The following is a 288358-nucleotide window of genomic DNA, read 5'->3' on the forward strand; positions in this document are numbered from 1 at the left end:
CCTCCACTTGGATGTTGGGGTGACAGACATGTACCACCACACTAGTTTCAGCTGGGGACTGAACCCGGGCTTTATGCATACATGCTAAGCAGGCAGTCTACCAACTGAGCTACATCCCCAGCCCCCAAATTACTTTAAAAAGTTAAATTGTGGTGGGGAGGGAGGGTATTACCATGGGATATTTTTATAATCATGAAAGTTGTTAATAAAAAAAAATTGAAAAGAAAAAAAAAGAAACTTAAGAAATATATATATATATATATATATATATAGAGAGAGAGAGAGAGAGAGAGACAGAGAGAGAGAAAAACAAAATTAAATTGTTTAGACAGGCCATAGGCTGGCCTGGAAATCAAAATCCTCCCGCTTCACAAGGATCTACAGGTGTACCCCGTCATGCCTGGGGGTGCCTTTTGCTTGTGTCCGCAGTGGGCATTGAGGCAGAGGGAACTTGACCATCATGCCAAACAAAACTAGGCCTCTTGGGAAACTAGGATATTACCTCTTTACTCCGCATTCCTCAGGTCAGATGGGTAGCTGAACTTCTGGGAAGTGATTTTATTTTCACTTTTAGCTCTAGCTCACAGGAGCTAGCGCAGGATCTTAGGCCAAATCGATACCCTGCTGTCATTTTTAGCTTGTTCAGTGTGAGTCTGGTAGGCATGGAAATACAAACCTTTAATCTCAGCACTCAGGAGGCAGAGGTAGAATTGCTGTGAACTTGAGGTGAGCCTGAGCTAAAAATGCTACCTACGGGGGAAAAAACAACACAACAATGGGGTTTCCTTTAATCAATTATTATTGGCAAGTTCTCACCTTTTTTTTAAAAATTATTTATTTATTTATTTGAGAGCGACAGACACAGAGAGAAAGACAGATAGAGGGAGAGGGAGAGAATGGGCGCGCCAGGGCTTCCAGCCTCTGCAAACAAACTCCAGACGCGTGCGCCCCCTTGTGCATCTGGCTAACGTGGGACCTGGGGAACCGAGCCTCGAACCGGGGTCCTTAGGCTTCACAGGCAAGCGCTTAACCGCTAAGCCATCTCTCCAGCCCTCACCTTTTTTTTTTTTTAATTTAACACCCTCTGACATAGCCCAATTCTGCATATAATGCCCAATAGTGATGTGCTTTTTTTTTTTTTTTATGAGAGAGAGAGAGAGAGAGAGTGTGAGCGAGCTCACATGCCAGGGCCTCCAGCCACTGCAATTGAACTCCAGATGCTTGCGCCACTTAGTGGGCACGTGCGACCTTATGCTTACTTCACCTTTGTGCATCTGGCTTATGTGGGATCTAGAGCATTGAACATGGGTCCTTAGGCCTCTCAGACAAGCGCTTATTTTTTTTCAAGTGCTTTTCTTATAGTTTAAATTTTTAATTTTTTAAAAAATTTATTTGAGAGCAATAGACAGAGAGAGAAAGAGGCAGATAGAGAGAGAATGGGTGCACCAGGGCCTCCAACCACCACACACGAACTCCAGATGCATGCGCCCCCTTGTGCATCTGGCTTACGTGGGTCCTGGAGAATCGAGCCTTGAACCGGGGTCCTCAGGCTTCACAGGCAAGCTATTAACTGCTAAACCATCTCTCCAGCCTCTCAGACAAGTGCTTTAACCACTAAGCCATTTGTCCAGCCCTGATATACTTTCTTTTTTAAAGAATTTAAAAATTATTTTATTTTTCTGAGAGAAAGAGAGAGAGAGAGAGAGAGAGAGAGAGAGAGAGAGATAATGGGCACACCAGGGCCTCCAGCCATTTTGAACAAACTCCAGATGCCGGTGCCCCCTTGTATATCTGGCTTACATGGGTCCTGGGGATTTGATCCTGGGTCCTCTGGCTTTGGAGGCAAGCGCCTTAACTGCTAAGCCATCTCTTCAGCCCTTTTTAAATATATATATTTATTTATTTGAGAGAGAGAGAGAATGGGCACACCAGGGCCTCCAGCACTGCAAATGAACTCCAGATGCATGCACCCCTTGTGCATCTGGCTTACGTGGGTCCCGGAGAGTTGAACAGAGATCCTTTGGGTTTGCATGCAAAAGTCTTAACCACTAAGCAATCTCTCCAGCCCTGTACTCTTTTTTTTTTTTTTTTTTAATCAGTCCATTGGTCTGCCTTCTGTCCCGGGCCCAGCCTCACCTCCAGCCCTCCCCTGCACTTACCCTAACCCAATCCAAATCCCACCTGGGGCATCCCCTCTTTCTGAATTCACACACCTTGCACTGTCTAATCCTGTCAGATGAGTGTGGGGATTTCCAGTGGGGTGGACTGATGATTAGCACGTTTGCAGTGTTTACCTGTTGCCAGTCTGAGTGGTAATACCAAGCCCTCCTGGGCACTGGCTGTCTTAGAGATGCCCCAGGCTTCTTGCGTCTTCCCTCTCCATAAACAGGAGGCTGGAATCCACATAGGCTTGCCAGTAGCCCAGAGCCTGAAACCCTGCCAGCCCAGCTCATGCAGCAGAGCATGGTAGACTGGCTGCATGTCCTAGATGAGAGAGATTTGAAGGTGTTGTTCTCTCCTCCTGAGGAGGTCTGTGGAGTCCCCAGAGGGTTTGTGACTGAGCTGAAAGCTTACTGCTGAGGCCACCTCCAGGCCTGGTAAGAGGTGACTGGGGAGTTCTCACCAGGAGAGAGCAGAATGTTCTGACACCGCCCCCCCTTCTTGGCAGTGAAAAATGGGCCTTGACTGTGGGGCATGAGTCATTTTGTCTGAGTGTGGGTAATAATTACGCAGTACACGTCCATCATTGCAGATATTGAGATAAGGCCCGGGAAAATCTGATTACGCGGAAATGGAGTCAGGCCGGGTCCTGAGGGAGCCTGCAGGATTTCCCCATCATGCCATGCTGTGTCTCCCTCTGGGTGACTTCCTGAACCAGCCACTCCCGCCTCAGTCAGGCCTCACCGCCCACTGCCTTCTCTCTGGCCCTCCTCACTGCATTCCTGTTCTGCTCACCTGCCAGATGCGACTCTGGGACACCGTGTCCCCCTTCTTTTACCTTGAAGGAGATTTCTGATTTCTTTTTCTGGTTTTCTGGGGTAGGGTCTCACTCTAGCCCAAGCTGACCTGGAATTCACTATGTAGTCTCAGGGTGGCTTCGAACTCTCAGTGATCTTCCTACCTCTGCCTCCCGAGTGCTGGGATTAAAGGCGTGCACCACCAAACTAGACCCGGATTTCTGTTTTGTCTTGTCCAGCCTGGGCAAGGGCTCTACCACTAAGCTCCTGCCCACCACAAGAACCTGCTTGAGATGGATTCTCTCTGAAGCTAGCCTAGACCTGTTCCTCTTTTTAGTCTTCTCTTTAAAAAGTGAAATGAAATTCCTAACAGTCATGATCCATTTTTTTTTCTTTTTAAATTAATTAATTTATTTATTTGAGAGAGAGAGAGAGAATGAATGGGTGCTCCAGGACCTCCAGCCACTGCAAACAACTCCAGATGCATGTGCCACCTTGAGCATCTGGCTTATGTAGGTACTGAGGAATTCATCAAACCTGGGTCCTTAGGCTTAATGGGCAAGTGCCTTAACCCCTAAGCCATCTCTCCAGCCCCTCATTTTTATTTATTTATTTATTTATTTATTTTGAGGTAAAGTTTCGAGCCCAAACTGACCTGGAAATTCACTATGTAATCTCAGCGTGGCCTCAAAACTCACGGAGATCCTCCTACCTCTGCCTCCCAAGTGCTGGGATTAAAGGCCTGTGCCACTAAGCCTGGTGTGACCCATTTTGCACACTTATGATTCAGTTATCCCATGTGTCACAGGAAACTTTTTGTCCCTGGATAGACACACACACACATCTATTCACCCCAAATAGGGCTTAGACAGAGCAAAGGACCACTACGCCAAAGTTCAGCGTATTTTGAATGAGTTTATTGGGGTTACTTACAGAGCAGGGTGAGGGGCTCCTTACGGAAGCATGGGTGACTCGAGGCAGCTGCATTACCGAAAAGCTCACCGGGCCATAGGTGAGGTCTCTGGGAAGCTGCACCCCTGGAGCTCACTGCCCAACGTGGGGACGCCCTGGCTGTGGGGAGAGTCTGTTTGTTGCATCTATGGCCTCGGGAAGGGTGTCTTGTGACCTTGCAAGTTTCTTCTTTGTCTGATTTTTGCACCTATCTCCTGAGCCTCCCTCTGAGAGGGGATGTTTCCATCCAGAAGAAGTCACTACATGAGCCATGGTTGAGCTAGGTCAGTTCTGATCACGCTTTGATCATCAGTCATGCTCAGAGCTGGGTCTCGCTTGATGTTGCAGGGTGGAGAGGGCGGCTCTTCAGAGGCCTCCCGACACCCATCAGCACCCATCAGCCCCGGGCTTTGACCTAGTAGCTTTTTGACACAGGCAGTTCTCCCACCTTAGGCAACCTGGTGGTCCCCTGTTCCTGGGAGGTCAGTAGTCAATGTCAGCTCTAGTATGGCCATTCCATATATCTTTTTTGTTGTTGTTGTTTTTTTCAAGGTAGGGGTTCACTCTAGCTCAGGCTGACCTGGAATTCACTATGGAGTCTTAGGGTAGCCTTGAACTCATGGCGATCCTCCTCCTATCTGCCTCCCGAGTGCTGGGATTAAAGGCGTGCGCCACCACACCCGGCTTACTTTGTACATCTGGCTACTAGGGAATCAAACCTGGGCCGGCAGGCTTTGCTAACAAGCACCTTTAACCTATGAGCCATATCTCTAGCTCCAGGCTCACTTTTATTGATATTTCAAAATGCACACATAAATGAATTTACACAAAGTTTTAGTTTTGAGTTCAGAAATCAGTTGATACAGTGGTAGATACAAGCCTCATACACAAAGGGTTTTTCAGGGTCTTGAGTAAGTTGTAGGAGTGTTGTAGGCCACAAAGTGAGAGATCAGCTGCCTCAAGGTGATGCCAGAGGCAACGACGACCTGTCACCATGCTCGAAAGCTAATTAGGAGGCAACCTTTGGAGTGACCCAGGCCTGATCAGGGAGGAAGTGGAGGGGCAGTCAGCTTGCTTCGGGTGGTACAGGTGGCTGTAGAGTCCCCTGATGGTGGTGTTGAAGGGTCGGAAGCCCTGAGGGTTGTATGGACATACTGGAAGCAGTACAGGAGTTATCGTCTGACCTGCGGGTTCCACACCCCAGCCGGGTCATTAGTGCAAGGACACCAGGAACCGGCTTGCATGCTTGTCACCTAGGTGTGTATGTATAGGTACTTGATAAATGCCGGGCAGGTGGGTGGACCTGGGTGGCACCTTTCATACTTCCGCAATAATGCCAGCTGCCTGCCTCTTCAGGTGCCTGGCCTGGCAGCCCCTATTGAGAAAGACACTATGACCATTAAACATGGGATGAGAGCAAACAGCCTTAGGGAGGGGCAGCCAGATGCCAGTGGTACAATTTGCCATCAAAAAACCCAGTCACACTAAACGACACTAAGAACCAGGTGCAAACCTTCTTGTGTCCTCACCTGAAAGCCAGCTAGGCAAACACAGACACAATAAGCAAAACAACAGTCCAACTGGCTGCCCATCTCCTGGGAACCAACTTTCTTCTTTTTCTTCTTTCTTTTTCCATAATTATAGACCATAAACGATGGTAATTCTCTTCCCTGACTTTCTTTTTTATTTTCTTATATATAATAAATTATACACACACACACACACACACACAGACACACACATATTAGAGAGGGCGAGAGACAGAGAGACAGGGAGAGAATTGGTGTGAAAAGCAGAAAGAGAATTGGCACATTAGGGCCTCAGCCACTGAAATCAAACTCCAGACACTTGTGCCACCTAGTGGGCATGTGCAACCTTGCATTTGCCTCATCTTTGTGAGTCTGACTTACGTGGGATCTAAAGAGTCAAACATGGGTCCTTAGGCTTCATAGGCAAGCACCTTAACCACTAAGCAATCTCTCCAGCCCATATATATATATGTGTGTGTGTATGTGTATATATATATATATACATATATATATATATAATATATATATATATATTTAATTTTATTTTTTTGTTTGTTTTTTTGAGGTAGGGTCTTGCTCTAGTCCAAGCTGACCTGGAATTCACTATGTAGTCTCAGGCTGGCCTCGAACTCTCAGCAATCCTCCTACTTCTGCCTTCTAAGTGCTGGGATTAAAGGTGTGCATCACCACTCCTGGCATTATATATATTTTTTTAATGAGAGAGAGATCAAGTGAGAGGGAAAGAGAGAGAGAGATTGGCACATCATGGCTTCCAGCCACTGCAATAGAACTCCAGACATGTGTACCACCTAACACACATATATGACCTTGCACTTGCATTACCTTGTATACAAGGGATCTGGAGAGTTGAACATGGGTCCTTAGGCTTTGCAGGCAAGTGTCTTAACCGCTAAACCATCTCTCCATCCCTGGGAACTAACTTTCAACTCAAGGTACTGCTGTTTCCTTTCTTGAACTAGAAACATTTCTATGTCACTGATGAAAGGGTCACAAGAGCCCAGGATCAGCCACACTGGATCTTGAGAATCCAGCAAACATCAGTGTCACTGATCCTGCCTTTAGTTATAAGCTTAACATCATTGTTACTGATTTTATATGAATTTTGGGGAGATGGCTCAGTGGGAAAGGAGCTTGTTGTACAAACATGACGACCTGAGTTCAGATATGCAGCATCTACATAAAATGCTGGGTGGGCTGGAGAGATGGCTTAGCGGTTAAGCGCTTGCCTGTGAAGCCTAAGGACCCCGGTTCGAGGCTCGGTTCCCCAGGTCCCACGTTAGCCAGATGCACAAGGGGGCGCACGTGTCTGGAGTTCGTTTGCAGAGGCTGGAAGCCCTGGCGCGCCCATTCTCTCTCTCTCCCGCTATCTGTCTTTCTCTCTGTGTCTGTCGCTTTCAAATAAGTTAAAAAAAATTTTAAAAAAAATGCTGGGTGTGGTGGTGCACACCTTTAATCCCAGTGCTGGGGAGGTGGAGAGAGGTGGATTCCCAAGACTTGCAAACTAGCTTGTCTAGCCAAATGGGTGACCTCTAGGTTTAGAGAAAGAATCTCAAAAAACAAGGTGGATAGTGACTGAGGAAGACCCCCAGTGTTGACCTCTGGTCTCCACACATGTACACACACACACACACACACACACACACACACATCTGAACATGCATACATGCACATACTACATATACACACAAACAAAAATATTGCATTACGATGATATCTCTGGTTCTGGGAAGATGGCTCAGCAGTTAAAGGTGCTTGACCGCAAAGCCTGACAGCTCTCGGCTTGATCCCCCAAAGCCTGCCCCCCAGCAACACATCTCCTCCAGTAAGGTTCCACCTCCCAAACTGCCACCAGCTGGAGACCACACATTCAGAACACACGAGTTTACGAGGAACATCTGATTCAAAGCACCACTCCCGGAGAACTTCTAGTCCCAGCCCCAATGGGAGTGAGGGTAAAAAGTACATGAGCTGGGCTGCAGAGATGGCTTAGTGGTTAAGGCATTTGCCTGTGAAGCCAAAGGACCCAGATTCGAATCCCCAGGACCCATGTAAGGCAGACACAAGGTGGCACATGTGTCTGGAGTTTGTTTGCAGTGGCGGAAGGCCCTGATGAACCCATCCTCTCTCTCTCTCTTTCTCTGCCTCTCTCTCAAATAAATAAAAGTTTTTTAAAAAGTACATGATGAAGCCAGCTGGCTGCAGATCTCAGGGAAGGTGGCTCAGGAAGCTCAGGAAGTGGGTCACGGCCTTGCGTAGGCCTCCCAGCTGGGACTGAGGATGGTTGGCATGGGTGATGGCGAGGAGACATCTGAGATGGCTTGTGGTCTGGGCTACGCACTGAGGGGCTCATGTGCTGGCTCGGCCACCTTCTCCGGAGGGTGGTACTCTGGCCATTCCCACTCGGGTGATTTCTGCTCATCCCCCTCCGTCATTCCTCGAGGCTTTGGGTGGTGCCGTGCCTGCAGCCAAACACCGTCTCCTCAGCCTTGGGTGCCCATTCGGGAATTCTGCCTCCTGAGTGCTGGGATTGAAGGCATGCACCACCACACCCGGCTTCCTTGCATTTTTTGTGTGTGTATATGTTTTATGTGTGTGGATGTCTGTTCATACATGTATATGCATGTATATGTGGAGGCTACAGTTCTACACGTCTTTCTCAATTGCTCTTCATTCCATCATCTGTCTATCTATCTATCTATTATCTATGTATTATCATCATCATCATAGATCTAATTTAGTTTTTTTTTAAATTTTTTTTTTTTATTTATTTGAGAGTGATAGACAGGGAGAGAAAGACACAGCGGGAGAGAGAAAGAGAATGGGCGCGCCAGGGCTTCCAGCCACTGCAAACGAACTCCAGATGCATGCGCCCCCTTGTGCATCTGGCTAACGTGGGTCCTGGGGAATTGAGCCTTGAACCGGGGTCCTTAGGCTTCATAGGCAAGTGCTTAGCTGCTAAGCCATCTCTCCAGCCCAGTTTTTTTTTTTTTTTTTTTTTTTTTTGAGGCAGGGTCACACTCTAGCCCTAAACTGACCTGTAACTCATTCTGAGGTAAGACTGGCCTTGAAGCCAGGCATTGTGGTACACACCTTTAATCCCAGCACTCCAGAGGCAGAGGCAAGAGGATCCCTATGAGTTTGAGGCCAGCTGAGACTGCATAATGAATTCCAGGTCAGCCTGGGCTAGAGTGAGACCCTACCTTGAAAATCTAAAACAAACATACAAACAGACAAACGACTGGCCTTGAACATACAATAATCCTTCCATCTCTACTTCCCCAGGGCTGGGATTACAGGCATGCAGTACCAAGCCTGGGATTTTATGTGGGCTCTAGGGTTCCAAACTCAAGTTCTCATGTCTGCCCAACAAGCACTTTATACACTAGGCCCTCTCTCTGCTCACCTTGGAGTGGTTACTCTCAGGTCACACTGTCGAAGTCCATGTCACATGGAGAGGCCATGCGCAGAAGCTTCTATAGACAGCCCCAGGTGACATGAACTTTTAGGCTGCCATCTTGGATACCTGGCCCACTGGAGCCTTTGGATGGCTATGTGATGAAGCCTCATGAGTGTCCCCAAGCAAGAGCTACTAGTTGGGCCCAGATGTCCAATACAACCATGAAAAGTAATGCATGGTTTTTCACCACTCAGTTTTGTTTTTCGAGGTAAGGTCTCACTCTAGCTCAGGCTGACCTGGAGTCTCAGGATGGCTTCAAACTCTCAGCGATCCTCCTACCTCTGTCTCCCCAGGGCTGGGATTAAAGGCGTGCACCGCCATGCCTGGCTCAAAACCACTCTGTTTTTAAGTGAATTGTTTTTGGTGCAGTAGGTAACTAAACAGTCGTCCTCACCAGACAATTGGTCCCCCAAAGCATGGATGGTGTCCATGTCACTCTTGGTCCCAGTCCAGACCGAATGAAACCTATCAAAACTCACTGTTCACCCTGAGATAGAATAGATTTATTAGCAAGAGGTAATCAGGAAACATATATTTTTACAAAAATGGAAATTTTTTTTTTTCCAAACAAGCTGTAAGTTCAAATATTTTAGGACTTGAAATAGAATTCTCATACCACTAGGTATTGCTTACAGCAAAAGTTGTCTGTCTGTTGTAGTGGAGCATGCCTGCCACTTCTGAGTGAACTTGTGTTCTCTATCCTGTACAATGTAAAAAATACATGGTAATATTCACAGAATAAGCACTACGTTTACTATATTCCTGCTAGAAGGCGTTTAGACAGGACTACAGTATATGCAATAAAAACACTTGGTTATTGGTTTCCTAATTCTACATCGTGGGACTATCACAAGGTATACAGACTCAAGAGTATCTCAACGTAAGCTTGTCGTGACTGTCAGGCGGCTGGAAAGAGGAAAAATGACATTTGTGTGTGTGTGTGTGTGTGTGTGTGTGTGTGTGTGTGTTCCCGACTTCCAGTGCACGTGGACAGCGGTCGGCCAAGGTCACCACGACCTGGTGGTGCGGGTGACTGCATTTTCCTCGAGAGAAGCCCTGGAGGGCCGTGTCCACTCGTATTGGGGACTGCTTTTCATGCTACCTGGTGTTAATCCTAGAGTAAGGAGCAGCAAGGTGCAGGGGGTGGGATTCTCAGCCGAGAGGCCTCCCTTCCAGCCAGGTTACTTGGGAGGACTTTTCGAGACCTCCGGATTTTGGCTGGAGGAAAAAAAAAAAAAAAAAAAAAAAAAAAAAGCTGCTTTGGAAATTGGCGTCACCGTCAGCCGGGAAGAGGTGTCAAATGACTGGATCAGCGGGCGTGGCTTCCCCCTCCCCCTCCCCCCACCCAGCTATAACATCTACATGGAACATGCTGGAAGGTATGCCCGGGAGAACAAGGCAGCCCCGCGGGGGTTGGGGGGGGGGTTCTGGGCCAGGAGGAACGAAGCAGGGCTGGAGTCTGAGACTTGGGTCCCCGGGTCGTGCCTCCCCTCTCCTCTGGAGGGAGGGCTGGCCGGGAGGACCGCGGTTTGGAGGGACGGGCACCGGCCGCGGGGGGCGCAGAGTCGGAGGCGGGGCGCGGCAGCTCCTATTCCAGGTCTACGGGCATCATCTAAGAACGAGAACGGATTGGTATTCTTGGAGAAGCACAGACTCAAGGAGGAGATCCGGAGAAACCGAACGAATATGTACACTATCCTAGAGCGGGCGTCCACGGGGGGCGGCGGGGTCCGGCCTGGGGCCCTCAGGTGGGGAGCTTGGGTTCTATGCGGAGGGAGGACGCGTACAGGCCTTCTTCGTCCATTACAAAAGACTGGTCCAGTAAGTACTGGGTTACCTGAGAGAGGAAAAAAGGAGCAATAACAGTTTTTGGGACTTCCCACGACTGCGGGCAGCCCCAGGGGGAGGGGAGGGGTCTGGGAACCCAGACCCTGCTGTCTTGTTCCAGGCTGGCCTGGAAATCGACACAGTCCTGCCTCAGCCTACCTACCACCTGCTGGGATGACAGGCGTGAGTTGCCATGCCCAGGGGATTTATAAAAATATTCAGAGAACGGGCACGCCAGGGCCTCCAGCCACTGCAAACGAACTCCAGATGCATGCTCCCCCTTGTGCATCTGGCTTACGTGGGTCCTGGAGAATCGAGCCCAGGTCCTTTGTGCTTGCAGGCAAACGCCTTAACCGTTAAGCCTACCCTCCAGCCCTTGCTTCATTTTTTAAAATATTTTGTTTTTATTTATTTACTTGAGAGAGAAGGGGAGAGAGAGAGGGGGGGGGAGGGAGGGAGGGAGGGAGGGAGAAAGAAAGAAAGAAAGAAAGAAAGGGAGACAGAGAGGGACCCAGAGGCAGAGGCAGATAGAGACTGGGTGCACCAGGGCCTCCAGCCACTGCAAACAAACTCCAGACCCGTGCGCCAACTTGTGCATCTGGCTTACGTGGAAACTGGGGAATCAAACCTTGGTCCTTTGGCTTTGCAGGTAAGAACCTTAACCACTAAGCCATCTCTCTAGCCCTGATCTTGCCTCTTAAAAGAATATTTTTATTTTTATTTATTTATTTGGGAGAGGGAAAGAGGGAGAGAGAGACACAGGGAGAGAGAGAGAGAATGGGCACACCGCCACTGCCAATGAACTTCAAATGTCTGCGCCATCTTGTACATCTGGCTTACATGTGTTCCAGAGAATCAAACCGAGGTCCTTTGGCTTTGCAGGCAACCGCCTTAACCACTAAGCCATCTCTACAGCCATCTCTTGCCTTTTTAAAAACTCATCCCTCCAGGATGTAAGCCCACGAGGACCAATAATTTGTCTGTTTTATACAGTGCTGTGCCTCAAGGCCTAATGCTATGCTGGGCACATAGTACCCAGTAAATACTGTCTATTCGATGAGCAAAGAACAACACAAAGGAGGATCTTTAGTTATAGACTTTCTTCTCTAACATGGCTGTAAATTAAAAAGCAAAGCTTGGTAGAAAATAGGCAAGTTCCTTTTTGTCCTTTTAAAAATATTTTTACTAGAGAGAGAGAGAGGGAGGGAGGGAGGGAGTAGGAGGGAGGAATGAGAATAGAGAGAATAGAGACGCCAGGGCCTCTCGTTACTGTATGTGAACTCCAGACACATGCGCTACTTTGTGCATCTGGTCTTACATGGGTACTGGCAAATCAAACCTGTAACAGTTTTTCAAGCTTTTCCAGCAAGTGCCTTTAACCACTAGGCCACCTCTCCAACTTTCTTTTCTTTCCTTTCTGGTTTTTCTTTTCCTTTTCCCTCTTCTCCTCTCTCCCTATCTATCATCTACCTATCTGTCTGCCTTCCCTTCCTTTCCTTCCTTCCTCCCTCCCTTCTTCCCTCTCTCTTTCTTTGTTTCTTTCTTTTCTGTCTAATAGGCTGTCATTATTTTAGCTCAGGCTGGACCCAAGTCCTCATTCCTCCTGCCTCAGCCTCTTTCAAGTGCTGGGATTACAGACATGCAGCACCATGCCCACCTGGCTTAGACAAATTCTTAAAGGACAAATGTTTCACAAAGGGGTGTAGATGGGAAAACAATAAAATCTTGATTTTTCTAGGGTGGTTTGGAGTTGGGTTTCTAGAATGGTCCAAATGCTGAATAGGAAATAAAGATCATCCCACAAGAAGGAAGGTCCTGAGAGCCAAGGCTGGAGAAGCAACTCTGTTAATTCACCTGTGAAATGGAGTGCCCACTATAGGGTTTGAATAGTGAACCGAGGCCAACATGCCAGCTACTTCCCTTGCAGCCCCATTTTTTTTTTTTTTTTTTTTTTTTGATTTTCGAGGTAGGGTCTCTAGCTCAGGCTGACCTAGAATTCACTATGCAATCTCAGGGTGGCCTTGAACTCACGGTGATCCTCCTACCTCGGCTTCCTGAGTGCTGAGATTAAAGGCATGCGCCACCATGCCGGTCTTCCCCACTAGCTTTTTATTTTATTTATTTATTTTTCCTTTTTTTTTTTTTTTTGAGGTAGGGGCTCACTCTAGCTCAGACTGACCTGGATTTCACTTATGGAGTCTCAGGGTGGCCTTGAATTTATGGTGATCCTCCTACCACTGCCTCCTGATTGCTGGGATTAAAGGTGTGTGCCACCACACCCGATTTATTTTACTTATTCTTGAGAGAGAGAGCAGGAGGGAAGGAGAGAGAGAATGGGCACACCAGGGCCTTTCAGCCATGGTGAATGGACTCCAGATGCCCCCTTGTGTGCATGTGTGACATTGTGTGCATGCGTCACTGTGCGTCTGGCTACATGGGACCTGGAGATTAGAACATGTGGTTTTAGGCTTGGCAGGCAAGCACCTTAACTGCTAAGCCATGTCTCCAGTCCCCCGCTAGCTTTTCAGATACAAAGGAATCCAGGTTTCCCCTGTCCCATGAACCAAGGTCCAGACCCACGAGTTTCACCTGGTGCTGGAGGGTCTGATGCCTCCCTCTGCAGTCAGCAAAACGCTTGCTTGTAACTGTGAGAGTTCAGATTCCCAGCACCTATGTAAGTTCCACATGGGGGTGGTGAACCTGTGTAATCCTAGTGTACAGAAGGCAGAGACAAGGAATCACATCCCAGGGCAAGCTGGCTAGCTTACCCAGTGAGCTCTTGTCTCAAGCGGGAGAGCTGGCCTCAATAAAAAAGGAGGAGAGTGCCTGAAGACAGCCTGAACCTCAACCTCCAGCCTCCACACATACACACCTGCACCCACACACCCAAACATGTGTATCCACACAATCTTATATGTACATGTGTGTGTACATATATGCCACCTAAACACACACCCAGACACCAGGGATATTGTTTTGACTTGCGAGCATGGCATTTTTCAAAAAGAGATGTTTGAACCTGCTTCTGTTGATCTGTGGACTCTTGGATACATTTTGAGCTGGGCCCACAAAGATTCTGGAAGGGGACAAGGGTAGTTATGTAGGGAAAGGGCAGAACATTTTGCAGATAGCATGACTGTGAAGAAGTTAAAAGAAGAGATAGAAAATGCAGGCTGGAGAGATGGCTTAGTGGTTAAGGCACTTGCCTACAAAGCCTAAGGACCCAGGTTCGATTCCCCAGTACCCACGTAAGCCAGATGCACATGCATCTAGAGTTCATTTGCAGTGGCTAGAGGCCCTTGCATGCCCATTCTCTCTCTCAAATAAGTGAATAAGTAAGAATATTAAAAATAAAAGGAGATAGAAAATGATTCCAGCTTACCTTTGCTTGGTGCTCAATTTTGTAGGCAGTTTGCTGAAACTGGCGAATCTCTCGGATGATATGGGATATCTGTGGGAAGTTGAGGGTGCTTTAGAAGACAGTTTACTCTCTCAGCGTTGCCCCAACCTTCAGACCGAAAGGGTCATCTACAGTCTGAAGTCATGGCCTCTTAGAAGATCCCCTGGCTTTACACCAGCCACCTGCCTCCACGGTGACACATGTCTATGACACCAACACGACAGCCCTCCCACCAAACCTCAGGCTTCCAGCCAACGCGGCAGGCATATCGGAGCCTACTGTGCACGGGAAAGGCTTCTGTCCCTCATCAGGACAGCGTTTGCAACTTAGAAGCGGGACACACTTTTAACTAAACGTGGAAGCCCATTTGACAAGGCTTGCAATAAAGCAAGAGGAGAAATAGATACCGGCCACCCTGCTTCTGCCCACAGAGGTCTTCTTGGACTCATCACCCCCAGCTAATAATTCTTTGGGGCAAGTTTGACGCTTACTTGCTTAGGAGATTTTGTTGCATAAGTGCTTTATTTTTTTCAATAAAGATGATCACCCTCAAGATTTTATTTATATTGTTCCCTTACTTTAAAAAACTTGCACATGTGGGGCTGGAGAGATGGCTTAGCGGTTAAGCGCTTGCCTGTGAAGCCTAAGGACCCCGGTTCGAGGCTCGGTTCCCCAGGTCCCACGTTAGCCAGATGCACAAGGGGGCGCACGCGTCTGGAGTTCGTTTGCAGAGGCTGGAAGCCCTGGCGTGCCCATTCTCTCTCTCTCCCTCTATCTGTCTTTCTCTTTCTCTCTGTGTCTGTCGCTCTCAAATAAATAAATAAATTAAAAAAAAAAAAAAACTTGCACATGTGTGTGTGTGTGTGGGCGGAGTGGAGCACCATGGCCTCTTATTGCTGAAAATGAACACTCGACCCCTGTGCCTCTTTTAGTGTCTGGTTTAAGTGGGAGGCTTGGGAATTGAACCCAGGCCGGCAGGCTTTGTAAACAAATGCCTTTAACTGCTGAACCATCTTCCCAGCCCCAAGTGATTTTTTTTTTTTTTTTTTCGAGGCAGGGTCTCACTCTAACCCAGGCTGACCTGGAATTCACTATGGAGTCTCAGGGTGGCCTCGAACTCATGGGAAGGTAATCCTCCTACCTCTGCCTCCCAAGTGCTGGGATTAAAGGCGTGCGCCACCACTCTCGGCTGATTTTTTTTCTTTAAAGCAAGTGTTTCTGTAGGCGTTGAAGTCACGCCTGGGTTCCAGAGACGGGTCCTTTTCTTCATGTATGGAGTGACCTTGAGCTTGTCACTTGACCTTACCAAGTTTCCCTTGTAGGGTGGGTATTGAGTATGCCCGCCTCATAGATCACAGAATGGAAGAAGGGGTAGGCAGGGAATATGGGGCCAATGGTGTTAATGACAGCAGTGTTTCTTTTTGTTTGTTTTTTGAGGTAGGGTCTCACTCTAGTCCAGGCTGACCTGGAATTCACTACGTAGTCTCAGGGTGGCCTCGAACTCACGGCTATCCTCCCTCTGCCTCCCAAGTGCTGGGATTAAAGGTGCCACTACGCCCAGCTTGACAGCAATGTTTCTTAATAGAGTTCTCCCACTTGGGAGAGTTGCATGTTGCACTGGGGGCCTGGATGGCATGAAGCTCCTTCTGTAGTTCCTGTCTCTCCACCGCTCCCAGGAAAACGTACCATCCTCATCTTGGAGAAGTTGACCAGGCCGTCCTCCGTGTAATTGGGCGTCCCTTCCTCGATGAAGGCCAGGTCGGTGAGGTACATTCCCAGGTAAGGGACACAGGGCGGGTCACAACTTGGAAACAAATGGCATCCACAAAAGGTTTTCACTTAAGGAAAGGAACTTTTGCTAAGAACAGAACACCCCGCATGCAGATTTTGCTTGACTAGAGACAAAGGGATTTGTTGTTCCCAAGAATCATAGCGTATGAATAAGGAACACAGTCTGCAAGCTGGGCCCGAGTGCAGTGATGTGGGGCTGCCTGGACCCTCCTGCACAGGTGTGTGTGTGTGTGTGTGTGTGTGTGTGTGTGTGTGTGTGTGTTGGGGGGGGTTGTGTCTCATTTATGTCTCCTCCCTCTGTGAGCCAGAGGTCTTCTTCTAGCTCCATGATCTTTGTCCCCAGACTGCTCCTGGCCCCCTCCTGGCTCACTGGCCTTCATCCTTATCATGACCCTGGGTCACCTATGGGAGGGCTATGCAGCCCACCCTCAAGTGCCATCCAGCTTTGAGGGCCACAACAGGAAACTCCATGCCCCTGTGATCTCTCTTCTAGAAGCGTCTTCTGGGCAGGAGGATGGGTGACATGTCCATGGTGGGTGACTCTTGGGGCCTGTGGTTTCAGGACATGGGACCCAGACCTCCGATGTGTGGCTCTGGGCAGGGGCTCCCGCAGCCTCCTCTCAAATACAGGCGGGACTGCGGGCCACCGCGGAGGTGACCCTCACTTCCGGACTAGCTTCACTTGTCCCTCAGGGCCACTTGACGATCCTGCCATGCCAGGAGGCTGGGCAACGCCACAACAGAATCCTGACCCTGTCTCTCACCCACCTACTGTGTGACCTTGGGCTTGGCCTTCCTCTTCCTGCTCCCCAGTCACCCATGTACGGTAACACTGATGAAAACTAAGATGACTTTCAGTGTTAAGGGAGTTGATTTTGGGTGTGGTGCCCCCAGACCCACATCAAGTAAAATTGATTCTTGTGAGAAAGGGTTAGATCTTCACTTTCGCCCTCGAGCTCTGAGGACCCCACCTAGTAGTGTAGTTTGGGCACTGTCTATCCTCCCCGCTCTCCTCCCGCCACTTTATTTCTTTTATTTTAAATTTTTAAAATATTTATTTATTTGCAAGGAGGGCAGGGGGGAGGGAGAGAGAGAGAGTGGGCACACCAGGGCCTCTAGCTAGCCTCTCCCCAAGAACAGCAGATGATGTGACACTTTGTGCATCTGGCTTTATGTGGGTTCTGGGGAGCCAAACCCGGGACATTTGGCTCCACAGGCAAGTGCCTTAACCACTGACCCATTTCTCTAGCTCCTTATTTTCCTTTTTTTTTTTTGAGGTAGGGTCTCAGTCTAGCCCAGGCTGACCTGGAATTTATTATGTAGTCTCAGGGTGGCCTCGAACTTGCAGTGATCCTCCTACCTTTGCCTCCCAAGTGCTGGGATTAAAGGTGTGCGCCACCAAGCCCAACTTCTTATTTTCCTTTTTAAACAAATACTTAGTACTGGAATGTTGGCAAATATTAGTATCCAGCCAGAATTTATTGACTTTGCTTTGTTTTTACCACATTATTATTTATATTAATAGTGTATTTGTAAGCAGGCCTGCAGGGTTTCCTCACTTATCATCATGACATAGTATTTTCCTGTCTAGATTTATTTTGGAGAATAACACTGAATCAACTTCAAGGAGACTTTTAAGTAAATGAGAGTCCAGTTGGATGTGGGAGGGGAAAATTTTAAGGAAAGTGGATCGTGTTACGGAAATGGTAAATAGAAGGCTTTTGTTGTTGTTTTTTCCCCATGGTACTGGATTCTAGAGGCTTTCCTATGCTAAACAAGCCTTCACCACTGAGTTATACACCTCACCTCTCTTTACTTCTTATTCTGACACAAGGTCCAAGTTGCCCAGACTGGCCTTGAACATTTTGGTCCTCCTACCTCAGCCTTTCAAGTAGCGGGGACTTACAGGCCTGTCCCTTTAGACCCAGTGGACAGAAGGGCTTTCTAATTATGCCTTGACCCTTTCATGGGTACTGAAATCAACTTAGAGGGTGTAGACTAGATTAAAAACAAAACAAAACTAGAGGGCTACAGATGGCTTAGCGGTTAAGGCACTTGCCTATGAAGCCTAAGGACTTAACGTTTAACTCTGCAGGTCCCATGTAAGCCAGATGCAGTGACACAAGCGCGCAAGGTCACGCATGTGCACAAGGGGGCGCCACATGTCTGGAGTTTGATTGCAGTGGCTGGAGGCCCTGACTCGCCATTTCTTTCTCTCACATACTCTCTCTCTCACTGTCTCATAAAAGAAAAGGCATTCTATTGGGCTTGCCTCAAAAACAAAACAAAACAAAAAAAATGAGAACAGAATATAAACTATCTGAGTTCACTGCATAATAAAGGTAGAAGTTATTCAGTGAACTTCTGTTCCTATTGTGTATCTATGCATTTGTATTCAGGGCTGCAGTTTTAACTTAAGGATGTCTATATATAAAATTTATATTTGTTAAAAAAAATTTAAAACTTATTTTTATTTTAGACAGAGAGAGAGGGAGAGAGAGAGAGAGAATGGGCGTGCCAAACCTGGGTCCTCAGGCTTCATAAGCAAGTGCCTTAACCTTTAAGCCATATCTTCAGCCCTGAAATTTAATTTTGTTTGTTTGTTTTTTGGTTTTTCAAGGTTGGGTCTCGCTCTAGCCAAGGCTGACCTGGAATTCACTATGTAGTCTCAGTGTGGCCTCAAACTCACAGTGATCCTCCTACCTCTGCCTCCCCAGTGCTGGGATTAAAGGCATGTGCCACCACGCCTGGTTCTAAAATTTATTTTTTAAAAAATATTTTACTTATTTATTTGAGGGGGGAGGGAATGAATGGGCATGCCAGAGCCTCTAGCCACTGCAAAGGAACTCCAGATGCATGTGCCACCTTGTGCATCTGGCTTATGTGGGTACTAGGGAATTGAACCTGGGTCCTTAGGCTTTGCAGGCAAGTCCCTTAACCACTAAGCCACCTCTCCAGCCCTAACATTCATTATATATAATATATAACATATTATATATACACAATTTATGGTGTGTAGGATTGAATTGAAGGCCTTGCATAAATAAACATTCTATTACAGAGCTATACTTCTAGCATATGTTTGTGTGAGTATATGTATGTAAATATGTACATACACACACACTCATATATATATATATATATATATATATATATTTTTTTTTTTTTTTTTTTTCCTGTTTTTGTTGAGGTAGGGTGTCATTCTAGCCCAGGTTGACCTGGAACTCATTGTGTTATTCCAGGCTGTTTTCACACCCACAGAGATCCTTCTGCCCGAGCCTCCAGAGTGCTGGGATTAACGACATGTCCCACCCCGCCCAACTTAGCATATAGATATATTTGTTTTACTGTGGGTTGTGATCAACTGAAAGGCTTGTTCTGGATCCTTCTGCCCATGGATTGTCACCAGCTCAAGTTCTAATTGCCTTTCTGCCACACTGAGTCTGAGGCCTGGGTTTGCAGATCTGGTGGAGAAGGAGCCCACAGATCGGAGAAGCAGCTCTAGCTGGAAGGCTGTGGCAGCCACTGGCCGGCACATTTTCTTTCTTCACGAGAGTCGGCAGTCAGCTAGCCTTGAGGTGCTCACCCAACAGTGGGGAGAGGGGCAGCTGGGCTCTGCCGGCCAAGCACCAGTGAAAGATGAGGGGTAGATTTCCTTACGGTATTTATGGGAGAAGTGATTCATTTACAATCTAATCTCTCACAAGTGGCGGACTACCCCAGACCCAACTCTGTGCTTATTACCCTGTAGTGAGGGGCCAAGAAGGAGAACCCACTTAAGCTTTCCTCTCTCTCTCCATCTCTGGGGCTGCCCCAATGGGACAGAGGGCCGGTGGGGGGTCTGTACCAGGACTGCACCCCACTGAGGGCTGAATGGAAAAGGGGAGCATGCTGGGAGTTTCATGTAGGCAACATCACACACAGCCAGAGGCCACTTATAAACCCCCCCATGTGGGCACTGCGCCAGGGCTTATCGACAGCGTTGACATGTGGAGGTGGCTTTGTCTGTTGGCGGAACCTTTGCTTGCTTGGGATAGACACAGGGACACTTGGGGCTGGGCTGTGTGGATCCAGTCTTGGGGATTAGGATCCAAGGGCCTACTTGATACTCTGAAAAGAAACTGCTGTGAAGGAGCGGGATGGAGAGAGCCCCATCTTGCTTCGTTTTTGGAAACATGCTCTCACATAGCCCAGGCTAGCCTCTGACCTGACGTAGCTTGAGTACCTGACCCTCCTGTCTCCACGTCTTGAACGCTGGGATGACTGGCGTGTGCCATAATGCTGACCTCATCTTGATTTTTGCCTCCTGGACACCAACTGCTTTGCTGTGTCACCGTGAGGCTAGACTTTGCGTTGGGCATTTTAAGTATAAAAATCAAGATAGAGGGCTGGAGAGATGGCGTAGCGGTTAAGCGCTTGCCTGTGAAGCCTAAGGACCCCGGTTCGAGGCTCGGTTCCCCAGGTCCCACGTTAGCCAGATGCACAAGGGGGCGCACGCGTCTGGAGTTCGTTTGCAGAGGCTGGAAGCCCTGGCGCGCCCATTCTCTCTCTCTCCCTCTATCTGTCTTTCCCTCTGTGTCTGTCGCTCTCAAATAAATAAATAAATAATTAAAAAAAAAGTTTACAATGCACGACCCATTTTCATTAACAAGGAGGGTCTAATGGGAGGGGGTAGATCACAGATGAGCCTAAATAATGGTACCAAACTGCCTGTATTCACTGAAATGAAAACTAATAAATTAAATTAAAAAAAAAAGAAAAAAAGAAAAAAGAAAAAAAAAGTTTAAAAAAAAATCAAGATAGAAACAGGTGTCTGTGTTAGAGCCCTGAAACTCTTGGAACCCCCAAACTATTGTCCTCTGGCCTGCTCATATCCATGGTAGAAGCAGATTTGAGCCTCACTTCAATGCTGTAAGAGTGTGCCCCCCTCCTTCCGTCTTAGTTTAAGGAAATAGCCCTTAGCTCAAGCCTGTTCTTCTCTGTCCCTCTAAATCAGAGACTTTCTATTCCAATGAGAGACAAACAGGTGCAGATATGCAAATGTGTACTGGGCTGAGCTTAGTCAGGGCAGTCAAAAGTGGAGTCCACCTAGAGAGAACGAGTGACCAAATTCTACTGCTAAATTTTAGGTTCTTGGCTGGATTTTCGTTGCAGGGAGCTGGGAGAAGGTTCTCCTCAAGGACAGGGTAAGAGGCGCTGTGGACCTGGCCCGCGTGTGGGCGTCAGGACTGTGAAGATGAGATAAGGCCACTCTTGAGGTGTTCCAGCAGAGGCAGAGAGGCTAAGATGGGAAGGGTTGTGGGTGGGCCAGGGTTGATTTAAGTGCATGGCTGGGAGGCTACGATATTGGGTTTGGGGTGAAATCATGGCCAAAAGGCATTCTCAGCCTGGTGCTGGTACAAGACTGTTTTTTTTTGTTTGTTTGTTTGATTTTTGGTTTTTCAAGGTAGGGTCTCATTCTAGCTCAGGCTGACCTGGAATTCACTATGTAGACTCAGTGTGGTCTCGAACTCTCGCAATCCTCCTGCTTCTGCCTCCTGAGTGCTGGGATTAAAGGCATGTGCCACCATACCCGGGCCAAGATTGGAGATATTTTTTGTTTTGTTTTATTTTTTTCCAGGTAGGGTTTCACTCTAGCGCAGGCTGACCTGGAATTCACTATGTAGTCTCAGGGTGGCCTCGAACTCACAGGGATCCTCCTATCGCTGTGTTCTGAATGCTGGGCTTAAAGGGGTGCACCACCACACCTGGTCTGATTGGAGATTTTAATGACACTGTTGGCAGCTAGTTAGATACTAGCAGCTTGGGGACTCCTGCTTCGCTTCTGTGACCACTGTCCCCTGCCTGGTGATAAAGACCGCCCGCCCCCGCCATCACTGTGGATGGCGTCCCCTCCATCTGCCCAACCTTGCAGAAAGGTCTTAGCTCTCAGACCACCTGAGGGTCTGCGGCCCAGCACCACGGGCAGCAGAGGGGTCTGGGGAAGCACTTCCACAACGCACATAGGTGACCTGAAATGGGGGACAGTCAGGAGAGGGACTCAGACAGAATGGGGGCCACGGGGGCAGTGAGGTGACGCTGGCGGCTGTGGTGCGCGAGGAAGCCACGTGAAGGCAGTGGATGGAGCTGCGTCCCGGGCAGGTGGACAGTTGGTGGATGCACAGGGGGCCCAGCTCCCCACAAGCACAGTCCACAGGGGCTCCTGGGAGCCCGGGTGCAGGAGAGACACCAGACAGCACAGATGGGTGCAACATCTGTCTGAGGACACAAGCGAAGTGGAGATGGTCAAGGCGATGGCACACGGAGCTGGCGAAGGACATAGGGTAGGATGGACATAAAAAGAGGAGGCAGGTGAGGCTGTCTGTGGTGAGCGGCTGAACAGTCAATGGAGAGGGCTGGAGGCATGGGTAGCTCATCTCCAGGTTCCAGGGCTACTGACTTCCAGCACGGCTCTTTTTTTTTTTTTTTCCTTTTTAATTTATCATGATTATTATTATTTTTTGCAAGAGACAGAGAGAATGAGAGTTGGCGTGCAATTGAACTCCAGACACGTGCGCCCCTTGTGCACATGTGTGACCTTGAATGCTTGCATCACCTTGTGCATCTGGGTTACACAGGACCTGGAGAGTCAAACATGGGCCTTAGGCTTTGAAGGCAAGTGCCTTAATTGCTAAGCCATCTCTCCAGCCCTCCAGTAGGGCTCTTATTGGTAGTGGTCCTGAGATCCCCGTGGAAGGGAGGAAAGGGCTCCTGGACGTTACAGAGAGCCAGCACCTCAGTGGTCTCCCAGGGCTTCTCCAAGGGCCAGCGAGGAGAGGAACCTGATAGACATGGAGAGGATGGAACCTAGTGTGAAGCCAGGGAAAAGCAGCCCTTGGGTGCAATAAAAGGAGAGCATATTTCCTTTCTTTTTTTTAATTTTAATTTTTATTTATTTATTTATTTATTTTATTATTATTATTTTAATATTTTATTTATTTATTTGAGAGTGACAGAGACAGAGAGAAAGCTAGATAGAGGGAGAGAGAGAGAGAATGGGCGCGCCAGGGCTTCCAGCCTCTGCAAACGAACTCCAGACGTGTGCGCCCCCTTGTGCATCTGGCTAACGTGGGACCTGGGGAACCGAGCCTCGAACCGGGGTCCTTAGGCTTCACAGGCGAGCGCTTAACCGCTAAGCCATTTCTCCAGCCCTATTTATTTTATTATTATTTTATTATTATTTTTTTTGGTTTTTCGAGGCAGGGTCTCAGGGTGGCCTTGAACTCACGGCGATCCTCCTACCTCTGCCTCCCGAATGCTGGGATTAAAGGCGTGCGCCACCACGCCCGGCTATTTTTATTTTTTAGAGAGAGAAATAGAGAAAGAGAGAGATAGAGAGAGAATTGGTGTGCCAGGGCTTCAGCCACTGCAATGGAACTCCAGACGCTTGTGCTACCTAGTGGGCATGTGCGACCTTATGCTTGCCTCACCTTTGTGTGTCTGGCTTGTGTGGGATCTGAACATTAGGTTTTGCAGACCAGCACCTTAACTGCTTAGCCATCTCTCCAGCCATTTTTTTTTTTAAATTGACACATGGTCTCATGTAGCTCAGGATATCCTCAAATTCACTATGTAGCTGAGGATGACTTTGAACTTCTTTTTTGGAGGGGAGAGGGGCAGGTGTTTTTCAAGGTAGAGTCTCACTCTAGCCCAGGCCGTTCTGGAATGTACTCTATAGTCTCAGGCTGGCCTTAAGCACACAGTGATCTTCCTACTTCTGCCTCCTGAGGGCTAGGATTAAAGGCATGAACCATCATGCTCAGCTGAGTTTGAACTTCTAATCCTCCTGCCTCCACCTCCCTAGTGCTGGGATTACAGTCATGTGCCACCATGCCTGGTTGATGCCATCCTAGAAACCAAACAGAGCGCTTTGTGAGTGCTAAGAAAGTAGCCTACCAACTGAGCTACATTCCCAGGCCTATTTATTTTGTTTTACTTTATTTATTTATTTTGGTTTTTCGAGGTAGGGTCTCACTCTAGTCCAGGCTGACCTGGAACTCACTATGTAGTCACAGGGTGGCCTCGAATTCACGGGGATCCACCTACCTCTGCCTCCTGAGTGCTGGGATTAAAGGCGTGCGCCACCACGCCCGGCTTTTTTACTTTAATTTTTTTGAGACAGAATCTCATGTAGCCCAGGCTGGCCTTGGACTCCTGATGCTCCTGCCTCTAGCTTCCAAGTGCCTGGATTGCAAATCTGAGTGTGTGGCCACAGTGCACACAAACGAACCAGGTTATGGCTTCTCTGGGAGAAGTGCCTGAATTTCACAAGAGCCTGTCTAAGATAGACTGCACTGGCCTTGGAAGCTAGCCTGGATTGGATCCAGGCTCTAGAGCTCAAATGCCATGGTCACATGTTGTTGGCCAGCTCCCAGTTCCTCAGCTTTTGTGATTGGAGGAGCTGCTGTAGGGGGTGTGGGGGGGGGGGGAGGGACGTGTCTCAAAGTCTGGAGATATTTTTGGTTGTTATAAATGGAGAGGTGCCACTAGCATCCCAGGGGGGAGAAGCCAGAGGTTCTTCTAAGGACCTCACGGTGTGTAAGACAGCTCTCAAACACAGAGCCAGTCTGGCCACAGTGACCGTGGTGCTGGGCTTGCGAAACCTGCCTCCCAGGCAGTGTCAATGGGGTTCTGTGGGCAATGACTATGAAGTGCTCTGCAAACCGTGAGACAAGTGCATTAAATAAACAGAGCGACTTGACATACCCTGATGTTGGAATGATAACAATGGAAAAAAAAATGCATTTGAGAATCAAGAAATCTGACCCCAATCCTGTCACTTCCACACATATGTTACTTGTGGGGAGTTCAATGTTTTTCCCTGTGCACCAAACCCTGGGATGTCTTTGGTGGAGGGCAATGCTGAGGCACTACTGAAGTTCAGGAAGTCTCGGAGTCTTGTGGGCACACAGAAGGACAGACAGACAGTCAGACAGACAGAGACCTCCTGCTCTGACTGGTGTGGCATGCAGCTGCCCCTGCACTGGTGAGCTACAAGTTCAAACACAACAGCGAAGAAACGATGCACCACTTACTTTTTCAGAGCTTCTCTGAGATTCTTAAATCTGCCCTCTGATGACACAAGCCTTTGGAGCTTGTCAATCAAAGCTTTTGTCTGGAAGGAACCAGAAGCATTTACTGTGGTACAGCACACGGGGGGTGGGGGGGGGGGCTTTCTGTCCCACCACTAGCATGCTGCTTGCCCTCAGGGGTCCAGACCACCTGTGGACGCAACCTCACCCCCGACCTCCTCAGGAGACAGGGTGGGTCTTGTCATGGGCACCCCTCTTCCCACACATCTCCTGGGACACAGAGGTGTGCTGTGGCCTTTGGAATACCACAGGGTTCTGGGATCTTGAGAGCTGTGTGGTTTAGAAGGACTTGGTGGGGGACTCCCAGGAAGCCACAATCAGAACAAGGAATGCCCGAATTCTCGTGGTCACGGTCTTCTCTGTCTGTCTATGCAGTGGGGGTTGAACCTGGTGCCTTGGACATGCTAGGCAAGCACCCTACCCGCAGAGCTACATCTCCAGGCTTTGTGATCTCTGCATGAGCTCTACCTAGTGGGTGTGATGGCCACCTGCTCACAGTTTCACTTTGCTGCGCCAGGAACACCTTTTAAGTTTAAGAATCAAGAAAAAGGATGGCAGAAAAAACCCGGGAGGAAGAGAAGAAACCCCTTGGCAAAAGGTTTGCGAATTGACCAGTTAGACCTTTCAGGTTCACACACCAGCTGTGGGAGAGAATGACCAGCTGGGCAAAGACCAACTACACTGCCAGGGGAGTGTGTTACACTGGTCTGCCTCTGTACTCCTTTCCCTGTATGGCCCTAGGGACGTCACTTTATCTCTGAGGTCCTTAGCTCCCTTGTTTACAAAAGGGAGAAAGGATTTCTTTCTTTTTTTTTTAAAGATTTTTATTTTTATTTATTTATTTATTAGAGACATGCGGGGGGGGGGGGAGAGAACAGGTGTGCCAGGGCCTCTTAGCAAATGAACTCCAGACACATGTGCCACCATGTGCATCTGGCAGACGTGGGACCTGGAGCAACGAACCTGGGTCCTTAGGCTTCACAAGCATGTCCCTTAACTGCTAAGCCATCTCTCCTGCCCCTGAAAGGAATTCTCGAATTCCTTTCCAGCTGTGGTCAAGAGACTGTGCTGAAAGTGGCCATGTACCACATGACCAGAAGTTAATCAGCCCACAAAGGACATGGCCTCAGGAGCTCAGACACTGGGTCAGACTTCGTCTGAGGAATGTGTCCACCTGATACCACCCAGTGAGTTGTTGGTCAGGGAGGCCACTGAGGTCCCCAAAACAATGGATGCTATTGCCAAGGCGCTTGGTTGGCCATCAGAACAAGATGTTAAGACCTCATTGCCGAAGACAGCACAAGCTTTAGGTGCAGAACACTAAGACATCAAGCTGGAGCTGAGCTGGAAGCCTCCTCCTTGTTGATTAGCAGTCACAGTGCTAGAAAGTGCTAGGCAGCTTGCTGGGGAAGGAAAGTCATGGGTGCTCTTAACCAGCAGTGGGCGCTACAAGCTAGGACTGGAAAAACGTCCTGACTGGTGCAAGGATGGGATGTCTGTTATGGGAGAAACCAACTGCTCTGATTGTCTTTGAGGCCCTCTTCATGGGAGGAAATTCATACCTGGTAATAAAAACCTAGTCAAAAGTCTACGGCTGGCCCTAGTTTTACTACTGTGTTTAGCTAAATGGATATATTATGCCCACAAATTGCCCAGTAAATATTTATGTTTATGACCATAGATTAATGCTACTCAGTAAGACCAGCGTGGAAGAGGTGATGGAAAGAATGTAAGAGCCAAAGGATGGGGATGAGTGCTCCGGAACGCTGTCCTCTAGACACAAAGTGGCTGTTGCAATCATGACCTCACAGTGGCCGATGCTACCTACGCAAGACCTGCATAAATGAGGGCAAAAAATGATGATATCACAATGGAAGAGAGACTCTAGTTGGAAAGAAGAAGGGGTTCAATGGACGCTGGAGGGGATAGGGGAGGCGAGCAAAGGAGGGTGGTAGGAGGGGCTTATGATCAGGATGCATTATATATATACACACATACATATATATATACACACATATATATGTATATATATACACACACACACACACACATATATATATGAGGGTTATCAATAAAAAGTTTTTAAAAAAGAAATACACCCATCGAACATGACCAAGTTGAGGGGAGAAGAGCTCATTGTGTGCCCTCGAGGAGAAAAAGAGTGGTAGGCAATACTGTTTGGTGCATCACCTTTACAAACAAGGAGAGGGAGCACTGGCATCTGGTCTGGACTGACGGCTCAAAGTACAGATGCAGTCAGCAGAAGGCACACCTAGCTAAGGCTGGAAACTGGGAGGACTGGTCCAGATGTTCCTTATGGGCAATGTTAGTTCAGATATATGTTTTAAAAACATCTTTTTAAAAATTTTATCTTACGTATTTATTTGAGAGAGAGAGAGAGAGAGAGAGAAAATGGGCATACCGGGCCTTCAGCTGCTGCAAACAAACTCCAGCTGCATGTGCCCCTTTGTGCGTCTGGCTTATTTGGGTCATGGGGAATCGAACCTGGGTCCTTTGGCTTTGCAGGCAAACATCTTTACCACTAAGCCGTCTCCCTAGCCCCAGATATATGTTTTAGAAGAAGCTAGATCAGGAGGCCCCATTCATGGGCGCTATAGGTGAGGTGTTGCCCATGCTTGGGGGCCATGAAAACATACACATGCTATTCTGATGCATGGGGACCAAGGGTGGCCGAGTAGAAGGGCACGTTTTTGACTCCTTCCTGTGCGTGCTGTGTGCATAGGCCCTCCATGGGCTGCCAAGCTATGCAGGGAAGGAGTTTGAGAGGCCACGGAACTTCTAGCCTCTGCTTAGCAATTGTGATTCTCCTTGAAACATAACCTGTGCCTTCAGGCTGGACTAGAAACGCCTGTCCTCTCATGTTCCCTAGATGCCAGGCCCCAGGATCCTGCTACAGTATGGATACCAGAGGGCAGAAATAGGGGAGCAGAAAAACGACTGAGCAAAGAGCCTGCCACGTGTTTATATGGCCTCCAAAATGCCTTCATTTTCCATTCACCCAATGGAACCCATCTAGTGGCCAAGAACGCTGCTACCCAAAGAGGCCAAAAGATACTGTGATCTGAAGATGGGGTGAGGCCCTCTCCATGGGAGGGACGACATCACTTGCTGTTACATCCTCTGGACCGCTGGCTGCTTGAAAGAGGATGGGGACAGGGCTGAAGGCAGAAAGGAGCAAGAAGACGTTCCAAACTCCACTCAACCCACATCCACACCCGGACTGGTCGTGACATCCTACTTTGCTGAATTGGGTCAAGACACTTAAGAGACCGATTGAAAACAAGAGTATATTTCAGGCCCTCTAAAGAAGGTAGCCATTATGATAGGTCACAAGCAGAAAGGAATCTGGCTGGTACTGGTTAGGTCACAACCAGGGACTCCCAGAAGCCCTTGGAGCTAGACACTGTGTAGATGCATAAGCAGAAGACCTGCAGAAGTCTGTGGGGCCCAGTCTGCCATGGAGGGGAGGGCCTCTACATGCTGCCTGAGGCATCTTTTGAGTTTTGGACCAGGCCAGCTGGCCCTGGGTCCTGAATGACATTCTCAAATGTAGATTTTTTTTTTTTTTTTTTTAGAATGGCCGAGGTGTTTCCCCCAAACTTCACGAGGAGGTTGACGCTAGAGATTGAGGCTGAGCCGTGCAGGGTGGGGTTCCAGGATGTCTTAGGAGGGGCAGGAAAGTGGAGCCTGGTTGGGAGGGTTCCTGGAAAGGATGACATTCCAATATTACAGGATGGGAGGAGAAAGATATTGATTGGGAAATGACCTGCCAGTATTGGAGACCTGCTAATAACCCTGGCTGAACTCTGACAGGGCGTATCAACTCAGATGACTCGGAGCCTCTGCCTTGCTTGCATAACCCTTACATCCAATTTATGACAGCAGGTGTCTGTCGGATCTCCGAGACCCCGAGCTTCCAGGCTCCCAGCTTCTGTTATTTCCTGGAGATGTTAACAATGAAGGCATCTTCTGTGGACCTAACCCTGACCTGGGCATCTCTCTCAATGTGCCAAGAACTGACCCAGCTTCACTGGCATGCTGGGCGTGGCGCTGTGCACCTGGGCTCTGCTGCGATTGGCAGCATGCGTGCCTGAGAGGTAGGGAAGGGCAGCGGAGATGGGCCAGAGCTCTCCGCTTATCTAAGTGGGAAGGTTTAGGCAGCTGCTGCCTGCTCGGTGGCTGAGAGCATGACCTGCTATTGCCACAAAGGTCACCAGGAGCCGGTGATGAGGAACAGCGGAGGGACTGCTGTGTGCAAATCCAGCATGGTACAGACGGGATAGGTTCTTGGAGACGCTGGATCATGCATGGCCTTCCCAGAAAAGGACCCTATGGTCACCTTATAGGTACCTTTGGAGACTTCCTTGTCTCTGGTAGTGCTCATTGAGTCACTTGAAGACATGTAAGCTGGGGTTGGGGCACCTACCAAGCATGCTTAGGAAGTTGCCCAAGTACATCCCAGCGCCTTCCTTTAAAGAGAGCTATCCCCCCTCACGCCTAAGTGCTGGGAACTTTATTCCCTAAGCAAATTCACCTTTTGATTTTTAGAATCACGTTCAGGATGTACAAAGATCCAACTCAGATGTAAGATGACCAATTATCCAGTAGACTGTAGGAATTGGCTACCTGGTGGCCAGATGGCTGGTGAAATGAGTGTCCTGGGAGAGGCCAGCACGTCAACCACTCTGGAGATCTGGACAGGGAGCCTCCATGAAGCCATGCTTGTCCCAATGCAGGAAAGAGAGTGTTGGTAGCAACAATCTCTGTCTCACAGTTCCCACTTTGGGGTCTTAATTACCTCATGTGGGAATTAAAGTTCCACACTTTCCACTGCTCCATATCTGGTCCCAAGTGGCATACTCAGCCCAGTTATTTTACCCACCTGTGGACTCCCAGTGGCTAGCCCTCTGTCTGGTCTCCAGACCCCAACCCCAGCTAATCCCAGATGGCAGCAGTGCCAGCCTCCTTGCCCGCACCTGCTTTGAAACTTTGAGCCAGGTCTTTTTGAGCCGGAAGATTGCGCTCCGGTTCATGGACGAGGTGATCTCTAGCACGGCGTTGTAGTTATGTAAGCAGCGGCAGATGTCAGCCACGGCCACCCACTTCTCAATGGCGCTCACCCTCGCGTTGATGTCCTCATTGCGGATAATTTCTGAAGCAATCAAGTTACTGATCTTTAAGCCAGCGCAATAAGACAGGTAAAAAAGAAACAAGAGGAAAAGGATTATAAAAATGACATATCAAAATTATTTGCAGTTAGCATTGTTTGAAAATCCTAAGAGAATGAACTGGAAAACTATTAGAGCAGATACTCAATATATAAATAAGGAAAAGTTTCCCTATAAAATTAAGATCAATCAATTAAAAAATACAATGAGGCCAGGCGTGGTGGTGCACACTTTTAATCCCAGCACTCGACAGGCAGAAGTAGGAGGATTTCTGTGAGTTCAAGACCAGTCTGAAGCTATACAGTGGATTCCAGGTCAGCCTGGGCTATAGCGGGACCCTACCCTGAAAAAACAAAATAAAAAAAAATTACAGTGAGCTGGGCGTGGTGGCGCACACCTTTAATCCCAGCACTCGGGAGGTAGAGACTGGAGGATCACCATGAGTTCGAGGCCACCCTGAGACTACACAGTGAATTCCAGGTCAGCCTGAGCTAGAGTGAGACCCTACCTCAAAAACAAAACAAAACAAAACAAAACAGAATACAATTAAGGGTAGGGAGATGAATTAGTGGATGAAGGTGCTTGCTCCGTAAGCCTGCCAACCAGCGTTCATACCTCCAGACCCAGGTAAAGCCGGACACAGTGGGGTGCACGTGCCTGTAATCCAGTGTACCCACCGTGAGGGAAGGTGGAGTCAGGAGAATCCCAAAGCTCATGGGACAGCTAGTCTGGCCTCCAAAGCAGCAAACAGTAAGAGAGACCTTGTCTCAAACAAGGTGGAAGGAAAGGACCAACACTCTCATGTTGACCTCTGACCTCCATACATGCACTGTGGTATGTGTGTGCCCCCACACACATCACACATGTGTATACATGCACAAATACCAACAATTAAGGAAATACAGTGAAGCTGAATGTGGGGTACATGTCTGTAATCCCAGCACTTGGGAGGGGGAGGCAGGAGTATTCTATGTTTAAGGCCATTCTGGGCTATCTACAAGTTCCTGATTAAAAAAAGAAAAACCCAAACACGCTGGAGAGATGGCTTAGCAGTTAAGGCGCTAGCCTGTGAAGCCTGAGGACTCATGTTCAACTGTCCAGGTCCCACATAAGCCAGACGCACAGTGACACAAACGCACAAGATTGCACATGCACACCAGGGAGGCAAACACGTGGAGGTCCACCGTGGTGGCTGTAGACCCTGGCGCGCCAATTCGCTCTCTTTCTTTCTCTCTTTGTCACTCTCTCGCATAAAAAACGGCCACTCTGTTGGGTTTGCCTCAAAAATACAAATAAAACACAAAGACAAAGCAAACAAAGATATAAAGATTTCACCTTCAAAATAAGAATGGAGATATGTTAATTATCTTGGATGTAAATTAATGAAGTCATGTAGTATGTTGCAGGGGATAAAAACATCACCAACACATGGGAAAGGGCTTCGGTAATGGAGAAAGATCAAACTGGCAAATGAGCTATAAAGACATGAGTTTATGTAACCCAATTAAACAGCCAATAGAAATTTCTCTGGAAGGGGGAGGGAATATGATGGAGAATGGAGTCTCAAAGGGGAAAGTGGGGGAAGGAAGGGCATTACCATGGGATATTGTTTATAATCATGGAAGTTGTTAATAAAAAATTTGAAAAAAAATCACAATCATTGACACGAGGTCAGCTGACTGGCATTGGGACAACAGGAAAAATGCAGACTCTTTTGAAGGGGCCTGAGTGCTCAAGGAGTGTCCTGTTCTTCAAAGTCTACTTTATTCTCCCCCAGATCAACACATTGGCACCCTGCCCGGTATTGTGGAGTATATGAAATACAGGAAAGACAGAGGGTCATTGAATTTGCAACATGGTCTTGTGTTTTGGAAATGGCCATGGGCAGCGTGAAGCAGGTTTGCTGGATGCCTGCATGGAGACCTGATGGAGCCGTGAGGTTGAACCGTAGGTTGCTGTGGAGACCCAGTGGAGATGCCAGGACCACGAGTTGGCTGCTAAGGAGAGCTGCTGGCCCGGATGAAGTTTTCCAGGACTGTGAGTAGCCTAGCTGGAGGGGTGGAATTGGAACTCCGGAGATGTTGCTGGTTAGAATTATCAGATGTGGAGACTTGTCACTGGCTAGCGTTGTTCGACTTAGAGCTATAGAATATGATGTTTGCCCTGTTTAAATCTTGTATTGGTTGAATATTTCTTTGCTATGCCCAATGACATCTTTGCAATATGTTTTTTTCTGTGCCATTATGGGTTTTGGGGGGATCTTTTTTTGACATTATGGCTCAGTTATAAGACCTTGGATTATGGGGATGTTTTAACATCATTAGTATTGATCAAAAACTATGGGGACTTTTTAAGCTGGTCTGAATGCATTGTATTTTATATCATGTATGGATATCAGTTTATGGGGGACAGGAGCAGAATGTGGTGGTTTGATTCAGGTGTCCCCCATAAACTTATGTATTATGTATGCTAGGTTCCCAGCTGATGGAGATTTGGGAATTAACACCTCCTAGAGGAAGTGTATTGTTGGGGGTGGACTTATGCATATTATAGCCAGTGTCCCCTTGCCAGTGTTTGGCACACTCCTCTGTCCCTGTTGTCCACCTTATGCTGGCTAGGGGTGATGTCCACTCTCTGTTCATGCCATCATTTTCCCCTGCCATCATCGAGCTTTTTTGTTTGTTTGTTGTTTGCTTTTGCGAGGTAGGGTCTCACTCTAGCCCAGGCTGACTTGGAATTCACTATGTAGTCTCAGGCTGGTCTCAAACTCACAGTGATCCTCCCGCCTCTGCCTCCCAAGTGCTGGGATTAAAGGCGTGCACCACTATGTCTAGCACTGTATCTCCTAATTAAACTGAAGGAGTAGTTAAAATACCTTTCCGGGGCTGCGGGGATGGCTCAGTGAGTAAAGTGCTTGCTGTGCAAACAAGAGGACCTGAGTTCAACTCCCTACCACTCATGTAAAACTATGAGGCACGGCTGACTTCTGGCATCCACGTGCATGTACACACATGTGCAAGCACACTACACACACAGATGAAAGGAAATTAAAAGTTAAAAAAAACTCCACCAAGGGGCTGGAGAGATGGCTTAGCAGTTAAGGCACTTATCTCCAAAGCCAAAGGATCCAGGTTCGATTCCCCAGGACCCACGTAAGCCAGATGCACAAGGGGGCACATGCGTCTGGAATTGTTTGCAGTGGCCGGAAGCCCTGGCGCACCCATTCTCTAATTCTCTCTCTCTACTTGCCTATTTCTATCAAATAAATAAATAATAAATAAAATGTTAAAAAAAACTTCATCAAGACAACACTGAGCTTAAAATAACTTTAGATGAAAGTAATACTAATTCTTAAAAATAGTTCAAAGGCCAGTCAAATCTTCCATAGAAGAGAGAAAAAAAATGAGTATTTTCCAATTTATTCTACAAAGGCAGCATTATATTAATAAAAACACCAGAGACAGGCAATGCAAGAGAGAAAATTACACATCCATCTGCTTATAAGCTATGTCTCTGACACGCAGGGACCTTTGAATATGTATTTCTAAAGTGGAAGCTGGATTTGAACAGAGAGGGCAAGTGCCCCATGGGGCAGCCTCCAGAGGCCAACTGGGTAGTTTCAGAGAGGGCTGTCTCTTGTGTCATGTGGGTAGTCTCATTCAAACTCTTTCAGCCTCAGTTTCTTCTAGAATCAGTATCATGGGTTGAATGAGATGATGCCATAAAGCCCTTACTAAAGTGTCTGTCCCGTGGTAAGTGGGGCATTGTCGCATCCTATTCTTTGGTTTGTTTGTTTTTTGAGGTAGGGTCTCGCTCTGGCTCAGGCTGACCTGGAAATTACTTTGTATTCTCAGGGTGGCCTCGAACTCTTGGCAATCCTCCTACCTCTGCCTCCCAAGTGCTGGGACTAAACGCATGCGCCACCACTCCCTGTCACATCCTATTCCTATCGAGTGCTTACTCAGTCCTGGGCACACATGGGACAGGGGAAGGGACAGGGCAGTGCAAAGGGCAAGTCAGACTTCGGCCTGTTTCCTGAGGCCTTGTCTGGTTCTGTCGCTCTCTGTGTCCTAAGAGAGCATGTGGTCTCCAGTCTACTGCCGATTAGCAGAACGGACACCACATGCTATATAGGAACACCTGGCGCCGGGCCAGGAGGCCCCAGGGATGCCTTCCTCATGCTGCAATATTGGGCCTTTCTTGTTTCTTCCTGGTTGACAAGGACCCTCCTGGATGGCATGGTTATCAGGGGCCTGTCTCTGCTGGGGTTGGCCTGTGGGGCAGCTGCCAGGCAGTCAGGACAACTGGAATCATGTACTCCCAATCTCTGACGACAAAAGACTCTTTACTTTGGTTGGTTAAACTTAGAGGAATGAAGATGCCGAGCCCAGATGCTCCCAGGGCTGTCACGGGGCTGGGAGAGGATGGGCCCCCTGATGCCGGGGGCTGGAGGTTGAGAAATGTGGGGAAGTTGCTGGTAATTGAGCCCATACTAGGCAAATGTTTCACCATTGAACTATATACCAATCCTTTAAAAATATTGAATTAATTAATTATTTGACGGAGGGGGGGAGGAAAAGGGAGAGGGAGGAAGAAAGAGAGAGAGAGAGAGAGAGAGAGAGAGAGAGAGAGAGAGAGAGAGAGAGAGAGAGAGAGAGAGAGAATGGGTGCACCAGGGCCTCTGCCACTGCAAATGAACTCCAGATGCATTTGTCTTTGTGCATTTGGCTTTATGTGGGTAACAGGAAATTAAACCCAGGCCGCCAGGCTTTGCAAGCAGATGCCTTTAACTGCTGGGCCATCTCTCCAGCCCAACCCTTTGTTCTTCTGAAAGAGGATCTTGTTATGTAGCCCTGGGTGGCTTTGAACTTGTGACCCTCTTGTGTGTCACCATTCCTGGGATGGGGAGGGTAGTTTTCATTAGCCATTTTCCACTGTACATTCACTGAGAGCATGTGCTATCACATGCCATTCAGGAGAACTTTCCAGAGCCTTGGCTTCTCAGGATCGCAGTGTGAGAAAACAGCACGCTATCATCTCTTAGGCTCGGTGAGAGCTCTGAGTGAGGCTGTTGTATGTACACAGCGCAGTGTTACGCACAAGGGCAGGAGGGATGGGAGGTTAAATTAGACAGAACTGTCATTAAAGAACTTCACAAATGCTCCTTGCGGACATAAACCTGCCTCAGAAAACTCTGAGGCCTGGGTGGTCCCCAAGTCTCTGAGAAGGGTTTCTTGGAATATTTCGCATATATGTGTGTGTACACGTGATCCATCTATCTTCACTCAGGCCCATTCTGCTGCACACATGGCCCACTTTCCTGGCTTGTTATTTGGTCCCATCTAATTGTTTTTCCCTAGCAAAGTCAGTGGTGGAGGGGGCTCTTGGAGGAGGGGCCTGGAGGAGTCAGAGTCAGGGCATCCTGATCCTGGCCAGAGTCACTCTCAATCAAGCCTTTGCCTCAAACCCAGCCTTGTGCCCAGCAGCCCTGGGCCCTCCGCTCTCTTTAATATCACTGCGGAGGATCGTCTTACCCATTCTGCAAGGTAAAGTGGCTAGGACACTGCATCACCATTTCTGGGGTAGACAATATTTCAGGAAGTTCAGAGAGATGTCTAGGTAATGTATATTGGAGAGGTTTTCTGCCACTTTCCAGCCAAACATTACTTTAAAAAATATTTTAGGGCTGGAGAGATGGCTTAGCAGTTAAGCACTTGCCTGTGAAGCCTAAGGACCCGGGTTGATTCCCCAGGCCCACGTTAGCCAGATGCACAAGGGGGAGCATGCGTCTGGAGTTCGTTTGCAGTGACTGGAGGCCCTGGTGCGCCCATTCTCTCTATCTGCCTCTTTCTCTGCCTGTCACTTTCAAATTAAAAAAAAAAACCCAAAAAATATTAAAAAATATTTTAGAGGCTGGGCATGGTGGCGCATGCCCTTAATCCCAGCACTCAGGAGGCAAGGGTAGGAGGATCACGGTGAGTTCGAGGCCACCCTGAGACTACATAGTGCATTTCAGGTCAGCCTGAGCTACAGTGAGACCCTGCCTGGGGGGAAAAAAAAAACAACAACAAAGTAATATGAGCTGGGAAGATGGCTCAATTGTTAAAGGTGCTTGCTTACAAAGCCTGTTGGCCCTGGTTCAATTTCCCAGCATCCACAATGAGCCAGATGCACAGTAATGCATATATCTGTGTTCCCGATGTGCCTACAACGATTCAAGACACAGCCAGGAGCACCCACAGCTCATGCGTCAGCTAGTCTGGTGTTCATCTGCCGTGCGGCAGTTGTTATGCAGCAGCAAGTGACCCTGTCACAAAGAAGGCGGAGGACAGACCCTGTGAAGACACTGTGACGATGTACTCTGAGCCCACCTGTGCACTGTGGCACGTGCATGACACATGCGTGCACACACACACACACACACACCCATTTTTTAAAAAAATAAAAAGACTAGCAAGAGAGTTTTCCTTCCTTCTAATCTCTCCTTCCTTCTAATCTCTCCTTCCTTTTCCTCCCCTTTGCTGCTCGCTCGGAGGTTATTCATGGTGATGACAAGTCTGAGAAAGTGTGTCTGTCCCAGTCAGTTTTCACGTGGCCTTTCCAGGGTCAGCCTGGTGGACAGGTGAGGAAACCGAGACTGAGGTGAAGTAAGATGGCCTGGGCCTCGTGGGTGGGGCGCTTCCGAGGGTCTTCAGCCAGCCCTGTGGTGGTCCTGCCTGAGAAGAGCTGGCAGCAAGCACTGTCTGTCATGCTCACGTTACATCATGCATCATGCATCATACATCACACCACACATCGTCACATCATGCTGCTCACATTGCATCATACACCATCACATCATACATCACATCATATACATCATATGTCACATCATCACATCATACATATCATCACATCATTACATCATACATCACATCATATATCATACATCACATCATATACATCACATCATATACATCATCAGATCATTACATCATACATCACATCATATACATCATCACATCATTACATCATACATCACATCATATACATCATCACATCATTACATCATACATCATCACATTATTATATCACATCAACAACATTACATCATACTCACACTATGTCATCCATCACTCTGTCACACATGACGTCATGCATCACATCACACTCACGTCATTGAAGTGCTTGGTGGTTTTCATGATGTACGGGGTCCTTTCGTTCTTCTCCACCTTCATCCATCCCTGGCCGAAGAACTCCCTGCAGGGACGAAAGAGGAGCCCCCGGCACAGGTTAGGTTGGCCTTACTTATTTCGGGCTGGTTCATTTCTCTGCTTCTTCAGGTTGTCATTTCTTTCTTTCTTTTTTTTTTTAACTTTATTTATTTTATTTTTTAGAGAGGGAAGTGCGGGGGGGGGGGAGAGATTGGGAGAATGAGCACGCCAGGGCTTCTAGCCACTGCAAATGAACTCCAGATACATGTGCCACCTTGTGCATCTGGCTTACGTGGGTCCTGAGGAATCAAACTGAGGTCCTTTGGCTTTGCAGGCAAGTGCCTTAACCACTAAGCCACCTCCCCAGCCTCAGGCTGTCATTGCTGAGGAAGTAGCCTTCTGCAGAGGCCTGGGGAGGAAGGAAGCCTGAGCTTAAGCCTAGCTCTGTGCTGGATCAGCTGCCTGGCTTCAGGCAAGTCCTTTGTGTCTCAGACCCTTACTTTCCTCACCTGTAAAATGGGAACAACCACTCTTTCCTCAGCGCTGACATGAATTTGGCTCTCACGGCTAGCCTGAAACCCAATTCCAGAGAAATTATGACATACATCGTGGTAACTCAAACCTCATCACGACAGAGATCCAGAGGCTACAGAGAAAGCAACACTAAATCCAATCCCTATCTTGCCCTCCAAGGCTTAGGGAACACTGCAGAAGAGGGGGCAGAAAGATTGTAAGTACCTCAGGGTGGGTGGGAATAGCCAGAGACACCGTGTTCACCCCCCACCACAGAGACTGACTGAGGCCTCTTGGTTCCCACCAATAACCCCACTGAAGAAGACAGCTGAATTGAGGCAGGGGAGAGGGGGTCTAAGAGCATCACTTTTTTATACAAAAAAAATCAATAAATAAAATAAAGAAAAACATTTTTCCTCATGGGGCCACCATGAGACCAAAAGAGCGATGGTATGAGAAGGCATGCATAGCATTAACAGCAAAGGGGGTGATGGACACACTCAGTTCGGCTATGGATTTTGTTTTCACGTTTTAGTCACTTTCCAGCGGCTGCTCTGTGGAACAGAGGTGTTAGGAGGCTGCTGAAGGGGAAAGAGGTAAAAGGGCAACACCTGAGGGTGTGCCTGGTATGTGCAGGCCCCTGTGCTCAACTTCAGCACTGTATCAAAAAAGAAAAAAAGGAGCCAGGTGTGGTGGCGTGCCCCTTTAATCCCAGCTGTTGGGAGGCAGAGGTAGGAGGATTGTTGTGAGCTTGAGGCCACCCAGAGACTATCTAGTGAATTCCAGGTCAGCCTGAGCTAGACTAGACCCTACCTTGAAATCCCCCCCACAAAAGAATTGGGACTGGAGAGATGGCTTAGCAGTTCAGGCATTTGCCTGCAAAGCCAAAGGACTCTGGTTCAATTCCCCAGGACCCACATAAGCCAAATGCACAAGGGGGTACATGTGTCTGGAGTTTGTTTGCAGTGGCTGGAGGCCCTGGAGCGCCCATTCTCTCTCTCAAATAAATAAATAAATAAATATGTAAAGCTTAAAAAAGGTCAGATAAGAGCTGGCTGTGGTGGCACATACCTTTAATCCCAGCACTTGGGAGGCATAGGTAGGAGGATCACTGTGAGTCTGAGGCCACTCTGAGACTACATAGTGAATTCCAGGTCAGCCTGGGCCAGAGTGAGACCCTACCTCAAAAAACCAAAAACCAAAAACCAAAAAACAAAACAAAACAAAACAAAAAGGTCAGATAAGGGATAAGGCACTTCTTGCCTTCAAAGCCTAATGCCCTGGGTTCGATTCCCTAGTACTCATGTAAAGCCAGCTGCATAGAGTGGCTCATGTGTCTGGAGTGCATTTGCAGTGGCTAGAGGCGCTGGTGTGCCCATTTTCTCTTGTTCTCTCACTCCCTGAAAATGAATAGTTTTCTTTTTTTTTCCAAAAAAGGGTCAGATAAGAGGATAAAGGAGCCAGCAAACAGGACTGAGCGGCGTGTACTGGTACTGGTGATGCCATGTTGCCTGGGTTCCTGACTAGACAAAGCTATCAGGAAAGGTGAGTGGGCAGAGTCTGCGCAAGAGGCCAAGTGCCTGTGGGTGGGTCTCCTGCCCCTGCACGGTGTGTCAGGAACAACATGGCCTCCACACAGAGGATACGGCAGCCCTCCTGACCAGCCCCTGCATTTGGGCGAGGCTACGCTCATGCTCAGGGCTGCAACCACACCAGCTTCCCCTCTGGATGGCAAACCAAACGCCCCAGTTACGGGCTGCCTCAGACCTGCTGATGCAAATTTGGGGAAACTATTCTGAACTGTTGGAAATTCAGAAAAAAACAACAACCTTGGGCTGGAGAGGTGGCTTAGCAGTTAAGGTGCACGCCTGTGAAGCCTAAGGACCCAGGTTCGATTCTCCAGGTCCATAAGCCAGATGCACATGGTGGCACATGCATCTGGAGTTCATTTGCAGTGGCTGGAGGCCCTGGCATGCTCATTCTCTCTTTCTCTCTCTCTAATAAATAAATAAATAATAAAAAAACCCTTGAAAACTGAAAACCACTTTAGCTTAATAATGTGCCATAGGGAACACTGCCTATGTTTAATTCATTAAACATTAATGAATTAACAAACTAATAAATGTAATTCGTTCACTACGTGTTTAAAATGCTGCCTTGATTGTTAGATGAAGACAGAGGCTCACAAAAGTACTTACGTATAATTACAGGGAACACGGGGGTGGGGGGCGGGGGAGGGCGGGGCGGCTGCAGGCCAGAGCAGGCAGCTGCAGGCTTTGAGGCTTCATCAAAGTCCAGGGCCATTTCCAAAGTTTGTTCCAAGAAGTGGCATGCCCCCCCCCCCACATTCATGGCTGTACACACACACACAAACATGGACACTTTGTGCCCTTCTGGAACGGGACTAGTGAATTCGAGATACTTCAAGTGTGTGTGTGCTGGGGTGGTGCGCACACCTGCGCAGGCAGTAAGTCAGGAAGAACTTGGGAGTGGGAGGGGAACCCCGGTGTTTTCCTCCCAAGCCGTGGCGAGTCCCCATGGCCAGAGTCGGGGGACGTGCTGAGGAAGGGAGGAGGAAGACGGGGCGCGCCCCTGCAGCCACTTACTCATAAGGAATCTTCTTGAAGACGAGGTGGTCCAGGAGGGTCAGCTGCTCAGCGATCTCCAGGGCTGAATGGTTTTCGAAGGGCTCAGCCTTCACGCCCTCCGCCTGAGGGGACGAGGTCTGGGGTTAAGCTCATGAGGGGCACCTCTGGACTTTCTGGCCCCTTTGCTTGGTTCCAGGGGGTGGACGAGGTATGTTCAGGGAGCTGGACCCCACCCCCTGCCGCACTCTGCGTGTGTTATTCCAAAGGACTGTTCCTCAGGTAGTCACTCCCCGTCTAGGGAGCCACCACCACCCTTGTGGGAATGAGGCTAATGCCTGCCCAGGCTGCTCAGTGGGGAAACAGGCTGGCAAGGACTGGCACTCGGGTATCTGACCCAGCGGGGGTGAGCCATCCCCTTCACTTTATTTGGCCCTAAGCCAGTTCAGCACAATCTCCCTTGGAAACTCATGAGGAAATGTGGGTAGTGAGCAGAAGACAGCCCATCCGGCTCCGTCCTCAGCTACCGTGTCCCTAACTATGGACATCACCCGTGGACACTACCTATAAGGGTGTCGGCCATGTGGCCCCTTTGACCAACGATGTCCTCAGGAAAACGTTAGCCGGGGTACAGCAGTGCCCACAGGAGCGTTTGGATGAGGGTGGACGCTGGCAGGTTGATGTGCTTGGGTAGGAAAGCCTCACAAGAAGTCTGCTGGACTTGGGGTGGGTGGGGCCAGGGAAGAGATAGCTGTGCCAGCTCTGAGAGGAGCTTGTGTCCATACAGGGATGGTTTCCTATACCCACACAAGAGCAGAGAGCTGGTCCATGTAGCTACCCTGTCCAGAACCCCTATTTCCCCAGCACACAGTGAAGTCTGCATTGCCAGGCCCTTGCTAGATACTGGAGACATATGGGACAACAGCTTTTGTGTATGGCAGTGAACCAGCCACAGGTGTTTCCTGGCAGATCCGCCAGGGCACGGAACAGAAGCCCGGATGCAGGAGTGTGCATGTGGGGAGCACCATCAGACACTTTTGAGGAGGAGGGGTTCCTAGGAGGCAGAGGGGATGTGGAGGTGGGGGCGGCAGGGGCTTGAACGCGGGCTGGCGGGATAAGCACCCTGAGGTAGAATTTCTCCTGTGCGATCTTATAGACGGTTCCTCCCGAGTCATGGGAACATGAATCATTGAATGGGGCCGCTCAGCCACAGGCACTCCTGTGCTGGTCCTGACAGTTTGGCCATCCTGGACGCAGCCCAGATATCAGGCTGAGGCACAGGGCACTGGCCCAAGACACTGAGTGTCCTAGAGTCCCTACCCAGGCTCTAGGCCAGGAGGTGTGAAGGGGCAGATGACCTTCCTTTTTTTTTTTTTGGTGTGGCCCAGGAAAGAGGGTGACGCTAGAAGAGAGATCTGAGCTGACACCTTTAGTCACCTTTCATAAGGCTTGTGAGAAACACATGGCAAACAGCCTCCCACTTCTCTGCTGAGGCCACTGGTTTCCCCCAAACTGGATGTGGCCTCAGCAGAGCATGGGGATCCCGCCAGTGCTGGGAGTCAGGCTAAGGGGCCCTTTATTCTAGAAGAGGCTCAGGCTGTTCAGAACAGAGCCCTTGTTCTCTTGAGGGGCAAACATTGCAGCCAGGCCCCTGTTGGGAAACAGGAGAACAGAGCATTCCCTCCACCGGGGAAGACTTATCCAGCATCCTGACCCCAGAGGCGCACGTGTCTGACGGCTGGGAAGACAGCCCAGTTGGTAAAGTGCTTGCCTTATAAGCACGAGGCCATGAGAACCTAGGCTTATTCCTGGTACCCACATAAAAACGTCAGGCACGCTGATGCCTGTCGCAGCCTGGGGAGGCAGAGATGTGTGGCCTCCTGGGGCTTGCTAGCAAGCAAGTCTGGCCCAACTGGTGAACTCCAGGCCTATGAAAGACTGTGTCTGGAAGTTGGATGTTATTCCTGAGGACACCCGGAATTGTCCACTGGCCCACACATGCACACACACACACACACACACACACACACACACACACATGTGTGTGCAAACTTAAACCAGCCTGGGGCTGAGCCAACATGACACTGAATCCATCTCTGGAAGGTCAAAATGGGAGTTCTGGAAGGTCGGTCCATGATGCAGGGGCCAGGAGCTTTGGGATGGCTCCCGATGACATTGTATATATGTCTCACCAACTTGGAAACACATTATTGGATGACTGTCACTCCTACGTGTGAGATACCAGCCCTTGGTTCATGCTCCTTCATGGTGAACACCTCTCTCTCTCTCTCTCTCTCTCTCTGGCCCAGTCATTGCTGGGCAGAGAAGTGCATCTTGACTCCTCAAAGATAAGGCAGTGTGGTGTAGGAAGTGAGTTTTGTTCCAAGGTCAGCTGAATGTGAGCATGAACAGCTCTCACCACTATCACTTCCCATGGATAACGTCAGTGCGTTAGGCTCCCCGAGCCTCAGTTGCCTCGTCCTTAAGATGGGGCGATGATGCAAACTTGAAGCATCACTGATAAGAGTGCCTGGAGGCTTTCAGTGCCTAACATGGTCCATCACACACAGCACTCATCCTTGGGTCCTTCTCTTCCTGGAGAAGTGTGACTGGGGGTGGACGGAACCAGGGGAGCGATGAGAAAACAGTGGGTAAGGAAAAGAGAAGTGGTGTTACCAGTTAGCTTTTGCTTTTTAAAAAGGACAAGTTGAAGTTCTTGCCCCTGGCATCTGTCCAGGGTCTTTGCCAATGAAAGGAAGATACGATGAGGCTACCAGGGTGGACTTGGAGCCAGTATGACTGGTGTCCTTGGGGAAAGGGGGTGTGTGGACATAGGCAGACACATAGAGGGGAGATGGTGCACATAAACAGGGGAGGTGGCCCCAGGACTATAGAGGCAGGAGCTGGAGTGGCGCAGAAAGGAGCTGAGGGGGGCCCCGGGCTACCAGCGTCTGGGAAAGGCAGATCCTCCTGGAGACGGAGCACGGCCCTGCCCACACCTTCGTTTCAGATTTTTGGCCTCCAGGACTTTGAAAGAAGACATTTCTATGGCCCCAAGCTGCTCAGTTTGCGGGGCTTAGTCACAAAGCCATAGGAAATGAATGCAGGTAGTGACTACTGCGCTCGGTCAGGGAGCCATGGAGTTGGAGGGTAGGAAAGAGAGCCTTGGTGAACTGGTGGGCGGGCAGCCCTGCTCACCATCTGTGTGATCTCCTCCAGCGTGATCTGGTTGTCCCCTGGGTCCTCCTGGGTCAGAGTCCTAAGGAGAAGAAGGCAGATGAGCCCCAGCCAAGCCATCATCCATGGCCTCCTGATCCTTGCTCTTCCATTTGCCCAGAGATGCTGTCCCTTTCTTCTCCACCAACCTATAGTCCATCAGATCCTGATCCAGTTGGGTGAAGTCCCCTTGTGGGCTCCCTCAGACTGTGGGCTTTCTGTGTACCTAGCTCCAGAGAGACCTGGGCAGGGGTCTTCGAGGTCAAGCCCGGGCTTTCAGCGGGCGGGTGTAGAATGAAGGATGCGTGTTGGAAAGGAGCGCCTGGTCTGTAGGAACAGACTGAGCAGGAGGTTGGCTCTTCCACACGGGAAGACCCTCAGGCCTGGCTGGACTGGAGGGTCCGCAGCAGTGAGGGGAAGCAGAATGGAGACTCAAGAGCTCCAGGTAGGTAGGTCTGTGCTGAGGGGGAAGTGAGAAAGAACACAGCTGAGCTGAGCAGGGGGGTCCTGAGCCTTAGTGGAAACTGCCGGTGGACCCCCGGTGTTGGGCCAAAGGATAGTCCGTCTGCCGTGATGGGACGCAGAGCCATGGTCTGTGAATGCTGGGGTTAGGGGGGTGAAGGTTGGGGACAGTCTGAGGGTTAGGCCTGGGGGCATACATAGGGAAGCAGTCTGGGGTCTGCAGGGCCTCTGTCTGAGAATTAGCCCTAGTAGCAGACACCCAGGAAACAGAAGCTTCAAGAACTCTTTTCTGGGGGCAGTGACTTAAACCACGGTTGCTCCATTCCACCACAGCCTGCTCTTTCTCCTGAATTCAGAAGAGAAATAAGCCAGAAGAAAACCCTGAACCCCAAGCTCCAATCCATGTGATTAGGGGTGCAGCATGTGCTTATGGGCTTTCCAGAGGTTTCTAGGGCCTGGGGCTGCCTGTGTGCATACACAGCTCTGTGTGTGTGTGTGTGTGTGTGTGTGTGTGTAAGAGAGTGACAGAGGTCTGAGGAGACTCCAAGACCGAACAGGAGGCAAATGCACATGGGACCTTGGGATTGTAAAGTGGTTGGGTGGAGGAGGCCGGAAACTTGGGACAAAGTCAGGAAGTGCTTGGGCTGGACTTGGGCACAAAGTATGGGGCAGAGGTGATGACTGAGGAGTAGAGAAGGGGAGCTGGAGGCGAGGAGGGGTCTGGACCCTCCCACTGAGGCTGGCTGGGAAGACGGCTGAATGGGAGGGACGAGAGCATCAGGCAGGGTAGCGGGTAGGCCGGTGCCGGGACTGTCCCTGAACAGCCGGTGGAAGCCACGGGACCAGCTCGCCTGAGCCTCAGCCCACTCTCAAAGCCAGTGTCAGTCACCCATGTCACAGGGGAGAAAATGAAGTTCAGCAAAGGGTCTTGCCCAGGTCAACAGTGAGTCACTGGCTAAGGCAGCTCAGACATGACACTGCATGGGCTCTGACTTCTTCCAGGATAGGCGAGCTGAGGAGCAGGGACAATACAGGTTTGGGGACAAGAAGGTTTACAAAGTTCAATTCAGTGACGTCCTTTGAGCACCTATGAGCAGGGTCTTGCCAGTGTTGTCCAACAGAGCTCTCTATAGTGAAGGGATAATGGGATGGGCTAGCCTATGCTAATATAGGTGTGGATCTGGGAACTTAGGAACACAATTTTAATAGTATAGTTTTAGTTCATTAATATTCATTAACTCATTACTTAATTTCGTCCCAAGTGCTGAGAGTTTTGGTGTGTGCAAGCACTCTGGGGATCGAGCCCAGGGCTTCCTGAATGCGAGGCCAACACTTTACCAACTAAGCTACATCCCCAGTTCCCTCATCAGAGTTTAAAGAGCTGTGTGTAGCTAGCACGACCATATTGTGCAGGCGCAGGCTAGGCAGGTGCCCGCAACACTGAACATGCATGAAGAAGTGATACTTGGGGGAAAAAGTACTTTTTAATCCCAACCTCCATATATATGCCTGTACCCCGATCATAATCCCCTCTCACCACCCTCCTTCACCCCCCTCTCCTATCCCCCTTCTACTCATCCCCAGCCTTTTCCCATTAAGTCCCTCTTCTATTTTTTTAGGGGGGGATTTTCAAGGTAGGGTCTCACTCTAGCCCAGGCTGACCTGAAATTTACTATGTAGTCACAGGGTGGCCTTGAACTCACAGCGATTCTCCTACCTCTGCTTCCTGAGTGCTGGGATTAAAAACAGCCACCATCCCTGGCTTCTCTTCTATTTTGATGTTTCCCCCCTCATATTATACAAATCTGTACAATTAGGGACAGCCACTGTGAGGCATAACTGTGGCCACCAGAGGCGGCATGGTTTTTGTCTCAAGATCAAGGTCTGGTGGAGGGTGGGGAGAAGGCGGGGAGCAACACGTGCTATGAAATGAGATACATGGGTTCTCAGGCTTAGTTCTTCCCAGATGCACTTCCTAGCTGGCCTCAGGCTTGAGGAGGACCCTCCTCCCCATTTCCCTGACCTCAGGGTGGCTGTGGCCGGCGGTGGGGGGCCCCAGGAGGCTGGCCTGAGCAGGAGGCCCGCTCTCACCTTACCTGATGATGTTGGCCGCCGCCTTCCGCTCCTGCGTCAGGAGCTCTGGGTCGTGCATGACCTCCTCCAGGAAGCCGATCACTTTGCACTTGAGCTCATCGTTGGTCTCGAAATCCTGCAGGATGGAGAGGGGGCTCTAGCTACAGTTGCTGAACTTCCCCACAGAGCTCTGGGGCCCGGGCGAGAGGAGGGAGGGAGTGGCTGTATGTGCGGGAAGCAGCTCGGCCTGCCTTACTTACCTCCTCACTACTTCTTGGCAGGCAAGTGACATAAGACCCCGAGCCGCCTCTCAGCCACTGTCCCGCTGCACCACCAGGCCAGAGGAGCCCAAGCCTGCCCCAGCTGCAGACAGCTGGCTAAAGAGAGGCCCTTTGTCTCCTTAAATGTCCTTGCTTCCCTTTTGTGGGGGGGGGGATCTGAGCAGGTCCTTCTGGGGATACTGGGGGCTCCTCCCACCCCCTCCTCCAGTGCTGTTTCTCTCTTACTGCCACTCTGGGGTGGGGCAGCCTCTAGGGAGGACTCCTGCTCACCTGAGCGTGCTTGGAGACCCAGTGGCGGAGCACATTCAGCACACGATTGGTGGCAGCTCTGCGGATTACAAACTCCTTGTCCCCATTCCTCTGGTCAGGGGGAAACCCTAGTAGTGTGAGAGAGGCCACGTGAGGGCAAGGCTCAGAGCTTGCTCTGTCCCGGGTTCGACTCCTGGTCCTTCTTCATCCGAGGCTGCTTCTCTGTCTTCTTTTTTAAAATAATTTTTAAATTTTTATTAACATTTTCCATGATTATAAAATCTCTTTAAGGAAATATTTTATTTATTTATTTGCGAGGAGAGAGAGAGAGAGACAGACAGAGAATGAATGAATGAATATGGGAGCACCAGGGCCTCTAGCTGCTGCAAACAAACTCCAGGTACATACGCCACTTTGTGCATTTAGCTTTACATGGGTACTGGGGAATTGAACCAGTTTGCAGGTAAATGCCTTAACCGCTGAGTTGTCTCTCCAGCTATGAGGCTGCTTCTTACAGCTGACGTGTGTGTGTGTGTGTGTGTGTGTGTGTGTGTGTGTGTGTGTGTGTGTGTCAGAGACAGAGAGAGAGAGAGACAGAGAGAGGGGTGGGGGAGGAGGAAAGAAATAACAACCAGGTTGGAACCTATGGGATAGATACAGGCTTTGAGGTCTCAGGAGACACAGATCATAGACTCTCAGTGCCCCCAAGACAAAAAGAGAGAAGGAGAGAGAGAGAGAGAGAGGGAGGAGGGGGGTAAGGAAACACCTTACAGCCAGGGTAGGTCCTATTCGCCCAGCCCCTGCCTGCCAGAGTACTTCCTGGGCCAGGGCTGCTAGAAGATTCAGGTAGCTTACCCCAGCTTACACAGACCACCCAAGACCAGAGCTCTGGCAACAGCCCTGCCCCCAGTGGAGACTAGGTTCCTTCAGATGAGGAGTCGTGCTGTGAGTAGAACTGGCAAGGACAAAATGGGGCTGGGGGGGGGTGCGGGGAAGGGACTTCCAGGCTGGAGGGCTAGCCCTGGCCGGGTCTGCAGGAAGAACGGGGGGGGGGGGTTGTGTGGCAGGCATTCAAGGTAGATGGACGGAATAGTATTTCTGTGTGTCAGGGACATGGCCGGAGCTAAGGCCACCCTTCAAGGGGATGACAGGCAGCCCTGATAAATAAGACTGTATTCCATTGGTGACAGGAGCTGGGAGGGAGGGGGAGGGCTCAGGGGAGACTGTGCCCAGACACATGGTGGCCTTGACTTCAGGTCTGGGTGTGCCCAGTGGGAACAGAGGGAAGGAGCTCTGTCCCAGTGCTCATGAGAGGAAGAGTCAAGAGTGGGAAGTGGGGAGGTCTGGTAGTCAGTGAGCAAGGGTGATTCCCCTGAGCAGGGACCACCCACTTTAGGTACCTGACAAAGGGCAGATCCTGGGCCTGTGGCTGTCACCCCTGCCACAGGACCCTGGAGAGACTGACGGGGGTGGGGTGGGGGGAGAACGTGTGAGCAGAGGTGCCCCCACACCTGCGCTGGCCAAGGACATCCTGCGGTACTTCTCCTTGTTTGGGGTGCCCTCGTTGGCTCCCGCCGTTGCGATGGCAAAGGCGGAGGCGGCCGAGAGGGCGCTGCGGTTACTGTCCAGCTCGCGACAGGAGGTCATGACAACTCCGTTGTTGTAGGCAAAGAGCGGGAACTCTGCGGAGAGAAGGAAGGCGACCCTCAGCCCTTCAGGCTGGCAGATGCCCAGAGGATAGGCCAGCCTCAAGAGCAGCAGCTCTGCCCTCACGTGAGGGCTGTTTCCCTGAAAGGGTCATGCCAAGACTTCCCCAGGGAGGAACACCCGGCCACTCTCTTGCTGCCTCGGAAGACCCGCACCCGCCTCCCCGCTCCCCCACACACCTGTCCACACCTGCTTCTCAGCTCAACTGGGCCCAGGATGGGTTTATGGACCTAGTAGGATGGAGACAGAACTATATCTGGGGTCCCTTTACCTGGGCTGATATTCTCCCTACCCCTCACTGGCTAAATGACTTACGATCTAGGATTCTCTCAGCTACCTCCTCTAGAAAGCCGGAGCAATGCCCACTTCCAATGGAGGCTGCAAAGCTTAAAGGAGATTACAGAAGAAAGCTCGAACAGCTATGTGTATGCCATGGAGCACACTGCCAATAACAACTAGTGGTCATAGGAATCAACTCCAGAAACTTCTAGCATCATCTCAGAAGAGTTTGGAAAGTAGTGTACACTGTCAGGGCAAGGTAGCAGTTCGTGAGGGGTGAGGAGAAAATGACTTACTTATTTTAAAGACACACATGCACGTGTGCAAATAAAGAAATACCTTATTATTTTTTTTTAAAGATTCTAAAATAAGCCAGGCATAGTGGTGCACGCCTTTAATCCCAGCGCTCGGGAGGCAGAGGTAGGAGGGTTACTGTGAGTTCGAGACCACCCTGGAATACAAAGTGAACTCCAGGTCAGCCTGGACTAGAGTGAGACTCTACCTTGAAAAACAAAACAAAACAAAAAAGACTCTAAGAGAGTGTATTCTCCTTTCTCTGAGACAGCCCCTCTCTGCAACATCTTCTTTCTCTCTGTCTGAGACAGGGTCTCTGAGGTAGTTTCTCCGGGACAGTCTCAGATCAGTGTCTCTCACTTTCTCTCTCTGAGATGGTCTCTTTCTCTCCCTCTGTGATAATTTCTCTTTCAGGGTAACACCCCCCGCCCCCTCTTTGAGATAGGATCTCACAAGCTGCTCTGGCTGGCCTTGAAATACATCTGTGGCCCAGATTGGTCTGAAATTCCCACCTTCCTGCCCCAATCTTTCTAATGCTGGGATTACAAGGGTACACTACCACACACCAGCCTCAGAACCTGTTTCTGAAAACTGGCTCTCCTGAGAGGGGGTTCAAGGTGTCCACTTAGCTTTTCTTTCTTTTTTAAATTTTTATTTATTTATTTGAGAGTGACAGAAAGAGGGAGAGAGAGAAGGAGAATGGGTGCACCAGGGCCTCTAGCCATTGCAAACAAATTCCAGATGCACGTGCCACCTTGTGCATCTGGCTCACTTGGGTCCTGGGGAATAGAGCCTCGAACTGGGGTCCTATGGCTTCACAGGCAAGCGCTTAACCGCTAAACCATCTCTCCAGCCCCCGTAGCTTTTCTTTAGAGCTAGGTGACCCTGCTCCTTACTGGTATTTCCCCAGGGCTGGACAGCAGGGGAGTTGGGGATTTGGCCTGCCTCACTGGGAGCAGGAACTTGGGGAAGGCGGTGTGAGGCAGGAGGATGGTCTTGGGAAGTGAGGTTCCCTGAATTCTCAGGACACCCATGACAGGCAAGTGCTCTACCCCTGAGCCACGCCCTCAGCACTGAGTTAATTATTTGAAAGGTGACAGTACCCTGTCCTCTCTATAAACCTGATGAGAACGTGAGTGAGCCCACCGCACAGTTGGAAATACGGGGTCACAGGAAACACTTCTGATAGGAACTCTCCCTTAGCTATGGGCCACTGCTGAGAAATTCAGAACTGACTGAAGTTGGGGTAACTTTGTAAGGTGGATGATGATGGCCTCACAGCAGAGGACCCTGACAGCCATCACCCTCCCACCCTGGCGTTCATCATACAGCACAGCGGTCACAACCCTCGGGAGTCTGTCACAAAACATAAGGTTGACAATAACTTGCCAACCCTGATTTAACCGGAACCCTCTCCTCCTGTATCGCACACAGGTGCACTGTACCTGACCCTCTCCTGTAGTCTCACACAGGGGCACTGTACCTGACCCTCTCATGTAGTCTCACACAGGTGAACTGTACCTGACCCTCTCCTGTAGTCTCACACAGGTGAATTGTACCTGACCCTCTCCTGTATCGCACACAGGTGCACTGTACCTGACCCTCTCCTGTAGTCTCACACAGGTGAACTGTACCAGACCCTCTCCTGTAGTCTCACACAGGTGAATTGTACCTGACCCTCTCCTGTAGTCTCACACAGGTGCACTGTACCTGACCCTCTCCTGTAGTCTCACACAGGTGAACTGTACCTGACCCTCTCCTGTAGTCTCACACAGGTGCACTGTACTTGACCCTCTCCTGTAGTCTCACACAGGTGAATTGTACCTGACACTCTCCTGTAGTCTCACAAAGGTGAACTGTACCTGACCCTCTCCTGTAGTCTCACACAGGTGCACTGTACCTGACCCTCTCCTGTAGTCTCACACAGGTGAATTGTACCTGACCCTCTCCTGTAGTCTCACACAGGTGAACTGTACCTGACCCTCTCCTGTAGTCTCACACAGGTGCACTGTACCTGACCCTCTCCTGTAGTCTCACACAGGTGCACTGTACCTGACCCTCTCCTGTAGTCTCACACAGGTGAACTGTACCTGACCCTCTCCTGTAGTCTCACACAGGTGAACTGTACCTGACCCTCTCCTGTAGTCTCACACAGGTGAACTGTACCTGACCCTCTCCTGTAGTCTCACACAGGTGCACTGTACCTGACCCTCTCCTGTAGTCTCACACAGGTGCACTGTACCTGACCCTTTACTGTAGTCTCACACAGGTGAACTGTACCTGACCCTCTCCTGTAGTCTCACACAGGTGCACTGTACCTGACCCTCTCCTGTAGTCTCACACAGGTGCACTGTACCTGACCCTCTCCTGTAGTCTCACACAGGTGCACTGTACCTGACTCTCTCCTGTAGTCTCACACAGGTGCACTGTACCTGACCCTCTCCTGTAGTCTCAACACGTGCACTGTACCTGACCCTCTCCTGTATCGCACACAGGTGAACTGTACCTGACCCTCTCCTGTAGTCTCACACAGGTGCACTGTACCTAACCCTCTCTGTAGTCTCACACAGATGAACTGTACCTGACCCTCTCCTGTAGTCTCACACAGGGGAACTGTACCTGACCCTCTCCTGTAGTCTCACACAGGTGAACTGTACCTGACCCTCTCCAGTAGTCTCACACAGGTGAACTGTACCTGACCCTCTCCTGTAGTCTCACACAGGTGAACTGTACCTGACCCTCTCCTGTAGTCTCACACAGGTGCACAGTACCTGACCCTCTCCTGTAGTCTCACACAGGTGCACTGTACCTGACCCTCTCCTGTAGTCTCACACAGGTGCACTGTACCTGACCCTCTCCTGTAGTCTCACACAGGTGCACTGTACCTGACCCTCTCCTGTAGTCTCACACAGGTGCACTGTACCTGACCCCTCTCCTGTAGTCTCACACAGGTGCACAGTACCTGACCCTCTCCTGTAGTCTCACACAGGTGAACTGTACCTGACCCTCTCCTGTAGTCTCACACAGGTGCACTGTACCTGACCCTCTCCTGTAGTCTCACACAGGTGCACTGTACATGACCCTCTCCTGTAGTCTCACACAGGTGAACTGTACCTGACCCTCTCCTGTAATCTCACATAGGTGAACTGTACCTGACCCTCTCCTGTAGACTCACACAGGTGAACTGTACCTGACCCTCTCCTGTAGTCTCACACAGGTGAACTGTACCTGACCCTCTCCTGTAGTCTCACACAGGTGCACTGTACCTGACCCTCTCCTGTAGTCTCACACAGGTGCACTGTACCTGACCCTCTCCTGTAGACTCACACAGGTGAACTGTACCTGACCCTCTCCTGTAGTCTCACACAGGTGCACTGTACCTGACCCTCTCCTGTAGTCTCACACAGGTGAACTGTACCTGACCCTCTCCTGTAGTCTCACATAGGTGAACTGTACCTGACCCTCTCCTGTAGTCTCACACAGGTGCACTGTACCTGACCCTCTCCTGTAGTCTCACACAGGTGAACTGTACCTGACCCTCTCCTGTAGTCTCACACAGGTGCACTGTACCTGACCCTCTCCTGTAGTCTCACACAGGTGCACTGTACCTGACCCTCTCCTGTAGTCTCACACAGGTGAACTGTACCTGACCCTCTCCTGTAGTCTCACACAGGTGAACTGTACCTGACCCTCTCCTGTAGTCTCACACAGGTGCACTGTACCTGACCCTCTCCTGTAGTCTCACACAGGTGAACCGTACCTGACCCTCTCCTGTAGTCTCACACAGGTGCACTGTACCTGACCCTCTCCTGTAGTCTCACACAGGTGAACTGTACCTGACCCCTCTCCTGTAGTCTCACACAGATGAACTGTACCTGACCCTCTCCTGTAGTCTCACACAGGTGAACTGTACCTGACCCTCTCCTGTAGTCTCACACAGGTGCACTGTACCTGACCCCTCTCCTGTAGTCTCACACAGGTGCACTGTACCGGACCCTCTCCTGTAGTCTCACACAGGTGCACTGTACCTGACCCTCTCCTGTAGTCTCACACAGGTGCACTGTACCTGACCCTCTCCTGTAGTCTCACACAGGTGAACTGTACCTGACCCTCTCCTGTAGTCTCACACAGGTGCACTGTACCTGACCCTCTCCTGTAGTCTCACACAGGTGCACTGTACCTGACCCTCTCCTGTAGTCTCACACAGGTGCACTGTACCTGACTCTCTCCTGTAGTCTCACACAGGTGCACTGTACCTGACCCTCTCCTGTAGTCTCAACACGTGCACTGTACCTGACCCTCTCCTGTATCGCACACAGGTGAACTGTACCTGACCCTCTCCTGTAGTCTCACACAGGTGCACTGTACCTAACCCTCTCTGTAGTCTCACACAGATGAACTGTACCTGACCCTCTCCTGTAGTCTCACACAGGTGCACTGTACCTGACCCTCTCCTGTAGTCTCACACAGGTGAACTGTACCTGACCCTCTCCAGTAGTCTCACACAGGTGAACTGTACCTGACCCTCTCCTGTAGTCTCACACAGGTGAACTGTACCTGACCCTCTCCTGTAGTCTCACACAGGTGCACAGTACCTGACCCTCTCCTGTAGTCTCACACAGGTGCACTGTACCTGACCCTCTCCTGTAGTCTCACACAGGTGCACTGTACCTGACCCTCTCCTGTAGTCTCACACAGGTGCACTGTACCTGACCCTCTCCTGTAGTCTCACACAGGTGCACAGTACCTGACCCTCTCCTGTAGTCTCACACAGGTGCACTGTACCTGACCCTCTCCTGTAGTCTCACACAGGTGCACTGTACCTGACCCTCTCCTGTAGTCTCACACAGGTGCACTGTACCTGACCCCTCTCCTGTAGTCTCACACAGGTGCACAGTACCTGACCCTCTCCTGTAGTCTCACACAGGTGAACTGTACCTGACCCTCTCCTGTAGTCTCACACAGGTGCACTGTACCTGACCCTCTCCTGTAGTCTCACACAGGTGCACTGTACCTGACCCTCTCCTGTAGTCTCACACAGGTGAACTGTACCTGACCCTCTCCTGTAATCTCACATAGGTGAACTGTACCTGACCCTCTCCTGTAGACTCACACAGGTGAACTGTACCTGACCCTCTCCTGTAGTCTCACACAGGTGAACTGTACCTGACCCTCTCCTGTAGTCTCACACAGGTGCACTGTACCTGACCCTCTCCTGTAGTCTCACACAGGTGCACTGTACCTGACCCTCTCCTGTAGACTCACACAGGTGAACTGTACCTGACCCTCTCCTGTAGTCTCACACAGGTGCACTGTACCTGACCCTCTCCTGTAGTCTCACACAGGTGCACTGTACCTGACCCTCTCCTGTAGTCTCACACAGGTGAACCGTACCTGACCCTCTCCTGTAGTCTCACACAGGTGCACTGTACCTGACCCTCTCCTGTAGTCTCACACAGGTGAACTGTACCTGACCCTCTCCTGTAGTCTCACACAGGTGCACTGTACCTGACCCTCTCCTGTAGTCTCACACAGGTGCACTGTACCTGACTCTCTCCTGTAGTCTCACACAGGTGCACTGTACCTGACCCTCTCCTGTAGTCTCAACACGTGCACTGTACCTGACCCTCTCCTGTATCGCACACAGGTGAACTGTACCTGACCCTCTCCTGTAGTCTCACACAGGTGCACTGTACCTAACCCTCTCTGTAGTCTCACACAGATGAACTGTACCTGACCCTCTCCTGTAGTCTCACACAGGTGCACTGTACCTGACCCTCTCCTGTAGTCTCACACAGGTGAACTGTACCTGACCCTCTCCAGTAGTCTCACACAGGTGAACTGTACCTGACCCTCTCCTGTAGTCTCACACAGGTGAACTGTACCTGACCCTCTCCTGTAGTCTCACACAGGTGCACAGTACCTGACCCTCTCCTGTAGTCTCACACAGGTGCACTGTACCTGACCCTCTCCTGTAGTCTCACACAGGTGCACTGTACCTGACCCTCTCCTGTAGTCTCACACAGGTGCACTGTACCTGACCCTCTCCTGTAGTCTCACACAGGTGCACAGTACCTGACCCTCTCCTGTAGTCTCACACAGGTGCACTGTACCTGACCCTCTCCTGTAGTCTCACACAGGTGCACTGTACCTGACCCTCTCCTGTAGTCTCACACAGGTGCACTGTACCTGACCCCTCTCCTGTAGTCTCACACAGGTGCACTGTACCTGACCCTCTCCTGTAGTCTCACACAGGTGAACTGTACCTGACCCTCTCCTGTAGTCTCACACAGGTGCACTGTACCTGACCCTCTCCTGTAGTCTCACACAGGTGCACTGTACCTGACCCTCTCCTGTAGTCTCACACAGGTGAACTGTACCTGACCCTCTCCTGTAATCTCACATAGGTGAACTGTACCTGACCCTCTCCTGTAGACTCACACAGGTGAACTGTACCTGACCCTCTCCTGTAGTCTCACACAGGTGAACTGTACCTGACCCTCTCCTGTAGTCTCACACAGGTGCACTGTACCTGACCCTCTCCTGTAGTCTCACACAGGTGCACTGTACCTGACCCTCTCCTGTAGACTCACACAGGTGAACTGTACCTGACCCTCTCCTGTAGTCTCACACAGGTGCACTGTACCTGACCCTCTCCTGTAGTCTCACACAGGTGCACTGTACCTGACCCTCTCCTGTAGTCTCACACAGGTGAACCGTACCTGACCCTCTCCTGTAGTCTCACACAGGTGCACTGTACCTGACCCTCTCCTGTAGTCTCACACAGGTGAACTGTACCTGACCCTCTCCTGTAGTCTCACACAGGTGCACTGTACCTGACCCTCTCCTGTAGTCTCACACAGGTGCACTGTACCTGACTCTCTCCTGTAGTCTCACACAGGTGCACTGTACCTGACCCTCTCCTGTAGTCTCAACACGTGCACTGTACCTGACCCTCTCCTGTATCGCACACAGGTGAACTGTACCTGACCCTCTCCTGTAGTCTCACACAGGTGCACTGTACCTAACCCTCTCTGTAGTCTCACACAGATGAACTGTACCTGACCCTCTCCTGTAGTCTCACACAGGTGAACTGTACCTGACCCTCTCCTGTAGTCTCACACAGGTGAACTGTACCTGACCCTCTCCAGTAGTCTCACACAGGTGAACTGTACCTGACCCTCTCCTGTAGTCTCACACAGGTGAACTGTACCTGACCCTCTCCTGTAGTCTCACACAGGTGCACTGTACCTGACCCTCTCCTGTAGTCTCACACAGGTGCACTGTACCTGACCCTCTCCTGTAGTCTCACACAGGTGCACTGTACCTGACCCTCTCCTGTAGTCTCACACAGGTGCACTGTACCTGACCCTCTCCTGTAGTCTCACACAGGTGCACTGTACCTGACCCCTCTCCTGTAGTCTCACACAGGTGCACAGTACCTGACCCTCTCCTGTAGTCTCACACAGGTGAACTGTACCTGACCCTCTCCTGTAGTCTCACACAGGTGCACTGTACCTGACCCTCTCCTGTAGTCTCACACAGGTGCACTGTACCTGACCCTCTCCTGTAGTCTCACACAGGTGAACTGTACCTGACCCTCTCCTGTAATCTCACATAGGTGAACTGTACCTGACCCTCTCCTGTAGACTCACACAGGTGAACTGTACCTGACCCTCTCCTGTAGTCTCACACAGGTGAACTGTACCTGACCCTCTCCTGTAGTCTCACACAGGTGCACTGTACCTGACCCTCTCCTGTAGTCTCACACAGGTGCACTGTACCTGACCCTCTCCTGTAGACTCACACAGGTGAACTGTACCTGACCCTCTCCTGTAGTCTCACACAGGTGCACTGTACCTGACCCTCTCCTGTAGTCTCACACAGGTGAACTGTACCTGACCCTCTCCTGTAGTCTCACACAGGTGAACTGTACCTGACCCTCTCCTGTAGTCTCACACAGGTGCACTGTACCTGACCCTCTCCTGTAGTCTCACACAGGTGAACTGTACCTGACCCTCTCCTGTAGTCTCACACAGGTGCACTGTACCTGACCCTCTCCTGTAGTCTCACACAGGTGCACTGTACCTGACCCTCTCCTGTAGTCTCACACAGGTGAACTGTACCTGACCCTCTCCTGTAGTCTCACACAGGTGAACTGTACCTGACCCTCTCCTGTAGTCTCACACAGGTGCACTGTACCTGACCCTCTCCTGTAGTCTCACACAGGTGAACCGTACCTGACCCTCTCCTGTAGTCTCACACAGGTGCACTGTACCTGACCCTCTCCTGTAGTCTCACACAGGTGAACTGTACCTGACCCCTCTCCTGTAGTCTCACACAGATGAACTGTACCTGACCCTCTCCTGTAGTCTCACACAGGTGAACTGTACCTGACCCTCTCCTGTAGTCTCACACAGGTGCACTGTACCTGACCCCTCTCCTGTAGTCTCACACAGGTGCACTGTACCGGACCCTCTCCTGTAGTCTCACACAGGTGCACTCTACCTGACCCTCTCCTGTAGTCTCACACAGGTGCACTGTACCTGACCCTCTCCTGTAGACTCACACAGGTGAACTGTACCTGACCCTCTCCTGTAGTCTCACACAGGTGCACTGTACCTGACCCTCTCCTGTAGTCTCACACAGGTGCAATGTACCTGACCCTCTCCTGTAGTCTCACACAGGTGCACTGTACCTGACCCTCTCCTGTAGTCTCACACAGGTGCACTGTACCTGACCCTCTCCTGTAGTCTCACACAGGTGCACAGTACCTGACCCCTCTCCTGTAGTCTCACACAGATGCACTGTACCTGACCCTCTCCTGTAGTCTCACACAGGTGCACTGTACCTGACCCTCTCCTGTAGACTCACAAAGGTGAACTGTACCTGACCCTCTCCTGTAGTCTCACACAGGTGCACTGTACCTGACCCTCTCCTGTAGTCTCACACAGGTGCAATGTACCTGACCCTCTCCTGTAGTCTCACACAGGTGCACTGTACCTGACCCTCTCCTGTAGTCTCACACAGGTGCACAGTACCTGACCCCTCTCCTGTAGTCTCACACAGATGCACTGTACCTGACCCTCTCCTGTAGTCTCACACAGGTGCACTGTACCTGACCCTCTCCTGTAGACTCACAAAGGTGAACTGTACCTGACCCTCTCCTGTAGTCTCACACAGGTGCACTGTACCTGACCCTCTCCTGTAGTCTCACACAGGTGCAATGTACCTGACCCTCTCCTGTAGTCTCACACAGGTGCACTGTACCTGACCCTCTCCTGTAGTCTCACACAGGTGCACTGTACCTGACCCTCTCCTGTAGTCTCACACAGGTGCACTGTACCTGACCCTCTCCTGTAGTCTCACACAGGTGCACTGTACCTGACCCTCTCCTGTAATCTCACATAGGTGAACTGTACCTGACCCTCTCCTGTAGTCTCACACAGGTGCACTGTACCTGACCCTCTCCTGTAGTCTCACACAGGTGCACTGTACCTGACCCTCTCCTGTATCGCACAGAAGTGAACTGTACCTGACCCTCTCCTGTAGTCTCACACAGGTGCACTGTACCTGACCCTCTCCTGTAGTCTCACACAGGTGCACTGTACCTGACCCTCTCCTGTATCGCACAGAAGTGAACTGTACCTGACCCTCTCCTGTAGTCTCACACAGGTGCACTGTACCTGACCCTCTCCTGTAGTCTCACACAGGTGAACTGTTCCTGACCCCTCTCCTGTAGTCTCACACAGGTGCACTGTACCTGACCCTCTCCTGTAGTCTCACACTGGGGCACTGTACCTGACCCTCTCTTGTAGTCTCACACAGGTGAACTGTACCTGACCCTCTCCTGTAGTCTCACACAGTTGCACTGTACCTGACCCTCTCCTGTAGTCTCACACAGTTGAACTGTACCTGACCCTCCTCTGTAGTCTCACACAGGTGCACTGTACCTGACCCTCTCCTGTAGTCTCACACAGGTGCACTGTACCTGACCCTCTCCTGTAGTCTCACACAGATGCACAGTACCTGACCCTCTCCTGTAGTCTCACACAGGTGCACTGTACCTGACCCTCTTCTGTAGTCTCACACAGGTGCACTGTACCTGACTCTCTCCTGTAGTCTCACACAGGTGCACTGTACCTGACCCTCTCCTGTAGTCTCACACAGGTGAACTGTACCTGACTCTCTCCTGTAGTCTCACACAGGTGCACTGTACCTGACCCTCTCCTGTAGTCTCACACAGGTGAACTGTACCTGACCCTCTTCTGTAGTCTCACACAGGTGCACTGTACCTGACCCTCTCCTGTAGTCTCACACAGGTGAACTGTACGTGACCCTCTCCTGTAATCTCACATAGGTGAACTGTACCTGACCCTCTCCTGTAGTCTCACACAGGTGCACTGTACCTGACCCTCTCCTGTAGTCTCACACAGGTGCACTGTACCTGACTCTCTCCTGTAGTCTCACACAGGTGCACTGTACCTGACCCTCTCCTGTAGTCTCACACAGGTGCACTGTACCTGACCCTCTCCTGTATCGCACACAGGTGAACTGTACCTGACCCTCTCCTGTAGTCTCACACAGGTGAACTGTACCTGACCCTCTCCTGTAGTCTCACACAGGTGCACTGTACCTGACCCTCTCCTGTAGTCTCACACAGGTGCACTGTACCTGACCCTCTCCTGTATCGCACACAGGTGAACTGTACCTGACCCTCTCCTGTAGTCTCACACAGGTGCACTGTACCTGACCCTCTCCTGTAGTCTCACACAGGTGCACTGTACCTGACCCTCTCCTGTAGTCTCACACAGGTGCACTGTACCTGACCCTCTCCTGTATCGCCCACAGGTGAACTGTACCTGACCCTCTCCTGTAGTCTCACACAGGTGCACTGTACCTGACCCCTCTCCTGTAGTCTCACACAGGTGAAACTGTACCTGACCCCTCTCCTCCTGTAGTCTCACACAGGTGAAACTGTACCTGACCCCTCTCCTCCTGTAGTCTCATACAGGTGAAACTGTACCTGATGCCTTCTCCTGTTATCTCACACAGATGAACTGTACCTGACACCCTCATTATCCTCTGACTTCACACAGGTGTACTGTACCTGATGCCCTCATTCTCCTCTAGCTTCACACAGGTGAACTGCACCTGACCCCTCTCCGCCTGTTGTCTCACACAGGTGAATTGTACCTGAAGAGTTTTTGCTTTTGACTGACTTTGGCGTTGTTGGAGACTTGGTTGGTGACGTTTCAGCATCGCCGTCGTCACTCTGGTTTTGATCACCATCTGACTCTTCTCTCACAGAAACTTCAGAGCCTGGAGAAAAGAAAGCAACACTTGTACCTTTTCTCCATTAATCGTTGACTGCAAAGTCCACATCTATAATTTACCAAAGCAAAACTGAGTAAGTTATGATATCTTGATTCCTGGGTGAAGAAACAACTGAACTTGCCTCAGGCTACAGCAGAACTTTTCACATGCTAATGCATCTTGACTCTCTGAGATGGCTTTTGCTTTTCTAGGAGTTTTTAATCCTTAGGGGACATACTCGGATCTTGCTGGAATGCAGATGAGGTCTGAGGATGTAGACCAGTGGAAGAGCACTTCTCTAGCATGTTCAGAGCCCTAGGTTCAATCCCCATTAAGGGACAAGAAAAATAAATCAGAACGACATAGACTTGAATCAACCCCTATCTACTATAGACTAGGAAAGTATATCTCTCTTCTTTCCTCTCCTTTCTTCTTCTCTCTTTGTCTCTTCTTTCTTTTCCTATTTTTCTTTTTCATTTTTTTTTGGACAGGGTCTTACGTCGCTCATGCTGGACTCAAGCTTGATATGTAGTTAAGAACAGCCTTGAATTATTGATCCTTGTGCCTCTACCTCTCAAGTGCTAGGATTGCAGGTGCTGTGGGTTGGACCATATACCCTGCCTGAAATTCTGCATTTCTAAAAAGTTTCTGGTGATGTTCATGTGCCCCTGTTGATGGACCACACTTTGAGTAATGAAGCCTTTCTTTTTTCCTCCCTTCCTTCCCTTCTTCCTTCCTTCCTTCCTTCCTTCCTTCCTTCCTTCCTTCCTTCCTTCCTTCCTTCCTTCCTTCTTTCCTTTCTCTCCTTCCTTCCTTCCATCCTTCTTTCTTTCTTTTTGGTTTTTGGAGGTAGGGTTTCAGTGCAGCTCAGACTGACCTGGAATTCACTATGTAGTCTCAGGGTGGCCTCCAACTCTTCAAGTGCTGGGATTACAGGCGGGCACCACCACACCCTGCTAATGAAGCCTTTCTTATGCTCACTGTATCTCTCTATCTCTTTTATTTAATACCTTGCGTGACAATTTGTCCCAGTTTGCCCAGGGAAGTCCTGCTTTATATCCACTGACCCATGCAAAAGCACCTTTAGTGCAGTGAGTTCTTGGTTAAAAGTTTTTTTTTTTGAAATCTATTTATTTATTTGAGAGAGCGAGAGAGGGAAAGAGGGAGATGGAATGGGTGCTCCAGGGCCTCCAGACATTGCAAATGAATTCCAGACACATGCACCACCTTGTACATCTGGCTTACATGGGTCCCCCAAAATCAAAAAGAGGTCTTTGGCTTTGCAGACAAATACCTTAACCTCTAAGGCATCTCTCCAGCCCCCTTTGCTAAAAGTTTTTAATCACACTGAGCCTCATTTCCCCAGAACAAGCACCTGCACTCTTTGAAAACCAATGGAAGCCATGGGTCTTCTCTTTAGAAAAGCACACCCACCCAGCACACAGAACTGCATAAACGGGCTCAGGGTCCTGGATCACTAGTCAAGAAGCCTGGTACTTGACGACTGTGAAGGACTGTTTTGGGCATCATTTCACCATGTGACACTGGATGGGATGCTGTGTGCCTCTTCCCCGCCTGGACTGTCGCCGCTGCAAGGAGGCTTTTGCTGTTCTCTGGTGTGCTGTTTCTTTAATTATCGTCTTTTCAGTGTCATTGTCACACACACTATCCATATGTCACATGTGCCATAGGGAATGTCTCTTCTCTCCAGCTGTACCTCTGTGCATATACACAGACCAAGACTGTGCATATACGTATGTCCACACCCTACCCAGGACTGCATATACGCATGTCCACACACTGACCAAGATTCATGCCCTGACCAAGACTGTGCATATGCGCATGTCCATGCACTGACCAAGACAGAGCGTATACGCATTTCCACGCACTAACCAAGACTGTGCATATATGCATGTCCACATTCTAACCAAGACTGTGCTGGTGATTCTCAGGATAGAAACTGAGCTGATTTAACGAAATCAGAGAATGGTCAGGAGAAACTGTTACAGAGAGGCATGATCTAGCCCAGCAACATCTCTGGCCTCTGTTGCGATGTTTAGTGCTGGGGAATGTGCTGAGCTTCAAGAAGTTCCTAGAGCACATGATGCCTTCCTCATTCCTCAGCCTTTCACATTCCATTCTTTAAAAAATTTTTGTTGTTGTTGTTTTTTTTGAAAACACTCTAGCCCAGGCTGACCTGGAATTCTCTATGTAGTCTCAGGGTGGCCTCAAACTCATGGCAATCCTCCTACCTCTGCCTCTCGAGTGCCTGGATTAAAGGCGTGTGCCACCATGCCCGGCTCTAAAGAACATTTTATTTACTTGGGAGAGAGAGAAAGAGGGAGGGAGGGAGGTAGGGAGAGAGAGGAATTGAGAGAGAGAGAGGGAGAGAGAGAGAGAGAGAGAATGGGTGCCAGGGCTTCTAGCTGCTGCAAACTCCAGACACATGCACCGCCTTGTGCATCTGGCTTATGTGGGTCCTGGGGAATCAAACCTGGGTCCTTAGGCTTTGCAGGCAAACACCTGAACTGCTAAGCCATCTCTCCAGCCCTCACATTCCATTCTTTTTGTTTAGAATGGTCTCCTTTCCTCTAGGCAAAGATCTAGACCTAATGGGTCCCTCGGAAAGCTTTCTCCAACTCCCCTGATGGTGTCCCTGGCCCATTCTCAGTGCTCCTGGAGTATCTCCCGAACTTAACATAGATCAGGTGCCCGGGTTCAGTGTCTAGGCTGGTCCTCCGGCCAGGATTCATCTCAAGGGCAGGAGCTGAGTGCACCGAGGTGGGACCCAGGGATGCAGTATTACGCTGTTGTCAGGGACAGGTTCGGCTAAACTGAGGACAGAAGCTGAGCAACTGAAGTGTGTTAATGCCCTGAGAACTTCTGCCTGGTCCCCCCTTCACAGCCAGGTCCACCCATAGAGCTGGATCTCTGCAATGCCCACACCTGGCACTTGGGAGCAGCGGGGGCCTTGTGGGCCAGCCTAGCCAGGTCTCAGTGTGGCAGGCGCTAGCTGGGTGGCTGTGCCCACATCCACGTACTCTGTTTGCTGAGGGCCGAGGGCTCCTCAGGCTTCTCCGGGGTCGTGTCCGCTTCATCGGGAATCTTGTTGGCGAAGCTGCTGGTCACGTAGAGCTTGCTGGTGTCCAGGGTGGCCTTGCCGAAGGGCGACATGGCCGAGTACATGCTGGTGTAGCCGTTGGAGTTGCAGCTGAGGGCGGCCAGGTCCAGGGCCTTCCCGCCCGTGATGATGGGAATGTTTAGGGACAGCTTCCGTCGGCGGCTCGGGGAGGATGTGCTGATGGACAGGGGCGGTGGCGAGGAGAACTTGCGGGTGGCACGTGGGGACTTGGGTGGCTCGCCATACAGCAGCTTGTTGTTCTGGCCACTGGCGAACAGGAGCTCCAGGGACCTGTCGGGAGGGGAGGACAGGGGAAGCCACAGTGGTTGACACAGACCTGCCCACCCTGGCCTGCCTCTCCTTCTCATGGGGTTCAGGGTGGCTGACCACAATGGCTTCCTCATTCTCATGATTCCCCAAACCCTGGGTGGGTCCCCTGAGCAGGGCTGTGATCAAAGGGCTCGGGGCCAAAGCGTCCAGACCCGCAAATGTCCTGCTCTGAATGGTTAGAGCGGGGACGTGAGTTTGGCGGAGGGGCGGGTGGGGTGGGTGAGCTGAGGCCCTCTGGTCAGGTGCAGCCTCCCACCTTTAGGTGCTGAGACCCCTGACCTGCAGGCCTCTGCAAGGAACTCCCTCCATCCACATGAGGCTGCTCTCACCTGCGCGCTCTGCCCCCGTCCTTACAGTGGTCCCGAGGGATGCTTTGTGGTGAGAAAGCACAGGCTCAGGGACAGGAAGTGACTCAAATGATGCCTCTGACTCTAAACCCAGCACCCCCACCATCGCACTCAGGGGGTCTTATGCCTAGACCTGGGTCAGAGGAGCAGGAAGCTGACAGTGGGGTCCCGTAGCAATCCCGAGGCTAAGCTTGGGTTCTAAGGTTCCTGTGAAAAGTCTCTTGGCCTTTCTGGTCCCCTGGTCCCCTGACGGCAGAGCTGAGCTGCAGCGATGTAGGAAGAGAAGAAAGCCTGAAGCCTCAGCGGCTCAGCGGGCTTTCCCTGTGTGTGTTGTGTCCTTAAGCACACCATAAAGGGCTTGCTGTCTTCTCTAAGCAGAGTGGGTCTAGACAGAGCAGGGGTAACCTTCTTTCTCTTTGAGGTAGGGTTTCACTGTAGTCCAGGCTAACCTGCAAATTCACTGTGGTGATCTTCCTACCTCTGCCTTCCAAGAGCTGGGATTAAAGGCGTGCACCACACTCTGCCTGGGCCTTCTTCCTTCTTTAGAAGGATGGGACAATACGAGTCCCCAGGACGGGGAGGTGGAGGATGCTGAGTGAGCAGTAATGTGGAAGGCCAGCCCGGGCTCTGGGGAAGGGAGTAGAGAGCACAGTGCTCCCTTGAGAAGGTATTGTTTATTCTTTGCTCCCGTAGTGCCTTTTTCTGTTCGCTTATTTTTTTTTTTTAATTTATTTGAGAGCGACAGACACAGAGAAAGGCAGATAGAGGGAGAGAGAGAGAATGGGCGCGCCAGGGCTTCCAGCCTCTGCAAACAAACTCCAGACGCATGCGCCCCCTTGTGCATCTGGCTAACGTGGGACCTGGGGAACTGAGCCTCGAACCGGGGTCCTTAGGCTTCACAGGCAAGCGCTTAACCACTAAGCCATCTCTCCAGCCCCGCTTTTTTTTTTTTTTTTTTTGAGGTAGGGTCTCACTCTAGCCCAGGCTGACCTGGAATTCACTATGGAGTCTCAGGGTGGCCTCGAACTCACAGCAATTCTCCTTACCTCTGCCTCCCGAGAGCTGGGATTAAAGGCATGCACCACCATGCCTGGCTTTTTGTTGTTGTTGTTTTGAGGTAGGGTCTCACTCTAGCCCAGGCTGACCTGCAATTCACTATGTATTCTCAAGGTGGCCTCGAACTCCTGGCAATCCTCCTACCTCTGCCTCCCGAGTGCTGGGATTAAAGGCGTGCGCCACCATGCCTAGCCTTTTTTGTTCCGTTTTTGAGCTAGGGGTTCACGTAGTTCATACTGTCCTCGAACCCACTACATAGCTGAGGAATGACTTTGAACTTCTGCTCCTCCTTGCCTCCACATTCTGAGTGCTTGGGATCGCCCAGTTTCCCCACAGTGCTTCCGAAACACGGTATTGTCATGTGTCACCCCCCTTTGTGGTCTGTGAGCAGCGTGCGCCGCAGCACCACTCCTTGTGGGACCCCCTGTCTCAGGGGACCTGGCAGGCATGGAAGGTGTGCGGGTTCGGGCAGGGCGGGGGGCTCACGTACCTGGCCGGGATGGCACTGATGGGCTTCTTGTAGATGGTGATGAGTTTGTCCAGGACCACCACGGCGGTGGTGAAGACGCGGTAGGAGTGCAGGAAGGTGTTGAGGAAGTCGATGCTCAGGAAGCGCAGGTCGGTCAGCCGCTCCAGCAGCCGCTCCACGCTGGCGTACCGGATCTGCAGCACTTTGCAGGAGTTCATGGTCTTGCTGAAGCGAATGTCAACGTCATCGCAATACAAGGAGGCATCGGACCTTAGCAAGGAGGGAGGAGGAAGAGGTGGCACAAGTCTAAGGTCGTTTAAGCCCAGGCGTCTCTCCTGTCAACAGCTCATCTCCGTCACCCACCTATCTGCTAGGTAAGAGCAGACTTACTAGGAGGGGATAGGAAGCTTTAGAATGTAAATCATCCCCCATAACGTCATGTGTTTGAATGCTTAATCCTCAGCTGCTAGAAGGTTGTGGAGCCTTTGGGTGGAAGGTTGTGGGAGCCTTAAAGAGGAAGCCTGTCACCGGGGGTGGACGTTGGGGTTTTACCGTCCAGTCCGCCTTGCCACATTTCAGCTCACCCTTTTCTCTTCCTCCACACTGATATGAAGATGTGACACCTAGCTGTCTGCTTCTTCATGCTTTCCTTGTCATGATGACACTTCCCCTTGAAACTAAGCCAGAAGCAAACTCTTTCCTTCTGTAAGCTGCTCTCATTGGGCGTTTTGTCCAAGCAACAAGGAGGTAGCTACAGCAGACAGCACTGAGCTAGAGGGCTGCAGCTCCGTTTCCCAGGACCTTAAAAACTTTCAGAGCCGGGCGTAGTGGCGCACGCCTGTAATCCCAGCACTCGGGAGGCAGAGGTAAGAGGATCACCGTGAGCTCGAGTTCAAGGTCACCCTGAGACTGCATAGTGAATTCCAGGTCAGCCTGGAACAACCAAACACAACAATAACAACAACAACAACAATAACAAAAAAAAAAAAAAAACCCAAAACCTTTCAGTATAAACCCTGAGTAGTACTGGAAAAGTCTATTAAATTAAAATAAATGTGCCACCAAATTCCTGAAACATACAGGAATTCTGTTCACATAAAAATATGTAGATGAGGGGCTGGAAAAATGGCTTAGAGGTTAAGGCAGTTGCCTGCAAAGCCAAAGGATTCCAGTTCAATTCTCCAGGACCCACATAAGCCAGATGCACAAGGGGGCGCATGCATCTGGAGTTCGTTTGCAGTGGCTGAAGGCCCTGGTGCGCCCATTCTGTCCTTCTCTCTTTCTCTACCTCTTTCTCTGTATCAAATAAATAAATAAAATATATTTTAAAAATATGTAGATGAGTGTTAGAGAGATGGCTCAGCCATTAAGGCACTTGCCTGCGAAGCCTAAGGACCCATATTTGACTCTGCAGGCCCCATGTAAGTCAGACTCACAAGGTGATGCAAGTGCATAAGGTCACACACGTGTAGAAGGTGGCACACGTGTCTGGAGTTCGATTGCAGTGGCTGGAGGCCCTGGCATGCCAATTCTCTCTTTCTCGCTCTCTTCATAAGAAAATTACAAAAATATATGTAGATGAGGGCTGGAGAGATGGCTCAGTGGATAAGGCACTTGCCTGCAAAGCCTAATGACCAGGGCTCAATTTCCCAATACCCACATAAAGCTAGATACACAAAGTAGTGCATGCATCTGGTGTTCACCTGCAGTGGCTGCAGACCCTGCACACCCATTATCTCTGTCTGTCTCTCTTCTCTCCACCTCTTTCTGCTTGAAAATAAATAAATTAATTAATTAAAAAATATGCAGATGAATGTTTATAGCAGCATTATCTGTAATAGACCAGAAGTATTTATCAGCAGATGAATGGACAAGTAAAAAACAGTGGGATACTATTAGCCATGGCAAAGAATGAACCGGGTTGGAGAGACAGCTTAGTGGTTAAGGTGCTTGCCTGCAAAACCAAAGGACCCAGGTTCGACTCCCCAGGACCTGTTTAAGCCAGATGCACAAGGTGGCACATGAGTCTGGAGTTTGTTTGCAGTGGTCGGAAGCCCTGAAATACCCATTCTCTATCTGCCTCTCTCAGTCAAATAAGTAAATAATAAAATATAAAAAGAATGGACTACTGACACAGGTCACAATGCGGATGAACCCTGAAGACACTTTGCCAAATGAAAGAGGCACACAGGAAAGACCACACACGCTAATGATTTTCATTTGTGGGAAATGGCTAGAATAAGCAAGTTTGTCATCACAGAAAGTAGCCCCTTGTTGATGAGAATGAGGGGTGAGGTGTCTTGCAACCAACTGCTCATAGTATGGTATTTTCGTTTTATTTATTTATGTAAGTGAGAGAGAGTGGGTGTGCCAGGTCCTCTAGCCACTGCAAACAAACTCCAGATGCATGCATCACCTTGTGCATCTGACTTACATGGGTCCTGGGGAATTGAACCAGGGTCCTTTGGCTATGCAGGCAAACACCTTAACCGCTAAGGCATCCATCCCTCCAGCCTGGTATTTCTGTTTTAGGGGGTTGCGAATATTCTGGAATTAGATAATGGTGTTGGTTGCATGACACAGTGACTTGCTGCAGTTACCTTCTTGTTGCTGGGACCAAGCACCCAGCCTAAAGCAGCTGGCGGGAGGAAAGGGTTTTTCTTGGCTTACAGACCCAAGGGGAAGCTTCATGATGGCAGAGGACACATGGCACAGCGGAGGCTGGACATGACGTCTTGTCACATCAGCTGGAAGGTCGCAGGGGGCGTGAACAAGGGAGCTATGCACACCCACTGGGCTGGGGGAATAAACCACAAGGTTCACTCCCAGTGACAGTCGCTCAGCGGACGACTGAGTACAACACTTCGTCACAAGCACGTAAGGCTGTGGCAGACATTTCACGCTCAAATCGCCACATGAACATACTAAAACCTACTGAAATGTGCTTTTTTTGAAATGCACTTAAAATAGTTTCATTCACTTATTTTGCAAGCAGATCGACAGATAGATAGAGAGGGAATGGGTGTGCCAGGGCCTCTAACTGCTGCAGATGAACAACGCCAGACTCACGCGTCACTGTGCGTCTGGCTTTATGTAGGTAATGGAGAATCAAACCCATGTTGTCAGACTTTGCAAGCAACAGCCTTGATCACTGAGCCATCTCTCCAGCCCTAAGCTGCACTTTTTCTTTTCAGTTTTTCCAGGCAGGGTCTAACTCTAGCCCAGGCTGACCTGGAATTCACTATGTAGTCTCAGGCTGGCCTCGAACTCACAGAGTGCTGGGATTAAAGGCATGTGCCACCATGCCTGGCACTAAATTGTACTTGTTAAAATAGTGAATCTTATAGCTCAATAAAAAAACCTCCAAAATCATCATTATCATCAATAACAACAACAAAACAGGTAGGGGTGAAAAAAAGAAGATATGGAGGAAATTCACAGAGACCAGAAATGAAGAGACATTTGGAAACAAGCTGCTATTTTTGTTGTCTTTGGGGCAACTTTGGCTTTTAGAAGCTAGAAGGGGGTTTTCACAGGAGCAGGAAATGGGCCATGGTGTGTGTGAACGTATATATGCGTCTTTGCATGAGTGTGGGTGTGCGTTTGTGGGTGGAGGCCGGCGGTAGATGTTGGGTGTCTTCTTTGATTACTCGCTGCATTATTTATGAAGACAGGGCCTTTAGCTTGAGCACAGAGCTCACAGACTGGGAGAGTCTGACTAAACCCCCTGGTTTGGGCTCACAAGTACTGGCATCACAGGTGGATGCATTTATTTGGGTGTTGGGGATCAGAACTCAGGACCTCACATTTGAGTGAAAAGTGCTTTATTCACTGAGCCATCTCCCCAGCCTTGTTTATCTAGTTGTTTTTATTTGTATTTAATAGTTGTTTTAGATCTTTGGTATTCTGATGGGATGCTATTAGAAGTATACATAAATAAACAAATACATGTATGCTCATACTGAAAGGATAACCTTGATAAAAGAAAAAGTCTTATCAGGGCTGGACAGATGGCTTAGTGGTTAAGGCATTTGCTGGCAGAGCCAAAGGACCAAGGTTCAATTCTCCAGGACCCACGTAAGCCACATGAACAAGGTGGTGCATATGTCTGGAGTTCATTTGCAGTGGCTGGAGGCCCTGGCATGCCCATTCCCATCCCCTCTCTCTCTCAGCTTCTTACTCTCTCAAATAAATAGATAAATAAAAATCTTATTGTAGTGATCTTACAAGGACAAAATACCTAAAGAAACACGAGCCCAGGGCTGGGGAAGTGGCTTAGCGGTGAAGGCGTTTGCCTGCAAAGTCTAAGGACCCTGGTTCAATTCCCCAGGACCCATGAAAGCTAGATGCACAAGGGGGCGCACGCATCTGGAGTTTGTTTGCAGTGGCTGGAGGCCCTGGCACGCCCATTCTCTCTCTCTCTCAAATAAATAAATAAATAAATAAATAAATAAATAAATAAATAAATAAATAAAATATTTAAAAAAAAAGAAAGAAACATGAGCCCAGCCTGCACAGATTCCTGAGCAAGAAGAGGTTTACATTACTGGGACAGAATATCTACCGGGAGCAGCGTCAGGGAGAAGGATTTGTTCTGGCTCATGGGGCATCCTGCCAGAGAAGCCACGGAGGCAGGACTGCCTCCTGCCCGGGATGGGAGGGGCCTGTGGGGCTGCTACCCTTACAACTTGTCCAACCAGGAGGCAGGGCGTGGCTCTAACCTTCAACCCAACACACTTCCTTCAGCGAGGCTCCACCTCCCAAAGGCTCCAAAACCTCCCCAAATACTGCCACCAGCTGGGGACCAAGTGCCGGGGAATATCTCACACCCAAGTTGTGATAGTCTCTGGTGCAATGGGGAGACACAGCTCTACCCTAGTTTGCTGTGTGTCCTTTAGACAAAGGTACTCATTCTCCAGGCCTCATTGTCCGCATCTGTGAAATGGAAGCAGTAAGGACTGCTTTGTAATGCTCTCAGGAGTGGAATAAATGAAGTGATTTCCGGGGGCCGGGAACACAGAATGTAGTAAATGGGCAGCCACACGCCCTGGCTCCTAGGGCTCAGAGGAAGGAAGGGAGGGCTCAGGCGAGAGAAGATGGAAACAGAGGAGGAGAGAGGGGATCCGGCTGGTGCACTACAAACCTCCAAAGGGAGGGAAATGCTATGGAAAATCAACCTGACGAATCGAAGAAAGGGCTTAGCATATGGCACATGGGTGTCCACGCTGGGGGGGGGGGGTGTCAAGGCTGTTCTTTATGCACGGCTCGGTCTCCCTTGCAAGGCTTCACTGTTTAGAGGGAGCGTCCAGCTCCCCACATGCCACTGATGCCCTGGCGTCCGGCCCAGGCCAGGTGTCCAGGTAGTGATCAGTGGGTGCCTCTTTGTGGTGCCAGCCACAAATCAAGATGGTTTTGCCTCACATTCTGAGCATCGGGCAGGCTACCCCAAACGGGGACCCAGTCAGAAAGTCTGAGGAATATGGGGGAATATACATCTAGGGATGCTCTCAGGATAGCAGCGCCCCAACTCAGCCCCAATGCCTTTCTCCGGTGGACACCTTTGATCTCACATACTCCATCACGGGATGATATTGCCACCCACAACAGGGGTAAAACTCAATGCCTGGGCTGGAGAGATGGCTTAGTGGTTAAGGCATTTGCCTGAGAAGCCAAAGGACTCAGGTTCGGTTCCCCAGGATCCACGTAAGCCAGATGAACAAGGGGCACATGCGTCTGGAATTCATTTGCAGTGGCTACAGGCCCTGGTGTGCTCATTCTCTCTCTGTCTCTCTTCTCCCTCTATCTCTCTGCTTAAAAAAAAAAAAAAAAAGCCCAATACCTTGCCAGACACAACACTATTATCTGATTCCAGCCCACCTCACCAGCCCAGTTTTTTACTGCATTGTATGGATTGCTGTGTTACTTAAGACCAGCAGTGCTAGAAAAACAAAAGAGAAACAAGGAGAAGTGAAATTAAATATAGGAACAAAGTTTGTGAACATAGGAGATAGACATGAAAACTAGAGCACCTGCATGCTGCACATAGAAAAGGAGGGAAGAAGCTGGGTGTGGTGGTGCACGCCTTCAATACCAGCTCTCTGGAGGCAGAGGTAGGAGGACTGCTGAGAGTTCGAGGCCAGCCTGAGTGAGACTACACAGTGAATTCCAGGTCAGCCTGGACCACAGTGAGACCAATATTTACAAAGTGTACAGAACGTTGAATATTCATGAGGTCTTAAGCCAGCCCCGCCCACCACATGTGGACACTACATGCAGATAAAGCCAGAGCTTTTTGGTCAGGCTAACAGGTGTACTGCATGCAGCTGGGCCCAGGCACGCGTGCCCCTACACAGAAGTGGGCCAGTGTGTGCCAGCCATCCAAGCTCCTTCCATCGCTTGGGCCCGCTTGATACAACTTCTGTTCTGGTCCTTGCAGTAGGGAAGGGTGACGCAGCAGGGAGGAGGGCAGAGGTACTGCGTGACTGGGGCTCGGGAAGCGTGGTGGGCGCTCTATGCCAGGCCCCTCTGGCTGCAGCCTCTTGCACCACACAGACTGTCTTACAACATTCACCCCACTGCTTCACAATGGCCTTCCCATATGTCTTTTTGGCTTACTGAGCAGTGGACTCAAGGACCACGCCCACGCGCCCAGGCCGACCAGGCTCACCTGGAGTGGGGAAGGGCTCCTTGGAGCTGCCATTTTTTTTTTCTCTAGACATGTTTCATTTACTTTATCACCATTATAGTTTAAAACTTTATTTTCTCTTTCACACATGACTTCAGGTTTGCTGTGTAGCAGCAACTTACAGTGAATAGCTCCTCACCAGAGGTGCTCACTATACACTTGATGGCAATTCACTGTGTGATTTTTAAAAATATTATTATTATTTTTAAATTTATTTTTTCGAGGTAGGGTTTCACTGTAGTCCAGGCTGACCTGGAATTCAGTACGTAGTCTCCGGGTGGCCTTGAACTCATGAAGATCCTCCTACCTTTGCCTCCTGAGTGCTGGGATTAAAGGTGTGCACCACCATGCTTGGCTATTTTATTTTTGAGAAACAGAAAGAGAGAGAGAGAGGAAGAAAATGGGTGCACCAGGGCCTTTTAGCGGCTGTGAAAGGTCTCCAGATGTGCGCGCCCCCTTGTGTGCATGTGCAGCATTGCACACTTGTTTTGTGTCTGTCTACACAGGAGATTTAAACAACCATTCTTAGGCTTCTCAGGCAATCACCTTAACTGCCAAGCCATCTCTCCAGCCCCCATGTGTGATTTTTTTATTTGACCACAGAAACAAATGCAGGAGGGAGGAGGGCAGGTATGTGATCACTTGCAAAGTGAGAGGTGCAACAGGGAGAGGCCCAGTGACTTGTCCCCTGTCATGCTCACACAGAACCAGGCTAGGGTGCTGGCCCACACCTTTGAGTGTGCAGCAGTGCAGTCCTGAGGGGAAACGATGCCTTGCCAGTCAGGCAGAGATGCAAATAACCTGCTGGACACGAAGCTGCCTAATCTGGCCACGGGCACATAGTAGGTCCATCACTTGCTCCGTCCATCAGACAGGCCCTCTCTTGGTGGCCAGTGTGAACAAAAGGGGTCTTAGGTGGTTCAGACATTAAGCCCTGCTGGACACGGTCTCTCAGAGTGGACACATGAAGTAGTAGAGAGACCGCAGTCCCCAGACGTGGGCCAGGGGCAAGCTAGATCCCAAAGGGTACTTGGTGATAGCATCTGGCTTGGGGTTCAGAGGTGGGGGGGAGGCCAGAGAGCCAGGGGGCTGCAGGATGGGGTTAGAAAGGAGGGGACGGGGCTAGGCAGACAGTCACTAGAGGAGAAAGGCATTACAGAGGACTGACTTGGGGAGCTCTGTTCTACAGGATACCAGCCTCTCTCCTCAGGGACTGCTCAGAGTTCCAGGTGTGTCCAACCCTATCGCCTGTCAGCTGAATGAAGCCTCGACGAATGCAATGAACACAAAATCATAAACTTACATAAGACTCTCTGGGTGGCCTCAAACTCACAGCGATCCTCCTTACCTCTGCTTCCCAAGTGCTGGGATTAAAGGCGTGTGTCACTAAGCCTGGCTTGCACGGTTCTTGTGTGTTAACTTTTTTTTTGGGGGGGGGGTTTGAGGTAGGGTCTTTCTGTAGCTCAGGCTGACCTGGGATTTACTATGTAATCTCAGGGTGGTCTTGAACTCATGGTAATCCTCCTACCTCAGCCTACTGAGTGCTGGGACAAAAGGTGTGCACCACCATGTCCGGCTAGAGTATGAACTTTATAGATGACAATATTGTGTCATAATTCCACAAGGTTTGGAGCCATATGTGGTGGCCCTACAGCTATAGCCTACAATATGGCTTTTCTGTGTGTGTGTGTGTTTTTTTTTTTGAAATGTTCTGTATGTTCGTTTTATAAGAGAAGAAAATTTTCGGAAATGGTATATGAAGTTTCATTCCTAACATTAGATTTTATCCAGCCCAATGAAAAAAATAATCAACATGAGCTAAGCAAACCAACCATAAAGACCGAGCCAAAGCAATCACCTAGACATGAACTCGAAACAAACAAGCAAGGAAACAAACACCCCAAGCCCCAGACAGAGCATGAATCCCAGCATCTTTGGAGCCCCAGGGGGCGGGCCCATCCCAGGGTGCTGGCGGCCCTGTGTGGGGCTGGGTCCTCGGAACGCACAGTGAGGATACTTACTTGATCATCTGCGGTACCGTGACCTTGGAGTTTTCTTCAAACGCGTTCATCATGAGCCCATTGCACCGGATGTTATCCACGCACTAGAAACAGAGCAGACGCCGGGCTCAGGGCCCTTGTCTCCAGGCTGGGGTGTAGACCCACCTGGGGCTCTCTGCCCGCTGAGAGGTTCCCAAGCCCCAGCCTGACACCGAGTTCTCAGCTTCAGCGGTGTCTGAGCAAGGTCAAGATCAATGTGCAGCTTCCTCTGGACTTCGGCTGGACAGCAGGTCCCAGCGCAGTAACCTTGAGGGGATGACTTGCCTGTCACGAATTCCAGTTTCTCTATTTGCGAATGACTTCCAGCTCACCAGGGTGCCAGGCAGATGCATCCGACACTGGTCACCATGCTGCCTGCCACCTTTGAGGTCAGTCTCAGGGACGGGGCTGCCCCGTGGTGATCTGGACTTTTTCTGAGAGGCGGCCACTTGAGCCTCTGAGCCCCGGCACCTGGGTGTACACGGTGCTCTCTGCCCTTTGCCTACCCTAGTGCCAACTGATGCTGGGAATGGTTTCCACGTCACTAACCTGTACATGGCGAGTGTGTGTGTGTGTGTGTGTGTGTGGGTGTGCACGTGTTGTGGGAGGCACAGCTGCTGGTAGCAGGGCCAATTATGGGACATTTTCTCAGCCTCTAAAAAACCTCCCCATCAGCTAAAGTTTGCTTTGGATGAATAAGAAGTCCCTGCCCAGAGCTAAAAGATGCATCTCTTATGCCAGGCGTGGTGCCATACACCTGTAATCCTGGCACTTAGGAAGCAGAGGCAGGAGGATCATGAGTTTGAGGTCATCCTGGGCCACGAACAAAAACAACCAACAAGCAAAAAGCCAAATACCGCCCTGGCTCTGAGTCCTGTCTTCACATTTCTGGCCTGGGGGGCTCCCCGCTGGCTCCGAGCTGGAAAAGCTCCCTGGCATAGCACAGAGTGTCCTGATGTTGGGGCTGTGTGTGTTCTTTGGGGGCCAAGGTCACTGGGAAGTGGCAGCCAGGAGGCCGATAACAGAGGCTGGCACCCGCCTCTGGGCCCAGCAACCCGGTCAAAGCCAGGCTCTCGAAAGAGAGGAAGGGTTGTGTCATTGTGTTTCTCAGCACAACTTCTCCACCCGCCACTCTGGGACTCTACCAGCAAATCCCAGGGGTCAGGGCGCTATGGAGGCAGCACAGGGCCTGCGTGGAGGTGGCCTCCACTGCGCCCAAGGGGCAAAGGGGGACGGGAAGACCCACAGCTATGAATACCAGTCTGTGCCTTTGATGGCTCTGCCTCACTGGGGACAAGAAAGAGCTAAGTTCAGGTTTCCCTGTCTCTCCCCCACCCCACCCCTGCCCAGGGCATGTTGGGTTTCTTGGTAAGAACAAAAGGAAAATGAGAGGGGCTGGAGAGATGGCTTAGCGGTTAAGTGCTTGCCTGTGAAGTCTAAGGACCTCGGTTCAAGGCTCGGTTCCCCAGGACCCACGTGAGCCAGATGCACAAGGGGGCGCACGCATCTGGAATTTGTTTGCAGTGGCTGGAGGCCCTGGTGTGACCATTCTCTTTCTCTCTCTATCTATCTGCCTCTTTCTCTGTCTGTCTGTAACTCTCAAATAAATAAACAAAAAAACGAAAAAAAAAAAAAAAAAAAAAAGAAAAGAAACTGAGAGAGGGGCAGGTGGCTGGGGACCCAGCCACTTGCTATCTCTTGGGCCAATTAAGGTCGACACTTTTATGTCCGGCTAGACATTGGAGTTCCCCAATGGGAAAGTAAATCCCGTGTATTTTATTACTGCTCTTAACCTGGAAAATTTCAACTCATTTTTATGTTCTTCAGTGCTGGGGATCAAACCCTGCCTGGAAATGAGGTGCAGGGATGGGGGAGGGGAGCTAGTGAGGGAAGCTTTCTAGGTGCAGTGGGGACACCGCAAGCCGAGGAGGAGAGGCCTCTCTCCAGGTCCCTTCACCCGCTTCTGCTCCTCTCACGTGACGCCCAGCTCTGCGGGTACCCTGAGACCTGCTTCCTCCACTACGGGGACAGGGCTGGCCTGCTGCCTCCTGGGCCTGAGCCACTGAGCCGCTGACAGTCTCTTTCCAGACTCAGCCCCCTGCCCTTTGTGCTCCTAATAAGTGGAAAGATCAGAATGCTTGCTGTGGGCCGAGGCCGAGGCTCCACCTTCCGTGTTTCAGGGCCGTGGTGTGTCTCTCTCTCCAAGCTCTGCCGCGTCCAGCATCCCTGAACAGACCTACTCAGACATTGTGTGTGTGTGTGTGTGTGTGTGTGTGTGTGTGTGTGTGTGTGTGCATACTAAGGACCTGGGACACAAAGCGAGGTGTAAATGACTCAAATGCAAGGGGCTGTCAGATCACAGTCTGAAGGGAGTTCAGAGGATGGTGCAGGTGGGATGGATCACCTGGCTCACTCAGGGTCGGGGCCACGGACCTGCAGGAGTCTGGTCCCCCCCCCCCCGCCTCCCACTCCCTCTCCCTCTCAGAAACAAGCCTCAGCTGCTCACCTGGCTGATGTCACTGGTCCACGCCGCCTTCTCCTGCCTGGACGAGGCCACCAGGATGACCGTGAAGGGTGGGGAATCCTTCGGCTCCACCCCGATCTTAAAGTCCAAGTGGTCTATGTCCTGGCCAGGCCCTTTAGCTTTTTGCAGTGACAAACATGAAGTTAGCAGAGGAGGGACTGTGGGCACCCGTGCGGTTGGACAACACCTTGCTGGTTTTTGTCTTAGGCTCCAGTGGAGGCTCTGTGCTGGGAGAGCGCTAGGCCACTGGCTACTACTTTCAAAATAGCTTTTTTAGGGGCTAGAGAGATGGCTTAGTGGTTAAGGCGCTTGCTTGCAGAGCTTAAGGACCCAGGTTCAATTCCCCAGTACCCACATAATGCCAGATGAACAAGGTGGCACATGTGTCTGAAGTTCGTTTGCAGTGTTGGGAAGTCCTGGCACGCCCATTCTCTCTCTCTCTCTCTCTCTCAAATAACTAAAATATTTAAATATATCTTTTATCTATTTTTTACTAAGCAGGGAGTCCTCATTCCAAACACACACAAAAAAAACTCTGATGTGCAAAACTATCTTACAGCCACATAGGGACTGTTCAAATTCAGAAGCAGAATTATGGAATTTGTCTTCTGCCCTCAGTGCCCCAATGGGCAGCTAAGGTCCTGAGGGCGGACTCAGCTAAGAGCCTCCCCCACCCCACCCGCCGTAAGGGAGGCCGCTAAGCCAGGGCTAGACCCAGCTTCACAGGCAGGCTGACCTGCTAATGCCCAAACATGTTGACCTTTGAAATTTTTACGGACTGAGCTAGGCATTCAGTTTAGTTTAGAGTTTCTCTATGGGAAAGTAAATCCTGGGTTGTTTTATTACTGCTCTTAATGTGGAAAGTCCCTTCAACTCCCTCTCTCTCTCTTTTCTTTCAGTGCTAGGGATCAAACCTCAAGCTAGCTATCCATGTTAGGCCCTGGGGCCCTTGAAAGCTCTTTATTTATTTATTTTAATTTTAAAAATATTATTTATTTATTTGAGAGAGTGAGAGAAGGAAAGAGGCAGAGAGAGAGAGAGAGAGAGAGAGAGAGAGAGAGGGCGAGCATGGGTGCGCTAGGGCCTCCAGCCACTGCAAATGAATTCTAGATGCATGCGCCACCTTGTGCATCTGGCTTACATGGGTCCTGGGGAATCGAACTGAGGTCCTTTGGCTTTGCAGGCAAATGCCTTAACTGCTAAGCCATCTCTCCAGCCCGGAAGCTCTTTATTGGGAAGGCTATGTTCATAGTGTCTGGCTTCTTCCAAAATTGTCTCTGTGTTAACTGGGGGTGGACAGCTGTGACTATCTGTGCCAGTCTGGGCTGTTCTGTTGCCCACCACTCTGTGACCCTGCTGTGGCGCCATTCTCTGGGCGTCAGCTGCTCTTCTGAGCAGCAGGAGGAGGAGTGATACAGCTGAGGTCTTATCCCTTCTAGATCTGGCACTCAGGAGTTTTCAGATGCTTTGCTAGGCACAGGGGAGTTTATTTGGTATGGAGGCTTAGGGGACCATGCTGGTTTCTTTGAAAAGTGGGGTGCTGAGGTGTGGGTGTTTCAGGGCAGGAGTGATACAAAGTGGCATTCTCAGAACTGGCAATTATAAAATCAAAATATTGATCAACTCTGAAAAGCACTGAAGATGCACTACATCTTCCAATGTTCAGCCAAGATTTAATTCTTTCTGTAAAAATAAGCAAGCACATCCATTTCATTACTATGCAAACTTGCTTTTGCATTTAATAAGTAGTGAATATCTATCTATATATATATAGATGGATATATATCCTAAAGAGTTGTTTTAAAATAAATATATTTGTGATTTATTATTGATAAATATTTTACTTGCATACCTATATATCTGGGGTTGTGCAAACATTTCTGAGGTGAAATGGAGTTGTGAGTGGAACAAGTTTCAGAAGTCCCAGTATGAAGAATGATTTGGCCCTGGTCTTACCACTTCCCCGGTCATATGATACCTTGTTTTACATGCAAAAGGAAGGGCTTGGGGCTGGAGAGATGGCTTAGCGGTAAAGCGTTTGCCTATGAAGCCTAAGGACCCTGGTTCAAGGCTCGATTCCCCAGAACCCACGTAAGCCAGATGCACAAGGTGGCACATGCATCTGGAGTTTGCTTGCAGTGCCTGGAGGCCCTGGTGTGCCCATTCTCTCTCTCTCTCTCTCTCTCTCTCTCTGTGTGTGTGTGTGTGTGTGTGTCTGTCTATTGCGCTCAAATAAATAAATAATTTAAAAATAAAAGGAAGGGCCTCATCAAAGGAGGCCTCTTGATCTTGGACTCTCCAGGTCTCCATAACAATGCTTGCGCCACCTAGTGGGCAGGTGTTATTTACAAGCTTCCATTGCTTGCAAATCACTCACCCTGTGCTTTTCTGTTATAGCCGCACAGTAGGACCAAGACAGCTGCTCCCCCCACACTCTATCTCTTCCTTTCCACTAGAGGGCAGAAGCAGGACAGGCGCTCTGTGAGTCCCTGTACTTATAGCACATGGCTACGTCAGGAACACTTACTGAAATGCTTTGACGCTCCCCTACCCCACACCCTGTGAAGTCCAATGGCATCAACTGGCCAATGAGCTTGGAAGAAACGCAGATGGTGGATCAAAGCCATCACCTACTGTCTTCAAAGATCCAGTCCCTGGCTTGTCTGTATCTCAGCAAGCATGGGCTCTTTCTCCCAATAAGAGCTGATAGTGGGACCCAATCTTGTTGGGTGAGCAAGCGAGCATGTGTCTGTGTATCTGTGTGAGCGTACAATGCACAAACAGCTTACACACTGACCTTCCTCTTCCGTGCTTTCTGGGTCCTCCAGCAGTGTGCAGTCGATGAGGGATATTACTCCATTCTGAAAGAGAGCAGCAGGAACCGCCTCGGATCGGGGTCCAGGAGGTAGTTTAGAAGGCCCCGAACATCAAGGCTGGAAGGGACTTTGCACTGAACATCCATGTGTGCACACACATACGTGTGTGTATGTGTGGACATGTGTATGTAGTGTGTATGCCAAGTGGGCATTTGCATCACAGGCTGAAGGATGCTAGCTTCATGTATGAAGCCCATTGAGGCCAGTGAAATGAGATCGTCTTAGGGAGATGGTCCTTGATGAAGGCTGAGTTCAGGCTTTGAGCAGAGAGGCTGGAGTCTGTGGCCTTCTAACAGCATCTCTGAGGATCACCTCACAGGCCAAATCTACAGAAGTTTGAAATCCTCTTTTCAGGCCAGTTACCAATAGGGAAAAAGACCAACTCTATAGAACCATGGCAGGTATTGCTGGTCTCATTTTACAGGGGAAGAAACAAATTCAGAGATGTCAAGTATCTTGCCCACCTCACTTAGTCAGTGAGCTGTTGGTGGGGTCAGAGAAAGGCGTGGGGACCTAGTCTCAGTCCCAGATCAGGTACTCAATTCCTAGCATTAGCCAGAGTGTCTCCTGTGAATGTATTAGCACCTCTTGGTTATGAGATCCTTTGACATTACGGTGACAAACAAAAGAATCCGGAGCCAGATGTGGGGCGCGCCTTTACTCCCAGCACTTGGGAGGCAAGGTAAGGGGATCACTGTGAGTTTGAGGCCTGGGGACTACAGAGTGAGTTCCAGGTCTTTCCTCAAAAAAAAAAAAAAAAAAAAAAAGAAAGAAAGGGGAGAAAACCCCCAAACTTTGGGGCTGGAGAGATGACTCAGCAGTTAAGGCACTTGCCTACAAAGCCTAACACCCCAGGTTCAATTCCCCAGTGCCACATAAAGCCAGATGCACAAAATGGTCCATGCATCTGGAGTTTGTTGAGCAGAGGCCTTGGCATATCCACTCTTTCTCTCTCTGTCTCCCTTCTTGCAAATAAATAAATAAGTAAGTAAGTAAATAAATAAGAATCTGGTGGTCGTAAGACATAGCCACAGATTTTTTGACCCTCCTCTCCCTGAAAGTCAAACGTGTACTTCTCTCCCTCTTAGGTGTGGGCTGGATCCAATGACCTGTGTCTGATAAAAAGAATAACATGGAAGTGCTGATATAAAACTGGGGACCACAGGCCCCTCCCCACTTGCTCTCTTGTTCTCTCTTCGACCACCTGTTCTAGGAAAAACCAATGACATGCCACGGGAAAAGGTGTGTGAATGAGGCGCTGAGGCCTCCAGCCAACAGCCACATGAGCACACCGTCTTAGAAAGGATTCCTGGTCTGACAAGCTTCAGGGCGCTGTTACTTGGCTGATGATCATGACTGTATATCCATGCTAGCCCTGAGTCAAGGCCACTCCGAAGTCACTACTCACCTCCTGACCAACAACCACTGTGAATTAGTAAATATTTGTCTTAGCAACTCTATTTGGGAGTATTTTGTTACATGACAACAGATAATCAATACAGTAACTAATGCTAATATAGAACCAGTCATGGGATTAATTTCTTTTTTTTTTTTTTTTTTTGGTTTTTCGAGGTAGGGTCTCACTGTAGCCCAGGCTGATCTGGAATTCACTATGGAGTCTCAGGGTGACCTCGAACTCACAATCCTCCCACCTCTGCCTCCCAAGTGCTGGGATTAAAGGCGTGCACCGCCACGCCCGGAGGGATTAATTTCTATATGAAAATACTCACAGGGTAGGCTGTCAACTTTTTAATACATTTTATTTACTTAAGAGAGGGAGAGACAGACAGAAAGAATGGACGTGCAAGGGCCTGCAGCCACTGCAAACGAACTCCAGATGCAGGCACCACCTTGTGTATCTGGCTTATATGAGTACTGGGGTATTGAACCTCTGTCCTTAGGGTTTGTAGGCCAGCACCTTAAGTGTTAAGCCATCTTTCCAGCCCACTTTTTTTTTTTTTTTGCTGTAAAATTCAGAACTGTTGTTTTTTAATCACTTGGCTACATTATTATGGTCCCAAGTCTGCAGGCTGCGACTTGTGAGGAGAAGGCATCTGAGGGGACTCTGGAGCCCTGGGTCTGACTCTCTCTCTCTCTATATATATATATATTATTTTAGAGAGAGAGAGGGCAGGAAAGGGAAGGAGGGAAAGAGAGAGAATTGGTGCACCAGAGCCTCGGCCACTGCATTCCAACTCCAGATGCTTGCGCCACCTAGTGGGCAGGTGTGACCTTGTGCTTGCCTCACCTTTGTGTGTCTGACTTATGTGGGATCTGAAGAGTCAAACATGGGTCCTTAGGCTTTGCAGGCCTTAACTGCTAAGCCATCTCTGCAGCCCTGGGTCTGCCTCTTGCTTTGTTCTTTGGTGTTCTTGGGGAGTTGTCAGGGCTTAGTGAACTGTCACCTTGCCTTGTGATACCACTGGGCTTGATAATTCAGCAAACTTCAACTAGATCCACTAGACATTCTCTCCATCCATCCATCCATCCATCCATCCATCCATCCATCCATCCGTCCACCCACCCATCCATCCATTTTTTCCAGTGGCAAGGTTGGAATCCCAGGCCTTCTGAATGCTAGGCAAGTGTTCTCCCCACTGAGCTCCACCCCTAGATTCTCTACTTCAGATGCCAATAACCAGGGTCATTTTATGGCTTGCAGACTTCCACCTGTGCCCTCCAGAAGGGACTTAAGGCTCTGTTCCTCTTGCAATGCTTAAAGAGAAGGAGTTCCAGTTTCATTATAGCTACTGAAGGCTGCACAGCACAGTCATTAAGAATGTGGGTTATGGGGCTTGAGAAATGGCTCAGCGGTTAAGATGCTTGCCTGAACCCAGGTTCAATTCCCCAGTACATGCATAAACCAGATGCACTTGGTGGCACACGCGCCTGGAGTTCGGCTGCAGTGGCTAGAGGACCTGGAGTGCCTATTCTCTCTATCCATCTCTCTCTCAAATTAAAAAAAAAAATTCTAAAAGAAGAATGTGGGTTCTGGGGCTGGAGAGGTGGTATAATGGTTATGGTGTTTGCCTGCAAAGCTTAAGGACCCAGGTTCGTTTCCCCAGTACCCACCTAAGCCAGATCCACATGGTGGTGCAGGTGTCTGGATTTCATTTGCAGTGGCTAGAGGCCTTGGGGTGTGCCCATTCTCTCTCTTTTTGCAAATAAATAAATAAATATTAACAGAAAATGTGGGCTCTGGAAGTGGGCTGCCTGGGTTCCAGCTCCCTTTTATGTGCTGGCTCTTCACATTCTTTATGTATAAAAAGGGAAGGTGAGGGCTGGAGAGATGGCTTAGCTGTTAAGTGTTTGCCTGTGAAGCCTAAGGACCCCGGTTCGAGGCTCAATTCCCCAGGACCCACGTTAGCCAGATGCACGAGGGGGTGCATGTGTCTGGAGTCTGTTTGCAGTGGCTGGAGGCCCTGGCGCACCCATTCTCTCTCTCTGCCTCTTTCTCTCTCTGTCTGTCACTCTCAAATAAATAAATAAAGTGAACATAATTTAAAAAAATATTTTAAAAAATGGGAAGGTGATACTGTCTGCCTCGGAGGAAAGTTCTGGTGGTTGAATATCCACAAAGTACTCTGGGATAGTGCCTCGCAACTGGAATTAGTCCCAAGGGCTTGCTATCAGTCACATTACAGTTCATTATTACGTGACTGGCAGCGGCTGTTATCTATCGAGCACTTACTGGGTACTAGGTACTGGGACTCCCTCACTCAATCCTCATAGTGTTTTAATATCCATTGTGCAGATAAGAAAACTGAGGTTTAGTGAGGTCACATGACTTGTTTGAGCTCTGTCTGGTAAATGGCAAAGCTGGAGTTTTTTTGTGTGTGTGTGCATGTATGTGTGCATGTGTGTTAGTATGTGTGTGGGTGCACATGAATGGAGGTCAGAGGTCGATATCTGGTGTTGTTCTCAGTCACTCTCCACTTAACTTTTTTTCCACCTTATTATTATTATTATTATTATTTTTTAATTTTTTTTGTTCATTTTTTATTTATTTGAGAGCAACAGACATAGAGAGAAAGACAGATAGAGGGAGAGAGAGAGAATGGGCGCGCCAGGGCTTCCAGCCTCTGCAAACGAACTCCAGACGCGTGCGCCCCCTTGTGCATCTGGCTAACGTGGGACCTGGGGAACCGAGCCTCGAACCGGGGTCCTTAGGCTTCACAGGCAAGCGCTTAACCGCTAAGCCATCTCTCCAGCCCTATTATTATTATTTTGAGGCAGGTTATCTCATTGAACCAAGAGCTCACCGATTTGGCTAGACTCACTAGCTGGCATTAAGCCCTGGGGATCCACCTGCCTCTGTCTCTCTGGTGCTGGGATTATAGGTGTGCATAGCCACGCCCAACATTCTTACATGGATTTGGGGGTCCTTGTGCTTTACCCTCTGAGCCATTTTCTCAGCCCCCACAGAGGTGGAATTTGAGCAGTGTTCTGATTCTATGTTCTTGGCCAGCACGCTAACCACTTAACACTCAAGAATACAACCACACTTGTAAAGATGAAACAAAGGCTGAAGAGTTGGCTCAGTGGTTAAAGGTACTTGCTTGCAAAGCCTGCTGGTCTGGGTTCAATTCTCCAATACACATGTAAAGCCAGATACACGAAGCGGCACATGTAACTGGAGCTCCTTTGTAGGAAAAGGAGGCCCTGGAACATCCATACTAATTCTGTTAAATATATATATATATATATTTTTAAAATAAGATGAATAAAACTAACCAACATTAAAACACGGACTTTCAGACTCTCACCAGGAAGCGTCCTTGAGGTCCCAGTGTGACCTTCCCCTGTCAACTCCACTGCTGGCGGATTACAGAGATCTCCTGTTCTGACTTGGACAGTGACCTTCAGAGTAGAACTCAGAGCTAATGAGCAATGAAGGCTTTCCTTGATGCACTATTTAGATGGAACTGGAGTATTCAATATTTGTAAATTAATTTCTCCTTGTGCAGCCAACCAAGTAATTTGTTGACATGTTAACACCCGTGGTGCATTCCCCGAAGCCAGGGCTTATCTAATCACTCAACGGGAGGCTGAGGCCCAGGCCTCCAGGTCCCCAAAGAACAGCTTCCCTGATGCTCTGACTTAATTAAGGGCACCTTCCTGCCCCTTCAAGGCTGTGTAGCACGTGCAGATTTCAAACCCTGTCTGCTTCCACAGGATGGACTCGGTGTTGAGAGAGACGGCAGCGGACACAGACAGGAGTTCTTGATTGGTAAATTCACAGCCACTGGTAGCTCACTGTGAAGCCCCCTTTTGCAATGCCTCTGTGGGGACAGGCCTGATGAAATGTAAGCGGGGTGAGGACATTTCTAGGGTTATACATGCGGCAGAGCTGGGAGCCAGATCCTGAGTTCTGAGCTATCAATGAGCCACGCTGGGAGCCGTAGATTCTGCTTAAGCCCCAGGCAGCGGTGACCACAGAGCCGTCACGTGGCCAGGCTTCGAAGGATGAGAAGGAGAGAGGTCAGGAGAGAGAGAGAGAATGCTGTGGCTAAGGGCACATCTGGAACAGAGGCCGTGGGGCCTGTGAGGAAGCAGGAGGGGCCCCCGGCGCTTCTCCCTTCCACCTACTAGAGGCTACTGGGTGTGTGTTAGGAGAGGTCCAGAGCACAGGCCAGTGTGACAGCAGCTTATTGGTCACCCAGAGTCATCTGGCCCAGAGAGGGCTTCCTGTGGTGGAGGAGTGGGAGTCAGGGAAGGTGCTTTGGGTGGGCATGAGAGAAAGGATTGGGTGCTGTTCTTGTCTTTGACTGGGGATGGTTTTCTGTCCCGCTCCCGACCCCTCTCACAAATCTGTGTGCACACACGCCACACACACGCACACACACACACACACACACATGCACACACACACACAAACACACACGGATGTCCTCCAGGACATTCATACTTCCGCCTCCTCGAGCTGGTCGTACCCCAGCTCCTCTGTGCCAATGTGACCAACTTAGGAGTCGCTGGGGTCCTGATGCCATCTTCATACTTCCTATGATTTCTTCAGTGGGAGATCAGGTGGTGGTCTGCTCACTTCTACCCTGTTAAACACGTGTGCGTGTGCGTGCGTGCGTGCGTGTGTGCGTGTGATGCTTCTGCCCTAGGCTAGTGTCCACACTCCTGCCACGGCTGAGGCACGTGTCCGAGCCCCTCTTCTGTCGCCCTTACCTTGGTCAGGTGAAGCTTCCCTCCGGAGCCTCGGGTACAGATGATGAGATGCTTGGAGAACAGGAAGCACTGCCGCTCACCTTCCTTCTTTAGGGACAGAGAGCCCAGGCGTCCCCTGGTGATCTTGCCCTTTTCTGACATGGGCACCTGGATGAGGGAACCTGTAGGTGGAGGGCGCCGTGAGCCCAGCGTGGAAAGCTGAGGGGCTGCAGCAGCAGCGCTGGGACAGAGGCAATCCAAATGCCCCCGGGCACCCTTGGGCCCAGGTGGCGGGCATAATCAGAGGAAACACGGATAAGACAGGAGATAATACAACCTCCCAGCCAGGGGCCAGGGTCTTGGTAAGCAAAGGGGTCCTAGAGGGCTCGGCCCACGAGGTGAGGGTGATGAGCTGGGCTGAGGTCTGGGGGGTGAGAGAGGCTGAACATATGGGGAGCCGGGGGCAGGCTTGGAGGGATTGATAAGATATATTGCACACGCGTGGCTACTTGCGGCTGACATCATCAGTCCTGGCACTCAGCTGCAGGGCGGGGACAGGGCCCCTGACCCTCGGCGTCGTACCCTAGCAAGTCATACTGGACAGATGGGCGGCTGCTGCGGAGTCCTTCTGCCGGCCCCGTGCTGGTGGCCCTGCCTGACACGTGCTTCATGGATTCCTCCTCCACAGTCCTTTCTGTCCCGAGGATTCAGGCCTTTAGTCCCTGGCCTGCCCCCTTCCCTCCACCCAGAGTGATCTGAGTTGGCTTCACCTCCCAGCTCCTCTCTCGTGACTGTGTCCCTCCTCTACAGCTAATGTCACCTATGCGCCCGCCACATCACCCATCTCCTTGGGAAATCCCTCCCTGTCCCCATCCTCTGCCCTGCTCTGGGCCCCATTGCATTGGAGATCCCCATCTGTGACATGTTCTTGTGTTTCTTCTTCCTCTCTGTCCTCTGCACAGGGCTTCTGCAGGGTGGAGCTGGCTCTATTTTCTGGGGATCCGAAGGCCGGGGCACGGACCTGTTGACTGAGTGGCTGTCAAGTTTTGGCGGGGTTTGCAGGCCCTCCCCCTGTGCAGGGGAAGAAGTGCTCTGGCCGGGGTGATGGGATACGTTCTTGGCTGTGAGGGCACTGCCCACCATGGGAGGGGCCACATTTCTGACCCTGCTTCTAAGCCAAGCTCGTTTGGGGTTTCCTTCAAAGATTCTACATGCGAATGCTTCTGCAGAGAGCGAGCGCCCCTTGTGCAGCTCAGGAGAGAACCAGGAGATGGGGGTGGCTCTGGGTGCATTGCGTCACAGGTGAGCCTGGGAAGGGGCTTAGGGGGTCACACACAGGGACTGAGTAGGACATTCCAAAGATATCAGGCCCTCTCCAAGAGTGACAGGGGCCAAAAGCAGCTGCATAGGACAGTGGTGTCTCTGGCATGGTTTTCGCTAGTCAGAGAACTGGGGGCTGAGGAAATGGGATGCTGGGGGTCCATTTGGAGGCAATGGTCCCTCTAGGGTACAAAGGCTGCAGCTGTTTCCCACAGAGCATGCAAACCCAGCGAGATGACCTTCAAATGCATCCCAACTTCGATGTCTCTCAGATTGATGTGAAAGCTTAAGGTACTATGAGCTCAACAGGGCCTACCTCTCAGACCCGCTTCCCCTCTGGAGCTGGAAAGACCTGCTTTTGTGAGAAACAGAAGAGCCTGGGCTCTTCCCTCCCACCTCCCCTGGAACACCCCAAGTCATGAGATTCCCAAGGCCTAGCGGTATCTGTCCTCATCCTCCACATCCTACTTTCTTCTCTAAAGGATCTGTCAGTGTTTACCATAGGAAGCCCAGGGCCATCTGGGTAGAATCATGTTTACATCTGGAGTGCGGGGAACTGTGAAATCAATACCATCTACATTTATATGTGTGGACCCCACTTCTGCATAGAGCCGTTGCCTCCAAGCCAGCAGCTGGGACCACTCCCCAATGGCGTGTTCCTCCACGTGGGCTCCTCCTGTGGGGGTGCAGCCCGGAGGAGGCCCTACCTTGGCGAACGAAGGTCTGGCTGGTGTCTAGAAGGATCTCGCAGCCCTCGATGATCATGCGCTCGATGGCCAGGTTTTTCCGGATGTTTTCTGTCTCGCTCACTTCGTCATGCATGATCCTGAGGGAACAGAAGTCCCACCCTCAGAGATACGCTGCCCCTGCCTCCCAGTGCCTCCGACTGGACCTAAGAGAAGGCCGGCACCCCAGACCCTCACGGCGCCCTGTGGCTCAGAAGGGGAAGGCAGCATGCATCTCTTGAGTGTCTGCATGTCACAGGCACTGCCTGCTTTTATCCTTTAGACAGGTCAGGGAGCCAGGTACTTGTTTTGGAAAAACCTCTTGGATTTTGGAACCCTCTTGGAAATTAGTAGCTTGGCTACAGGTGACTGGGCTTATGCGTGAGAATGAAAATACTTAGTAGCAGAGGTCAGTAAGTTAAAAAGGAGACATAAAGGGAAGAGAAAGGAAGGGAGGAGGGTACTTAATAGGTTGATATTGTATATATGTAAGTACAATGATTGTTATGGGGAGGTAATATGATGGAGAATGGAATTTCAAAGGAGAAAGTGGGGGAGGGGAGGGAGGGAATTAACACGGGATTTTTTATAATCATGGAAAATGCTAATAAAAATTTAAAAAATTAATAAAAAAAAAGAAATTAGTAGCTTGGAAGCAGGCCAGTCAGATTGCAAGGCTTGAGCCATACTGGATAGACAGCCGGCCCAGGAGGGAGATGGTAGTCCAGGACATCCTTTGTTCACTACCTTTGTCTTAGCATACTGTTCCTGTTCTCATCCATAGGACAAAGTTCATCTCCCATCTCCTTACTGGCTCAAGTTCCGGTCTTGGCTCATGCTGAGCAAGTGGTCTACATTTCAACTCCCTGACTTCCATCATATCTTTATGTGACTGTCTATTTAATGTGGTTTGGACCCTGGAGTGGCCTTATTTTTTGAGCTCCTGGCAATTTGGTTGGCTCCAGCCTTCCATACTCTCAACCTTCCCGGAGAACTAAACAACTCTGTCCATTCCGATTGCTGCAATACTCCTATTCTCCAGAAGATGGCGACATTTAGCTTCTTAAAGAATGGGTGTTGGTGGGAAAAGGTGTTCGCCTTGGTGGGTTCCCAGGATACTTGCTATGCAGCTGATGCTGCTGCCTCCACCTCCCAATCATAGGTGTGTGCCACCGTGCCCAGCTCAACCACAGCTTCTAACGCACTGACATTGGAAAAGAGAGGAATTGGGCCCTGGGAGTCTCTGGGCAGCTCCCTCTCCTGGGTGATGCATCCACTTGAGAGCTCAGGGCTCTTCTTTAGGTTCCATCTGTGCCAGGGCCATTGTGCCACCCATGCCATCCCACCTGGACTTTGCTGTAAGCCACAAAGGACGCCCACGTTTGAGGTGAGACACCGTCTTTCCTCACATCCCAACCCGAGGAAGTCCCCACCCGGCTCTGCGTGACCTGTGGCGGCGCCGAGGGAGGTCACTCACCTGGACAGCTCCTCCAGCTTGGACTTGGCATAGTCCAGGCTGTTGCGCTCCACGTGCTCGTGGGGCGTGTGGGCCAGCAGCTCGTGGAGCGTCAGGATGTACCTGGGAATCTGCGGGCAGCAGGGGACAGGGAGGGGCAGAGCCCGAGAGGCGGTGGCAGAGGGTAAAAAGACAGGTGGGCAGGGAGCAAGGGGGGATGGGGGGAGGACAGGGCAGGTATGGCAGCATGAGAGAAGCAGCGCAACAAGGGAATGGGACAGAAGGTGAGACAGAGAGGCAAGAGCGGTCCCTTGAGCCTGGCTCATTTCTCCAGCAGGCCGAGGAGGGAAGCAGGCTGCATTTCTGACCTCAGCTAACCCCGGACCTGAGTGAGGGCTCTCCTACGGTCTGGGGTTCTGCTGCGGCGGGGGGGGGGGGGTGGGGGGGCGGGGGGCGGGAAGGAAGAGGAGCCGTCCCTCGCGTCACCCATGGCTGGAACGGACAGGCACGTGGGCGACGCACTCGCCCTCTGCGCGCCAGGGTAGCCGATGTGAGCTAAGGGCAGTTTCCTCCAGGCTGCGCACCCAGTGTGGCCCGCCCCGCCCCCGCCCGCCCCCTGGCAGGTCGCTGCGGTCACCTGGAACATGGGGTAGGTGAGGAAGGTCTCCAGGGTCCGCTCCTCGCAGTCGGGCTTGGCTTCGTAATGCTTCAGCAGCTTGTCGAAGTCGCGGTTCTGCTTGCAGTGCGCCAGGATCTGCAGGCTGTACTGGTGGTTGCGGACGAACTCCTGGTAGATGTTGAGCATGGGCAGCAGGATGTCGAACAGGTCGGCTGCAGGGTGGGTGGCATCAGTGGGCCAGGGCACGCCGGGACCAGACGCCCCCAAGCCCTTGGCCTCCCAGTCCACCCGGAGAGACCTGGGCCAGGCTCAGAGAGAGGCAGCCCTCCTCGGTGACTCTGGTAACCCCGTGTTCTACCATGGGCCCAGCAATGAGGCCACCTCTGAGTTAGAGGTCCAGTGGCACCAGTGACTTGGGATGCTCAGAGGGGAGATGGCGTACAGGCGGTGGGGCAGGGCCCGTGTCCCCGTCAGGCCCCAGGGGCTCAATTCCCCAGTAACAGGAGGGCTGGTGGTCATGGTTTCCAGCCGAGTCCCTTGCCATGAACCATCTGCAGCTGAAGGAAGTGGCATGAAGCACGGTCTCTGCCGTGAGAAACGCAAAAGGAGTGTTTCTCCCGTGGCCTCGCTCTGCCTGGCCCCTCCCACGCAGCCAACCGAAGAGAGTGGCCAGGACACAAAAGCCTCAGGCCTGGCACAGGTGTGGGGGTGACGCGGGCTGCTGCTGAGCCTTCTGTTCTTGTGCGAATTAAAAAAAAATATTTTATTTGTTTATTTGAGAGAGAGAGAGAGAGAGAGAGGGAGAAGGGCATGTAGAGAGAAAGAGAAGGGGTGCATCAGGGACTCCAGCCACTGCAAACGAACTCCTGACCCGTGCACCACCTTGTGCATCTGGCTTGCGTGGGTCCTGGGGAATCAAACCTGGGTCTTTAGGCTTCACAGGCAACTGCTTTAACTGCTAAGCCATCTCTCCAGCCCTCCACTGAGCCTTCTGGAGTGCAATGAAGCCAGGGCCTCTGGCACCTTTTAGGCCTTGGTTGTATTTCCTTTTTTTTTTTTTTTTCCTCCTGAGGTACTATTTCACTCTCATATTTCCTTTTTAAAAAATGATTTATTTATGAGAAAGAGAAAGAAGGAGAGAGAGAGAATGGACACACCAGGGCCTCTAGCCACTATAAACAAATTCCAGACACATGCGTCACCTTGTGCATCTGGCTTACATGGGTAATGGGGAATTGAACCCTGGTCCTTAGGCTTGGCAGGCAAGCACCTTAACCATTGAGTCATCTCTCCAGCCCTGTATTTACTTTGGGAAGCCAATCCCAAAGGAAAGACACCCCCCCCCCCCGCAACACGGAAACAGCTTTGTATAACGAGTGATCATTTCTGAGGACAAGGATTTGGAGTGACGCTCAGAGCCGCGGATGGACGAGAGCTGGCTGCTGGGATGACAGTCACATTTTAGGGCACTGGAGCATCACCCTGGTATCAAAAAACTTGGCATGAGACATTGGTTCTTCTAGAAGTCTGCGAAGCTACGATGTAATGGGGTAATGTTGCAGTGTCATGCTACGTAGGATGAAACGCCCTGCTATGATGTCGTCACAGTAAGACCGACAAACTCAATGTGTTTCGGTTGTAGAGAATGGGAAAAGACAGAAACCCTTGAACCTCCACAAGGGAAACACGGAAAAGAACTCTGAGAGGCAGCTGGCGTGGTTGCCTTTGGGGGCAGGTGACAATTTAAGTGTTTGCTACTTTTCTGGAGTTTTAGATGTTTCCAAGTAGGCCTGTATATGCATTCTTTTCTGGAAGGAAAAGTGAATAATAATAATAATAAAAAACCTGTAAGTGTCTCTTTTTCTCTTTTACAAACATGACTGTTGACGACTCGTCTTTCGCAGCTGCCCCTCTGAGGGGCTCTGCGGGGGCCGCACACAGATGCTCTGGAGGGACAGGACTGCTCCCAAGTGGCGACTGGGGAGGGAAGTGGCGGGGCACCCTGTGGGAATGGCTACTCACCCAGGACTAGCGTGGGCCAGCTGGAGATGCGTGCCTTCAGGCCTTGGTAAAAAATCTGATGCAGGAACATGATGGTCTCGCTGGAAGGGAAGAAGCAGAGGGGAGGCTGCGGCCGGAGGCTTTCCGCTGCTGCATCGAGGGCCCTTGTGAGCCTGGCAGGGCCCCGTGCAAAGGGTCACATTATTAAGCACCCCAAGACGGGGGCGGTCGAACGACAAGCGCTTGTTTGCATGTGGGTTGGGAGCCCATGAAGTGAGGGAAGGGGGAGCTGCGTTGGCCTGCTGTGCTCCCCCAAACCCATACCTGCGGGGCTTCCTGAGATATCTGGGGAACACAGACTAAAGTCACTGTTGATGTGAGAAGAACGGGCTTGGGATCGACACACACTGAAGTTCAGATCTAACTTAGGCTGCGTCCTTGAGCCAGATCTCTAGCATCTCTGAAGCCCAGGTTCCTCTGTGTCAACCAGGAAGGATGTATGAGAAAAGTGCAAGTGTTGGGGCAGTGCAGGTGTCGGGGGCATACTGGGTGCCAAGTAGAGGCTCGTTCCACACTGTCCCCGGGATTTCAGTCACATGGTCAAAACACCCAGAATTCCGGGCTTGCCAGAATCCTGCTTTGCTACCGCGTAGCACACCCTGGGAACGTGTCATTGGCAGCCTAGCCCAGCTGGGAAATGGCCCACTGGATGCTCCTCAGCTGTTAAATTGATCATGGTTCTCCCTCCCTCCCTCCCTTCCCAGCGAGCCCCAGAGAACAAGCCAAGGCCCGTGTCCCAGGACAAGCTGAAGCTAGGGGACAGTGGCTGTTGCCACCTGAGGACACTCATCTGATCTCTGTTCAGGGCTGCCTGCTTAACTCCCACTAGATCTGGAGGTTTCCCCAACATGTTGGGGGTCCTTGAAGCACACCCCCACTTATGGATAAGGAAGCTGAGAATCTGAGAGATAAAGAGGGGCCCCTGGACATCAAAGGCAGCCCTGGGCCCCTACGCCTGTCTTTTTCCCTTTCTGGAATGGTCTCATCTTTCTTTGGCCCTTTCTCTAGGTCCTTCCATCTGTTCCTTTCCTCCTTCCTCTGTGCTCTGTAACACGGGTGTTTCCCATGGTGGGGAGAAGGGAAAGAGAGAGAAAGATGGCAGGAGGAAGGGAGGGAGGGAAAAAGAGATACAGATGGGAGAGAGAGAGAGAGAGAGAGAGAGAGAGAGAGAGAGAGAGAGAGAGGGAGAGAGCGGGGGGGTGGGGGGATAGAAAGCCAAAACAACATCTTCAGGCCAAAGCTGGCAACTAGTATATTCCATGGGGATATAGAAGGAAAAGAAAACTTATATAAAAAGCCAAGTCCAGCAAAACCTAAAAAACACCTAAGTAGAGAAAACTTTCTCAGTGAGGGTCTTGTTAGTATGGTGACTTGTCGGCCATTGTCAAAGCCTGGAAGAAACTAACCCCCTGGGTGCGGCAGCTCAGTGATGACCAGGCAGGGCTGGTTTCTCTCTGGTCTGCTGGCCTCCAAGCCAGTCTGTTGAGAGGACACACACGTGCCAACTTTAAGACCTTTGGTTTTCCACAGGAGAAGACCCCTAAGTACCAGGAGATCAATTGCAGGGAGTATCTGGAATTCCTTTGCATGGCTAGAGGCCCTGACATACCTATCCTCTAGAGAGTCTCTCTCTCTCTATTTACCTCTTTCTCTTCCTCAAGTAAATACATAAAATATTTTAAAAGAAGGATATTTACATTATATTGTAGTGGATTAAGTGTGCAATAGTATGGTGTCTTAAACGTGTTCACATCCTGACTGTAAACTCTTTCCTTGCCAAAAGATGCCAAGGTCCACCTGGGCCTTCAGTGAATGAGCTTTTATTTATTTATTTATTTTTATTTTTATTTTACTTATCTTAAAATTATTTAAGTAAGTTTTTTTATTTGAGAGTGAGAGAGAAGGAGAGAAAGACAGAATGGCATGTCAGGGCCTCCAGCCACTGCAAACCAACTCCAGATGCATGTGCCCCCTTGTGCGTCTGTGTTACATGGGTCCTGGGGAATTGAATTGGGGTGTTTTGGCTTTGCAGGCAAATGCCTTAACCGCTAAACCATCTCTCCAGCCCTTATTTTACTAGAGGGAGAGAAAGAGAGAGAGAGAGAGAGAGAGAGAGAGAGGAGGGAGAGAGAGAGAGAGAGAGAGAGAGAGAGGGAGAGAGAGAGAATATGAATGGGTGTGTCAGGGCCTCCATCCATTGCAAATGAACTCCAGATGCATGTACCACCTTGAGTATCTGGCTTACGTGGGACCTGGAGAATCGGACCTGGATCCTTAGGCTTCTCAGGCAAGCACCTTAACTGCTCAGCCATCTCTCCAGCCCATGAATAAACTTGTTCTTATTGTTTTCATGTTTTATTCTTTTTATTGGGTATGTGTGTGTGAGAGAGGGAGGGAGAGAATGGGCATGCCAAGGCCTCTAGTCACTGCAAATGAATTCCAGACGCATGTGCCACCATGTGCATCTGGCTTATGTGGTCACTGGGGAATTGAACCTTTGTCCTTAGGCTTCATAGGCAAGTGCCTTAACTGCTAAGCCATTTCTCCAGTACTGGATGAAATTAAAAAAAAATTATTTCTGTGTGTGTGTGTGTGTGTGAGAGAGAGAGAGAGAGAGAGAGAGAGAGAGAGTGAGAGGGAGAATGGGTACACAAGGGCCTTCTACCACTGCAAACAGTAAGACACAGATGCTACTTTGCGCATCATCTGGCTTTATGTGGCTGCTAGGGAATCCAACCTAGGCCAGAAGACTTTGCAAGTAAGCACATTTAACCACTGAGCCCTTTTCCCAGCCCCACCAATTTGTTTTTTTCTTGCATCTAGAATGGTGATTGCTTTCCAGCAGGATCTTGAATTTATATTGCCCAGGTCAATCAGAGCACTCTCTGAGACTGTCTTACCATCCATCCATCCATCCATATATATGTGTGTGTGTGTGTGTGTGTGTGTGTGTATGTATTTTTTAAGAGAGTGAATTGGCAGACACTTGCACCACCTAGTGGGCATGTGTGACCTTGCGCTTGCTTCACCTTTGTGTGTCTGGCTTACGTGGGATCTGAAGCATCAAACCTGGGTCCTCAGGCTTCGCAGGCAAGCGCCTTAATTGCTAAGCCATCTCTCCAGCCTGAAATGTATTTTTTAAACAATAAGATCTGAAAGTTGAAATTCCTCCTTAATGAGTGGGCTGTAGAATGGAAGTCGTGGTATTAGACCCAAAACAACATTCACTCCGCTGGACATGTCCATCGGAGGTCTCGGGAGATGAGGCGTATTGCCAGTCACCAGTGCCATTTTGAAAGGATCCTGAGCATGAGGTCTCAACAGTGGACGCCCATGTAATAAACAGGCAGGGTTTGTGGCTCTACTCACAGAGCACAAGCCGAGGAGATTTAGTATAAAGCTCAAGGCCCCAGGGTCATATGAACTTTAGCACTGGTTTCAATTTGGAGTCTTCACCTGCATTTCCCACCAACAAGAGAGCCAGCCTGTGAAGCTCTGAGGCCAAGCATAGACTTCTCAGTAGCCATGAGGGTCCTTGACGGCATCTCCCCCTCCATAAGGCTCTGTGGTCTTCACGAGACTCAGTCTCTCAGCTAGATCTTCGGAGCCCTTTGCTGCAGCCTTTGCCCACCCCTTGCTGTGTCCCCTTGCACTTAGGTTAGAGGAGTGACTCCTTTCCTTAAGCCTGTGAGCCAACTGCTGCCATCTTCCTCACCTCTTAGCTTTCGTGGGACTGGAGAGAGTTACAGCCTTCTCTGGGTTCCCTCGTGGCCAGTTTGTCTGTCTACACCTCTCAAACTGTCACTGCATCAGCAGTATGCCGTGGGCTTCCTCACCACTGGTGTGTTCTCAGGACCAGTGCTTTTAATTTCCTTCAAGAAGGTTTCCTGCGCTGGAGAGAGGGCTTAGCGGTGAAGGCGCTTGCCTGCAAAGCCTAAGGACCCAGGTTTGATTCCCCAGGACCCATGTAAGCCAGACGTACAAGGTAGTGCAAGCATCTGGAGTTTGACTGCAGTGGCTGGAGGCCCTGGTGCGCCAACTCTCTCTCTTTCATAAAAAGAAGAAAGTAAGCCAGGTGTGGTGGCGCACGCCTTTAATCCCAGCACTCAGGAGGCAGAGGTAGGAGGATTGCCATGAGTTCCAGGCCACCCTGAGACTACGTAGTGAACTCCAGGTCAGCCTACAGTGAGACCCTACCTCGCAAAACCAACAACAACAAACAACAAAAAAGAATGTTTATTCTACATTTACAAGCTGGCTTCCTGTTTGGGGCAAGACGCTTTCAGGCTCTTCAGTGGTTAATACACCTTCCTCACTGATCTTTGAAAATGGGGTGACAGGCTGGTGTGGCGGCACACTCGGGGGGCAGAGGCAGGTGGGTCACTGTGAGTTCAAGGCCAGCCTGAGACCACAGAGTGAAGATTCTAGGTCAGCCTGGGCAGGGGTGAGACCCTATCTCAAACAAACAAACAAACAAACAAACAAACAAACAACAACAACAAATCCCAAACAAAAAAAGGGATCCTAGAACTCTGCCTTCTGTGGTACACTTATGGGCCATTGTAGAGTTATTTTTCCAATATTTTTGTTTATTTTTATTTATTTATGTGAAAGCGACAGACAGAGAAAGACAGATATATATAGAGAGAATGGGCGCGCCAGGGCTTCCAGCCACTGCAAACGAACTCCAGACGCGTGCGCCCCCTTGTGCATCTGGCTAACGTGGGTCCTGGGGAATCAAGCCTCAAATTGGGGTCCTTAGACTTCACAGGCAACTGCCCAAGGGCTAAGCCATTTCTCCAGCCCTTGTTTCAGTTTTATATTGGTATATCTCAAAGGTTAGGGAGGCTGGAGGAGAGGGAGAGAGACAGGACACTAATGGCCAGTCGGTGGAACAGTGTGAACACACACGACAGTTCACACCAAGTGAACCATATGTTATGGATACAATTCATGGCACCTCAAACAATTACAGTCATGCCAAAGATCACTGGTCATAATGTAACAAACACGTCAGCACAATATAACAAAGTTGGAAACACTGCAAAAATTACCCAAATGTGACACAAAGACACAAAGGGAGATGAATTTCTCGTAATTTTTCTCCATGCAAGTCTGTCAAAACCCTGTCTTTGTTAAAAATGCCACATTTGCAGTGCTGTGAAATAAAGTCTGCTTGATGTGGACGAAGACTCTGTTTTCAAAGTGTGAACTCTGAGAAGTTCACCTGTAATATCACGACTTAGAAATCACCACTGTTTCCCACCCAATCATCAGCCATTGAGCTCATCTTGACTTGACTTGCTTTAAAAAAACTGGAGTCTGAGGCTGGAGAGATGGCTTAGTGGTTAAGCGCTTGCCTGTGAAGCCTAAGGACCCTGGTTCGAGGCCTGATTCCCCAGGACCCACGTTCGCCAGATGCACAAGGGGGTGCACACATCTGGAGTTCGTTTACAGTGGCTGGAAGCCCTGGTGCACCCATTCTCTCTCTCTCTCTGCCTCTTTCTCTGTCTGTTGCTGCCAAAGAAATAAAAATAAACAACAACAACAAAAAACTGGGGTCTGGGTAGATCGCTTAGTTGTTATAGGTGCTTGCTTGCAAAATCTGCTGGCCTGAGGTTCAATTCCCCAGCCACCCACATAAAACTGGACAGGCATGCATTTGCAATGGTAATAGACCCTGGAGCATCCACACTCACCTATCCATCCACCTACTCGCCCCTGCCAAGCAAATAAATAAACTTCAGTTTAAAAAAAATCACTCTCAGTGGGTTGGGTGAGCTTTTCTCCTGTATCCACAATTTGTATTTCTTCTCTTGGAAGTTGCCTCATTATGCCCATTGACTATTTTCTCTCAGGAACTTTAAACGGCTCTCTCAAGTGCATGCTTGGCTAGTGGCTTACGACACGCTTGCCTCACTGTTTGCCCGTGGGTTTGTGATGGGCGGTGGTGTGAAGGTTTTCCATTTTGTCTTGAGAAGTGCTCAATTTTCTCTTTGTCTCTGCGTTAGGCACTAGGCCCTTTTCAAGTCCTATGCCACACTCACATTACCTGAATTTTATTTAACTCTTTAATTTTACATGGAAATAGTTAATTGGAACTTGTTTTGGTTTAAGATAAGAATAAGGGATATAGCTGGGTGTGGTGGCACATGCCTTTAATCCCAGCACTCAGGAGACAGAGGTAGGAGGATCATGGTGAATTCAAGGCCACCCTGAGACTACATAGTGAATTCCAGGTCAGCCTGGGCTAGAGTGAGACCCTACTTTGAAAAACCAAAAACAAAACAAAACAAAAAAGAATAAGGAATATAAATGTGATTTCCCTTTTTGTCGTATGAGCCAACTGCCCAATTCAAATTAGTGAGTGGTTTACAAAATTCTGAGGAAGGGAAGAGGGAGCAAAGGAGGGAAGGAGGGGGGGAGGGGCTGCATATATTGCACTAATAGGAAAACCAGACAGACCCAACAAAAAAAGAAAACTGTAAAAACTATAGACCAATGTCCCTGATAAACATAGATACCAAGTTCTCAATAAAATACTTGCAAATCTAATTCAAGAGCACTTAAAAAATATCATCCACCTTGGTCAAGTAGGACTTATTCCAAGGATACAGGGATGGTTCAACACATGGAAACCAATAAACATAACACATCTCATAGACTCAAGGACAGAAACCACGGGATCACCTCAATGCATGCAAATATGCTTTTTTTTTTTAAAAAAAATCCAATTTTGGTAAGAAGAATGGGAAATCTTTCCATTTTCTTCAGTTCCATGTCAGTTTAAGTAGGAATGATTGATTCATTTAAAGTGATGGTTTTTATTGTGCCTCTCTAAGGAGAATGTATTGTGCAGCTCTCTTAAACGCATATGACCCTGTAAGGCGGAAAGCTATGAAAACCTGCAGACCTCTGCCAACTCATGGCCAGGTGCTGGAGCTGATACTGACCTGCTGCATCTCATTCTTGCAATGATAAAGACAGAATCAGGCAGTGGGGTGCCACTCTGCCAGATGTTGGTGAACAGTGACTCCAGTGACTCACGGGCCAAATGTAGCATCTCTTCTGTCTTATCTGGCCGGTGAGCTTAGAATTCTTTTTTTTTTTTGTTTGTTTGAATCAGGATCTCACTCTAGCCCAGACTGACCTGGAACTCACCCTGTACTGCAGGCTGGCCTTGAACCCATGGTGCTCCTTCGATGTCAGCCTCCCAAGTACTGGGATTAAAGGTGTGCCCCCCCCCCATGCCAGGCTTAGAATGATTTTTTCTTTTCTTGCGGGGGTGGGGGTTTGAGGGAGGGTTTCACACTAGCCCAGGCTGACCTGGAATTCACTATGTAGTCTCAGGGTGGCCTTGAACTCACAGTGATCCTTGTGCTTCTGCCTCCCGAGTGCTGGGGTTAAAGGCATGCGCCACCATGACTGACTTTTTACATTTTTTTTAAAAAATTATTTATTTATTTATTTGAGAGCGACAGACACAGAGAGAAAGACAGATAGAGGGAGAGAGAGAGAATGGGCGCACCAGGGCTTCCAGCCTCTGCAAACGAACTCCAGACGCGTGCGCCCCCTTGTGCATCTGGCTAACGTGGGACCTGGGGAACCGAGCCTCGAACCGGGGTTCTTAGGCTTCACAGGCAAGCGCTTAACCGCTAAGCCATCTCTCCAGCCCCTTTTTACATTTTTGTTGTTTTGAAATAGATAGTTCTCACTATGTAGAACTCAATATATAGCTTAAGCTGGCCTTGTACTCTCAATCCATGTGACTTGTTTTTTTTTTTTTTTTTTTTTTTTTTTTTTTTTTTTTGAGGTATGGTCATGCTCTAGCTCAGGCTGACCTGGAATTCACTATGTAGTCTCAGGGTGGTCTTGAACTCACGGCGATCCTCCTACCTCTGCCTCCTGAGTGCTGGGATTAAAGACATGCGCCACCACGCCTGGCTCAATCCTCCTGCTTTTGCTTTCGATGCATCATAGGCGTGTGCCACCACACCTAGCTGAGTTTTACATTCGAAATGGTTAGAAAACACTCAAAAGAATATTTTGTGATGTGTGGAAATTATATGAAAATCACATTTTCACGTGTATTCATAAAATTTTATTGGAATAATGCCACGGCCGTGTGTTTATGGCTCATCTATTACTGCTTAGTTGCCATAGGGACTGCAAAGCCCACAGAGTCTAAAGTATTTTATTTTTATTTTGGGGTCTAAATAGTGGCTTTCATAATGATTTCTTTAATGTGTGTGTGTGATGTGCATATGCACATGTGTGTATGTGTGTGTGATGTGGTGTGTGGGATGTGTGTATGCATGTGTGTGGGGGGCATCTGTGCACAGATGCATGTGCCTCACGTGTATGCATGAGGTCAGAGAAGAATGTCTGATGTCCTCCTCTTATTGCTTATCTGTGCATTTCATCGAGGTGGGGGGGGGGTCTCTTCCTCAACTTGGAACAGAGTGTAGATGTCCTGACACTGGGCAGGAAGGAGCAGCTCTTATAACAGGACCCCACCAGTGGTTCTCAGCACTCAGCACTGGGCATAGTTTTTATCAATGGGAACCAGCTTGCATCTGTTAAGTGGACTGTCTTGGCCTCTCCGAGCCCGCTGCAGACGTTTAGTTCAAGGATCTTTTCTCAGTACGAGCAGCAGTCAATTAACACCCTCCATAATGCTGCCAGCCTGCAGAGAGGCTGACCTCTTCCCCTGGATGCTTTTAATGAGCTCTAGTGAATTAAATCACCCAATTGGCACCAGGCTTCGAATATGGCTGCCCATTTCCACCCCAAAGCGAGCAAGTTGGGCAGAACTGTACTTTCTGGTAGGTCAGCAGTGGCCTGGGCTGGTTCATGTTACCCAGACTTCCACTGCTTGGCGAGGATGTTAGATAGATAGGTGCAGGCTCTGGAGCACATCTCTAAAGCGCTTATGGCAGGAGGGGGCGGGGCTTACACACGGGGAGGGTTCTTTAATAGAGAGGACAGACATCTAGAGACTTGTGGTGTGACCTACACTCATCAGAAGGGGGTCAGGAGAGGAGCCTGGCTTACGATTTCATAAGGTGTCCAGGAAGCCTTCTCACAAAGGCTTAGGTGAAATCCCAGCCCATGCTCTGGCTGCGTGTCTCTAAGCAACCCCCAGCATCTCCCTGAGTCCTGGGCCAGCTCTGAGGATCAGGCAGCACATGGGCTAAGCGCTGGCAGGGAGCCTGGCACAAGCAGGTCCCACACAGCACTACCCTGGCATGGAAGTGCCCACAATGTTCCATCTCGCAGAGTGTTGGGTGGGGTGTCCCGAGGTGTGGGAAATCACTCCCGCTGTTCTCTATATACACAAGAAGCATCAAGCTCAAGACTGTCCCAGTGTGGCCACCTGCCCAGAAAGGTGACTGTCACATAGGCATTTGTTCTTGGTTGAGAAGGGGCGAGTGGGGAGACGCCACCACATTGAACTTGCATGCGCTGATAGGATCATGAGTCTTTCTACTTAATAGAAAATGCTCTAAGAATCTATATCTGTACCGAATATGTAAAGATTCTTTTTTGGTGTGAGTGTGTGCATGTGTGTCTGCAGGCACGTACATGTCAGGACACACTTGTGGAGGTCAGAGGACAGCTTTTAGCTGTTAGTCTTGCCTTCTATGTTGTTCAGTCAGGGTCTGTGAGCTTCTGGTGTATTCTCCAGTCTCCACCTCGTTTCTTACATGAAAGCACCCGCTACAGCGTCCGCCTTTCACACAGGCTCTGGGGATCTGAACTCAAGTACGCATGCTCACTCGGCAAGCACTTTACCACTGAGACATTCCTCCACTTCCGCCACCAACAACTATGCCCAGCTGCAAAGCTGACAGCTTGTGATAACAGCTCAATACATTCCCACGGTATTAGGTATTGCAAGTCATCTGGAGCTGATTTAAATTCTTTGGGAGGATGCGTGTAGGCTATATGCAAATTCTAGTGACTTTTACATTTTACATACGGGGCAGATTTTGCTCTCTGAAGGGTTCTAGAACCAGTACTTTGTGGTTACTGAGGGACCGCTTAGAATACAGTACATAACAGTGGTTAATTTTCGATGCTGAACCTGCCTTGTATTCCCTAAATAAATCCTGTTTAGGGCTGGAGAGATGGCTTAGTTGTCAAGCACTTGCCTGTGAAGCCTAAGGACCCCAGTTCGAGGCTCGATTCCCCAGGACCTACATTAGCCAGATGCACAAGGTGGCACATGCATCTGGAGTACGTTCTCAGTGGCTGGAGGCCCTGGCTTGCCCATTTTCTCTCTATCTACCTCTTTCTCTGTCACTTTCAAATAAATAAAAAATAAACAAAAAAATAAATCCTGTTTAGTCCAGATGTGTTACCCTCTTTATACATTGTTCTATTTGATTTGATAATATTTTACATCTATTTTCATGAGAGATACTAGTCTGTATTTCTCTCCTGATGGTCTTTTGGCCTGGTTTTCATACGGGAGTAATACTGGCTTTATAACTGGAAAGTTCCCAGCATGTTAGATTTCAAGTTTATTTCTCACAGGCAGTGTTATGAGTACTTGGTCTCTGTGTTAAATGCTTTATGTGTCGTGCGTGGTGGCTCATGCCTTTAATCCCAGCATTCTGGAGGCTGAGGTAGGAGGATCACTATGGGCTCGAGGCCAGCCCAAGACTACATAGTGAATTCCAGGTCATCCCTGGCTACAGTGAGACCCTACCTTGAACAACAACAACAACAACAACAACAACAAAATGCTTTATATAATCAACCTTTTTCTCTTTCTCTGACCCCCTTCACACATACAGAATCTCACTATGATGTAGTCCAGCTAGCCTTGAGCTCAAGATCCCATCTCAGCCTTAAATGGCGAGATTACGGGCAGGCATCAGCATGCCTAGCCTATAGCTCACACACTCAGTCATCCAGAGATTTCAGGTTCACAGAATTCTAACCGAGGTCAAGCATGGTACCGTAACAAAATCGTGGAAAGAAAACACATTATCTTTTAGTGATAATGGTAGTCAGTTACTGACAGTTTGTAATAACAGCTTAATATACCAGAAAAGTACAAAGAGCATGGAGCTTTCCGAAGAGCTTCTCCAGCAAGGGCTCCCCTCTTTCACACGGTGGCCCCTCACTCATCTCAGACCTCAGTTTCCTTGTAGTGGGGCCCCCACAACATCCCCAGTGTCTGCCAGCTTGTTAGAAATGCAGATCTCTGCGCTGCACCTGGACAGAAGGGCTTATGTTTGGGAATCTGCCAACCCAGCTGAGCTGTCCAGGAAGGAACACATTTCTTGACATTTCTTTTTTTTCCCCCAGCAAATTCCAGGTCACTGAGTCTATAAAGATCTAACGGGGACTTTCTGAGAGTAATCTGTTAGGACTTCAGATAAAGAGAAAATTCATTTTCCTTGCTTAGTAAGTGCACAAAAACATTTATTTCATGTTCGAGAAATGGATTTGGGGCTAGGGAGATGACTCAGAGGTTAAAAATGCTTTCTTGGGCTGGACAGATGGCTTAGAGTTAAGGTGTTTGCTTGCAAAGCCAAAGGACCCAGGTTCCATTCTCCAGTATCCATGTAAGCTAGATGCACAAGGTGGTTCATGTGTCTGGAAGTTTGTTTGCAGTGGTTGGAGGTCCTGGTGCACTCTTTTCTCTGCCTCCTTTTCTCTCAAATAAATAAATAAAAATAGAATATATATATATACACACACACACACACACATATATATACACATATATATATCATATATAATTTAAATTTTTTAAAAGTGTGTTCTTGTAAGCCTGCCAACCTGAGTTTGAGCCTCCCCAGCACCCACAGAAAGCCCGATGCAAAGTGTGCACATTTCTGTGATCCTCACGCACCTATGGCAATGGGAAGCAGAGTCAGGAGAATCTAGAAGCTTGTGGGACAGTTAGGCTGCAGAGCCCTTGTCTCAAAAGAAGGAGGAAGGTGGGCTGGAGAGATGGCTTAGCGGCTAAGCGCTTGCCTGTGAAGCCTAAGGACCCCAGTTCGAGGCTCAATTCCCCAGGACCCACATAAGCCAGAATGCACAAGGGGGCGCACACATTTGGAGTTCGTTTGCAGTGGCGTGGCTGGAGGCCCTGGTGCACCCATTCTCTCTCTCTCTTGCCTCTTTCTCTGTCTGTCGCTCTCAAATAAATAAATAAAAATTTTAAAAATGTTTTAAAAAAAAGAGAAGGAAGGAGAGGACAGACACCTTGAGGTTTCCTCAGACCTCCACAAGTGCACTGTGGGGCTCGTGTGCGCATGTGCACACACACACACACACACACACACACACACACACACACGGCATGTATTCAATACTTTATGAGGATGGAACCCAGAGCCTTACACCTGCTAGGCCAGTGTACTACCAGTGACTGCAGCTCAGCTCTTCCACATGTACACTCAACAGTAATCGTCCCAGGCTCAGTGATTTGGATTCTAAAAGGTCTCATGAGGCCAGAAGCTGTTTTCTTCCGCCTGCCTGTCCTCCATTCTGACGCCTCATTCTCACCAGTGACGTCAGCCCTGCTTCATCACAGTGACTTTTGGTCTCTTAAGTAAGACCCACATCTTACTGCCTCTCCTATCACCCTAGAGTGTCCTGCAGGCTTCTCAAACTTGCCATGCACCCCCCTCCCCCCCGCACCTGGCAGAAAAAGGCAAAAGAGGTAGGTGCACAGAAAATGTCCTGGGTATCCATGCAGAGTGTCTGGATGAAAGGCGGGTTGGGAATAGTGAAATGACTGAGCATTCCAACAGAATGCAGCCGAGAGCCTGGGGAGATGGTTCAGCGTATCAAGGCGCTTGCTTGCAAGCCTGCCAATCTAAGTGTAATACCCCAGCATCCACTTAAAGCCAGATACAAAGTGGATATGTCTGTAATCCCAACTCACCTAGAGCATTGGCAGGCAGAGCTAGGAGAAACCTGGAAGCTTTGGCCTATTTAGCAGCCAAACACCAAATATACAAGAGGACCAACACGCCAAGGTTGTCCTCGAACCTCCACATGCATCCCGTGGCATGTGCATTTCCATACATAAACACACACACACACATACAAATGCAGCTGAATGAACAGCTGGTGGCACATAGTGATTCACCTTAATTCTTTGATGAGAACCATTTGTAAACAACACTCGATTTCCCTGTTTTCATTTTTTGTTGCTATTATCTAGTTTGCATGATTTTTATCACCCACCAAAAAGCTCATTCAAAATCATTTCCTGGGAAAGTTCTGTGAAAAAGGTTGATAAAGACGAGCTGAGCTGTCAGTCAGCTTGTGTTTCTCAAAGGCTGCAAACCCTACATGAATGCCCAGATCTCCCACCTGGGAAGTGAGTCGCTTTCATTGAGTGAGGAGTTGCACGGATCAGTAGCAGAACAGCTCTAATCTGAACCGGACCTCCAGGTCATGGGATGGAATCTGGATGGTGTGAAACGCATTTTAATCTGACTTTGTTTTGTAGCTGGATTTAGTCTACGGTTTGTTCCTGTGGGAGTTTGGAGCCCAACGTGATGGTGTCAAAAGGTGGTGGGGCCCACGAAAGGTGCAGCCTAGTGGGAGGTGACTGGTCATGGGTGCCCTCAGGAAGGGGTTAATGCTGGCTTCATCCGGGTTGGGTTTCATGGGAATGGGTCAATGCCCAAGAGAGATGGGCTGTCACGAGTTCTTCCGGATGCTCCTTACTCTCTTGTTCACCATGTGACACCTCTCTCTCACATGCTGTGTCCACGTGAGGATGAGGCCCAGAAGCCAATAATGTTGCTGTACCCTTAGACCTCTAAAATACTAGCAAGAGTAAGCTTTTTACATTTGATTTGTGTGTGTGTCTGTGTGTGCATGCGTAGTGCTGGGGATAGAACTGAGGATTTCCTACATGCCAGGCAAGTACTCTATATTTGAACTACATCTCCAAGCTTTTTTTTTTTGTTTGTTTGTTTGTTTTTTGTTTTTTGAGGTAGGGTCTCACTCTAGCCCAGGCTGACCTGGAATTCACTATGTAGTCTCAGACTGGCCTTGAACTCACAGGGATCCTCCCAAGTGCTGGCTGGGATTAAAGGCGTGCGCCACCACGCCTAGCAGAGAGAGAATGGATGCACCAGGGCCTCCAGCCACTGCAACAGAACTCCAAATGCACACGCCACTTTGTGCATCTGGCTTTACGTGGGTCCTGGGGAATCGAACTCCAGTCGTTAGGATTTGTAAGCAAGTGTCTTAATCACTGAGCCATTCCTCCAGCCCACCACGTTTTTTTTTTTTTTTTTAAGTTTTTTAAAAGCATTTTTGCTTATTTCCAAGCAGAGAGAGACAGGGAGAGAATGAGTGCTCCAGGGCCTGTAGACAGACACATGTGCCACTTTGTGCACCTGGCTCTACTGGGTACCGGGGAATTGAACCAGGGCCGTCAGACCTTGCAAGCAAGTACCTTAACCACTGAGCAATCTCTCCAGCCTCCCCTCCTCCTTTTTTTAATTTTTTTTTTTTTTAAATAAAGCGCTTAGTCTTGGGCCACTCCCTTTCTGCCTGAGCTGCACCTCGTGAGACCACAGACGTGGGCTTCTGTCAGAGTTTAGGTCAACCTCCGGGGGCCAATCCTCTTCCGTCTTACCTTTGCTGACCCTCGGGGGGCGCTCACCTGTTCAGGAAGATGCTGCTGACGTCATCGTGCGTGATGGGCGGCTTCTTGGAGCTGGCGGCCATGCGCAGTGGGCGCAGGAAGTTGTTGACCAGGATGTGCAGCTGCTGCACGTACTCGGCCTCGGCCTCCAGCATGCTGAACACCACCTGGTTCCTCTTGCGCATGCTGTCGGCGTGCGGTGACCGGATGTAGTCCTGGATGATGGTCTTCCACTTCCGCCGGCAGAGCCAGCCCCGCAGGAAGCTCTGCACCTGGTGGACCAAGCGCAGGAGAGGCACCTGTTAGTCACCCCGGTCTTCGTAGATCGTCAGCACCCCAAAGGACAAGCACCCCAGGGTTTGTTATCCAAGCTGCTGGGCCTGGCTTGGATGTCTGAATGGTGCTCAGCACGTCATTGGATTCCTCTTGAGACCATTTTTCCATTTGCAAACAACAACAACAAAAAAAATAGGGTTAAGGGCCATGAATTGCTGGATTCTGTGTGAACCACTGACTGGGCCAGCATCTCTGGGGATCTTGTTAGAAATGTGGGTTCTTGTCTACGGCCGTACCACCCTGAATGCGCCCGATCTGGTCTGATCTCGGAAGCTAAGCAGGGTCGGGCCTGGTTGGCACTTGGATGGGAGAAAAGTTGGTTCTCAGGCCGTGCCCAGACCTTTGCATTTCAACAAGATCTCTGGGCTGCTTTTAGAAGCACTCGGGAACAGAAGAAGATTGGACCCCCAAGTCCCCATATAGGATGGGGCTTGAGGAAAAAGTGGCTGCAGGCTGTGCCCAGCGTGGTGGCATCTTGTCTAATGACTCTTCTGAAAGCCCAGAGGTTTCAATTAAAGCTTGTCTGGAGAGGGTAATTATCAAATTGAACATAACATAGCAAATCTGTTGTCTCACGCTCATCAGCTGCTTCTGAGCTCTGGTGCCAGCCAGCGGCCTCTTCTGAATCAATTGGGGAGGTGGGGGGGGGGCGGAGAACGCAGGCGCTTACTCAGTGGCCTTGGGGTTGGGCTGTGAGAAGTGGCTTCTAACAAGTGGCAGGAACTTGTCAGAGCCCTCCACCCATTCCAACTACCAGAGTCGTTCTAAGCCGCGCACATTTCTGTTGAGGGTCACCTGACTCCTGCATCCTTGCAACCGCTGTGTGTAAGCTCAGGCCGTGGACAAGTACAGACCTGCCTCCAAGTCCAGGAAGGACTGTGTGGAAGAGGGAGGGCGTTGAGCCTCAGGAGGGGAGTGTGTGTGTATGGGGGGGGGGGTGCATCTTAGCCAGCTCTTAACAAGTACCACGGCCAGAAAGGCTGCTAGGTGGAGGCATGGGCTGAGAAACCCACGGGCCACAGCAGAGAAGACCAGCCAGATGTCCCCGTCTTGAGTAGCACCTGGCTTAGGCCTGGCGTAGGCTCGGCAAGCCCAGCAGATGTATGTGCCTGGCATGGTGGGAATGGGATGAGGCGGTGTCTCCTCTGACACTCACACGCCGTGAGTAGGAAGTGACCCGAGGCTAGTAGCCCTTCTGCTCTTCCAGTGACAGAGGGCTTAGGCTTGGGGACTTGTGCCCAGAGCTTGGATGTTCATCTGCACGCGTGTCGGTTTGGGCAAAGTACTTGGCGTCTCTGTGTCCCAGCCTCCCCAGATGTGAAGTGGCGATGATGACAAAATCTCAGAGGGTTTTTAGTAAGGACTCACTGAATCTGCATCAAACCCCCAGAATAGCATCTGGCACGTAGAAAGTGGCTAATGAATGCTAGCAACTTCTATTTTTGAGAAAGCAGGAATCCAGACTTTTGTGTGAAGTGTTTAGCTTTTAAAGCACTAGCAACAAATATAAAGAAGAGGAAGAAGAAGAAAAAGAAAAAGAAGAAGAAGGAAAAAAAAAAAAAGACCTTAAAAGCACACACATGCTGCAAGGCTGAGCCTGGCTTATGGACACATTGGTAGCTTGGTGTCTATACACACGGGTTCCTTCTGCACCCTCGGTGAAGATCTTCTGGTTTCATTTGCCATCGTTAGAGTGAGCCACCTCGCTGCCTTGGGCCTGGCAAGCTGCAGACGTACCCAGGCTCCTTCCTTGCTGGTATCGTGGCACCACAGTGATAGCCCACGGGGTGATCACTACACTGGCTGCTGCGCAGAGAGATCCGCGGAGCCTCCTGAGATGTCTGCCCCTTGGGAGCTCTGATAGGGCCAGAGCAGCAGGCCGTCTGTGGGATCTTAGGACGGTCAGCTCCCTGCTGAATCGGCCAGGGAGTGGGCAGCTGTGAGAGGTGGTGTGCGCATGACGGTAAGCAAGGCTATGATGGCAGGAAGGTGTCTGGGGGCTTTGGTGGGGCGCAAAGAAGGAAGCTTCCAGTGGTCTGGCTCCGCCCCCTCCTTCCTCAAATGGAATCATTCTGTTCTCTCTAAAATGGGCTAGAATACCCTTGCTCACAGGGACAACCAAAAGGAGTGTCACTTAGAGGCCAAGAGAAGCTGGTTCTTTGGTGAGTGGGTGGGCCAGTGACACGTCGTGGGGACATCACGTGGTACGGACCTTTTTAATCTTCTTGATGTCACTGTCCTCATCACTGGGCGTGACCGTCTGAGTGGACTGGATACGCTCATTGTCCTTCAGCAGGGATGCGATCTACAACAGAGACACAGGTCAGTGGTGGCCTGGAGGCACCACCAGCAGCCACCCGGCAGCAATGAAGTCCCATCCCTTCTCCAAGTGCCAGAACTGTCGTGGGCTAGGGCCCTGTGTTCTCTGTCTAAGCCATGGGCCCACGCGGGCCCTGGACATCTGCAAGGCCGTGGGCTGTACTAGGACCTGCCTCAGGAACCAGAGTGACCTGGGACAAACCCTTCCACCTATGGTCCAAATCTGGGATTCTCCTGCGTGCTCCCCAAAGCATGGGTACCCCTCCCCCACCCCGCGGATGTGAGGATGTCATGCCAGCTGTTCGGTCCTGTCCTACTTTCCTTGAAGTGATGAAAGTTCCCCTTGCAACTGGGAGCTGGGAAGAACCTTACATATGCTGCTTCTGGTCAGGTGCTTGCGCCCAAGCAAAGAGAAAGTAACGGCTCTGATAGGAAACGGAAAACTTCCCACGTGAGTCAGATTTGAGCGCACAGTCAGCGGCTCTCACTGCCAGCCACCTCCGGCGCCTATTGTGCTCCCACACTGCAGCTCTGTGCCCACTGGACAGTAAGTTCTTATTGTCTCCTCTGGCCCCTGGCAGCCGCCACTCCACTCTCCTTGCCTGGGAACTTTGTACCAGGAACCTTGCTGCCGTGGTTTGAATGTGAATGTACGCCCCCCCCCCATAGACTCAGCAGTGTTATTTATGAAGCTTGTAACTCGGCTGGAGGAGGTGTCACTGGAAGTGGGGGGTGGACCTGAATTCCAGCCCTAAGGTATATTTGGGGGGCAGATCTGATTTCTAGCCCAAAGGTGTGGGAGAAGAGGTCTGGGTCTGCGCTTGCTGTGTTTTAGTGTTTGCTGGGGGCCATGAGATTTTTTTTTTTTTCTCTCTCTGCTTGGAGATATGAAAGGAAGCAGCTTCGACCAGGGATGGAAGTTCCCTTGATCTGTAAGCTGAAATAAATCCCATTCCTCCCCCAAACTGTGTCTGGTTGGACATGTGTCCCAGCAACGTGGAACTGACTACACAACACTTGCAGAAGTGGAACTTCATAGCATTTGCCCTTGTGTGTGTGTGTGTGTGTGTATGTGTGTGTGTGTGTCTGATTTTACTTAACATTACATCCTTACGCTTCGTCCATACTGTAATACCTGCCTTCCTTGTAAGGCGACTAATATCCCATGACACATAGATACCGTGTTTTATTTATAACTCATCTGTGTTTGAAATTCTTTTTAAAAACTTAATTAATTAATTTATGAGGGAGGGAGAATGAGAGAAAGAGAGAGAGAAGGAGAGAGAGGGAGAGAATGGGTGTGCCGGGGCCTTCAGCCACTGCAAACGAACTACAGATGCATGCGCCTCCTCGTGCATCTGGCTTACGTGGGTCCTGGGGGAATTGAACCTGGGTCCTTTGACTTTGCAGGCAAGCACCTTAAGTACTTAGCCATCTCTGTAGCCCCTTGAATTTTTCTTGTTAATAATAAAGCAATGGGTCTCATCATAACATCCTCATGCATGTGTCATTATACTTGGTTCTCATTCACCCACCTTCCACCCGTCCCTTGTACTCTTCAGGCTGGCTCCCTTCCTTCCCCTAGCGAGTCCCCCATTCTGCTTTCTATCACATGCATTCCATTACCCTCTCCTCCTTACTCCCTTAAGATTCCTTCCTCCCCTCTCATGATTTTTTCCCCCCAAGGTAGGGTCGTGAGGTAGCCTGGAATTCACTATGTAGTCTCAGGCTGGCCTCGAACTCAAGGCATTCCTGCTACCTCTGCCTCCCAAGTGCTTGGATTGAAGGAGTGTGCTCCCACGACTAGCTTCATGATCTCCTTTTTAATTTCCATGACCCTCCCAACACAGCAAAATTTAAACGTCAGTTTCTGTGTGAAAGAGAAAGCATGAGGCGTTTGTCTTTCTGACTGGCTAAGTTTGCTTAACAGACGATTTCCAGTTCCATCCATTTGGTCCCTGATAATGTCATGACTTCACTTTGTTTTATGGCTCCATAAAATTCCACTGTGTACACTCTCCACATTTTTCTTACTCATCTGTTGATAGACATCAAGGCTGGTTCCATTTCCTGGCTTCTGTGAATGGTGTTCTACCAACATGGATGGATAGTACCCCCTAGTATGTACACTCGTCTGATAATGGGCATTGGGTAGTTATTTATTTTTCCAACGAAACCACTTGCAGGTATACGCCAGATCACAGCTGGTGGCTCTGAGTGGGTTTCTGCTGGCTCTCCGCTACCACCTTGAAGCACTTCTTGAAACCAAAGCCCTCTTAGGGGCATAACTGCTGGCCTGGAAGGTTGGGGCAGCTCTTGGAATCCCACCTCCACTCCCCCCCAGCAAGAAGAATGCCCTAAACGTCTTCGTTTGTCCAATTTAGGGATTAGAGAGGTTGGCAGAGCTTCACGATCAAGAGCAACACCTGGTACCTGACAGCTGGGCACAGTAAGCCTCTCTGTGGCCCCAGGACCTCCTGGACTCTTCTAGTGAATCGGCCAGTAGTGTGCCACGGTTCCCACAGTGCAGAGGACATTCCCAGTAAGAAAAGTCACTTGTGGGCTGGAGAGATGGCCTAGTGGCTAAAGTACTTGCCTGTGAAGCCTAAGGACCCATATTCAACTCTCCAGATCCCATGTAAGCCAGATGCACAAGGTGATGCAAGTGCAAGGTTGCACATGTGCACGAGATGATGCACACATCTGGAGTTTGATTTCAGTGGCTGGGGGCCCTGTGCACCAATTCCCTCTCTCTTACAAAAAAATACCAAAGAGAGAGAGAAACCGTGAAAAGTCACTTGTTTTCTCTTCCCCTTTGCTGAGAAGTCTTTGGGCGATGGAGTTGGAATGGTTTCATCCATTACTATGACCCTGGTGCCCAATCTTGGGCCTGGCATGCAGCACATCCCTGTTAGCTACAAAAATAAGTGAATAAAAAAATCAAAATTCAAGATATTCTGAATAAGACATATTAAAACCTACTTTTTTGAATAATGGCACATCCAGAAGCCATAGATTGCTAGTAGAAAATTTTCAGTGCCAGGGATGGGATGCCTTCCAGTGAGTTGTTGGCCAGGGAGGTCCCTGTTGCCTCCAAAAACATTATAGGCTATTGCCAAGGCCCTTGGTTTCCCTTGAGAAACAGATGGTAAGACCCTATTGCTGAAGATTTCACATGCCTGAGCAGCAAAGTCACTGAGAAATCAAGCTGGTGCTGAGCAGAAAACCTCCCTGTAGACCAGCCAACTGAAAACTGTAAAAAGCTGCACTGTACACAGCCCTATGGGAGACAGAAGTCATCAGTAGTGAAAACAGTGGACACTGGAAGCCTCAAGTTTGGCCAGACAGGCCAAATGACCAAGTGGGTACAATAGTGGCATGTCTGCTCTGGTGGAAACCAACTGATCTCTAATTGGGCTGAAGGCTTGCTGTATGGGAGGGAATACATGCCTGGTACTGAAAACCTAATCAAAAGCCTAAGGCAGGGGAGGTCTTGAGCCTTAGGGGTATAAAACCTGCTGTTGTCTGGATAAATGCATATATTATTCTCACCAAATTGCCCTGAAAGCACTACACTTAATGTTCCCATTCATATATTAATGCTACTCTCACTTCTGGTTAGAGAAGCTTCTCTTTTCAGATGGCGATGACCACTGGGATGACCAAAAAGGCAATATAGTGCTGAGAAGAAGGAACGGAGGAGAGTCCAGCACTGAAACTTCTCTATCACAACCTCCAAAGCTCAGGGTCCATTGAGGAAGAGGTGGAAGAAAGAATGTAAGAGCCAAAGGAAGGGTACTACTCCCTACACACAACTGTCTGGACAGAAGTTGGCTTCGATATCCAAGATCTTGCAGTGACTAGCAATACCTACATGAGACCCTCATAATAGGAGAAAAAGATAATGACATCAAATTAAAAGAGACTAATGGAGAGAGGGAGGGGATATGACGGAGAGCAGAGTTACGAAGAGGAAAGTCGGGAAAGGGAAATATGGTTTATTGTCTGTAAGTATAGAAGTTGTCGATAAAACATATATTATAAAAAAATAAAAAAATTTCCCTTCTCCAAAGGGGGGGTCGGTGGTGAATCAGGGGCTTAGAAGTTAAGGCACTTGCCTGCGAAGCCTAGGGACCCAGGTTCGATTCCCCAGTACCCACGTAAGCCAGATGCACAAGCTGGTGCATGCATATGGAGCTCATTTGTAGAGGCTAGAGGCCCTGGCATGTCCATTCTGTCTCTCTATCTGCCTCTTCTTTTCTCTTCCTCTCACTTTTAAATAAGTAAATATAAAAATAAAAGTACAGAACAGAGAGCAGACACAAAACTGTCAGCGAAAGGAAGCCATGGTGGTCACGGAGTGTCACACATCTAAAGTGGAATCTTGGGAGACTTTACCAACAGGTCATGAAGCTGGGTACAGCTCCCCCCTTAGAACACGTGGCTCTGTGCTCTGAAAGCCACTTGCTGAGCTGGGGGACGACTGGCTCCCACAACTGATCCACCGAAGTGTTCTGAGAGCAGAGCGGAGTCATCGCCCTCTTCACTCCCTGGCTGCTAAGGGAGTGGACGGTGGCTGACCACAGCTAACCAGAGTGTCCAGCAGGGGGATGTGCTGTCCTGTTCTCATTAATCCCCATCCCTCCTGTTTTCATTCTTCATGACTGGTTTTTGTTTTTGTTTTTTTGAGGGAGGGTCTCACTCTAGTCCAGGCTGACCTGGAACTCGCTATGTTGTCTCAGGGTGACCTTGAACTCATGGTGATCCTCCTACCTCCGCCTCCCGAGTGCTGGGATTAAAGGCGTGCTCCACCACACTCGGCACATTCTTTATGTGCTTTTACATTGTTGAAAGAAAGACTTCTTCTTAGACTTGTGGTCTAAAAGGTGTGCACTTGCACTTACACACACACACATGCAGGGTGAGCTCAGGGATGTGTGTACCCCCACCAACACCTTGGCTTGAGGTTGTCACCTCCTCAGTAGCCTGCTTTCGTTGCCAGTTTTGAGATTTGCACATAGGGTGGTGGTGGGATGCATGTGAGGAGTGAGTCTTTTTTCTTCCCCCTAAACTGAAGTGCCCTTCTCAGAGACGCTCAGTGGAGACCAGGGGAGGACCTAGGCACCGAGTACTGAGTACTCAGAGGACTCGGTACTTTATCTAAGGAGAAGGCCGGGTGGGCTCAGTCTGGGAGGACTAAGAACACAGCAGAAGCCTCAGACTATTGTCTACGCTTGTGAGGAGACATTAAGGGACAGTGGTGGGAGTCTCACCCTGGTGGCCTCACAAGGACAGCTCTTCTCTGACCTTGGAGGACCCTTGTGGGCACAGGTTAATTCTGGTGACCTCTGTGCCCTTGTCAATGACATCCATAGGGAATGGAACCTGTGGCTTATTCCTCGCCTGGTTGCCCCACTTCTCCCTGGCCTCAGTTACTGTCTGGTGACTCAGCTGTCCCCACCCACCTGCCACCCAGCAGACAGTCTTTGCATCAGGCAAACGCTCATTGGCCAGGCCCCGTGGGTGCACTGTCCTGGCTCAGCGTGTTCTACTGACCTCTCCAGAGGTGCATACTGTGGACCACGGTGAACTCAGCCAGTGCGGCACATGATGGGGGTCAACCAGGTCTTGGTTTCACTCAAACCCCTTTTCTTGCTTTCCAAACAGTGGCCAATTCATGTTTTTGCCTCTTCCAAGCCCAACAGGAACCCATTTCTGTTTCCTTTGTACCAGCTGGGCAGCACATTCTGATATACTCCTGTATCTGCCTTTGTGCTGAGAGCTGGAGTTACAGAGCCAATGATCTCGGCTCCTGGAATTACAGGTGTGTGCCAACACCTGCAAGGCTCAGACAAGAAGTTCAAGAAGCCATCCTGGGCTACATAGCAAGATCTTATCTTTAAAAAAATATGCAGGGCTGGAGAGGTGACTTAACGGTTCAGGCACTTGCCTGTGAAGTCTAAAGATCCCAGGTTCGATTCCTCAGTATCCACATAAGCCAGATGCACAAGGTGGCGCATGTGCCTGGAGTTTGTTTACAGTGGTTAGAGAGCTCTGGTGCACTCATTCTCTCTCTTTGCCTCTTTCTCTCTCAAATAAGTAGATAGATAGATAGATAGATAGATAGATAGATAGATAGATAGATAGATAGATAATACTTAAAAAAGAATGCAGCCGGGTGTGGTGGCACACACCTTTAATCCCAGCACTCGGGAGGCAGAGGTGGGAGGGTTGCCAAGAGTTCGAGGCCACCCTGAGACTACATAGTGAATTCCAGGTCAGTCTGAGCTAGAGTGAAAAAACCAACCAACAAACAAAAAAAGCATGTAAAAAAAATTAGTAAGGCAGGAACAAAATAGAAAGGTCCTTACTGTCATGGAGGAGCCTTGCCCTTTATGTGAACAAAGGCAAGGGCTGGAGAGGGGGTCCTGTGATACAGTAGTGGGTGCGTGGGAAGAGATGGCAGGGGGGCATGGGACGCAGGGCCACACCAAGAAGGACGGGCTTTGGTGAGGCAGGTGCTGGCTGGGCGGGTTCAAGGCCACCTTCTACTTCCCCCACAGCAATCTCTTCCTCTACTTTTACCTATTTTTTTAACGCTTTATTTATTTATTTATTTATTAGATACAGAGGAACAGAGAGTGAGAATGGGCGCACCAGGGCCTCCAGCCACTGCAAACAAACTCCAGACGCATGCGCCCCCTTGTGCATCTGGCTAACTTGGGACCTGGAGAATCGAACCTGGGTCTTTAGGCTCCGCAGGCAAGCGCCTTAACCACTAAGCCATCTCTGCTGCCCCACTTTTACCTATTTTATATGTCAGGTTTTGTTTGCAAAGCTGCTTCCAAGCAGTCTTATTTGAAACCTTAAAGACCGCTGCAGCAAATTACGGAGTCGCCGTCTAGGAGGCTGAGGACTTATGCACCAATAGAACACAAGACGATCTCTAAGCGCTTCTCCCTGTCCTCAGAGCCCATCTTAGCTCTCAAATTTACTTCGATCATAAACGGTGAAATCACTATGAAATTACAAAACGATGACAAGCTGGGCATGCTGGGGCCGAAGAGATGCCTCAGCTGTTAAGGGACTTGACTGCAAAGCCTCGTGACCCAGTTTTGATTTTCTGGTACTATGTAAAGCCAGATGCACAAGGTGGTACATATATCTGGAGTTCATTTGCAGGGGCTGAAGGCTCTGACATTCCCATTCATTGTATTCTGTCTTTCTCCTTGCATATAATTAATTAATTAAAAAAACCAACCCTGGGGGCTGGTGAAATAGCTTAGTGGTTAAGGTGTTTGCCTGCAAAACCAAAGGACCAGGTTGGATTCCCCTGGACCCACATAATCCAGATGCACAAGGAGGCGCATGCATCTGGAGTTCGTTTGCAGTGGCTGGAGGCCCTGGCGCGCCCATTCTCTCCTTATCTTTATCTGCCTCTCTCTCTCTGAAATAAATGAATAAAATGTTGAAAAGAAACCTGGGTCTTCTGCGGCGCATACTTCTTGGGTATGCACAGGCCCGCAGTGCAGCTACCAGTTGGGACTGTTTCAACAGGAGGGAGGTGGGCAGGCAGCCCTGGAGGGGTCTTGCTTAATGCCTTCCAGCTGTTTGCACTTCATTGGTTGGGACCTGAAGGAGATAGTGGCTGGGGCGGGCAAGAGAGAGGAGAGTTGGGGGGGGGGGTAGACAGCAGGGTGAGAGGCAGGTGGTTGCATGAATGAAGTCCGTGGTGTTGGTGCACCGTCTCTGTGTGTAGAAGGCCCAGTGTTTGGCTTAAGCCTATGCTTCTAGTGTCTTGGAATGTATTTAAAAAATTTTTTATTTGGTCTGGAGAGATGGCTTAGCGGTTAAGCGCTTGCCTGTGAAGCCTGAGGACCCCGGTTCGAGGCTCGGTTCCCCAGGACCCACGTTAGCCAGATGCACAAGGGGGTGCACGCGTCTGGAGTTTGTTTGCAGTGGCTGGAGGACCTGGCGCGCCCATTCTCTCTCTCTATCTGCCTCTTTCTCTCTCTCTCTGTCGCTCTCAAATAAGTAAAAATAACAAACAAAAAAATATTTTATTTATTTCTTTATTTGCAAGGAGAGAGAGAGAGGGTAGGGGTAAGACACACACACACACACACACACACACACACACACACACACAATGGGTGCCCTAGGGCACCCAGCCACTGCAAATGAACTCCAGATGCATGCATCACCTTGTGCATCTGACTTTAATTCCTGGGGAATCAACCAGGGTCCTTAGGCTTTGCAGGCAAGTGCCTTAACCGCCGAGCCATCTCTCCATCCCACTGTCTTAAACTCCTAATGTCCTCACACTTCCAGTTTCATTCTGAACCAGGCCCTGCAGCTGATGGATACAGTCATGAGGAAAGACACAGACAGCGCTGGCTCCCTGACTTGCAGCATTTGCCGACTCCTGGGGGCCAGGCTCCTTCCTTGGCACAGGCATTTCAAGCCATCAAGGTCGAATAACCAGCTAGCAAAAATTCCTGATCATGTCACCACCGGCTCTTTCAAGCTGACTTGAGCCGCAAGGCCGAGCTCTTGGTAAAGAGACAAGGAACAACAAGGAGACAGCACGTGGGAGCGTGAGGACTGGAATCAGGGTGAATGGAGGAAGGCGGTGAGAAATCATGTTGGCAGGAAAGGCGGGTCACGTGAGGGCAAGGATGTGCTCTATGCATTTGCAAGTTATCTTCTGTTTCAATGGTGGCATGTCCCATGCCATTCTTCTCACGTTTCAGAAAGTCTGCTACATGCCATAGGTTTGGGGACCAAAGAACAAGCCACTGCTGAGTGGTCCCTGTGGGCAGTCAGGCTCTCTCCCTTCTTGCGTAGGGTGGGAGTGTATTTCCAAGATTCCTTGAAGTTGGCCATGGTCATGTGACTAGTGCATTTCTTTTTTCTTTATTTCCTTTTGGTTCCTCAAGGTAGGGTCTCACTCTAGCCCAGGGTGACTTGGAATTTGCTATGTAGTCTCAAGGTGGCCTTGAACTCTCAACGATCCTCCTACCACTGCCTCCCGAGGGCTGGCATTGAAGTCTTGCCCCACTATTCCCAGCCATGAATTTGTTTTTGATTTGATTTTTACTTAATTTATTCAGTGTGCGTCATGCATGTCTGTGTGCGTGTGCAGGTGTGTGAGTGTGTGTGTGCATGTGCGTACTGAGTGTAAGTGCATGTGTGCCAGGGCGTGTGTGTGGAGGTCAGAGGACAGCTTTCTGGGGGCTCCTCACCTTCCACCTCATTTTGAGGCAGAGTCTCTGACTGTTGTTCACCGCTCTGTTCACAGGCTTCTGGAAACTTCTGTCTTTGCCTCCCTTCTTGTTGCAGGCACACCAGGATTTCAGAAGCGTGCCATAACCTTGGCTTTTTTTATATGGGATCTAGAGATCCAAATTCAGGCACCCAGAATTGTGTCACAAACACTTTATCCATGGAACCATTTCCTAAGACCCTGGTGAGTTTCCTGAAAGGCAGCTTGATCCACACTATACCACCAACACAGCACTATCCCTGGGGAATTTCTTTTATTATTATTATTATTATTATTATTATTTTTGATTTTTTGAGGTAGGGTCTCACTCTTGCCCAGGCTGACCTGGAATTCACTATGTAGTCTCAGGGTGGCCTCGAACTCACGGTGATCCTCCTACCTCTGCCTCCTGAGCGCTGGGGATTAAAGACGTGTGCTGCCACGCCCGGCTCCCTGCTGCATTTCTTGATGTTTGAAGGCCACAGTCTATGTCCCCGATTCTGACACCGTGGGAGCACTCTCAATGGACACACAGTTTGAATGAGACACCCACCTTTGCTGATTGAAGTCCCTGTGATCTGGGGTTGCTTGTTACTGGAGCATAACCCAGCCTGTCCTGACTGACGCCTACAGAGTGCGTATGTGGAGGAGGGCAGAGGAGGAGGAGCCACAGCCCTACAGCCAAAGAGTTCTGTCTTTTTTTTTTTTTAAAGCCATCTTTTGCCCCCAGGGCAGGCACTCCAATGGAAGCATCGCTCCAAATTCCCACCAAAAGAGTCTCTGCTGCCATTTTAACACACATGCACATGCATAATCCTATGCAGCTGCACGCACTCCTGAATGACCTGTTTTCTACCCCAGGACCACAGGGGACTCTGCTCGCCGCATCTCTACCTTCTCTAGTCACCCAACTCCTGAAAGCTCCCAAAGCCAAGTACACCATGAATCTACACTCTCTGGTTTTGAAGCAACTCTTGACTGGGGCTCTCCCAGCTCCCTCATGGTCCTGTGAACATTCTTCCACAGCAGACTAGAAAGGTGGAAACCCAGTGCCTACTGGAGCCCGGTGCCCACTCACTCAGCAAGCTCTCACGTAGCACCAACTATGTGCCAGGAATCTTTTAGCTGGGGACTCAGCAGAGTAGAAAGACCAGCAGAGACGGGGTTCCAGTTCTGGGTCTGCCATGCTCCAGCTGCATGAGTTTAGGCAAGTGACTTGGGGGTCTCTGTGCCTGGTCCTGTCAGGGTGCTGTGGGGACTGATGAAAGAGACTATGGCTAGGGGTGGGTCACCCCTGGAACTTTTGTTGACCATGAAGTTGCAAGTTGATGTTTACTACCAGTTAGAGATTTGCAGCTACAAGACAAGGTGGCTGGGTGGCCCTGGGTTCCTCGGCCATTCTAGACAGGGTTGGGGTGCTCTAGCCCATGTCCACAGTCGTGTGTGAGAGTGTCTTGTGCACAGAAAGCTCTGCCCTTGGGGCTTCCAGCTCTGTGGTGGACACCAGAAGTTCTTAACTGTTCCTCTTGAGATTGTCTTTTGTAAGTGGGAAGAGACTATGGATTACATTGCTTAGGGCTGGAAGCCTGGCTCATGATGTCTGCTGTCTTCCTGGTTGGTTCTGTTTTTTTTTTATTTTTTTATTTTTTTTGAGACAAGGCTGGCCTTGAACTCACTAGGTAGTTAATGATGACTTTGAGGTTCTGATCCTCCGGTCTCTACTTCCCTAGTGTTGGGATTATGAGCATACAGCACCATGCCGGGTTTATCCAGCACAGGAGATTAAACTCAGGGCTTTGTGCATTCTGGGAAAGCACTCTACCCACTGAGCCATATTCCTATCCCCCATCCCCACTGGATTCTTGGCTGCCCGTTCCCCCGCCCTGGAATCCAGGGCTACCCTCTGCCAGAAACAGTAAATGGTTGAGCCAGCAGGGCAAGCCTCACATTCCACTCTCTGAGGAGCCTCAGTGGAGGGGCAGGGTGGGATGCAGGGGGCACCTGTGGCATCTAGACAGGGCATGGTGACCACACTCATTCCCCTCCGGCAGTAGAGGGTGAACTAGGCAGACCTGGCGGGGGCCTCTAAACCAGCCTAACCCAGTTGTGGAGGTCTACTGGTGGGTATATCAGGGTGGCTGGAGATTGAAGTTGGACATTTACTATCCACCAGGGGTTTGGATGGTGAGCTGTAGCAAGGAGAGGTGGACTTTCCTGACCCTGTCCTTGAAGCCCCACCAATTATATAGCTGATTCAACCCAGGGTCGATGCTTTCAGCCCCCCCCCCGACCGTCTCTGCTCAGAATTCATGGTTCTTGTGTGCTGTGTCCAGATGGTTCTAAGCATGCTGGTGAGCTGAGGGCCAAGAGGAAATTAGGTCACACTTTGGTGATGTGGACTGCTGAGGAGGATGCCCGGGAGCCAGGGCTTCCTACAGTTAACCACCTGGGCTGCCACCTCAATACAGATTCCCATTCAGGAGATCCAGGGTGACCCGAGACCCTTCGTTTTTCATAAGCCCTGGTGAGCGGTGGCTGTTGCTTCCCAGATCATGCACCTAAGGTTCAAGGGACATCTTGCCAGACTACTGCTCAGTCACCACTGAGGGCAAGCACTGGGAAGGGTCCACAGTAGAGACCTACAGGTGACCTCATGCCTCGAGAATCCCAGGCTGACAGTGGGGACATCCAGCCAATGTATTCCCTCATAGTCTAACACCTTGCCCACAAATGACTTCACTTGTCCTCATCCCCTGGTTGGGTCAGTAAAAAAAGGTCCCATCTTATAGACGAAGCAATGGAGCTACAGAGAAACTGAGTGAGCTGCAGAGATGGGCTCCCAGCCTGGTTTGAGGCAGGACCTTCCCACTGCCCGCCCCAGCTCATCTTGAGCTCAGAGGCTGGGGGCTGTCCAGCTCGCTGCGACCACTTACTGCGAGTCCTGCCTTGAGGGTTGGGGTTCGGGGGTGTGGGGTCCCCTCCCCCATCTGCAGTTACCTCTGCCTTCAGCCGCTCGATCTCGATCTCCCCGTCTTCGATCTGCTGCCGCAGCTGCTTGGCCACCGTCTTCTCTGTCTCCACGATCTGGAGCAGGTGCAGGTACTTCTGCATGAGCGCCTCGTGCTCGGTGGCCAGCGTCCGGTAGCTGTGGACAGAGGCGCACGGCGGGTGAGACCCGGCCACGCGGTCTCCCGGTGACCGCTCTCATCGCTTCAGCCCTGCAGCCCCGTCCAGCACTTCGACCTCTGCTTGCTCCACTAGCTGGATCTCTGTTGCTTTTTCTTTGTTATTTTTCTCTCTCCCTCCCTCTCTCACACCCCTCCCTCTGAGTCTAGGTCCAGGTAGCTCTTCATTCTGAAACCCATCCTTCTGTTCTTTCCCCTGGGTTAGCACCCAGGCTGTCTCGGGGGGTACAACTGAAATGCTGCCTCCAGTAAGTCTTCCTAGTGAACCCCAAGACTGTTCCTTCTGCACCCGGGCCTTTATTACTGTGGCACACAGTGGGTGGGCCATGTCTGCATCTAGCACCATGTCACCCTGTCACTGGTGATGGGGCTGGACAGTTACACGGTGCCAGATGAGAGAAGCTCCCGGAGAAGCAGCGGGTGGGAGAAGTATCAATATGTCTCGGATGAGCAGAACGGGAGACTAGGAACAGAGGTGGGGGATGACTTGCCTAAGGTCACTGCGAAATGAGCAACTTTGTTCCACCACAAACGCCCCTCTTGCTCACCGCACTTGGGCATCCTGCCCTTGGCCTTTAGTACCCATAGACACTGGCTCCTTCTCGGGAGCTCGCCACCATCTCCTAGTTGTCCATTTAACAGGATAGTTTTCTATCTGGCAGCTTCTGATGTGACCATCCAGACCTACGCAGAGCTGGGGGTTGGGTTAGGGAGGAGGGTCTTGTCACAGACTGAGGAGCCGGTCACACGAGCTCACAGAGCCTGTGTGTCCCCCGATGATGCCACATGGGGTGAGCGATAAATTTTACAGAGGAAGAGCAGGCTAGTCTGAAGGGCCGCCCTCTATCTGTTGGGCCTTGCCTTCCCCTTGGCACGGGTGTGTGTGTATGTCTTTGTGTGTGGGGGTTGCTTGTCACAGAGAAACATTGCTGCAGGTGGGTGTGTCTGCCTTCCTTGTGAGTGGCAGCCTCTGGGTTCTCACAGAGACCTTCTTTGCAAGCCTCTGCAAAGTCGGAGGCTCTCGGGAGGCCGTGGGGGGGGGGTCGGGGAAGTAACCTTGCAATGTGCAAGGCTGTGCCAAGGTCTGCAAAGGGCTCTGTCCCCTGGTGGTATCTGTCAGAGACACCTTTTGGGAGCAGGCTCGCAGCAGCTGTACGCTTAGGGTGGGAGGATGTGGCCAGGCAGTTTGTGACCACCAGGCTGAGAACAAAGGCAAAGACAGAGCAATGGGCCTGAGCAGGAATCCGGGGGGAGGAAACCTTGCTCCAGAAAGCTGATTTCCATCCTCAATCACCACTTAGCCTGTAGAGACAAGTAACAGGCCACATGAGAGATTCTTTGCAGTGTAATGCTATCGGATTAAAATGCTGATTTGGGTGCTTCTCTTATGAAAATGAATACTAGATTTTGCAAGCCCCCCCCCCGAGTCCCAGGAGAGTTCATTATCTTGAGAAAGAAATTCAGTTGAGAACAAGGAGTCTATTTTCATATCACCAAGCCTCCCTCACTTAGGGTGTGACAACACGCTTCTTCCTTGGTCTTGTTTTACTAATGACACACACCCCAGTGTTTCAAATAGGAGTCTCATTGGCAGGTGGTCTGCTTTCCTTCCTCCTGTCCCCCATCCGTACCCCTTCTCACCTCCCTTCCTCCCTCCTTTTCTTCCTCCCATTATTGTCTGAAGCCGAAATGTCCCCGAAGGCTCCAGTTACTAGCTAATAGGCTGTGATCTAATCAATAGCCAATCCATTGATGGATTCATAACGTATGTTCTCTGCATGTGCACATGTGCATGCATGTGTGTTTGTATGGGTGTCGTCTCGCATATACACATGTGCACGTGTGCATGCGTGTATGTGGAGGCCAGAGACTGACGTCAGGCTTCTTCCTTACTGCTCCCACCATATTTACTAAAGAGGAGTCTCTCACTTGAACCTAGGACTTGCCAATTCAACTGGTCTAGCTAGCCAGCTTGCCTGGGGCAGCCTGCCACTTCCCCCTGAGCGGAAGGATTGGAGGAGGGCTGCCACAACCATGTGCTGGGCATCTGAAGTCCGGTGCTCACATTTATGTGGCAAGCGCCTTATCCACTGAGTCATCTCCTCAGCCCCTAGATTCATAATTTGCTGGCATTGTTAGCGGGTGCTGGGAACTAGAGGTGGGGTCTGGCTGCAGGAAGTAGGTCACCAGGGGTATGTCTTTGAAGGGTGCATGCTGTCTCTGTCTGCTTTCTGTCTCCTGTCTGCTTCCGGGTTGAGTAGCCTCCTCCGTCATGAGCTGCAGCCGCCCCCATGGCCTGGCTAATCATGCACCCACAAACACAGAGCAGGCGGGCCATGGACTGACACTTTTGAATGGATGAACCAAAATATATCTTTTATTCCTTAAGTTGCCCTCAACTGCTAAGCCATCCCTCCAGCCTGAGAATGTGTTAATTGCATTACTTGTTGCTGGCAAGTACCTGACAAGAAGCAGCTTAAGGAAAAAAAATGGGTTTGTGGTGGTTTGATTCAGGCATCCCCCACAAACTTAGGTGTTCTGAATGCCAGGTTCCCAGCTGATGGCGATTTGGGAGTTAACGCCTCCTGGAGGCAGTGTATTGTTGGGGGCGGGCTTATGGGCGTTATATAGCCAGTGTCCCCGTGCCAGTGTTTGGCACACTCTCCTGTTGCTGTTGTCCACCTTATGTTGACCAGGAGGTTGATGTTCACCCTCTGCTCATGCCATCGTTTCCCCCTGTCATTATGGAGCTCCCTTTCGAGTATGTAAGCCAAAATAAGCCCTTTCTTCCCACAAGCTGCTCTTGGTCGGGTGTTTTCTGCCAGCAATGTGAACCTGACTGCAACAGGTTTATCTCCGGCTACAGTCTCAAGGGCACAGCCCGTCACAGCAGGGAAGGCAGCAGGAGCAGGAGGTTGGCTGATCACGTTGTAGCCGCAGTCAGGAAGAAGAGGGGAAACGGGAGGTGGGTCTGGGCTACAAGGCCTCAAGGCCCACCTCCACTGGCCCTTCAAGACACCAGATGCTCAGTGCTCTAAACCATTCCCAAGAGCACCACTGGCTGGTGTTCTAACACGTGAACCTATGGGGGACATTCCCTACTCTCACCATTACATGGGGTATTCTAATAAGAGCTCAGAGAAACAGAACGCCAACAGGAACGCGCAGTGTAGAGTCTGTGCTTACGAAGTTTCAGAATGGAATAGGGACTTTGCTGGGGGCCGGGCTAGAGGCCATTCATGCTGTTCTCGGGCAAAGAAGTCTTACACATCTGAAGACTGAGTGAAGTGATGGACTAATTAATGTAGTGGAGGAAGTTCAAGGCAGCCCAGCCTTCAGCTGTGTAATGGATGATGCTAGCTTTTAGTCAGATTTACAACAAGAATCACCAACATCAAGCAGAATAGAAAGAGGTGAAAAAAACTCACATTTGGCCATAAAATGAACATGTTTATTGTTGGGGCCAAGTCAAGTGTGGTTGCTTAAAAGATTAACACCATTAAAAATAAGTCAACTTGGGTTGGAGAGATGGCTTAGCAGTTAAGGTGTTTGCCTGCAAAGCCAAAGGACCCAGGTTGAATTCCCCAGGATCCACATTAGCTAGATGCACAAGGGGGCACATACGTCTGGAGTTCATTTGTAGTGGCTGAAGGCCCTGGCGTGCCCATTCTCTCTCTCTCCCTCCTCCTCTTTCTCTCTGTCAAATAAATAAATTCACTTTTTCTTTTCTTTTCTTTTTCTTTTTTTTTTTTTTTGAGGTAGGGTCTCACTGTAGCCCAGGCTGACCTGGAATTCACTATGGAGTCTCAGGGTGGCCTTGAACTCCATGGCGATCCTCCTATCTCTGACACCCCGAGTGCTGGGATTAAAGGTGTGTGCCACCATGCCTGCCTAGAGTTGTCTTCTTTTTGTAAAAAAAGAAGAAAAGAAAAGGTAGCTGGGCATGGTTGTACACACTTTTAATCCCAGCACTTGGGAAGCAGAGGTAGGAGGATCACCATAAGTTTGAGGCCATCCAGAGACTCCAAAGTGAATTCCAGGTCAGCCTGGGCTAGAATGAGACCCTACATTAAATAAATAAATAAATAAATAAATAAATAAATAAATAAATAAATAAAAGAGGGCTGGAGAGATGGCTTAGTAGTTAAGTCGCATGCCTGTGAAGCCTCAGGACCCAGGTTCAATTCTCCAGGTCCCACGTAAGCCAGATGCACATGGTAGCACATGCGTCTGGAGTTTGTGTAGTGGCTAGAGGCCCTGGTGGGCCCATTCTCTCTCTCTCCCTTTCTCTGTCTCAAATAAATAAATAAATAAATAAATAAATAAATAAATAAATAAATATCTTTAAAGAAAGACAACAGTGTCTCAGGACATGGCAGACTCCACCCATTACAGGAGCACATCCCAGACACAGGGCAGCCTAGAGAAGTCTTTCCCCACCTTCAGCCAGCCAGTTACTCAGTGGTCATCACAGCCATTGTCCAAGTGGGTCTGGCTACCTTCTTGAGCTGGTGGCGGGCCTTGGTATTGTCCAACACTGGTTTTGAGGGCATGTAGAGTCTAAGAGTTGTGAGGGTACAGAGGCATCTACTTTGCTTCCAAAGGAAGGCCCATGATGCCAGGCAGTGTGTGGTAGGGTCTGAGTCCCTGTGGGTAATCATCAAGAGGGTGACATGTAGTTATGACTGTTGAAGCTGGAACTCAATGAAGACATTTCATCATGTTAGAGATGTTAAGAATGTGGAAGATGTGCTGAGGAAAGTTACAGGAAGTGAGCAGAGCCTTCCCGACAGAGAGGTCATGTGGGGCGCAGCCAGCCAGGCCTCAGGGTGGGGCTTCCCAAGCCCACTGGAGCGCCCACCCTGCCCCAGGTACTGAACGTGTTCACAACACAACCCGATACACAGACAACATGAGCTACATGATGTAATGTTTGCCCTTCTGAGTTTCGATCTTGCTTTGGTCTCATCCCTCCGTTTTCTGTTTCGTTCCTCCTGTGTGAAGTTGGAACGTGGAACCTTACACCATCACTGTATGTTAGAAGCAGTTAACTTTATTTATTATTTTATAGGTGCTTGCTCATAGCTAATCATTGCCTTGGGTCTCAGAGGAGACTCTGGACTTAGATTTCTGAAAAACTGGTGGAACTGTTAAGACCATCAGGACTTGTGGAGATAGATTCAGGTTCCATTTTACAGTGCGAGATGACCATGAATTTGGGGGTGGGGGGCAAGGGAAGAATATTATGATTTGGATCTGGAATGTTCTTCATGGGCTCATTTGTTAAAAGACTTGGTTGATGGGCTTTGGCGAATTGATTAGCTCATGAGGTCACTAACCTAATCCATGGATTGTCTGTTGATGCATTCATAATTGACTGGATTATTGGGAGGTGGTAACACTGCTGAAGACTGAGCCTGAGGACAGAAAGTGGGTCGCTGGGGGAGTGTATTTGAAGGAATATCTTTTTTTTTTTTTTTGTTTTTTGAGGTAGGGTCTCAGGGTGGCCTTGAACTCACAGCAGTCCTCCTACCTCTGCCTCCCCAGTGCTGGGATTAAAGGCGTGCGCCACCACACCCGGCTTGAAGGAATATTTTATCCAGCTCTTGCCTCTCCCTTCCTCTCTGCCTCCTGGCTGCCAGGAGAGGAGCAGTTTTCTTCTGCCACATCCTTGCCATAGGGTGTTTCTGTCTTGCCACAGCTTAAAGCAACGGAGCCAATCATGGTTGGAAACTTCCAAAACTATGAGCCAAAATAAATATTTCTTTCCTTAAGTAGTTTATCTCGGGTACTTAATAACAGCAGTGATAAGCTAACATACTTCCCCTCCATCCTTCCCTACATCCCTCCCTTCCCCACTTCCTTCCTTTTCCCCTTTCCTCCCTCCATCCAGGGAAGACTGACCGAGCTCCTGCTGGTCCACGCTCTGTCTTTATGAACTCACAGACTGTCCCAGGCAGGAGTCAGCTCCTATCATGAAAGGCTGTCTGTCTGATATAATAAAGCAATTGAGAGGTTTCAACTTAATAAAAAAAGTATTTCCAATAAAAAATAAGAAACCGAGGGTCAGAGAAGGGAAGCAACTTTCCCAAACAATAGTTAGTCAGTGTCAAAGCTGGAGGTGAAGTCAGCTTTAGGGGGTGACAACGCATTTTGACCCCTCCCCACCCTCTGGTTGTAGCTCCGGCCTGGCACCTGTCCTCCTCACTGAAACGTAGACTCGGAAGCACACCAGCTGCTCCATTTTACAAAATGCTCCAGTTTATAAACTGCCAGGCACACTCGTCACAGAGACATCCAACCACACCAGAACAGGACTGATAAAGTGCGAGAGAACACTGAATGGTATCTATATGGCATTAATACAGCACAGTGCTTACTTTGGTTCACAGAATGTGTCTATTAAGTATATGTAAATAAAAACTAAATTGGGAATATGTAAAAATACTTGATACTCAATATGGCTGTGGCAGAGAGTCAGCTGCTACAAACACATGCACACACACGCACACACACACACACACACACACACGGGTGAGGTTAAATAAAGCTGAGTGTATAGTGTTCCCCTCTGTTTTTTAAAAATTACTTGTTTATTTGCAAGCAGACATACACAGACAGACAGACAGACAGACACACACACACACACACACACACACACACACACACACACACACATACTGAGAGAGAGAGAGAGAGAGAGAGAGACAGAGAGAAAGAGAGAGAGAGAGGCAGAGAATGGGCATTCCAGGGCCTCCAGCCATTGCAAATGAACTCCAGATGCACGTGCCCTTTGTGCATCTGGCTTTACGTGGGTCCTGGGGAATTGGGCTCTAGTAGTTAGGTTTTTGCAGGCAAGTGCCTTCACTGCTGAGCCATCTATGCAGCTCCCACCACCTCTAGTTGTTTGGCCAAACTCCCTGATTTCAGTCTCAGAAAGCCCTAGGAAGAGACCTCAGCTGACTCAGGCCTGGACTTCTGACCCAAAGAACTGTGAACATGTAAAAGGATGCTCAAAGCTGCTAAGTCTGTAGTGATGCATCATGCAGCAGGGGAAAATTAAAACATTCTCTGTAGGGCTGGAGAGATGGCTTAGCAGTTAAGGCACTTGCCTGAGAAGCATAAGGACCCAGATTCAATTCTGCAGGTCCCAAGTAAGCCAGATGCACATGGTGGCACATACATCTGGAGTTCGTTTGCAGTGGCTAGAGGCCCTGGTATGCCCATTCTCTCTCTCTCTATCTCTAATAAATACATAAAAAAGCAAGAAAGAAAAGAACATTCTTGCTGTAACCTAGTTTTAAAATTTTATGTTCAATATACACATTGTGAAAAACACAGATCTTAACTACAGTTAATAATTAATGTTGATAAATGCATCAACCTTAATCAAGATAAAGGATGTCTACCACCCAGGAAGGCCTCTTGTGCCCCTGATCCCATTCGATTCCCACCAGAGGCAAACGCTGTTCTGATTTCTGCCACCCTGGCTATTTTGCCTCATCTAAAATTTCATACGCCTGGAATCACACAGCATGTATTTCTTTTTTTTCTTTTTTGCTGACTTCACTCAGCAGATTGATTTTGAAATCCATCCATGTTGCTGTACATACTGTCGCTGATTCATTTTTGTTGCTCGGCGACACGCCATTGCATGGATCCCGAGGTCTGGTTCTATATTAGCATGTTGAGTGGTACCTTGGTTCTTTCTAGCATTGGGATGGCTGTGCATAAAGCCAGTCAGGTCAGTTCTATGTGAATCTTTGTGGCTATTTCTCCTTCCTCCTGCATAAGTACTGCCAAGATGTGGAACTGCTGGGCAAGAGGAGGGTATGGTACGCAGCGGCCTGATGGTACACTTTGCACCCCTCCAGCACTGTCTGAGTTGTGGCACAGTTATGACCCGCCTTCCCAACACTTGGTATCAACAGTTTTTATCATTCTATCTATCTACCTTATAGGTGTTGGTATTGCATTTTTCATGGCATTTTATACCGAAGGAACATTTTATTTATTTTACTTGTCTAAATCAATGAATAATGAATTAAAACTCTAATGCTTCAATAGTTATAAAGCCTCTTCATGTAAATATTATCTATTTATTTTTTTGAGATAGGGTCTCACTATAGCCCAGGCTGACAAGGAACTCACTCTCGTAGTCCCAGGCTGGCCTCAGACTTATAGCAATCCTTCTACCTCTGCCACCCTAGTGCTGGGATTAAAGGCATGTGTAACCTTGCCTGGCTAATATATTTTTACTTATTTGCAAGGAGAGAGAGAGGGAGAAAGAGAATGAAAGAAGAAATGAACATACCAGGGTCTCTAGCCACTGCAAACAAACTCCAGATGCATGTACCACCTTGTGCACTTGGCTTTACGTGGGTACTGGGGAAATCAAATCCAGGCCATCAGGCTTTGTAAGTAAGCACCTTTAACTGTTAAGCCACCCGCCCAATCCATGTAAATACCTTTATTTGCCTTAAAATTAAATATTCTGAACTTTAGCATTCTGCTTTGATACTGGAGAGCCTTAGGTCCACTTATTCTCCCCGAATTTGGGTTTTTAGTCACTTAGTTCGCTTCTCAATGACCTCAGCAATTCCTACTCTAAGCCACAGCCCTGATCATCTGACTCCCCTGGTGGAAGACCTTCGACGGCTCTCTGCTGTCCACAAGAGAAAGGTCACACATCTCTGCAGGAGACTCAAGATCAATTACGATCTGATGTCAGTTGGCTGTCTAACCTCTTTGTGACATCCAAACATTGTCTCTATTCTTCTTAGTATTAATTGTCTTTCATGTGTCAGTGCTTTAAATTATAGGACTTTTATGGGGGGGGAGGTATTGTTGTTGAGATGTTCCAGTTTAAGCCCATTACATCTCTCTATTCCTCTACTCAGGCCCAATGTCACCCTATGTCTTCCTTCCCTGCAAGTCCTCATTTCCCTGCAGATGGAAATAATATTTCTCACTCAAGTGCTTTGAACTCAACATAGCCTTGATGAACTTGACATAGCCTTGAGCTATTTGGGCATCTGTCTAATGTCTTCCTGGAAAAACTGTTATATCTCTGAGGGAGGGAGTACTTGTATCTCATCCATGTCTAGCTTCTGAGCACCATACATTGTGCCTGTTTTGACTGGCCTACAGAGTCTGCTCTCTGTAGTTTAGGCTGGATGCTCCTTGAGAACTGAAGTGGAGGTGGCATGATCTCAGGGGCAAGGTCCCTGCTATGGTCATAATATTGGTTTTCTGATCAACTAGTCTCCCTCCAGAGAGGGACATGTACTGCTGAATGAGAGAGCAGGAGCCGGTCCTGGGCTTCTGAGGTCAGCATTCAGCGAGGAGACTACACGAAAAATTAAGGTTCAGAAAGCATATGGGGTGACGGATGGGTTAGAACCCTAGAGGTCTTATGCTTGGATAGCCACACAACTCTCTGATCAGATCAGTCACACCTGGTTTCCTTAACTCTGGAACCGGGACTCCTGTGATTGAGGCAGAGCACAAGGCTTTAATAATCTCATTCTCTGGGGGCAGCCAGGGAGGCGTATCTCAGAGGCCTACGGCCTAAGGCTGGATCCTGCCGAGAGAGCTGCTTTTATAACATCCAAACTCCTCTCCTCTCCTCCCCTCGCCTCTCCTCCTCCCTTTCCATCCCTTCTCCTGGGATTTGGGCTTGCAGAAGACTGATGTAGCTGACTTGGTCTCCTTTGCCTGGACAGTTAGGCGAGACATACCTGGCGTGTGCGATAGCTGCCACCCATTCATCACAGTCCTTTGCATCCTCGGTCCTCAGCTCCAACGCTTTCTGGTTCTCATGGGTGAAGTTCACCGTGAAGTAATGCTGTTCCAAAGAAGGAGAAGACAGCTCCAGTTACCAGCATGTACACAGAACTCCAGGTGCTTCCTGCTGTCGATCTGAGCGCCTCGTCAAGAGCCTCATGCTGCAGCAGCCAGGCCCCGATGCGTGCTTTGTGATCATCCCAGTGCTATTCTGCTTAATAGTTTCAAACGCTCTGTTAAAAAGGCTTTTGTGTGATGTAACAAAACCTATGCGCAGATGGAATAAGGAACAAACCCCACAAAGTCCTATTGCCAGCAAGTTAGTTTAACAAGTCAGTTTGAAACCGGCAGCCATGCTGGAGGACCAGCAGGGAAACCCACTGGTGGAACATCCCCCTTGGGGACTAGGTACCTATCCAATGCGGAGTGCCTTTAATTACTCCACGACAACCTGCCAAGTGCTCTCCTAGATGCTGGGGAGACAATGGTGAATCAACAACAGAGCCCCCACCGGAAGCCGCTTCTGAACTGGGTGCAGGTGACTGACTTAGAACTGAGTCAACTGTGGGGCCAGCCCCCTTGAGGTTGTGGGGAAGCAGAGAAACCAGACAACAGGCACGCATCTGCAGTAGTGCCACGTGAGTTAAATACCCAGGAAAGCTCTGCGACCAACGCCTGGCACCTAGGAAGCACCACGCGAGTGTGCACGGTGATTAATGCGGCACGACCCGCCCTGAGCAGGAGGTAAGAGGCCAGGCTGTGGGGTACGAGCAAAAAGCCACCCAGCAACTTAGCCCAGAGAGATCAGGGAGGGCTCTCCAGAGGTTCAGTCTTGAGTCCAGGCTCTGTCCCAACTGGCTGACAGAACGTGGGGGACAGTGTGGGCACCTGGAATCCACCAACAGTTGGGGAGTGAGAAGGACATACAGGGATTCCCACAGGCAGGGCCCCGGGGTACAGGGCACAGGGAGCAGGTGGAGAAAAGCGCCGAGGACAGCTCTCCAGTTTCTGCCATAGACTGGGCTTAATGGACAGGGTTTTTTAAATTTTTTTTATTTTTTTTTGAGTTTTTTGAGGTAGGGTCTCACTCTAGCCCAGGCTGACCTGGAATTCACTCTGGAGTCTCAGGGTGGCCTCGAACTCATGGCAATCCTCCTACTTCTGCCTCTCAAGTGCTGGGATTAAAGGCGTGCGCCACCATGCCCGGCATGGACAGGTTTTTAAGGGCGCAGGAATGGGTAGAGGATGAGCATGCATACTGTGGAGCTCCAAGGACAGGATGGGGAGGGCGGCTGGAGAGGAATCAGTTAGAGGGAAGGTGGACAGGCAAGTGAGGGCCCACCCCACCTCTGGATGCCCTCTGGCAGAAGAGAGGCAGGGCAGGATGCAGAAAAGGGCCCTCTGGAGGGTGTGCGGATGTGGTGCGCGTGTGTCTGTGTGTCCCACGGCGCCCAGGAGTCAGAAAGCAGCAGCACAGAGTGTAGCGTGTAAACTCAATTTAGTTTCTGGCATTTACTATAGTTTTGTTAATTGTCATTCTAGGTGACAGCCTATATAGTGTGTGTATGTATGTGTGTGTGTGTGTGTGTGTGTGTGTGTGTGTGAGAGAGAGAGAGAGAGAGAGAGAGAGAGAGAGACTTGGAGACTTGTTGCAGAGAAAGTCTCCTCTTGTTTCCTAGGAAACAGATAACTGGGGCTGTAGGCTGAAATGTCAGCTACAGCCTCAAATAACTGAACATGGAAGGCTCTGGTGGCCGCTGGCCCTGGAGGAAAGGAAGCCAGTCACAGCAGAGCTTCAAGTGGCCCCCGCAGCTCCTTCCTCATCTCTGGAGAGGTGCCGAAGCTACAAATGTGCATCTTGCAAGCTCTTGTTTTGTCCCGTGTCCAGTGAGCGCAGCGGGTATGATCTCTTTTCCAGCGGACGAGCCCAGGGCTCCGAGAAGTCACCACACTTGCTTAAGGCCAAGCGTGGGAAGCCAAGGAGCCTCCCAGGGCCTGGCTTTGCCTCCGGGGGGACGCGGAGATGACGCAGCCCGAAGGAGCACGTAGGATGCAGGACTTGGGATCCTCACTCCAATGCATGACCCTCTGAGCTAGTTGTGGGCACAACAGTTTTGGGATCTCCTTGAAGTCATCAGGAGATGCCGCCAAGCTGGATGGTCCCATCGTAACTCAGAGTAAGCACGGTATCTTTCCTCACTGGGCTTCTCTGGAGCGGGGCTGGGCCAGTGGAGGCCCCTGGCTTGGTACCTTGGAGCTGCATGGAGCGACAGGCTGGGCTGAGACCCCCTAACACCTAGGTGACATACCTTCTTATCAAGTAGGGACACTTAGTGGACAAGCATGGGGTCCCTGCCACCCTGAGTAAGAGCCTAGTTACCTCACCTCAGTGGATAATCTAACCAATAAGAGTCCAGTTAGGATGAGGCCCCCAGACCTGGCCCAGGCCTCAGAGGCTCCTGACGGGTGATGACCTCAGCTCTCTGCTTGGGCCAGCAGTTCCAGGGGCTCCTGGCAGCCGCAAGCAAGCTGGCTGTGGGCTGCCGAAGATGTTGACAACCTGGCCCTCCTTCTTCTGCATGTTTGTATGTGCGTGGGCGCACGTATTTGTGCAGATGCATGTGCATATGTATGACACACATGTTTGTGGGAGCCAGAAGTTGCTTCAGGGCTTTTCCTTAGTCACTTTTCACCTTATTCTCTGAGGCAGGGTCTTTTGCTGAACCTGGAGCTCACCAATTCAGCTAGACTAGCTAGCCAGTGAACCCCAGGAATTCCCTGTGTCCATCTCCCCAGTGGAACTACAGGTTCCACTACACCTAATTAAAGAAATTATTTGTTCATGTTTATTTATTTATTTGAGAGTGTGTGAGAGAGAGAGAGAGAGAGGGAGGGAGAAAGAGGCACATAGATAGATGGAGAGAGAGAGAATGGGTGCACCAGGGCTTCCAGCCACTGCAAATGAACTCCAGATGCATGCACCCCCTTGTGCATCTGGCTAACATGGGTTCTGGGGAATCGAGCCTCAAACCAGGGTCCTTAGGCTTCACAGGCAAGCACTTAACCAGTAAGCCATCTCTCCAGCCCTACACCTGATTTTTTAAAAGTTGTTTCTGTTTTGTTTTTTTGAGGTAGGGTTTCACTCTAGTTCAGGCTGACTTGGAATTCACTATGTAATCTCAGGGTGGCCTCGAACTCATGGCAACCCTCCTACCTCTGCCTCCTGAGTGCTGGGATTAAAGGCGTGCGCCACCATGCCTGGCTTTAAAAAGTATTTTTATTTATTTGCAACAGAGAGAGATAGAAGAGAGACAGACAGAGCCTCTAGCTACATGTGCCACTTTGTGATTCTGGCTTACTGGGGAATTAAGCTTTTTTCTGAGAGAGCGAGTGAGAGGAGAGAGGGAATTGGTGCACCCGGGGTTGTAGCCACTGTACTTGAACCCCAGATGTGTGTGCCTCCTTGTGCACACGGGCGACTTTGCATGCTTACGTCACTGTGTGTCTGGCTTATCTGGGACCTGGAGAGTCGAACCTTAACTGCTAGGGCATCTCTCCAGCCCTTGTTAGACTTTTCAGGCATGGGCCTTAACCACCGAGCCATCACTCCAGCTCTCCCCTGACGTTTTTACATGCTTGCTGGGGATCCATACTTGGGCTTTCATGCCTGTGTGGGAAGCACTTTACCGATGGCTGAGCCATCACCCCAGCCTCTGCCAAGGGCTTCTTTCCTTATCCCCGGTCACCCTGACAGCTGGGCGTCTGTCAGTGCCTCCATGTGTTCTGCTCAGCTGACTTCTCCGTGGCTTTACTTGAAACTCTAGGGAGGCCGTAGGCTGGCAGCTCGTGTCCCGCCTCTGCTGTGGCATAGTATGTGCAGCTAGCGGCGCCCAGGCCCTGGATAACCAATAAAGAGGTTGGATGTAAGACCCGTCTAGGCAGCAGGGGTGGGCGTGACCGTGACCTGGAAACTTTCCTGTTCAAAGCAAGCAGGTTCCAGGTACCAAGGTGAGTTCTTGTCATGTCGAGAGCATCTTTAAGGTCTGAGACAAAGGCCCTGAAATCCTTAGTGGATAGGGAGCCTCAAGGGTGCTTTGGGAGTGGGGAGGCTGGATCACTCCTGTGTACCAGGTTCCCACTTTAACACACCTTACCTCACGTGAAATGTACTATCCTAGGAGTAAAGTGCACCCTGCTTAGTAGGGTAGGTGGAGGAGGAATGGAAGCGACACAGTGGCTTGTGCAAAGTCAGCCAGCAAAGGCATACCTGGAGCCAAAACCCAGGGCAGCTCTTGGCCAGTGGTGTCTGGGTGGCCCCAGGAATCCTTAGCGGCGTGATCAGTGTCTCAGCCCCCACCCCGACATTGGGTTTATATGACCATATACTAGACTAATGAGTAGAAAGTACTCGGCAAGGGGAAGGCCATCGGTACCCAGAAGTCCTGAATTACTGCGCATCCCGATGTTGGGCAGCCCTGTGAGGGAAGCTGCTCTGGGTGGGACATGTGGGACTCGAGGAAGACTGAAAGGAAAACAGAGAGTGAGGGAGGAAGGGAGGAACGGAGAGACAACCAGAGCTCAATATCAATGCAGAGGGAGAAAGCCCATTAGGACAGAACAAAGGCCACATGGGCAGGGACCCAGGAGAGGCCACAGGCTCCCAACAATGCTGAGAGGGAAGGCTGGAGAATCGAACAGCCCAGATGACAATGTCGGCTTCCCAGGACTCATGCAGAAAACCCTAGTAAACCGCAAGCGACTGGAAGAGGAAGGCCACTGGGATGTCCTGGGGCTCCAGGGTGACCAGGAGCATGCAGGTGCTGGCTGGATGTTCCTGTGGGAGGCAGGCAATGTGAGCCCCACTTTACGGAGGAGGTGGCGGCCGAAAGGTGAACATGGGCACCTCAAGGACTGGAGTCCATGGCAGCTCGGCTGTCAGGCCAGGGTCCTCCATGGAGCACTGTGGCTCTCCTTAGTGACCCGGCGAGAGGTCCTGAGGTAACCGGGGGAAATGGGATTCTTTGAAGTGGAGGCTGGCCTGGTGTCAGTTCTGCAGTGGACCTTGGGGCAAGCGAGCCTGTCCCTTCTTATCATCCTTGGCTTCCTCATCTGTGAAATGATGAGCTGGGCTCTGAGGAGTTTTTCAAAGCTCTGGGATGAAGATGTAGACACACATAGATAATGCGACACACAAACACATATATACACACACACAGATACCCACAGAAACACATATACACACACATACACAGATACTCCCCCCAGCCTTTCATCTGCCTGGAGAACACAGAGGAGGTATGTGCACATGTCCTACGTCTTTCTAAATCCTTCCTGTAGCCTTTCGGGGGGGAGGGATTCTGGGCATATTTCTAGCCCCATCCTTTTCTCTACCAAAGTCAAATACATCCTATATGTGACCAGCTTTGGGTGGGTACTGGAGAATCAAACTTGGGTCCCTTGGCTTTGTTGGCAAGCACCCTAACCGCAAGCCATACTCCAGCTTCCCCCCCATCTTCTTTTTGCTGTTTGGACTTTTCCCTCTGTGTCTTGGTCCCTGAACTTCTCCCTGCCACTCCTTCTCGCTGCCCAGGCCTCCCCTCCTCCTCACTTCCCTCCACATGGCAGTGACACCCAGAGCCAGGGTAGGCTGGATCCATTTCCCCTCCTACTCCAGGATAGGCTTCTGTTTCCAAAGTCCCTGGTGCCAGTACTGAAAGAAACTCCTGGGATGAGACAATGTCTCAGTGGGTAAAATACTTGCTCTGCAAGCATGAGGACCTGAATTTGGATCTCCAGTATCCATATAAAAGCTGGGCATGGGGGCTGGAAGTTGGCTTAGCGGTTAAGGCGTTTGCCTGCAAAGCCAAAGGACCTTGGTTAAATTCCCAGGAACCATGTAAGCCAGATGCATAAGGGGTGTCTGGAGTTCGTTTGCAGTGGCTGGAGGCCCTGATGTGCCCATTCTCTCTCTCCCTCTCAAATAAAATCAAGTTGTTTTTTTTTTTTTTAAGCTGGGCATGGTGGTGCATACCTGTAATACCAATACTGAGGAGGCAGAGACAAAAGGACCCCTGGGGTTTGCTGGCTAGCTAGGCCAGCTGAATTGTGAGCTCTAGGCACAGTGAGAGAGAGACCCTGTATCAAAAAATACCAACGGTGAGGTCAACTGAGGAAGATACCCAACATTCAGCTCTTCCCTCTGCATGTTTGCCCACACACACATATGAATGAACACACACCTATATTCACTCACTCACTCACTCGCACACTATACATGTTAAACATTAGCCGTTCCAGCACAGAACAAAACAAAACTTCCGCCGTCGAAGTCAGGTAAGGAGGACTTGAGCCTTTAGAAGCTGGGGATTGGCTGGGTGCTCCACTTGCTCATCTTTCCCCTGACCTCCTGTGTCTCTCAGATGATGGGCGATCCCCAAAGTATTGCCATAGAATGCAGCCCTTGGCACCACTGTGGGCAGGAAAGGGGTTCCCAGGACGTATGCATTTCCTGGGGTTGTGGCATGTTTAGAGCTAAAATCAATTTGGTCTTAAGTGACGTGGTACGGTTGGTCACCTTATAGACACACGGAAAGGTGACAGGTCCAGCAGCTGGGGCCAGGGCTGGCTGGACTGCTGGGGACCAAGGAGTGAGGCAGCCCGGTTCTCTGCCAGGGTTCTGGGTTCCTCACTGGCCAATAAGCAGGGTGCTGACATGTGCCCTGCTAGAGGAGACACAGTGGGGTTAATAGCGAAAGCAAAGCTTTCACCCGTTCTGTCTTAATGGTTTCTCATCATTACGTCTACCTATAGACTCAGCCCCAGTAGGAGCCGATCACCTAGTGACCGTCAGTGACAACGTGCACGGAGCGCCGTGAGCGCTTTCAGAAAGGTGTGGGCATCGCTCCTGACCAGCTCTTCGCTTCTATCTTCCCCGTGGCTCAGATGGCTCTCAGGGCCCTGGTGGCTCCCATGACCACACCCTTCTCCATCAAACTACCTCAACTTGCATGGTAATGGCTTTCTAATGATCACTTTAAATCTATTTTATTTATTTATGAGGGGTGGGGTAGCCATTGCAAATGAATTCCAGACACATGCGCCACCTTGTACATCTGGCTTATGTGGGTACTGGGGAATTGAACCCGGGTCCTTAGGCTTCACAGGCAAATGCCTTAATTGCTGAGTCATCTCTCCAGCCCTTTAATTATCTTTGTTCCTGCCTCACAGAGTCTCCACTCAGGTTGACTCTCAGGGACATCTGGGAACGTAAAGTGACAATGGCGCCCCTTCCAGGATTCATGAGAGTGTAGTGGGGTTGGGGCAGGGGGAGGGTGTGAGAATTGTTATTCTTTCTTGAGGCAGAGCCTCACTCTGGCCCAGGTGGACTTGGAATTCTGTAGCTCAGACTGGCCTTGAACTCATGACAACCCTCCTACCTCAGTCTCCAGAGTGCTTGGGTTGTAGGAGTGTGTCACCATATAGCCTGCCCTGGGCAGTGCTGTTCTGAAGACTCCCTGGCTAGTTCTGATGTCACCTAGTGCCCGGAATCCCTGAAGGCACAAAGTCACTTCTCCCCCTGCTCCTCGGTCCCTCAGAGACCACCAGTAGCAAGGGAACATAGGGTCTAGAACAGTGCTGTAGGGAAATCAGAGTAGTGAGTTGTGCGTGTTGACCTCCAGGCGCAGGGGCAGAGATGAAGAAGGAAGCAGAGACTCTCAGAACCTGCGGACGGGCTGATGCCGCTCAAGGGCTGGGGCAAGGGCTGGGCAGAGGAGGTTTCAGGTGCAGGTCTCGGGGACACAGGTTTTCTGCTGGCATTCCATTAAATATAGCTGTCGGGTGTGGTGGCGCACGCCTTTAATCCCAGCAGTCAGGTGGCAGAAGTAGGAGGAGCGCTGTGAGTTCAAGGCCAGCCTGAGACTACGTAGTGAATTCCAGATTAGCTTGGGCTAGGGGGAGACCCTACCTTGAAAAGCAATAATAACAAATAAAAATAAACCCAACACACACACACACACACACACACACACACACACACACACACTAATTGAAACTGTCATCACGATTCCAGGAGGCTTCCCTTTTGCCTAAGCTAAATGAACTTTCGTTCATTTCAGAGAAATCATTGCTGACTAAGAAACAGCCCAGCAGCCGGGTAATGTTTCTTGGCCTGGGCATGGAATAGCTCCCTGTTTGCTAAACAAGGTGACCAACTGCATTAGACCAGCTCATTAACTAATTGTCAGTAGCAAAAGGCCTCAGGGAGGATGGCATTGGATTCGCCCCTCAGGCATGAGCAGTGGAGCTGTAGGGCCCGGTGAGGGGACAGGCTTGTCATGAAAGAGACTGACTTTTCAGGGAGAGCAGGGAGTTACTGGGTAGTCGTGCAGCCAAGGAGCCATTTCTGGAAGTTACTCCACTGTGGAAACCTGCTGTTTTCGTGAAACCGTGTCTCACTGGCCCCAGCTTCCAGAGTGCTGGGATTATAGGTGTGGACCGTCGTGGTCAGATTTGTTTTAAGCTTTGGAGATATCTATCAACATCCTGTCAGTGCAGCCTTCTGGGGAGTCCGATGTGGCCTTGGCAAGTGTGGCAGGGGCTGAGGTTTGGAGATCAGACTGTGGTGTCTTCAACATGACTCTGCACTTCTGTGGGCTGAGCCCTCGTCCACAGCATCCACCTCACAGGCGGTTCAAGCAAGCGAGGCTGTGGAAGTCCTGGCTCAGCACAATGTTTTCTAAACCACTGGGATCACTCTGACCTGGAATTCACTATGTAGCCTCAGGGTGGCCTCGAACCCACGGCGATCCTCCTACCTCTGCCTCCCGAGTGCTGGGATTAAAGGTGTGCGCCACCACGCCCGGCTGATGTGGCTTCTTTACCCAGGGTCAGAAACCCACCTCGTGGCCCTCTTCCTAACGCCTACAGGGTTTCTTTCTGTCCAGTCTTTGTCCTTGAGTTCTCAAGTCTGAGTCTTCAGGGTCTTGTTTACTGTGGCAGAACCCCTGCTTTGTCCCCAAACTGAGTGCCTGTCTCAAACACCTATCTAGAACTCGGGTCTCCTATGGAGACTGAGAGGTGGCTCCCTCTGGCCTGTAACCCAGCCCAGGCCCGAGACCCGCAGCCAAGGCTGACCTCCTGCATACTGCTCATCCACCTTCCTAGTGTGGCCCAGTTGGTGTGGGAGGAGAGCAGAAGAGGCACATTAACACCAGAGCCCCAAAGCCCTGCGGCTGATCCCCCAACCCCTGCTCCATGCTCAGCATCAGCATTGAAGTAGGTTAGGCATGACCCAAAGCCTGGGGCTGCCACGACAGCTAGCCAAGCTTCTGTCTGCTGAACATATGGCGTATGGCTCCAGGACCACAGGCGGAATGGGTCTTGGTGGCTGTCACACTTGGCTGGTCCTGTGTCAGGATCTCACAGCCAGCGCGCCCCTCACCTTCCTACCAACCACTTCTCTAGATAGCTTTTGAATAAGGCACAAATTTCTGTCTGAATGTGTTTGCTCTTCAGCCTCTATCAAAACCAGGTTAGGGGCTAGAGGGATGGCTTAGCGGTTAAGGCACTTGCCTGCAAAGCCAAAGGACCCAGGTTTGATTCCCCAGGACCTATGTTAGCCAGATGCACAAGGGGGTGAACATGTCTGGAGTTTGTTTGCAATGGTTGGAGGCCCTGGCATGCCCATTTTTTATTCTCTCTCTCCCCATTTCTCTGTTAAATAAATAAATAAAAATAAAATGTTTTTTTTAAAAACTAGGTTAGAAGTGACCCAAGCCGCAGGTATTTGTTGTTAATTGCAGCTCTGCTTATAATACCAGAGGGTTTAAATTATCCAAATATCTCTTAAGAGGAGATTGTCTAAAAAGTCAGAGTATATATATTTATACACACACACACACACACACACACACACACACACTCGTGAATGAATAGTTTGGTCCCCAAACTCATATAAGAGAATCAGTTGGGCTATTGGGATGACTTAGCAGTTAAAGTGCTTGCCCACAAAGCCAAAGGACCCAGGTTTGATTCCCCAAGACCCATATAAGCCATATGCACAAGGTGGCACATGTATCTGGAGTTCGTTTGCAGTGGCTAGAGGCCCTGGCACACCCATTTTATCTGTCTGTCTGTTTCTCTCTCTTTCTCTGGTTCATTCTCTCTCTCAAGTTAAGAAAAAAAAGTAGAGTCTGGCATGGCCATGCACTTGTGTAACCCTAGCAGTGAGAGAGGAAGAGAAAGCAGAATTGCTAGGGCTTGCTGGTCAACCAGACAACAAAAAATGATGATCTCCGGGTTCAGGAAGAGACCCTACCTTATGGAAGCAAGGTGGAAGAGCGACAGAGGAAGGAGGACTCCTGTGTCCTCCTCTGACCACTGAACATGTGCACACAGGGTTTGCACATCTGCACACACAAGTGAATACACCACATGTGCACGCACACAAACACACATGCATACCACACATACTAAACACACACATCAAAAAAAGAATGGGGGGGGGAGGCTGGAGAGATGGCTCAGCAGTTAAGGCACTTGCCTGCAAACCCTAATGGCCTGAGTTCGAGTCCCCAGTACCCATGTAAAGCCAGTTGCACAAAGTGGCACATACTACTGGAGTTCATTAGCAGTTGCTACAGGCCCTGGTGCACCCATTCTTTCTCTCTCTTCTCTTTGTCTCTCTCTGATTGCAAATAAAATAAAATGGAAAAAAAATTAAAAAAAGAATGGGGACCATTATATTCTCATAGAGAATCATCTCCACTATTCAGTGAGAGAGACAGTGCAGAATAGCGTTTATAGCATCTTGCAATTTGTGTAACAACTCTGTACACATGTGCTTTGAGAGAACCTCTAGGAAACTAGTAACAATTGCCACCTCTAGGGAGGGGAACTGGGGTTAGAGGTAGGAAGGAACATCTAATTCTTTTTTTACATCTCTTGACGACTGAGCCAGGGGAATATATTAAGTCACAGGTTAGAATAAACAAAGGTAGTAGCTCGTTGTGGCTTTCTGGCTGACCATTCATTTCTAGGCTCAAGATGCACTGTGTCTTGTCTGGTCGCCCTGACTTTATTCTCTGAGTCCATCAGGCAGTTCCCCTGTGTGTGGTTTTCACAGAGCCAGCAGGAATGGTGGAGAGACTCAAGGCTAGCTTCATATCCCTGATCATCTCAGCTATGCAAGGCCCTAGTATTTTTTCTCGTCTCACTCATGAGGCAGCTGAGTGTCGCATAGCCAGGCCTTTTTCTGTTTTCTTTTTCCGAGGCTACCAGAAAGCTCTTACATGCAATTACCTTTCCCGTGCCCACACAGGATGGCTTTCCTAAACTACCCTCTTCTCCTTTCCCAGGTCCTCTGCTTGGAGATCTGGCCAGAGGAAAAGGGACCCGGGTTAGCAACCAGTACAGCCCGTAAGGAGGAATGGGGTGCAGGAGGGCAGCAGATGGCTCAGGACAAGAGGACACTGGGCATGCTGAGAACATGGCCTATGACCAGGTTCTTCCCAACCAGTTCACTAATGTCTTGGGTTTGCATTAAGAGCCCAAGAAACATTTAAACAACTCAACTATATTTTACTGAGTCAGAAATGTCTGAGAAGTTTCTCTGCATTTCTACAGGATTTTTGGAATGTTAGCTAAGGTTGCTAAAAATGCATTTCATTCACTCTTCTAAAAGTAGTTTTGACAAACCTTTATTTTAAGACCTGAGTTGGATTTCCCAGTTTGAAGAAAATCAGGGATCAACTAGGAGGTATCTTCTGGAAAACAATTATCCCATTTTTTTTCCAGGGGAAAAAAAGTTTCCCAAGCCCAGGGGGTTAGTAAAATCTAGTCTTTTCTTAAGGGTATGTGTATGATTCTCCTGTCTTCACCTCCCCTTGCTGTATGCATGCTGGGATTATAGACATACGAGGCCCTTTGTGTCAACCTTTATGTGGGTGCTGGAGATCTGAATACCATTCGGCTGGCTTGTGCAGAAAGCACCTTTAACTCCTGAGTCATCTCCTCAGCCCCAGTATTAGTCTTTGAAGCATAAACTGTCTAACTTAATCAATCAGCTTGGATGTCCGCTGACCCTATCAACTTAGAGCAGGAGGTTCAAATTCTGACCCTGGCATGTGGCAGTGAGAGCTCAGAACCTGGCACAGCACAGACTCCACAGGCATTTGTTAAGTGAATCCCATTAACCTGAGCTTCCTCTGCCCAGTGCAGATTGTCTCTCCTTCGCAGGGCCACAACAGCTAAAGGTTCGCCGTGAGGGTCACCTGCGACGCTGACGTCCTCCTGTGAGCGGAGGTTAGCTGAGGAGACACAGAGGCAGCACTTGGAGCTTTCAGGGGGTGAGACCTTACCATTCCCACTACTGCCCCCCACTCAGACTGTGCGCAGCCTCTGAGGACAAGGGATGCAGACTTGGGGACACCTGAGCTCTGATTGTTCTAAGGCACAGGCTCCAGCAACGCCACATGGTAGGTGGGGAGGAAAGTGTCCCCAACTCAGGCCTTTGCCACTGTTCACTTCAAGAACCTCTGCTTCACTGGCCTCCAGACTCCCATTACGTTTTCTTCTGTTCCCTCTCACCCTGAAGGTGCAGCAGCCCCCATCTGTACCCCTCTGTCCCCACACTGTGCTTGGGTGGGGCCCAAGCTGCATAGTGCGGCACACAGGCCTTTGACACCCCATTGGTCTGCCTGCCCTGCCTAGCCTGTCCCTGTCATTGTAGCGCCTTCCTAGCCCCCAGCCTGGGGAAGTCCCCTTGCTACACTCCCAAGAGTCCCCACTGCCTCCGATCTCCCTGTGCCGGCTGTGGTAGTGCCGCCTGCCCCCTCACTGGATGGCAATCTCTTCCAGGCAGCTTCGCCCCATCCTTCCAAGGATGGCTTGGCCTCAAAGAGGTGCCGGCCAATCCTCGTTAAGCAGATGCTGCAGAACGCTCAGCCTTTAAGATCTCCTTCCTTGGTAATTCTGAGGGGAAGCCCAGTGGCCTAATGCTTCTGTGGCTTTTGCTCCAAGCGAGAGTCGCTGAGCTTAATGACAGAAGGGCAGCAGCTGTCCTTAGAAGTGTGTGAGATCTGTTGGCCACATGCACTTTGCCTCCTCATTAGGTCCATCCCAGGGCTTTCTCCTCAGTGTGTGTGTGTGTGTGTGTGTGTGTGTGTTTACATGTGTGCCTTGGTCAGATCTTCACTTCAGAAAGATGGCTCTGGCTGCTGAGGAAAGAGTGCAACGAGAGGCCAGTGTGTGCCAAGAGATGGCAGAGGCAGGTGTGCCATTAGGATCTCTGGCCCTCTGCTTCCAGGCACAGGGTACGTCTGCTCCTCTCCACCTGCTCTGACAGCATTTATGTCCCTGTGCTGGTAAAGCCCTCCTGGGTGGGTGGAAGCTGTAAAAGCTAAGGTCATGTCTGCCACGTGCCCTGGCCTCAGTTGAGGTGCCCATGGAGGTCAGCATGATGGAGCATTCCCTCAGCATGGATCCCTGAGCGGCACCTTCTGCCAGCCTGCGTGGACACAAAACCAAGCAAGAAACACGCCTTAGATGTGTTCATGGAAGCCTGGGGCTGGCTGTTACACAGCATAACTCAGCATGTCCAGGCCACTCCCCGGCAAAGAGGCCACCGTGTGAGTGTCGATGAGGGGTTCGGGAAGCAAGGCACACAGTGGACTGAGCAGAGGAAGCAGATGGAGGGGAGCCGGTGATGATGTGGTGCTAGGGATAAGGGGTGCCCTGCAGCGACCAGCTTGCTTTTCTCGTGGGGGGCAGGTGGCGGGGGCGGGTATGTTCACTCGCACTTCCAGAAGCTCACAGGTTTGTTGAGCTAGGATTTCCGTCTGACCTTCATAACCAGGGTCAAGGCTGCGTTGACTTGCTTCAAGCCAGAGACTGGAAGACCCAGGCCACTGCCTCGCCGAGGGAGAACTCTGCTGTCACATAGGCAACAGCTGAAGCTGTAACTGCCAAACGTGCTGATGATAACCCTCTGGGCAGTCCCATGGCATTAGCCTATACGGGGGTCACTTTAACACAGAGTTGGAGAAACGGAGTCACAGAGAACCAGAAGCCCATCCTAAGATAGGATGTGACAGAATGACAGGATGACAGATGACAGCCAGGTCTTAGAGACCCATAGCTTGAAATCCCTAACAGGACCTCTCCTGGGAGCCTGAAGGGCTTCTCGGTGAAGGAGGCCAGGGGGCTGGGAATCAAGGCCGCGCATTTGAGGGGCTGAGAGCTCCTCTCTGATGGGGACAGGGAGTGGGGGCGTGTGGGCTTCCCAGCTGCTCCGCACGACAGTCGCCCTCACAGAAGCATTCGGGCGTTGGCAGCGTTCTGGGCCCTCGTCAAGTCCTTGCGTCACCATCGCGTCTGCATAAATATCAGGGGGCTGAGTTCTGTTCTTGGCTGTGTGTATTCAGCACGAGCTCCAGGATCCCACGGATCCCAGCGACACCCGACTGTGGGGTGTGGACGTCGGCCTTGTGTTTTCACTTCACCGTGGCATTTGGGATCGCAGGGTTCCCACCTCAGCAGCAACAAAAGCCACCTTCATAAAAGTCAAAGTGGCTGAGACCTATTTTCACTTGCTCTTAACTCCTTCTATCTCTTGCCATACTGGCAGGCGGAAAATGGTGAGACGTCTCCAACCAGAGATTTTAGGCTTGTTTGTAGCTGGAGAGCTTGGATTTGAGACAGACCCAGGAAGAGCTTCTCCATATACTTGCTTAATAACCTTGAATAAGTTACCTAAAAGTCTTTGAGCCTCCGTTATTTTCATCTTGAAAGTGGTTTAACAGTAACATCTTCACAGAGCTACTGGCAGAGTTATGGGGAATGCCACATAGAAAATGTACTCTGATGCTTGATAAGTGGTACTTACTGCTTAGTCAGGGTTTCTGGTCTAATGTTTTAAAGTAGCATACTACAAAATTATACACATTTTAAGTTGGGCAAGGTAGCACCTAGCTGGTAATCCCAGCTACCTTACAGGCTGAGGCAGGAGGCTGCCTGGGCTACTTAGTAAGACCCAGTCTTAAAATATTGAAAAGGGCTGGGATGTAACTTAGTGGCAGAGTGCTTGTCTAGCACAAGGCTGTGGGCTAATAAAAAAAATAACAGGGGCTGGAGAGATGGCTTAGTGGTTAAGCGCTTGCCTGTGAAGCCCAAGGACCTGGGTTCGAGGCTAAATTCTCCAGGACCCAAGTAAGCCAGATGCACAAGGTGGCACATGCATCTGGAGTTCATCTGCAATGGCTGGAGGCCCTGATATGCCCGTTCTCTCTCTCTCTCTCTCTGTCTGTTGCTCTCAAATAAATAAATAACAATAAAAAATTTAAAAAAATTAAAAAAAAAAACAGAAAAAGAAAAGCAAAGGAGCTGGGTGTGGTGGCGCACACCTTTAATCCTAGCACTCAGAAGGCAGTGGTAGGAGGACCACTGTGAGTTCGAAGCCAGCCTGAGACTACGTAGTGAATTTCAGGTCAGTCTCGGCTAGAATGAGACCCTAACTCGAAAAAAACAAAAATAAACGAATAAAAACGGTTAAAAAAGAGTAAAAAATATAGATATTTTAATCTGTATTCATAGCATGCCAGAGCTGAGCTTGAAGGGCATTTAGTAAGAGCTTGTAGTGAAGGTCAGACTTTTAAAGCATTAATAAACATGAGTCTTTATGTGGAGGCCTAATTAATATATAACACAGTAAAATGGGGCTTCTCTGGTTGATGTGGGGGTGTGGCCTCCAGGGCTCCTCAGATCTGAGCAGGAAAACTGTAGATAAGGAGAACTAAATGGTCTGTCCACAGGGATGAGGGGGAGGGAAGTTTCAAGCCCGCTCTGGTCAGGCAGCATTGGAGAGTCCTCCAGGCTTCTTGCCCTTGGCTATGAAGTGGGAGCCGCAGTGTTTTGTCTGGCAGCGCGGGGAAACTGGAAGCTGAGGGGGGAGTGGGGTGTGGGGAGTGGGGAGGAGCGGCGGGGTTCACCCTCCCACCTCTGGCTGCTCTGGAGAAGAGAACCGGAAGGCTGACAAGGCACACCAGGCTGTGAAAGAGTCTAATGCAGGCAGACCCCAGGGGACCACATGGGGTTCTGCCCAGCTGGCACTGTCTTCTGGCAGCCTACTTTCCCCCTGCCGCGCACCTGGTGGCCATACCACCTCATCCCCTGGGCGCCAGGCAACAGGGCGGCCACCTGCCAAGCCGGCGACTATGGCCTCTCTCCATGGGTCTATCGCCCTCCACGTGCACACACGCTCGCTTTCATTCGCCTGCTGGGGGCAGGGGTCGCTGTAATGGGCATCCCCGGGGAGGTGAAAGTCCCTTTCTGTCCCCAGCATCTCCCACTTGACCTCTTGAAGTGACTCATCATTTTCCCACGCATCGCCCGTTGGCCTGGGCACAGCGTGGACCTCGGGTTTGGGCATCACCTCCAGTGGGTGGGAAGTTGCGGCCGGGGAAGGAAGCCACAAAGGAGAAGGGGTGCGTGGGACCAGGCTTGCGGGTCAGCAGGCTGGATCGCATCCAGGCAGTAGTAGGGGAGGAGAGAGGAATCTGAACATACTCTGGGTAAGAATCAAAGTTAAGGTGATGGCTGGAGCAGTTGCCCTGCGTCCATCAGCACTCAGTGTACACACGAATCAAAACACAGTGCCAGGGCTGCAGAGATAGCTTAACGGCTATGGAGCTTGCCTGAGGAGCCTCAGGTTCGATTCTCCAAGGCCCATGTAAGCCAGATGCACAAGAGGGGGGGGGGTGCATGCGTCAGGAGGTCATTTGCTGCAGCTGACGGCCCATTCGCTCTCTCTGCCTCTTTCGCTCCCAAATAAATAAATAAACATAGCAGAGTACTCCAGAAATATGTGCAAATATTATGTGTCATTGAAAAAAGAGGCTAAGAGTGATAATAAATATAATAAAGAAAGGCTTAACTGGAATAGGACACAGTGGGATAGGAAAGGTGGAACTTTAAATCAATAAGGAGACTAGGTAGGGGGAATCAACTATGGGTTTTTGGGAGGGAGGGGGCACTGCCACCCCGTATCAGGGACTGCGTGGGGTGAAGCTCTGTGAGCCCTTTGAGAGTAGAAGGTTGTCTTGGCACCTATGGGACGTGGCTTTGACCCAGCATGGAGAGCCAAACCCTTCGTTGCACAAATCATGACTGTGATTTTCAGATTAGGTTCATGGGTGTGCAACCAGTCCCTGACCCTCACCCCATTGTCACCCAGCATGTGGTAAGGAGTGGATCGACCCTTCTTTGCCTCGCTGACCCTCTTCAACCTCATTTCTGCTAGGGACAGGGTGTGGAAAAGAGCACCCCCCACCCCGCTACAGTGAATTCCACACCTCCATGTGCTGGAACCATGGGCTAGCCTTACTGGCTTCTGCTGGTGCCACCCATGCAGTCTGAGCTACTGGCTCCCCTGGTTTACCGGCATCCTGGGTTCCTTGTGTGTGAGAAGTCTGCTGTTTTCAGAGCAGCCTCATTCTCTCACACGCAGGCTTGCATTTTCCTGATCAGCCAAGGCGTTGCATGTGCTCTGGCTGGGGAGGATGGTGAGGTTGCAGGGGGAAAGCAGAGGGCGAGTCTCCTTTCTGCTGCTGTGGTGCTGGGTGGCCATGAGGAGACTGTCCCTTCTTCTGTAGAACAGGCTGCTGGGGAAGCCAGAACTGCCAGGCCAGCCCATCCTGTAAGTGAGGACTTTGTCTAGAGCTCAGGAAAAGGCAATGGATGACCTGGCAGGGAACGGGAATCGACAGGCTTCCAGGCTCTGAGGTAGCAGCTGTGGGGATTTGCCTGGGTTCCTTCTCTCCCAAGTGAATGAGGAGGAGCTTGCTGTGCACACTGTGACCACTTCTGGGTTGGGGGGTGGGTGTAGGGTGTGCTGGGGATGGTTTGGGAGGGTTTCCTACCTAGATGCTGGGGCTAGAAGCTTTCTCTCAGGGAGCTTGGCAAAGTCAGTGTGGGTGATTCCATTCCAAGGCAGGGTATGGGACATCAAGGGCCATTCTACAGGGGGACCCAACCCAGGCTGTGAGTCTACAATATATGGTGGGCCTTGTGGTGTGGGTGCTAGTCCTCTGGGAAGAGCAGGTCAGGGCTGAGCAAGCAGGACGCAGGCCAGGGAGGGGATGTGTAACTTTCAAGAGGATGGGGACATGGTATTCTTTTCTCACTCTGGGTGCCAAGGCCAGAGCTCCCTGGATATTAGGGTGCATCAGATGCAGTCAGACCAACTGGGTGCTGCTAGGTGAGATGGCATGAGGACAGCTTGAGCTCTCAGAGTACACTGTGCGCCTAGCATTAAGGACCCTCCTGGGGCACCCCACATTCTCTTATTTGTGTATATCTCCGCCAGTGCCTTAGCACCTATGATCAACTTCTCAGGCCAAGTGCCCAACACCCAGTTAGGACATGAAATACCAAATTCACATGGCACCCAAAACACACCCTGCTCAATAACCATTTCCTGTGCATCTACTATATATTTCATCTCTGACCCTGATACTGCCACCAGGGTGTTCCCAGCTAAGACTTGGTCTCCTTTCCTCCAGAACCATCCTTGGCCCTTCATGGCAGGAGCTCTGCATTTTGGACTTGGATAAAAATGGTACCCTGGTAAAACTAAGTTTTTTTAAAAAAAAATATTTTATTTACTTAATTATTTGAGAGAGGGGGAGGTGGACAGGGGTCAGATAGAGAGAGAATGGGCATGCCAGGGCGTCTAGCCACTGCAAATGAACTACAGATGCATGTGCCACCTTGTGCATCTGGCTTTATGTGGGTACTGGGGAAATGAACCTGAGTTCTTTGCCTTTGCAGGCAAGTGCCTTAACTGCTGACCCATCTCTCTAGCCCAAAACTAAGTTGTCAGATTCTAACTGGTCCAGGTAAACTGACAGGCCTGTTAGTTCAGGTTTGGCCACATGCCCAGCACCTATGCAGCCAAGGCATGTTCTGGACCCAAACATCATACTGGCCATGGTGTACCCGAGTCCAAGTGAAACATGGACACAGCTTTTACTCAAAGGTTTGGAGGGAGACTATGAACTTTTGTACAAGAACAGGTCGAAGGTGTGACGTTAATGTCTCCACATGTGCTAAACCCACTGCAGAGGTGAAGGGAGCCTGCATGTAGGTGTGTGGGATGGTGCTGGAGATGCTTAACAGGAGCTTGTGGAGCTGGACCACAGTGGACCATCACCTGCTCCTCACGTGCCCTCCTCTCTTGTGCCAGGACCTCTTCTCTTGGGAACACACGTGAGCACCAGTGACAGCGTGTTCTAGGGAAGTGGTTCGGAACCTGTGTGTGTGTGTGTGTGTGTGTGTGTGTGTGTGTGTGTGTGTGTGTGTGTCCACTGGCCTGCACACCCCTCTGCCTCATGATCAATACCCAAGCCAAGGGTTGGTCAGTTTGCAATCAATGTGGATTCTAATTTTTCAAGAATTCTTAGACATTGGGTGAATTCTAAGTCAGGTTTTTTTTTTTTTTTCAGACTTAGTTGGTTAGCTCTTTCCTTTCTGTGGTCTTCAGTTTCTCAGCCTTGTAACATGGGAAGGTGGATTGTAACAGTCTCTGAGGTACCTTCCAGCTCTAACACCTAGACCTAAGTATTCCCAGGTGGCTATAATTCAAATTCAGCTAAGATTTACCTAGATTCCACTAAAATGTATGGTGAACATCCCTTTATACAGGCACTTTAATTTAGCATTCTCAAATCCCCAAGGTCAGTGCCATCACTACTTTGCAGATTACAAAACAGGTTCCGAGAACTTTTGCACGGTGACGGAAGTCACACAGCCAACAAGCCACCAGGCTGAGATTCAGTCTCAAGCCCGCCGGGCCTTCCCATCCAGGGGCCTGAGAACAGACACTGTGCTCTCCAGTGACTTAGTGTCCCTGCGCCTGCTGTCCCAGGAGCTCAGCTCTGGTTGTGCTATGGGGAGCTGAGGGATGGAAGCCAGGCAGACACCACCAGCCACTGGGAGATACCGGTGTATAGTGGTTGGGAGAAGCGAGCGAGCCAGGCCCCGGGAAGTTCCATTTGGGCTGCAAGCATCCAGGAGCGACTGTTCTTTGTCACCTGGGATCCTCCAGCTGGTCCGCTGGTTGGTTACCCCCAAATTCCTGCCTACACTTCCCAGCTCCCCCAGAAATAAGCATTAACCCCATGGGTTGGGGAGGGCAAGGAAGGATGAGCCAGGCTGGGGGTGGGGCTGCGCTCCGATCTCCATCCTGGCGATTAGCAGGGAGACCTGCACGGAGGGTTTTTATTTATTTCAGCCAGTTCCACCGCCATCACCGGTCTGCACGCTTTTGACCTCTCCGTTGGTTGTTTTCTCAGAACGTCGCGGTGGCCGTGACTCCTGCTCTGACACTTGGAGTCCACTATCTCCCTCTGGGCCTCAGTGTACCTATTGCAGGCAATACACAGCTAGCTGAGCCCCGTGCGTGTCAGGCCGTTCCCAGTGGTGACATTTTAGTAGCCACTATCGCTTACTTTCCCTTCCCCGAGCGGCGGGGGGAGAACCAGATGCCTTGGGAGAGGGACCAAGCTTAAAGATCGCTCTCCCCGGCTGAGTGTTCCCACCGGACGTTGCAGATGTCCTTCCCTCCTCCCTCCACGCCAAGAGCATGGTGATGCTTCCATCCAGCCCAGGGCCCCCAGCAGATCCAGGCCTGGCCCTCTTAGCCTTGCAGCTAAAAGGCAAGGCGAGCGAGCGAGCGAGCGGGAGAGCGAGCGCAGCGCCGTAGCGGCGGCGACTGCAGCGGCCGCGGCAGCGCAGGGGGCGGGGGAGGAGCGAGAAGCTCCCACTTGTCCCGCGGCTCCGCAGCGGCGCTGGCCCGGATCCCTCCCTCCCGCCGCCCCGGCGCAGCAGAGCCGTCTTCGGCACTGGGGGGTTTGGTGGTTTGGCCCCGGGGTGGGGGTAGGGGTCGGGCGCGAGTTGGGAGCGCGCCACCGCTCCGTGACACGGAACGACCCCCTGAGGCCGCGCAAACCCTCACCTCGGCGAGGCTAGCACCCGTCGCACTCCGATCCCTGACCGAGGGTGGCAGGGGACCGAGACTCCTGTCTGGCCTTTCCAACGCCTAAACGCGACAAATGACACGTCTGGGACAGACAACTGGAGGCTAGCAGGGCCGGCGTGGGGGTGGGGTGGGGGAAGGGGCACCATTTTGGGTCCGACCTGGATCGAGATTCATCCCCCCCCCTGTCGGGTCCTCGGGACCACATCTTACACTGACATCTCCAAGTTTTCAGCCCATCCGTTCCCTTCCAACCGAACTCGCCCGGCGAAAGGCGGCGCAGGCAGCTGCTACCTGCCTCCCAGCCCGCAGTCCCTGCCCCCTCTGCCACCCTAGGGTTACCCTCCAGGCTAGCGCCAGCCATCTCTTCCCGTCTGAGGGCGCAGACGGCGCCCAGGGTGCCAAGAGTAGAAGGGGCCAAAGTTGGGTGACGGATGCAGGGTCGGAGGCCTTGAACCCGGAGGGCCGCGCCGGGGAGGGGGTTGGGGGAGCAGGGAGGTGAGACGGCCTCACCTGTTTCTCCAGCGGCTCCTTGGCGGAGAGCGCGGGCTTGGGGGAGGGCGCGCGGTCGCACACGCAGCCCTCCAGCAGGTAGAGCCCCGAGGGCCGAGAGCTCGAGTCGCTTTCGAAGTAGAAGAGCAGATTCTGCAGCAGCGCGAACCACTTGGTTTGCCATTTTGTGTTGTCCGAACTCCGCTTGCTCAGGTAGCCCTTGCGCGTGCCGTCCTTTCGCGCCAGCAAGCCCAGGGACGCGACGTGGCCATCGTTGAGCCGGATCCCCTTCTGCATGGTGCTCGGAGGCCAGCTAGACCCCACGCGCTTTACATCTTCCCCGCGCGGCACCCGGCAGGCAGCTGCCCCTCGTCGGTGCGCGCCGCGCCGCCTCTCTCTCCGCCGCTCGCTCCCGGTCGCCGTCCCCTCCCTCCCGCCCGCCCCCCCACCCCCCACAACGGCGTCTACACTCCGCGATCCAGAGCCCCGGCGGAGGCTTCCCGGACCTACATGGACCGCTGCTCTCCGCTGCAACCTCGCCTCCGCTCCGCACCAGTCCCCCACCCCTGGAAGACCCTGGAGATGCCGCCCGACCCTCCCCAGGCAAAGTGGGGACGGAAGGGAGACGTGCGGGCCTGGAAGGCGGGATGTGGGGGGGGGGGAAGGGCAGGCGGAGTCACGTGACGCGCGCCCGCCCGCCGATCCCTCGAAGAGCCCGTTTGGGCAGCGCGGACGGGGACCCACGCACGCAGCCCCGCCGAGGCGCAGAGCCGCGCGCAGGCTGCACCTTCGCGCCTCCTCCCCGCCCCCACCCTCTGTTTCCCGCTCTGCCCCCACCCCCTTGCTCTCCCCCCACCACTTTTGGTTTTCTAAACCAAAAATCAGATCCATTTCCCTTTAACCCCGATGGAGCCCTGCAGATCTGAGGTCCAGGGAGTTAGAGTCTTTGCGCCCCACCGCGGCGCACTGTAGACCTAGGGTTAAGTCCTAGTTATCATTTGCTCCCAAGCCTTCCCTCCACCCACCCACTCCCTGGCATTTTTATTTTTCTAATCCAAGGTGTATGGGAAGTGGACGGGCGAAGGAGATCGGAGACAGAGACTGCGATGTTGCTAGTCGCTGCTTGATCGTTCGGGTTACATCCATTTCAGGATCCAGCCGGGTTTCCCAGCGGTTTGGCCGGCGACCGGCGGACCACACGGATGGGGGTTGGGGGTGTGAGATAGGGAGGGGGAAGGTAAGCGTTTATTTCACTTCATTGCCACAATTGCCAGCGCCACCCCTGAGCCCTGAGGTCTGGCTGGCGAGCCGCTGCCTGGAGTTTTCTGCAAATACCCCTGGAAGCCCTGAAGGCGGGCTTCAAACGCAGGCGCCGGGGACCATGGGAGCCTTCAAATAGCTGCGCTGGCGCAATGATACCTTAATGATAGATTTTCCGTTCTTATTTTTAGCTCCCGTTCGCCTACACAGTTACACGGCATTTATCCGAGAACGTCACAGCAGCGCCCGCATGCTGCACCGGCGGCAGGGCGCGCGGGCTGCGGGGCCAGCCTGGCGCTGGAGCGGGGAGCGCGCGCCGCTCTCTGCCGCAGAGGGCAGCGGCCTCGCTGAGACCCGGAGCGGTGCCCGCCCGGCCCTGCGGGTTTGCAGCCAGGACCCACTCAGCCCTCGGGAGGAAGGACACCATCTTTCTACACTGAATCCGCAAGAGTCCTTCCCCCAGCATCCCCCCCCCCTCTCTCTCTCTCTCTCTCTCTCACACACACACACACACACACACACACACACACACACACACACACACACACACGGGCCTGGAATGGAGCCGAGCTGTCCCTGTCCCCGTCCCTGGGCACCGAGGCCTGTGTTCCTCTGTGATGCGCATTCTTCTTTACAAATAAAGAAAAGACAGGGGCCCATGTTTCAGCCTCCACATGCAGTCTGGATTTTTCCAACAGGGACCACCGTGCACATTTACTTCTCTCCTACTTCTTTTTCCTCTGCCTCGTTTGTAAGATCTTGCTAGGTAGCCCAGGCTAGCATGAGCTACCCGTCCTCATCCTCCTGCCTCAGCCTCCCCGGTGCTGGCTGGGATTCCGGGTGTGGGTCACTATGCCTGCCCTCTTTGACAGAAGCAGAATTCTCCAGTTGCTGTTTTCATCTGACGTCTTATTAGGACGCCTGATACCGAGGTCAAGGAAACCTCAGGGAAGGGGCACTGTGCAGTGCTTGACATCAGTTAAGCCATTTTATCGTCACAGAAATCTTTGGGATACGTTGATTTTCCCTTCACCAGCTCCGCTGTGCGGCGGGGATGTGTAGCATGGTGGGCTGAGGTGACTTGCTGGGGGGTTGTTCAGGTGCCAAAGTAGGCAGAGGTGGAATTTGAACCAGACTGAGGTCTGTATGGAGCTGGGTTTTGGGTCTCACAGAGAGGTCGGAGTTTATCCTACAAAGAAGCAAGAAAGAAGGTCAGGAAAGTGGTCACCCCGGTTGACCAGCGCCAAGGCTGGGCCTGCGTGGAGTTCAGGGTGGCCAACTTACTTCTGAGCCTGGGTCGCAGGTTTATTGGTGGGTAATACACTTCCACAAACATCTTTAGTGTGTGACGAGTTTGAAATACTCTGGTAGATGACAGGCCACAGTGCTGGCGCATGCACATAAATCACCCAGGAATGTCGCTAACATGTACATTTCCATCCAGTGGGTCTGAGACGGGGCCTGGGAGCCTGCATTTCTAACATGTTTGCTGCTGTTGCAGGCCGGCTAGCCAGCAGATCTCACTTTAGAAGACTTAGCCTTCAGGAGGCGGAAGAAGTTGGGATTCACTCATTCTCACTCATTGTCCTGGCTGGACCCTGGGGACACAGTGATAAGAAAAACAGTCCCTGCCTTGTGGAACTTAGGCTAGCCTAGGAGTTCTTTTTCTTTTAAAGAATAATTTAACAATTTATTTATTTGAGTGTGGGTGTGGGTGCGCATGCCGCGGTGTGCACGTGGAGGGCAGGCTGCCCAGCAAGCTCTCGGTTCTCCTGGCTCCACTTCCCATGGTCAGAGGTGAGTTGGTCTCAGAGATGCATGTGCCACCTTACTTCCAGCTTTATGTGGGTGTTGGACAATTTTGAAACCTGCCAACAGGCTTTACGAGCAAGTGCCTTTAACTGCTGAGCCAGCTCCCCAGCGCCATGGGGAGTTCCTTCTTTACCTGGCCCCTAGTGTAGCCAGGTGGTGGTGGTGGGGTACCTTGTCCTGGATCCGGGGAAGAGATGCTGATCAAAGGTATAAACCAGGAGAAGGAATGAGCCCACTTCAGAGACCTTCAACTCTGGTATGATTGAGAAGCACCTGGAGATATTTTTAAAGTGGGTCCAGGCTGTACCCCAGCCAAGAGAAGTGAGTACCATTGAGGCTGGACCTGCACATCCCACTTCAGAAGCTTCTGGGAGGAACCAGGATTAAGAACTGTCAGCAGGGTTGGAGAGATGGCTCAGTGGATAAGGCACTTTCCTGCAAAGCCCAACAACCTGGGGTTTGATTCCCCAGTGCCCAATTCAAGCCAGATGCACCAAAGTGGTACATGCGTCTAGAGTTCATTTACAGCCGCTGGAGGCCCTGGTGTGCCCATACTTCCTGTCTGTCTCAGTTTCTTTCTCCCTCTGCTTGCAAACAAATAAATTAAAATATTAAAAGAAAGAGCTGTCAGCGGATGTGTCCAATCTGTAGCTGTCACAAGCACATGTTTCCCAGAACAGCTATGAATGTGACCCAACACATTTGTAGATGATGCTGTGTCCCAATGCCAAAAGATTGGATATCCCTGTGTGAAACTTTTGGCCAAGATAATCCTGACTCAAGCTTCTCTTTCCCTTGGCCAGCAGTGGGGAGGCAGAGGGACGTGCTTTTGCTAATCTTGGAGCTATGAGAGAGTTTGGTGGGTTAGGTCATGTGGAAGGCTGGCCGGGGCTCCAAGCTTCTATGACAGAGAGGGGAGGGTGGAGGCACCCCTGACACTTGGATATTTTTCCATCTGACCTGCATGCCATTGCTTTCTCTGCAGTGTCCACAGGTAGAAACCTGAGCACAGCCTGTGATTGGCCTCTTTGTAGTTATTTGCCTAGGATCAAGTTCAAGGTGTTGGCTAAGATTTATTTTATTTTTATTTAAACAATATTTTTATTTTTATTTATTTATTGGAGAGAGAGATAAATAGGCAGGGAGAGAGAGAAAGAGACAGAGAGAGAAGAGAGAGAGAGAGAGAGAGAGAGAGAGAGAGAGAGAGAATGAATATGGGTGTTCTAGGGCGTCCAGCCACTGCAAATGAACTCTAGACATGTGTACCCCCTTGTGCATCTGGCTTACGTGAGTCCTAAGCAATCGAACCTAAGTCCTTTGGCTTTGCAGGCAAGTGCCTTAAGTTCTAAGCCATCTCTCCAGTCTCCTTATTTATTTATTATTTTTTTATGAGAGTGAGAGAGGGAGAGAGTTGGCACACTAGGACCTCCAGCCACTGTACTTGAACTTGGTGGGGGGGGGGTCAATCCTGGGTCCTTTAGGTTTTCTAGGCAAGTGCCTTAACTGCTAAGCCATCTCTCCAGCCAGCTAAGAAGATTTAATTTCCCAGGTTGGCCCCTGAGTGGAAGATGCCATAGAGGAGGTAGGCATATGTCGTGGAACTACTTCTTCCAAGTTGACGCATTCCTTCCGAGAGGGATGAAGAAGGCTGGAAGGATTCAGGAAGTGCCAAACATTACAAGACTCATTAGGCTCCTTCCCAAGGTTACATAAGCAGGAAGCGATTGCTTGGGAGTGGAGTGGGAGGGAGGTGACTCTTCAGTGGAGCTGCCTGCAAGTTGGACAGGAAGCCCCTGGAATGCAGCTTTTGTGAGTGGTCACTTATGTTCAGGAAGGCCATGCAGCTGCCTTTGAGCCACCCATGCTTCTGTGGGTAACCCCAGTAACTGGTTCACCAAGCTAGACTTGAGTAGAACTGTCTCTTTAGCCTGTGGTCAGTGTCCTGTCTGGAATGTATAGGTGTTTGTCCACCTCACCCCAGGAGACACAATACAATTTCTACCCATGGCTGGTGGCAGTGACCACAACCCCGTGATTGTGTTCACTGTCCCCAGCCTTGACATTCACCCTCATCTTTAGGGAAGTGTGGAGAATGAATATTTACTGGAGCCTCATAATGTATCTGGGCTTTTCCTGATCCATTCCATTCTGCCAATAAGGGTTTTGGACAGACAGAGAAACTGAGGCCCCCAGGTTGCTCAGTCTTCCTGAGGGGAGCTGAGGTGAGATGCTATGACTACTTATCCAGAGGAACTGGCTCAGTGAGTTCCAATCCTCCTGGCTGAGAGGTCTCTGGACGAGGAAGCGTGGAGAGGGTGGCTCAGGTCTCTCCCTTTGGAAATGGTTAGTGAATGATACCACCCAGTTCAGAACCTTGCTGTGCTATCTCATTGCTGGCACCCTGACCAGAAGCCACTTCAGGAAGGCAAGGTTTATACTTTGAGGTCACATGGGGTCTATCTTGTCAGAGAAGGGATGGCTGCAGGAATATGAAGCAGCTACTGACATTGCATCCACACCCAGGAAGCAGTGACAAATGCTGGCTCTAGGCCGGCTCTGTCCTTTATGTCTATTCCATGACCCCAGCCTCTACAATGGTGTTGCCCACAGCTAAGATGAGTCTTCTTACCTCAGTTAACCAAATCGCAGGCATGCCCAAAGCGTAACCTAATCTAAATAATTTCTACAGATGATGCTAGGTCTTGTTAAGTTGACCGTCAATATAATCCAATTCTGGGTTCAATTGGTCAGCTTTGCCCACACACCTACAAGGACGCCAGGGTTTGCACTGTTGCTTTCTAGCTAATAGAAATTGCTTGCTTGCAAATGTGATGCAGACTCTTTGTACAAAAAAAAAAAATTAAGACAACACAGGAAACAGAGATGATACCTTCAATGCTTTATGCTTTCAGTGTGGGGTTTTCTATGTAAACGTGGTTACCAAAATGGGTTTCTTTAGTATGTGCTCCTTTATACTCTCAATCTCTTTCTTTAATAGCATGTAGGAATACTTTTTTCTCTGTCACTACAAATTTAGTGACCTGATTCTTCTTTTTAGGATTGTACACTTAAGTTGGTTTCAATTCATAGTTCTTAGACATAATGTGCAACATTGTATATACACAACTTCCCATCTAGTCCAAGTCCCCCAGGGTGGTGTTTTGGGGTGAGTGAGATGTACATCTTTGCCACTGGTATGCATTGCCTGATTTTCAGTGAGCTTTTCCCCTAATCACCAAAAGATGACAAAAAGCCAATTTCTCTATCCAGCTATCAAGATATTCACATTGCCCATTATCTTAAATATTTGCCCATTTTGAAGGGCAAAAGTAACACCACCTCTTGTGTTTTCATTTACTAAGCCTTAAATTTTTATACTCATGGCATTCCTTCTCTTAAAAATTTTTTATTTAGATTAAATATTTAATTAATTAATTTTTATTTATTTATTTGAGAGCGACAGAGAAAGAGAGAGAGAGAGAGAGAGAGAGAGAGAGAGAGAGAGAGAGAGAATGGGCATGCCAGGGCCTCCAGCCACTGCAAATGAACTCCAGATGCATGTGTCCCTTTGGGCATCTGGCTAATGTGGGTCCTGGGGAACTGAGCCTCAAACCAGGGTCCTTACGCTTCACAGGCAAGCGCTTAACCACTAAGCCATCTCTCCAGCCCTAGATTAAGTATTTAAAACCTTGCAGGTGTGTTGATATTTTCCTTGTAGATTTACCTGTGTTTTATATATTAGACATGTAACCATTGACTGTCATGCCTAATGCATATAATTTCCAGTGCATTGCTTTCCTTTTTTTTTTGGCGTTGTAATAAAATACCCAGAACTTAACATTTACTTATTGATCATTTTAGGTGAACAGTTCAATGGTGTTAAGTAGACTCATAAATTGTTCACCCATCACAACAACCCATTTCTAGAATTACTTTTATCTTACAAGATTGCAACTCTGTACCCATTGAACATAATTCCTCATTACCCACTCTTCCTGTACCCTTGCAGACATCGTTCCACTTTCTGTCACTGAGCACCTCATATAAGAACAGCTAGATAGTATTTGTCATTCTGATTGACTTCTGTTGCTGTGGTGCTTGCTTTTAGTCCTGCGTCACCTGATCTACACCTCACATATGTCTTTATAGGGATTATATTTGAAAAATTTAAGTTTGAATACAGACAAGTCTTTTTTCATCATGGTTTCTGACTCAAGGCATCCCTTCTCTTGTGCCAACTCTTTTTTTATAAATTTTTTTTTTAAATTTTTTATTTATTTATTTGAGAGTGACAGACAGAGAGAGAAAGACAGATAGAGGGAGTGAGAGAGAATGGGCGCGCCAGGGCTTCCAGCCTCTGCAAACGAACTCCAGACGCGTGCGCCCCCTTGTGCATCTGGCTAACGTGGGACCTGGGGAACTGAGCCTCGAACCGGGGTCCTTAGGCTTCACAGGCAAGCGCTTAACCGCTAAGCCATCTCTCCAGCCCTTAAATTTTTTTTAAAAAATTTTTTATTTGAGAGCGACAGACACAGAGAGAAAGACAGATAGAGGGAGAGAGAGCGAATGGGCTCGCCAGGGCTTCCAGCCTCTGCAAACGAACTCCAGATGCGTGCGCCCCCTTGTGCATCTGGCTAACGTGGGACCTGGGGAACCGAGCCTCGAACCGGGGTCCTTAGGCTTCACAGGCAAGCGCTTAACCGCTAAGCCATCTCTCCAGCCCCGTGCCAGCTCTTTTAAGACAGAAACATTTGCCAGTATTCTCTTTTCTGCTTCTTGTTTTTGTTTTTTAGCTTCATGTTCTCCATTCACAAGTTTACTTGATTTGTAATTAAAAAAAACTTTTTATTGACAGTTTCCATAAATATAGACAATGCACCATGATCATAATCCTTCTCCCCAATCCTCCTCCACTGAATATCTCTTCTTCCTTTGTTTGGATTTTTTTGAGTGAGACTGGAGTATGGCTTCATTATTAATATTCTGAAATGACTAGCAGTGGTCTCAAATGCCTGCTTGAATGACAAACTCTATTCTTGTTTTAAAATTTTTACATTTGTTTATTTGTGTGTGTGTGTGCTGCAGAATCTCTTGTCAGTGTAAACAAATACCAGTTGCATGAGCCACATTTTGCATCCGGCTTATATGAGTGGCTAGGGAATTGAACCCTGGGCCAGCAGGCTTCGCCAGCAAGTACCTTTAAATGCTGAGCCATCTCACCAGCCCTGGAACTTTAATCTTGATGTAGAGCATCATCTTTCTTGTACATCAAGTGCTCGACTATACTTGGGATGATCTCCAGATGATACATTTTGTTTCATTGTCCTGTCCGTCTGTTATGTTACCAGAGGCATATGATTTTATTTTTATTGCCTTATCATCTCTTTCTGCAGTGTTCCCAAATGTCTTCATTTCATCAATTTCCAAAGAAAAGATACATATGTTTTCTGGAATCACATTTAAAACATTTATTAGAAGCTTAGTACTTTTGTTTTGTTTTGTTTTTTCAAGGTAAGGTCTCACTCTGGCCCAGGCTGACCTGGAATTCACTATGTAGTCTCAGGGTGACCTAGAACTCATGGTGATCCTCCTACCTCTGCCTCCCTAGTGCTGGGATTAAAGGTGTGAGCCACCACGCCTAGCTTGAATTAACTATTTTTGAGATGGGGACTTGGTGGGTTATTCAGGCATGCCTCAAACTTGTGACCATACAGCCTCAGCTTCCTGAGTAACTGGAATCACAGGTAAACACATTACACCTGGGCATTGTTGGCATAACAGGAACAGCTATTTCCCTTCTTCTTTTTTTTTTTTTTACGCCACTACTATGAATTGGATTTGCCTCATTTCTAAAAGTTTAGTTCATCTGTTTGGATTTGTCAGTTAGGCATTTTTCAACACTTAAGCATGGTTGTAACTTTCAGACAAGGCTCACCTATCCATGGAGGACTTTCATATTATTCATTGACTTAGCCTGTCTTTTCTTTTTCTTTTTTTTAAGTTTATTTTTATTAGATATGGACATATTTAGTATGTAAACAATGCATGTTGGTACCGTTCTCTCCCTCTTCCCTGCGCCTTTTTTGAAGAGGCCCACCTTGTTGGGGATGCTCATTTCCCCTGTGGTTTCAGCTGGGGTCAGGGTGGAGTGCGCTGGGTCATTTGTCCCCTCAGGGCCAGCTCCTGTCTGAAAAAGAGAAGCAGATTCTCCAATGGAAAGTGAAGTCAGCACAGGTTAACTGGGATAACCATTGTTAGTTTAGAGAGAATTTCATGGATGTAGACCCTCTTGTAGCTCAAGATTAGTGGAAGCTTGATATTGGAAAGCAGAATCACTGTCTGGATATGATTCTGATTTGTTTCCCAGTTTCAGATGTGGGTTCCTTTTCACTGAACAGATCTGTTAGCCAATCCAAGAGCAGTTGGTTACCCACCATGGCTGTGTGCCACTATTACACCTAAGTAAGCATCATGTCAGGTTGTTTGCTTCTGAGTTGCTTGGACTTTCAGTTACTTAGACTTTGAGTTGCTTGGACAGATGTTGGCCACTTTCTCCCAGTAGCTCATGTAATGCCTTCCAGCACTAGATGGGTAATTGTCTGGGGACTGGCTCTCTTCCGGATTCCAACTAGGTCTCTCCATGGTCCGTGTCAACAGTGTATGGTGTCTTCAGCAGTAGGGTCTTACCATTAACCTCTGGTGGGTCCTCAAGTGCTCTGACAGAGTCTGTCTTGTTTGTTTTGTTTGTTGTAGGTCTCTCTGATCACAGCTCATTGTGGAAGTAAATCACATCCTGGTACATAGCCTGTCTTTTTCTTGAGTCAATCTTGGTAACTTAATTTCTAAGATCCTTTATCCATATTTTTCAATTTATTACACTCACTACCAAATATTCTCTTATAATTCTTCTAGTTTTCTCCATCCATGTCACTTTCTCTTTTATTGTGTGGATTTTACCTTTAAATCACTGTCTTACAAGTGTTTAAATTATATTATTATGGGGCTGGAGAGATGGCTTAGCGGTTAAGCACTCGCCTGTGAAGCCTAAGGACCCCGGTTCGAGGCTCGGTTCCCCAGGTCCCACGTTAGCCAGATGCACAAGGGGGCGCACGCATCTGGAGTTCGTTTGCAGAGGCTGGAAGCCCTGGCGCGCCCATTCTCTCTCTCTCCCTCTATCTGTCTTTCTCTCTGTGTCTGTCACTCTCAAATAAATAAATAAAAAATGAATAAAAAATTTTTAAATTAGATTATTATGGAGAATCTTCATTTCATCAATTTCCAAAGGAAAAGATACAGATTTTTTCTGGAATCACATTTAAAACATTTATTAGAAGTTTAGTACTTCCAATTTATTTATCAATTCTACTTGTCTCATTCATTAACATAACCTATAACTTTGTTAAACTCTCCTTTCGTTAGTTTTATATTGTTGTTTTCCTCCTGATCCTTATTTTTCATTTATTTATTTATTTGAGATAGAGGGGTCAGATAGAGAAAGAGAGAGAGAGAAAAGACATGCCAGGGCCTCTAGCCACTGCAAATGAACTCCAAATGAATGTGCTACCTTGTGCATACAGCTTTACATGGGTACTGGGGAATTGAATCTGGGTCCTTTGGCTTTACAGGCAAGCGCATTAATCGTTAACCCATATCTTCAGACCTTCTACTGCTTCTTGAATGCACAATTACTTTCCATTATTTCTTGGGTAAGTCATAGTAGCACCTAAAATTATGATTCATCTTATAAGAACAGTTTTTTTTCAGATCCAATAAGATTGCTTTATAAATTTCCAATTATCACTAGAGGAAAACAGTCTAAAATTAATTTGTTCTTTAGGTGGATGGTTATCAATTTTTAACAGAATGCTTTCTGAATTTCCAAGTGGTTCTTGCTTGCTTTTGCTTATTCCTAGTTCTATTGCATTATGCTCAGAAGATGTGGGTCTGTTATTATTTTCTGCCTTTTGAAATTTGCTGCTGTTTTTGTTGCATTTTATATCTGGTTGGTTTTGTGATTGTTCCAGGGATTTGTAGGGGTATGTGTTGGAGGGGGGAAGCACACACATTCTGTTCATAGGAAATGGAGGTTGACACATATTCAGTAGCTCAGCCAATAAATTATGGCATTCGAGAACAAACCTGTCATTGTGACTTGTTCAGGGGAGCTGGCAGCTGGGGCAGAAGCTGAAGGTGTGTATGGTCAGGAGGGCCGGGGAAAGCAGCCTTCCAACATGGACTGAAAGCCAGCAGCTATACAGGAGCCCTCCAGGATTTCGGCGTCACATTGGGACTGTTGAGCCGTCCAGCCTCGAGGGCCAAGTTGACCAAGCAGCTACCAGGTGCTCATCCTGGGCAGCCCACAGCCAGCCATGGTTGGACTCCCCAGCCTGTGTATGTAAGCCCATCTGATAAACTCCCTCTGTGACATATATTCCTTCTATTTGTTCTGTTCCTCTAGAGAACCCTGAATATCACGTGGTCTATCCAGGACTAGGAGAAAAAAGAAGAAGAAATCCTAGATGAGAAAGCCAAGCATAGAATTGATAACAAATGAAGACAAAAAGTGCATTCCTTCCTGAGCCCCGCTGACAGAGGACAGGCACCAGCCAGTGCAGCAACGCAGCACGCTGTGCTGGGCATCTCTTGCTTGCTGCTCCAGGTTTGCCCTGAGCTCTTCCCGTCCTGCTCCATGTCTCTGATCTGAACTGGATCAAGGGTTTCTGTTGGGTTTGACCTGAGAGCCACATTGTCCCAGAGGGATGGAGAGAAAAGAGTCAGGTAGGTGGGATATCCTTTTCATTTAGTTCCCCTCTCCTCTCACAGGTCTCTAGGTTCCAGTCATTGTCCCTGCCCTTCTCCTCAGGACAAGGGGTAGTATGCACCTTGGGGCAGTGTGCTGGCCTCTGTGGTCTCCCTGCTTCTAGCCCAAACCCTTGTAAATGGTCTCTTTATTAATACTCCTCTCAAATGATCCAATTTGAATGTTGCATCTGTTTCCTGATGGACCCTAACTCATGCAGAGCTGGTAGGAAACTCAGGACTAATTCAGTCCAACCTTCTTATGTTTTGATTGAGAAAGTGATATACTCAACACCATAGGTAGCCATGGTTGGTAAGGACTCCATCCAGGGCCCTGGGGTTTTACCTGCCACTCTCGCCTCTCCAGGGCTCACTCTTTGGATCAAATTCTGTTCCATAGAGAGGGCCAGGGTTGACTTGTAAGCATGGAATAATATGAAAAGTCTTTCCAAGATTTGCCACCCCCTTCATTGGAACGAGGCCCAGCTGATCTGATCCCTTGAATCATTTTCCGAGACTGGGAGGAGAGGTAGGTATATGTGTGGGGTTTCTTATTTAGAGTCAACATTCTTCATTTTTTTCTTCTCTGTATTTTGTACTTTTACAAATAAAAAAAGTGACTGTAGTAAAGAAATAAGACAGGGACACGCAAAGACCTTGAAGAAATTCCTTCGGCCAAAAATTCCGGAGCAAGTGCATCTTCAGCTATTTGGAGTGTTCATCTAGCCATAAGAGCTCTGGAGAGCTCTAAAGCATTCTAGAGAAGAGATCTTGTCTTGTTAGGCAAGATCTATTGAAGGACCTAGCTGGGCTCGTCTTCACACTGATTCCTTAGAAGAGGTTTTTATGAAGTGGAATCTAGAATCTCTTAAAGTGCCTATTATTGTTAGGATAGTTCTAACTTAAATTTTTTATTATTTACTAATTTTTATAATTCCAACTTCAAAAGAATTATTCATTTATTTGAGAGCGACAGATAGAGAGAGAGAAAGAGTGAGAGAGGGAGAATGGGTGCTCGCCAGGGCCTCCAGCCACTGGAAATGAACTCCAGGATGCCTGCGCCCCCTTGTGCATCTGGCTAACGTGGGTCCTGGGGAATCGAGCCTCAAACTGGGGTCCTTAGGCTTCACAGACAAGCGCTTAACTGCTAAACCATCTCTCCAGCCCTATAATTCCAACTTTTTAAGGCGTGGTGGTGGTGGTGGGGGGGGACAAGAAAAACCAGTAAGTGGTTTCTTACTGCATTTGAGCTGCTCAAAGTAGAGTGTTAGCTAGCCAGTGACTTTCAGGACGGCCCAACCTTAGGACTCTTCTACTTCCTGGGGAAGGAAGAAGGGCTTTTTTCACACTCTGAGTGCCCTGGAGACAAACCCCTAAGACAGCTTCAGGATCTTAGCACAGACTGAAGTTTGTAACAAATGAATCTAAACATTCATGTCTTAAGGCTCATTTGTTTATTAATAATTTAGTGTTCCAGCGACCTTCTTGTTAAGACAAAACTCCCCACTATGCGCAGTTGATGGAAGGAAAGGGCTTATTCAGTGTACAGTTTCAAGGGGGGCGCATCATCCTGGCAGGGAAAGCGTGGCAGGAACAGGAAGCTGGCTCACATCATCACACATCAGTAGGAAGGAGGCAGAAATAGAGAGCTGAGCTGCGAACACCCACAAAGACTGGACTGAGAAACCTCAAGGTCCACCCCAAGTGACAAACCTCTTCCAGCGAGATTCCACCATCCAAATCGCCACCAGCTGGAGACTGGGTATTCAAAACACATGAGCCTGTGGGGGACATTGTATCCAAACCACCACTCAGAGGATTTGGGTGAGTGTCTTTCCATACAATGAGCCAATCAGGTATCTAGGCTTCGTTCTTCTGGTTGGTTCTGTTTTCTTGTGAGTGTGTGGGTGGGTGATTGGGAGGAATCTAACTCAGGATCTTATGTATGCTGGGCAAGTGTTTTCCTACTAAGCCACATCTCCAACTCATCCTGGGGTCTTGCTACTCCTAGTGTTCTTGCTCTGGGCAATAGCTTCTAACTGTGGAAAGACAGAAAGTTCGGAGGAGGCATGTCCTTTCTCTCTCTTTTTCTTTCATGTGTGTGCAAGTTCATGTGTGTGTGTGAGGGTGCATAAGCACATATGTGGAAGGGCCTGAGGATAACCTCTGGTGTTGATCTTCAGGAATGCTGTCCATCTTTTAAAAATATTTTATTTATTTTCAAGGGGAGAGAGAGATATTGAGAATATGGGCATGCCAGGGCCTCTAACCACTGCAAACTAATTCCAGACACATGCACCACTTTGTGCAGCTGCCTTTATGTGGGTACTGGAGAATCAAACTTGAGTCATGAGACATTGCAGGTAAGCACCTTACCCACTGAGCAATCTTCCCTGCCCAACATTTCTATTTTTAAAATCCCTTTTTCATTACTGGATTTCTCACCTGCATTGCTGAAAATTTATAATATATATATCCCACATTGCTGACCTTCTTATCCATTTTGCTGACCATCTCATCTAGGTTGTTGACTTTTTCTTCAGGTCCTGAATTGGTTTCCTTACATTAATCCATGCTTGTTTGAGTCTTCTGAGATTGCCGATCTTTTTTGGGGGAGTAAACTTATGAATTCTTCATTTGGTATTTTGCCATTCTAATTTAAGTCGTTAAGCAGTTATGATCTTTTGGAAGAGTCATGTTGCCTTGCCTTTTAAATATTTATTTATTTATTTATTTATTTATTTATTTGAGAGAGAGAAAGAGGCAGACAGAGGGAGAGAGAGAATGGGCATACCAGGGCCTATAGCTACTGCAAGCGAACTCCAGACACACGTGTCTCCTTGTGCATCTGGCTTATGTGGGTCCTGGGGAATCAAACTGGGGTCCTTTGGCTTTGCAGGCAAATGCCTTAACCACTAAGCCATCTCCCCAGCCCTTGCCTTGCTTTTTATTGTGTCTCATTGTTATGATTTGCACATCTCCTGGTTATGTCCTTCCTTTTTCTTGGGGGTACTTTTAGAGGCTTGATTCCCAGCATCGGTTTTGGATTGAAGTTTCTGCTTTCCCCCATTCCTGAAGAGCTGTGCAGCTGGACCTGCATAAGGCTAGCTTCTTTTTGTTGAGCTGTCCTTCCTGGGTTGGGAAGAAGCTTTCAAGGCTCTGCTTGGGAACTGAGACATAGGGTTGCTTATATATAGAGAGAATGTCTGTTATTTCCCTTCCCACTCAGCTCTACAGTGGTGGGACAGAGCTCCTTCTTGGGAAACTACTCCACCTTCTACCTCTTCTGATTCAATTGCCATCTGATGTGTCCCCATATTCCAGCACAGGGACAGAATAATAGAAAAATATGCAGAAGAACATAGTTCTGAATACTAATGCTGGGTCCTTGTTTTTGCCTTATTCTCAGCCTGATGTGGAAAGTGTTCAGACCTTTGTTTTGTTTTATTTTATTTCTTTAAAAAACTATTTTATTTATCCATGAGAGAGAGGGAAGAGAAAGAGAGAGTGAGTGAGAGAGGGAGAGAACATTCTAGGGCCTAGCCACTGCAAACAAACTTCAGATGCATGTATCACCTTGTGTATCTGGCTTCTGTGGGGGCACTGGGGAATCAAATCTGGGTCCTTAGGCCTCACAGGCAAGTGCCTTAACTGCTAAGCCATCTAGTCAGCCCTCCCTAGACCTTTGCTTTTAAATATGAATTAAAACATGTGCTTTTTAATCAAGTTGACAATATTCCACTAAATTTTTAGTTTCTGGGAAGATTTTTTTCATTAAATAATAAAGTGTTGAATTTTGTCAAATGCTTTTTCTGTGTCAGCTGACATTGAAAGTTATTTTTGTTCTTAGTCTATTAATACATTGTGAATATGCTCAGTTGTTAATATGGATGATAAACTTTTGATATTGAACAAATACCATTTTTAGCAATTGCAGATGACATTGTGTTTTTAATTTTGGTTTGAACAAATTGAACAATATCAAAAGTTTGGAAAGGAAAGTTGACAACCACTCTACCCAACACTAGTGTGAACATCTTGTTGAATCCTACTGTTATTATTTTATGAATTTTTGGTTTTTATTTTAAGGAAGGGCCTCACTCTATCCCAGGCTGACTGGGAACTCACTCTGTATCCCAGGCTGTCCTCTGACTCATGGTGATCCTCCTACCTCAGCCTCTGGAGTGCTGGGATTATATGTATCAGCCACCATGCCTAGGTTTCAAAGATTTTTTTGAACTATATTAATGAATCATATGGTCTGCAGCTTTCATTTTTTAAACTGTATTCTGTCTGATGTTGTTATCATGGTAATAATAATCTTATCAAATGAAGTGAGAAGTGTCTCCTAATCTATTTTCGAGAAAAGATTATGATACAACCTATTTTTGATATAATTGATATTTTTACATGATTTAGCATAGTACTAGAAATCCTAGTAGCTCATAAAGTAAGAAAAAAAAGGTATTCAGACCAGAAAGGAAGAAATAAAACTGTACCCAATTTCAGATCACATAGCAATCTATGCAGAAAAATCCCAAGGAACCTACAGAGAAAAATAAAATCCTAGGATGATGAATTCAACAAAGTGGCAAGACACAACACCAACATATCAAAATCAATACTATTTAAAAAATCTTTTATTTATTTATCTGTGTGTGAGAGAGAATTTGTGTGGCAGGGCCACTAGCCACTGCAAATGAGCGTCAGATACATGTGTCTGCCACCTTGTGCATCTGGCTTTATGTGGATACTGGGGGATGAAACCCAGGTCCTTAGGCTTTGCAGGCAAGCGCCTTAATGGTTGAGCCATGTCTTCAACCTTGATCAATTCTATTTTTATATGATAGCAATAAACACATATAAACCAAAATTAAAAGTAAGTGCCATTTACAATTGCTCAAAGTAACTTTAAAAAGACTTATGCAAGGCTGGAGAGATGGCTTAGCAGTTAAGAGCGTGCCTGTGAAGCCTAAGGACCCCAGTTCGAGGCTTGATTCCCCAGGACCCATGTTAGCCAGATGCACAAGGGAGTGCACATGTCTGGAGTTCGTTTTCAGTGGCTGGTGGCCCTGGCATGCCCAGTCTCTCTCTCTATCTGCCTCTTTCTCTCTCTGTCTGTAACTCTCAAATAAATAAGTAAAAATGAACAAAAAAATTCTTTAAAAAGACTTGTGCACAAAATCTTTAGAACCCCATTGAAGAAATAAAAAGAAATTACCTAGACAAATGGAGAAATACTGTGTTTTTGAGTCCAAGATTTCAACAGTGTTAAGATGTTAGGTCTTCATACAGTTCTAATATACTTCTCATCCAAGTTGCAATAGCATGTTTATAGTATGGATGAGATAATTCTAAAAGTTGTACAGGAAGACATAGGACATAGACTAGCTGAAGGAATTAAAACAAACTGGTAGGAGTCATCTTATTTGATTTCAAGATATTACCTCATTGTGTAGTATTTTGGATAGGCCCGTACTTCAGTAGAACCGAAGAGAGTCCTGAGATAGATCCAGATGACCAACTTATTTTTGACAAAGGTACCAGAGCAAATCAGTGGAATGACAGTTGTTTCCATGAAGGTGCTGGAGCAACCAGAAGTCCACAGGAAGCTTGAGTTAAGCTCACACTATAGGCACAAGGAAAGCAACTGCAAGTAGATCTTAGATATAAGTAACATGTAGGCTATAAAACATAGGATAAAATCATCAGGATAAAGGATTGGTTGAAGAGTAAGTACACTTGGTAACAGAAAGATGATCAGTAGATCAGACCTGTTCAGAATTAAAAGTGACCCTGGGGTTGGAGAGATGGCTTAGCAATTAAGGCATTTGCCTGCGAAGCCTAAGGAACCAAGTTCGATTCTCCAGGTCCCATGTAAGCCAGATGCACAAGGTGGTACATGTGTCTGGAGTTCGTTTGCAGTGGCTGGAGGCTCTGGGCACCCATTCTCTCTCTCTCCCCCTCTCTGTCTGTAATAAATAAATAAAAATAAATATTTAAAAAGTGACCCTGTTAAGAGGATAAGAAGACATGCACCAGGAGAAAATATGTGCAAGCCATATAGCTAGAATGTATGTGTATATATATATATATATATATAACTCAGAACTCAGCAGTAAAACAAGAATACAGCTAAATACTGGGAAAAACTCAGGAAGAGGCAGTTTGCTGAAGAGGAACTATGGGTGCAAAATAAGAGTATGACAAGATGTTCAATGTCACTGGCTGTTAGGGAAATGCAGATTAAGACCAGGAGGCATACCTAAGAGAACCATTAAAAAAAAAAGCCAATGTTAAGTGCTGTGAAGGATGAGGAGAAACTGGATTTCTCCTACATGGCTGGTAGAAATGTAACATAGTGAAGCTGCTCTGTGAGAGAGTTTGGCAGTTTCTTGTAAAGCTAAACATGTGCTTACTCTAAGACCACCCCCCCCCCCAAATCATACTCCTGGGCGTTTATCCCAGAGAAATGAAAACTTATGTCCACACATACTCTTATACAGAAATGCCAGCAACAGCTTTCATGCAATAGCCCAAAGTTGCAAACAACTTAAATATCTTTCAGTAGGTGAATGGCCAACTGTGTGTGATACATCCGTATATTGGAATAATACTTAGCAAAGGAACAAACTATGGATCAGTGCGAAAATGTAGATAAGTGTCAAAGGCACTTTTCTGGGTAACCAAAGCCAGTCTCAGAAGGCTGAATACCACACGATTCCTTCCATATCATGCTGTCAACATGTCAAGCTATAGGGATGGAAACCAGAGTAGTGGTTGCTATGGTTCAGGAATTGGGTTGGTGAGCAGGAGAGAGACTGTGCAGTGGTGAAAGGGTTCTGTAGTGACCCCAAAATCCATATGCGATAACTTGGTGCAGAGCTGTATGCATATATCCTACTGTGGTCAATTTCCTGGTTTGCTGGTGTGCTACTGTGGAGTAAGATGTCTTTAAGCAATATTCTCATGTGGATATCACAGCATACTATTTATGCATTTATTTTTACACATTTAATTTTATTTATTCATAGAAAGAGAGAGAGAAAGAGAAAGAAAGGAAAGGAATGATGGGTTTGGGTGTGCCAGGGCCTCTTGCCATTGCAAGTGAGCTCCAGATATACATGTGCCATGCTTTACGTGGATACTGGGAGATCAAACCAAGGCTGGCAGGCTTTGCAAGCCTTTAACTGCTGAGCCCTCTCCCCAGCTCCTCTATTATTTATTAATGACAGATATTGCTGTTGGGCCATGTTTTGAACTTAACACTCCCATAGTCCTCTGCTTGTAGTCATTGCCACGAAAGCTTTGCACAATTTTAGTCAAATTTCTAGTTCGTGTATGGAAGCATTCTCGAAACACAAACACCATTTTCTGGTGAGTAGAGTCCACTGACTCCCTCTTTTTTTTTTTTTAAACATTTTTTTAAAATTTATTTGAGAGTGACAGACACAGAGAGAAAGACAGATAGAGGGAGAGAGAGAGAGAATGGGCGCTCCAGGGCTTCCAGCCTCTGCAAACGAACTCCAGACGCGTGCGCCCCCTTGTGTATCTGGCTAACGTGGGACCTGGGGAACCGAGCCTCGAACCGGGGTCCTTAGGCTTCACAGGCAAGCGCTTAACCGCTAAGCCATCTCTCCAGCCCCAGTGACTCCCTTCTTCTAGCCAATTCCACTCTTGGGCCTGGAGCCTGGTTTTGCTTGGCATTTGCCAATCCTCCTTTGACGCTGGCTGAAAGCTTTTCTTATATGCTCCATTTACTGGCTACTCTTTTGTCAGTTATATAGGTTTTTTTTTTCATTGCTTTTTGTTTTCTTTTTCAAGAATAAATCCATTCATTGAAAAGATTTTTGCATTATGGGTTTTCTTTTCTTAAGATAAGAGTAATAGGCCCTTTTGCTTGGGAATTAGGGAACTATCTGCAAGCAGGCTTATCTTAGCACGTGAAAGGATTTTAGGTTTTAAACATTAATTTATTTACTTGCACGTGCGTATATGCTTGTGTGCATGTGGGTGCAGGTCTGTGTGGGGGGCGCCTGGGTCTCTTTCCAGCACTGCTGCGTCGGGTTTGCGTTGTTGGCAGAAATCACCCAGCCAAGAGCAGCTTGTGGAGAAAAGAAAAGCTTAAAGACTCAAGGGGAAGCTCCATGATGGCAGGGAAAACGATGGCATGAGCAGAGGGTGGGCATGACCTCCTGGCCAACATCAGGTGGACCACAGCAACAGGAGAGTGTGCCAAACACTGGCAAGGGAAGACTGGCTATAATACTCATAAGCCCGCCCCCCAAAATACACCGCCTCCAGGAGACATTAATTCCCGTCCATCAGCTGGGAACCTAGCACTTCAGACAACCTAAGTTTATGGGGGACACCTGAATCAAACCATCATAATCACAAACAATGTCCATTTGCCTTTATGTGGGTGGCTGGGGAATCGAATCTGGGACCTGAATACTTTACAAACAAGTGATTTTCATTGTCAAGCCATCTCCCCAACCTCCTCCTTCTTTTTTGTTTTTTGTTGTTGTTGTTGTGTGCACATGTGTGTATGCATGTTGGTATGTGAGGATGCCTGCGTGTGTGTGGGTTCACATGTGTGTATGCATGTGAAGGCCAGAGGTAGACACTGGTGTCTTTTTCCGTCACTCTTCACTTTAATTCTTTGAGACAGGGTCTCTCTTTGAGCCTAGAGCTCGTTGCTTCTATTAGGCTAGCAAGCCAGTGAACCTCAGAGATGCTGGGTCTCCATCTCCCATGGCCGGGATTATAGGTCCACAGCGCAAAGCCAGGCGTTTTGCGTGGGTTCTGGCAAGTGGGCTCGGGCCCTCAAGCATACTGAGCTATCTCCCCAGCTGTGGACAGATTCTTCTGAAGCTTCCTTTTGTGCTTTCCTGCACTGGACACCTTGCTTCCTGACTCCTGTGTCTCTCCATATTGTTTTTATAAAACCTGAACCAAGCTGGGCATGGTGGCGCACGCCTTTAATCCCAGCACTCAGGAGGCAGAGGTAGGAGGATAGCTGTGAGTTTGAGGCCACCCTGAGAATATGGAGTGAATTCCAGGTCAGCCTGGACTAGAGTGAAACCCTACCTCAAAAACAAAAAACAACAACAACAACAACAAAAAAACAAAACAAAAACAAAACCCCATAAAACCCCTGAACCAAGGGTGTGTGGGAAACAGAAGGTTTGAGTCTGTGCAGGTTTGAACGTGTGAAAGTGTCTTTAACCTGCTCTTCTTCTTCATTGATACTTTGCCCTGTGATAACATTCAGGTTGAAATGCACTTTTCTGAGGCAAGCCCAACATACTGGCCTTTTTTTTTTTTTTTTTTTTTTAAAAAAAGAGAGAGAGAATTGGCACACTAGGGCCTCCAGCTACTGCACTGGAACTCCAGATTCGTGCACCACCTTGTGCGCATGTGAGACCTTGTGCACGTGTCACCTTTGTGCATCTGGCTTACATGGGATCTGGGGAGCCAAACATGGGTCTTCAGGCTTCGCAAGCAAGTGCCTTAGCCGCTAAGCCATTGCTCCAGCCCTGAAATGCATTTTTTAAATATAGCTTTGGAGGCATTGCTGGGCTGTTTTCTTACCTGCTGCCGGGAACTCAGAAGCCAGTAACCTCTTCAGTGGCCTTTGACTGATGTGTTGTTGTTGGGTCAGAAGCTCACAGGGACTTTTGTTGCTGGTGATCTGAATTTCCTAGCAAATGCACACAGTACCAGGCTTTTGCAAGCTGAGAAGGAGGCTCCTGTGCTTCCTGACTTTTTCTGTCCTCTCATTCCCTGGGGTCATTAGTGCCACTGAGTGACATGTGACAGGCTGGCACAGATGGAAATATCCAGAGGAACAAGGAGGACATGACCCTGGGGCTCAGGCTGTTAGCTCTTGTTGCTTCGGGAAAGCCCAGGCGAGGTGCTGCGTCGTTTCCCTGGCGCCCCAGACAGAAGCTCGGCTTGCAGCCCCATAATGCCTCTGGATGCGTTGCAGTCCTGTGCGTCTTCCCAGGAGGCTCCTGGGGAATAGCAGAGGAAGAGGCTAAAGAAAATAAAAGCCCAAGAAACCTAGCTTAGCCCTGGGAGGAGAAAACAAACAATCCCCCCACCCCCAAATGTCTGCCTCACTCACTGCCGAAGGATCTTCGCTCCAGCTGTTCCCTGCCTGGAAGTCATTCCAGGGACCTTTTAAATGCCTGAACAAGCCAGGTGTGGTGGGATGTTTTCTCGTGTAAAGGGAGTCTGGAAGTAGATGGTCCATGTTGGTTGTGGTGACACAGTGGTCTTTAAAAATTATTTTATTAATTTATTTATTTGAGAGAGAAAGAAAGAAAGAAGGGGGGTGGGTGGGAGAGAATGGGTGCACCAGGGCCTCCAGTCACTGCAAATGAACTCCAGACCTATGCACCACCTTGTGCATCTGGCTTACATGGGTCCTGGGGAATTGAACCTGGGTCCTTATGCTTCACAGGCAAGCACCTTAACCACTAAGCCATCTCTCCAGCCCTCTTGTCCTATTTTTCTGCTCCAACTTCTTTAACAAGTTGTTTTCATTGTCAAGGTCCCAAGATTGTTGTTGATTAGGCAATAATGCTGCTACTTCTACTACTAATAGTAACTACTTGCTGTCAAGTTCCAGACAAGATGAAAAAGAGAAAGAAATAAAGACACTACCCTGCTGGCTGCCTTTTATTTTGTACTTATTTATTTGATATATATATGTTGTTATGTAGCTCTGGCTTGAATTTTCTAAAAATATTATTTATTTATTTGAGAGAGAGTAAGAGTGAAAGAGAGAGATGCGGGGGTGTAGAATGGGCTCACCAGGGCATAGAGCCACTGCAAACAAACTCCATACTCATGTACTGCCTTGTGCATCTGCCTTACAGGAGCCCTGGGGAGTTGAACTTGGGTCATATAGCTTTGCAGGCACACACCTTAACCTCTAAGCTATCTCTTCAGCCTGGCCTTGAACTTTTTTTTTAAAATTTTAACCTTTTTAATTGGTAACTTCCATATTCATAGACAATAAACCATGATAATTCCCTCCCCTCCCCCACTTTCCCCTTCCAAATCCATTCACTTTTATATTCCCTTCACCCTCTCAATTAGTTTCTCTCTCTCTTTTTCTTTTTTGTTTTTTTTTCTTTCTTTTTTAAATTTTTTTATTAGCATTTTCCATGATTATAAAAAAATATCCCATGGTAATTCCCTCCTTCCCCCCCCCCCACTTTCCCCTTTGAAATTCCATTCTCCATCATATTACCTCCCTATCTCAACCATTGTACTTACATATATACAATATCAACCTATTAAGTACCCTCCTCCCTTCTTTTCTCTTCCCTTTATGTCTCCTTTTTAACTTATTCTGGCCTTGAACTTTTTAAAAAATAATTTTAATTTTTTTATTTGCAAGGAGAGAGAGAGAGAGAAGACAGATGAGAGAGAGACAGAGAAAGAGAGAGAGAGAATGGGCATGCCAGGGCCTCTAGCCACTGTGAATGAACTCCAGGCACATGTGCCATGTTGTGCATCTGACTTTATGTGGGTACTGGGAAATCAAATCTGGTTCGTTAGGCTTTTCAGGCAAGTGCCTTAACCACTGAGCTATCTTCCCTAGCCCTGGTCTTGAACTTTTGATCCTTAGCTTCTTGTATGATTATAGGAATCTGCTACAACACCCAGTTTTCTGAATTTTATTTTAAAGTAAGCCCTGAAAGTCCACCCAAAACCCTCCACTTAGCCTTGTTGGCCATTGAGAAAGAGATACTGGGGAAATAATTCCTCAGATGGAGGTCTCTGTCCAACATGGGTTCCCATTGTTGAGGAAGGAGAGATGAGAACTGCTGAGGAGATCTGCTGTCTCTGTAGACCTGTTCTGGTCTCTTAAACTGCCTCCTAGTTCTTAGCCTTGTTGCTTCTGGAAAGCCCAGGTGAGGTGCAGCCCCATTCCTCTGGCGCCCCAGACAAAACCTCAGTGTCCAGCCCCATAATGCCTCTGTCCCTAAAGCACCTGTAATCTTGCCCTCATGCCCCCACAGCTCTCCCTGTGTTCCAATCCAGCCTCAGTGGCTTGGCTCTTGTGGAAGTTTCTAGAACCCTCCTTTGGCTTCACCTTCCCTATCTTTTTTTTTTTTTTTTTTTTTTTTCGAGGTAGGGTCTCACTCTGGTCCAGGCTGACCTGGAATTAACTCTGTCATCTCAGGGTGGCCTTGAACTCATGGCAATCCTCCTACCTCTGCCTCCTGAGTGCTGGGATTAAAGGTGTGCCCTACCTTGCCCGGCTTACCTTCCCTGTCTTGACATCCCTTCTTCCACCTCCGAGCAGCCACAGTGGGATGGGCAACTAGGGTAACTGCCTGTTTCCGTGTGCCCAAACCTTTGGAGCTCCTGTCCTCCTCCGTGACACGGGACTATCACCCACAGGGAGGATGACAGGAGGCCTGTCCATGGAAGCTTTTTGCAAATGTGATACTATCTAAATGTGTGGCAGTGTTCTTTACTGGGCTGGCATTCCTCCTCGTGGCCCACACAACATTCTGTTGGGCCGAATGGTTCCGGGAATGTTGATTCATTTTCTCTTCTAGGTTGAGAAAGCTGAGGGCAGCTGCCCGAGACATCGGAAGGATCAGCGATCTCCCTGCGGCAGGTAGGACTCTACCTCAGAGTGACGTGCACGAACCATTCAGCGCCAAGTTCAGTCTGTCTGTGAGCTTCCAGACACCGTGGGCGAGTCACTACTCAGATATACCCCCTGAGGGTGGGCAAGGGCCATTTACATAGTTCTGAAAGTTCAGCAGAGCCTGTGTCTTCAGCTCCATATGGCCAAAGCTGGGACTTCCTACTCATGTCCAAATGGATCATTCTGGGGCTAGTGCCGCAGTCAGTTCCACATGGCTGGGATGAACTTCCAAACCAGGCAGTTTATGGAGGAAAGGGATTTATTGAAGCATCATGGCAGAAGCAGCTTCCTTGCTTTCACAGGTCCACACGGAGAGAAAAGAGAAAAGCCACCACCGACATCACAAGCAAGCACACTTTCTGAACCCAAGCCAAGCCCAAGCACGTTGCATATCTTTAGATTGGAATTCAGATCCAACCCCAGCAACAAACACCTTAGGGCTGGACTTCAGGATCTGCCCAGTGACACCTCCTCCAGTCAGGCGGAAGGAGACTGAAATGACAAGCTTTAATAAACTCCTGAATGTATGCAGGGGGGCACCCATTCACACTACCACAGCTAGGGATGTAGCTCAGTTGGCAGAATGATTGCCTACCACACACAAAGCCCTGGGCTCAAGCATCACAAATTCTAGAGGTGGTGACTGTCAGTCACCCCACTAGCTGGAAGGTGAAGGCGGGGTGGTCAGAAGCTCAAAGACGTCTCCAGCTACAAAAGCTGACTAAAACCAAATGGCTCTTTCCCAGGAAGCCAGGCTCCCAGATCTTCTGCCCTAGCATGCAGGGCATGCAAGCTTGAATTTCTGTCACTAGCTTTTGAGGGTGTCCCCATCCATGGTCCTGCTGCTGAGTCCAGCGTAGCTCTGCGGAGTGGGTCCAAAGTGAAGGTTAGTTTGCCTCATGAGAGGCAGCTGTGAGCCTCTGTTCCCAATGTCCTGCCTGGGAATGGTCAGTTGGCTAGAATTTGGCAGCGGTGGAAATATTCACATCACAGAAATCATTGTACTGTAAGGAAGTCAGGCTCCCCCTGCACCCTGAGAACAGGTTGTCAGCTTTTGCCAGCATACGGCACCTCTTTTGTCGCTGGAAAACCACATCTGGCAGCTTGAGCCTCCTTGAGCCCATGGTAGAGCTGCTGCCCATGTAAGTAAGGCCAGGTGGCTTACTGCCCAGAGCCTCAGCTTCAGTCAAGAAGACTACAAAGTCTTGCCTGGGCATAGTGGTGCATGCCTGCAATCCCAGCACTTGGGAGGCAGAGGCAGTAGAATCAGGAGTTCGGGGACAGCCTCAGTTATGCAGTGAGTTTGAGGGTAACTTGGGTTACCTAACACCCTGCATCAAAACAAAAACAAACAAACAAAAAAAAACCCAGGCAATACAAAACAAAGCCTGGTATCTTTCTCCCAGAGGAAGGGGTCTCCTGGGTCTCCTTAGGGGAAAAAGGTATTTTTTTTTTTTCACTTTGTTTTCTGCAGCTGTCCTTTTTGGAGCAGCCTGCCTGCTGTATCACGAAGTCATGTTCAAATTCATTCTGGCAGTACCTTGCCTTGTGCTATTGTTCAGAGGGACATGTGGGTGACAGGACAACTGGTATTCACCTTTCCTGGTGAGTGCAGTCACAGTCGAAGCAGCCCCCCAGTATGTGCACAGGGAATGTGCCCTGGGGGGAACCGTAGGGACAGGTTGGGGCCCAGGCCCCACACCCTGCCTTGCTGCGGCTGAGTGCTGACCCCTTGGCTGCAGAGGTTCTTACATAACCAAGCTCTAGATGCCCTATGGGGCAGCTAGCTCCAAGGGAGCTCTCATTTTCAGATATTTATGTCTTAGACTTAAGACTGAATACTGTTACTTCTTGTCCCTGTCTCCTCATGGCATCATTAGTAGCTTTCAGGAGCTGTGTTCTGTAAGTGAATCTGCCAGCTTGTCACTGGTGAGTTCTTAGTTCCTATGACACTTGAAGAAATGCCCAGAATAACTCCAACCAGTCAGCCAGGCAGCACCAGAGAGACAGCTGCTCAGATGCCTTTATTTATGGAGAGCGGTAGGGGGCTTATCCACAAACCCCACGACGCCGTGGATCTTGCTCTAGGGAGACCACAAGACGCTACTGCTCCTCCTCCCTGGGGGAGGATGGTGAGCAGGGAGGTGCTCCTGTGCTGTGTAGATCACACCAAGGGGCAAAGTCTCAGTGTGCACTCTTTATTCTGGTGTGAATAATTCCATCCCAGCCAATTTCAAGGAAGTTAAGTGGAATACCATTAAGAATCCCTTAACTGAGCCGGGCATGGTGGCACATGCCTTTAATCCCAGCACTCGGGAGGCAGAGGTAGAAGGATCGCTGTGAGTTCGAGACCACCCTAAGACTCCATAGTGAATTCCAGATCAAACTGGGCTAGAGTGAGACCCTACCTCGAACCCCCCCTCAAAAAAAAGAATCCCTTAACTGGGGTCAGGAGAGATGTCTCAGCTGTTAAGGTGCTCTGGCCTGCAAAGCCTAGTGATTTGGGTTTGATTCCCCAGTACCAATGTAAAGCCAGATGCACAAAGTGCCACATGCATCTGGAGCTAGCTTGCAGCGGCTAGAGGCCTTCACACCCATTTGTTTCTCCCTCTTTTTGTCTCTCTCTGCCTGCAAATAAATAAATAAAATGTTAAAAAAGAATCCCTTGGGATGGATAGATAGCTTAGTGATTAAGGTGCTTGCCTGTGAAGTCTAAGGACCCATGCGTGACTCTCCAGATCCCACTTCAGCCAGATGCACAAAGGTGAGGCAAGCACAAGGTCACACATGCCCACTAGGTGGCGCAAGCATCTGGAGTTCAATCGCAGTGGCTGAGGCCCAGGCATGCCAATTCTCTCCCCTCCCCCAAATAAAAAAAATGTAAAAAAGAATCCCTTTAAATGAATATGCACAAAAGGAGGGAGTCAGCTGGCAGAGAGAGTCATTCATGCATGCATGGATTTATTAAACTGGTCTCAAAGAGCCCTCTGTGCTATGTTCTTTGCTGGCATTTACTAAAGATTAAGGAAACAGTATTATCACACTCAAAAAAGTCCCAAGACCAGTAGAAGAAGCAGACCCTTAAGCAAATCATTCAGGTGCTATTCATGCAGAACCATCACACACCACTGTCCAGATGCCTCACTGCACAAGGTACTGAGCTTAAGAGGCAAGCAAGGGCTGGAGAGATGGCTTAGTGGTTAAGGCGTTTGCCTACAAAGCTAAACAATCCTGGTTCAGTTCTCCAGGACCTATGTAAGCCACATGCACAAGGGGGCACATGTGTCTGGAGTTCCTTTGCAGTGGCTGGAGGTTCTGGAGTGCCAATTCCCTCCCTCCCTCCTTCCCTCCATCCCGCCCTCTCTCTCAAATAAATAAATAAATAAATAAATAAAGCATATTTTTTTAAAAAGGCAAGCAAGGCCTGAAATCGAATCTTTACTGGCATGGCATGACCCTGGGTGTGTGAGGAAGGGCCACCTTTTCTAGTGGGGAAATCTTCTGTGTCTGATGGGACTTGCCAAAAGTTCTCGGAACAATATTTTTTCTAGTATTGCCTTCTGTAAAACCTTCCAGATTTAACTAATCACAAGTGGCTATCCCGATGCAGGCTCCAGACTTCCCTGTGTCTGTGAGAGCCGGGCCTCAGGATTCCTGCTAGCCGTAGCGCCTCTCTGCCTGTGGTGTGGCAAGATGGTCTGAGGCCGCTGAGCACCCAACAACCCGGTCAGTTTGCTGGTTGCAGAGCACTCTGCAGGCGGTCTGGGGAGGTGGGAGAGTCTTGGGAGAGGCCTGAGGTCAAAGTCGGGGATTTCAGCCTGAGCGTCTTGTCCAAAGAGTTGATAGAGCAGGTCCAATGCCCGTAAATGTTCCAGAAGATGGGACAGTACAAATAGGGGCTAACTGGAAGGCCCACAAAGTGGTGATAGGCAGGGGCCTAGGGTGGGCTCTACCTTGGGACCCCGAGTTCTGTAGGCAGTATGCAGGGCCAAGGAGGGACTGGGCTTTAGTCATGTAGGTGCCGCACGTTACAGATCACACCGCTGGAGCTACGGAGCATCAGTTGCAGGCACAGGGCGGGACCCTGGGCCACAGGTGACACTCAGAGCAACCTTCCCCGGGTGTGTTTAAAAACAGTTGACCAGGGCTGGAGAGATGGCTTAGCGGTTAAGCGCTTGCCTGTGAAGCCTAAGGACCCCGGTTCGAGGCTCGGTTCCCCAGGTCCCACGTTAGCCAGATGCACAAGGGGGCGCACGCGTCTGGAGTTCGTTTGCAGAGGCTGGAAGCCCTGGCGCGCCCATTCTCTCTCTCTCTCCCTCTACCTGTCTTTCTCTCTGTGTCTGTCGCTCTCAAATAAATAAATAAATAAATAAATAAATAAATAAATAAATAAATTAAAAAAAAAAACAGTTGACCAAGGCTGGGTACCTGATATGCCCAGGCTTAGGACCCCACAGGTGAGGTCTCAGCACAGCGATACTAAGTCTGGCAGAGGCCAAGCATCCCTGAGAAGACAGGCGTGAAGTCGTGGTGGAGTATGGAGGCAGATGGACACCCTGATGGTAGAGTCCCCGGCTGGGTGACTCGGGACAGCTAGCTTACTGGGGCTGAAGTCTCCGTCATTTCATCCCTGCTGTGCACACAAAAGTCTCGCTAGGAGTGGCTTCGAGCGGGGGTGATGTTGGGTGTAGGGCCGGCGTGCGTAGATTTTAAGTAATGGTGGCAGGCAGGTGACAGTGTGGTACTTGGGAGGTGAGAGCGGGAGGATTACCAGTTCAAGGCTAACCTGAGCTGCGTGACAAAGACGACACCTCAAAAATAGACAGTGAAATAAAAATAGCCATGGAGCAAAAGACTGGCGCCCAGAGGAAGCCACTTCCCAACAAGGCAAAGAGATCACACCACCTGCCCCTCACCTGGTTAGGATGCCACCTTCTGCCGTGCATCTGGATGAAGGGCCTTCATGTCTAGCTTTTACTAGAAGGAATTGGGCCCAGCGAGCTCATTACCAAGGTGTCTTCTGAAGACGGTGACGAGTCGCGTCAGGACAGCTGGAGTGGAATTGCTAGTTTGGTTGTCGGCAGTGTCAAACACACTGGCTACACGCTGTCAAACTGGAATTGGACAAAAGGGACGGGAGCTCTGAGCTTAGGGAGGAATCGCACAGCTTTGTGAAGGGCACCTAAGAAAGCCCTATCTCCCCGTCACCCGCCGGCATCATCAGCATGCCCGTGGGTGACAGGTCTGAAAGCCTTAGAGAGGGCTGGTGAGGACAAGAAAGAAACATGGGCCACCAAGGTGACAGGAGCCTGTGGGAGGAACGAGCCCCAATTCCACGTATCTGGGGAGTGTTGAGTGAGTATTTCCTTGCATTCTCCTTCAACCCTGGGGGCGACGCTGCCCCCATTCTACAGTTGGCAAAGCCAAGGTTCAGAGAGTGCGTTGAAGAGGCGGATGGTGGGGGCTGAGCAGCCTGCTGGCGTAGGCCGGAAAGGGAAGCCGTGGAGATGGGGCTCAGCTGGAGGAGGCTGGCAGGCCAGGACTAGGGTAGAGGCCTGCACACTGGCATGGAACTTAGAGCTGGCCCCATGGGCAAAGGCGCAATGCTGGTGGTTGAGGGCTGAGCAGTTTGGCTGGACCTGGAGGGCAGGTGGCATCAAGGTCTGTTCTGTGGGAGGGAGGTTCCGAGCGTTCTGGAGCCTGCACGGTCTGCTTCTAACACTCAGCCCACATACCAACACACACACACACACACACGCGCGCGCACACACACACACACACACACACACACACACACACACCCTGTCTTGTCATTTACGGTGTATGGTCCTCAGATGGCATCACACAATTATTTGCCCAAGCAGCAAGGGAAGGCCTCACTCTTAGTCTATTTGTGTTTTGTTTTTTACAAGGTAAGGTCTCACTCTAGTCCAGGCTGACTTGGAATTTGTCTCAGGATGGCCTCAAACTCACAATGATCCTTCTGCCTCTGCCTTCGGGGTGTTGGGATTAAAGGTATGTGCCACCATGACCCACTTCTTAGTCTTTTTAAAAAGTATTGCCAGGCGTGGGGCATTTGCCTTTAATCCTGGCACTTGGGAGGAAGATGGAGGATCACCATGAGTTCGAGGCCACCCTGAAACTACATAGTAAATTCCAGGTCAGCTCGAGAGCTAGAGTGAGACCCTACCTCGAAAAAAAAAAAAATTGACATGGGCTGAGGAATGGTGACTGGCTTAGTAGTTAAGGCAATTGCCTATGAAGCCTAAAGACCCAGGTTCGATTCCACAGAACTCACGTAAGTGGCGCATGCTTTTGGAGTTTGTTTGCAGTGGCTAAGGTGTTGGTGCACCCAGACCCATTCTCTCTGTTTCTCTTCTCCATAGCTCTCTCTCTCTCTCTCTCATTGCAAATAAGTAAATATAAAAAATATTTTATTTGTTTATTTGGAAGAAGAGAGAGGGCGCAAGAGAGAATGGGCATATCAGAGCCTCTTGGTACTGCATATGAACTCTAGATGCCTGTCTCATGTTATGTATATGGCTTTATGCAGGTGCTGGGGCATTGAACCCAGACAGTCAGCTTTGAAAGCAAGTGCCTTTAACTGCTAGCCATCTCCTCTTATTCTTTTTAATGTTTAAAAATAATATTTTATTTACTTACTTATTTGCAAGGAGAAAGAGGAAAAAAGAGAGAAAGAGAGAGAGAGGAGAGCACACCAGGGTCTCTAGCCACTGCAAATGAGCTCTAGATGCACTTGCCATTTTGCACCTCTGGCTTTATGAGGGTACTGAGGAATCGAACCTGGGTCCTTAGGCTTTGCAGGCAAGTACCTTAACCACTGAGCAATCACTCCAGTCCAACCCCTCCATTCTTAAAGGGATAGTCTATAGCTCACTGTCTTCTTGCCATCTCCACCTGGATGTACTCTGTGCCAACCACTTCACAGGTGTCTGGGACCGGCAAGTCCAACCGGTTCTTTTCACGTACACAGTGTCTCCAGCAAGGTACAGGCTAGATTCCAAGAGTGGAAGCTACTAACTAGCTTTTAAGGTCTAGACTCAGAACTCCTAAATAAACACGTCGATTCTCCAGGTTTGTGCAAAGTGTATGGCCGGGCAAGTTCAAGGCTGGCCCAGAATTAAGGAGAGAGGTGGCACCTGCGCCCAGGAATGGGCAGACGTGTTGGTGGGCCTCTTTGGAAATAGGAGCTCCATAGAATTGGTGAGCTGTGGAGCTGGAGCTGAAGACGATGTTCATCTAATGACAGATTCACACTATCCTGTCCCTGATCAGATTAAGGCTGGTCAGGCTGGGTGGGACCTTCTCCTGAGATCGGGTGTGGTCCAGATCCTTCCATCTCTTACCCTGCATCTCCTTCAAATCATGAAGCCAGTCTGAGTGCAGGTGGCTTACTTAGAAGGTGATCTTGTTTCCTTCTGCTTCTATCCTTGACTCATCTTGACTTTCCCAACCAACGGTGCTCCCGGCTGAATTAGCTATAATCAAGACTCATGGCAGTAATCCCAGTACTCAGGAGGCAAAGGTAGGAGGATCACGAGTCCAAATCCAGCCTGAGCTATATAGCAAGGGCTTGTCTCAAAAAGTGGCCCCAGGGCTGGAGAGATGGCTTAGCGGTTAAGGAGCTTGCCTGTGAAGCCTAAGGACCCATGTTTGACTCTAGATCCCATATAAGCCAGACGCACAAAGGCAAGGCAAGCATAAGGTCCCACATGCCCAGTAGGTGGTGCAAGCATCTGGAGTTTGATTTCAGTGGCAGAGGCCCTGGGCGCCAATTCTCTCTTTCTCTTAAAAAAAAAAATATACTTTTTGTTAAAAGTGGCCCCAGTTGGAGAAATAGTTTAGTCAGTAAAATGCTTTCCTTGCCAGCATGAGACCTCAGTTTGATCCCCCAGAAGCTGCATAAAAAAGCTGGGCAAGGTGACATGTGCTTGCCATCCCAGCGCTGGAGAGGCAGAGCCAGGTAGATCCCTGGGGCTCACTGGCCAGCTAGTCCAGCCCACTTGGCAAGTTCCAGTCCAGCAAGAGGCTCTATCTCAAACAAGGTGGATGGCACCCAAGTAGCCACATCTGGCTTCCACGTCAGTACCTTCCTACACACACGTCAGGCACGCACACCCTGAAAACAACAATAACAACAAAAACGCTTTCGCGGTAGATTGCTAGGCTGCAAGGAACACGTTGCTCAGTCTTGGCACCTGCAGGCTCTTCCCACACTGGCTAGAATGTGACCACGGGAGGGACTGTGCCTCGGGGGCTCTCACAAAGGTCTTGCTCACAGTCCCATCCTCTTGCATCCCAGAGGTCACATGGTTAGGAAGTCTAGGCCACCGTGCTAGTGGGAGATCATATGAAGACAACACACAGAGAGCCAGGTGGCAGATAGGCTGCAGGAGTCCATTGTGTACAAGAACGAAACCTTCCTGAACCTTCCAGCTCAGACTGGTCGCCAGCCAGTAGGCTGTGAAGGAACAATGGCTAAATAGAACTTTCCACCTGAGCCCCATGCGCATTTCTGACCTGCAGAATCGTGAGTCAGCAAAAACGGTTCTTACTTTATGCCACTCGGTTTTTATAGCCCTAGATAACTGAATTAGCACACCTGGCCTTGCACACCCAATGCCTGAGTATCTCACAGCTCCTGCTCCGGAGTGTGCCGACATGACCCCTCCTAGCTCTGTACCCAGGTACTCTCTACCCAGTTCAAGGAAGCGAGAGAGGTGTGAACATCTCCCTGGGAAAGACCTTTCCCTACTGGAAGCCCCCTGAGCCTTCTGGAAGCATGTTTGATGGTGCTATCCCTCAACACTTAACTTCATCATGGGAAGAAGTGGGAGGCTCCTTGCCTTGATGTGGAGTTTCTGGTTTCTCATGCCAAAACAAGAATGCCTTAACTAACTCTGTGGACATGGTCCAGGAAGTTTACAAGGATCCCTGAGTGACAGGCCAGCTCAGGATCTCTCCTTCCGCTAGCCTGGGGCAGAAGATCTACCTGATCAAGGGACTTAGTTGGGTCCAGATGCTGCCAACAAACTTGTATAAAATGATGTCAGAAAGACCCGAATTCTGCTTGAGCCCCAGGCACGCAACAGCAGAGCAGTAAGCAGTATGAGAGACAAATGAGCCTGAGGGGTTTCCCGTGCTGGGAGAGATGGCTTACCGGTTCAAAGCGCTTGCTATGCAAGCCCGGTAAGTTGAGTTCAGATCCAGAAACCACGTAAAGCCAGACACACAGTGGCACACGTATCTGTCATCCCAAGTTGCCTATATAGTAATGGGCGGTGGAGTCAGGTTCTCAAAGATTGCAGCAGCAAAACAACGAGAGACCCTGTCTCCATCAAGGTGGAAAGCAGGGACTGACACCCTGAGGTTCTCCTCTGACTTCCATATGTACCCCACCACCACCACCAAGAAAAGTCATTGTTGAATAGAAAGGTCATGCCCAGGTGACCAGCTCTGTGCCAGCAGTGTGCCCACACCCAAAACTACCGAGAGACTGAACTTTATAAAAGAAACATTTTGCCAGGCATGGTGGCTCACACCTTTAATCCCAGGACTCGGGAGGTAGAGGTAGGAGGATCACTGTGAGTTCGAGGCCACCCTGAGACTACATAATGAATTCCAGGTCAGCCTGAACTGCAGTGAAACCCTACTTTGGAAAACCAAAAATAAACAAATAAATATAAAAGAAAATAAAAGAAACATTTTATTTACTTCCGAGAGAGAGAGAGAGAGAGAGAGAGGCAGGTAGAGAGAGAATGGGTGTTCCAGGGTCTCCAGCCATTGCAAACGAACTCCAGACGCATGCTCCACCTTGTGCATCTGGTTTATGTGGGTCCTGGGGAATCAAACATGGGTTCATAGGCTTTACAGGAGAGTGCCTTAACTGCTAAGTCATCTCTCTAGCCCTAGAAACAGAACTTAATCGAGAGCTTAACTCCCATAAAAATAAGCAAAGCCACTAATTAAAATTCTCCCTCATCCAAATCAAGATCACAGTAAATAAATCCCAGAGCCAATGAAAATACCCAATTTAAAATTTATTAATAAAACCAAATTTGTTTCTCATTTTAAAGGATTAAATTCCCTAGTTACATTATTTATTCCCATCCCCTTTTCTCCTTGAGTCACAAATGCATTTCAAAACTGTTTCAAAAGTTAAGAAAGTGGTGAATATTCATTTTTTCCTTTAGACTATTATGGCATTGTAGGCTTGAGGCTTCTTCCTGATTTAGAAGGGGGGAATTAAAATTTAAATATGAAGTTCCTATAACAGGAAAAGATATTGAAAAATATTATAAAACAGGCTTTAGATCTCTCTTCCCTCTTTTCCTTGTCCTCTTTTCCATTGGAGACCTCCTCATACAGTTAACGTGTATTGTTTTGTTTGTTTACCTTTTTGTAAGTGTATACTTTTGCTTTGGGGTATTTTTTCACATCTTTGATTTTGTTGTTGACGATTTCATACGTGTACATAACATATTTTGATCCTATTCATCCCCATTGCCCTCGCTTATCATTCTCCCACTCTTACTAAACCTTTCCCCTTCCCAAGTAATCCCTTACTACTTTGTGGGTTGTGGATCATTTTCATTACTATTATCAGTACTGTGCTTTAAATCGTATTGCTTCTTGCTCTCTAAACAGCACTGTGTTTCTAAGATGTCTGTGTTGCTGTGTGAACATCTGACCTGTCGATTCTGTTATTGTGTAGTCCGTGGCGTCCACCCTTCATATTTCATATTTTCCTACCTGTCCCCACCCCACCCCCCGTGTGTGTGGTATGGTGTGAGTGGTGTATGCAAATGTTTGTGCCCGTGTGGCATCTGTGCGCTCTCCTGTGGCGAGGTGTGCTAGCTTGCAGGGGCCAAAGCACGATATTAGCTGTCTCACTCTGTTGCTCTTTTGCCCATTCTTACTTGAGCCAGAGTCTCTTAATGATCTCGTAGCTTGACATTCTCACCAGCTCCACTGATTCTCTGGTCTCTGCTCCCCTTTAGCACTGGTGTTACAGGCGCATGTAGCTATGCCCAGCTGTTATGTGGGTCCTGGGGATGGAACTCCTCAGGCCCTCATTGCTTGCACAAATGATCTTCATTGTTGAGCCATCTCTCAGGTTACTTCTTAATTCACCCAGTTGGCCCAAGAGCCCTGGCTCTGTCCACCAGCGTTGCTCTGGGCACCCTGGGTCATGCCCCTCACAAATCCAAATGAAACAAATGTGAGTGCATTTCACTCACAACTATTTACTTTACTGGGTGGAAGAAGTTCAGCATGCTCACAGTTTATAAAGGTGAACATAGATTCGCTAGAGCCTATCTTCACCTTCACAATGGCCGTGTCCAAAAAGTTCAAACTGCTGAGATTGTGACTTTGAGAACAGAGAGAATCACCTTAGAAGTCAATTGTTTTCTAATCAGTACATCCTCTGTGCAGAAAAACAAAGCACGTTAAGATCACATCTTTTAAAAAATAATTTATGTGACTTTAATTAATGTAAATTTAGTATCCACATGTACCTAGTTATCATAGTTTTAGAGTTTTCTGGTAACCACTTTGTGGTGTTAAATGACAACACATGCATTTATTATCAATATAAGTAATATGATATGCTCTATGATGCTTTTACTGGAATTTTCTCAGAAGACATCATTTCCATTCAACCTTAAATTTCTAGAAATTTTCCCCTCTTAAGAGTTAAGTAGAGGGGGCTGGAGAGATGGCTTAGCAGTTAAGCGCTTGCCTGTGAAGCATAAGGACCTCGATCCGAGGCTCGATTCCCCAGGTCCCGTGTTAGCCAGATGCACAAGGGGGCGCACATGTCTGGAGTTCTTTTGCAGTGGCTGGAGACCCTGGTGCGCCCATTCTCTCTCTCTCTCTCTGCCTCTGTCTTTCTCTGTCTGTCACTCTCAAATAAATAAATAAATAAATAAAAATAAAGGCCAGTCTGTTTGGCTTGCCTCAAAAAGAAAGTCTTTTTTAAAAAAGAGTTAATTAGAGGGTTGTGGAGCAGTAATTAAAGCTGCTTACTGGCAAAGCCTGGGTTCAATTCCCCAGTACCCATGTGAAGTGAGATGCACAAAGTGGCACATGCATCTGGAATTTATCCGCAGTGGAAAGAGGCCAGAAAACTATTTTATTCATTTATTTGAGAGAGAGAGAAAGAGAGAGGAGAGAATGGACATGCCAGGCCCTCTAGCCACTGCAAACGAACTCCAGACACATGTATCACCTTGTGCATCTGGATTAAATGGGTATTGGGGAATCAAACCTGGGTCCTTAGACTTCACAGGCAAGTGCCTTAACCACTGAGCCATTTCACCAGCCCCTACAATCTCAACTCTCGTACTCCTTCAAAGCAGGCACAGTAAAATCTTCCAAGGCACAAACAGTTCATGTATTTAATACTCCCTTCAACAGTGCACATGTCATTCAGCTAGAAAATGAATAAGGAAAAGATGAGCTACACTTTAAACAGATATTTATAGAATATTCCATCCAGCAACAGCAAAATACACATTCTTCTTAAGTGCACACAGAATGTTTCCCAGAGTAGATTGCATTTTAGGCCACAAAACCAGTCTTAATAAATTTAAGGAAATCGAAATCATAACAAGTATCTTTCCTGGATACATGGCATGAAAGTGGAAATCAGTCACAGAAGGAGTTTTTGGAAGCTCATGACTATGTGGAAATTAAGCAACATGCTTATGAACACCAAAGTCAAAGAAGAAATCGAAACTTAAAATATATCATAGTTCAGGAGTGGCACAACGCCTGTAATTCCAGTATCCCAAAGCTGGGGCAGTTAGGATTGTGAGTTTGAGGCCCTCCTGAGCTATATAGCAAGACTCTTTCCCAAAGAACAGAACAAAGGCTGGAGAGATGGCTTAGTAGTTAAGGTGCTTGCCTACAAAGCCAAAGGACCCAGGTTTGATTCCCCAGTACCCACAAGGGGGTGCATGCGTCTGGAGTTCATTTGCAGAGGTTCGAGCCCCTGGTACGCTCACACTCTCTCTCCTGCCCCTGCTGCCTATTTCTTTCTCTCAAATAACTAAATAAAAATAAAATATTTAAAAAAATGCAAACAAAAATGGAAATGCAACATATAAAAACCCAAGGGATGTAGCAAAAACTATTCCAAGAAGAAAATTTATGGCAATGAACACCTATATCAAAGAGAAGAAAGACCTTGGACAAGCAACCTACATTGCAAGGTGTAGGAAGAAAAAGATAAATTCCAACTTAGTGGAGGAAGGAAACAGCATAGAGCAGAGCAGAAGTCGATACAACAGAGACTAGAGAGACAATAGGAAAGATCAGCCAACTGTACTTGATTAACACAAACAAAAGAGGGGCTGGAGACATGGCTCAGCAGCTAAGGCACCTGCCTGCGAAGCTAACCATCTGGGTTCGATTCCCTAGTACCCACATCAAGCCAGATGCACAAAGTGGTGCCTGCATCTGGAATTCATTTACAGCAGCTAGCCCTGGCAAACCCATTATCCTTGTCTCTCTTCTCTGCTTGCAAATAAATAAAAAAATCATTTAAAAAATACTATAGTTGATTAAAACAAAATAGGGATGGGAGAGATGGCTCAGCCATTAAAGGTACTTGCTTGGAAAGCTTGACAGTCTGGGTTTGATTCCCCTGTACCCATGTAAGTACCAGACGCACAAAGTGGCACATGCATCTGCAATTTGTTTGGCCCTCTGTCGGTCTGTCTGTCTTGATCTCTGTATCTCAAATAAATAACTATTTAAAAATGAAAAAAACAAAACAAAACAAAAACAAACATTTAACTAGACCAACAGAGAATAAAAGAGAGAGAGGATTCAAATAAATGAAACCAGAAAAAGGAGCTATTATGATGGAAACTAAAGAAATACAAAAGATCATAAGAGACTACTGTGGACAATTATACACCAAACAGAAGAAATGGGTGAATTCCTAGAGTCATACAATCTACCAAATCTAAATTAGGAGGAAATGGCAAATCTGAATGTAACAATAACAAGAAGGAGGCTGAATCAGTATTTAAAAAGTCCCTCATCAAAGAAAAGCCTGAGAACTTTAGTGCTAAATTCTACCCAGCTCTCAAAAAAAAACTATTACCAATCCTTCCCAAACTCCTCAAAAAAAAAAAAAAAAAAAAAAAAAAACAAGAAAAGAAAAGAAAGAAAAGAATAGAAGAGAAAAGAAAAAAGGAAGGAAAACTGCTAAACTTAATTTCTGAGGTCAGTGTTACCCAAAGCTAAGCAATGATCCCAGAGAGAAACCAAAGGTCAGTGTCCTTGATGAACACCCAGAAAGTAAACTGGGGAGATCCAAGATCCACCAATTCCACAAGAAAAGACAGCCGACCGCTCACCACCACAAGTGCCACCTCTGCCACACTTCCCTGGGTCTGGGAGAAAGTGCAGAGAAAGCTGAGACAGGAGAAGTGCCCTCAGTGCCAGCCCGATGACCAGGGGAATAGCAACAAACGTGGAGGTGAACGGAAACACATCCTAACAGAAATACAGGGGCTACAGAGAACTCAGCACTAAAAACAAACTGCACCCAGGGCTCAGGGATTGTTGCGGGAGAGGGGGCGGGGAGACTGCCAGAGCCACGGGTGGGTAGAAATATCTTGAGGCACAGGCCCTGCCCAGAAACTAACAGAGGCCCTAATGACTCCCACAGCCAGCACCAAGGCGCTACTGAGGATGCTCAGGGAAATGGGGACAAGGGGCAAGGGGATACAAGACTATAATCTGTGTAAAAATAAACAAAAAAGTGAAAATGAAAAAAAAAAAGATTCTTCAAAGAACACTGGTAAACTAAATTCAACTTCATGTTAAAAGGATCACTCATCATGATTATATAGGATTTATCCCAGGGATATAAGGAGTGTTCAGCACACATAAATAAGTGTGGTGCATGCTATTAATAAAATGAAGGGAAAAAAAAAACACTTTTTTTTTTTGAGGTAGGGTCTCACTCTAGTCCAGGCTGACCTGGAATTCATTATGGAGTCTCAGGATGGCCTTGAACACACAGCGATCCTCCTACCTCTGCCTCCCCAGTGCTGGGATTAAAGGTGTGCGCCACCATGTGGGTCTGGCAAAATAAATAAATAAATCACATTATTAAATCAATAGATGTACACAAGAACTTTACAAAATTTGGCATTGGCTTTAAATAAACACTCTCATCCAAACAGGTCCAAAAGACAATATAAGACAAGCCCAGAGCTAACGTTATAGGAAATAGTGAAACCTTTGCGGTCAGGCACCAGGATGCCCACTATTGCCTTTTCAAACCAACAATGTACTAGGTGTCCTAGCCAAAGCAAGTAATCAAGAAAAAAGAAATAGCAGACATCAATATAGGAAAGGAAGTTAAAGACTGGCATGATTGCTAATATGATTTTTGTATACAGAGAACTCCAATGACTCCATTAAAAAAAAATACTGGGGGCCAGGCGTGGTGGCTCATGCCTTTAATCCCAGCACTCGGGAGGCAGAGGTAGGAGGATCGCCGAGAGTTCAAGGCCACCCTGAGACTCCATAGTGAATTCCAGGTCAGCCTGAGCTAGAGTGAGACCCTACCTCAAAAAACAAAAACAAAAACAAAAACAACAACAACAACAAAAATCAACACTCTTTGAACTCTTAAATTCAGTAAAATTTCAAGTTGCCAAATCAACTTATAAAAATCATTAGAATTCCCATATACTAACAATAAACTGCTTGAAAAAAAATTAAGAAAAACAATTCCAGTTATATAACATAAGAAAAGGCCAGGCGTGGTGGTGCCTTTAATCCCAGCACTCGGGTGGCAGAGGTAGGTGGATTGCCTTGAGTTCGAGGCCGCCCTGAGACTCTATAGTGAATTCCAGGTCAGCCTAGGCTATAGTGAGACCCTACCTTGAAACCGCCCCCCCCCCAAAAAAGGTAGCAACATAAAAAAGTACTTAGGAATAAATTTAACCCAAGAAGTATAAGACCTGTACACTGATTATCAGTGCTAGAAAAGGTGAGCTGCAAATACCTTGGAGCTTGAGGAAGGGAGCAGTGGGGACCTGTCCTCAAGTGCACGGACACAACCACAGCCCACACTTCCGTGACCTGGGTGGGCTGTGACTTTGAGCTTGATCTCTACAACAGCAGGCCATCTAGCTTTATAAGATTCCAGGGCTGGCACTTGCCTGGGGCTACTTTCTGCTCTTGGTGCATGCCCAGAACTGGTACCACTCTGGCCTGGGCTGTTATTTTCTTTCTTTGCTTTTTTTCTTGGCTGTTCACAAAAGTAGTCATGTCACAGTCCTTAAGGTTAAACTCTCACTGTGTTCTTTTCTGAGCCTTGAGTTGATGCAAGGTCATGTAATAATTTTGTTGTTGTTGTTGTGTTTTGAGGTAGGGTCTCACTTTAGCTCAGGCTGAACTGGAATTCACTATGTAGTCTCCGGGTGGCCTCAAACTCACGGCAATCCTCCTACCTCTGCCTCCCGAGTGCTGGGATTAAAGGTGTGTGCCACCATGCCTGGCCAGATCATGTAATAAGTTTTAAAGGCTATTTATTTATTTATTTATTTTTGAGACAGGGCCTCATGTCAACCAGGCTGGCCTAGAACTCACTATATAGGCAGAGATGACCTTAAACTGCTGATTCTCCTGCCTCCCCCTCCCAAGTGCTGGGCTTATAGGCATGTGCCTTCACATTTGGCTTCATATAATGGCTTTTTTTAATTTGAGAGAGAGAGAGAGAATGGGCTCGCCAGGACAGTCAGCCTGCTGTGAATGAACTCCAGACACATGCACGCCCTTGTGGTGCATCCGTGACATTGTGTGCGTGTGCCACTGTGCATCTGGCTATGTGAGACCTGGAGATTTGAACATGAGTTCTTAGTCTTCACTGGCAAGTGCCTTAACCGCTAAGCCATTCCTCCAGCCCTCATGTAATGATTTTTCAGATTTTCATACTTTGTGGAGTATATGCTTTTATAGTATGTCCCTATGATTTTTTGAATTTCTCTGGAATCTGTTGTGATGTTACCTTGTTCATCTCTGATTTTATTAATTTGTGTCTCTTCTCTCTTTCTTTTGGTCAGATTTGCTAAGGGTTTATCAATCTTGTTTATCCTTTCAAAGAACCAACTCTTTGTTTCATTAATTCTTTGGATTGTTCTTTTTGTTTCTATTTCATTAATTTCTGCCCTAATCTTTATTATTTCTTCCCGTCTACTAATTTTTGGTTTGCCTTGTTCTTCTTTTTCCAAGGCTTTAAGGCGAAGCATTAGGTCGTTTACTTGCAACCTTTCTAATTTCTTAATATAGGCACTTAAGGCTATAAATTTACCTCTTAGAACTGCCTTCATTGTGTCCCAGAGATTTTGGTATGTTGTGTTCTCATTATCATTTGACTCTATAAATTTTTTGATTTCCTTTTTGATTTCTTCATTGACCCACTCATCATTTAGTAGTGTATTGTTTAGTTTCCATGATTTTGTGTATGCTCTATAGCCTTTCTTGCTACTGATTTGTAGTTTAATTCCATTGTGGTCAGATAGAATGCAAGGAATTATTTCAATTTTCCTGAATTTGTTAAGATTTGCTTTGTGTCCTAATATATGGTCTATTTTAGAGAATGTTCCATGTGCTGCTGAAAAGAATGTATATTCTGCAGCCTTTGGATGAAATGTCCTGTATATATCTGTTAGGTCCATTCCTTCTATGACCTCATTTAGTCCAGATGCCTCTCTGTTTATTCTTTCCCTGGATGACCTGTCAATTGATGAGAGTGGGGTGTTAAAGTCACCCACCACCACTGTGTTTGGTGTTATCTGTGACCTTAGTTCTAATAGTGTTTGTTTGACGAATTTGGGAGCCCCCATGTTAGGTGCATATATGTTTAGGATTGTAATGTCCTCCTGTTGGAGTGTGCCCTTAATCAATATAAAGTGACCTTCCTTATCTTTCTTGACTAACGTCGGACTAAAGTCTACCCTGTCTGATATTAGGATAGCGACCCCTGCTTGTTTTCTAGGCCCATTTGCTTGAAACACCGTCTTCCAAACTTTTACCCTAAGATAATGTCTATCCTTTGTAGAAAGGTGAGTTTCTTGGAGACAACAAATTGTAGGATCCTGCTTTTTAACCCAGTCTGCAAATCTATGTCTTTTCGTTGGGGCATTGAGACCGTTGATATTAAGAGATATTATTGAAAGGTGTGTATTTATGTTTGCCTTTTTTTTGTGTGTGTGTGTGTGTTACTGGTTCTACCTGTGCTCTCTTCTGTTAGCTGGTATTTGAGTATAGCTTGTTTTTTCTAGGTTCCTTATATGTGTGCTTTTCCTTTTGTTCAGCATGGAGGATTCTATCAAGTATTTTCTGTAGAGCTGGTTTTGTCTTCAAATACTCCTTTAACCTGCTTTTGTCATGGAATGTCTTTATTTCTCCATCTATTTGAATGGATAACTTTGCAGGATAAAGTAACCTTGGTTGACAGTTGTTATCTTTCAGAACTTGGAATATTTCACTCCAAGCCCTTCTGGCTTTAAAAGTTTGTGTTGAATAATCTGCTGTAATCCTGATGGGCTTGCTTTTGTAGGTAACTTGATTTTTCTCTCTAACTGCTTTCAATATTTTTTCTTTGGTTTGTGTGTTTGGAAGTTTGATTATAATATGGCGAGGAGAGGTTCTTTCTGGGTTTTGTCTGGCTGGGGTTCTAAAGGCTTCCTGTATCTGCATTGGCACCTTTTTCCCAATTTGGGGGAAATTTTCCTCTGTGATTTTGTTGAAGATGCCTACTATGCCTCTGGAGTGGAGTTCTTCTCCTTCTACTATGCCCTGAATTCTTATATTGGATCTTTTCATAGTGTCCCGAATATCTTGAAATTCCCACTCATACTTTTCTATAAGTTTGTCTTTCTCTTTGTTGGACTGCATTAGGTCTGCCACCTGGTCTTCTAGCTTAGATATTCTGTCCTCTCCCTCATCCATCCTACTGGTGAGATTTTCTACAGAGTTTTTTATTTCATTAACTGTGTTCTTCATTGCTAGTAATTCTGACTGGTTTTTTTAAAATTATTTCTATTTCCCTATTTATGTCTTGTATTGCCTTCTTTATTTCATTAAATTGGTGTCCTGCCTCTTCTTTGATTCCCTTGATTTCCTCTTTGATTGTTTTCATGTGTTCTTTGACCTCTTTGAACATATTTATAATTATTCTTTTGAACTCTTTCTCAGGCATTTCCTCTAACTCTTTCTCACTGGGGGACATTTCTGATGCATTAATACTTTTAGGTGGATTTATATCGTCTTGCTTTTTAGTGTTTCTTGTGTTATAATGTATATATTTTTGCATCTTGGATTAAGTTAATGCTTGGATTTTCTAGCTAGCTGTGTATTCTTAGCTGTATCAATTGATTTGATGTAATATATTTTCAGGGTAGGACCTTAAGGTATTAGGTGTGGCTCTTAAGACTCTCAGAGTATCTACAAAGATGTTCTTAGGGATTGAGTTTCCCTGCTATAGGAGTATTCAAGCAGGCTGAGTGGAATAAAATACAGGTAGATTCTAAAATTTAACTAAACACTGTACACATTCAATCAGAAACAGCCCCGAGTATGTATGCAAGAGTAGTTATTATAATGACCAGATCCTCTATCAACAAAGAGGTTTAGATTTCTGGTCTGTTGAGGGATCCAAGTCAGCTTGTGACCAAGTGAGACCCTTCCCTGGTGCAATCCCAGTTACCTTGGGTGATTTTGGTCTCAGTCAAGTTGCTGCCTGGGTCGTCGGGCTGCTGTTCTGATTTCTGGAGCTGGGCACTTGCTTTTCCTACGGGGCAAACCGAGCCGCTGCTGCTGCCTCTGCTGCTGCCGTAGCTGCCACCACCGGAGCCACCACCGCTGCTGAAGCTGCCGCTGCCGTGTCCACCGCCGCTGCTCCCCCCCGAAGCCGCTGCTGCGGGATCTGCCGCTGCTGCCGCTCCTGGGTCCGCTGCTGCTGGGGCCGCTGGTACCGGTGCTGGAGCCGCTGAAGTTGCTGCCGAACTCTGCTCCTGCTTGGGTCCCGCTGTCAGCCCAAGTTGGCGTGGCCGGGTCCCGGGCCACTGCTGTGTTCGCTGGAGCTGGGCTCAGGCGGTAGGGGAGGGGAGGGAGCCGCGGCTGCTCTGGTTGTCTCACTGCTCCACGTGTTCTTCTACCTCGCGGTCTGCTCCTCCGCTGCTCGCTGCCGCTCTCCCCTCACGTTTCCCGAGTTGCGGAGAGCGCGGTGTGAGGGGAAAATCCCGCACCTGGTTTTTCCTGCGGCTCGAGCCGAGAGTCTGGCGGCTTTCTGCTGCGCCGCGCCTGCGGGGGTTGGCCTAGCTGCCGGAGCCGCTTTTCCCGCCTGTGTGGGCTCTGGATGTTCTATAACTCTTCTACTTCTCCGCTGCCGCCTCAATTTTCTATACACCTCACTTTTTAGTAAAAGTGTGTATTTTGCTGAGTTTTTTTGGTCTTTTTCCCCCCTAGGCTGCTTTGGCGTGGTACCTACGCCGCCATCTTAACCGGAAGTCCTCATGTAATGATTTTTAATTGAAGATCTTCCCTGTGCCCAGCACTACTTACGTGTCCAGATAAGCAGCAAACAAACCCTTCTCCTCCTGGGTCTTCAGGAAGCCACTAAGGCACCATCACTTGCTATCTCCTGGCCCTGCTTGGGTCTGGCTGACCTAAGCTTAAATTCACCAAGAACTCTGACAACACTCCTCCTACCCGAGAGATGGGGTTCTCCTTGATTTTCTTCTCAGATCCACACTGTCAAAGTCCCTGGCTTTGAGGCTTTGGCCCTAGATCCTGTTCCTAACGCTGACACCAACTCAATGCCCTTTGCCTCCTCACCTCATTTGTGACATGGGAGTGGTGTGAGCCACTGGAGGGGCTGGCCGAGGTGATGGGCGCTGTGGTAGTTTGCATCAGATGTCCCCCATACACTCATGTGTTACGAATGCTTAGACCCTAGCTGATGGCAATCTGGGAGGTAGATCCTTGCTGGAGGAGGGGTGCTATTGGGGGTGAGTTTAGGGGTGTTACAGTCAGCTCCTCCTTGCCAGAAGGGGCTCACTCTCTTGCTGCTGCTGTTGTTTTCCCCCTGTTGTGGCAGAGATGATGTCCAGCCTTTGCTCATGCCATTCTGTCCCCTGCCACCCTACATCAGCTGCTTTTGGTCAGGTGTTTGGTTCCGGTAACAAGAAGGAAAGTACAGTGTAAAGTCACAACCCTTCCCTGTGGCACATCGTCCCTCCCACTGTCCCCCTTCATCCCTGCCCTCCCTTGTTCTCAAAGAGAGCAGCTGGTGTAGAAACCAAGCACTTCTGATCTCCTAGGTTTGTTTCTCTGACTTCCATCCCACTGTCCTATCCTGATTTGCACACTTGACTTCGTCTGCTCTTTGCCCTTGATGACCAGGACACGGCGCCAAAAGTAAGCACGCTCTGCACAGAGCCTGGCTCCCCTCACTCAGCCTCAGCTCCCCCAAGTCATCGCCAATCGGATTGGATTCGAATAACACCAACTTGGGCTACCATGGCAACGGCTGTTGTTTTCGCAATTGCTGACTTTTGAAGCTACTTTAAAATGTGCAGACCATTTTGCATAAAGTGGCTTTACATCACCGAGAGCAGCGGTTTTTTTTTTTTTCATTTCTCTCAAGATTTGTCTTCAAGAAAATTTACCTTTTTTTTTTTTTTTTAAATTCCCTCCCTTAGCAACAGTTCACAGTTCACATTTAAAAGGGATTATTTAAAAAGAGTTTCCTTATGCTAGGGAAGGGCAAATATAAATTAAAAAAACGAGAGACTTAATTCTTCAGGTTGAAAAATATGAGACTTCCTGTGTCTTTTCCTTGGAGCACTTGTTAACCCTATCTCCCAGTTCCCATGGATGGTAGCCAAGCACCCAAACTCCCTCTTGGAATACAGATTAGGAGTTTGTTTTCCCTTTGGGCAGAGTCAACTATCAAACACAGATGGTCACTCCTACTATCTTATGAACTTGAGATGAACTTCCTGTGACAATCAGTGCCGGGAGCCTTCTCACTTGAGGATGGGTTTTGGCCTTGTTTGCATGTCTGCAATGGCCACACAGTACTTGCTTTCCTACCCTAACGGGTGAGGTTTCCTTCTGCCCCTGTAACCTTTTAGATAGTTGTTTAATAACCTTGTTCAATAATAAAATCATTTTCTTTCTCTTCCTCTACGTTTGTGGAGAGGTTTTTCTGGGCTGAGAGGAGATTCTGTTTTAATCATATTCCCATCAGAACCGAACGTTTAAAAATGATCCTGCAGAGGCTGGAGAGATTGCTCAGTGGTTAAGGCATTTGCCTGCAAAGCCGAAGGACCCAGGTTTGATTCCCCAGTACTCACATAAACCAGATGCACAAAGTGGCACATGTGTCTGGAGTTCATTTACAGTGGTGGAGGCCCTGGCACACATATTTGCTCTCTGCTTCTTTCTCTCAAATAAATAAATAAAACTAAAATAAAAATATTTAAAAAAAAACAGTGCTGCAAGATGCTCTCCTAAGGAGGCTTTGTGAAAAGTGCTGGGGGGGGGGGTTGGTTAGGAATATGAGAGGCTTACTGGGAGAAATGAAAACCATATCCTGTCTAGCTCATGCACCAAGGAGGTGGGACATTGTGTCAGAATGACCCTGGAGGTGTTCCTCCTTCTGTTTTGGGGAGATGATTTAGTTTTCTTTTTCTTTTAGATCTGTGTGCATCTGTGTGTGAAAATGTAAATGTGTATAGATGTGTGGGTGCGCATGTGTGCATGTGTCTGCGGAGGCCAGAGGACAACCTTGGGTCTTATCCTCAGGAATGGTAACCATCTATTTCAGGACAGGGTCTCTAACTGGCCTGGAACTCACCGCCTAGGCAGTCTAGTCTCCACCTCGCCAGGAGTGGGGTCACAGGCTCATGTCACTATTCTGGCATCTTTTTGTTAAAATACACTTTTATTTATTTACAAGCAGAGAAAGATAGAAAAGAGAGAGAGAGAGAGAGAGAGAGAGAGAGACAGGGAGAATGGGAGCACCAGGGCCTCCAGCCACTGCAAACAAACCCCAGATGTGTGGGCCACTTTGTGTATCTGGATTTATGTGGGTACCAGGGAGCTGAACTCCAGTCATTAGGCTTTGCAGGCAAGCACTTTAAATACTGGCATCTTTAAGTGGGTTCTGTGGATCAACTTCAAGCACTTAAATTCACCAGGCAAGACAAGCTCTTTACTGACTGAGTCATCTCTCCTCAGCCCTGGAGTTCTTTACCAGGTAGGTAATATTGCAGAATCTTTTGCTTTTTTCAGAGAACAAATAAACCAACCAAACAAAAAATAGACTTGATGCTTTCAGACACAGCCTACAATTGGGACTCATTAGTCCTGGGTGCAGGACTTGGACCTTCATATATTATGGCCTCTAGGTCTGTATCCCTTAAAGAGTTTCTTTTAGAAAACCATGCTCAGTTTACCTGTAGCCACCAGCTGCTGCTCCTGCCTGAGAAATACCCAGGGGTAACCCCTGACAGAAAGCTCTCTTATAGTACGAGAATGTTCTTGGTTCCTTATGCCTGTTGCGGATACAGAACTAGCTAAGAAACACTGGGCTGACCTTTACTAGTGGGGTTTTGTCTGTCAGCTTTATGTTACTGAAACAAAATACCTGAGCCAATCAGCTTATCAACAGGAAAGGTTTGTTATGTCTCTCAATTGGCCCCTTTGCTTTGGGGACTGGTAAAGCAGCGTAACATGGCAAATACATGTGGTGGAGCACAGCTGTTCTTGCCATGGACAATAGGAAGTGAGCAATAGTCCCTTCAAGGGCACACCCCAATATCTAAGACATACCACTAGGCCCGCCTCTTAAAGTTCCCCCACCTTCTATTAGCACCAAATTGGGGACCAAGGTTTTTAACACATGGGACTTTTCTGTGGGCGTATCCATATCCAAAGTTACTATGCCCTCACCTCTTCATCTGCAACCAACACACAGATTAAAAGAATAGCCATATCTAATTAAATAAAAAAGATCTAGAGCTGGGCGTGGTGGCGCACTCCTTTAATCCCAGCACTTGGGAGGCAGAGGTAGGAGGATTGCTATGAGTTCAAGACCACCCTGAGAAGACAGAGTGAATTCCAGGTCAGCCTGGACCAGAGTGAGACCCTACCTCAAAACCCCCCCCCCCCAAAAAAAAAAAAGATCTGGGTAACCACCAGATAAGAAAACATGATGAAATAAAAATATATATAGCAAAAAGATCAACAGGGCTGGAGAGATGGCTCAGCAATTAAGGTGCTTGCCTGAAAAGCCTAAAGACCCAGGGTTGATGTCCCCAGTACCCACATAAAGCCAGATGCACAAGGTGGCATATGAGTCTGAAATTCATTTGCAGTGGCTAGAGGCCCTGGCCTGCTATTTTCTCTCTCTCCTTCTCTTTCTCTCTCAAATCACTCAGTCAATCAATCAATCAAATACCTGGGTGTGGTGGTGCTCACCTTTAATCCTAGCACTCGGGAGGCAGAGGTAGGAGGATCACCGTAAGTTCGAGACCACCCTGAGACTGCATAGTGAATTCCAAGTCAGCCTGGGCTACAGTGAGACCCTACCTGGAAAACAAACAAACAAACAAGATCAACAGACATCCTTCTGCAGAGATGTCTGATGTGTGTCTGGAAAACGTGGACTTGCTATATCCACTTCCTCCTCTCACTCAAATTTTATCCCCTCAGGAAGAATTTCCATGAACATGCAGGGAAGATTAGGCCACACCTACTTGCTGTGAGATCTCTCTATTTTGGCATGGTTTGTCGCCAGTTAATATTTTTCTTCCTCTTTCTTCCCTCCCTTTCTCCGTTGGTTTCTTCCTTTTCCTTTCTTTCCCTCTCTTCCTCCCTTACTCTCTCCCTCTCTCTCTTTCCTCTTCCCCTTATAGATTGCAAGAACCTTAAGAGCTGCACCTAGGCTGGCCTGCTGGCTTCCTCCTGGGCCCTCAGCATGAAGCCGTGCTTGGCACACAGTAGCCCCAAAACAAGGGAGGCCGAGCTGCTGCTTTGGTTTGTTCTTTGGTGGGAATTTCACGTATCTTCTCCAAGCTGCAAAAGACACTTTCGTGTTTGTTTCCCTTAGCAATCAGGGCTTCCTACCTGGCCCTCCTGCCCCTCAGATGTTTCAAATGTGCCCTTGACACACGAGAGAGCTTTTCCCTCCATCCTTCACAAAGGCTTCAATCTTTGGGAAACAAAACCATGCCAAATGGCACTCATCTAATGAAGCTGCACATTTCAGCTTCCCATGCTTGCCATCTCCTGGTGGGGGCATGTTTCTTTGTGTCTGAGAAGAATGACGTGACATTGTGTCGCACTAGCCAGATGTCTCAGATGGAACGGACAGCTCCACCTGGCACTAGGAATTCCAGGCAACCTGGTCTTTGCCCAAAGGATACGTTTAGGGCTGAGTTGTCCCTAGCTGCTGGCACTCAGACAAAATGGAAAAGGGTGGGGACAAAGAGATTCCAGAGAGGGATTCAAATCCAATCCGCTGCAATGTCAATTTGCTTAAACGTGACAGAGGAATGAACTTGAATGTGAAAACGACTCTGGCTGTGATCACAGGCACCGGAACTCACCCGGCCTCAGGTCTTGTCAGCCCATGGAGGCTAATGGCAGAACCGGTGAAGACCTGAGAGTGAGACTTCCCCAAAGCTGAGGAGAGATGAGTGGATGTGTTTTGGACATAAAGGGACACAAAATTCATCCTCAAGCAGAAATAAGTTGTCTGGGCTCACAGTAGAAAGAAGAGGAAGAAAAAGCCATAATTCTGTGAGGAATTTAAAATATTCACATTCCCTTACCCCTACCCTTTCTTCTGAGGGATGACGACTTGCATCATCATCATCATCATCATTATTATTATTATTATTATTTTTATTTGGTTTTTCGAGGTAGGGTTTCACTCTAGCCCAGGCTGACCTGGAGTTCACTCTGTAGTCTCAGGGTGGCCTCGAACTCACGACCATCCCCCTACCTCTGCCTGCCGAGTGCTGGGATTAAAGGCGTGCACCACCACTCGCGGCTTCACGACTTGCCTTTTAAAACCACATGGCAGGAGCATGCTCTGTGTCTAATAAAATTCTGGGTTTTGGTAATGGCAACGAAGCCGCTGTGGTGGTCAGTGATGCCGCCTGACTGATTGCGGGCACGCGGGAGCCGCCGTCAGCAAGTGCTGGGCTTTGATGACTTGTGACAATCTCCTGAAAGAACGAAGCAAATGCCGTCGGGGGTGGGGGGTGGCTTTTGGCCACGGTCTAGCTTGGAGAAGAAAGAAGGAATGAGAGGGGGGTTGCGGAGGAGGAGTGGGGTGAAGAGAGGAAAATAAGGCGCAGAGGGAGCAGAACAGAAGCCTTTCTCTTTTGACGCAAGCCATTATCCTGTCAACAGAAGCTGCTGGGAGCCTGTTGGCTTGGATGCGGTGTGGAAATGGAAATGTGGTCTGCGCAGGGAGGGATGGCTATCGGTGAGAGCGCCACCTCCTGGCACGACCTCCTTCTGCCGCCCGAGGTGCCAATCCTACCCTCACCGGGGCAGAGCCAGGGAGCGGGATGCTGCTTTATAAGAGGGGACCAGCTATGGGCAGTCATGGACCCTACACTTTCCAGCGTCCAGATTGGATAGACACGCCTGGGAGCTTGTCCTTCAGGGGGAGAAAGAAACGCAAGAAAGAGCTGGTAAACTTGAGCCACGAACCCCCTAATCTGGTACTTAGGAATCACCCCTCAGACGCACAGTCAGCTTCCCCTGTGTCACGCTAAGCCAATGAAGACACTTAGGCACGCAGCTCTCCACTTTCTTCCTGCTCCGCTCTTGCACCTAAAGAGGAATAAAGAGCCAGACGTGGTGGCGCACGCCTTTAATCCCAGCCCTTGGGAGGCAGAGGTAGGAGGATCGCCATGAGTTCGAGGCCACCCTGAGACTACATAGTGAATTCCAGGTCAGCCTGAGCTAGAGTGGAACCCTACCTCGAAACAAAACAAAACAAAACAAAACAAAACAAAACAAAACAAACAAACAAACAAACAACAAACCTCCCCCACCCAAAAGGAAATAGAGAAATAAAGAAGCACAAACGTAGCCAGGTGGAGTGGCTGAGACAGGAGGATGAGGAGCTTCAGACTAACCTGGGTCGCATAGTGGCCATAGTGACTACTACTTAGGAAGACCCCCCGCCCCCCCCACCCCGTTTCTAGAAACAGAGAACTGGTGATGTACTACAGTGGGAGTAGGCACAAAGCCCTGGGTTCAAACCTGAGCACCCACGGCCACCACACAATCACTCGACAATTGACTCTTCTTCCTTTAATATAGGAGAGAGAGATCAAATAAACGTTAACAGATACACCTGAAAAAAATTGGGGGGAATAAAATGGAGCTTATAAAAACACCCTTGTAAGCCAGGCATGCTGGTAAATGCCTTTCATCTCAGCACACAGGAGGCAGAGGATCACTGTTAGTTTGAGGCCAGTCTGGGACTATAGAGTGAGTTCCAGGTCAGCCTGGGATAGCGTGATACCCTACCTCAGAACCCCGCTCCCTCCCACAAAAAAATAAAAACGCTTGGGCTAGGGAGAGATGGCTAAGTGATTAAAGGCACTTGTTTGCAAAGCCTATTGGCCCAGGTTCAATTCCTAGGTGAAGCCAGAAACAAAAAGTGGCATATTCATTGGGCATTTGTAGTAGCAAGAGGATCTGGCATGCCCATATACACACATGCAAAGAGTAAATAAAATATTTAAAAAATAAATAAAACATCTATTTGCTCTCCAAAATAAAAAAACTAGATAAAACATCTAATTAGTGTTTACACAGATTCTGGAAGATATATTCACCAACCATGAAGAAGATGCCCTGAAAACCTATGTATTAGGGAGAAAGAGAGCGCTTAGCCTTGAAGAACGACGCTGCCTAGTTCAAAAGTCTCAGAAGATTAAATTTGATGAAATGCCTTTGGATATTTAATGTGGAGACAAAATAGATAGAAAAGATGAGACAATTAGATAAATTTGATGAAATGCCTTAGGATATTTAGTATGGAGACAAAATAGATAGAAAAGATGAGACAATTAGTAGTCATGGGCAGGGGAGACAGCTCAGCAGTTAAGGGCACTTGCTTGCAAAGCCTGCTGGCCCAGGTTCAATTCCTCAGTACTCATGTAAAATCAGATTCACAAAGTGGTGCATGTAGCTAGAGTTTGTTTGCAGCAGCAAGAGGCTCTGGTGGGTCCATTCTCACTCCCCTTCTCTCTCTCTCTCTCCTTGCAAATAAAAATAAACAAACAAAAGATTCAAAATCAATTAAGGAGATGCATCCACTGACTAACTGGAATTTCAGAACTTAGAGGCAGGAAACGATGAGGGAGTAGTGATACAAACACACAGGGTCATTTTCCACGAATCTTTCTAAGAGGGCTCACTGCATGCTGAGGTCAAGGCTTGAAGACCCCACGAGGCCAGACTGCTGGAGAATGTCAGGCTACTACCCAGCGAGCCTGAAGGACTCCAGAGACAATTCAGTCATCCTCATAAGAAAGCTTAGATTGTAATGGCTTTCCCACTTGTATAGAAGTACCAGACAACAATACAGAAATGCCTTTGAAATTTGGATAGAAAAAAAATTCACCACTTTTAAACATGCAAAAAAATATTATTAATCTGTTTTAAAATGAGCATATCCATTACATCTTAACATTAATATCTTAGGGAAAAAATCATATTTTTGGAATTCTTTTCAACACTGTGGCTTTGTAGGAGACAGCTGGAGTCTTATTTCTACTTCTGCATTCAGTCTGTTGTGGTGGTGCAGGGGGAAAATTGTAAGCTCAAATTCTATACCCAGCCAAACTGAAATGAAGCAGTAGAAACAAAACAGTACTGGGCATGCTGATGTGAAAACGTTACCTTCTACATCTACACTTTCAGGAACGCTATTTTGAGAATATGTTGTAGCAAAGACATAAATAAAGAACAAAGATGTCCAGGGGTGCAGGACACCAAGGAATCAACCTCAGATCAGTGCATACAAGCCAGGGGGACACTTGTGTAGGTTGACTGCTTTGTAAAAGAGATGGGGGGGGGGGTCTTTGTTGATAGATGATATTATATGGTATGTGGGTATGGTGGCTTCAATCTAACATCCTCTGCAAACTTACGTGTTCTGGATGCTTGGTCTACAGCTGATGGCAGTTTGGGAGGTGGAGCCTCACGGAGGAGGTGTGTTGTTGGGGATGTGCTTAGTGGTGTTATAGTCAGCTCCTTGCTAGAGTTTGGCTCACTGTTTTGTTTCTGTCTTCCACCTGCTGTGGCAGAGGTGATGCCCAGCCTCTGCTAATGCCATGCTTTCCCCTGCCATCATGAAACACCCCTTCAAGACTGTAAGCCAAACTAATTTCTTCCCTCCCATCAGCTGCTTTTAAAGGTTGGGCACTTGGTCTCAGTAATAAAAAGGTAACTCCAACAGTAGGGCAAATGAAAAGATGGCCATAGGAATAGAGTGTAACTATGAACTTCAGGAAAAGCAAATAACTGTGTAAGAGAGGGTGAGTAAAAAAAATGCCATTTTACTTGGTTCTGCCGTGAATGCTTGTCCCATAGTCATGAGCACATGAACAACACCACCTACTGCATTCAGCATTTGGGTTCATGCTATAGAAAAAAATACAGATTATTTTGCTTTATTATTTTCTTTTATACTTTATTTATTTATTTGATGGGTGGGGGAGAAAGAGAGAGAGAAAGAGAGAGAGAGAGAGAGAGAGAGAGAGAGAGAGAGAGAGCGAGCGCATGCCAGGGTCTCCAGCCACAGCAAACGAATTCCAGATGCATGTGCCACCTTATGCATCTGGCTTAAGTGGGTCCTGGGGAATTAAACCTGGGTCCTTTCAGCTTTGCAGGCAAATACCTTAACCACTAAGCTATCTCTCCAGCCTGACAGTTTATTTTTACTTGCAAAACAGAATACATATTTTACTATGTTGAAATACACAAGTAAGAGTGCAGTTAACAGGTAGAAACATAGCGGGAAGGAGAAATAGCTGCAAGAGAACCGGGGTCGCCCACTTCTCGTCTTGGAGAAGGAAAAGTATTTAATGGGACATGAAATAGTATGTGAGTTTGTTGCTCATATTTACAAAGGTAACCCAAAGGGTAGCTCAGATTACTAGTACAACTGTATTGGGACATTGCAGGGGGGTGGGGAGAAGGGGCAAATTGAGAAGTGGTAAGCTCTAATACAGCAAAATGTCAGCCTTGCAATAAATTAGCAAGTCAAGCAATAGTGGGCTGGGGACATGACTCAGTGGGTAAGTGTGCTTGCCACCCAAGGCAAAAGCCTGAGGGCCTGAGAGGGTCTGATTCACCCTGAGTTTGATTCCCCAGAGCTCAAGTAAACAGTTTAGCCTGGCCATGCATGCATGTGAGCAACCCAGTCTTTTTTTTTTTTCTTTTAATTTATTTATTTGAGAGCGACAGACACAGAGAGAAAGACAGATCGAGGGAGAGAGAGAATGGGCGCGCCAGGGCTTCCAGCCTCTGCAAACGAACTCCAGACGCGTGCGCCCCCTTGTGCATCTGGCTAACGTGGGACCTGGGGAACCGAGCCTCGAACCGCGGTCCTTAGGCTTCACAGGCAAGCGCTTAACCGCCAAGCCATCTCTCCAGCCCAACAACCCAGTCTTGTGGGGAGCAGAGGATGGAGAATCTCGGGGGCCTTCTGGCCAGCCAGTTTGACCAGAAAATGTCAGCTATGGGTTCAAGGAGAACCTTGTGGGTGAGAGTTTGAAGAGGACAGCCGACATTCTCCTCTGGCCTCTGCACATGAGCATGGACTGCACCCACTCCACATATGCTGCATGCGTGTGCACGCATGCACACACACACACACACACACAGATATACACAAATACACACATATTCCCATCCATGCACACACATATACACATGCACACACACATACACACATACATACACACATATACACACATACATATACACACATACATACACACACATATACACGCACAAAATCATGTCAGAAGCCTGGCATTCTGTGATAAGATGTCATATTAGCTCAATATATGAAAATAGGAAGAGGAAAGGCAGGAGATTGCTGCTTGTATTAACTGCGTGTTTGAAAATTAATTGATTTTAATTTAATTGACTTTAATTGATGTAAAAGATAAAGTCATAGCTTTGTGCATCCCAAGCCACCAACACACACGATCAGTCCTGGGGCCTGGGGTTCTGAGGCGGGAGGAGGAGGCAGTCAGAATCCGGTCTGTTCTCTTTCAACCTACGTATCAAACACGGATCAGAACACTCCAGAAGAGCCTCCCAGGATCCTAGTATGCAAATGAGGACCCACTCTTTTTTAAATCACATCGTTCTTTCATACTGCAACCTATTTCTGTGGGAGGATTGACACATGTTCTCTATGAACCAACCACAGCTTCATGCGCTTTCAGGGGTGAGGGGTGTTGGTAGGGTGGAACGGGACAGAAGATGATGTTCTTTCTTAAAGCAATGGTGGCCGGAACTCTGAAGGAGGGACTGCAAGAAAAAGTCTTGGTAAATCACTTGCCACCATCCTGGGGAATGTGTTAGGAGATCAGTCCAGGTGCTGGAGAAAGACCAGCTCATCAAATCAAGCATGGGAAGCAAGAGCGACACCAGACCTCAGCTCCTGACATTCAGAGGAAGAAATAAGGCACAAAGAGAGACTTCATTTCATCAGAAGGGGCAGGCCCTAAGTCAGGTGATTGATGGCTCTGAGAACCAGCAAGCATGTAGAGCAGGTGTGCTCAGGGGGCCCAGAAACCAGGACTGCAGAGGGAAGTGTCATGATTCTCTGCCTGGAGGAGAACCCTATCACCCCATAGAGAGTAGCGGTTCATCTAAGCCAAACTTACTTATCATGGAGTTCACGCAACAACGGTTTCTTTAGGATCAACTTCAGAATCTGAAAGTAGAACAGTATTTCCTGGTTCCTACTGTATTTGTCCATGTGGGGGACTGAAGGCTAATGGGAATTGATGTCTGCAACTCTTGAAGATAAGGAAGTTTGATAGTTGTCCAATTCAAATGTTTAAATGTGGATTTCGTTTTTAAAAAATTATTTACTTGCTCACACTGCACATACGGGGGTGAGGGATGTGCATCAAAGTCTCTTGTTGCTTCAAATGCATGCCCGTCCCACATTTTTATGAGTGGCTGGGGAATTGAACCCTGGGCTGGCAGGCTTTGCAAGCAAGTGCTTTTAACCACTGAGCCAGTTCCCCAGCTCCTAAATATGGATTTTTTTGAGCCAAAAAATCAAGATGGACAATCAAAATAGGTATTATTCACATCTTATGGATAATAAGAATCCTGAGTTGCATTGTTATATGTAGATAATAGCTAGCCTCACCTGTCCGTACAAAGGGCTTTGAAAGGTCACTTCTCTAGCTTGTTTGGTGACTAGGATGTAGATGCACGACCTCATCCCTACTAACCAAGTACTCAAAATTTTAGTTTGTGAGCCAGTGACCGGAGGAGGAAGCCCTGAGTGGAATTTCCGCTGCTGAAGCGGCTGCTGCTGCGCCACCTGGCAGAACAGAACCAGGGAGTGGTGAGGGGATGGGAAGTGTAATTCCATGGTGTGGCTTTAAATATTGACCTCTGAGAGATCTTAGACTCAAGCCTCAGCTCTCCCAATAGTACAGGGAGAATGCACTCTGAACTCTTCCTTTTCTTAAAAATATTTTATTTATTTACGAGGGAGAAAGAGAGAGAGAGAAAGAGGCAGATAGAGAGAGAAGAGAGAGAAAATATGAGCACACCAGAGCTTCTAGCCACTACTCCAGATGCATGCGCCTCCTTGTGTATGTGGCTTCACATGGGTTCTGGGGAATCAAACCTGGGTCCTTAGGCTTTGCCTAAGGCTTAGCCTCCTCTTTGAATTCCTTCCCTGATTAACCAGACTCAGTCTCTGTTGTTTGCAGCCTGGAATCCTGTCCATTGCCATGATATGTGCCAATCAAAGGAGCTGGCATCCCACTCTGTCAAGTGAGAATATGTCTGTCCCACAGAAGTATGGCTAACATATGTGCTTATTAACTTACCGATATTTTCTGTACCTGCACCATCATGTGACCACAGGTACATAGGGGTAATGGTCCCTTATAGAATGCCATTTCAACTCCCAAGCAGCCCATAAGTGGATATATTGACATTTGATTTGGTTTTCAAAGTGCTAGCTAACCCTGACGCTGAATTACAATGGCAGAAAAGCCTGACAGTATAATTATGATTGTGTCAGTCAGTTATCACATATTGTACAAGATGGAGATCCTTTATTCTCCACTGAACTTCTGGAGAGTAGGTGGGTTTTTCTGCCTGCATGGGATTGTGGAGGAAGCTAAAGTTTGGATATTTCAGAACAACGTTTCCATTGTGTTCTTTTCAATTCAGATTCAATATGAAAATGCACCCAAAGCTTATTACCGAAAATACCTTCCGTCCAAAACTTCTGGAAGGATTTTTTTTTTTTTTTGAGTGACAGAAATGACAATGGAAGGTTTCAAAGTCCAAGGCAGGAGGATTTCTCTTGTGGGAAGTCCAGCTGGAAGGGTATACCAGAAATGTATTTTTTAATGTAAGACCAGATTTTAATTGATTAATTATCTAACATTTTTTGGCATGTGTATGTAGCATGTGTTCTGTTGTGTATGTATGCAGAGCGCATACATGTGTGTACCCAGGTGTGCACACCTGTGGTAGTTTGAATGAGTGTCCCCCAATAAATTAACCAGTTTATTAAACCTTGTAGCTTAGATCTCCAGCTGCTGCCTGGCTGGAGGAGGTGTCACTGTGGGCGGATCCTGGGGTCCAGCCCTGAGGTGTGTTGGGAGCAGATCTGATCCCAGAATAGATAAGCAGGGTGCCTGAGCTCTGGCCAGGCTTCCTGGCGTGTGCTCGCTTGTGTAGTGGGTGGTTGCTTCTTTCTCTGTGCATGGACCTGTGAAAGGGGGCAGCTTCTTCTGCCGTTAGGCAGCTTCCCCCGAATCTGTAAGCTTCAATGAATTTCATTCCTTTTCTTTTCTTTCTTTCTTTCTTTTTTTTTTTTTTTTTGGTTTTTCGGGGTAGGGTCTCTAGCCCAGGCTGACCTGGAATTCACTATGGAGTCTCAGGGTGGCCTTGAACTCATGGCGATCCTCCTACCTCTGCCTCCCGAGTGCTGGGATTTCCATTCCTTTTCTAACCTGCGTCTGGTCTGGAAGTTCATCCCAGCAGCTGAAGCTGACTTTAACACCCTGTGCAGATGCAGGTGCAGGCCAGAGAACTCTGGCATTTCCATTTCCATGCTGTTTCTTTGTGACAAGAGCCTCTTGCTGAACTTGGGCTACTATTTTTTTTTTTTTTTTTTTGTCAGAATGGCTGGCCAGAAAGCCCTGGTAATTCTCCTATATTTACTGCCCACAAGGCTTGGGTGACAAGTGTGTGTGTTCACACCTGGCTTTTTTTTTTTTTTTTTTTTGCATAGGAGCTAGAGATCAAATTTAGACACTTTAAGGCTTTCATATTTATGCGGCAAGCAATTTTACCTGCTGAGTCATGTTCTCACCCCAAGACCAGGTTTTTTTTTTTGAGGTAGGGTCTCACTCTAGCCCAGGCTGCTGACCGGGAATTCACTATGTAGTCTCAGTTTGCCCTCGAACTCACTGCAATCCTCCTACCTCTGTCTTCTGAGTGCTGGGATTAAAGTCATGTGCCACCACGCCTGTCCCAAGACCAGAATTTGAAAAGCATTGCATGGTCTGTGACTGCCCAAACCCCAAAGCAATCCTGTTCTACTTGGCTGGGTCAGCAGGCAATAGGTTTTAAGGGAAGTGTATTCTCCAGAAAGAGAATCCTCTCTGCAATCCTCCATAGTACATGGTGGTGGAGGAATATGGACGAGTCATATTTCCTCAGAGTGAAAAGTTTGGGGAGTCCATAGTTACCATGAAATTCACCCCATGGCCAGATAATGGATTTTTTTTTAAAGCTCACTAAAACAAGAGATAGAGAGAAGAGAGAGAGGGACAGAGAAAATGGGCATGCCAGAGCCTCCAGTCATTGCAAACAAACTCCAGATACACATATCACTTTGTGCATCTGGCTTTATGTGGGTACTGGGGAATTGAACCCAGGTTATTAGGCTTTACAGACAAGTACCTTAACCACTGAGCAATCTCTCCAGCATCCAAAACAGTTTTTTTTAAAAAAATTAATTTATTTATTTGAGAGTGACAGAGAGACAGGGAGAGAAAGAGGCAGATGGAGAGAGAGAATGGGCACATCAGGACCTCCAGCCACTGCAAATGAACTCCAGATGCATGCACCCCCTTGTGCACCTGGCTAACGTGGGTCCTGGGGAGTAGAGTCTTGAACTGGGTTTGTTAGGCTTCACAGGCAAGTGCTTAACAGCGAAGCCATCTTTCCAGCCCCAAAACAGTTTTTATTTCCTGTGTTTAATTGGGTATGCACACAGACCTGACACAGGTTTGGGTTTAAGTTCTCATGCAGTATCATAATCTTCTACATAGTCCAGTTCCACCCCGGACCCACTATGTACACACCTGTGTTCCAACAGTCATATGAAATCTGGTATCTGAAGAAAAGATACACATATGATATCTTCATTCAAGTTGTGTATTTTACAGAAATTAAAAATTCAAGTCACCAAAACTCCAAACTGCGTTAAAAGTTTGAATAGATAATGGATCTTTAAAATATACATTATATATATATATATTATTTATTGGGCTGGAGAGATGGCTTAGCGGCTAAGCTCTTGCCTGTGAAGCCTAAGGATGGACCCCAGTTCAAGGCTTGCTTCCTCAAGACCCACGTTAGCCAGATACAGAAGTCTGGAGTTCGATTACAGAAGCTGGAGACCCCGGAGTGCCCATTCCATCTCTCTAACTGCCTCTTTCTCTCCCTGTTGCTCTCAAACAAATAAATAAAAATAAGAAAAAAAATTAAAAAATATTTTATTGATTTATTTAAGACAGAAAGAGAGAGAGAGAAAGAATGGACATGCCAGGGCCTCCAGCCACTACAAACGAACTCCGGATGCATGCTCCCCCTTGTGTATCTGGCTTACATGGGTCCTGGAGAATCGAACCTGATCCTTTGGCTTTGCAGGCAAACACCTTAACTGCTAAGCCATCTCTCCAGCCCCGATAGTGGACTTTTTGTTATTGTTGCTGCTTGTGTGTGTATAATATGGGGTGTGTGTGTGTGTGTGTGTGTGTGTGTGGTGTATGCACACGACTGTGTCCGTGCAGTGCCCCATGCACTTCTCTGCAGTCGCTGGAGCTGAATGTCAGGTGTCCTGCTCCATCGCTCTTCTGCTCATTTGTACTTGGGTGGAGTCTATTAGTGGTGCAGGAACTTGCTATGTTTCATGCAAGCGCCAGCAGTTCTCTGGTCTCTTCTCCCCTCCAGCAGTGGGGTTACAGGAGCACGTGGCCAGGTGCAGCTGTTTATGTGGGTTGCAGGGATCGAACTCCAGAAGCCTCTCATGTCCTTGTGCTTGCACAGGAAGTGCTCCTAACTTCTGGGCCACCTCTCCAGCCCAATAAGGGAGTTTTGATCATTCCTACAGTAAGGTGTGGCTTACAGTATTGGTTAGAGACTATATTTATTTTTTGTTTCTATTTTCTCAACAGCTGTGTGTGTGTGTGTGTGTTAATATTATTATCTCTCTACCACTTTATATTGTGTTTGGAGTGGTTACATTATCATATAGTCATTGGTTGTGTGACATTAGAAACCATATCAGCTGGGCGTGGTGGTGCACGCCTTTAATCCCAGCACTCGGGAGGCAGAGGTAGGAGGATTGCCATGAAGTTCAAGGCCACCCTGAGACTCCATAGTGAATTCCAAGTCAGCCTGGACTAGAGTGAGACCCTATCTCAAAAAACCAAGAAAGAAACCACATCAGATAAAATTGATAGAAATGTATAATACTTGGGTACCCTTGACCAGGGACTATAAGCAATAATTAGATATAACTATATAACTTTTGGTTGTCTTCTTTTGAAAAGTGTTTATGTGTTTTTTAATATATTATTTATTTATTTGAGAGAGACAGAAAGAGGTAGATAGAATGGGCACACCAGGGCCTCCAGCCACTGCAAACGAACTCCAGATGCATGTGCCTTCTTGTGCATCTGGGTAACTTGTGTCCTGGGGAATTGAACTGGGGCCCTTTGGCTTTGCAGACAAGCACCTTTACCACTAAGCCATCTTCTCCAGCCCATGTTTATGTCTTTTTAAAATAATTTTATTTCTTTATTTGCAAGGAGAGAGAAAGAGAGAGAGAGAGAGAGAGAGAGAGAGAGAGAGAGAGAGAGAGAGAAACCAGGCCCTAGTACCATGCAAACTCCAGACATGTGTTTTAGTTTGCGCATCTGTCATTATGTGGCTATTGGGGAATTGAATCCAGGCCTTTAGGCTTTGCAAACAAATGCCTTTAACCACTGGGTGATCTCTCCAGCTGTGTTTATGTATTTTATATTATTTATTTATTAGAGATAGAGAGAAAGAGAGAGGCAGATAGGGAGAGAATGGGTGTGCCAGGGCCTCCAGGTATTGCAAACGAACTCCAGATGCATGTGTCACCTTGAGCATCTGGCTTATGTGGGTCCTGGGGTATCAAATCTGGGGTTATCAGATCTGGGTCCTTAGGCTTCGAAGGCAAGCACTTTAACCACTAAGTCATCTCTCCAGCTCTGTTTTATGTGTCTTTTTTTGATGCATGTAGAATGTTACATTTTGTATGCTGGTATGTATGTATGGATGTGTCATGCCTGTGTTGAGTATTCAAGTGGCATGATGGAGCCAACCGTGACTGCTATTGTCTAACTACTGAGCACATTTTCAGTATCCTTCTGCTTGTAAAATTGACTTTTCTTTATTTTTTTTAAAGATAAGTATTGCTGCCTGAAACTTCATTGCTTTGATGTGGTTGTCAAAAGCAGAATGACTAATCTTTGGCCACAGAAGTGGGTCACATGACCCGGCCTTGAACACGCAAGCACAGCCAGTGCATTAGCCCATGGTGATTGACCCAACTAGGGTTAATCTACTGGGAAAGTGGGACACATGACCCAGTCAAGAGTAACTAGTGCATTAGACCACAATGATTGGCTCAACTGGGGCTAATCTACGGGGAGTGCGGGGCTCGGATAACCTGAGCCTGTAGCTGCCCGGGGCTAAGCAGCGGGGAGAAAACCTGCCTTGCACCCCTCCAGCTAGCGTTTGTGACACACTTCCGTGGGTCGAGCGTTGTGTAAGCGCTGTGCACACTTTACCCCATTTAGACTCTGCAGCGCCTCTCTGGAGTACGCTTTTCCAAATGAGGACACGGAAGCGTAGAGATGTTAAATAATAAATCGCTCGCGCTCTCCCGTGTCCAGGAAATCTGACTTTGAAGACGCTCACTGCTAGGCACACCCTGCGGAGCTGAGCAGAGAAGGGTCAAGTAGAGACGTTGACAGGAAGGAGGAGGAGGAAGAACCCTGGTGAGTCAATCAAGTCTCATAGCACCAAGAGACGGAAACAGGGGCTGGAGGGAAGGATCACAGGTTAAGGTGCTGGCCTGCAAAGCCTAACACTTGGGCTTGATCCCCAGTACCCAGATGCACAAAGTGGCACATGTACCTGGAGTTTGTTTGCTGTGACTGGAGGACCTGGTGTGCCCATTCTCTTTCTCTCTCCTTGCAAATAAATAAACTAGTCAAAAAAAGATGGAGGGCTGGAGAGATGGCTTAGCAGCTAAGGCATTTGCCTGCAAAGCCTAAGGACCCAGGTTCAATTCCCCAGTACCTATGTAAACCAGATGCACCAGGTGATGCATGTATCTGAAGTTTGTTTGCAGTGGCTAGAGGCCCTGGCGTGCCCATTCTCTCTGTCTCTCTCTATCTGCCTCTTTCTCTCTCTCTCAAATAAATAAAATATTTTTTAAAAGATGGAGATACATGAATATCACATTTGGTTGTGTTGAAGCCAGTTTAATGGCAGGGCTGGAGACACTGAAGTAATGATTTCCCTTTAGGGTTTCAATGACTTAGAATTGGGTTTTGCTTATATATAAGTATAGGAGCTTGATGGCTGTATAATATGTTCTATACTATCAGGGCCCAACAGAAGAAAATTTTCCATATCTGTGAGGTCCAGTGCAGTAGCCACTAACCACACATGGCTACTAAGCCAATAAAAAGTATCTAATTTTATGAGGGAACTGATCTTACTATTAATTGATCGGAACTAATCTAACTCAAATCTAAGTGCCTATAGATGGCTACTGGAGGCTACATGGGGCAGCTTGGGTTTGGAGAACACAGTTAAAATTATTCTCAGATCCTGTCATTACCACCGTAGTCCATTTCACACTGCTAAAACAAAATGCTGGAGTCTAGGAACTATTAAACAGCAGAAACTCACTTCTCACACATTTGGAAGGACAGGCAGTCCAAGATGAAATGAAGAGAGTGACAGATTTCAGCATCGGGGGAGGTTCCCAGATCATTGATTGTGTTGTTTATCCTGGTTCCTCTTGTGAAGGAAAGCTGGGTTCTCTTTCATAAAGGCTTTATTCCCATTTATGTGTGCTCACCCTCCTTAACAAATCTCTTAAAGCCACACCCCATACTGCCATTTTGGGTATAAATTTTAGTGAGACATAAATATTTATATGTTAACAATCATTAAAAAAGAACGAGTAAATAGTAATAATTATTATGACTTAAGAATTGAGAAAAGTAACAAGCATAATAAACATAATAATAATAAAAATAAATGTAATTAAACAGTATATAGATTTTTGAAATTACTAAGAAAAAGGAAGACAACTGTAGAGTGTGGTGGTGCACGCCTTTAATCCCAGCACTTGGGAGGTAAGTGGATCAGAGGTAAGTGGATCGCTGTGAGTTCAAGGCCACCCTGAGACTACATAGTGAATTCCAGGTCAGCCTGGACTAGAGGGAGACCCTACCTTGAAAAACAAAAAGAAAATTAAGAAAAGAAAAAGGAAGACTAGAACACAACCCCAAAATCTAGGATAATTAAAACAAAAATGTACCCATAATGAAATAGGTGAGCCACTATGTAAACTAAACAAGGCAAATAAGGGGAAACCATAAGTATGTAAAATCTGATAATGGAAAAGTAATCATAGACATAGAGAAACTTAGATGCCTTCTCTGAAAATATGTATCTTTGCACAAATATGGAAAAAACCAGTTATTTTCTAGGAAAATATAAAATTTCAAACTTGATTGTGGTATAGAAAGAAAATCTAAAAAAAAATCTGATGTGATGAGTCATTATTTATGCCATTTATCATGGAATTACAACAAGACAATTTCCAAAGAGCTATTTTGCATCCTAGTCTGCCCAAAGCCCCCAGCTTAGACAGCTAAATGGCTGTGTGGCATTCTATCCCAATTATATTTAATCATGTTCCCCATTGTCTGGCATTGATGGCTCTGTAAGTCATTTAAAGTGTGACCTATCACATTTGAAGAACAAGAATTACACAACTCCCTACATTATTCCAAAGAATTACAAAGGAAACACCACACTGATTAAAGCCAGTGTGCGATGGATTTCAACTCCAGTGAAGCATTAAAAAAAAAAAAAAAAGAATCCAGAGGTGAACTTCATTTTTGCGATCAATACAAAATTCGAACAGTCATAGCAAATGGAAGCTAGTAGCATATTAAAGGAAAGACAGGGGCTGTAACTGAATACAGCTCAGTCCAGAAGTTAAAGGCAATCAACATCAGTAGGGAATGTTTGCCTGCACTTCATTTATTTTCATTCCTGGTTTTTTTTTTTTTTTTTTGTTGTTTTTTCAAGGTAGAGTCTTGCTCTAACCTAGGCTGGCCTGGGGAATTCACCATGTAGGCTCAGGCTGGCCTTGAACCCATGGTGATCCTCCTACCTCTGCCTCCTGAGTGCTGGGATTAAAGCCATGAGCCACCATGCCCAGCTTACTTTCATTCTTTATTTTTAAAGAAAATATTTTATTTATTTATTGCAGAGAAAGAGATATTGAGAGAGAGAGACAGATAGAATGGGTGCCCCAGGGCCTCTAGCCACTGCAAATGAACACAGACGCATATACCACTTTGTGCATCTGGCTTACATGGGTCCTGGGGAATTGAACCTGGGTCCTTAGGCTTCACAGGCAAGTGCTTTAACCACTAAGACATCTCCCCAGTCCTATTTTCATTCTTTTTAGACGTGCGTGTGTATGTGCGCGCATGTGTGTATATGCATGTCCACATGTGTATGAATGCATGTGTGTGCTTGTGCATGTGGAGGCCAACCTTGGGTGTGGCTGCCCTCAGGTGTCATCAGTTGTTGAGATAGGGACACCATTGGCTTAGAACTGGCCAGTTAGGCTAGACTGGTTAGCAGTAGTTGCCAGGGGTCTTCCTGTCACCACCTCCCTGGCCCTGGGATGAAAAGCACAGGCTTCCACACCTGGCATTTTCCCATGGGTCCTAGGGATCAAACTCAGGTCCTCATGCATGCAAAGCAAGAGTTTAACTGTCGGAGCTCTCACCCAAACTTGATGGAGAGCATCATGCTTTACCACAGAAGGACAAACACCACACAATCCCAGTGATATGAGGCATTTAAAGTAGTCAAACAGGGTTAGAGTTAAGGTGCTTGCCTGTGAAGCCTATGGACCCATGTTCAACTCTCCAGATCTCAGGTAAGCCAGATGCACAAAGGTGAGGCAAGCACAAGGTCGCACATGCCCACTAGGTGGCGCAAGCATCTGGAGTTCAATTGCAGGGGCTGAGGCCCTGGTACACCAATTCTCTCTCTCTCTCTCTCTCTCTCTAAAATAAAAATAAAATGAAGTAGTCAGACAGAACAAGGGAGATGGTAGTAACCAGGGGCTGGAGGGGAGGTGTTAATGGGAGGCTGATGCTCACTAGGAACAGTGTCAATCACACCATAGGATAGTGTTTTAGAGGTGCATGGCACACTTAACAAGAGAAATCTGTGTTTTCCTATGGCAATAAATTTAACAATAAATTTTCATTTTGTTTATTTATTTGAGAGAGAGAGAATGGGCACACCAGGGCCTTTAGCCACTGCAAACTCCAGTCCCATGCACCACCTTGTGTATCTGGTTTATGTGGGTATTGGGGAATCAAACCTGGGTCCTTAGGCTTTGTAGGAAAGTGCCTTAGCCACTGAGCCATTTCTCCAGCCCCTATTGTGATAAGCTTAAAGAAAAGGAATACCAGGGGCTGGAGAGATGGCTCAGTGGTTAAGCACTTGCCTGTGAAACCTAAGGACCCTGGTTTGAGGCTCAATTCCCCAGGACCCACATAAACCAGATGCAGAAGGTGGTGCAGGCATTGGAGTTGGTTTGCAGGGGCTGGAGACCTTGGCATGCCCATTCTCTCTCTCTGTCTTGCTCTGCCTCTTTCTCTCGCTGTCTGTTGCTCTCAAAATAAATAAATAAAAATAAACAAAAAAAAAAAAAGAAAGGGAATACCAATGTTAAAGAAAGACAAAGCTATCATTTCCAAATGCTATACTTTGTAAAACAATAAAGGCCAAAGAAATAACTGAAAAGCTATTCAAAAGAGAAAAAGCTACTAGAGGTAGGTAGAGAATTTATTAAGGCTGCTGGTTTCCAAAATCAATAGATAAAAATCAATAGCTTTTTAAAATAAAACAACACTCCGCTAGTTAACATGATGGTAATTGACATATAAAAAAATGCTCAGTCTCCTCAATCTCATTGGTAGCTAAAGAAATAAAAACAAACAAAGATTCCTTCTCACTTATCAGATTTGTAAGGTTGAAAAATGGACAATGGCACTGCAGAGATGGCTCTACAGTTAAAGCACTTGCCTGCACAGCCTTATGGCCTGGGTTCAATTCCCCAGTACCCACATAAAGCCAGATGCACAAAATGGCGCTTGTGTCTGGAGTTTGTTTGCAGTGGTAGGAGGCTCATTCTCTCTCTCCCCACCCCTTTGTTTACAAAGAAATAAATGTTTTAAAAAATATTTTCTAAATTTGTTTATTAGAGGGAGAGGGAAGTAGAGGCAGAGAGAGAGAGAGAGAGAGAGAGAGAGAGAGAGAGAGAGAGAGACAGCAAGTGAGAGAGAGAGAGAATGGCGCACCAGGGCCTTCTAACCACTGCAAATGAACTCCAGATGCATGCACGATCTTGTGCAATTGGCTTTATGTGGGCACTAGGGAATTGAACCTGGGTCCTTTGGCAAGCACCTTAAACACTAATCCCTCTCTCCATCCCCTAAATAAGATACTTAAAAATTTGATAGTATGTAAATTTAAAGTATCAGAAAGTAGGTATTCTTTTTTATTTTTTAAAGTATTTTTTTTAAATTTTTTATTTATTTATTTGAGAGCGACAGACACAGCGAGAAAGACAGATAGAGGGAGAGAGAGAGAATGGGCGCGCCAGGGCTTCCAGCCTCTGCAAACGAACTCCAGACGTGTGCGCCCTCTTGTGCATCTGGCTAACGTGGGACCTGGGGAACTGAGCCTCGAACCGGGGTCCTTAGGCTTCACAGGCAAGCACTTAACCGCTAAGCCATCTCTCCAGCCCAGGTATTCTTATTGTAGTTTTCTCACATTCACCCCCATTACCTCCCTTTGTTTCCCACCTTGCTCACTTACCCCCCCAAATGGTTCCCCTTCTACTTTTATGTTTTAAGTATACATATACATATATTCACTACATAATATGAAATTCTTATATAAGAAAAAACAGGCTATGTTTGTATTTTTTCCCCCGATTACCTTCTCTTCTCCCTTTCTTTTGCCCTCCTCTCTCTCTCCACAGAGCCCTCCTTCTATGTTCATGAGACTGATTTATGAAAAAAAAAGAGGAGGAAATTTGTTTCTCACAGTTCTGGAGGCTGAGAAATCCAAGACTGAGGAGCCAGAAGATTTTGCGTTTTGCAAGGGGCCAATCCACTTCTCATAGCTGGCTCCTCTTATGTGCCTTCACACCATCGTGGTGGGGGGGCACTAGTTAACTGCTCCCCAGGCCTCCTTTGTAAGAGCACTAATTCTGTATATGTGGACAGAACCTTTATAACCCAATCATCTCCCAAAAGCCTCACTTGAACTCTTAATGTCATCACCCTGAGGGGTAGGTTTCAACATATGAATTTGCAGGTCACAAGCATTCCGACTATGGTAATCTTCAATATAAACATGAAAAGTTGTATGTGACCACGTGACTCTGAGTGATGTGTACAGTATTTGTAGCGGTTCCCTTCTCATTGCTGGGACCAAACACCTAACCAGAAGCAGCTAGTGGTATGATAAACTTTGTATCTGGACTACAATTTTTAGGGGCTGTTTCATCGTGGCAGAGAAAGCATGGCAGAGCAGATAGCCAGGGCATCACGTTTTGTCACAGCAGTAGGAAGAAAGTCATCTGAGTGAGCTGGTTCTGAACACACAGTGGGCTGGTCTAATAACCTCAAGGGACACCTCCTCCAGGAAGGCTCCACCTCCCAAAGGCTTCACCTGGGGACTAAGAAGGAAGTTTTATGGAAAATACTTGAGGCCATGAGGGCATTTTATATTCAAGCCACTATTGTTTTCTTCCATTTCACCCAGGAAAAAAGATCCATCTATCATCTACCTGTCTGTCTGTCTATCTATGTATCTATGTATCTATGTATCTATGTATCTATGTATCTATGTATCTATCTATCTATCTATCTATCTATCTATCTATCTATCTATCCATCTATCTATCATGTATCCATCCATGCATCTATCATCTATCCATCTCTATATTTCTATATCTATATCATCTATATATCTATTTCTATCTATCTATAATCTATATATATTTAATAAAGAATTTCTCAGGCTGGAAAGATGGCTTAGTGGTTAAGGTGCTCACCTGTGAAGCCTAAGGACCTGAGTTTGATTCCCCAGTACCCATGTAAGACAGATACACAGGTGGCGCACACATCTGGAGTTTGTTTGCAGGGGCTGGAGGCCCTGGCACACCCATTCTCTCTCTCTTTCTATCTCATAAATAAATAAATAAAACCAAAATATTTAGAACAAAGAATTTCTAGAAGTCTAAAATAAAGCAAATAAAACCCGCTACATGGCTGAGGCGATAGCTCAGTAAGTAAAGTGCTTGTCCTGTGGGCATGGGGTCATGAGTTTGACCCCAGAATCCATGTACAAAACATCAGGTGTAGTGATGCGCGCTTATAATCCTAGCACTGGAAATGGTGGAGCTGTAGGGCTTGCTGGCCAGGCAAGATAGGTTAATTAGGTGAGTTCGGAACAGTGAGAGAACGTGTCTCAAAAAGGTAGACAGCGCCTGAGGAGCTGCACCCAAGCTTGCCTCTTGGCCTCCTTACATACATGCGACACAAAATGCATTGCAAGGAGACCAGAAGCCCGGAGAGGAAGGAAGCTTTACTCTTTCAGAGTGTAATGTTGGGCATTTGTTACTTCTCAGTTAGCATGCCGAAAGAAACGTGTGAGCGGACCTAACAACCATTCATTTATTCCTCCATTCCCGTGACATGGAAGAGTTTCTCTTACCTCCTCCTCCATAGCTCGACTTCAGGTGCTGTGGGCTGTGGGGGACATATGGCAGAAAGCAAGACATGCCCCGTCTGTTTCCTTCCTCCAGGAAGCTTTGAGAGTCCAGACCAGGGCCTTGTTACTTAAAGTGGGGTTTGTGCGCCAGCCTCAGCACCACGTGATCGTCTCAGATTCCATCCTGCTCCCCCGAGAGTCCGCGCCCCCGGGAGGCTCCTCCGCACACTGGGTTTGCAAGGCACTGTTCTAGGGATCGTCCCCAAATACTTGTACCCTCAGCCGTTCACACAGGGTGTCTGCACTCGAAGAGAGGGCACGGTTGGAGCTAGCTGGGTGTGTACCCAGGGGAGGATTGGGGAGCTAGAGGTTAAATATCCACAGCCCAAGTTATACTATAACTTTACACTAATTTTTGTCCTGCCTTTTCTCCCAGGAGTTAACAACTAAATAGCTTTGCTGTGTTGTTGCTATAGCAACAGAGTCCAGTAGCGCTTTTACTGTTTTCCATCGCGGCGGCCTCCTGACTGTCTCGCTGCCTCCAACCAAGCCAGGCTTCAGTTAATCAAAGTTGAAATCAAACTCATGGCAATCGGGACAATCACAGCCCCTGGATGACGCAGCAGGTGCACTAACTGCTCAGCTTTACAGTCACTTAGGACCATTTAGAATAATGTTCCAATGATTCCCAAGCCCTTCCCACAGAGAAAAATAGCTTCTTTGACAATTGTGCATTTTCAATTTTTGATGTCTTTTGTTGATTTTGCTGTAGAAGCACAGCAAAAATTAGGAGATGCAAATGAATAAAAATTCTCAACCTCATGTTCAAACATATGTCTTTTTTTAAAAAAGGAAAATCAAAATGTACATGTATGCATGTATGTGCTCATGCCACGCTGAAGGTGTGACAAGTTAGAGGTGTCTGCACTCTTCCTCCACCGTCTTTGAGACGGGGTCGGGGTCTCTTGCCGCTGTGAATGAAGGCCGGTCTAGTTGCCTGTGAGCTTCAGATCCTCGGGTTCCACCTCTCATTACCTTAGTTGCATTGAGGGGGAGGGGCTGTCACAGATGCATGAACCAGTTGTCCAGCTTTACGTGGGCACTGGGGAGTCAGGTTTGGGTGGGCGGGCTTTGCAAGCAAGCACCTTTAACTGCTGAGCCCTATCTTCAGACCCCATGTCACATCTATCCTTTTTAGTGACCGCATATTACTCTGTGGATGAGGGTATAAGCCATGTGCGAAGCAGCTGACAATGAGCCTGGCACACAGTAGGCCTGCTGGCATGGGGATTTGCCCAGCTATCTCCTTGGGTGAGGTGTTGGGTGGAGGACTTCTCTATGAGCTACATCTGTTTTTTTTTTTTTTTTTTTAAAGAGAATTGCCATTCTTTTTTTTTTTTTTTAAATATTTTTTGTTCATTTTTTATTTATTTATTTGAGAGCGACAGACACAGGGAGAAAGACAGATAGAGGGAGAGAGAGAGAATGGGCGCACCAGGGCTTCCAGCCTCTGCAAACGAACTCCAGACGCGTGCGCCCCCTTGTGCATCTGGCTAACGTGGGACCTGGGGAACCGAGCCTCGAACCGGGGTCCTTAGGCTTCACAGGCAAGCGCTTAACCGCTAAGCCATCTCTCCAGCCCAAGCTACATCTGTTTTCTGGATTGTTTTGAAGCAAAGCTCCAGAGAATGTGGGGACCAGAGGAACATATGAACCTGTTGCCCTGATCTTTGATAAGGCCTGCCCATTTACAGGTGTGAATACTGTGGTCTAAAGATGTCATATAACATGATAGAGCCGATCATGCTAGGGTTTTCTCCTAGGATTTGCACTAAGACATTGAACGTTTTGCTGAGTTATAGCTCACCGCAACAAACTGTGTACATCTTACATGTTCAGCCCAATAGGGTTTCACATATATGTGAAGCCATGTAACCACACTTACATCAAGACACAGGATGTGGCCCGCACCGCAGCAGACTCCTCCCCATGAACAGCCCATCCAAAGGTCTCCCCATCTGGATTAGCTCCACCTGCCCCCCGCGGCTCTGAGGATGGGAGGGTCGCTGTCACCATGAGCACTCCACACAAGGTCTAACATCCAATTCAGATCGACTATTTCCTCTGTCCCAGGCACTGTGCCCCGGCAGACCTCTATCTTCTACCTATTATCATCACTGTCTACCTTCTACATACAATATCTATCAATGTATCTGTCATCTATCTATGCCTCTATCTCCTACATCCCAACCAGCCGCCCAACCATAGGTCTGTTGCAGGGGACTGGCCTTCACCTTGTGGGCTGGCTGAGCTATCCTTGCAAACTACTTCTTTGCATCTGGAGCTAGACCTTGATTTCTACTGAGCAGGCAGTGCAGAAAGGAGTTGGATGAAAAGGAGAGAGCAGGAATCTGCTGGAACCCATAACAAGTCCGGTTTTCTCAGGACTGGGGCCTGTTCCTGACATTCAAGACTTCTGGTTCTAAGACTGGGGAAATTCTGGGCAAACAGGAAGGGCTGGCTGAACCCTATGCCAGTTCTTGTCAACCTTGACAGTGTGGTGCACTGCAGAAGATGCTGGTGAAACCCGAGGAGCTGAAGGGGTTCCCGTGGAGAGAGAGAAAAGGTGCTGGTACCACTCTGAGAAGCTAGACCAGTGGCGACAACCCGTGTGAGCCACAAAATTCTGCCAACCATTGCCAGCACTTCTACCCCAAGCAGAACTGCACAGGGCAGAAAATTCCAGGAGACGGGGGCTAGCTTAACCTCTTCTCCTCATCTCCAGGTGAAGTTACGGAGCCTCAGAGACACTAATTACCTCACGCAGGCCCACAAAGCTAGCAAGAGATGCCCAAGCTGACAGCTGGGCAGGTTTCCAAGTTCTGGGTAGAGTGGCCAAGGCCTGGTTGGGGGGGAGAGGTATTTAGAGGCATAGCTGTGTGGAATGGGGCTGGTATTGAGCCCACCCAGCAAGTCAGTGAACCTCAGAAAGCCTCACTTTGCCACACTGTAAAATGGGTTCAACGTAGCATTCTCCTCACAGGGCTTTTCTGAAGGTGAAGTTCGACGATCCAAGGACTCAGGAGTCCAGTGTGTGACTCAGGGCTGCACAGATGCCCACGGGTGCAAGACAAGCTTTTAGAGCTGGGTGCTGGGAAAGGTATTTTCATCACCCCAGGAGTCTCCTCGGGTTAAGAGAATGAAGTGGGGAGCTCACGGAGGGGACTAGATGGAAGCTGGAGGCAGGTAGGGTCTGCAGAGGCACACCGTGGTGGAGTTCATGGGAGAGCCCTGAAGGGTTCGTGGCCCCCTTCCCTAGCAGTACAGCAGAGCAGGGTCATTCTGGCACCTTCCTGCCAGCCCACAGCCCCGGGTAAGTCCGGACAGGCGATGAGTGGGAGAAATGGAGCAGCAATCTTGCAGCCTGCATCGCCGCAGGCGCCGGGGGCAAAGGCGCCACTTTCCCAGAGACTGTGCTAAATTTAGAATCCAGCTTCTTGGTGAGCTCAGCCTTTGTTTAGTCAAAGGTGAAATCCCTGGCTGATGAGACACACCTGCCTGTCACCGCCCAGCTGGCATGTGCCACCACCCACGGGGGGCAGCCCAGGCAGTGGGTATTGTCAGTCTGGCAATGACCCCCAGCCAGGGGCTGCATGACCGCCGTGAAAGCTCCCGGGACCTGCCATGGGACTGGCCAGGCTTGCACGTTGCTGCCACCTCAGACCTACTGACCAGTCGTGTGCTGAAGTCACGGTCACTTCCACACTGCTTTACTGGAAGTGCCTGCTGTGCGTGCGTGCATGCGTGCGTGCGTGTGTGCATGGATGCATTCATACCACATGGAGGCATTTTTGTAGGTCATAGAGCAATTTGGGGTGTTTGTCCTCACCTTCCACCTTGTTTGAGACAGAGAAAGGTCCCTCTTGAGAACACCGGACTAGCTGGCTGTCTCCTGTTGCATTCTGGGATTACAGATGTGTACACTACTTGTTTCCAGCTTGATGTGGGCTCTGGAGTCCTTAATTGCTCTGGTCAGGTTTGTGAAGCAAGTATTGTTAATCCCTGAACCGTCTCCCCAGACCTGTCCGCTGCCTGTTGGATTTCGAACCACAAGGCATGGATCCACCATGAGGTCTGTGGAGCCCAAGTTCCTTCTCTGCCGGCTTCAGGGGATCCATTTGTTCCCAAGGCCAGGGTGGAGCAGTGGCTCAGAGGAAGTCAGGAATGGGCACTCACAGGACACGTACCCAGTGCCCACGAGTGAGTGCAAGAGCTCCAGTCCGCTCCGTGTTTGGGAACTTGATGTCCCTGCCCATTAGTGGGTCATGAAATCAATTTTGTGGCTCACAACCAGTATTTAAGGAAGTGAAATAAAATAGAAAAGACCAGAGTGTACTGGAAATAGAAAGGGTGATTTTGGCTTTGGAAACGGTTGTCCGTGTAGGTGAGTACCAGGTAATAATAGAAAATATATTTGCTCTAAAGGGCCACGGTCTAGGAAAAGCCTAGACCTGACAACTCCAGCACAATAGCATTGCACCGTGGAACGAGAAGAGAGGGGTGGTTTTGAACCTTGGATCCCTCAGCAGTTGCGTGGACTGGTCCATGTAGAGTCTCTAGGTCTCTATCCCTCTTCCCCACCTTTTAAAACAGAGACTGTCTTTTTTTTTTTTTTTCTCCAAAGGAAGTTAATGAAAGCCAGAACTGATAACCAGGGCCAAGCCTGAGCAGTAGGAGTTCAGAATCTGGGCGCTGCCTTGTAACAAGCACCGAGAGATGTGGGGAGGAAGACGGCTGGCTCGGGAGACTGGCAGAGACTTTTCAGAAGAGCTGACAGCTGAACTGGGGCAGAGAGGCTATAGAAGGGCGTGTGAAGGACTGTGGAGGGGAAAGAACCTTCTAGGAGGTAGATGCATCTTGTTTCCAGGCAGGGAGTACAGAAGGTGTTCTCAGAGGGCAGCTCTGGTGCTGGGCTGTCGTGCACTGTGTAGGGGTATCTGGCAGGGAGTGGCAGGAGATGGGCCTGGCTCCCGATGTAAGGACCATGATGCTGTTCCCAAGATGATGCCCTGGGGCGTTTGAGCACCGTCCCAAAGGTCACAGAGATGTCTGTGACTTGAATGCGCCTGCTGGGTCACTTTTCCTGGGGAGGTATACGGAAATATCTATTCACCCTAGATAGCACACCAGCAGACCAAAGAAATAATTCCACCCAGGTCTAACTTGGTGAACTAACAGGGTGAGTCACAAGAGCGAGGGGCTACTTATGAATCATCCATGAATCTCAGGTGCCTGCATCGCCAAAAAGCAGCCTGGCCCCAGCATGGGCAATGACACAGGAGAGCTGCGTCATGGCAGTCTCCTGTGCACCTTATGGCCGCTATGCCACAGAAGAGCCTCTGCCCCCAGCAACTGATTTCTGTATTTGCATCCCTCATGAAAGACGGCGCCTTGTGAACCTCTCCCGGCCTCCTCAAGAGAATGTTAGAGGGCCCAGGCTACATGAGCTGCTGGGGGCAAATGGCCAACAACATTGTGAGCAAGCAAGGGACATTGAAAGCAACCAGAGGGACAAGAGGCACATACCTGTGCAGTGCTGGCACCCAGCCTCAATGGGTAGCCATTGGCTTTCCGATTGGCTAAGAGATCCGCTCAGTGGAAAGGAACCCGTAGCTAGAACTGGGAACCAAGTCAGAACCCTATGGAGGCCAAGATTATGGACTCCAGCTGGAAGCTCCCACTGGTTTTTGGCCAAAAGAGAGGCTACACCCATCAAAATCTCTCTAAATCAACAATGCTAGTCCTCTTTAACCTATGCTGATCTTACCTTCCATTAAAGAATCTTTTTTTTTTTTTTTCATCCAGAAGGCAGAAAGAACCAAGGACAACCAAAATCTATCAACAAGACAGGAATAGACAGCTGACTCCCTGGCGTAGCACAGCAGGTGAAACCACAGGGGAATTGGTGAGATGAGCAAGAGCGCTGCTTCCATGGGGAGCCTGACAACCTGCACCAGGGTGATACAGACAGACACCAAGCATACTCAAGGCGTACCAAGCTGCTGAGAGCTCAACGCTAATGCAGACCTAAAACATACCCACCACATTCAGGATAGAGCTTTGAAGGTGATGATCACGAGAGCCCCTCTATCCTGAATGAGGTAAAGCCTTGTATAAAAGAGGCTTTGGGAGGCATTTGCCCACTCGCTCTTCTACTTCCAACCCTTGGCTAGTGGCTAAGGAGGTCCTCCTCAGATATCATGTGACAGCACCAGCTAGCATCCAGAACCTTGATCTCGGACTTTCCAGCCTCCAGAACTCTGAGCAATACGTTATTTTGTTGTTGTTCACAAATCTCCTACCTCGGGCATTTTGTTAGAGCGGCGCACGTGGACTGAGAGTTAGGGGGCCATGAGGCCAAGGATGGGGTCAGGTTTGCCTTGAGGTTTCCTTTTGATTCTGTGGTGCTTTCTGCCATGATTCATTCATAAAAATCTCTCCAGCTGGAAGTTTCTCCCACTAGCTTAATGAAGAACCCTCCATTTGTTGGGCCGCTAAACCCAGGCTGATGGAAGAAGGGAGACTCGGGTCACCGCTGTTCGGTACTGGACTCAGTCGCTGATGACGAACAAGGAGAAGGTGATACAGCCCCGAAGGGCAATGAGGTAGGAATATTTAATCGTCAAGGGACATACGTGACCTTGGAGGGTCTTGTTTGGTCCAGGTTTGGTGCTGTTACCTTACTGGTGGGAGAAGGTGGTCCCGAGGCCACCGGGCATGCTTCTTCTCTTGCCGTGCCTGGGGCAAGGAGACAGGGCCCCCGAGTCACAGAGGAGGGCTGTGCAGCTGAGTCCGGGTCTTTCCAGAGGGCCAGAAGGAGGGCAGGGCAAGGTCGCCTTCCTGGGGGGACAGGAGACCACAGAAGGAGGCAGAGACTGCACTAGTTACTGCAAAGCTGGTCAAAGGGCCTGGTGCTGAAGGACAGGGCTCTCGGCCCCTCAGATGTTTGTGCTCATATGTTAGTGGGTGTGTGTGTAGAGGGGTGAGTGCTCACGCATGTGTGTGTGTGTCTGTGTGTGTGTCGGTCAGAGGAGAACTTCAGGTGGTGTTTCTCGGGAACATTATCCACCTTTATTTTTCTTTTTTTGTGGTAGGGTCTCACTCTAGCCCAAACTCATCTCGATCTCAGGCTGGCCTTGTACTCAAGGGATCCTCCTACCTCAGCCTCCTGAGTACTGGGATTAAAGGTGTGTACACCATACCAGGGAGAGAGAGAGAGAGAGAGAGAGAGAGAGAGAGAGAGGGAGGGAGAGAGAAGGGGGGGAGAGAAGGAGGGAGAGAGGGAGAGAGAGAGAGAGAGAGAGAGGGAGGGAGGGAGAAGGAGGGAGGAAGCGGGCACACCAGGGTCTCCAGCCACTGCAAATGAACTTCAGATGCATGTGCCACTTTGTGCCTCTGGCTTTGCTTGGGTAGTGGGGATGCGAATTTGGATCCTTAAGCTTTACATGCAGGTGCCTTAACCACTGAGCAATCTCCCCAGCCCATCCATCTCTTTCGAGACAGAGTCTCTTGCTGGCTTGGAGCTCACCAATAAGGTTAGTGGCAGGGACGCGCCTGGCTTTGCCTCTCCAGTGCTGAGATCGCAGGCTTGTGTCACTGCGGCCGGCATTTGAGCTGGATACTAGGGATCGAACTTAGCGTCTCGTACTTGCGAGACAAGCACTTTACCAACCGCGCTATCCTTCAGACCCCAGGCAGGCTTGAGTTTGAATCCTTTTTCAAAGTGGGTAGCTTCAGACTTCTCAAACTCTGGGTCTGAGGTACACATGTGCCAACTGAGGCCCCAGACACCTGTCCATCAGGACAATGTGAGACGTTATGGAGATGTCAGAGTAGCTCGATGATGATCATGGTGGGGGAATCACATTACGGGGTCTTGTCAGCTTAGTACAAAGTTCATGACCCCTGGCCTACCCAAGGGACTTCCATCAGGGGTTGAACTTCAAAGAATTCTGGGAGAAGATCCACGAGGGAGCTTTTAGGTGGAGGCTGTGGGAGTGAGGCATGGGGCTGGAGGAGACAAAAAGGCATGGGGTGAGGGGAGCAGCCCAGCAATGTTGGCTAGGCCTGGAGGACTCCATAACAGTGGGCAAAGAAGTTTACGTATCTGGTGGAGGACACTGGTTTCAACAGTGAGAGGGCTTTTAGGACAAAGATGAGGCTTTATTGGAGGGCGGGGGGAGGCTGTGCAAAGAGAACTTGGGGTCTATAGACGCTTGGATACCCATCACCTCCATCGCTCAGGGCCACAGGGCAGAATGTGGGTGTGTCCCTCAATGATCCACACTTCCTGGTAGTCACACCCTTGGGTAATTCCCTTGTCCTTGAGTGAGAGCAGGACCTGTGAACAGCTTCTGACTGGTGGATCATGACAAAGGTAATCCAATACAGCCCTGGTATATCTTGTTACATAAGATCCCATCTTAGCAGAGAGACCCATTGGGCTTGCTGAAGGTACCAGATTGTTGGAGACTCCCACGTGGCAGGGAGGTGCAGAAAGCTTCCAGAACCTGAGTGGATGCCAGCCAACAGCCAACAAAGAGCCAGGGCCCTGTGCCATAGAGCCACATGGAAATAAATGGTGCCAACAGCCTGAGTGAACTTGCACTTGGACTCTGGGCCAGGCAAGCCCCCAGATAAGACTGCAGCCCAGCCGGCATCTGGGTTATGGCCTGACAAGACTGAGCAAAGCTCGGCTCAGCTGTGCCTGGACGCCGGTTCCACACAGAGGGCCGAAGGCACCACGTAAGCTGCTAAATGATGGCAATTTACTCATAGCACAGAAAGCCAATAAATATCTGTTTCCAACAGTAACCATAGCTTTGACCCTTTCAGGCTGCTGTTTCCTTTTCATTTTGTTTTATATCTAATATATTAACCAATAGCAAATTCATATAGTGCCAAAATTTTAGAACTTTTGAAGGGTTTAGAAGAAAATGCCTTCCTTCTCTTGCAGCTGATGCCCCATGACTCAGTTTCCCTCTCCAGGGAAACACATGTTATCAGTTATTTTTAAATTATATTTTAAGTTAGCTTACAAAGTGGTATGTTTCCATATGCCTTTTAGTAAATATTTTCATTTTGGGTTGGAGAGATGACTTAATGGTTAAGGTGCTTGCCTACGAAGCCTAAGGACCCAGATTCAATTGCCCAGTACCCATGTAAGCCAGATGCCCAAGGTGGTGCATGCATCTAGAGTTCATTTGCAGTGCCCATCCTCCCTCCCTCTCTCTCTCTCTCTCTCTCTCTCTCTCTGCCTCTTTCACTCTCCCTCTATCTCAGATAAATAAGTAAAACATAAAAAAATTTATTTTTTAAAGAGAGGGGGTGGGATGTGGGTGCACCAGGGCTGCCACATTGGAACACTGAACATGTAGTTTTACATGGGTACTGGGGAATAGAACTTTGGGCTGTCAGGCTTTGCAAGCAAATGCCTTTAACCACTGAGACATCTCCCCCGCACATATGGGTTTCTTTGCATAAATCTTTAGGTTAGGCTAACATTTTCTGAACCATGTCCCCTCTCCCCACCTCTAACATCCCTTCTTAACTCCCTCTACTTTCATATCACATGTGCCTGTTCTTAGTTACCTTCTAGAAAGTTCTACACATTTGTATGCAAAGTCATTTCATATATATTCCGATTTGGCATTAAAGCACTTTAATCTTCGCTTTCAGTCTTGGAAGCTCTTCACCATCACACACAGTGCTCTTTTCTAGATGCAAGGGTCATAATTTAATAACCAGTCTCCAGTTGACAGATTCTTAGGGGACGTCTAACCTTTTGTTTTTACAAACAGTATGATATCATGAGTTTGTACACTTGTAATATGATGTACATATATTTCTGCAAGAGAAATATCTAGAAGCAGAATTTCAGGGTGATAGGGCATATATCTTTGTGATAGGGTTATTATTTTTCTCCCATTAAATTCCTGACAGTTCATTTTTATGCCAATAAAGTGTAAGAGTCCCTGTTTCTCTTACTATCACCAAATGATATCATTTTTTTTTCAAGGTAGAGTCTCACTCTAGCCCAGGCTGACCTGGAATTCACTATGTAGTCTCAGGGTGGCCTCGAACTCATGGTGATCCTCCTACCTCTGCCTCTGGAGTGCTGGGATTAAAGGTGTGCACCATCATGCCCAGTGATATCAATATTTTTGCTCTTTGATAAGGTGTCAGGTGGAAAATGTTTTGTCATGAAGGCTGGGTACACTTTCAAAGGTTCAAGAAACATTTATATGTTCTTTTTCTTTTTAAAAATTATTTTATTTGTTTATTAGAGAGAGAGAGAGAGAGGGAAAGAGATTGAGAATGGGTGCACCAGGACCTCTATCCACTGCAAACAAACTCCAGACACATGCACCACCATGTGCTGGTTTATGTGGGTTCTAGGGACTTGAATCTGGGGCCTTAGGCTTTGCAGGCAAGTGCTTAAACCACTAAGCAATTTCTACAGGCCCCATATCTTCTTTTCTAAAATATATTTGGATGTTTGGCCAACTTTCTTACTCGCATTTTAGACATTCCCCCCCCCCCCCAGGTTAATGTGCAGGGTTCTTTATCTGTTAGAATAATTAGATCTTTGTCTGGGCTATGAATTGTAAATACTGTGTTTTTCCTAGATTACATTTCAATTTTGTTTAAGAGGGCCTCTGCAAAGTTTATTTCTTCAGAGTCAAATTTATCTGTGTCTTCTCTCTCTCTCTCCAGCTCCTTCCCCTTCTGTTGCCACTGCGTTTGAGTCATACTTAGAAAATCCTTCCAGACTCCGGGAAAATAATAAAAAATGTTCAATTATTATCCTTCAAAAATATCAGTTAAATATAGTACAAGGAAATTGGTCCCTTTGAGACTGACCAACAAAAGAGCCTCTGATAGGAGCTATGGAGAAAGGAGAAATTTCAACTTTGAAGCCAGAACATGGAGCTGCCTCTCTCCTGGGCAGAGGCTGAGATCAGCCCTCAAAGCGTCCCAGCCCAGGTCAGCCTGACCCAGCTCTGCTACCCTGACTGTGTCCCTCCAGGCTCTGACACCCTTGAGGGCACAAGACCCATGATGCCAGTGCCAGCGTCCTCACCTGCAAGACGGGACCACCACTACCTGTCCCACATTGCTTACCTTGCAGGATTGTTGTGAGGAACAAATACCACCTTGCATGGGAAGGCCTTGAATCCTTCAGGTCCCACATGTGCATTTACTGCCCTTCTCTATTTTCCAGGTGACAAAGTCAGGCTCAGTGAACACCAGTGGTGCCAACATCCCTAGTATTATCCAGGATGGCAAGCCCCAATTTATCGCCATATCTCCGCAGTCAAGTAGCTATCAATGGTCTCTGATTGTTCTGTTAAAATTTATCTTGTGGGTTGGAGAGATAGCTTAGCGGTTAAACCACTTGCCTGCGAAGCCTACGGACCCAGGTTCGACTCCCTAGAACCCGTGTAAACCAGGTACATATGGTGGCACATGCTTCTGGATTCGTCTGCTGTGGCTAGAGGCCTGGCGCGACCATTCTCTCTCTTCCCTCCAGTCATAAATAAACAAATAAAAACAAAATATTAAAAATTTATCTTGTGGGCTGGGGAAATGGCTTAGTGGTTAAGGTGTTTGCCTGTGATGCCTAAGGACCCCGGTTCGATTCCCCAGGACCCACGTAAGGTAGTTGCACAAGGGGGCGCACGCGTTTGGAGTTCGTTTGCAGAGGCTGGAGGCCCTGGCGTGCCCATTCTCTCTCTATCTATCTGCCTCTTCCTCTCTCTCTCATATAAATAAAGAAAATATTTAAAAAAATTTTTTTTATTTTTTATTTAGTTATTTGAGAGCGACAGACACAGAAAGAAAGACAGATAGAGGGAGAGAGAGAGAATGGGCACGCCAGGGCTTCCAGCCTCTGCAAACGAACTCCAGACGCGTGCGCCCCCTTGTGCATCTGGCTAACGTGGGTCCTGGGGAACCGAGCCTCGAACCGGGGTCCTTAGGCTTCACAGGCAAGCGCTTAACTGCTAAGCCATCTCTCCAGCCCAAATAAAATATTTTTAAAAATTATCATGTACCTGTTTTATCTTCTCTTCTCAATGCTCCCTTTAGGCTTGGACCATTGCAGTCATGTGCTCAATGTCCGCATGCCACTGGCCCTTTCTTCCTCCTCTCCATATGTGCGCCCATACCCAGGTCTGCCCTTGAAGGGGCACTGGCCACACGTCATTGGAGCCAATGGATTTCCCCCCAGCAACCGCCATCCTTATCCTGGCTTCCATAATCCTAGTCCCTTCGGCATTTAAGTGAATAGGGCCTTGTTCCAGCCCGAGCAGGTGTGACCCTTTACTGGGTGAAGCCAAGCATGGAATTCTATCTTCCTTGAGAGTGATTGGCTTAGGGATGGACACAGGGCACAATTTTGGCCAATGAGATATGATGGGAAGACTGTCAGGGAAAGAGTCAGAGATAATTCTTTTCTGTTGCTGTTGGCTGTGGGTCTGCCTGTGACACTGGAACTTTGGCAGATACAGATTCTGGCTTTTTTTTTTTTTATTGACAATTTTCACACATGTAGGTAACTTATTTCGATCATATTATTTTCTCTTGTCCCCTCTCCCTCATGTCCCTTCCACATAACCCCGCTTTCTCAACTAGTTCCCATCCTATGTTGATGCCTGAACGTTGATGAAACTGACACCCATGATCACATGTTGATGACACTAAGACTGCATAGGTCACGAACGCAAGAGCCACTTCCTGTCCAAGAAGACAGCATCCGAAGGCTCCCCTCCCTCCCTCTGGCTCTCCCATTCTTCTCGCTGTGTTCTCTGAGCCTTAGCAGGTGCGATAAACACATCTCACTTGGTGCTGAGCCACTTAGCTGCTGCTTCGTAGCTTGTTGATTTGTCTTTAGTGTCCCCATTATCATTGAATGGCAGATATTTTGAAGTCCTGAGGAGGCATGAGCCTCTTCAAACTGATGAGGGCAGAAAGGAGAAGGGGAAAGCTGGGTCTTTACTAATGCTGATGTTGAACTGCTGACCTCACTGGACCTAGAGCTGACCTACATCTGGACTTCTTCTATGAGAACGCTCTGTACTGAGCTTCTGCGATGTGGAGACACCAGTAAAGCCACCGCTGAAAATGATTACATCTCTGCTATGTAACAGGGGTCATGTGACTTTTCCAACGGTGTTGGGAACAGATCTTTTCACTCCAGAGAATGCACTGCTGACAGACCAAAGGAATAATTCCACCCACTTGGGTGGCATTGTAGGGGCTACTTATGGGAGGCCGGGTGACTCGGCTGCAGCACCTAAAAGTCTCCCTCAGCATGGTTGAAGACTTATGAGAACCACAGCCCAGGACAAGAGCGCCAGGGAAGAGTCTCCTCTCCCCCGGCAGTTGTTTACTGCTTATGTAACCTTAGGAGGGGGCCTTGTTGAGTTTTGTGACTTTCCTCTGCTCTTCAGGAACCTCCTGCCATCCTTCCAGGCGGGGAGTGCTTCATTCTGGAAGGAAGAGCTAGAAGCACATGTCCTTTTACAGGAAAGGCACCTGGCTCTGAGGATACCTTGGTCTCCAAGTACGTGTTTGCTGTGGTTAATACGTGCGAGTCTTATTGTCTGGGCCTAGAGGAGGAGGAAAGCTTAGGGGTCATACAATGGTCGGAGAAATGTGGAGATGAAAAGAACGGAGGGGATATTCCAGCAATCATTTTCTCTTTTTCTCTCCCAAGTGTGTCTTCTGGAAGGAACTGGCTTTGAGTTTTGAGGAAGAGCGGATTGGCTCTTGCTTGACCGTTTCAGGGTTGTGAAAGATGAGATGAGCCCCTGGGTTAGTTAGTCTTCTGTTGCTGTGACGATATATTTGAGAAAATCAGGAAAGGAGAAAGGTTTGTGCCTGTGGTTAGTTGGCCTATGGCTTCTGTGTTTGTGGTAAGTCCAGAGCACATGGCAGAGATCACATGGTGGAGCAACCTGGCTCACCTCATGGTGGAAGGGAGGCAGAAAGGAAGCTGCTAGGGACAAAATATAGAACCCCACAGGCATGAACGTAAGGATCTTGTCCTTGCAGCTAGGCCCTACCTCTTTAAGTTTGTATCACCTCTCAATCAACAGTCCATCACATTATGAACCCATCAATGGATTAAACCACCAGTGGAGTCAAATCCCTCAGGATCCAACCATCTGTCAGATCTCCACCTGTGAACACTGGGGCATAGAGGAGCAAGCTTTCAACACATGAGTGTCTGGGGGATAGTTTAGATCCAAACTATAAAACATTTTTTTTAAATTTTTTTTGTTCATTTTTTTATTTATTTATTTGAGAGCGACAGACATAGAGAGAAAGACAGATAGAGGGAGAGAGAGAGAATGGGCGCGCCAGGGCTTCCAGCCTCTGCAAACGAACTCCAGACGCGTGCACCCCCTTGTGCATCTGGCTAACGTGGGACCTGGGGAACCGAGCCTCGAACCGGGGTTCTTAGGCTTCACAGGCAAGCGCTTAACCGCTAAGCCATCTCTCCAGCCCCTATAAAACATTTTTAAGCACAGGCTACTAGTGGTCCCAGAAGGCAGGCAGGGATGGTGGGACAGGCTGCTGTGAGAGTTCAAACATGGAGGAGAAAGTGGCTTGGCCAAGGACGGTGACTGTAAGGTTCAGGAGTGACCAGGACCACGGAGACCACTCTGAGGCAAAGATGGAAGCTTTGATTCAGGAAAAACATGAGCAGCCAGGACTGACTCTCAAGAGTGGAACAGTCAGCTTTGAAATTACAGATAGTGGGCTTTATGGAGCTTTTCAGTTGGGAGAAGGCGAGGAAGGGGAAAGTAAAAAAAAGTTTCTTGGGCTGGAGAGATGGCTTAGCGGTTAAGCGCTTGCCTGCGAAGCCTAAGGACCCCGGTTCGAGGCTCAGTTCCCCAGGTCCCATGTTAGCCAGATGCACAAGGGGGCGCGTCTGGAGTTCGTTTGCAGAGGCTGGAAGCCCTGGTGCGCCCATTCTATCTCCCCCTCTGTCTGTCTTTCTCTCTGTGTCTGTTGCTCTCAAATAAATAAATAAATAATTTAAAAAAAAAGTTTCTTTGGGGGAGATCTAAGATAGCCAGAGTGAGACACCAGAGCAGTAATCTGGTGTCCTGAGAGATAAGGGGGAAGGAAACCTAGGCCTGGGGCATTGTTAGGCAAGGAAGGGATGATGGCTGGGCGGTTCCTTGAGGAATGTGGGTGACCCATTTCCTGGTGTCTCTGTTGCCCTCCTGCTGTCCTCGGTGACTCCATTTTGTCCTGACCTAACAGTGACCATGAGCTGTGAAGCTCGGCCAGGAGAGAATGAAAGGGTCTTCTGCAGTGATAGTAACCGCAGAGCCTGTAGTGCTTGCTTGGAAGTCTGGGGTGGCACGCCTTCTCATGGCCTAGTCTCCTTGGCAATACCACGCAGGCTGGGACAGGAGGGGTTGTGGGGAATAGAGATGGTCCGGTGAGCCGGCAGACCGAGGCGAAGCGGAGCTCCCCCTGCTCAGTTTGGAGGTGAACGTGGTGGTAGCAAATGGCAGGCAGGACTGGGCCGTGGGCTGCGTGAGGTCAAGGGTTCGGGGCAGAAGTGGGGGTGGTGGGATTTGGTCGGGGGAGGAGCACAGGAAGGTTCTTGCTCACTTTTCACATGCACTAGAGCATGGAGCCCCCGCGGCCATCCTGGCCCTGGAGAAGGGCAGACAGGGGGTCTGTGCGCTTATCCAAGGGCGCAGGCATGTGGCAAGAAACAGCGGCTCCGCCTCCCACATTGCTTCGCCACCGTCACCCGCAATGTCCTGAAGCCAAACAAGGCCTTTTCAGGTTTGCTTCCTCCTCGACCACACTGCCAGGCGTGTTCAGATGCAATCAGAGTTCAGCCAAGGCAGTGGTGACAGGTGGGCACCTGCAGCTGGATTCCGTCGCCATAGCAACAAGGTAGGGAAAACCCGCCCCCAAGCTCAGGGTCTGATTAGCCCCCAGGGACAGCCCACTCTCCCTGTCCTCATGTCTTTTAGCGCACGGCTACATAAACGAGTAAATGTCTGGATTTTTTTTCTTTTTCTTTTTTTTTTTTCAAAGACAGGAAATGTAAGTGGATGGGACATTAGAGGTGTAACCAACAATCTTGTCTCCCTTCCTTCCTCATGTTTGCCACGGTCAGCTACAAACATGTAATTTCCTGTTTCTTTGTTCGCTAATAGTGGTCCTGAGGTCCCTAGAAAGGTGGTTCCATTCCCTGGGCCTACCTGGGGCATTGTTTAGAGGCTTGAATTTGCTAATGTTGACCTGTGGGATCTCTCTTATCTCTGCGCACATGTCCCCACAGGGCAGGCAAGTGTGCCCTTGTGTCTTATTTTGCTCCTTCTGTCACAACAGAGTATACGGCACGGGCTGGGTAGCTTAAACACGAGGTAGTTATTGTCTCCGGGCAGTGGAGGCTGGGAAGTCCAGAGGAAGGTGCTGATTCACTTCTATCACCTGGCTTGCTGATGGCTGCCTTCTCCCTGTGTTCAGATGGCCTTTCCCCTAAGTGTGCTTGTGGAGAAAGAACATGTTCTCTGATCTCGCGTGTGTGTGTGTGTGTGTGTGTGTGTGTGTGTGTGTGTGTAGGCTAGAAGACAATCTTGGGTTTTGTTCCTCAGATGCAGCACACCAGTTTTGACACAGGGTTTTCTCACTGGCCTGAAACTCACAAGTAGGCAACACTGGCTAGTCAGTAAGCCTCCAGGATCTGTCTCTGCTTCCCCAGCACACCAGGATTTATTTTTATTTCATTATTTATTGAAAGAGAGAGAGAGAGAAAATGGGCGCGCCAGGGCCTTCAGCCACTGTGAACAAACTCCAGATGTGTGCACCCCCTTGTGCGCCTGGCTTATGCGGGTCCTGGAGATTGGAACAGGCGTTCTTAGGCTTCTCAGGTAAGCACTTTAACTGCTAAACACCAGGATTGTTAAAAATGTGGGTTCTGGACATGGAACTCAGGTCCTCCAAGGCAGGCACTTTGTCAACTGAGTTATTGCTTCAGGCCTGATCTTTAAAAAAAAAATTTATTTTTAAATTTTATTTGTGTGCACATGCGACCTCACTGGGTGGGGGAGTGGTAGTGGGGGTGGGGGGAAGGAGAGCAAGCAAGAGTGGCCAGGACCCTGGCCACTGCAAATTTCAGACACTTGTGCCACCTAGTGGGCGTGTGCGACCTTGCGCTTGCCTCACATTTGTGCATCTGGCTAATGTGGGATCTGGAGTTGAACATGGGTCCTCAGGTTTTGCAAGTAAGTGCTTTAACTGCTAAGTCATCTCTCCAGTCCCTTTTCTTTTGTCTTTTAAAAGAAATTATACATATTATATATATATATATATCACTGTAATATATATATGTGTATGTGTGTATATGTATGTGTATATATATATATATATATATATACACACACATATACACACACACACACACACACACACACACACACACACACATACACATATATATATATGACAGAGAGAGAAAGAGGCAGACAAGAGAGAGTATGGGCATGCCAGGGCTTCCTGCCACTGCAAATGAACTCTAGATGCATGAACCACTCTATGCATCTGGCTTTATGTGTACTGGGTAATCAAGCTCAATTAGGCTTTGTAGGAAAGTGCCTTAACTGCTGAGCCATCTCTCCAGCCCTTATCTTTTCTTTTTTAGGGGATCTCACCCCACCATGAGTACTTTTGTACTTTTGTCTTCTCATCTAACCCTAATTACTTCCCAAGGTGCTGAAGGACTCAGGAACCAGATGGACGCCATGACCGGCTTCAGAGTCCTCAGTAGGCTTAAGTTTCTGTTTCCTGGCAAGGTCTAAGTTTTTACCTTCTGGTAAGGGTGAGTTTAACACTTACTGGAAACTGATTATGCCATACATTCCTGTAGTCATAGACAAGTTCAACTCCCCTAGCCCCAGCCCGCCAACTTTGCCCGCCAAAATCCCAAGCCAACCAGAAGAGTACACTGTTTAAATCAACCAATCACGTACCCATCCCCTTCTTCTATGTTCAAATCCCTATAAAAACCCTCCCCTCCCACTACTCGGGGCTCTTGTATGGATCCACTGCGTTGGTGAAGTCAAGAGACTGAGCTTAAGCCCGAAATAAAGCTCCTTGCCCTTGCATATATGTTTGGTTCTCTTTGGTGGTCACTGGGGGTGCCAAGAACTGGGCATAACAGTGCCACTTTCCATACCATCATATTGAGGATTAAAGCTTCAACATAAGGATTTGGGAGGACACAGATATTAAATTTGCCTCATTCATTTATTCACTCAGTTATTTATTCCATGGGATTTTCATTTCGTTTTTGCTTTTAGTCTTGTTTGCTTTTTGTTTTAAGGTAGGGTCTTGATCTAGCCCATGGTGACCTGGAATTCTCTATGTAGTCTCAGGGTGGCCTTCAATTTATGGCAATCCTCATACCTTTCCCTCCTGAGTGTTGGGATTAAAGGTGTGCACCACCACACCTGGCTTTGGTTTTGCTTTTCCTTTTTAAATTTATTTTTATTTATTTATTTGACAGAAATAGAGGGAGGGAGAGAGAGAGAGAGAGAATGGGCATGCCGGGGCCTCCAGCCACTGCAAATTAACTCTAGATGCATGCGCCCCAACCCCTTGTGCATCTGGCTAATGTAGGTCCTGGGGAATCAAACCTGGGTTTTTTGGCTTTGCAGGCAAATGCCTTAATGGCTAAGCCATCCCTCCAGCCCTGTTTTTGCTTTTTGAGAGAGGGTCTTACTATGTATCTCAGGCTTGGGATGCTAGAATTTTAGGTATAATGTCATTATGTCTGACGTCATTTCTATTTTGAGTGCCAGGCATGGTTCAGTGTGCTAGAGATCTAGTAGTGAGCAAAACAGATGAAGATCCCTGCTGCTGTGAGGCTTACCTTGCAAGAGAGGGAGAAATTAGAAAAATAAAAATAAAAAAGAATGCGTGGGTGAGGGCTGGAGTGATGGCTTAGTGGTTAAGGTGCTTGCCTGTGAACCATAAGGACCCAGGTCCGATTCCCCAGATGCCAGATGCACAAGACGACACATGCATCTAGAGTTTATCTGCAGTGGCTAGAGGCCCTGGTGCACCTATTCTCTCTGTCTGTCTCTTTCTATCCACCTCTTTCTCAAACAAACAAATAAATAAATAAATTAAATTAAATAAAATTAAAAGAAAGAAGGTGGTTGATAAGTTAAAATGCCAGAAAGAGTGATAGCATTATGAAGACGTTGAGGGGACCTGCTGTTTTATTGCGGAAGAGGGGGTTGGGTATGATCAAAGAGGGTCAGAGTGAAGTGAGCGGTTATGGCCCAGGGAAGGAGTCAAGCAGCAGGTCTCCTGGTACGGGGAGTGTAGCTGCGTGGGAGCAGGCTGCTGCCATTCGCTTTCAGAGCCCCTGCTCCTTTTGTAGGAAGTTATTCCCCCACAGGATGCTTCCCACAGAGGGCTGACGTCCCCTGTCCCCTGTAGCTCAGAGACTCCCTGAGGATTTTGCAGAAGCCTCCACAGATAGCACCACACTCAGGTCGCTTCCACTTTACCTCCTCTCAATCCCTGCACGCCTTGGTTTCACTCAGCTTACATGCCCATGGTCAGCCCGTGAATATTTTTGGGATCCGGTCAGAAGCGAGGACTCCAGAACTTGGCATTCAGCCATCTCTAAATTCCATTTGTCAAAACAAATCAAAAAGACAATGACGTTGGCTCCAAGAGATGTGAAATGGACTCGAGGTAGGAGCTGCAGTCATATTGTAAATAGGAGTGGGTGTAGGGAGGATAATCATTGTAGCTAGTTTGATTTTTCTTTCATGTGTGTGTGTGTGTGTGTGCATGTGCATGTGCATGTGGAGGTCAGAGGTTGACACCAGGTGTCTTAACTTGAATGTCTTTGATTGCTCTCCTCCTTGTTTTTCTTTTGATTTATTTTATTTATAAGAGAGAGAGAAGCAGAGAGAGAGATAGAATGAGTGCACCAGGGCCTGTAGCCACTGCAAATAAACTCCAGATGTCTGGGCCACCATGTGCATCTGGCTTATGTGGGTTCTGGGGATTGAACCTGGGTCCTTAGGCTTCACAGGCAAGTGCCCTAAGTGTTAAGGCATCTCTCCAGCCCTGTTCTCCCTGTCTGTTGAGACAGGGGCCCAGTGCATGCTGTGGATCCACACTCATGTCAGGAGAATTGTGTGGCGGGTGTTTCCACTCACTCAGCCATTTCTCCAACCTCACAGCGAATTTTCACAGAGCCATTACACTTAGGACTAGAACCAGGTGCCTCTGGAGCTTGAAGATAGAAAACTAGCTGAGTGATCCAGCAAGGTCCCATGGGAGACTTAAGTGTTTAATCTTACCCAGTTCTTACTCAGAACTCTCACCCTGCCAAGGCCCAACTTCTGCCTTTCCAAGGGTCACCTCTGTTGGCGAGAGCCTCCACTCCTCACACTGCGTTAGGGTGGCAGAGGGCACAGGGTGTGGCAGAGCCAGGCGGCGGCTAACTTGCTAGGCCAGCTTTCCCCTCCACCATCGTAATCTCTCCCCAGGGCCAGCACTGGCCTCGTCACCAGGATCCACTCGTCACTGAGTTAGGAAAGTGATTCTCCCATGTCACTGTTGGAGGTTTCTCTCATCATCATTAACTAATTTGCTGTGCTTTGCCGAGCAGCCCTTGTTATCTATAACCATGGTAACAATGCAAAGAGCTGTCACATGCATTTATTTTGGACGCTAGGAGCCCCTGCATGATGTGTTTTTGTCTTGACTTCAGAGCGCTTGGGTTGGGGCTGAAGTTGGGGGGACCAGCCCTCTGGGGGAACCTCAGTTTCCCCAAGTGTGAGATAAGGGGGCCCCGGGGCCAGTGATCTCTGAAGACTCCCACATTAAACTTCCTACTGTCAGCCGGGTGCATTTAGAATCTGGAGGGTGTGTTTCCCAGCCCACAGGGGCAGTTGTGAGTGGCTGTGACTCTGGGGCTGGAACCCATGCGCACCGTGTGCCTGCAGCATCTGACATTACCTTCTTTATGCTAATTTGGAGTCCTCACTATGTAATTAGACTGTGAAATTCCCTGACTGAAGACAATGTGTGTGTGTGTGTGTGTGTGTGTGTGTTTAATATCCTTCTCCAACTCCCACTACTCATTGCCCAGATCCGTGAATGGGGAGGAAGGTAGGTGTTTTCAGCTTTTGGAGAATAGCTGATGTTATGCAACCTGCCCTTCTCTGAATTTCCCGGGCACCGCCCCGTTGCTGAGCCCCGGAAAGGCAGAATAGGGCTTCCTTAGAGGGAGAAGATGCGGTTGTGACCTCTGTGAATCCCAATCTCTTCATCCCTAGAGTGGAGCTAGAACATTGCCTTCCCTGAGGAGGGACGAGAAGAATTTCAAGAAGGGTGACAGTGTCTCTCTCCTCATGTGATCTTGGGCAGGTAACTCCCGACTTCCTTGAGCCTCATCTGTCAATGGGGCCAGTAAGAGGTGTTGTATCAGGGGCGCTGTGGGGGATTAAATGAGATACTGCCCCAAGGGCCCGCAGAGGGTCAAGCCATGTCCCCAGTGTCAGCAAAGGTTCGCCCCCAAGGCCCTGCAGTGATCTGGTAGTCTCCCCCAGCCACTGTGGCCTGGGTTGCCAGGACAGTCACATGTTGCCAGAGCTGGCAACTAATGGGCCTGTCAGTTTGATTCAGAGCACTTCTTGGAACTCCCCAGAGGCAGGTGCCAATGCCACATTGATAAGCACTGTTCCCCTGATGGGCGCCTGACATTTCCTCCTCTGCGTGCCCCCGGGGCTGGGGGGTCACACTGAGTCACAGGCCCATTCTGTCTGCCCGCTGGGCTGGGCTGTGGGGTGGGAACCGGTTTTGCAGAACAGCCCGCTGATAAGGTGATCTCTTCCCGTGTTTGGATTTGAGGACTTCTCGTTTTTGTCTTGTCCAGCGTGTTCCTCGCTGCTCCTTTCCTTGTTGGGTTGTTTTGTTGGAGACAGGGCCCGCTCCATTGCCCCTGGCGGCTTCTAGACATTCTTTCTTCCATGAAGATGATCCTTGGCATGCCTTTGACCACACTTATCTGCTGCACATGCCAACACTGGTTGATTTAAACATACATAGAGGTGTGCAGAGACAGGGGTAGCAGGGTGGGGAAAAAATAGCTGCATCTTAATAGACTGAATAAAGTGGTGGGAATTAGCAAAGATACCTGTTTTTTCTCTTTGTTTGTTTTCAAGGCAGGGTCTCAGTCTAGCCCAGGCTGACCTGAAACTTATTCTGTAGCCCTACGCTGGCTTCAAAACGCAGGGCAATCTGCCTACCTTAGCCTCCCTAGCATTGGGACTAAAGGCATGTGCTACCAAACCCAGCAGTGGTGTGTGATATATCTATCATCTATCAATCTATCAATTAATCTATCATCTATGTGTATATATATGCATATATATGTGTTATGCGTTTATATATGTATAGATGAATAATGTGTATATATTTATTTTTTAAATCTTTTTTTAACTTGTATCCCTTCACTCCTGGTTCCCATTTCCCTGAGGGCCTTTCTTAGTAGGGTCCTTGGATTTCACTCTGGGACAATTAGGGCCTCTGTAAGTCTCTGGGTGTGGGGGTGTGTGTCCCAGGAGATTTCTACCCACTCTGTGGCTCTTACGGTCTCTGTGCTCCCATTTCCGCAATCATCCTTGAGCCTTGGGTGTGTTAGCAGTTTGTTCTTAGTGCTGAGTTCTCTGTAGTCTCTGTATTTCTGTTACAATGTGCTTCATTTCCCCACTGTATTTGTTTCTGTTTCCCTGGAGGTGGTTGTCAGGCTAGCATTGGGAGCAGTACTGGTTGCTGCTACCTCTACAGTTTCTTCTGGACCCCACTGAATCTGGAAGAGGTGGCACAAATGTTGCTTCATCTTAATGTGAGTGAATAGACTATGAATTTAAAAAATTAAACAGCATGGCTTGCTTTGGAATTAAAGATACATTTTCACAATTTACAAAGACTGATACCCACCTGTATCATGTTTAAATTGGGCCAATCTGTACTGGACACTTACAGAATGACCATGAGGGGTGTGCTGCTTCCTGACTGGGAGGACCATCTCACCTTGAACCTGAGGGAGTCTACCCAGGACTGACGTATTCCAGGAGGCCTCCAGAGCATAGGGACCTCACCTTCCCCCAGAATTTCCAGAGTCATTTGTTCTTGTAGACCAAGGTTAGTGAGTTTTCCATACGGTGATTGAAAGTCTACCCCAGGGCTATCGGTGCTGCTGGATGGGGTCAGAGAGGAACGGAGGGTCCGGGGCTCATCAGTGGTGAAGAGGTGTGGGGTGGGGGCTTTGTGAAGGGCTCGGGTTTTGACTATGTCACAGCTTAACCACTATGACATGAGTAAGGGTTCTTCAAAGGCCCATGTGATAAAGTTTTGGTTCCCATTCAATGGTGTGGCTTGGCAGGGATATCTTCTGGTCCTTGGGAGTGTGACTTTGCAGGCACTAACGAGGATCCAAATTTTCTCTTTTTGACTTAGCCACAATGAGGCAAACAAAATTTTCTCTGCCACATTCTCCTGTCTAGATCTGCAGCCTCACTACCAAAGACCTAAATGTCTTAAGTCCAGCCAACCACAGACTATGGGCCAAAATAAACCTTTCCTCCATTGTCGGGAGCCATAGAGCAAAAGCCTCTCCATTTTGCCTGGGCCTGCTCATAAACTGACTCATTACTCGGAAAGCTGGTCCATCCAGCTTTCTGTTAGGTACTTCTGGAACTGGTCAGCAGGCTGCTTACAGAATCTTATCTTTTGCAAATGGCCAGTTTATGGTCAGGATGTGAAGCCTGGTGCAGTCAGGATGTTAAGCCAGTGAGGCAAGATTAGATGAACACCTAATCACATCCCCTCTAGGTTTCCTGACAACTCCTTGCCCTGGCCACATCCCCTTCCCCCTACAACTCCTTGCCCTGACCATGTCCCCTTCCCCTATCACCCTATATATATATTTTTTTTAATTTTTATTTATTTATTTATTTATTTGAGAGCGACACAGAGAGAAAGACAGATAGAGGGAGAGAGAGAATGGGTGCGCCAGGGCTTCCAGCCTCTGCAAACGAACTCCAGACGCGTGCGCCCCCTTGTGCATCTGGCTAACGTGGGACCTGGGGAACCGAGCCTTGAACCGGGGTCCTTAGGCTTCACAGGCAAGCGCTTAACTGCTAAGCCATCTCTCCAGCCCCCCTACAACCCTATATAAACCTACATGTAAGAATAAACTCTCGAGGCCGTGACAAACACCTGGCATGGTCTTCTTCTTGTGTCTGTTTTCCTTTTTTCATTCAGGTTAATTTTCCCCCTCGTTTCCTTGTTCGACTCCCCGCTGGCTGGGGGCACTCCGTATGTTGATTATTTCAGACACTTTGTTATAGTAATAAAATATTGAGTGAGATTGTTTCCTGATCTGTTAGAGGGGCTTCAGTGCACCTCATAGGACCTATAGTACAATTCATTGATAAAACATTGTATGTTATGTGCCCCAAACATATCAATATTTAATTGTCAGAAGACAGATCTCTCCAGCCCATTTATTATTAATATTATTATTTTGGTGTGTGTGTCCATGTGTGTCACTGTTGACACTCACATGTCGTGTGTGTATGGAGGTTAGAGGACAACTTTCAGATATCAGGCAAGGTGTCTCATTGTTCACTGGGCTGGCTAGCTGGGGAGCTTCTGGCACATTCTCCTGTCTCTACTTGCTTTCTTGTCACAGGCATGCTGGGATTACAGACACTTCCTTTTTAAAAAAAAATTTTAGTTTTATTTATTTATTTGACAAAGGGAGAGGGAGAGGGAGAGGGAGAGGGAGAGGGAGAGGGAGAGGGAGAGGGAGGGAGGGAGAAAGAGAGAATGGGCGCGCCAGGACCTCCAGCCACTGCAAATGAACTTTAGATGTGTACGCCCCCTTGTGCATCTGCCTAACGTGGGTCCTGGCAAGTTGAATGTGGGTCCTTTGGCTTTGCAGGCAAATGTCTTAACCACTAAGCCATCCCTCCTGTCCCACAGACACTTCTTACAGCATTCAGCTGGTGATCTGAAACCAGGCGCTCACTTTTGAGCGGTGAGCGTGTTGTCCACTGAGCCCACAGGAGTGCATGGAAGCATGACGGCCAGGGTAACAGGAAGAGCAGTGTTCGAGGCTCCGTGGAGAGGGAGAGGGAGAGGCTGTGCCATCTGTGATCTTGTCCTACCTCTGCCTTTTATCTTCCGGGGACCTGGAGTCATCTATAAGCTCCCTCCCAATCCTAAAGGAGTTGATGGTGTTTCTAGGTCTCTCCAGTCCCATCCTGCTAACCCTTGTCACCTTCCCACCAGGGGCATGGACATGATGCTAAACCCTTGTCACCTTCCCACCAGGGGCATGGACATGATGCTAAACCCTTGTCACCTTCCCACCAGGGGCATGGACATGATGCTAGCTACTGCCTTTCTGAAAAGGTCTGTACATTCCTATTGGTTGCATTTCATTCTCTTTTCTTTTAAATTTTTAAATATTATTTTAAAAATTATATATATAATTTTTTGAGAGTATCTTGCTGTAGCCCAGGCTGACCTGGAATTCACTATATAGTTTCAGGTTGGCCTTGAACTCTTGTTCATCTTCTTCCCTCTGCCTCTCAAGTGCTGGGATTAAAGGCATGTGCCCTATTTATTAAATTGAGAGAGAGAGAGAGAGAAAAAAAAAGAGAGAGAAAGAGAGAGAGAGAATGGGTGCTTCATGACCTCTAGTCACTGCCAATTAACTCCAGACTCTGGCACCACCTTGTGCATCTGGCTTACAGGGATACTGAGGAATGGAACCTGGGTCCTTAGGCTTTGCAGGGAGGTGCCTTAACTGCTAAGCCATCCCTCCAGCCCTCTTCTAACTTTCAGTTAATATTTTCATACATATACATAATGTATTTTGATCACAATCCCTTTCCATTACTTTCTTCTGTCCCCACTACCCTTTACCGCTTACACTGAACCCCTTCCTTACAACTAGCCCTTTTACTCTTTTTTTTTTCTTTTGAGGTAGGGTCTCACTCTAGCCCAGGATGACCTAGAACTCACTCTGTAGTCCCAGGCTGGCCTTGAACTCACGGTGATCTTCCTACATCTGCCTCCTGAGTGCTGGGGCTAAAGGGGTGCACCACCATGCCCAGTTCCTCTTTTCCTATTTTGATATATTTTTGTTTTCCTTTTGCCTTCCTCCATCATTCAAGATGAGCTGTTGTTAGAGTCAATATTGTGCAGGTACTGAAAACTGCTATGAGGTCCTGAATGCAACGGCCACTTGATGTCTGGAAGGCAGTGTTCAAAACACTCCTCCCCAGCCCCTGGCTCTTACATGTTTCCCACTATCTTTTCTGTGAGATTCTCTGGGCCTCTCTGAGTTTGACAGAGATGTCTCCTGTGGCTCTGGGTACTTAACTGTCCTTTCTTCTCAGCACTTTGATGAATGTTGAGTCTTCCCAGTATTGTTGACTCCATTTCTCAGGCATGCATCCGGGTAGCTGCTTTAGCTGTGGCTGTGTAGAGCTTCCTGACCACTCAGACTTCAGTTTCCCCAGGATCACACTGGCCCCAGACCCCAGATCCCATGTGGAGCCACCCACAGGCCTGGGGTTCCTGCCTGCTTCGGGGCTACCACTGGGCCCATATTCCAGATGACATTGACTTTGAGCTCATCTGCTCTTAACTAGGATGCTCCACTCCCTTCTGCCAGCCTCTGCTGGGCCTCCAAGATCTTGGCATCTTTTCTGGATTGTGGAAGAAATAGTGTAGTGTCTTCTCTTGATACTATGCTGGGCTGGTAGGTGCCCTAACTCTCTTGGGACTACCGTGGAACAGACCAGTCACCTCTGCTCCCGCATTCCCCTCCTCTTAATTATGGCTCTGTGGTGCCATGGGTTTTATGTGACTTTCCTATAAGCCATAGCATGACAGATACCAAGCCCACAGAGCCGCAGGGGAGACAAGGAGACAGAGAAGCTGGCAACAGAATATTCTCTCTCTCCTCCAGCCTTGGCTACACCACTGCTCTTCCCCCGTGTCTCTTTACTTCTTGGGATTTGGGAGCCAGAAGCCAGTCCCAGCTCTGCTTCCCGGACTGTACTTCCAACTGACTGCTCTGTTCAGGTCTTTGCACCCACCTAGTCTCAACCACACCAGAAGGTAGAGAAAGGCGAGGGTAAACTGGAGGATGTGTTTCTTCCAAGGGCTGCTGAAGAGCCCAGATAGCAACACACAGACTGAGGCTAAGCCTGTTCCATCCTGAACAGCGTCTCAGGGTGTGCTGAACCCTTGTGAGATGAGCTCTTGCGTGCCCCATGAGAAGTGGGCACAAATATCCCTTCTACCCTGCAGAGTCAAGTTGGGGCATCATGATGCAGGGGAGGGAGCTGAAGCCTGTGGGGCAGACTGCAAAACAAGGCTGGAGCAAAGGCATGTGTCTCACTGACTTGGGCTCTCCCACACCTGGATCTCTAGTGTCTGCAAGGGGCCGAAGGTGGGCTCTAGCTGATCCAGTCCATCCCAGACATGGCTGCCAGAGCTGAAGGCATTCACACTCACTGAATGACTCTGGGGTCTGGGCTTGTGCTGTTTCCTCTGATACCAGGTTGTGCTGGCTGTTGGCAGGTGACTGTGCTGGGATACACCTTTGCAAAGTGTCAGCTGCCCCTTCTTGACACTACAGCCTGACCCTGGGGCCAGAAATAGGCATTTAAAAAAAAAAAAAAAGAAAAGAAATGTAATGAGCCGGGTAATCATGGAAATTAATAGTGGTAATTAATTGCTAAAAACACACAGAGACCATGGCAACAGATGGATGGCAAAAGCAGAAGCCTATCTCCTTCTGTAGGCTGTCCTCCAAAAGGCTCCGTTTCTTTGCAAGTCACTCGCACTGGTTTGTGAAGATACAGGGGGGCTGCAGGGCTTGGTAGGAAACACCAGCGTCGGGGTGAGCTTTGCCTCTGACTCCTTCACTGATTTCTTTCCCACCGGGCAGCTCTGTGCATTTCCCTGAGGCCATTTCTTCATCTGTTAAACAGAAAAAAAACCACACCCAAGTTCCAGGGATGGAGAGGGTAGCTTAGTGGTTAAGGCACTTGCCTGCAAAGCCTAAGAACCCAGGTTCAATTCCCGAGTACCCATGTAAGCCAGATGTGCAAGGTGGCACATGTGTCTGGAGTTCATTTGCAGTGGCCCTGGCTCAGTCATTCTCATTCTCTCTCTCAAGTAAATAAATTAAAAATAATTTTTTTAAAAAAAAATTAAGTTCCAATTTGCAGAGTGTTCTAAGAGGCAGGGCAGTAACATGTGAGCGGGAGCTGGGCTCTGTGGCCTGCTCAGGTTCCTGCACTGTTATCTCTGAGTTGTGTGATGATGGGACAAGTTGTCAGCCATTCTCAATACCTTCTTCTGTAAAATGAGGACAATAGTAATAGCACCCATGACATCACCATTGTCATGACTTTGGGATAAATTCCTTTGGGACTTGGTAATGTATGTGTGTGTGTGTGTGTGTGTGCATTACACATGTGTGTATGTGCGTATTTGTATGTATGTGTGCATGCGTGTCTGTGTGTATATATGTGTGTGTATGCATGTACGTGTCTCTGGGTATAAATGCATATATGTCTGTGTGTGTGTGTGTGTTTTGGGAACCCCCAGTGGTGACTGAACAGAAGGTTTGAATGAACATAGGACAGCAATTTCCAGTGGAATCAATGGAGCACTTTGAAATGCTACCACTGTGCATTTCCTTTGGAGACTGGCAGAGGTTTAGAACTATTCTTTTGGCATATTATGCCTACGTTGGTGTGTGAGTGTGTGCATGCATGCTGATCTGTGTGGGCACATGCCAGGTGTGGGTGCCCATGTGGGTACACACATGTGGAGGCCAGAGGCGGACGCTGGGTGTCTTCCTCTCTCACTTCTGCACCTTATTCTTATGATACAGGGTCTTTCCCTGAACGCTGAACTCACTGGTTCCGCCAGGCAAGACAGATACATCAAGTCCCAGGAATCTTCCTGCCTCTGCTTCCCCAGCTCAGGGACGACGGCCATGGGGACCTAGCATTTATGTAGGTGCTGGGTCAATTTACTCATGTTGCATGACAAGCACTTTTTCCACTGGCCCCTTTCCACAATCCATGTTGAGTTCTAAAAATTGTATTTATTTATGAGAGATAGCGAGCACGAAACCAGGGTTGCAAATGAACACCAGACGCTTGTGCTACTTTTTGCATCTGGCTTTATGTGAGTACTAGGGAATCAAGCCAGGGTCAGTAGGCTTTCACTGTAGAACCATCTCCCCAGCCCCACATTAGGACTTTTAAAACCTTCCAAGTTGATTCTAATGCTGTAGCAGACAGCTTCTGGTTCGCTGAGATGAGCTTCCAGACTAGGAACAGTTATGGAAGAAGGGATTTATTGAAGCTTACAGTGAAGGACCCAAGAACCAGAGTGACGCCATGACAGACCAGTAGGGTGCTGCACTGCCTAGGCCTAAGTTTCAAGTTCCTGCTTAAGCAGAGGGCAACTGCCCTGGCATGGTCAGGAAAGATATCCCTCCGCCCAAGGGCCTGAGTCAGCCCCTAGACATGTCCAGGACATGCCTGAGACTTGCCCAAGACTTGTCCCTTCCGCCTCTCTGCCCCAGCCAATCAAAAGCGTACAAATGTTACTGCTGCTTGCTTAGCCAATCACAATGTAGGTTACCTGTTATGAGCATGTAAGGACCAGCATATGGTCCAGGGCCAGTTTAGGATAAACAAGTTTTTTGTGAGAGTAAAAAATGCAAAGTCAAAGCTTGTAAGCTAAACTCTGTGTGCAGTGACATAGTAGAGATTAGCAGATGTGTGTGTGAAACTATTAGATAAGCATTGGAAGGTATAAAAACCCCAGCTGCTCAGCAACCATTGTCTCAGTCTCCCCGACACTATGACTGACTGGAAGGCTACTCAGCAGGCCTGACTGAGACCCCTGCGAGTACATCACCGATCCGAATTCATCAGCCCAACACGCTGTCCGAACGCTGTCCGAATGATTATCCGTAAGCTAAAGCACTAGCTTACGCCAGCGGACCGAGACTCGGCTTAGAGCGCCGCGAACCGGAAGTAAACAAGGTTGCAGCTCGAACCTCGCGTTGTCAGGTCGTATACATGTTAGACTCGTTAGAAATATTCTTGTGTTAGTAATGTAGCGATGAATATTACATTAGCTATAATATTATTTGTGATAGTTTGGACTTGCTTGTGTGTGACTTTCATCCCAGTAAACTCCTTTGCAAGTATACCAGTGTCCGAGTATCATTGACCTTCGCCGGCGGAATCCTCTCAACCAATCATCTTTGAGAGTGCTCGCGACAGTTACCTCATCTGCCTGGAATTCCCTTAGCCTCTGCCGCCAACTTTGCCCACCAACATCTTAAGGCCAATCAAAAGAATACAAGTACAGTTACTGTTCAAACCAACCAATTATGTAACTGCCAAGCTGGAAACCCTCTTCTTCTTTGTCCAAATCCCTGTAAAAACCCTGCCCTCCTGCCACTCGGGGCTCTTGCAGGGATTCACTATGCTGGTGAAGTCAAGAGTCCGAGCTGAAGCCCAAAATAAAGCTCTTTGCCTTTGCATGCGTGTTTGGTTCTCCTTGGTGGTCACTGGTGGTGCCGGGAACTGGGCTTAACAACAGATCTGGGGGAAGTCCCATAATGGCAGAAGAATCTGGCCCTGCTTTCACAGGACCAAACACAGTGAGAGAAGCACAAGCCTAAAAGCCACACAGCACAGCACACTTCAGGAACTCCAGCCAGACACACTTTACATATCTTTAGGTTGAATCTCAAACCCACCACCACACCTTGGGTCCATCCAGTGATACTGCTTCCAGCCAGGTGGCTGCAGATCCAAAACTACAAGCTAAATGAAACACTGAGTATATTGGGGGCCATATATTCAAAATACCACAAACACCAAGCTGGGAGCTGATATTCTGGAAGACCACAGTAAGGCTGTGTGTGCAACTGTACAGTAAATTCGCTCTACGTGGCATAAAAATATCTAGTCACTAGTTGCAAGTCAAACACCAGTGACCACATTGGACTGCTGGGATACATACTGATCTGAAGCATTCCCACCACCTCAGAAAGTTCTCCTGGGTGGGGCGGAGGTAGGCTTTGGTTGGTAATGAAGAGGAGAAGCAGGGCACGTGTTTCCCTTACAAAGAGGAGTCAGGGTTCATGTTCAGCCTAGGACGTGGCTTCAACAGGTCTGATGCTTGCAAGACTAACTGCGGAGTTAATTCAGGTACTGTTTTGATGATCTAGGTGGAAAGAGAAACTCCAAACTACAGTCCCAATACCAGAGATTGAAGGAAGAGTTTGTTTTCTAAATTTTATTTTGATTACTTTTAAATTTTATTTATTTATGAGAGATACAGATAGGGATATATTGAGCGAGTGAGCAAGCGAGAGAGAGATTGAGAATGGGGGCCTGAAGAGATGGCTTAGTGGTTAAGGCACTTGCCTGTGAAGCCTAAGGACCCATGTTTGACTCTCCAGGTCCCATGTAAGCCAGATGCACAAGATGATGCAAGTGTACAGAGTGTCACATGCACACAAGGTGGCACACGCATCTGGAGTTCAACTGGAGTGGCTGGAGGCCCTGGTGTGCCCATTCTCTCTTATAAAAAAGATTATGAAGAGAGATAGAGATAGAGATAGAGATAGAGATAGAGAGAGGGAGAGGGAGAGAGAGAGGGAAAGGGAGAGAAAGAATGGGTGCATCAGAGCCATCAGCCACTGCAAACAAACTGGAGTTTGGATACATGTGCCAGCTTGTACATCTGGCTTACATGGGTACTGGGGAATTAAACCTGGGTCCTTATGCTTTGCAGGCAAGCACTTTAACTGCTAAGCTATCTTTCCAGTCCTATTTTTTTATTTTTGACATTTCCATACATCTGTATCATGTCTTTTGATCATATCCATCCCCCATTGCTCGCTCTTATCCCTGTCCTTCTAAACTCCCCTTCTTCCCAGTTAACCCAGAAAGGGATTTTTTCATTAGTACCTCCAGAAGGAGCATGGCCCTACTGGCAACTCGATCTCCGACGTTCCCCCTCCAGAACCACAAGAGAGAAGCAGCGTGCATGGTTCCGAGCCCCTCGGCTTGCGGACTGGATGGCAGTCTCTTCTGCTGGCAAGACATGTCACAAACAGGGAGCCCCCAGCCCCGCTTGTCAAGCCTCGGAGGCTTACAGACAGAAATTGGAAACAGGGGGCCTCTGATGTGTCTTTCTTAAACACTGCCTTCCATCTTTGGCCAAATGGTGATTTACCACAGAGGAAAGTGGATTTTGAGGTATAATGAACCCAGGGATCCAAAGCAGCTTCTGGGAGCCAGTGCATAGTGGAACTTTTTTTTTTTTTAACCTAGTAGGGTCTTGCTCTAGTACAGAGCTGACCTGGAATTCAGTATGTAGTCTCAGGGTGGCCTTGAACTCATGGTGATCCTCCTACCTCTGCCTCCCAAGTGCTGGGATTAAAGGCATGCGCCACCATGCCTGGCTTTAGCTTATGATTCTGGTCCACGATGACCTATCTACTATGACTAACATGTAATGGGCACTTAGCAGGCACCAGCACATGATAGGTCTTTTGGTGAGGTTTCTATACTCTTCACCACATCTGCTATCACCCCCATCTCATGGATGGAGAAACTGAAGCTCTGAGGGGTTCTCTAAGGCCCTACAGCTTGTGGAGGCAAAACCCAGATAAGTCCCACAAAACCCCAAGAAACTCGTAGCAAGTGCTAGGTCTTGCCACTGAGCTTGCTTTAAATTTTTTTTAAATTTAATTTTTTATTTTGGAGAGAGTGAGACAGAGAGAGAACAGAGATACAGAGTTGGTGCACCAGGGCCTCAGCCACTGCAGTCGAACTCCAGACGCTTGCGCCACCTAGTGGGCACGTGCGACCTTGCGCTTGCCTCACCTCTGCATCTGGCTTGCATGGGATCTGGAGAGTCAAACGTGGCTTTGCAAGCAAGGCGACAGTACTGTTGAGTGAACATCCCTACTGGTGGTCCTGGCTCTTTTCAGGAGCGGCAGGCTCTCGACAAGCAAAACAACTGCTGCCTAGATGCCTTCAGGAGAAACCACCTTGGAATGCTCTCTTTCGAGAAGGGCACTGGTGGCTGCTGAGGCTGCCCACGGCCCCTGTTGGCCCTTGCAAGCAAACTAAATGGAGACGCAGATGTGTGAAAAGCCGAGTGAGGACTGGTCAGGGTTACCCAGAATGTCCTTGCTCCCCGGGAGCTGTTGGAAATGCAGGCCCGGAAGCTGCTCCCGCTCGACCGTGTCAGAATTGGTTCTAAGACGATCCCCAGGGGATGTGGGTGCATGTTATGTGGGGAGAAGCAGGGAGGTAAACACCCAAAGCAGGCCACAAGTTGGGGCAAATTATGCGCTCTGTTGATCAAATAGGCTGGAATCGGGGCATCTGGGACTCCACAGTGGAGTTCCCATACCTTGGGCCTCATTCAAGGCCACCTAGGATTCCATCTCATCCTGGCATCTACCATGGTGAGTTCTCACCTCAGGCCCCAAAGCTGGAGATGTCTTTCCCGGCCGAGCACCCGGCAATGACCTCCAATAACTGTCAGGAAAAGGATGCCAGCGCCTCACTTCATGCCTCCTCATGGGGGCGGGCTGGAAGATTCTGGAATGAGGTCCCCAGATAGCCAAGTGTCATTGCACAGCTCTTGGCTCTCTCCTGCTCCGGCAGTCCTAAAAGCAGAGCTGGTTAGCATGGAGACACCAAAGCCATCAGTGCTGGAGACAAAATGCTGCTCTCTTCCTGGTCCTTGGGGCATTCTGAATGCATGGGCCCGAAAGAAGGTCTCGATGCAGACATGGGGCCATTATCTTAATCACTGAGTGCCCACTGTGGTTTCTGGTCAGGAAGGCCCTTTAGAGTTTTTCCAGGGATGCCACTGGGTAGTGGGGGTGTGGGTGCTGGGAAGGATGGTGGCTCCATGGCCCTTTGGACCTGCAGCAGAATACTCCTGACACATCAACCAGGGCAGGTGTTCTATGACAGGTGATAAGACAATCTAGTTGGCTGGGTCTGGCTCTCTGTGGCCAGGAGGGTGACTCACACCCAGCCTTGATAACCTGTTTACAGTGAGTCATCCATGTCCCTATGGGCCAGGTTCCTTCGACTGTGAAACGGGAGTAATAGTGACTGCCAGTCTGCTTCAGAGGTCTAAATAAAAATGTATCGAAGGTGGCATGTGTGTCCAGTGGACCATCAAGCCTCCCCCACACCCCGGCAGGTAATGTGGTGGCTCTGTTGTCCACAGCAAGCAGTCTGCTTTCTGTGTGCCCGATTCTTCCCTCTCCATCTCAGAGCTACCTGAGTAATGCCCAAACACAGTACTGCAGAGAAGGCCAAAATTCATCTCTGCATCCTTCTGAACACCTGCTGCCCCATGGTAGGTATCATCAGGTCCTGCCCACATGCCTCCCCCTTTAGAGAGCGGACCAGAACTTTACAAAAAATGTCTTTAGTGACAAAAGAAAATGGGGATAAGGCAATAGAGAGAAGGAGGGAGCAGGAAAGGAGTGTGTACAACCTCAGACCATTGTGCTGGCCACTCACTTGGTCCAGTTGTGATGTGCCCTCCTCAGCTAGGAACACTGGTCTTGTGTCATCAGACCTCACGTCTCTCTAGTCTCATGTCTTCTTAGTTGCATCAAGCTTATTGATGGCTACTTGTTTACTAGTTTTTAAGTACTTTATTCATGAACACACAGAGAGAGAGAGAGAGAGAGAGATGGGGAGAGCGAGGGAGAAAAAGTGAGTATGAGTGTGTCAGGACCCCTTGCTGAAGCAAATGAACTTCAGAGGCATGTGCCACTTGTGCATCTGGCTTTATGTGGGTACTGAGGAACTGAACCTAGGCCGGCAGGTTTTGTAAGCATCTCCTTTAATTGCTGAGTCATCTACCCATCCCCAAGTTATTTATTTTTTAATTCATTGCTCCTGTGTCATTGTTTGTGCTGTTCCTGCAGCTTGGAGGTCTCCCTTCTCTCTGAGACTGTGATGCACTCCTTCTTATCTGAAGAGTTGGGCTTCTAGGGGCCAAGGAAACTTTGGTGTACAGCCCCTTCCAAGGCCGAGGGAGGGATTCTAACAATGTATTAATTTAACATTGAATTTTTATTTTATTTTATGTTTTCTTTATTATTTTATGTTTTTATATGAGAGAGAGAGAGAGAGAGAGAATTGGCATGCCAGGGCCTCCAGCCACTGTAATTGAAGTCCAGATGCATGTGCCCCCTTGTGTTTATGTGTGACCTTGTGCACTTAACATCACTGTGCATCTGGCTTATGTGGGATAGGGACAGTCAAACATGAGTCCTTAGGCTTCATAGTTAAGTGCCTTAACTGCTAAGCCATCTCTCCAGCCCTAACACTGAAGTTTATTTTTTTTTAATTAAATGTATTTATTTATTTGAGAGAGAGAGAGAGAGAATGGGCACACCAGGGCCTCCAGCCACTGCAAATGAACTTAGCAGAAAATGTAACTCACAGAAATGTTCTCAGAAGTTATTTGTAAGATCCATAAGAAGTCTTCCTACCATTCTTTCTCATAGTTCATTCTCACAGTTTGTTATTATAGTTCATCTCCTCCTCCTTTCTTTTACATTCTTTTTAATTGTTTATTTATTTGACAGGAGAAAAAGGCAGAGAAAGGGAGAAAGAATGCATGCTCCAGGGCCTCCAGCTACTGCAAATGAACTCTGGATGCATGCACCACGCATGTGCATTTGGCTTACTTGGGTTCTGGGGAATTGAACTTGGGTCCTTTGGCTTTGCAGGCAAGAGCCTTAACCACTAAGGAATTCCTCCAGCCCACCTTTCATATTCTTCTAGTAATATAATTTTTTAATTATTACCTTCTGTTTTTGTTTTTGTTTTTAATTTTTATTAGCATTTTCCATGATTATAAAAAAATATTCCATGTTAATTCCCTCCCTCCCCCCCCACTTTCCCCTTTGAAATTCCATTCTCCATCATATTACCTCCCCATCACAATCATTGTACTTACATATATACAATATCAACCTATTAAGTACCCTCCTCCCTTCCTTTCTCTTCCCTTTATGTCTACTTTTTAACTTATTGGCCTCTGCTACTTAGTATTTTCATTCTCACACAGAAGCCCAGTCATCTGTAGCTAGGATCCACATATGAGAGAGAACATGTGGCACTTGGCTTTCTGGGCCTGAGTTACCTCACTTAGTATAATCCTTCCCAGGTCCATCCATTTTTCTGCAAATTTCATAACTTCATTTTTCTTTACCACTGAGTAGAACTCCATTGTATAAATGTGCCACATCTTCATTATCCACTCATCAGTTGAGGGACATCTAGGCTGGTTCCATTTCCCAGCTATTATAAATTGAGCAGCAATAAACATGGTTGAGCACGTACTTCTAAGGAAATGAGATGAGTCCTTAGGATATATGCCTAGGAGTGCTATGGCTGGGTCATATGGGAGATCAATCTTTAGCTGTTTTAGGAACCTCCACACTGATTTCCACAATGGCTGGACCAGATTGCATTCCCACCAGCAGTGTAGAAGGGTTCCTCTTTTTCCACATCCCCACCAACATTTATGATCATTTGTTTTCATGATGGTGGCCAATCTGACAGGAGTGAGATGGAATCTCAATGTAGTTTTAATCTGCATTTCCCTGATGACTAGCGACGTAGAACATTTTTTAGATGCTTATATGCCATTTGTATTTCTTCCTTTGAGAATGCTCTATTTAGCTCCATAGCCCATTTTTTGATTGGCTTGTTTGATTCCTTATTATTTAACTTTTTGAGTTCTTTGTATATCCTAGATATTAATCCTCTATCAGATATATAGCTGGTGAAGATTTTTTTTCCCATTCTGTAGGTTGCCTCTTTGCTTTTTTCACTGTGTCCTTTGCAGTGCAAAATCTTTGTAATTTCATGAGGTCCCAGTGATGAATCTGTGGTTTTATTGCCTGAGCAATTGGGGTTGTATTCAGAAAGTCTTTGCCACTGAAGTTTTTTAAAAAAATATTTTACTTATTTATTACAGAGAGAGAGAGAGAGAAAGAGAGAGAGAGAGAGAGAGAGAGAGAGAGAGAGAGAGAGAGGGAGAGTAAGTGGGAGAGCAAGGAGATAAGGAGAGAGAGAATGGGCACACCAGAACCTCCAGCCACTGCAAATAAACTCTAGATGCATGTACCACCTCGTGTACCTGGCTTTACATGGGTTCTGGGGAATCGGACCTGGATCCTTTGGCTTTGCGCTTTAACTGCTGAGCAATCTCCCCAGCCCCTTATCATTGAATTTAAAAAAAAAAAACATTCAAAAGTAAAATATTTGGCAGTTGGCTGAGCCCACTGTCTTTTTGAACTCTGCCGTCTTTTCTGTCACACTCACTTCTGTGTCTATGACATTGGAGGAGCCACAGATCACACTGTGGAAGTTTGAATGTAGAATGTTCCTCATGTGTTTGTGATTAAGCCTCATGCTTAAGTAATCCTCATCTGGTGGAGCCTTTGGGAGATGGAACCTTGCTGGAGGAGGTGTGTCCCTGCGGGCGGGCCTTGAGGTTTATTATTCCAGCCCCATTGGGAGTTCATAGCGAACACACTGTCCCTCTTTTCTGCTGATGTGGGAGATGTGACACTGAGCTGTCTGTTCCTGCCATGCTGTCCCCACAATGAAGAAACTCCCCTTGAAACTGTGAGCTGAAAATAAACCCTTTCATTTCATAAGCTGCTTCGGGTCAGGTGTTTTGTCCCAGCAATGCAAAGCTAACTGCTACACATTCATACATACTGTCATAGTCAGCTTTAGGTTGCTGGGATGAACTTCCATACCAGGCAGAGGTTATTGGAGGAAGGGAATTTATGTGAAGCTTACAGATCCAGAGGACGTTCCGTAACGGTGAATGAAGTTGGCCCCCTTCACCAGACCCACACAGACAGAGAAAAACAGCCACCACCAGAACAGGCAATCACATGCCAAGAATCCCAGGCAGAGCTCAGACACTGCATACTTTAAGCTGGAATTTCAGATCTGCTCACAGTAACACCTCCTTCAGCCAGGCAGCCAGATATCTAAGTTACAGTTTGAATAAAACTCCTGAATCTATTGGGGGACATCCATTCAAACCACTACACATGCCATTAGTGGTTCTGCAGTTCAGGAATGTGGCACCAGATGGGCTGGCCCAGGGGATACTGGGGGAATTCTTGAAAGCTATCATGCAGTATTAAGCTCCACATGGAGTAATGGTGGATATCAACAACAGCAAAGTGTGTTCCCAGATCAAATTCTCCTTGGCTGGGACCCCATTCGAGCCTGGAAATGTGGATGTGGGGAATTTTAAGGAGCCTAGATATATTTTTAATACTTAGCTGAAAAACTTCAAACACGGAAATAAAAAGTTCATTAAGAATTTAATAAAGCTCAGTTACATCATCTTAACTGCGTCTTGTTAAGGTTTTTGGAATGGTTCCGTACAACAAGTCAAGTCATAGACTCCCAAGTCGGCTATATTCTTCTTTTGATACCTTTCAATTTGCTAATTAAGCAAGCAAGGGAATATCCAATTAAAAATTAATGGAGTAAGGCTGGAGAGGTGGCTTAGCGGTTAAGTCTCTTGCTGCGAAGCCCGAGAGCTCATGTTTGAATCTCCGGGTCCCACATAGCCAGATGCAGGGATGCAAGCATGCCATGCCTCACGTGCACCGCGAGAAGGCAGATGCATTCGGAGTTTGTTCACAGTGGCTGAAGGCCCTGGCGTGCCCATTCTCTCTGTCTCCCTCAAAAAATTTAATGAGGGTCTGAAGAGATGGCTTAGCGGTTAAGACATTTGCCTGCAAATCCAAAGCATCCTGGTTCGATTCTCCAGGACCCATGTAAGCCAGATGCACAAGGGGGCGCATGCATCTGGAGTTCGTTTACATGGTTAGATGCCCTGGTGTGCCCATTCTCTCTCTCTCAAATCAATCAATCAATAAAAAAAAAATTAATGAAATCATGCCAGGCATGGTGGCGCTTGCCTTTTATTCCAGCACTAGGGAGTCAGATGTAGGAGGGTTCCTGTGAGTTTGAGGCCAGCCTGGCACAACAGAGCAAGTTCCAGGTTAGTCTGGGCTAGAGTGAAACAATACCTTGAAGACAAACAAACAAAAAGAAAGGAAAGAAGAAAAAAAGAAAATTAATCAAATAAGATCTATAGAAATAAGTAAAAACATTAACAGATTTTTCTGTTACTTAAAATATTCTGATGTTGAAGAGTGAATTATAACATATACCATTTATGGAAAGAAAGAGGGCCACTGGAGAGATGGCTTAGTGGATAAGGCACTTGTACCCAATCTGAAGTGCCTGAGTTCAATCCCCAGGCCCAACCGAAAGAGTCCAAAGCTGTGGGGGGGCTTCTTTCATGCCAGTATGCTGACTCTGACTATGAGATGGGAGGCAGAGACATGAGAATTTCCCAGAAGCTTCCAGAAGCCCACAGTGAGAACAAGAGCCAGAAACCTCAGATGAGGTCAACAGGAGAGTGCAACTCAAAAGGTGTCCTCTGAACTCCACATGCACGCCATGGCATGTGCACACTTAGACACCCCCTCCCCCACATGAGTGCATGCACACGCAAAATAAAAAAAAATGGGCTGAAGAGATTGCTTAGTGGTTAAGGTGGTCACCTGCAAAGCCAAAGGACCTTGGTTCAATTCCCTGGGATTCACATAAACCAGATGCATGAGGTGGCACATGCGTCTGGAGTTCATTTTGCAGTGGCTGAAGCCCCTGGTGTGTCTATTCTGTCTCAAACACACACACACACACACACACACACACACACACACAGACACACACAGACACACACACAGACACACACACACACAGACACACACACAGACACACACACACACACACACACACACACACACACACACACACACACACACATTTAGCTAGGCATGGTGGTTCATGCCTTCAATCCTAGCACTCGGGAAGTGAGGTAGGAGGATTGCCATGAGTTCGAGGCCAGCTTGAGACTACATTGTGAATTCCAGCTCAGCCTGGGCTAGAGTGAGACCCTACCTCAAAAAACAAAACCAACAACAATTAAAAAAATTAAAATGAAGAGGAAGAGAGACATTTTGAATACAAGCAACGAACTGTAACGAACTGGTTCTCAAATGGGTTGCTGCTCAGTTAACACAGAGAAACCAAGCCTATGAATATATCTGAAAGTTAAATGTCTTACATATTTGGAGTAATCACTGATATTGACAAAGATAACATGAAACCAACCATGTGCTGACACCACAGATGTGGTGAGACAAAGTGGGAAAGTGTGACAAATCCTTGCCAAAGGGAAATCTGAAATGCACCGAAATCTTTGTTCAGATATAAGAGATCACCAACAGAGGTTTTCCAAATTGACAACTGTTGTGGCTTGAAAGTGAAATGTCCCCCACAGGCTCTCGGTTATTGCTTTGAGAGGTTGTGGCCTGGGTCTTTGATGGGTGTGATCTGCCTCCATTTGGGGTCTAGCTCTCTCCTTCCTGCCCTTTCAAGATGAGAGGAGCTGCCACCTCACCCTTTAGCCTCTGGGGACAGACCCGTTCCAGCTGCAATGTCTTCTCTGCCGTGCAGGACTGTACCCTCTGAAACCATGAGCCCAGATAAGTCTTTCCTTTAAGTTATTTCTGTCAGGTATTTTGCCGCAATAGTGAGAAAAGTAATGAATACAGTCATAATACTAAACATTCACTTGATCGACTTTTCACAAATGGATTGTGAAAATAACAATAATTTTTCTTCTGATCTACTATGATGGGGGAAATTATTTATTTATTTATTTGAGAAAGAGAGGGAGAAAGAAGCAGATAGAAAGAGAGAGAATGGGCACACCAGGGCATCTAGCCACTGCAAACAAACTCCAGATGCATGTGTCACCTGTGTATCTGGCTTTACATGGGTACTGGGGAATCGAACTTGTATTCTTAGACTTCACAGGCAAGCACCTTAACCACTGAACCATCTTTCTAGCCTGAAGGAATTATTTTTATGTTTTATTGACATAAAATATGACATCAGGGCTGGAGAAATTATTTAGTGGTTAAGGTGCTTACCTGCAAAACCAAAGGGCCCAGGTTCAATTCCCCAGAAGAGCCAGATGCATAAGGTGACACATGCATCTGGAGTTTGTTTCAGTGGCTGGAGACTCTGGCATACCCATTCTGTCTGTCTTTCTCTCTCTACCTCTTTCTCTCGCTCTATCTCAAATAAATAAATAAAATTAAAAATATGACATCATAAAATTACTGTCCTATGAGATTTATCACAGAGTAAACAGAGAAGAATAAAGGAGAAAATTACTTTAAATGAAAACAATGTTCTTTTTTCTGACTTTTGTAAAATTGATATTTTCCAGTTTTACAAAACTTATAATTTGCTTTTATTCTTTATCTGAATTTAAATTAATATCCTATTTTGTACTTAATTCAAGTTTCATATCATTTTGTTCAGAAGCTCCCACCTCTTCTTACACACACACACAAACACACACACACACACACACACACACACACACACACACACACCCTGGTTAAACTTTAGGTCTTAGGAAAACTGGAAATTGGCCTATTTCACCCATTTTGAAAATATGTTTTTTAATTTTTTTGTTCATTTTTATTTATTTATTTGAGAGCGACAGAGAAAGAGGCAGATAGAGAGGTAGAGAGATAGAGAGAGAGAGAGAATGGGCGTGCCAGGGCCTCCAGCCACTGCAAATGAACACTCCAAATGCATGAGCCGTTTTGTGTATCTGGCTAACGTGGGTCCTGGGGAATCAAGCCTCAAATCAGGGTCCTTAGGCTTCACAGGCAAGTGCTTAACCGCTAAGCCATCTCTCCAGCCTGAAAATAATTTTTATTTATTTATTTGCAAGCAGATAGAGAGAGAGAGAGAGAAGAGAGACAGAGAGAATGGGCATTCCAGGGCCTCTAGCCACTGCAAATGAATTCCTGATGCATGTGCCACTTTGTGCATCTGGCTTCATGTGGGTACTGGAGAATGGAGCCCAGGTTGTTAGGTTTTGCAAGCAAGCACCTTAACCTCTGAGCTATCTCTCCAGTGTCACTCTTTTATTTTTATTTTTTTGATGTAGGGTCTCACTGTAGCCCAGGCTGACCTGAAATTCATTCTGTAGTCTTAGGGTGGCCTCGAACTCACAGTGATTCTCCTACCTCCTGCCTCCCGAGTGCTGGGATTAGAGGCATGCACCACCACACCTGGCTACTCCTCTTGATTTTAGGACAATGTGGCCTCTTTGGGAAGTCTTCCCAACTCTGCAATAAGGTACAAAATCTTCTGCAGTCTCTGGGGACTCAAGCAGGGCCTTTGCTGCCCTCTCATTGGTGCCGGACTGGATGGTCTCTGGCTTCTCTGAGGACAGCAATAGCATGTATGTCTCTCTCTCTCTCTCTCTCTCTCTTTCTTTCTCTCTCTCTCTGGCTGCACCCAGTGCAGGGCTCGACCCTGAACAGCCAGTGTGACATTCTGAGTGTGTGAAAGCCTGGGAGTAAGTGGCCCAGTCCCCTAGGACCCAGTACCTCACTGTGCACATTTCGCCCCTTTGCCGGGACCTCCTTCATCTTTCTCGAACCTTCATGCACTTTTCTTTCTGAGAAAGCTAGGCTACTCATCCACTCTGGGATCTATGTGTCCGATTTATTTATTTATTTGAGAGACAAAGAGTCAGGAGAGCGAGAGTGAGAGCGAGAGCGAGAGCGAGAGAGAGAGATCGAGAGAGAGAGAGAGAGAGAGAGAGAGAGAGAGAGAGAGAGAATGGGTGCACCAGGGCCACCAGCTTATGTGGGTCTTGGGGAATTAACTTGGGTCCTTTGGCTTTGCAGGCAAGTGTCTTAACCACTTAGCCATCTCTTCAGCCCCGAGTACCTGACTCAGAGGAAAACATGTGGCTTCTCAGGAGTCTTGTTGCTCACTCTTGGTGGATGGTTTGTGATCTGGGCAGCCTTCTGCCCAGTGTAGGCAGCAGACTGGCCTGGACTATGCCTGAGGGTAGCCAGTGCCAGGAGAGCAAGACTCGGGATGCCCAGGAAATCCTTGACAGGAAGGAGGATCGGAAGAACTCAGCAGAGACGGAGGGATGCGGAGCTGTATCATGGAGCAGGTACAATGATGAGGCCACAGCAAGAGGCCTTGAATGGGGGCTCGGGGTACCCACATGTTTCCTGCCTTTTATTTCAGGGTTTCCTCTGGAGAGATTGGGAGACTAAGAATAATTTTATCCCCAGGAACATCTCTTGTTATCTCTTTTTTTTGTTTATTTTATTTTATTTTATTTTATTTTATTTATTTGAGAGCAACAGAGAGAAAAGAGGCAGAGAGATAGAGAGAGAGAGAGAGAGAGATGGGCACGCCAGGGCCTCCAGCCACTGCAAACAAACTCCAGATGTGTGCGCCCCCTTGTGCATCTGGCTATCGTGGGTCCTGGGGAATTGAGCCTTGAACCGGGGTCCTTAGGCTTCACAGGCAAGCGCTTAACCGCTAAGCCATCTCTCCGGTACTCTTGTTATCTCTTAAACAGACCCTTTGCGCCTCCTTTTCTTTAGCTGTAAACTGAGGAGATGGTCAAATAGTGATGAGCATCGGGAGAAGTGGGTTACATAGCAGTGACTCCACTGAGCACGCGTGACCTTCCTTCCCTAACGCTGCTTGCCCGGGACAGCGCTGGGCTGCAGTCCCCAGGCTGCCCTGTCTGCATCCTGGATCCGCCCTGCTGTCCGCAGAATTTCTCCGGGTTTATCAGGATCACACACCTTTGGAAGCCACTAGGTGTTATGCGCTGCCCGTATTCCTTGAGCAAAACTGTAGAATTTCTGAGTGACCGGCACCTAGACCAGAAGTTTCTGAACCATTTTCAGCTGCAGAAAGTTTTTCTGAAATCCCTTATAGAGACCCAGAATGTACAAACTTAAAAAAATGGAGCCAGACGGGTAGGAGTCAGGGGGAGGGTTTGGAGTCCTGAAGACCGCCCCCTACCCCATTTTGCTCCTTCCACCAAGCCCAAAGTCAACTTGCTGGAAATCGCGACTCTTGCCTTACATGGGGTTGGACGAGGGGAATTGAAGAGCGCAGACAAGGAAGAGAATCGCTTAGGATGACTCAGAAGTCCTCTGTTTTCTCCAGGCCGCAGTTTCTCCATCTGTAACCAGTACCTTACCACCTCCAATGGTTTTCCCGCCCCGTGCCCCAGTTTCACATATGGCACAGTCGCCCTCTTGTGGTGAGAGAGGGCTCTGGCGGCTGCAGAAATGGGGCTGTCTCTCCAGGTTTAGGTAAATGCAGTGAGCACAGGAGTCTGCCTGCTTCTCTGTATTTCAGCTTCCACATCCGCAGAGTAAGGGGTGAGAGCAAAGTCAGGATTCTTTACCCCAGATCTAGGGATCTGTGGCTGGGGATCCTGGGAAGTCTTCAGAACACTGAGAACTGGGCTCGAAATACTGTTTGGTGGTTAAAGCCCTTGCCTCCAAAGCCTCAGGACCCAGATTCGATTCCCCAGGACCCACATAAGGCACATGCGCAAGGTGGCAAATGTGTCTGGAGTTCATTTTTAGTGGTTAGAGGTCCTGGCCTTCCAATTCTCTCCCTCTCTCTCTCTCTCTCTCTCTCCCTCTCTCTCTCTCTCCCTCTGCCCCTCTCAAATAAATGAATAAATAAGTATAAAATAAGAAAGAAAGAATGGTAAGAACTGAAATTTTAGAGTGTTTCAGCAGTGTTAAGGGACAGATTTAATGCTTTATTACTTTCTCCACATGGTCTGCCACTATACCCACATTAGTACCCCTGGTCTAGATGCTCTGAAGGCAGGAGCCTCCTGCAAAAGATCTCTCATTCAAACAGTGTAGAACATTCATTTTGGGCAAATGTGCCTTGCTCACGGTTGATGCAGAGAAATATTAAGAAAACCAAAGAAGGTGGAAATGCCAAATCCCCAAGGTGAGGCGGGTGACCAATGCAGTGCTGCTCAGACCTCAGGTGCCTGACCAGGGAAGGACCAGGACCCACAGCTGAGGGTCAGAGCTGTGCAAGCTTCTGCCAGCTGAGGGCGCTGTTTGGCTTTCCTTGCCCCGCGGTGACACTAGGTTCCTTGGGGACCTGCAAAGACAAGGACTGACAGTTAGCCGAACTGATAGAGCCGTGATGGGCTGCTCACCCCAGGCTCCATTCACACCCTCACACCTCCAAAGCTCCAGAGCATTCAGAACCGTTACCCCACACTGGCTCTGTGGGGGTTTGATTCCTGTGTCCCCTATAAACTTAGGGGTTCTGAATGCTAGGTTCCCAGCTGATGGAGATTTGGGAATTAACGCCTCCTGGAGGGAGTGTATTGTTGGGGGCGGGCTTATGGGTGTTATAGCCAGTTTCCCCTTGCCAGTGTTTGGCACACTATCCTGTTGTTATTGTCCACCTTATGTGGGCCAGGGGGTGATGCCCACCCTCTGCTCATGCCATCGTTTTCCCCTGCCATCGTAGAGCTTCCCCTCGAGCCAGCAAGCCAAAATAAAGCTCTTTTTTTCCCACAAGCTGCTCTTAGTTGGGTGATTTCTACCAGCAACAGGCTCCTTCTGCAAAGCCCGAAGCAGTGGGCACAGAGGTGAACGAGGAAGGCTCAGGATGTCACTGTGACTACTCGATCTGACCTCACAATAGCTCTGGGAAGGTGGGTCATTGCCACGATATACTTGAAGACCGTGAGGCTCAGAAAACATGTTGCTGGCCAGACTGGGCTCTGAGTCATGTTTTGTAACTGCCGTATGCGGAGTTTGCACTCTCAGCTCCTTAGGAGGCCTCATGCCCCTCTGAGATCCAGGCTGCCCCCTTGTCCACTCAGGTGCTCCAGGCTTTGGCCTAGGTGCTTGCCCGGCCCTTGGTCTGGTTTTTGTGCTGACTCAGCAGCCTCAGATGGGTCACTGACTCTGTCTTTTGCATTTCTCCTTTCCCAGGTGACAGGATCTGACCCTGACACTCCCAGGTTCACACCCTGCTCTGATCCATCCCCGGGAATCCACTTTCACAGAAGGCCACACCTTCTCTTTGCTCTCTCCAAGGCCTTCAGACTGGTAACTCTCAGGGCCTGCTCCTCCCTGCACAATGCCGCAGGACCATACCTGTGGCAGAGCAGGAGTTTTGCCCACCCTCTCCATGCACCCAGCACTTGCTTACCTCACCTGCCAACCCATCTGCGTCAGGGCTGTCCTTACACACTTGAGAAACCACCAAGCTTAAAAAAAAAAATTATTTGCACTGGAGAGATGGCTTAGCAGTTAGACCCTTGCCTGTGAAGCCTAAGGACCCCGGTTCAAGGCTCGATTCCCCAGGATCCACGTTAGCCAGATGCGCAAGGGGACGCACGCGCCTGGAGTTGGTTTGCAGTGGCTGGAGGTCTTGGCGCGCCCATTCTCTCTCTCTATCTGCCTCTTGTTCTCTGTGTCTGTCGCTGTCAAATAAATAAGTAAAAAATGAACAAAAAAATTAAAAAAATTTATTTGTAAGGAGAGAGAGAGAGAGAACAGGCATGCGAAAGACTCCTGCCACAGTAAATGAACTCCAGATGCAAGTGCCACTTTGTGCATCTAGCTTTATGTGGGTGCTGAGGATTTGAACCAGAGCTGCCAGGCTTTGTAGGCAAGTGCTTTCAATGGCTGAGTCATCTCTCCAGCTCCATTTCCTCCTCCTCCTCCTTCTTCTTCTTCTTTTTTTTTTTTTTTTTTTTTTTTGTTTTGAGGTAGGGTGTCGCTCTAGCCCAGGCTGACCTGGAATTCACTAGGTAGTCTCAGGGTGGCCTCAAACTCATGGCGCTCCTCTTACCTCTGCCTCCCAAGTGCTGGGACTAAAGGCGTGCTCCACCACGCCCAGCCTCTTTTTATTTTAATGCATGACTCTTCGTGTGTGTTTACTCATGCATATGAGTCTTCATGCACATGTATGTGCAGGTTGTGTGGAGGCCAGAGATGTCATCAGAAATGCCATTTACTTTTGAGACAGAGTCCCTTATTGGCTTGTAGCTCATCGATTTGATTCCATCAAACTGGCTGGTTGGAGCACCTCAGGGATCCTTCTGTCTCCGGCCCCTCAGTGCTGAGGTTCCCCACACCCAGCATCTTTATATTGTTTCTGACGATCAAACTCCAGTTCCAGTTCTCATACTTACAAGGCAGGCACTTTACTGACTGCATGATCTCCCCCATCCAAACTTTTGAATGTCGCCTTGGCCTTTGTCGTGGGAGCCTGAGGGGGTTAGGATTGGATGGACATACTGCATTCTGGTCTTGAACAAGGTCACCCCTTGGACCATTTGAAGATGTTCCCCACTCATGACCCTGTCACATCAATGTGTTCACTTGTTTACATGCTCAGGATCCATGCATGGAGGACACCGTACAGGCCAGTCATGTACTCTGCTTGGTGGGGGGGAGGGGTCACCTGTGGATTCTTAGTAGTCGTGGCTAGGGCAGTTCTGGGCTGGACAGACCCTCTTTGTGTTTCTGGATACCATTTTCTTCCGTGTGTATAGTATGTGTGGTGTAGGTCTATGTGGCGTATGTGCACGCGCGTGCAGATGTACACCCCAGACACAAGCATGCAGAGGGTAGAAGAGAATGTCACGTGTCCTCCTGTGTGACTCACCCGTGTGCTTCCTTGAGATGGAGCCTCACTGGGCCCCGAGCTGCTGTTGCCCGCAGGTCTCACTTCTCACCATGCTTCTCTGGGCTGACTCCCTTCCTCACGCGGACACACTAGGCTTAGAGGTGGGAACAGCTCTGCTATTGTTATTCTGGGTCACAATACTACCTTAGGGGTTCTTGGAAGCTTGATCACACTTTTCTTTTTTTTCTTTTCTTTTTTTTCTTTTTGAGTTCTCGAGTTAAAGTCTCACTTTTTAGCCCAGGCTGACCTGGAATTCACTATGTAGCCTCAGGGTGGCCTCAAACTGATGGCAATCCTCTTACCTCTGTCTTCGAGTGCTGAGATTAAAGGTGTGCACCACCACGTCTGGTCTTGATCATACTTTTAAAAGACATATTTAATTAGTTAATTAATTTAAGAGATAGATGAATAGAGATAGAGAATAGAGTTAGAGAGAGATGGATAGAGAGGGAAAGTGAATGGGCATGCCAGGGTCTCTAGCCATTGTAAAGGAACTCCAGACGCATATATCACCTTGTGTATCTGGTGTACGTGGGTATTGGGGAATCAAACCTGGGTTCTTAGAATTCGCAGGCAAATGCCATCTCTCCAGCCCTTGATCACACTTGTTGTAAGTAGTTCCTTTCTGAGTAACTCAACCTCAGTTTTATCCTACTGGAAGTGTGCCTGCTGTCTGTTCCCAAGGGGACCCTGAATGCCAAATGTTAGTAACCCAGTGACCTGGCCTCAGATAAAGATACTAGCCAACCCTGGAGAAGAATTGTTCTCCAAGTACTTTCCAGAGAGCAGCCTTCTTTATTCTCCCATTAATTCAGAGAGGGAGAGACTCATGGGGGTGATGGAGCTATCATCCAGAGCCCCAGAAATCCCCCAGCACTGCCGGCTAGTAAGTGAGAGGCAGAGATAGGAAGTGAGCCTGGCTTGGGAGGGGTAGCTCAGCACTAAAGCATGAAGTGTTCTGTACTGCGCTGGACCTTAAGGCGTTTGCAAATGAGATACTCTTGCCTTCCAGAGCCCCGTGTGAGTCACAGTGGAGTCTAGTTAGTGACCCGCACCTCCTTCCAGGTGTCCAGCATCTTCAATCAGTAGGCTTCAGTTGGAATTGTTGAAGAGGTTTCCAGTCACCCGGGATGTATAAGGACACCTATATGGCTATCGTATCAGGTGCTGTCATTAATTTGAGATGAAAAGTGTCTCCAGAAAACTCCAAAGTAATCTCTTGAGTCTAGCAGACCAAGGACAGTTGCTGCGTCTTCAGTAGCCCTTCCTCCCCGTCATCCTCTTCTTCCTGGGAATTCTCTTCCTGCTTCCACTTAGTTTCTTCACTTCCCTCTCTTGATTGATGATGCAGCTGTCAGGTTTAGAATTTTGATCTCTGCTCATTCTCCTCCCAGCGTTCTGCTGAGGCTAGCCGACTCAGAGCAAGAGGGAGGAACTGGAAGGATTTTTTTTTTTTCGAGATAGAGTCTCACTCTAGCTCAGGCTGACCTGGAATTCACTAGGTAGTCTCAGGGTGGCTTTGAATTCGTGGTGATCCTCCTACCTCTGCCTCCCGAGTGCTGGGATTAAAGGCGTGCGCCACCACACCCAGCTGGAAGGAATTTAGAAAAAATTATTTATTTATTTGCAAGCAGAGAGAGATAGGAGATAGAGAATGGGCATGCCAGGGCCTCTAGCCACTGCAAACAAATTCCAGACACATGTGCCCCTTGTATATCTGGCTTACATGGGTCCTGGGTCCTTTGGCTTTGCAAGCAAATGTCTTCACCACTAAGCCATCTCTCCAGCCCAGTTTTTGTTGTTTTCTCACAGTCTCCTGATGAGCGCACCTGTTGTGTAGGGCTAGAAAAGTAATAAGAGGGGTGGGTGCTGGAGCGGGTTGGCTAGGTTTGGTGTCCCTGACATTCACATTTACTGCGACTGTTAGAGCCCAGGGCTTGTGACTGGGTAAAGGCTGTCTAAAGTCTTCAGGTGTTTTGGGTGAGCCAAGGTTCATAGGGGAATCGCTAGTAGCCATGTTGTAGATATTAAAGATCAATTTCCGAAATGAAATGTATGGTTAGTTGACCACTCTATCCCAGGAACCTGTTGAATTTCATGTGTGTGTGTGACATGCGTATGTGGCAGGGCATGAGCGTTTGCCACGGTGGGTGGAGGACCTCTCCTTCCTCCTCCTTGCTGTCCAGGACACTGGACGCTAAGATGGCCTGCAAGCTTCTGAGGGCTCCCCTGTCTCTGCCTCCATCTCAGCGTAGGCATGCTGAGCTTACAGGTGCTCACTTCTGTGGCTGGCTTTTGTGGGCTCTGGGGATTTAGAGTCAGGTCCTCAGGCTTACGTAGCCAAAACTTTACACACTGAACGGTCTCCTAACCTAAAGCATGAATTTCTCGGACTTGAGTTTGAGTTGTTCAAAATCTGGCCTCACTGGTCTGTCCACGGCCTCTTGAACATTCTGGGAAACACGTCACATATTTGAGGACCAGGAGGAGGGATGGAACCCAAGTCCTAAGCCATTCTCACTAAAAAAATCCAAAAAAACAAAAAAAAACAACAAAAAAAAAACAAAAAAAAAAAACTGGGGCTGGAGAGATGGCTTAGCGGTTAAGCGCTTGCCTGTGAAACCTAAGGACCCCGGTTAGAGGCTCCATTCCCCAGGACCCACATTAGCCAGATGCACAAGGGGGCACATGCATCTGGAATTCGTCTGCAGTGGCTGGAAGCCCTGGAGTGCCCATTCTCTCTCTTTCTCTCTGCCTCTTTCTCTCTGTCTGTCACTCTCAAATAAATAAGTAAGAATAAACAAAAAAATTTAAAAAATTATTTAAGAGCCAGGTGTGGTGGCACAAGCCTTTAATCCCAGCACTTGAGAGGCAGAGGTAGGAGGATCACCATGAGTTCGAGGCCACCCTGAAACTACATAGTGACTTCTAGGTCAGCCTGGGCTACAGTGAAACCATACCTCCAAAAAATGAAGCCCCCCAAATATATTTTTATTTATTGAGAGAGAGAGAGAGAGAGAGAGAGAGAGAGAGAGAGAGAGAGAGAGAGAGAAAACGGACATGCCAGGCCTCTAGCCACTGCAAACAAACCCCAGATGCATGCACCTCCTTGTGCACCTGGCTTACGTGGCTACTGGGGATTTGAACCCAGGTCACTGGGCTTTGCAAGCTAGTACCTTAGCAGCTGAGCCATCTCTCCAATCCCTAATCCATTCTCTTGATCGCATGGCTTAGAGCTTATAGTTACCAGACTCACTGGAGCTTCTCTGGAAGGCGGAAGAGAGGACTCTGGCATGGTTCCTTGGAAGGCAGGCGTTTGTCATTTCAGTAGCGTGAGGAGATCTCCGTTTAAGATCTGGGGAGGTTTTGTCTTAGGCGCTGTGTGAATAATGTTCTGCAGGGAGACTCAGCTTTGTAACTGACGTTGCTGAGAAAAGTGATCATTAAAGGCAGTAGCGAACAGGTGTCCTCCACATTAGAGTTGGCCCGATCTGGTGGAGCCAGGAGCAGGGGGACTGAAGCTAAGCCACTCTGGGAATCACATCCGGGTGTCATGAGCAGATGGGGAAGGTGGTGGGGCCCCAGGCTCCTTCTGCATCCTTCCTTCCAGGGCCTGAGGAAGGAGACTGGAGGGGTGGCACAGCTGGAAGGCTCTTTGACCTGCTAGCCTGGGAGTCCTGGGAGAGGGACCATAGGCTCAACGTCAGGGGACCCAAGACAGTAAGTTTTCAGGCCAAGTTACGGCAAGCAGATAGAGGAAGTCCGGAAGTTAGTGTTTGTCTCCTATGATAACTAGATTTCCCTCTTCTCTTATTTTTAGCTCAGTTTCCTTATTTCTACTATATCTACATTTTTTAAAAAAAGGTTTGTATACAGCTTCTAGATTTACGTTGGGGTTACATCCTGATAAGCTCTTCATAAGTCAATGGATTAAAATGCACTCACGGGGCCAGGAGGATGGCTCAGTGGGTAAAGTGCCTGCAAAGCCTGAGGACTTGAGTGGGGTCTCACCTTAAAGCCAAGTGTGGTGGTCTCTGCCTGTAATCCCAGCACTGGACAGGCAGAGACAGGAGGATCATTGGGGCTTCCTGGCTAGCTTATCTTGATGAATTGATGAGTTCCAGGGTTGGTGAGAACAAAGCCTATTTTATTTTTTATGAGAGAGAGAGAGAAAGAGAGAGAGAGAGAGAGAGAGAGAGAGAGAGAATGGGCACACCAGGACCTCTAGTCACTGCAAATGAATTCCAGACACATGAGCCACCATGTGTATCTGGCTTATATAGGTACTGGGGAATCGAACCTGGGTCCTTAGGCTTTGCAGGCAAATGCCTTAACTGCTAAACCATCTCTCTAGCCCAGTACAAGCATCTAGATAGAACAAAGCATGTTTTATAAGAAAGCACTGAATAGCTCATGTAATTTCTTTTTTAAATTTTTTTAAAAAGTTTTTGTTTTTTATTTATTTATTTGAGAGCGACAGACAGAGCGAAAGAGGCAGATAGATAGATAGAGAATGGGCACGTCAGGGCCTCTACCTACTGCAAGCAAACTCCGGATGCGTGCGTCCCCTTGTGCTTCTAATGTGGGTCCTGGGGAATTGAGCCTCGAACTAGGGTCCTTAGACTTGACAGGCAAGCACTTAACTGCTAAGCCATCTCTCTAGCCCTCATGTAATTTCTTGAACACTGCACTGAAAGTGAAAAAGAAATGATTGTATGAGTATGATTTCATACCATTGTTAAGAAGGAAAATGATCAGTTGAACCACCATAAGCCAGGGACCATGAATACTCGATAAATTTAATGACAGTTTTATCATTCTGGAAAACATTATCAAACTGGAGCCTGATTTGTCTCTGACTGGGAAGGACCATGTAGAAGGGATTTCCAGCTATGGGTAGACAGTCTGCTACAGATTTAGCTTGGCCTTCTTGGTGTGAGGGCCACACAGACAGTACCCTTATGAGTGGGCATGGCCGACTTGGCATTGCTCTTGGAATTAAAGGCAAGGGTCAGGTAGCAACAACCAACACTGACTGGCAGGCAGTGGCTGCCTGGAACGTCATGATGAGCCCAGGGCTTTGAACAGGTCTGGTGGGCAAGGCTGCTGGGCTTGGTTAGTGATATCGCCCTCTGGCCCAGGAGGAGAGGGCGGTGGCTGAGCGCTTGGTATTTTGCAGAGCGGCTGAGCAACCTTGTGTCAGGAAAGTGATCTTAACCGTGATGAACAGGGACTGTGGAAAGGAAATGGGCAGAGCCAGAGGTGGCACTACAGAAGGGTGAAAGAACACTCCTGCTTCAATGCCTTGATTTCCTGGGGCACTTCCGGATGTGACTAATATGTTTGGAAGGCCTCCTTCGTGGGACCCACTGGACTAGGTAGGAGTTAGGTCCAGATTTCCTTTCTTCTCTTCTGAAAAGCATTACTTCATTGGTTTGGAGGCACATATTCTTTTCTCTTTTCGCGTGCAGAAATGCACAGCCATGCCCCACATTTTAGGGGGGTTCTGGGTGTCAAACCCATGCTTGTGAAGCAAGTGTTCTTACCCACTGAGCTGCCTCCTCAGCTCCATCCTTTAAAGGTTGCCTTGTCACTGCAGAATTGGCACTGTCCAGATCCCCAGAGGATCCTGTCGCTGCTAAGAAGCCATGGGGGTGCCTCTGGACTCCGAGTCAGGCTCTTATCTTAACTTTTGTCGTCCAGTGTCTGGACACTGCCCTGTCCAGGTGAGGGGCAGTCTAGGCCTTTGGCTGGATAGAGCCAGCCTTGTCACTTACCCCTGCATTCCTGTCCGTCGCTGCCAGACTCAACCTGCTTTTGCTTCCCGGCTTGATGCAGTGTGGAAATAGAATCTGCCCCGAGCTGGCGGGACTTTGGGTCCTTACCCGGCTTTTAGGAACCCCAGTCTAGCCCGCCGGCCTCAGTGCAGGGCTCCACTTCATTACACACAGCTCCCCGAACCTCCACGCTCCTCGCCGGCCCCTTTCAACCGTGCTGGTGGCCACAGCACCTCACCGGGACGAGGACAGCATGCCTGCGGGGAAACTCCACGTGGCCCCCTGGATCCGAGCCACCAGCCGATGTGACGCGGGGTGACCGTGATGGCTGGCTCTCTGTCCTGGTTCCAGTCCCGCAGTTTGTGGGTCTTCCTAATCCTATTTCCTGGTGCGATGCCATTGTTATCACATTGCAGGGGACAGGAGGAACCACATTTCTGGCAGTGCCCCCGATGACCATGGCTTTTTGAGTAGCAGGCTATGTGGCAGGTTGGCAGGTTTATTTATGCTCCTATCCCGATTTTCGCTCCTCTCTGGGTGACAGGAGTGACATCACGGTGGCCTTTTTGGCATGTGCTACACCTGTTGGCCTCTGCCTCTGCCTCTGTCTAGGGTCCTATGGGTTCGCTGATCTGCATTGGGTCAGAGTTGCTGTCGCCAGCAGACACACCTTTGATTCCATCACAAACATGACCAGGGTCCTTAATATCCCCAACTGGCCCTGAAACTAATTTGTGAACCTTGTGCGTGCCTGAACTCACATGCGGAGATCAGAGGACAACCTCGGGTGTTGTTCCTCACCTTCCAGTTTGTTCTCTGCTGGGTGCACCAGGCTGCTGGCCTATGACCTTCTTGAGGAATTCTCTTGGCTCTGCTCCACCATGTTGTTACTGAATTAAAATATATATATATATATGTATATATATATATACTTTGCCAACTCTTGCTATGATGACATGCTTGTTTTGTGTAATTTTTGTCCTGTGGATGTGATAGCAAGAATTTCTTCAATTGTTATATTTAATCCCAATGGAATAAGAGCAAAACTCTTTAGGCCTCTACAGTCCTTTAGAGGAGGAACTGTCAGCCAGGGGTGGTGGCGCTTGCCTGTTATCCTAGTACTTGGGAGGCTGAGACTGAGAGGTCAGGGCCATCTCGGGTTATGCTGTGAACTAGTTAAGACCGTGTTACAAACAAAACCAAACAGACTTCCTCTCAGCTGACTTCCCAGGCTCACTTCGGTCTTGCCTGATGACAGGCATTTCCCCAAACACACGTACCTTTATTTCCCAAATGAGGGTCCCTGAGCACTCTTCAGAGGTAGGGTGGCCAGGTGTCCTGATTACTCCTGAGCTAGTGAAGTCAGTCACTGCTCTCAAACACGTTCTAAGTTGGACAATGAATGATATGGTCACCTTTTCTTTAGATAAGTTGTCCCTCCTATCCTCCCACAAACAGGTGTGTTTCTCCCGTGCCCACAGACTTTGTGCACATACTTTTAAAAAATATTTTATTCTTTTGTATTTATTTATTTGAGAGCTATAGACAGAGAGAGAAAGAGGCAGAGAGAGAGAGAGAATGGGCACTGAAGGGTCTCCAGCCACTGCAAACGAACTCCAGACACGTGCGCCCCCTTGTGCATCTGGTTAATGTGGGTCCTGGGGAATCGAGCTTCGAACCGGGGTCCTTAGGCTTCACAGGCAAGCACTTAACCGCTAAGCCATCTCTCCAGCCCAATGTGCACATACTTTTAGTAGAGCTCTTATTGCACCCAGAAGCTGGCACCCGGTAGGTGCTCAATACATCAGCTAAGGTTATTTTTCGAATGGGAAAATGTTATGACCTCATTTGTTCTTTTTACATAAGAAGTTTCCTCTCAAGGCAACTCCCGCCTCGTAGCATATGCCTCTTGGGGCTTTCTGAGGGGCAGTAGGAAGCCACTTTGCTTGTCTGCTACTGGCAGAGGAGAAGGGGACCCCGGAGGGAGACACGGCGTGGGCTTAGACCTCGTTTGAGGAGAGGTGAGGAGGGGGAGGGAAAGATGAAGACTATAGGAGAGAAAGGGAGAGAAGCCTAGAGGACAGGAGAAAGGGACAGAGAATGAACAGGAAAAAAGCGAGCAATGGAGGGAGGTGAGGAGGGGAGGAAGGTGGCAGATGTGTAGGAAAGAGCAGGAGGTGAAGAAGCAGAAGGAGGAGTGGCTGCCCCAGAATCAGGCTGGACTCCCCGGGTGGGGCTCACCCAGCTATTTTCAGGGTGTTGATTTCTTTCCTATTTGGGGAACTTTTGCAGGCATAGTCCTCTATCTGTGATGTCGTACACTTTACCAGCCCGTGACTGTAGAATAAGGTTGCATTCCCTTTAAAGACTCATATTAACATTAGAAACCCTCCACCGCCCTTGCTGTGAGACAAACGCTTATGAGGACTTTTGGAGGTGCGATTCCACCTGCGCTCTGAGGCAGCTTCTGTCACAGCCATGCGCCCCAGCCTCGCCCTCTTCCCTCTTCTCTTTAGGGCCTCTGATGTTCGTGACCTTGACGAACCCCTCCTTGCAAGGCCAGGCATTTCTACGACTCCCTTGCTCCCACCACCCTGGGCTTGGGGGAAGGAGTCTCTGTTTCCCCTTTGTCCCTCAAAACCTTCCCACAATTTCCCCAACATGGTAGACCTCAGGCCGCAATGAAGCTTTATTGAGGCTTTAGAGAGCACGGGTCAGGGTCAGCCTTCCTAAGACCTCTTGCCTGGCTCCACCTTGCAGCACTCCACATGGCCCTACTGTGAGACTTTCTTTAGGAGACATGACAAACGTGTCACCCTATATAGGACACAGAGGACACAGCTCAAAGAAATAATCCCATTCAAGTCTAGCTTGGTGAACCACTGCATTTACTGAGCTTACTTGAAGGAATGTGGGCGAGGGAGTACTTACAGGAGGAGTAGGTGAGCCCCAAATAGCTGTATCACTGCAAAATCGCACCCCAGATAGACTCCCCCCTTTCAGTGAACCTTCCACTTCCTTTTCACTCTAGCGCCTGCAGCTGAGGCAGGATTATATGTGGCCGTGGGGGCAGGAGGGAGCCAGTGGCTGCAAAGTCAGGTCCACTGGCGAGTCCTTATTGTCTGTAGGATGAGCACTTCCTGGGAGAAAGGGCCGTTCCTTCTATATCCTCTATCAGTATTTCCTTGTCCTGCTCCGCAGAGACAACTCAAATTACCCCCAACACATCAGCCCAACATCTGTCCTTTCAAAGGGCAACTGGCAGCTACTTGCAGAGTGAACTGAACGGACAATCACTGCCCTCTGCCATTAGGAGGGCAGCATGTGCCATAAGCTGAAAGGCACTCAGTGCTGATAGTTAGCAACAGAGGTTATTAACACCCCGGAAGGAGGTGCTATCCGTTTCCTCCACCAGCTTCCAGAGGAAGTGAGCTGCTCAGGGCGAGTCTGTTCATGAACAGGTGCTGAGAGGTGGCATTTGAAGAGACTGCAACAGTTATGTGCCCATTTTCCCCTCAGTTGGGCAATAATAATGTTGCAGTGGGCATTAAACACTATGAGAGGGGGCTGGAGAGATGGCTCAGTGGTTAAAGCACTTGCCTGCTAAGCCTAAGGACCCAGGTTCAATTCCCCAGTACCCTCATAAGCCAGATGCACAAGGGGGCACATGCATCTGGAGTTCGTTTGCAGTGGCTGGAGGCCCTGGCGTGCCCATTCTCTCTGTCTTATTTACTTACTTATTCTTCAGTGTGTAGTATGTGTGGTGGTGTGTATGTGTGTGTATATGTGCTGATGCAGTGCCGTGGGCACTGCTCTTCTGTGGTATCCAATGGGCTTACGAGTATCAGCTAGGGTAGGACATCGGCTCCGTTCCCCCAATCACTCACCCACCTGTTTTTCCTTACAAAGGAGTCTTACTGATTCCAGGACTTACTATTCACCAGGCCCAGTGATTTTTCTGGTCTCCGCTCCCTTCAGGACTGGGGTTGTGTGTGGCTATGCCCAGATGTTTATGTGAGCTCTGGAGATTCAAATTCAGGTGATCTCAGTCCTCCTCAGGTCCCCAAGATTGCACAGGAAACACACTTACCCACTGAGCCATCTCTCCAGTCCTTACATAATGTCATTCTTACCTCACTGTGTCCATCAAGGTAGCTGTCGAGGCCCACAGAGTCTCAGGAGGAGGGGCATGGCTTCTGCTTTTGGAGAGGGGTGGGCGCCAAAGAGCCTGTGGATGTTTTCAAACCACTGTATTACCTACTGAATCGGGCCGATGGTTCCTCTTTACAGAAAATGGATGTTCCAAGTCGTTAACTGACTCTTATGGGGGTCACTTTTTTCTTTTAAAACCTTTCCTTGGCAATTTTTTATGCATGTACAAAATATATTTTGATCACACTCCCCTTGCCTCCCTCCGTCTGCCCCATACTCCTCCTGCACCTTTCTGCCCCAGCCAGTCCCTCTACAGCTTTTTATTGATTATGAATTTTATTGTACAACTCTATCGGGTGTTGGTCATATTCCCAACAGGTTATACTCTTACATTTTCTTTCCCTTGCCCCCAGTCCGCTGAGGTCCCTCCTCAGTGGGGTTATTGGTGTATAGTGTGGGATCATGAATGCATCAGTTTCTGTGGGGGAGGAGGACAATGTCTCAGGATACTCCTTCCCATCCCATGGCTCTTACCATCATCCCACCCTTCTTCCATAAGATTCCCTGAGCCTTGGCTGGTGTGTTGTAAGTCTACTTTAGTGGTAAACTCTCTGCAACCCCTGAATTGCTGCTTTGAAGCATTTTGAATGTCCTCAGTGTCCATCGCCATCTCCCTGGAGCTGGTTGTCAGGCTGGCAGTGAGAGCAGCTCTCAGGCTTAGATCACCACTTCCTCTGTGAGGTGTCCCGGCTCTGGCAAATGTGATCAAGGTGGGTCATCTTGTGCCAGGCAGTTGGCTGTCTTTATGTGTTCTACTGATGGATTTTGGTTCTCCCTGGTTTTTATTGCCTTAAAAAAAAGAAGTCTAGTTATTTAGGAAATCTAATTAAAAAAAAAACACACAGAGAGAGAGAGAGAGAGAAAGGGAGAGAGAGTGAGAAAGAATGGGTGTATCAGGGCCTGTAGCTGCTACAAACTCCAGATGCATGTGCCACTTTGTCCATCTAGCTTTACGTGGATACTGGAGAATCAAACCCAGGTCGTTAGGCTTTACAGGCAACTGGCTTAACCACTGAGCCATCTCTCCTGCCCTTAAGAGACTTTTTGGTGGGTATAGCCACTTTTCTTGGGCAAAGGCTAGTGATAGCTTCTCTCTGGAGTGGCTTTCCTATCCATAGGATTCTGAGTTGGTTCTCAGTACCAGGTATGAGTTCGGTTCCACTGAGCCAGCCTTGTATATAGAGAGCTATTGATTATCCCCCACCATTGCCCAGGTGTGTACATCTTGTCTGGCTGGATGATTTCATAGCTTGCAGGATCACCTGCTCGTTTACACTCTTGATGACCACTGTCCCCAGCAACTTTCATAGCTCTTTTCCAGCACAATGAGGACTAGCCAGCAGGTAGCAGGCTTCCTTCAAGGTTTCAGTGTGACCTCTGCATGTCCATGGCCTGTGGTATCTTCAGCAATAGGGTTTTACCATTTAGCTCTGGTAGATAACCAAGTGCTTTGTTAATAGTCTGCATTGTTTTGGGGACCTCATGGGTCTCCCTAACCAATAGCTTACTGTGGGAAGGGGGGTACCCCAGTTCTGGCACTGGGATTTACTAGCTAGTTCCTATGGTTTTAGGGTTAAGCTTTCTACCCTGTACACAGGGCCCTTATGCACAGATAATCTCGTCCCATTTATCCCATCTTATTAATGATTATTTTATATTATATTTTTTTATTTGAGAGAGAGAGAGGGAAAGACAGGAAGAGAGAGAGGGGGGGGGGAATTGGCGTGCCAGGACCTCAGCCATTGCAATCGAACTCCAGATGCTTGCGCCACCTAGTGGGCATGTGCGACCTTATACTTGCCTCACCTTTGAGCATCTGGCTTATGTGGGATCAGGAGGGTCAAGCATAGGTCCTTAGGCTTCACAGGCAAGTGCCTTAACTGCTAAGCCATCTCTTCAGCCCCAATTATATCTTTTAAAAATATTTTATTGGGCTGGAGAGATGGCTTAGCAGTTAAGCGCTTGCCTGTGAAGCCCAAGGACCCCAGTTCGAGGCTCGATTCCCCAGGACCCACGTTAGCCAGATGCACCAGGGGGCGCATGCATCTGGAGTTCATTTGCAGTGGCTGGAAGCCCTGGCGCACCCATTCTCTCTCTATCTGTCTCTCTCTCCCTCTCTCTCTGTCACTCTCAAATAAGTAAATAAAAAAAAATATTTTATTTATTTATTTGTTTGAAAGAGAGAGAGAGAGTGTGTGAGAGAGAAAGATGCAGATAGAGTGAGAGAGAGAATGGGCATGCCTGGTCCTCTAGTTACCCCAAATAAACTTTAGACACATGCACCACCTTATGCATCTGGCTTTATATGGGGATAGGGACTTGAACTCAGGCCTTCAGTCTTTGCAGGCAAGTTCCCTAACCATTGAGTCATCTCTCCAGCCCCTCATTATATCTTTTAGTTTGGGCTTGAGAGGAAGCTTCTATGGTACTGGATCATGCTGTTACTGATGTTGTGTATCCCCCATTCTCCCTGCCCTTCCCCCCCTATATTGTGGCCCTTAACTTGCTTGTCAAGTCACCCCTTCTCCCTTTCCTCCCTTGAGCCGATTGTAGGTGGCAGTAAACAGCCGGAGTATTGACATAGAACCAGAAGGAAGCCAGGAGTCTGGGGGCCATTTTGGTAATGCCCGATATTTTGGTCACTATACATAATGTTGAAAATACTATCTTTGTTCCTGTCTTTTGATTTTCCGCTATTTCTTTGGGAAGGGGTTCTAAGCACAGAGATTTTAGGATCAAAGAGTGGGAACTTTCAAACCATGCTGCAGCTTCTAAATACCTTACTGGGAAGATGTGCTGAGGACACTCTGGGTTGACTCACAACCCACACACGGTGGTGGTGTCCAGGGGTTGTGTGGGAGTTTGGCGCCTGGACCAAAGCTTAGCTTGGCTTTTTTTTTTTTTAAACCCATTTCATGTTCACAATGCAAAATTGAAATGCTATTGTTTGCACACATATAAGCTTGCAGCTCCGAAAACAGCTTATATGTTCTACAGAGGAGTGCTCTCTGGTGGCAAAGTCTCATGCGTCCTCATCAGCTGGGGACAGAGACACAGCAGTGAGAACAAGAAGGGCCTCAGCTCACCCTTTAGAAACATAACCCACAACCCGGTGGTGAACATCAGCAACCCCCGAGCAGTACCCTCAGTGGAATGGGAGCAGGGAGGAGGGAAAAGATGGTACCAACACACGATGTATCCATAATCTTTTTTAAAATATATTTTATTTATTTATGAGAGAGAGAGAGAGAGAGAGGCAGATAGTGAGAGAGAATGGGCATGCCAGGGCCTCCAGCCACTGAAAATGAACTCCAGACACATGTGCCACCTTGCGCGTCTGGCTTATGTGGGTACTGGGGAATCGAACCTGGGGCCTTAGGCTTCACAGGCAAGCACTTCAAACACTAAGCCATTTCTCCAGCCCCTATAAAGTCTATTCTTTTTTAAAATTACTTTTTATTTTTTATTTATTTATTTTTTTTAAATTTTTTTTTTAAAATTTATTTATTTGAGAGCGACAGACACAGAGAGAAAGACAGAGGGGGAGAGAGAGAATGGGCGCGCCAGGGCTTCCAGCCTCTGTAAACGAACTCCAGATGCGTGCGCCCCCTTGTGCATCTGGCTAACGTGGGACCTGGGGAACCGAGCCTCGAACCAGGGTCCTTAGGCTTCACAGGCAAGCACTTAACCGCTAAGCCATCTCTCCAGCCCCTACTTTTTATTTTTTTCATTTATTTATTTTTTTTGCTTTTTGAGGTAGGGTCTCACTCTGGTCCAGGCTGACCTGGAATTCACTCTGTAGTCTCAGGGCGGCCTCAAACTCTTGGCGATCCTCCTACCTCTGCCTCTCAAGTGCTAGGATTAAAGGCGTGCACCACCATGCCCGGCAAAGTATATTCTTAATAAGAGACATAAATTAAAAAAAATATAAGAAAGAAAACATAAGCCCAGTTTCCTCACAGGCTTTCTTACTTGATCTGTTGGTGACCTCCACAGCCACACTGTTTTGTGTAGAGCATTATAGACATTGTATGAACACTTGAATGAGTGCTCTCCTTTGCTTGCTTGTGCTGTGTGTGTGCATGTGGCCTATGAATGTGTGTGCCCTTTTGATGTCCCACACACCCACCTGCGGCGGAGTCACTCACCTGCAGTGGCTGGAGTTTATTGGGCTTCTGTTCTGCTCTACCAGGTTTTGTTTTTGAGCCAGAGATTCTTTTTACTGTTTCCACAGCTTGAGGACCGTGGTGGTTTGACTCAGGTTTCCCCCATGAACCTGTGTGTTCTGAATGCTAAGTCCCCACCTGGTGGCAATTGGAGCCTCCTAGAGGCAGAGTATTGTTGGGGGCGGGCTTATGGGTGTTATAGCCAGTTTCCCCTTGCCAGTATTGGGCACACTGTCCTGCTGCAGTTGCCCACCTGATGTTGGCCAGGAGGTGATGTCCACCCTCTGCTCATGTCATGTTTTCCCTGCCATCATGGAGCTTCCTCTCGAGTCTGTGAGCCAAAATCAACCCTTTCCTCGCACCAGCTGCTTTTGGTCAGTTGCTTTGTGCCCTAAACATGAAGCTGACTGCATCACGGACTCTAGTGATACTCAGGCCTCTGCTTCCCTGTGCAACTGGGGTTTCAGGTGCCCGTGGCCACACCTGCTCGTTTGGTGTGGAATCTTAAGATTTGAATGAGGACTGTCTCAAGCCCCCTCATGCCCTTGTGCTTACACAGGAAGTGCACTCAACCACGGAGCCATCTCTCTAGCCCTGAATGAGCCTTGTCTTTTCCTACTTGAAGATGGGGTGCTACCCTGGAGGGCAGTAATCTCTGCTCTCTGCTGAAAATCCCTGGGTCTACTTGACGAAGACCCAGAGGAGTTCTGGGGGCTCTTGTCAATAGAGCAAAACGCCCTTGGGACCAAATTGTCTAGCTAACTGTTTCTAGAATTGATGTTTCTTGCTGCATATGGGCTTTCAAAACTACGTGACATAATGAATCAGAAAGACCTAGGTACTTTCTGTTTTGATTTTCTATCGTGCTCATGGCAAGGAATGCTGGGCATTATTTTTCTTTGCGAATTCACTTGAGTGACCTTGGTGAGACTTAACAATTGACTTCTTCTATGGCCACATAGCATGGAGGATTTAGCCCCGAACTTGAGAGTCACAGATGAAAATCTTTGTTCCAGCTCTGTCATTCATCTGCTTGGTGATTCTGGCATGCCTTTTTTTTTTTTTTTAAAGACCTCTAGTATTCCACCATTTTAGAATTGCTTCCATTGTCAACCGCCACTTCTGAGATTTTTTTTTTTAATTGAGCATTTTATTTATTTATTTGCAAGCACAGAGAGACAATAAGAAGAGAGACAGCCACTCAGGGAGAGGATGGGCATGCCAGGTCATCTAGCCACCACAAAGCCACTGCAGATGCATGCACCACGTTGTGCATCTGGTTTTATGCGGGTCATTAGGCTTTGCAGGCAAGCACCTTAGCCACCAAGTCATCTCTGTAGCCCAGTTTTCTACCACTTCTAAATAGATGTGCAGATTGGTCACCTTCTAAATAGATGTGCAGATTGGTCACAGGGGACAACTAAGTACTGTATTCTTGGCAAAAGGAATTGTTAGTCCATTTGGGTTGCTCTAACAGAATGCCGCAAACTAGGTGGTTTATAAATGACAGAAATCCATTTGTCATGGTTCTAGTGGCTGAGTTCAAAGTGTTAGCCTACTTCCTCATAGATGATGCAGTTTTCTGTGTCCTCACAAGATGGAAGGAACAAAATAGCTTTCTGGGTTCCCTTGCATAAGGGTGATAATCCCAGTGTGGACTGATCACCTCCCCAAGATGCCATCCCCTTGTGCCATTCCCCATACCACCTCTAGGTGCCAGCACCTGATATCATCTTTTCATGCCATGTCTGGATGCCATCTTCTCTTGATATCATCACTGGAGAGTTAGGGCTTCAGCATTATCATATTCTGAACACACGTTTAAAATGATAGATTTTTTTTGTTTGGTTTTTCAAGGTAGGGTCTCACTCTAACCCAGGCTGACCTGGAATTCACTATATAGTCTCAGGGTGGCCTCTAACTCATGGCGATCCTCCTATCTCTGCCTCCCGAGTGCTGGGATTTACAGGCGTGTGCCACCACACCCAATGATGCATTTTTTTTTAAATCAGAATCTTCCAGATGCAATCCTTAGACAAAAACCAATGGGATTATTTGGGTGCTTGACTGAAGAAGTAAGCCAGAGAAAGAGATTGAGTGTGATAGTTTTTATTAATCTTTGTTGCCAATTTGATTGGATTGAGAGATGCCTAGAAAAACAATAAAGCACATTCCTGAGTGTGTGTGCGTGTGTGAAAGAGAGAGAGAGAAGGAGAGAGAGAGAGAGAGAGAGAGAGAGAGAGAGAGAGAGAGAGAGAGAGAGAGAGAAAGAGAGGGAGGGAGAGAGACAGTGTTTCCAGTGAAGGTAAAACCAGCTAGTGTGGGAGGAACTGTCCAATATGCTGGGAGCCTGGACGGAACAAAAAGAAAACGGAGAACGTCCACCTGTACACGGAAGTATGCTAGCTCTGTCCTTCTTAAGCAGGTGCAGTGTTGGCTGCTCACATCAGACTCTAGCTTCTTTAGGCTTTGAACATGGTCTCTCCTCTTTCTCTCCCCCTCTTTCTTTATTATTTTTTTTGTGATTTATTTTGAGAGAGGGAGAAAGAGAGAGAGAGAGACAGAGAGAGAATGGGCACACTCGGGCCTTTAGCTACTCCAAATGGACTGCAGACGCATGTGCCACCTTGTGCACCTGTCTTTATAGGGGTACTAGGGAATTGAACCTGGGTCCTTTGTCTTTGCCGGCATTTGTCTTAGCCGGTAAGCCACCACTGCAGCCCGTTCCTCCTCTTTCTTCATTCTGCTTCTTCACAAACCCCGATTAAACACCAGG

General features: G+C 48.4%; 1 protein-coding gene and 2 long non-coding RNA genes across 3 annotated transcripts; 1 reads left to right on the top strand and 2 right to left on the bottom strand.

Annotated features, from left to right (window-relative positions):
* Window positions 1-10153: 10153 nt before the first annotated feature.
* On the bottom strand, window positions 10154-153621 carry Rasgrf1 (Ras protein specific guanine nucleotide releasing factor 1). Its single transcript, XM_004660441.3, has 27 exons — window positions 153276-153621; window positions 131686-131792; window positions 121758-121905; window positions 109389-109481; window positions 106859-107112; window positions 92167-92246; window positions 90163-90356; window positions 89547-89656; window positions 88052-88170; window positions 86046-86206; window positions 79790-79853; window positions 76975-77111; window positions 74451-74533; window positions 65766-66014; window positions 63463-63833; window positions 60302-60427; window positions 48337-48507; window positions 46847-46953; window positions 46319-46431; window positions 43743-43803; window positions 40566-40669; window positions 37408-37492; window positions 30062-30259; window positions 25008-25087; window positions 15829-15946; window positions 14125-14193; window positions 10154-10752 (listed from the first exon to the last, which is right to left on the bottom strand). The coding sequence occupies exons 1-27, from the start codon at window positions 153549-153551 to the stop codon at window positions 10660-10662; spliced, it is 3771 nt and encodes a 1256-aa protein (XP_004660498.1). The 5' UTR covers window positions 153552-153621; the 3' UTR covers window positions 10154-10659.
* On the top strand, window positions 10195-14697 carry LOC123464125. The gene is made up of 2 exons (XR_006639371.1): window positions 10195-10294; window positions 14150-14697. It is a non-coding gene; the product is annotated as an uncharacterized LOC123464125 (long non-coding RNA).
* Window positions 153622-155005: 1384 nt separating the features above from the next.
* LOC123464110 lies at window positions 155006-223824 on the bottom strand. The gene is made up of 3 exons (XR_006639364.1): window positions 223519-223824; window positions 174720-175141; window positions 155006-155703 (listed from the first exon to the last, which is right to left on the bottom strand). It is a non-coding gene; the product is annotated as an uncharacterized LOC123464110 (long non-coding RNA).
* Window positions 223825-288358: the final 64534 nt, after the last annotated feature.

Source organism: Jaculus jaculus, chromosome 10 (assembly GCF_020740685.1).
Source record: "Jaculus jaculus isolate mJacJac1 chromosome 10, mJacJac1.mat.Y.cur, whole genome shotgun sequence".
Taxonomy (NCBI): domain Eukaryota; kingdom Metazoa; phylum Chordata; class Mammalia; order Rodentia; family Dipodidae; genus Jaculus; species Jaculus jaculus.

What these genes read in the sequence shown, in the direction of transcription:
- Rasgrf1 (XM_004660441.3), bottom strand. Translation starts at nt 153,551, where the DNA reads ATGCAGAAGGGGATCCGGCTCAACGATGGCCACGTCGCGTCCCTGGGC. An exon ending in GCAGCTATCGCACACGCCAG is followed by an intron (nt 121,906 to 131,685) that starts GTATGTCTCGCC and finishes CTCTGTCCACAG; the next exon opens with CTACCGGACGCTGGCCACCG. An exon ending in GATGTCCTTGGCCAGCGCAG is followed by an intron (nt 46,954 to 48,336) that starts GTGTGGGGGCAC and finishes TCACACTACTAG; the next exon opens with GGTTTCCCCCTGACCAGAGG.